The sequence below is a fragment of the Canis lupus genome, chromosome 12, assembly GCF_011100685.1.
Source record: "Canis lupus familiaris isolate Mischka breed German Shepherd chromosome 12, alternate assembly UU_Cfam_GSD_1.0, whole genome shotgun sequence".
Taxonomy (NCBI): Eukaryota; Metazoa; Chordata; class Mammalia; order Carnivora; family Canidae; genus Canis; species Canis lupus.
This window is the reverse complement of record NC_049233.1, coordinates 6,330,954-6,619,311: the sequence shown is the minus strand read 5'-3', so window position 1 is coordinate 6,619,311 and position 288,358 is coordinate 6,330,954. Positions and strand designations below refer to the sequence as shown.

General features: G+C 43.8%; 5 protein-coding genes, 3 long non-coding RNA genes and 1 pseudogene across 22 annotated transcripts; 6 read left to right on the top strand and 3 right to left on the bottom strand.

The window, feature by feature from the left end:
- Positions 1-21,747: 21,747 nt before the first annotated feature.
- On the bottom strand, positions 21,748-56,710 carry RNF8 (ring finger protein 8). Its single transcript, XM_038553916.1, has 8 exons — positions 56,462-56,710; positions 49,597-49,725; positions 38,402-39,142; positions 36,078-36,140; positions 33,405-33,494; positions 31,443-31,550; positions 29,080-29,284; positions 21,748-22,242 (listed from the first exon to the last, which is right to left on the bottom strand). The coding sequence occupies exons 1-8, from the start codon at positions 56,570-56,572 to the stop codon at positions 22,226-22,228; spliced, it is 1,464 nt and encodes a 487-aa protein (XP_038409844.1). The 5' UTR covers positions 56,573-56,710; the 3' UTR covers positions 21,748-22,225.
- On the top strand, positions 55,029-55,802 carry LOC111098243 (annotated as a pseudogene).
- A 5,575-nt stretch (positions 56,711-62,285) lies between the features above and the next one.
- Positions 62,286-145,694, bottom strand: TBC1D22B (TBC1 domain family member 22B). 2 transcript variants are annotated; one of them, XR_005367635.1, is made up of 14 exons: positions 145,459-145,694; positions 131,272-131,328; positions 119,948-120,255; positions 117,715-117,894; positions 117,117-117,187; positions 115,594-115,722; positions 114,078-114,143; positions 110,265-110,379; positions 91,764-91,870; positions 91,246-91,321; positions 88,587-88,714; positions 88,218-88,313; positions 71,027-71,403; positions 62,286-62,429 (listed from the first exon to the last, which is right to left on the bottom strand). XR_005367635.1 is itself a non-coding variant. In XM_038553909.1 (13 exons), the coding sequence occupies exons 1-13, from the start codon at positions 145,512-145,514 to the stop codon at positions 71,275-71,277; spliced, it is 1,518 nt and encodes a 505-aa protein (XP_038409837.1). In that variant the 5' UTR covers positions 145,515-145,694; the 3' UTR covers positions 69,425-71,274. The 2 variants fall into 2 exon arrangements, 1 of the variants encoding a protein (XP_038409837.1); XM_038553909.1 differs by lacking the exon at positions 62,286-62,429 and having other exon boundaries at positions 69,425-71,403.
- Positions 145,005-194,577, top strand: TMEM217 (transmembrane protein 217). Of its 5 annotated transcripts, none has more exons than XM_038553914.1 (2): positions 145,005-145,104; positions 192,988-194,577. In XM_038553914.1, the coding sequence occupies exon 2, from the start codon at positions 193,015-193,017 to the stop codon at positions 193,564-193,566; it is 552 nt and encodes a 183-aa protein (XP_038409842.1). In that variant the 5' UTR covers positions 145,005-145,104; positions 192,988-193,014; the 3' UTR covers positions 193,567-194,577. The 5 variants fall into 5 exon arrangements, with proteins under 5 accessions (XP_038409842.1, XP_038409839.1, XP_038409838.1 ...); XM_038553911.1 differs by lacking the exons at positions 145,005-145,104; positions 192,988-194,577 and adding exons at positions 145,464-145,866; positions 178,700-179,834; XM_038553910.1 differs by lacking the exons at positions 145,005-145,104; positions 192,988-194,577 and adding exons at positions 145,465-145,866; positions 178,801-179,834.
- Positions 191,971-192,433, top strand: LOC111098242 (small nuclear ribonucleoprotein G-like). The gene has a single exon (XM_038553915.1). The coding sequence runs from the start codon at positions 192,158-192,160 to the stop codon at positions 192,350-192,352; it is 195 nt and encodes a 64-aa protein (XP_038409843.1). The 5' UTR covers positions 191,971-192,157; the 3' UTR covers positions 192,353-192,433.
- A 25,060-nt stretch (positions 194,578-219,637) lies between the features above and the next one.
- On the bottom strand, positions 219,638-224,066 carry PIM1 (Pim-1 proto-oncogene, serine/threonine kinase). Its single transcript, NM_001146177.1, is given in 6 exon segments — positions 219,638-220,641; positions 221,382-221,558; positions 223,147-223,513; positions 223,605-223,655; positions 223,773-223,879; positions 223,985-224,066. Coding segments are annotated over 6 exon segments (942 nt in total). The 3' UTR covers positions 219,638-220,483.
- Positions 224,067-224,868: 802 nt separating this feature from the next.
- Positions 224,869-226,833, top strand: LOC119874157. Its single transcript, XR_005367634.1, has 2 exons — positions 224,869-225,052; positions 225,370-226,833. It is a non-coding gene; the product is annotated as an uncharacterized LOC119874157 (long non-coding RNA).
- A 17,232-nt stretch (positions 226,834-244,065) lies between these two features.
- On the top strand, positions 244,066-248,524 carry LOC119876846. Its single transcript, XR_005367368.1, has 3 exons — positions 244,066-244,974; positions 245,258-245,328; positions 246,709-248,524. It is a non-coding gene; the product is annotated as an uncharacterized LOC119876846 (long non-coding RNA).
- Positions 248,525-255,142: 6,618 nt separating this feature from the next.
- On the top strand, positions 255,143-286,860 carry LOC102155619. Of its 10 annotated transcripts, XR_005367629.1 has the most exons (7): positions 255,143-255,311; positions 269,345-269,463; positions 271,545-271,604; positions 281,192-281,328; positions 282,135-282,249; positions 282,545-282,622; positions 285,980-286,860. It is a non-coding gene; the product is annotated as an uncharacterized LOC102155619 (long non-coding RNA). The 10 variants fall into 10 exon arrangements; XR_005367631.1 differs by lacking the exon at positions 269,345-269,463 and having other exon boundaries at positions 255,145-255,311; XR_005367626.1 differs by lacking the exons at positions 255,143-255,311; positions 269,345-269,463; positions 271,545-271,604 and adding an exon at positions 276,980-277,093 and having other exon boundaries at positions 285,980-286,304; positions 286,653-286,860.
- The last annotated feature ends 1,498 nt before the right edge of the window (positions 286,861-288,358 follow it).

The window sequence follows — 288,358 nt, the reverse complement described above, 5'->3', positions numbered from 1 at the left end:
TTGGCTCTGGAGCAGAAAAATTGATGAAAAGGGGTATAAAGGAACTTTCTGAGGTGCTAGAAATGTTTTACATTTTGATTGAATTGGTGGTCATACAGGGACATATGTTGTCAAAAGTCGTAGAACTGTTCACACTTAACAATGTGATTTAACTGGATGTAAAATTTACCTCAATAAAAAAATTACCATATGTATCATATATATGTATGTCAGTGAGAAAGCTATTATCTAGCTTAAATAAGAAAACTGAATTGTGAACTTGTCTTTAAACTCATGTTTTGTTGAACATTCAATCAATTTTTAATTTTTGTTTTGATGGGCAGAAGTGTTGAAAATCCCCACTTGCAGATTCATAAAGATCTATTGTTACAAATGGAATCAAAGCTTTTAGAATGTTTTTAAAAATCAAGGCAAGAAAAATCCTTTCTCAAGGAATACCAGAATTCTTCAAGTATGTTTGAGTTAAACTTCGATTATTTTTTGGTCTAAGATCAATGAATTCATCTTCAGTTGGGTCAACATCTTAACATCTTTGATTCAGCTTATGCAAGAAAGAAATGGATTGCATATCTATGGTTCAATTTAGGAGCCATCAAGGTAGAAATAACTTTTGAAGGACTTCTGAAGTGTTTTAGAAATTTGCAGATTTCTCTTTTCAAAGAAATTGCCAGATTTTTGTATCACAACTCCATCTTAGACAAGCATACCCTCCAGTTTCTTCTTTATCGATTGTTTAAAGAGCTATGTTTTAAATTTTTTAGGACGCATCTGTAGTATTGACTTCATAACATTGAATTGAAAGCTCTAACTCAGGGGACATCTGGGTGGTTCAGTGGTTGAGTGTCTGCCTTTGGCTCAGGTCCTGGGATTGGATCCTGCACTGGGCTCCTGCAGAGAGCCTGCTTCTTCCTCGATGTCTCTGCCTTTCTCTGTGTGTCTCTCATGAACAAATAAATAAAATCTTTAAGAAAAAAAAAAAAAAAGAAAAGAAAGGTTTAACTCACTCACATGGTTAAAAGTATATGCCAGTTAAGTCAATACATACATAAAATTCCTTTTCTCATGTCTCAAGGGTGGATTTTTTTTTTCTTTCTCTCTTTTTAAAATTTCAGTTAAAGTAAAACTTCTGCCCTTAGAATGGGGGAAAGAAAAAGGAGAGAGAAAAACAAATCATAAGAGTCTCTTAAGGATAGAAAACGAAACAGTGTTGATGGAGTGAGATGGATGGGCTAGATGGTGATGGGTATTAAGGAGGGCACTTGTGATGGGCACTGGGTATTGTATGTAAGTGACAAATCACTGAATTCTACTCCTGAACCCAATATTGCACTGTAGGTTAACCAACTAACATTTACATAAAAATTAAAAACAAAAACAAAAACCTTCTGTCCTTAGTTTGAAAAAGGCCTTGAAGGCATATCCTCTCGAAGGCCAGTGAATTTCTGTGTGGTAGAGAAGGAATTCGTATTTTGCTTTTATCTTTATAGCAAATGTTAAAATGCATTTGACTCAAAGATCTTCCTCTGATCAAGTTGATGACATTTATGACTATTGACAAAACTCCTTTTTCAAGGTTATTAGAAAAATCTTGTCAGGGTTTGTCTATGTAAAAAGACAATGAGTGATATGAAAAATTTCCTTTCTCATGAGAGTAGCAAAACTAGATGCATTACCAAGCTTCTCAGGGCCTCCATCTGTGCAGAAAGATTTTTCTTTCCAAAGTTTTATTTGGCAAAAAAATATTTTTACCATTCTCAAAATGTCCAAAACCTTTATAGCTTCCAAAAAGACTCAAAATAAGAATTCTTCCTTGACAGCACCCGCATGTGTATAGGAAACAGAGAGGGAGCTGGCTACATTAAGAGGTATCTGTGGGGGATGCCTGGGTGGCTCAGTAGTTAAGCACCTGTCTTTGTCCCAGGGCATGATCCTGGAGTCCTGGGATCGAGTCCCACATCGGCTCCCTCCATGGAGCCTGCTTCTCCCTCTGCCTGTGTCTCTGCTTCTCTCTCTCTCTCTCTCATGAATAAATAAAATCTTAAAAAAATAAAATAAAATAATAAAAAAAGAGAGATATCTGTGGAGAGACACATCTTATTTAGGTGCCCTTTCAGGCCGGTCAGATGTGAGATGCTCTTTCAATTTTGCTGGCATTATACTTCAATTCACATTAATTTTTATACATATACATGCCTTGCTCTGGCCTTTGTGTTCCATCACATTCGAGAATGCAAGTAAAATAATATAATACATGGTCTTCATCGTCTGTCCTTTTCTTTGACATTTCATTTTAAATTGGGTTTGTAAAAATATATATATACAAAATAAAGCTAAACTAAAATATTTGATCCAATTTACTTAGTTTTCTTTATTTTGAAATAATTTAAGACTGGCAGAAAAGTTTCAAGAAAAATGTGAAGAATTCTCATATACCCTGGACTGTATTCTCCAGTTGTTAACATTTTACCACATTTACTTTATCATTTTCTCACTATAATACACCTATACCACTCTTTTTACATATGAAGTTTTCTCTTTTATCATTTCTACAAAAACACATACACATTCATCTCTATGGAAATATGTATTGTCTTTTATGAACCATTTGAAAGTAAATTGCAGACATGATGCCTCTTTATCCCTAAATATGAAGTACGTATTTCATGAGAACAAAGATATTCTTTTACTTAGTGGAGTATAACTGGAGTATAAAGTGGAGTATAAGTGGAGTATAATGATCAAAATCAGGAAGTTAACATTGGTATGCTACTTTAATTTACAAACTTTATTTATATTTCACCAATTATCCCATAATGTCCTTTATAGTAAATAAATATTTTTTGGATCCATAAACATATCTACTATTCACACACATACACACATGCACACACACACACACACACACACTGGAATGAGGAAATCTGTCATTTGCAACAACATGGATGAACCTGGAGGGCATTATGCTAAATGTAATAAGCCAGGCAAAGAAAGACAAATACTGCATGGTTGTCACTTATATGGGGAATCTGGGGCAGGCGAGGGGAGGGGGGCGGGGAGGGAAGCTCATAGAAACAGAGAGTGGAAAAGTGATGCCAGGGGTTGGGAAGGTTGGGAAAAGGATAGAAATTGTCAGTTATAAGATGAATTAAGTTCTCATGTACAACATGTATAATATTGTATTGCATAATTGCAATTAACTAAAAGAGTATGACTTAAATGTTCTCAGAAAATAAAAGGGAAATATATGAGGTGTTAATTAATTTGATGGGAGGAATCCATTCACAATATATACATGTATAAAATCATCACATTGTACACTGTAAATATCTTACAATTTTGTCAACTATACCTCAATGAAGTTGGAAGAAAAATTTCTTCCAAATGGTCCAATCCAGGATCATTTGTCAAATTATGTAATGTCACTTTAGTCCTCTTTAATCTGGAACAGTTTCTAAGTCTTATTCACACTCTTGATGTTTTTTAAAAAGTTATTTTGTGGAATGCTTCTCAATTGTAATTTGTCTAATGTTTCCTCATGATTGAATTGAGTTATATACTTTTGACAAGAATACTATAGATATGATACCACGTTCCTCTTATTGGTGAGGAACATGATGTCAATTTGTACCATTGTTAGTGGTGGTAACTTTGATCACCTATTTAAGGGGGTGTCCATCCAATTTCTCCATTGTAAACTTACTATTTTTCCTTTTGCAGTTAACAAGTACTTGGAAACTATACACAGGTGTGTCCTACTCATCAAAATTTTACTAAGTAGTTTTAGCATCTGATGATGACTCTTGGCTAAAGCAGTTTTTACTGTGATATCTACTAAATGGTTACTTTCTTAAAAAAAAAAAGATTTTATTTATTTGAGACAGAGAGAGAACACGAGTGGGAGGAGGGGCAGAGGGAGAGGAAGAAGACTCCCTACTGAGCAGGAAGCCCAGTGTGATGTGATGAGTCTCAGTGCAGGGCTCAATGCAAGGGACCCTGAGATCACAAGCTGAGTTGAAGGCAGATGCTTAATCAACTGAGCCACCCAAGCACCCCTAAATGGTGACTTTCTAATTTTATTATTCCTTCTGACTTTAATGGTTGCCATTCTATTGTAAGAAGTTTTCTTTCTCCTTAATGTATGTATGTATGTGGTAAGCTCAGTTTTTGTATGATTTTTAAGTAAATTGTTTTTCATGACCTAGAGAGAAATAAGTAATCTACATATTAGGTAAAATGATTTTCAAGAGATATGTGCAAGTTATAAAACAAGGCACAGGGCAGCCCCGGTGGCGCAGCAGTTTAGTGCTGCCTGTGGCTCAGGTTGTGATCCTGGGGACCTGGGGTCGAGTTCCACATTGGGCTCCTTGCGGGGAGCCTGCTTCTCCCTCTGCCTGTGTCTCTGCCTCTGTGTGTGTGTGTGTGTCTCATGAATAAATAAATAAAATCTTTAATAAAAATAAAACAAGGCACATTTTATACTTTATCTGGTTTTATCACTTTCATTGACTTTTAACCCTCAAATAGGCATATGGATTATAGCAGCTCAAGAATTATATCCTTCCAAGAATCTGGTTTTTGTTGCACACGATGTTGAATGGCTCTCTGTGCCTTCCTAGAAATAATGGTTTTTGTTTTTTATATCATTCAGCTTTTTACACGTTTTTATTCTCATATATATTACATCACTTAGTAATACAGTGTTATAATAATTGTTTTTTTTATCTGATTTTTTTTTTAGATAGTTATTTGTTTTATCTGATTTTTTCCAGATAGTTAAGAGGGTGCCTGCCTGGGTGGCTCAGCGGTTGAGCGTCTGCCTTGGGCTCAGGGCATGGTCCCGGGGTCCTGGGATCGAGTCCCACATCGGGCTCCCTGCAGGGAGCCTGCTTCTCCCTCTGCCTATGTCTCTGCCTCTCTCTGTGTGTCTCTCATGAATAAATAAAATCTTTTTTAAAAAGTAGGAAAAGAAATGAGGAAAAATATGTTTCTAGAGTCTTTCATATTAACCCTGCATATTCCATTTAGGGAGCGCGACATGGGACTCGATCCTGGGTCTCCAGGATCATGCCCTGGGCTGAAGGCAGCGCTAAACTGCTGAGCCACCCCGGCTTCCCTAGAAATGTCTTTATGTGACTCCTTTTTGTACAAATTTCCTTTTCTTTTTTCTTTTTTTTAGATTTTTCTTATTTATTTATTAATAGAGACACACGGAGAGAGAGGCAGAGACACAGGCAGACGGAGAAGCAGGCTCTATGCAGATAGCCCGATGTGGGGACTCGATCCAGGGTCTCCAGGATTATACCCTGGGCCGCAGGCGGCGCTAAACCGCTGCGCCACTGGGTCTGCCGTATGTGACTCCTTTTTGAAGGGCAGTTTTGCTGGATAGAGAATTTTTCATCCAACCCATTGAATAGGTCATTCCACAGTCTTCTAGCCCCCATTGTTCAGGATGAGAAGTCAGCCAACAGTAGTGCTGATGCTCCCGGTATGTGATTTTCCTCTTGCTACATTCCAATTTTTCTCTTTGTCTTTCAGCAGTTAGACTATGATGTGTATAGGTATGCATCTCTTTGCATTAATCTTACTTGGGGTTTGCTACATTCTTGCATATATAGATTCATGTTTTCATTGGATTGGGGAAGTTTTTGACCAGTATTTCTTTTTAAAAAAGTCTTCCCTTGGGTCGTCTGGGTGGCTCAGTGGCTGAGTGTCTGCCTTTGGCTCAGGGTGTGATCCTGGGATCTGGGATCAAGTTCTACATTGGTCTTCCTGCGAGGAGCCTGCTTCTCCTTCTGTCTCTCTGTTTCTCATGAATAAATAAATACAATCTTTAAAAAAAATTTTTAAATAAAAAAAAAAAAGACTTCCCTTTTAGCTCTTTTTCCTTTCTTCTTCAAATGCAAACATTAGATATATGTTGGCAATCTTGATGTTGTCCCACAGGTCTTGGAGCACTGTTTATTTTTCTTCAAATTTTTTTTCAATCTTCAGATTGGCTAATTTCTTTTTTAAAATTTTTTATTTTTTAAAGCTTTTATTTATTTATTCATGAGAGACACACAGAGAGAGGCAGACACACAGGCAGAGGGAGAAGCAGACTCCATGCAGGGAGCCAATGTAGGATCAATCCCAGACCCCAGGATTACGACCTGAGCCAAAGGCAGACGCTCAACCATTGAGCCACCCAGGCATCCCTCTTTTTCTTTTCTTTTCTTTTTTTTTTTTTTTAAGATTTTATTTATTTACTTGAGAGAGCATGCACGAGCGGGTGTGGGGGGGGGGTGAGCAGAGGGTCAGAGGCAGAGGGAGAAGCAGACTCCCCACTGAGCAGGGAGTAGGCTTCATCCCAGCACCCTGAGATCACGACCTGAGCCAAAGGCAGACACTTAACTGTCTGAGCCACTCAGGCACCCCCAGTTTGGGTGATTTCTGTTTATTTATATTCAACTTCATAGGTTCTTTCTTTTGCTATCTAGAATCTGTTGCTAAACCCGTCTAATGAATTTTTTATTTTATTATTGTACTCTTTTGTGGTAAAACATACATAACATTTTAACCATTTCTCTTTTTAAAAGTTTTTTATTTATTAATGTAATCTCTGCACCCAACATGGGGCTTGAATTCATGACCCTGAGATCGAGAATCTCAAGCTCTTCTGAGTGAGCCACCCAGGCGCCCTGCCCTCTAGCCATTTCTAAATGTACAGTTCAGTGTCATTGAGTTATTCACATTTTTGTACAACCATCATCACTATTCATCTCCAGAACTTTTTCATCTTCCCAAACCAAAATTCTCTTACCCATTAACCAATAACTCCTCGTTCCTCTCTCCCCTAAGTCCCTGGAAACCACATTCTACTTTTTATCTCTATGAATTTGCTGCTTCTAGATACCTTATGTAAGTGGAATCCTACAGTATTTATCCTTCTGTGACTGGCTGTCTTTGTTGAGCATAATGTCTTTAAGTTTCATCCATGTTGTAGTCTGTGTCAGAGTTTTCCTCCTTTATAAGGTTGAATGGTATTCCAGTGTATGTGTACACTGCATTTGTTTATCCATAATCCATCAGTGGGTATTCAGGTTGCTTCCAGTTTTGGGTTATTATGAATAGATTTTTTTTTTAAGATTTTATTTATTCATTCATGAGAGACACACAGAGAGAGGCAGAGACATAGGCAGAGGCAGAAGCAGGCTCCCTGTGGGCAGCCTGACACAGGCAGGTTACTGTTACTGAGATTTTTGTTTGTTGTTTCCATGCTTAATAATTTGTCTAGACTAAACCCAAGAAAACTATCTCTCTTCCAGTATATAGCACTGATGTCTCTGTTCTGGTTTGTTATTTTTTTAAAGATTTTAAAAAAAATTTATTCATGAGAGACACACAAAGAGAGAGGCAGAGACACAGGCAGAGGGAGAAGCGGGGTCCATGCAGGGAGCCCAACGTGGGACTTGATCCTGGGACTCCAGGATCACACCCTGGGCTGAAGGCAGGCACTAAACAGCTAAGCCAGCCAGGGATCCCCACGATTTGTTATTTTTTATTCTTTTTTTTTTATTTCTGGATTCCTAAGAGTTGCCCCATGTCTGTGTGTAGTTTAGTGGTTAGCCACAGATCACACAGAGGTTGTGCTAATCACCTCAAGCCAGTGAGTCTTCTGTCCTCTACTGACAGAACTATGTATAGGTAGGGGAGTGAATTCAAAGTTTGGGTCATTTTTCAAGTCAGCTTTTACTTTCTGTTGGGCCCTTTTGTATCTCCTCTGCACATACACATAACCTCAGGGTTGGTCAACAGTGCATTGTGGACTCGGGCTGTCTCTGATCTTCTCTGCATGCATGCAGCCTCAGCCTGGAACATGCCTGCCCCAAACAAGAGTACAACTTCAAGCTAGTAGAGCCAATGGCCCTCTTTACTTGCCTGCGCCTGAGATTGTCACTTTCACCAACAACACTGCTAGGTGTGGTAACTGTCCGCTGCTCCAAATTGAGAGAGCCCCCTAGGACCACAGCAGAGAAGTTTCTGGTCCTGATTGCCCCCAAATCTTGAACTTCTGTGTCAGATGACAGAGAAGTGTGATGGAGCAGCCTCAGGCCAGAACACTACAGATTCCCACTATTCTTGCTGAAGTTCAGTGATTTTTTAAGCATAAATGCTTCTCAGATTGTTGTATGATTTTGTTTGGTTTCTGGGGAACCGAAATGGCTGTTTCTCTCAATTTTTCTTTTTGTCAACTATTGCTCTTGTCACTAGTTTCCTTCAGAGGAAATGATTTGCTGATCTTTTCACTTGGCACACCTGGAAGTCCTGCCTCCAGTTTTCTTATTTTAAATGCTCAATATTTTCCAAAGAGAAACAGTTTGCAAATACCACCTGTACAACATACTGTGTGTTCATGTCTTTACTTCAAAACATAGACAATATACAAAAAAGGGAGATTGAGGGGAAAAATAAAAGAAAAAAAACCTCTGCTACTCACAGAACTTGTAACTGTATACACCTGTATTATAGGTTAGTAATAATAAATTACCTCAAATAATATTCTCTAACAGTCACCTAAACTACTAGACATGTTTTAAACTGCCTCCTCCACACTTCTAGTCTGCATTCTTGTTCACATTACAAAGGGCCAAGCTGCCTCATGGGGAGTTAAGAATTTGAACTGTCTGGTTTGCAGAAGTTGGCCAACAATGGCCACAACTCATCTTGTTTGTTTGATTGATCAACAAACAATTAATAGAAATTCCTAAAAAACGGAGCACGTGGCTGCCTCGGTTGGAAGAGCATGTCACTCTTTTGTTGTTGTTGTTGTTGTTAAGATTTTATTTATTTATTCATGAGAGACACAGAGAGAGAGCGGCAGAGACATAGGCAGAGGGAGAAGCAGGATCCCTGCGGGCGGGGGGGTGGGGGGTGGGGGAAGCCTGATTGGGCCTTGATCCCAGGACTCTGGGATCACAACCTGAGCCAAAGGCAGACACTCAACCACTGAGCCACCCAGGTGCCCTGAGCATGTGACTCTTAATCTCAGGGTTGTGAGTTCAAGCCCTACATTGTCCATGGAGCCTACTTTAAAAAAAAGAAAAAAAAAAAGAAATTCCTAAAAAGCAACAAAGATATTTGGGTTATCAACGTGAGAAACATTGATCCCTGCATGCAGAGTTGCACAATGGTTGGCCAGCTATACCACACAAATATAAGTAGATGGAAGACTGTAACCAAGTATTATCTAGAAGGAAAGAGCAAAGACCGGGGCTTACTTAGAAAGCTATGAAAAGATTTTGAAAAGGGGAGGAAAACTGAGCACTTGTGCATTCTGTCCCAGGTCCCGACTTTTTTTTTTTTTTTTTTTTTTTTTTAAGATTTTGTTTATTTATTCATGAGAGACACACAGAGAGAGGCAGAGACATAGGCAGAGGGAGAAGTAGGCTCTCCGCAGGGAGCCTGATGCAGGACTCAGTCCCAGAATCCAGGGATCACAACCTGAGCCAAAGGCAGATGCTCAACCACCGAGCTACCCCCAGGTCCCAACTTCTAAGATGCATGGTATGTATGCTCTGAGGAAGCTCCTTGTAAGAAGCCATTTGTAAGAGGGTAAGGCTAAGGACATGTTTCTCTGTTCCCTGAGCTTTATTTTTTTAAAGTAATCTTTATGCTCATTGTGAGGCTCAAACTCCTCTGCAAGATCAAGAGTCTCATGAGCCAGCCAGGTCCCTGAGATTTTAAGGGAACTCCTTCCACTCCCTCTTGTCTCTCTCACCTCCTTTAGCTTTTGGAATGCCCCCTCTCATCTCACTCAAAGTTTGTGAGGGATGAAAATGGACAGAAGGGAAGAGATGATAAACCTATTTGCTTTAGATTGTTATGAACTTGGAACGCTTGGGTGGCTCAACAGTTGAGCGTCTGTCTTTGGCTCAGGGTGTGATCCTGGGGCCTGGGATCGAGTCCTACATTGGGCCTCTTGCAGGGAGCCTGCTTCTCCCTCTGCCTATGTCTCTGCCTCTCTCTGTGTGTCTCTCATGAATAAATAAATAAAATCTTAAAAAAAAAAGAATGTTATGAACTTAAAAGAGAACCCTCAGTGGGTGAAGGGAAAGGGGGAAAGGAAAAGGAAGAGGGGTACCATCAATCAGCAGTTTAACCCGTTGTTCGTTACTCAGTACAGACCTTTGAGGGACATTCCAAATTCTATAACCAGAGCAGGTCAGAGTGGGCAGTGCCCTCTCATCTGTTAGAAGAGGTAGGGTAACTGGCTATGGGTCACAGAGTAAGTAAAAAAGACTTGATGCTCATATTCTTTTTACCATCACATTTGCTACCTGGACATGTACCTGTATGTCTTCTCTGGAGAAATGTCTGTTCATGTCTTCTACCCATGTTTTAATTAGGTTACTTGGGGTTTTTTGGTGTTGTATCAACTTCCTATGTATTTTGGATACTAATCCTCTTCCTCTATCAGATGTGTCATTTACAAATATCTTCTCCCATTCAGTAGGTTGTCTTTTAGTTTTGTTGACTGTTTCCTTTGCTGTGCAGAAGCTTTTTATTTTGATATAGTCCCAGTAGTTTAATTTTGCTTTTGTTTCCCTTGTCTCAGGAGACATCTAGAAAAATGTTGCTATGGCTGATGTCAGAGAAATCCCTGCTTGTGTTCTTTTCTAGGATTTTTATGGTTTCAGGTGTCACATTTGGTTCCTTAATCTATTTTGAGTTTATTTTTGTGTGTGGTGTAAAAAAGTGGTCCAGTTTCATTCTTTTGCTTGGAGCTGTCCAGTTTTCCCAACACCATTTGTTGAAGAGACTGTCTTTTCCTCATTGTATATTCTGGCCTCTTTTGTCGAAGATTAATTGACCATGGAATTGTGGGTTTATTTCTGGGCTGTCTATTCTGTTCCATTGATCTATGCACCTATTTTTGTGCTAGTATTATACCACTTTGATTACTACAACTTTGTAATATAAGTTGAAATACAGGATTGTGAGATCTCCAGTTTTGCTCTTCTTTTTCAAGATTGTTTTGGCTACTCAGGGTCTTCTGTGGTTCCATACAAATTTTAGGATCATTTGTTCTTTTTTTTGTTGTTGTTCTTTTTTTTAAAAAAAAAGAGTTTATTTATTTATTCATGAGCGACAGAGAGAGAGCGACAGAGACACAGGAAGAGAGAGAAGCAGGCTCCAGGCAGGGAGCCCAATGTGGGACTTGAACCCAGAAATCTGTGATCACGCCCTGAAGCCAAAGGCAGGCACTCAACCACTGAGTCACCCAGGTGTCCCAGAATTATTTGTTCTTATATAAATTTCTATGTAACAAATTGTAAACTTGTTAAATTATTAAATGTATTATAGAATATAATAGTAATAATTTATTATATACATATAAATATATGGTATATATTTAAGAAGAACACCCAAGACTATTTCCATAAAGGAGAGTGCTCATGGGGCCCATCATTTTCTCTTGTGATGAGGACATCCATGTTTGGTTGTAGAACTTTTCCTGCCTTTAAATCCTAAATCCACACCTGAGTTCTCTGACTTCTAGCTCTCTCCTTCAGATCTAATTCTTTCACTGCAGGTACCTACTCCAGGCTCCAAACTCATCTACTTTCTGCTTCCCACCCCACCATGCTGTCTTCATTTACTATTCCAACTAGCCTTGAATCCAAGGTCACTACTTCATTCCCTCTACATCACCATGGTGCCCTCTTATCAAAATCCCAGCCCTGGATCCATGCAGCTCCATTTATCTCCAGACAGAGGGAGCTGAACCATGCCAGGAAAAACCACAGAAAAGTACCTACTGGTGCCAAAAGACATCCATGGTCCCCCCTTGTCAGCACACCCCCATGCAGCCCAGCAATTATTCTGTTTCCCTAGTGAGCTGTCTCTCCTATTCTCTGCAGCAGCTATTTCAAATCTTCTCCACCTTCTTTCAGTGTCCAACCCCAACACTTCTCCCTTTCTTCACTCAGATCAGAGAAGATCTTTTCCAACTTCATAGAATAAATCAAAACTATCTAGAAAAAGTCCTCAACCTCTCTTTACTATATTTTCAGACTTTTCTCTCCAACTGTATTCTATTTTTGCCTCTCCCCTCCTGAAATATAACAAGTCCTTATTTCTCACTCACTTCCTAATGCAGAGCAAATGGTAGTTTTCCCCACCATGTTACTAAAACTGCTCTTCCGATGAACGCCTGGATGCTAATCCCATTGATATTTTAAGTTCTTCTCTTGCTTGACCAAACAGTAGATTTTAGCCTTCTTAACCGCTCCCTAATTCCTGAAATGTTGCTTTGCTATACTAGTCAATGTTCTCTTAAGCAACAGAACCAATAGACAGGTAGGTACTACCAACAGATGATAGATAGATAGATAGATAGATAGATAGATAGATAGATAGATAGATAGATAAACTTAGTATAAGGAAATAGCTCATGTGATTATGGAGGCTGACAAATTCCAAGATCTGCAGCTGGCAAGCTGGAGACTCAGGAGAGCTGAAGGAGAATCATTCCAGTCTGAAGGCCTATGGGTGAGAGACTCAGGAAGGACTGATGTTTCAATCTGAGTCCAAGAGCAGAAAAACAGAACAAAATAAAACACGTCCAGCTCAAGGGAGTCCAGCAGGAGGAAACTCCCTCTTACCTCCCAGAGGGTCAGCCTTTTATTCTATTCAGGCATCTACCTGACTTGGTGGGTACTCCCACATGGGGAGGGCCAATCTGCTTTATTCAGTCCACTGATTTAAATGTCAGTTTCATCCAGAAACACCCTCACAGACACCCAGAATAGTGTTTGACTGAATGTCTGGCAGCTCATGACCCGATCAAGTTGACACATAAAATGAACCATCACATTTACCCTCTGAGATATACCACCATTTATTTCTCCTACTTTGTGCCTATTGCCTTTTCTTGATCTCTACAGGTGGCTCCTCCTGTATATCAATGGTCCTCACTATTCTGTTTGGCGTATTTCTCCCTTCAGCCTCCTCTCCCTGGGGGAATTTATTCTCCCTTATGATCCCCCTGGTTCTCTGTACACACTTGTATTGCCAGCCCAGGTATTACCTCTGAGTTCTCAGCTCTATGTGGAGAAGACTCAAAGTCCTTGTGGGTGACACCATGTCCTCCATCCCAGAGCAGTAGCTGTCTCATGTCCTGATATGGGTTAGCAATTTTGTAAGATCACTTGATAGGGCTATTTTTTTTTTTTTTTTTTTGGTCACAAGTGTTGAACACTGCTTACTTGAGCATCCTTTATGGATTTTTCCACAACTGTGTGTGAAAGATCTTGAGTCAACAGTTCTTCTGCCCCAGCACTTTTGCTCTCCCAGTTTGCAAGTATTTATCTTGTCAGCCAATTTAGTGGGTGTTGAAATGGATAGAGATCTGATACCATGTGGCACACTTACTGCCTTCAGGCATTGTGGTAGAGTAAATTCTCAAATACGCCTGATAACAGTTGAATTCCTAAAGCAGCTATCTAGGACTACTTTAATTATTTCCAACCATTAGTATGGAAGATGATGTCCAGAAGACTGGAAAAATTTAAATGTGTGTGGACTTAGGAGGGGAGCATACTAATTAGCATGTGTAAGGACTCTGTAGTCACTCCATGCAATTTTCTTTTTGGCATTATCAAACTCAATAATCCCAAAACAGAAATTCATGCTTGACCAATATGTTCCCCAAAATATTTGCCTCTTCCTGGGTTATTTCAGTGAAAACTCTCACTGAGATCATTGCCCAAGGCAGAAACCCAGTCACCACCCTTAACTCTAGATCTCCCTCATCCCTACATCCAATCAATCAGAAGTCTTGCTTGATACAACTGATAAATATCTGTGAAATCCTTCGCTTCTCCCCACCCCCACCTGCCAATGCCTTACTTAACTCAGGCCATCTAACCTCTTGCTTGGATTATTGGAATTGTTTAAGTGGTCTCCCTGGATCCTCTGTCTCCCCCCTTTTTTTATTTTAATTTTTTAGATTTTATTTATTTATTTGACAGAGGGACAGAGAGCATAAGCTGGGGGAGCGGCAGGTAGAAGGAGAGGGAGGAGAAGGAGAGTCAGTAGGGAACCTGACTCGGGAATCGATCCCAGGACTCTGGGCTCACAACCGGTGCCAAAGGCAGATGCTTAACTGACTGACCATCCAGGTGCCCCTAGCTTCCCCCTTTTAACCTACCCTCCACACAGCAACCAGATTGATCTTCCCAAAACAGAGGAAAATGTCATCCCCCCAGTTATCACCTTCAATGATTGCTCACTGTTCTTAGGATAAGGCCCTAACTCCATAGTCAGAGCTGATTACTTTGTCAGCCATGTTTTCTCTACTTCCACAAATGTGTGTGCCCTTGGCCAAGTGACTTAGTGTCTCATTGCCTCCATTTTCTCATCTATAAAATGGAATTATAACAGGGTTGTTACAAGAGTTAATTCTTCTAAAGTGCTGGTAACAGTGCTAATTATCTATTATTAACTAATATTACTTCTCTTTAGGAATTCTACAATCCAGCCACACAAAATGCCTTTCACTTCTTCAAGGATGCCATGCTCTCTCTCACCTCCATGGCTTTCCACTTCTACCTAGAACATTTCCTTCTCCCCTTGCCCTATTCTCTCCTCACCCTTAACCTGGTGACCTCTAGTTGTCCTTCAGGTCTTAGCTTAGATGTTTAATGCTCCAGCAAGCCTTCTGTATGTCTCCTAGTTTGTCCCTTTCTGTGCTCTCTTGGATCCCAGTACTATTTCCTTATTTTAAGTAGGCTCCATGCAGCGTGGAGCCCAATGTGGGGCTGGAACTCACGACTCTGAGAGCAAAACCTTGAGCTGAGATCAACAGTTGGATATTTAACCGACTGAGCCATCCAGGTGTCCCCCCAGGACTATTTCTACAAAAACACTCATTACTCTGTGTGTTCTCCAGACAAGTCCCATAAGGTCAGAGATAATGGTAAACACTAGAATCTAGCACAGTGCCTGGCATGTAGTAGGTATTCAACAAAAAATATTTGTGGAACAAATGAATAAATGCTGAGAACTTCCCCAGGGATTCAGAATCATTAGGATGCTCCCTAAGACAACCTGTGGCCATGCTGGAAGAAACCAAAGCTGGCTTGTATGGTGGGAACCTCCTGAGTGGGAAACTGGTATCCCAAGAGGGAGGGCTAATATCCAGATTCACGTGGCTCAGAATGAAATGTGGTTCACACCATCCAGCACTAAGTCTCCAGCCTTGGAGAGATGCCCAGTACCCCAGCCATGGTGTCCGTGTTCCCACTCTCTGTTAAAGGACTCCTTTAGGAAGACAGCTTGAGTAAGAATGTTGGAACACATTGACTGATGGGCCTACGGAGGACCAAGGCTCTGGTGCTGATGATTCTATCCTTGTCCTCCACCAAGTATCCATGTGCATTCATGGCTATGAGAACTCAGGTCATGGAAGAAATGGGGATGCAGGGGGCATGGCATCTGCTTTCTCCCTGGGCCTCCAGGATTAGGTCTGGTCCCAATGGTTATGGGACTGATGGTCAGCAGCAATTTTGTTGAGAAACTGGAGATTCTGAAAATGTCAGTGATTCCAAAGGTGACTAAGTGTGGCCTAGAGTTGTGGAGGAGGCTGCTCTGACTCTGCAGGGACACCACTGCCATCTGGAACCATTTTAGAGCACCGAGAAGACAGCACCCTTGGCCTGACTAGTGGCTTTTTCACGAAAACTGGTAAGACTCAGGCTGAGAAGGCCTTAGGAATCAACCATGTGGGGGAGATGCCAGTGATATTCTGGTAAACATTTAACTGGCTATCCCAGTGAGGTCAGGAGGCTCCAATTTGTGGCATTCTGCCAATTTCCATGGTGTAAATAATCCCACCGTGCCTGACTTCAAACTACCAACATGACTTCACCGAATGGAATTAGGAAGAGATCCACACAATCAGCCCTTGAGAGTAAGGGCACCGCTGGAAGAATGCTGGGTAAGGAGCTCAGGAAATGACAAGAGAAATAGGTCAGGAGAGTCCTCACAGCTAGGCATAAACTCACAAAGGTACATGTCTGAAAACCTGCCGGGTCTCACCCACTCCCGGGTACACTGTGGTGTCAATACTCACTTCAGACACATTTGGCTGTTACCTACCTGGGCTGAAGTAGTATCACCTGAAGCTCCCTCAGTGGTCACTGAGGTAGCTTCCTGCATAGGGCTGTGGTGGTCTTATGCAGTTCTGAGGGGGTCTTCTGGGCCTGCCTTCCATGTTCTGAGGGCCCAAACTTGCCTCAGACATGCCTTTGAAGGCTCCTGGCTAGAGCTGGGAAGGGGCTGATCTCTCAAGAACTGGTCTCTACATCCTAAGGGAAGGCAAATGAACAGAGAACACTCTGGCAATCCAGGTCCTAAAGGTATACAATTCCAGCTTTATATCTTGGAGTGGGTCCAGTCTGGAGTTTGAGGAATGTGAAGACACATCCGACATGCTAGCTCCATGGGCAGCACTGCTAAACCCCTCCCACAGGAATCGGATAAAACCTTTGCGGGAAGCTTTTGACCTTGTGACCCCTCCTGGAACAGAACACAGGCTCACAGCAGCTTAGTTTTTTCAGTGCCATACCCCAAACACCTAGAGCAGTGCCTAATCAAAAATGAGCATTCAATAACTATTACTGAATTTACTGGAAATATCCAGAATTCAAATGGCCACGGTATGACAAAAAGGTTACCCCATACTTAAGTATTCACAGAGCTCAAAGGAAGTGGGTAGTAGAGACAGTAGGTCTGGAAATTGGATCTGAAGTAGGGATCTGTGTTAGACTTTGGTAAAGCAACCGCAAGCAGGAAATAATATATAGAGATTAAAGTAGAGAGCTCTGGTAACCCCTAGTGGGTACATTGTTCGGGGGTGCTGCAGACAAGAGTTATACAGCATGTATTTACTGAGCACCTACTGTAGACCCAATCCTCCTGGGATTCAGATGCTCTTCTAAACTGATAAAATCAATGGAACAAGACAGGTCATTATTTTTCATTATTACAAGGGCCATCTTCCCCAGAAGCCCCTACTCCTACTGCCTCAACTCCCATTTACAGAAAGAGTCAAAAGAATTGAGCAAGTGGGAAGTTTAACTGGTGTTCAGAAGTGCAAGTCCTTGGCCTACTGTTTCTGGTGGCAGCATTCTGCTTAAATCAGGCCCTGCACCTGTTAGCAAAACTGCATCTCTTGGTGAGGAGCAGTGATTGCATGATTCTCTACTTTCTTAGATTCTGGGGTTGGGATAACAATGCAAGTTAGATATTCCTTCTCTTAATTTCTGTGTCAAATAGTTAATCATTAAGATTCTTTAGAAGTGTAGAATGTGCTGTTGAGATGAACATACTTCGGGCATCCCTAGGTTTCTAGGTTGCCCTTAGATATGAAGTGGGGAGACTCTATCCAGAGTAAGGATGTAAAAAGGAAACAGGCAGTTGGAGAGAACTGCCCATCCTAGGCACTCTTTTATATATATATATATATATATATATATATATATATATATATATATATATATATATATATATATATTTTATTTATTTATTTATTTATTCATGAGAGACAAGGAAGAGAGGCAGAGGAAGAAACAGGCTCCATGCAGGGAGCCCAACGTGGGACTCGATCCCGGGTCTCCAGGATCACACCCTGGGCTCAAGGCGGCACTAAACTGCTGAGCCACCTGGGCTGCCCCATCCTAGGTACTCTTACAGCTATCCTGACTGCCTGGATAGCAGTTCAGAGAAAAAAGTAGTAAGAGAGGAGGGCTGGAGATAGGTAACAAGGGGATTTAAGCCTTTCTGTAAAAACAGCAGCTTCCAATCCCAGAAGCAGATGATGAATATCCGGCTATCTAACCCACAAAGGGCAAAGTCCCCTGCCTATCCAGGCGCGGTCTGATTGCTGAGATGAAGCATGCCTAGAGACGGAGGAAGCTCTTTCTAGGTTAAGGTAATCAGATGTATATGGGACACCTGCCACTCACTGCAAAGCGCTTCACACAGCTAGCTGGCTACATTCATCCGTGTAATAAAGCAGAATCTGAAACAAACCCTCTTTACTCAGTTTCTCAGAGCCCCGTTGTAGAGAACATGACTTTAATTAGAGCCAGACTACACAGTGGTGGGGCTCAGCTATACTGTGGTTTGGTGCTGCAGGCAGAAAAGTTACTGTGTATCTTTCTAGGCAAGCAAAATGTAGATATCTGTTTAATATCAGATCTCTCTCCAGGGAAAAAACACAATGTAGCTCAGAGAAATAATGCAAAAGTTTGAGTTAGTTTTTGGTTTGTGTCTTTTAAAAATAGAACATTCAGGTTTTTGTTTGTGAGCAGTCCCATAACCAGGATAATTACTTAGGCCTCACAATTACACCTCAGGGTATTTAAGGGATGAAGAAACTGAGAGCCCAGAGAGGTTGAGTAACTTACTCAAGGTCACACAGTTACAAATGGAAGGGCTGGGATTCAAACTCAGGTAGTCTGATTTTTATTCTTTTTCTTAGGTCTGCATTTAAGAGCTCACTTTCTTAACTTGTATGGCACACTGGAGAAGAACGTGGTGTTCTGAAGGCAGAGGTTGTAAGTCACCCTGTGTCAGTCTAGTAGCTGAAGGAGGGAATGGTCAGTCTGAGATTTGTCTTTGCATTTGGCCTTCAGGCCCTTCCAGTCAAGATGTTTCTTTTTCAAGGATCTTTCATTCGACTATTATTGTGTTCACTACAGCATTGCTTTTAAGAGTAAAAAGTGGAGGCAGCCCGAGGGTGGCTCAGCGGTTTAGCACCTGCCTTCCGCCCAGGGCATGATCCCGGAGACCCATGAGCGAGTCCCACATTGGGCTCCCTGCATGGAGCCTGTTTCTCCCTTTGCCTGTGTCTCTGCCTATCTCTGTCTCTATAAATAAATAAAATCTTAAAAAAAAAAAAAAAAAGTAAAAAGTGGGATACACTGGTCCCTAACATGCCCAACAGCTCCTGGGTGACCTGAGGCTCATATCAGTTACCAGGGGACCTTGGAGGGTTACCATCATTGGGGACAAGGAGATAGAAATATGAGAACCTCAAAATGGGGCAATTTATTTATAAATATCTAAAACAAACAAAAGAACCCCCAAAACAATGCTATGCAAGAACCAGTTAATTATACAGACTACACAGCTCATGCTGTTTTCTAGCATTCAAGACAACTTATAAGGATTTCCATGGCAATGAAATATATTTTACCAGAAATGAAGTCTATTTTCTCAAGTTCCCAAATGTAAATGGCTCTTTATACAAAGTAATAGCTGTACTGTCTTTTTCTTGGATGACTGGGAGATCAATTTTATCTTGGATACTCTGCCTTGAGTTTACTAAAGTTCTGTACCATAAGGTTTTGTGGAATTGGGAACCTAAATGATTTCATTTCTATTTCAATGCAGATTGTTGGACCTTCAGATGGAAGTAGTTATAGCTTCTTATGGAACCAGGCTTACAAGACTATTACTAATAAAACATAGGAAAATAGTTACAACCATAAACATTTTTGAAAAGAAACAGACTAAGCCTCCTTGATTTAAATAGAGAACTCCCAGGATGTAGATTTCCAGACTTTCCTTTTTTCTTCTTTGCATACCATTTTACGAGTTCTATGTGATTTAAAAAAATTTTTATTTTGTTTTAATTAAAAGTATATATTCTGAGATTTATTTAATAGGACTTTAAGAAAAAAAAGTAAAAGGTATATGGGGTTGCCTGGGTGACTCAGTCAGTTAAGCATGTCTTTGGCTCAGGTCATGATCCTGGGGTCCTGGAATCGAGCCCCACGTGGGGCCTCCTTGCTAAGCAGGGAGCCTGCTTCTCCCTCTGCCCCTCCTCTCCTACTTGTGCTCTATCTCAAATAAATAAATAAATAAATAAATAAATAAATAAATAAATAAATAAATAAATAAATAAATAAAATCTTAAAAAAATTTGACATGCAACATGATCTAGGCAACCTAGATCAAAAACAGACTGGAAAAACAAACTATGGTACAAACACACAACGTAGTAATAGGCAGCTATAACAAAGAAAGAGGAAGTTCCTCATGTTCTGATATGGAACTATCACCAAGATATAGCTGAAAAAAATCAAGGTACAAAATAGTGTACAGTCTGTCACAATTCATGCAAAAGGGAAAGACTGTATTATTGCATGTACAGTCAGAGAAGATCTCTGGAAGGATACCCAAAGAACTGGTAACATTCGTCACCACTGTGCAGGGAAGTGGTCACTGGGGAACAGAGGTGACAGGCTTTTCATTTTCAGTCCTTTTGTACTCTCTGACTTTAAAGCAAGCGGCCATATTACCTATTCAAAAAATGTATAACAAAACCAAACCAAAATATACAGGGGTGCCTGGGTGGCTCAGTTGGTTAAGCATCGGATTCTGATTCTGGATTTCGACTCAGGTCATGATCTCAGGGTCCTGAGATGGAGCCCTGTGTCAGGCTCCATGCTCAGTGAGGAGTCTGCTTGAGGATTCTTTCTGTCTCTCTCTGCCCCTCCTCCCCACTCATACTTTCTCTCTCACTTTCCCCTTCCAAAATAAATAAATAAATCTTAAAAAAAAACCAACTCAACAGAATACACAAAAATTTATATATGCACAATCATATATACAAAATACATATACAAGGGAAATTCAGTATTACATCAAGATGGTAATAATCTTTTCCTTTTCTCTACTTCTCCAGGATTATGATGTGGTTAGAATATTTTTCAAGTCCTATGTGTATGTTTAACTTACTTCCTTCATGACTGCACCAGTGTTCCAATCACTAATCAAGTTCAGAAAGATGGAAATGAAGACTAGGACTCTGGATTCCCAATATTCTCTGAATACTCAATAAAGGAAGACATCTACAGTCCCTAAAAAGTTGGTGCATCAATAGTTCCCAATCTTTAATGAAGACACAGGGCATATAAATAAAGAACTACAACATATGGTTCTCCAGGTAAACGGTAAAAAGGGAGAGGAAAACATCTTTCTATCGGGAAGCAAATTGCTGAATGATAAAATGTGCTAACAATTTCATAATCCTACTAGAGAGAGCCCCCCTTTTCAAATGACTACTCTTCAGCTTCCTGGCTCTTTCCTCATTCTCCTCACTGGTAACCAAGGAGACCACAGGTTTTCCTAAGCTTCTATCTCCCAAACGTCAAACTAGTTATCTTTCTGTTTAAAAAGGGAGGCAGCAAAAGAGAAATGACTTTCAATTTAAAAATAAATAAATAAGGTAACACTATGTTCTTATAAAACCATTGCTCTTGTTTTTCTGACACTGGGTAAAAGAGATGTGGGGGCACATGGCTGCCTCAGTGAAGCATGTGACTCGTAAACTCAGGGTCGTAAGTTTGAACCCCACGGTGGGGGAAGAGTTTACTAAATAAATAAATTGGAAACAACTTCCGAACCCCAGCTGAAAGAAGGATGTCAACCCACCCTCGCAACCCTTTTTCCCCTGCCCTGAAACCAGGTAAGCAGGGACCTATCACTGGAATGAAAAGGAAAAAAACAGCCAGGGCCTTAATACAAGAGCATCTGCTATGGCCATGATCTTGGCTTGGTTCTTATGCTGACATTCACTTGAGTCTATCATCTGATACAGTCACTTTCTTGGTTGGAATTTATGAGCTGCCAGTGTTTACTTGTGAGACTGTGTGGGAGCTGGAAGGGAAGAAGATAAATACACCAAAGCCCAGCTGAGCAACTGATACGCTTTACATTTTATTTCCAGGAAATGACATCTTGTTTTCACAAAGAGGTAGGCCATCCTCTCCAAAAGAGGCTGCCTTAACTTCTAGGGGCAGCCACAACGGTACACCCAACCCATCCAAAACAAATGCCAATAGAGGTGCTTCTGAGGTACCAAAACGATAAAACAATAAACTTAAAAAGCAAAACAGAAATACATAACCCATTCAACACACAGTGAAGCAGAGTCTATCAAGTACCCTGAAGCAGTCTGCACGGCGAGGACCGGTGGCACCTCAGACAATGGTGGCAGCTCCGCCGGCCAACATGGAGGCTCATGAGGACTTCCTAACTCAGTCTCTGTCCCGTGTGGTTCCATCCCATGCTCTATCTCAGAGCGGCCCAAGACCTGGCCACAGGGAATTCTCCAGACTATCTCAAGCTCCTGTTGCCTGGCAATCCCTCAAATGTCCCTGGAGCATGGTCTTCATGACAGTCTCTTTGCTTTGAAGAGAAAGAAAGAGAATTAAAGGAGGAGCCTGCACCTCCCTGGCCTGGCCTCCCTGTTGCCACCCTCCATCTCTTCCCCACACAGTGAACCAAGAAAACGGACATCAGATCACATTGCTCTGCTCAGAGCCTGCTCCTCATTTCTCCCAGAGTAAGCATTCAAGGCCAACTCCTACCAAAGGCCCAGGAGGTTCTACACAATCTGTGCTGCCCACTCCCTGCATGGCGCACTCCACTCCTGTCACATTGGCTGCCTTGCTGCCCCTCCAACTCCCCAAGTGTGTCCCCTCTTGCTGTGACACTCTTCCCAGCAAGGCAACATGGCCACTGCCTTCAGGGCTTTACTCCAGTACTGCCTTCTCTCTGCTGCCTTCGACTACCTTATCAAAGAATGGCAAAGATTCCTGATTCCTTGCTTTGTTTCTTCTCCATAGCACTAATTACATCTAACTTATTAGATTTTCACTTCTCTTTCTATTCCTGGGACCTAGAGCAGTGCTTGGCACAAAGCTGGCCCTCAATGAACATGTGTTGAAGAATGAAAGAATTATATACACAGCAATAGGCAGAGAGAGGTGAAGGGAGGAGATGGGAGGGACAATTTATTGCTATTTACTGTTTCTGCTTCCTCAATTTGGGGAAGCAGGGATCCTGGCCTAAGGACACAATAAGGTACCAAGGAGACTGTCCCCTTCCCTGAGACTGAGGTCCTGAATGCTTGGTAGTAAGACCAAAAGGATTATAAAAATTACTTTTCTCCACTTATGAGCAGCCTTGGGAGAGCTGACAGTGAGAGAGCCAAGCGAAGCTCCCTTCCTCACAGCTCACTGGCCTCACCTAGTAGCTCACAGAAAAACACAGAAGCCACAAGAAAGAAATTCACTTGACTCCCCTCAAGCAAATCTCCTTGCTTACCCTCTCACATTAAAGGCTCTTTCTAGGAAACAGGATCTACCCTCCAACTTTTAAAGACTAATTACCTCATCTATGCTCTGCATTCTTTGCCCTGCCCTGCTTTCCAAAGAATCTGGCCCTACTCACCATCTCAACTTCCCAGCATCTCCTTCTCCACAGGCTCAGCAACTGAACACACTCAGATCTCTCATGTCTTTAAAAAACAAAACAAAGGGACACCTAGGTGGCTCAGTGAGTTGCATGTCTGGCTTTGGCCCAGGTCATGATCTCAGGGTCATGGGATCAAGCCCCGTGTTGGGCTTCCTGTTCAGTGGGGAGCCTCCTTCTCCCTCTCCCTGTTGCTCTCTGCTTGTGCTTTCTCTGACAAATAAATAAAATCTTTTTTTTTTTTTTTACTTTTTATTTATTTACGATAGTCACAGAGAGAGAGAGAGAGAGAGGCAGAGACATAGGCAGAGGGAGAAGCAGGCTCCATGCACCGGGAGCCCGATGTGGGATTCGATCCTGGGTCTCTAGAATCGCGCCCTGGGCCAAAGGCAGGCGCCAAACCGCTGCGCCACCCAGGGATCCCCAAATAAATAAAATCTTAAAAAAAAAAAAAAGCGCTCTTACCCACCTCCTCCTCCAACTACAATCGTCACTGCCAATTTCTTGAGGACCTTGTCTATCTTACTTTACTTCCTAACCTCACATTCTCCAATTCACTACAAAATAGCTTCTAACCCCATCACTACAAAATAGCTTCTAACCCCACCAGTCCCCCAAACTTGTCCTAGATAAAGTCATCAATGCTCCACACTCCTGCTACATCCAAAGGGCAATTTTTCACCCTTATGCCCTGCTTACTTTTATCCCCAGCACCTGGTACTTAGTAGGAACTGAGAAGGAAAGGCTCAAATGAAAGAAAGCAAGGAAGAGATGTTTCTTTGGGGTTGGTTCTGGTTCAGGTTTCATGGGAGGGTAAAAGAGGTCCAAACTCTTCAGGGTAGGAAAGCAGAAAGCAATTCAAGCAGAAGCCTTAGCCAGAATAGGAGCATGTCTGGTCTCATAGATTTCTTTAAAAACACAGTTGGACAGATATATATCCAGCTGGTGCAGGGAAGTCTCAACAGTGATGTACCTAATTCTATGATATGCTATGAGGGAGGGAGGAAGAGGCATAATCAGTGACCCCAGCCATCCTCCAAGATTAGTTCATGGAGATCTAAAAATGCTCCATGTTCCCCTAGAGTTAAGTGTAGGAAAACTCTCAAGGAAAATCTGCATTGGTTAATGACACTACTCTGTATTTATACAAGTGGTCTTCTATAATAGGAAGTTCCTGAAAACATGTCTATAAAATAAATTATAAAGTTACATGCTTGGGGGGAGGGAGAATTTATTTCTTAGGGAATGAAAATAACTCTATTTTATCATTAAGGAGACAAAAGGGTTGCCTGGGTGGCTCAGTCAGTTAATCATCAGACTCTTGATTTCAGCTCAGGTCGTGATCCCAGGGTGCTGAGACTGAGCCCCACCCACATTAGGCTCCACACTCAGCATGGAGTTGGCTTGGGTTTCTCTCCTTTTGCCCCTCCCCTGGCTTGCACTGGCACGCTCTCATTCTAAAACAGATAAATGAAATCTTTAGAAAAAAAAAAAGGGAAGCCTAAAGGACAAGAGTCAGCAAGAAATCCGAGGTTCGGGATCCCTGGGTGGCGCAGCGGTTTAGCACCTGCCTTTGGCCCAGGGAGCGATCCTGGAGACCCAGGATCGAATCCCACGTCGGGCTCCCGGTGCATGGAGCCTGCTTCTCCCTCTGCCTATGTCTCTACCTCTCTCTCTCTCTCTCTCTCTCTCTCTCTCTCTCTGACTATCATAAATAAATAAAAATTAAAAAAAAAAAAAAGAAAGAAATCCGAGGTTCTGGGGCTTCATGGGGTGCTAATCCACATATTACAATTAATCCCACAGCTGACTTCTATGATCACAGTCCCTCCTCCCAGCAAGTGGACAGTTCCTGTGCCGCCCTTGTCATTTCCAACTATGCATTCTGAGATGCAGGTAAGGGTGATGGGGGAGACACCTACCAAAGGGCAAGAAAAAGAAGGACAACAGACCAAAGAAGAGAAGGAAAGGAAAAATAAGGGGAGGTGGTGATGGAGAAATAAGAAAACAGCTTCTAGTAACAAGTCTACTAATTTTCTATTCCATGACAACTTTGCAAAGGAATTTTTAAAAGTCAAAAATTTTAAAGAGTTCAGTTACATGCTATTTGAGTGCATGCCAACCTTACTGAGGGCCATTTTCCCCTGGATGAACTGTCCCATGCTGGGCGGGCAATCTAACCTCATGTGCATGACCTTTCAGATTCTCTAGGGGCAGGACTGGGTAACCCACCTGCTAACAAGTAACTCTCTCTAGATGAGGTCAGCTTGCCAGACACTGTTACAGCTGCCATTCCCACATATTCCTTTACGAGGCTTCATCTTTTCAGCAAGGAGGGATGGGCAATATCAAGGAAAGCCTTCCAGTTGGGCAGGCAGATACTCTCTTAAGTGATTGACAATATCTCCTGTCCTGTGTCTGGATCACACTCCTCACAGCCTAGAGGAAACTGGCAAGAGCCACAGGCCCTGGAGTCTGACCTAAGTCTATCTTCCTAGAGACCCTGAGCCTCTGGAGGGGCCTCTGTGTCACAGATTCATGGAAAGCTGCGTCTCATAAACCTTCCTCCCAACCTTGGCATACTTGAAGGCCACAGCACTCTCCCACGAGTAGCCTTGGTTTGATGTAACAGTATCAAGGGAGCTGGGGATTGTAGTTTGAAAAAGACCCTAGACTGAAAATCACTATTCTAAAGGACCAACAAGATTTTATTTTTAGATAATTTGCTTTCTTCTTTTCTGAACACAACCCAAAGAAACTGCTAGGGAAAGCTAAAAGTGAGAATGTTAACACTCTGTCAACCACCCAACATTTAATGAGAACAGAACAAATGGAAGAGGGGGAGTAGCTGACAGAAGACTGCTCTAGTACCTCAGCAGCTCCAGAGGGAGATCCTCTACAGAGAATGTCAGAAAATGTCTTCCCCTCAAAAAATCTCATGTCAATATCCTAGAGAGCCACAATTATTCATGTGACAAGCACTTACTAATGTTTCTTATCTGCCCCAGCGCCAGAGCATCATTTCTCTAACACAGGATCTAGTATGTGAGCATTCTTTTCCTCTCCTCTGTAAAATCTGGCCTCACAGAGTTTACAAGGGATCAGTGGCTCATCAGTCTCGAGGCTTCACTCCTCCCACAGGAATACAGAACTAGAAGACGTTGTTGTCTCCTCTCTCCAGCCAGGGAGGCCTGGAGTGGGGCTGTTCTTGGTGGAATCAGCACCACAGACAGGCAGGTCTCCTCCCTGAATGTGTGATAAGAGCAACTCCTGTCCAGGAGGAAAACAGCCCTGCCACAGCATCCAAACTCTGACAATTATAGGCCTGCCAATCCTGGTTCCCAGACCCTAAGTTTGGTCCTTTTTAAAATTCCCATGCACTGGGGATTAAAGTAGCTTTCAACTGGCAAAGAAGGTTGGTATTTGAACTGAGAATTTTCTCTAAACCCCACACTGCAGACCAGTGAAGCTGCTTGCTGATGGCTCTGGCACGTGTTTCCCTAAATGAGGACTCAGAATCCCTGTCTCTGGAGAACACCCCAGAGCTGAACTTGCTGTGATAACCACGGAAACAGAGGCCAGTGCCAGGACCCCTCCAGGCCAGGGAGTTCAGCACACAGGCTCCAAGGATTACCAAAAAAGGCAGAGAGGCACCCTCTTTAGCCTTTGGAGGGAAAAATGGGATCTGACGTTATTTACTCTGCAGAATTAACTCTGTGTGAGGGGAGCCGGAGGTGAACTTAGGACACGGGTCTGCTTCCTTTTCCAGTGCTGCACAAAGCCATCTACCATGCTTGCACATAGGAGAAGAAACCCAGTCAGTGGGCTGGGTGAAGAAAGTACATGGGTGTCCAAAGGAGACAGAGACCTAGCACACTCCAGCTCAAACGGTGGCCTTGGTTAAATCGGGCCCCAAGTCACTGCTCCTCTCAGAAGGCATTCATGACACCTCAGCTAACAATTCCTAAGCTGTGGCTATCTTCACGCTGCTCTGGCACCACGCAGACATTTTGTCATGTATGGGCCACTGCTATGAACACATCACTGCTTCTCATGCCTCTGTGCTTTGTTTGTGCTGAAGCCTCTACTTGGAAAGCTCCACCCCTGGGAACCTTTAAGACTCAGTTTGAATGACGCTTCTTCCATGAAGCTTCCTACCTACCGTACCTCTGCCTGCCCAGGCCAAACTGACTGTCTGCTCTTCTACAGTGTCCTAAGATCCTGGTGTGGAACTTGTCACACTATCTACTTGCCTTTTTCCCTTCTCCACAGACTGAGAGCTGTGGGAGTTGAAATAGTGCCTTATGTATCTCTTCATCCCTGTGTGGAGCATTTCTATAAATGCTGATGGAGTGAGAAGTGAGAGGAAGAGCAATGGGACTCTGCCAGAATCAAGGGACTCCTGAGAGGTAAAAGATCTGGGAGGGTTCAAACTGGCCACAAAATCTATAAGCAACAGCTGTCAGAAAAGTGAAAAACATTTTGGTAGAAGTAGAACAGGTTCAAGCACACTTCTTGCTTAGCACCTGTTTCCCCTGGCTCTGCAACAGGGTTGCTACTTCTGCTCTGGCTGACTAGCCGAGGGCCAGTTTCACACTACAGCGCTTGCACATTAGCATCACATTCCTCGTCCCACTCAAAGTAGCTGACATCCATTGAAGGGCTAGGAAGCAGTGGACAGAAGATCTACTACTAGCAGTGTGGCTTTTAGGCCTTCAGTTTCTCTAGACTTAGAGAAAGGTACATTCAAAGCCACATACAAATATGGGCTACCAATGGTCAGGCAGTGGGAAGCACCTGTAAGGGCAGTGAGCTTCTGGGCTGAACATCTTCTCTGTTTGGCATTTATGTGTAGCCAACTGACATCATAGCACTTTGGCTTTGATGCTTTCCCAGGAGGTAGTGCTGTACTCAACTATTTGGGACTGAGCATTATAATCAGATCTACCCTGCTTCTGTGCATTCTCATCCCTGGCTAATAACCAATCCTTCCTCCTAGCCATTACTTTATTTGTGCCTTGCCCCAGGACACATCTTTTGCCACAAGGACATTCAAGTCTGGGGGCAGGGAGGTGGGGGAGGCGGTGGCTCTGCAACCCTCTACACAGCAAGATCCAAGGGTGATGAGATCACTTGGTTGAATAAGTGGATATTCACCATAGAAACATGATTTATTAGGGGAATACACCCACACATTCCCCAATCTCTTCATCCAAATTCTCCTCAACCAGCAGACTAATTGGTAAACATATCAGGATCCCCAAAGATTAGATTTAGCTCTCTCGTTTAACATTATGTCCAATTTGTGTAATTAAGCTATGACTTCCTATAAAACTTTTATATGTGTTCTCATCAAGTATTTTCCAATTTGTCAATCTCTGACTTGTTCATCTCTTATTGATAACTGATTGTGTACCCAGCCCAAGGTTTTTGCCAACACCTGGAGAGCAACTAAACTGTTTTGCACAACAGCACCATCTAGTGGTCAGTCTAACAAACTGTGTGACCTTGTGTTTTCTACCCACATCCATACCCAAGGTACATACACACTTTATAAGTCTCTCCCTTCCCTGCATGTTCAAATATGCAAATCCATTCTCTCTCAATTCTTTCTCACATGTTCATTACCTTTAACTCTCTTTACTTTTCCCATTTCTTACTCCTCTTCTTTAGCTTAAGAATCATTCATCTGACTCTTCCCCAACGAAAAAAAATCTTAAGTTTGTCAGTCTTCTGTTGAGGGGACTCACCTTGTTCATACCCACTCACCTTTTCGTTCCCTAATGAGGACAATTCGTCGGTCTTTCACTTCTGAGCTCAGATTATCTACCATCTTATTAATGCAATTGTCCAGAACCAGGGAGTGGGTTTTGGACTTGATGTCCTTCCGACAAATGGGGCATTCTACCTTCCGCTTCATCCATTCATTGATACAGTAGGAGCAGAAACTGTGGGCACAGTTCAAGGTGACAGCCTACAATGGGAATGTGAACACACATATCAGAACTATCATACTTACTTTCCCAGCACAGTTGTGATCTCAAAGCTAGGACAGGAGTTCACTGCCAAGGCCAAATGGAAATTTAACTCTAATCCCATCTAGAAAGCTTACAGATGGTATTAAAATTGTTCTTGGGGATAGGAAATTTTAAGTTAGATGATTCATTTTCTTTCTCAAAGGTAAGTTCATAGATGTAGGCTGATTTGTCTGTCTTGTTCCACCAACTCAGATGACACTGCCAATGCCAGATTAGCTACCTTGCAAACAAATGTCACTGGACACAAGTATGATTTGTAAGTGTGTGAATGTTTGGTACAAATACATTACCAATTTTTTCATGGAAAACAAATGTATAGCCTGCTAATGGTGAACCAGAACTTCAATTTTAATAGACGCTGGGGAGCACATTCTGAATATTCAGTATATAGAATGGTAGAAAGCATCATCTGTACTCAAAGAAACTTAAAAAGTAGAATACATGTTAAAAGACAACTAAAAAGGCTGGGAAAAAAGAAACTGAAAAAATGGGAAAAATGTAATGGGTTCACTGACAGTGACTGAATCAAGTAAATACACTTGTGAGAAGAGGGAAAGCGGAAGGGAGTCTAAATCTGAGTAACTCCTCTAAGTAACTCCAATGGTCAGATTTCTGCCAGGGTCCTTTCCACTTTTCTTTTAAACAAGATCCTTTTTTTTAAAAAAATATTTTATTTATTTACTTGAGAGTGAGTAAGTGAGAGGGAGGGAAGGAGAAGAAGAGAGAATCTGAAGCAGACTCTGCACCCAGCACAGGGCTTGATCCCCTGATCTTAAGAGCATGACTTGAGCCAGAACAAGAGTCAGACATTTAACCAACTGAGCCACCCAGGCACCCTGCCCTATCTGCTTCTAAAAATATAAAAACCATGCTCTTTATTACTGTTGTTTATGTACATCTCCTAAAATACAAGTTTTTCTGAGGCTCAAAAGTCTTCATTCCTGCTTTTAAGGATAGCAGTGGAAAATAACAGAAATTATGCATTTTTCAAATGCCAAGTTGAGCACAGAAAGTCAACTAGGAGTTATTTTGTTAACTATGTGAGATAAATCCTCACAAACATGACTAAAAACCTGATTAAAATAAAACTTCTTTCCGATACTGACTTTACAAGGTGATCATGGAAAAGGTCAGACAGTCTGCTGTAAACAAAGCATGGGTCAGGTTGTCTCTTCTACATCGGTAGAGATGCTCTGGGTGGGCTAACTGATCACCTTTCTGAACCCCCCTTCCCTGGCCTTCCTCCAGCAGAGCCCTGTCAAAGCCAGACTGAGTTTCTACAAAGTAGGGAATTAAATAACTAGAAACAATGGGGGAAATGGTGTCAATTTGATCCACAGCAAAAGAAACAGATCTGCCCAGGAGGGATTTCTCGGGAGGCTAATACACTCAACCTCCCTAGAGACTACCAGAAAGGAGGACAGAGTGCGTGCATGCATTTTCCTTTTTAAAGAAGTCTGAAAAGCACTGTCATTTAACTTGAGTTTCAGATGAATGGCGTATGATGAACTGGTCACAAATGGTAGAATTTGTGAAAAATAAAGTCCTAAGGAAAAATATGACATGATGACAAATGGTAACCTAGAAGAGGTTTTGTTTTCATAGGGAGCCTCAGAGTCCCTGAAATATGTTCCACCTGGCTGCTGAAGTCCCAAAGTGACCACACATCAGTGACATTTACCACCCCGTCACAGGCTGCACGAGCTGCCTACTCTCAGCACTGTGTCCATTCAGAGTAAAGAAAGAAAAGCTTTATAGAGTAGCTTTACACCGATACTTCAAAAATCTAATACCATGTGGCCCTGTTTTCTCCCAACACCAAAGAAATACAGGCTTTACTGCAGCTAAAAATAGTGATTGTACCAAATAAACACTCAACATCACGCAAAATGAGAAAAAGATCAGTGAAGGTGAAGAAAACTACAAAAACAAATGAGATATGGCCATCTCTCGAGGTCACTTTGAAGTCAAGTAACTACAACAGATTCCTAGAATAAAAATCGCTTCAGAATGTTTCCCTAGGGCAGAACCTGTGTAGCTGAGGCTCCGTGCGGTAGAGAGAACAAAAAGGCATGAGCCACTGCTTATAATTACCTCAATGAAGTATTCTGAGCAAATAATACACTGGAGCTCATTCTCTAGCACATCATTCACGTGGCTAAGGACTTCCTCCTTCTGGGCTTGCATCTTCTCCTTCTCTTCCTGAAAAGACACACAACCCCACCTGTCATTTGGGGGAACCGACGAGAATGCAAAACAGGACAGGGAGCAATTGTTTGGAATAATATTCAGGACTCTAAATAAAAAATTCAACCTGGCACAGCAACATGATACTAAAACTCTTTCCCTAAGGGTTATGGCTTCTCAGAACTGCTTTCTGATACAGGGCACTGTCTTCCTTTCTTTCCTCTCTCCACTTCTTCTGCATTTGCACCACAGGTTCTGTCTCCTTTCCCAGAACCAAATGAGAAAAACTGAAGGTAGCATACTCAGCACACCAACCACCCAAGACCAGAATGAGGCTTTATGTATCCTATAACCAATGGCAGTTTAGAGGTGATATAAAATCATCTCAAGCAACCAAGAACTCACTGGACATGAAAGCAGACATGAAAAACACTCCATAGAGGCAGGAAGCCTGAATTAATTTATAAGGCCCCCTGTATTCCTTGCAGCTGCCTCTTCTGCAAAATAAGGATGTTATTTATACTCCCTGGAGGCAGGGGGCTGATTGGGATCTAAGCTGTATGATGCTTGCCACCTCCTCCTCCTGTAGGTCTGCAGTCCAATTTCCCTTTCCTTTCCCCAAGAGGTCAGACCACTTGTGGACACACTTTTGGGGGTGGGGATGCTAGGTGTTTTCTCTTGCTTCTAATTTAGCACCTCATCCCCAGACCAAAAGTGTCAGAAGCCCCTGAAGGGAAAGGAAAGGCCATTTAGGATATATCTGAGGGGCTGATTAATTTTTCATCTTTTTTTTATCTCTTCTAATCAAAGTAAAGACTGTACACTGCTTTGGGCAGCAAAGAGGTCTGGACCCATTTTAACTAAAGTCAAGTTCCCTGAAAACTTAAAAATTGCTAGGTTTAAAAAGATGTGGTGGTTTTCTGGGAATTAAGAAAGAAGGTACTATGTGATTTAAACAAAAGATAAAGATCTCAAACCAAATGAAAGTTGAATCTCCTTTCTGTATTCTGCTCCAGGCCTGTCTGGATAGGGAAGGGTAGGCTGAGAGATGTAGTCAGCCTCAGGTACTGGTTTCATGTCAAAGGTTCCAAACTGATGGCCTGTGGACTGCATGTGGCTGGCAGATTTGTTTAGTTTGGTCCTGATGGTATTTAAAACAAAACAAAACAAAACAAAAACAAAAACAAAAAACCACAATCCCTTGAATTTGTTGCTAATATTTGAAAACTGAAATAGTTCACATAAACATTTGGATTTCCATCTTCCGTGGAAAAGTCAGAAGATCTGACAACAGTGGGCCTGCATTTCTGGATGGCAACAGCTGGCTCCAGGAAAGAAGAGCTGCCTCTTGGTGGTGGGAGCAGGAAAGGGGGCAGAGAGCGCCCCTTGCTAGTGTGCCTCTGTCTTCACAGCTCCCTACTCCGATCTTGTACCCAGGTCACTTCACTCACTTCTACTACCAGTCTACCCTGGTGGGCACCTAAGTCTATAACTCCCAATTTAAGCATTCCAGTGATTTGATGTGGGGAATAATTACCCACATGCATCAGAACGAACGGTTTTTTGACTGTATCACTCCTTAGCCCGTGTCAGTGAAACACTCTGAAGGAATATCTACCACAACCAAAGGACTAGACTGCAGGGTGAGAGTCTCATTCCCAACACTTCGCTTCTAAATGAGGGAAAGAAAAGAATGTTGTCTTAGAGGCAGACCCTTCAATAGGCCTGAATAATTTTACAGATTATTTCCCCCGAGGCAGGGAACCACCATAATCTCTCTCTTCATTCACCATAGCAACCCTTGCACTGTTGAAAATGCTGAGTTGCATGTACTAACCAAATTCTAAACCTTCATCTTCTTTCTAGTACCTTGGTCTGTTCCAATTCTTTGTTCTTGGCTTGAATGATTGCTTCAAAGTCCTTCTTGCTGCGATTTAGCTCTTCCATTAGAGCCCGATGCTGCAGAAACACAGCAGATACATATTCAAGATGAGCTTATACTGCATCTTTCCTTTTAGCCATACACTAGCTGCTCCCTCCATCAGTGGCTTTGGTTCAAGGAATCAATGGATTGGCATTTCAAGAATGTCTTTGTTCCTTCAGAACACTTACCTGCTGGTTTTTTTTTTTTTTTTTTCAGGGAATGGGGCAGCTAAAAAGGGAGGTCATCAAATCCACTAATCCCTCTGGAAATAACCCAACCTCAACTGCCATCCAAATCAACTGAAGAACTTACATTGCCTTCCAGAGAGTCTGATTCTGTAGGTTTGGCTGGGGGCCCAGGAATGTGGATTTTTAAAAAGCCACTCTCAAGTGATTCTGGGAACCAATGCTCAAGAGCTGGTAAGTAAATGTGAGGCTACCCAGTACTGGGCATGGCTTTTAAGAAATAATCAGGGAGAAATGGGATTTCTAGATAATCATTTTCGTTGAAATAAAAAAGACCTTCAACCTATTTATTCTATAAATCACATACTACGTGCTTGTAAGGCAGTGCTGCCTGAACCCTGCCTATGTCTTCTGGAAGTAGACACACCCAAGAGCTAACAGCTCAATCATTGTGACTAACTGCCTACACTGAATGTCAAGAGATTCTACTTCTATAAAAATTTCTGAGCACCGTTGTTTTAAGTATAGCTTACACTTTCTCACCTCAAATCCTTTCTTAAAGAAGGTGGAGTAAAGGTAAGTATTTCTGAAAAGATATTACCCAAGAAAACGAATTTTAAAATGTGGGTCTCGGGCAGCCTGGGGGGCTCAGCGGTTTAGCGCCGCCTTCAGCCGAGGCGTGATCCTGGAGTCTGGGGATCGAGTCCCACATCGGGCTCCCTGCACAGAGCCTGCTTCTCCCTCTGCCTGTGTCTCTGCCTCTCTCTCTCTCTCTATCTCTCATGAATAAATAAATAAAATCTTTAAAAAATAAAAAATAATAAATCACTGGGCAGCCCTGGTGGCGCAGCAGTTTGGTGCCGCCTGCAGCCTGGGGTGTGATCCTGGAGACCTGGGATCAAGTCCCACATCGGGCTCCCTGCATGGAGCCTGCTTCTCCCTCTCCCTGTGTCTATGAATAAAGAAATAAAATCTTAAAAAAATAAATAAATAAAATAAAATGTGGGTCTCCCCCCCCCCCAAAAAAAGCAGCTATATCAGAAGGCATTCATCTTGACTACTGATTAGATGTATGTGCCTAGCTTACTCATCTATAAAAATGGGAAAACAGGTGCCCCTCCTACATCAGTGTTAAGAAATGAAATAACAGATAAGAAAGCATCTGGAAAAGTTTTTAAAGCTTTATGTAAATGCAAGTTTTTGTAATTGCCTAGAAAATAAAAAAGAATTGCTACAGAGGGAACAACAGAGTGGACCGAAAAACCACCATTGTTTCGGTTGAGAGAGTGATTATGTCCCCTAGGCATGTTATTATAACCATGACCTAAAAGTATCACATTTTTAGACTAATGAACAGAGACTGGCCAAGTACCTCATGCTAAATGTTTTCCTGCCTCTCAGGGGTGGGTTAAGGGGCTGTGGGTACAAGGTACTCTGTGATCCCCAGGGATTTCCAAGTAGCAGAATCTTACTCTTTTCCAGTCAATTTCAAAACAGTATCTCAATACAATTTAATAATGCTCTAAACAAGGATTATGCCTAGCTTCCCACCCTAGAAAATAAACAAGCTTAGAAAATAAAATTCCAAAAAGATTGAATTAATTTTCACCCAATTCTTTTCAAGGCTATTTGTGTACCCCTTAGGGAAATCAAAGTAGGCATCCCTCTCTGAGCTTACAATAATATGGGGCTGTTAGCACTCTGAGAAGGTTGGGAGGTAGATATGCAATAAAAGAACAGAAGGATAAATTCTAATGCAATTACTCACTCTTCTCAAGGAGATTTAAACCATCCCACTAACTCCCTGACAAACCTTGCATCAAACTACTGATCATGAACATATAAAGGACAGAAGACAGAGCAGGCTTCAAAGATGCAAAACAGCTTGTGAAAAATAATCAGCTGATAGTCAAGTTACATGAAATAAACGGCAGGCCATCTTTGAGGGGCATCTTATACCTGTGAGCTTTGCCCTTCAGTGAATCACTATGTTTGCTGACTGTTAAACTGCATTCTCAACCTGACCTAAAACACTTAATTGGAACATTCCTGAATGGTTTCTGGATGGCTTCAGCTCAGGGACAGTAAGGTAATAAAGGCCCTTGCAGGTCCTGGTGGCCAAGTCAGAGCTTAAAATTCCCCTCTGCTGCCCTCACCTTTCTAGAAGTGCAGCCACTTCCCCAGACAGCTTCCTAATTGCTACAGGCTTCGTCCCATCTTCACTAGAGCAATGCCTGCTCAGATGAAGATGTAAGTTTTCATGCTGAGGTCTGGCATGTCTGTGAGGCCAAATCTCTGACCTGATGGTGTGAGCAGCTGCTGTTTGCAGACTGGAGATGCCGCAGAGGTGTGTGCTAAGCAGAAGAGGCAGCCAGTGGCCATGTGAAGACCCAGCCCACTACAATCTCTGTACAGCGGCAAGAGAGAAGTTACCTCCTGCAGCGCCTGGGCCAGCTGTTGCTTCAGGTCCTCTTCTCCTTGATCCTTCTCCAAACCCTGCAAAGCCAAAAACAACATAGAAAGTTTCCCTGCAGGGAGGGGCAGAAGAGAAACAAAATCTAGCAATAGGCAGAGCAGACTGTCTTCTGTAAGCATCTACAAACAACAGAGGGCAGGGGGCGGGTGGAAAACCTCCTGTTTTACTTCAAGTTGTTGGCAGTAAGGGATTTGAGCAGAGTGAACTACTCAGGCACTGGACACCCTGGGGCTGTCACCGTCAAGCTACCACTCAGGTTGTTCTGGAAAGAACCCTGGGCTAATACTCCAAGTCTCCTTCACTGGCTAACACCATGACTGCCAGAGAGATGTAAACTGAGAGCTTCTAAGCCATCAAAAACCTAAACTCAGATATAACCCACTACGTTGACACTCATAATTTCCATCACATTACTTCCCTAGATTCTGGCCGCCTCATCTCTTAGTGTGATTCTCTATCACTTATTCTCCTTGCTGGAACTTACGCTCTGTTTCCTCCAACCACCCCTTTGATGTGGATGCCTTCCACATCACCACTACACTATGTCCAGCACCTTCTATAAGGCATTCTGGGCCCTTCCTCTTTAAGAATTACCTACCCATTTAATATGCTAACTGGAAATTATCCTCTAATTTAAATATATTCACTTAAAACTATTCTGATTATTTTATGTGTATAATACATCTTGTCTTTTCAACAAGATTGATTTCTTAATAGCAAAAACCATTTATTAAGTATCTTTATAACCACCTAAACTCCCAAGTATAGTACACCAGACAACAGTAGGTACTAAAGAAAAGAAAAAAAAAATCTGTGTGAAGAAGCAACAGTTAAATGAGCTTCTGAACAAGTAGTAGGAGTAGAATAAATCCTTAGGGCTTGGTGGCAGAGGGAAAAGCAGCTCATAAACAAAGAACTAGATACATTTCACCATGAGCTATATATATATATGACCCTCAAATACCCCAAGAGAATTTCTGCTTTTCTTTACCATTTTAATATAGAAAAGATTTTACAGCTATATCCTGAAGCATGCCCAAAGCAGCCACAAACTTTAATTAATAGTAACTCTTGTTCCTGGACACATTAGCCTTTAAAGAGGGTTCTGCTCTGGGGAGCGTGTCATACACTAAATATGTAAAGATGAACCTCCCTCTATTAGCTTCAAGAACTAGTCCAGGCTGGCAAGCGAAGCAAAAAGGTATGACATAAGCAAACAGTGTATACCCTTAGAAAGACCTATTTAATCCATGGCCTTTACTAATGCTACCAGTTCAAGGGGGTAGCAGAGATTAGAATGAAATTTATAAATTGTTCAGAAATAAGCCAACACTACTGGTTGTTCCTTGCCCTGAGCAAAGTAAACAAAACAGAAAAGCTTATTCACTTCAATCCTGATTGGTCCTTTTTATTTCTAAGTCAACAATGGGGAATTCTTGACATTCAGTATTACCTGAGCAAGTAGGTAGGAGTAAAACGTGTGCTTCTTGCCAGATGGGAACTGACATTTTGAGCAGGGACCAAGATCAGCTCTAGCCTAGAAGCTTTGTGCAAGAGCTTGTCATCTAGGTAAATGACTCAGGGATGGGGACACATTTGGTCTTACCCTGACACAGCTAAGACAATCATTATTCTACCTTCCCCCTCAACGCACTGGGGAAGGTGGCTTACCACTCAACTCAACAACAGAGTCACAGTATACCTTCCCCTCCCGCACTGGATGCTCAGGATAGAAACAAAAAAACATTTTCTGCCTTTCTAGACTCCCACTTCTAAGTTAGCTACAGAGTTAACTATCAGAGCTAGTGGCCAGGTACAAGGGCCAGGTACAAGGGCAGGTACAAGGGTTACCATCTGACCCACTGCTGCCTTGGGCTAAGTGGTTTGGCTTTGACACAGAAAAGAAAGGCAAGGATCACTATTGGTTTAACTGGAATGTACTATGATTCTGTGGCATCCTGACCTTCATCCAACCTCTCTCTGAATCTGCTTCAGTTCTCACGTGTCTCAGCTTTATATCCTGAGTTATATCCTGGCTGGCTCTAACAGTCACCTTACGCATCATGGCACCCAAACCCTGGCTCTTGATCATCATGCTAAAGCCTTAACCCTGTACTCTATCCCCTTCTCCCACCTCAAAGTCCTTTGTCCTCATTCCATCTCCTGTCCCTAGCACTCAGCATGTAGTTTCTAACACAGAAACAGTGAGCTGTGGCCATAGGCTCACCAAGGGCCCACCCACCCCTGAGGAGCATTGGTGTCCTTCTCTCATGTGTGGTACCTGGAGATGCTGCTCCTCTTCTTGGAAAGTCTTCTCTAGCTGTTCCACTCTGGCCTGCTGCTGGGCCTGCTCTGCACACAGCTGGGACTGTAAGTCCTGCAGTTCCTTCTCCATTTTCACAATTTTCTTTGAGTTCCCTTTTTGGGTCTGCCTTTTCACATTCAGGACAGCTACCTGTTTTTCCTGCATTTGTGTTTTCAGCTTCAGAATCCTGGACATAGTCACCTTGAACAGCTCTAAGCTGCTCTGAGATGCTGAAGGATTTGAGGCTTTCTGCTTCTTATGATGAAGCGCTACGACTTTTGTGGAGGAAGGGTAAACATGAGCATCTGTGGCCTTCTCACTTAGCTCAAGAGATGTCAACTTAGGATCCAAATATTCAGAAGGCTGACTGGCCACCTCACCTTTTCCATGAGATTTCACCGGCTGACCAGGTTTGTAAGACACTTTACTTATTTTGGATTTCAAATGTGAGGGGCCTTCAGCTCCAGGACCCTCCAATTCATCCAAACTGAATTTCCTTTTAGTTCTCAAACCCCTATTTTTTCCTATAATCTGATCATTCTTTGGAGCAAGACAAGGATACATCCTCTCCCAGTCTTCTTCAGTAACTTCATACTCATACTCCGCATTCTCCTTATTCTCTAGAGGTACCCCGAGCTGGATGTGGTCTCCTTTATGGATAGAATAGACCTTTAAAGGTTCTAGACGTTCTCTGTTCAGCCAAACACCATTCAGACTCTGGAGAAAGGGAAAGAAAGACAAAATAAGCTTCATGATTTTCCTCTTAACGGAATTTGTCTCCTGCTGCTGCAAAACCTTCTGCCTTTTCAGACGGAAAACCCTTGAGAAAAAATAGGAAAAGTTCATAAACCATCACCCTTAGAAATATCATTCTTCAAATAGTGCTGGCTTTTTACCTACATTTCACATTCATGCCTCCACAGAAAACTGCTGGTAAAACAGGCAGGAATCACCTTATTACTAGCAGATGAATTACTCAAATGCAGCAGCATTAAAATAAACTGCAATTGAATAGCTCCTATTGACCTAAACTGGGGGCAATGGCCCAAGACTGGAAAAATGGCTATTAGCGAAGGAAGCAGCATCTAATAATGAGGTTCAAAAGATAGGCTTAGCTAGGAAAGTCACACAAGCACTGTCTCTGAATGTGGCTCCTGAACACATTGGTAAGTGAGCAAAGCACTTCTCAGTACACATAAACCTAAAAAGAGTGTATCAGTACCTCATACTGGGGTCAAACTGCAGGTAGGATCTAACCCAATTAATAGCACCAGAGGTCCAGTGGGGAACACAGCCTCATGGTTAAGAACTGGAGCTCTGGCTCAGACAGACTTGAGTTCATAGCCCAAATGCACCACCTTGGGTTCATTAGTTGCCTGGCCTTCAGCAATTTACTTAAACTCCGTGTCTCAGTTGTGTCTGCAAAATAGGGATAGTAACAGTTCCCAACTCATACTGCTCTGTGAGGAATGAATGAAATAATACATGTAAAACACTAAGCACAGTGACTCACATATAATAAATGCTTGAAAAATATTTACTTTAGTGATTTAAATTAACCACAGTGTAGGGGTTAAGAGCATGGATGCTGGAGTCACACTGCCTAGACTTGTAATCTGGCTTCATCATATAATAACTGTGTGACTCTAGGTAACTTTCTTAGCCTCTCCATGCCCCAGTTACCACATCTATAAAATGGAGGATAATAATAGTCTCTCCCTCATGGAGTTTGTGTAGATTTAATGAGACGACATATGTAATATACTTAGAAAAGTGCCTGGCACATGGTAAGCATTATATAAGTGTTCACTACTATTATTATGTTCTGGCTCAATCGACTTATCAACAGTCATTTCAATTCTATGCTCAGCATCTTGCAAGGTAAATACACTGGGCACAAAAGTAGAAGATATGAAAACAACTTTTAGCAGCTGACTATGGAAAGGAAAACACAAGGGCACACATAAGTAAATGTGGGATAACACAGCACAACCTATAAATGTAAAGGACTATCATGAAGAGCTGGCTAGAGATCTCAAGAGATGCTAAATGGAGATGGCAGGTTCTAAAACAGATGTGAAACAAATGCAGGATTTAAAGTTTAAAGAGACAAGTGTGGGGGAGGGGCAGACACGCCTGGCTGGCACAGTCACAAAAGCATGCGACTAATGATTTTGGGGTCATGGGTTTGAGCCCCACGCTGGGTGTAGAGATGACTTAAATAAACTCAGAAGGGAGGGAGAGAGGAAAAAGAAAAGAGGGATCCCTGGGTGGCACAGCGGTTTGGCGCCTGCCTTTGGCCCAGGGCGCGATCCTGGAGACCCGGGATCGAATCCCACATCAGGCTCCCGGTGCTTGGAGCCTGCTTCTCCCTCTGCCTATGTCTCTGCCTCTCTCTCTCCCTCTCTCTCTGTGACTATCATAAATAATAAATTAAAAAAAATATATTAAAAAAAAAGAAAAAGAAAAAGAAAAAGAAAAGAGGAGAAAAGAAGACAAGTGGACATTTTAACTCATATTAAGAACTTATATTTGGGAGACAGGCCAGAGATGAAGGTCACAACAACTGAATTGGGACTAAGACTACATTAAAGTTAGTAATTATAGCTACTTCCTCACAGCTAGAAAAGATATCTGGTCAACCCAAATATGGGGGATGGAGGCTTGACCACAAGGCACGGAGTATAAAGACTATAGAGACTGGATCTCAGCTCTAGACCCTTGTTTCTTGTTTTATATTACCTGGTTGGGATTGGGGAAAGGGAGAGAAAAATGAACATAGATACATAAAGATTGGCTTTAACTCACTGCTTTGGGCCTAACCTGGCTTATCTGGCTAACCTTCTCCCAATTTTCCTATTCATATTCAGCATGAGAAATAACAAGACTGATCAGTCCTGCTGACTTCTGAAACAACACTAGCAGAAATAAAAAGGCCAAAAGATTCTCTTTGAGAACAGTTCTATGGCAGATTATAGATTAGACACCGGAAAAAGGTCTCAGGGAAAGTAATATAACACAGGAGGTCACCTATTGCCATGGCATAGATATTTAAGAAAAATCTCAAAGACAAAGTTAAATAAGAAGGTTACAGAAGCAGTCCAAGTCTAGAGCAAACAAGAAACTCCTAAAAAGCTGGGGTAAACTTTCAAGAGATACTACAAACCCTCCAATTGGTCTTCTATAGTAACCTGCCTCTTTCAGAGCCCTTTAGATCCAGAAAATAAACTTCAAAATGTTCCCATCCCATTCTACCCTTGGATCCCTCTGATTATCCATTCATCATTCCTTGGTGACATCTAGTGGTATACTTTGCCCTGAATCAGGTCTGTTCACAAGGTGCCTGTAGTAAAGGCTGGAAATACCATGACTGTATAAGTACAATCCAGTACTGCCCAGGATATGACCTAAAATGAAACAGTTTAGGGCAGCCCGGGTGGCTCAGTGGTTTAGTGCCTCCTTCGGCCCAGGGTGTGATCCTGGAGACCCGAGATCGAGTCCCACATCGGGCTCTCTGCATGGAGCCTGCTTCTCCCTCTGCCTCTCTCTGTGTCTCTCATAAATAAATAAATAAAATCTTTTAAAAAATAATAAAATGAAATGGTTTAAATAAATCAAACGGTGTTCAAGCCTTTCTTGATGTTGGTTTTCACAATCCCCATTTTAAGCACTGAGAGCACGGCAAAGTGATAACCAAAGAAAAGCCTGCCCAGTGACTCTTAGCCATTAATGGGGGGAAAAGATAGGAGAGGGATGCCTGGGTGGGTCAGCGGTTGAGGGTCTGCCTCTGGCTCAGGGCCTGATCCCGAATTCCCAGGATTGAGTCCTTGCATGGAGCCTGCTTCTCCTCCATCTGCCTGTGTCTCTGCCTCTCTATGTCTCTCATGAATAAATAAATTTAAAAAAAGGATAACCTGCACCCACTTAAACACCAATTACTTTACTTGATGGTCAATCTCTTTCCAGCATTTTTTTCTTTCTTTCTTTCTTTCTTTCTTCTTTTTTTTTTTTTTTTTTATTTATGATAGGCACACAGTGAGAGAGAGAGGCAGAGACATAGGCAGAGGGAGAAGCAGGCTCCATGCACCGGGAGCCCGATGTGGGATTCGATCCCGGGTCTCCAGGATTGCGCCCTGGGCCAAAGGCAGGCGCCAAACCGCTGCGCCACCCAGGGATCCCTCTTTCCAGCATTTTTAATCAGTTGTTGAGGCCAGTGGAAACCCAAAGCCAATAGGCAATGTTTTCTTGCTCTTCACCAAATGATTTATATAGCCCAGTGGTTCTCAATCTTTTTTTTTTTAATATTTTTAAATTTTTTTAAAATTTTTATTTATTTATGATAGTCACAGAGTGAGAGAGAGAGAGAGGCAGAGACACAGGCAGAGGGAGAAGCAGTCTCCATGCACCGGGAGCCCGATGTGGGACTCGATCCCGGGTCTCCGGGATGGCGCCCTGGGCCAAAGGCAGGCGCCAAACTGCTGCGCCACCCAGGGATCCCTCAATCTTGATTATACAGTGAAATCACCTGGTAATGTTTATAAAAGAAACACTGGCTGGATTTATTGGTCTGAGATGGAGACTAGGATTTTTAAAGTCAGGTTTATATAAGTGTGTAATTTGTACCAAGACACAGTGCCCCTTTACAGTCAACCCTTCATTTATTCCCAGACAACTACTCATTCTCTGCCCTACTCAGGTTTGCCTTTTCCAGAATGTTGTATAAATGGAATCACACAGAGGACGCCTGGGTGGCTCAGTAGTTGAGCGTCTGCCTTTGGCTCAGGGCATGATTCCAATCTGGAGATGGAGTCCTGCATCGGGCTCCCTGTGAGGAGCCTGCTTCTCCCTCTGCCTATGTCTCTACCTCTCTCTGTGTCTCATGAATAAATAAATAAAACTCTTTAAATAAATAAATGGAATCACAAGAATGCACCTGTTTGAGCCTGGCTTCCTTCAGTTAGCATAATAACTTTAAGACTTATCCACTTTGTTGCATTAACAATAGTTTGGGGGCAGCCCGGGTGGCTCAGCGGTTTAGCGCCGCCTTCAGTCCAGGGCGTGATCCTGGAGACCCGGGATCGAGTCCCACACATTGGGCTCCCTGCATGGAGCTGCTTCTCCCTGTGCCTGTGTCTCTGCCTCTCTCTCTGTGTCTCTCATGAGTAAATAAATAAAACCTTTAAAAAACAAAAAAACACAACAGTTTGGTATTTTTATTGCTAAATAGCATTCCGGGATACAGGCATATCAGTTTGTTTATCCATTCCCTAGTTTATTTTTTTAGTTTCTGGTGATTATGTGTAAAGCCACCAGAAACATTCACATATAGGGTTCTGTGAGATAAGTTTTCATTAATTTGGGGAACAGTGACAGGAATGCTAGGCAGTGTATGTTTAACTGTAAGAAACAGCCAGACTGGGAAAAAAAAGAAGAAACGAAAGAGTTTGCTTCTACTCTCTGCTCTCTGCCATGTGAAAATGAAACAAGAAGACAGTCATCTTTGGGGCCCCTGGGTGGCACAGTTGGCTAAGCATCTGATTCTTGATTTTGGCTCAGATCATAACCTCAGGGTTTTGAGACTGAGCCCCTGTTGGGCTCCATGTTGGGTGTGGACCCTGCTGAAGATTCTCTCTCTCCCTCTCCAGCTCCCTTCGAGAAAAAAAAGAAAAAAAAAAAAAAAAGACAGCCATCTTCAAACCAAGAATAAGTTCTCATCAGAAACCAAACCTGGGTATCCCTGGGTGGCGCAGCGATTTAGCGCCTGCCTTTGGCCCAGGGCGCGATCCTGGAGACCCAGGATCGAATCCCACGTCAGGCTCCCGGTGCATGGAGCCTGCTTCTCCCTCTGCCTATGTCTCTGCCTCTCTCTCTGTCTCTCTCTGTGTGACTATCATAAATAAATAAATTAAAAAAAAAAAAAGAAAAGAAACCAAACCTGGCTGATCACTGATTTTGATGCCTGCCAACCTCCTGAACTATAAGAAATAAATGTTTCTTCTTGAAAAACAAAACAAAACAAAAAAACTCTGCCAAACTGTTTTTCAAAGTGGTGGTATCGTTGTGTATTCTCATCTGCAGTGGTTAAGGGTTCCAGCTACTCTGCATGCTCAGCAGCACTTGGTATTAGAAATTCTTTATTATATAATATACAAACATAAAAGTACATAAATCATAAATGTACAACTAGATGAATAATCACAAAGTGAACATCTCAGTGTAACTACCACAAGGTTAAAAAAAAATTCCACATTCTCAGCATCCCAGAACACCCCGCCCTCTCCCTTCCCTCTAGTCACTAAGCCCCTCCCCCTCCATAAAGGGACTACTAGTCTGGCTTAACATGACACACTAGTTTTGACAATTATATAAATGACATCATATAACAAGTATTCTTCTGTGTCTTCTTTCACACAATATTGTTTGTGAGATTTATCCATGCCGTTGGATATAGTTCATTCATTCATTCTAGTACAGTGTTTCACTATAAAACTGTATCTAGGGCAGCCCCGGTGGCACAGCAATTTAGCGCCGCCTGCAGCCCAGGGTGTGATCCTGGAGACCGGGGATTGAGTCCCATATCAGGCTCCTTGCATGGAGCCTGCTTCTCCCTCTGCCTGTGTCTCTGCCTCTCTCTCTCTGTTTCTCATGAATAAATAAATTTAAAAAAACTTTTTTTTATAAAAAAGACTGTATCTACTGTTGATGAACACTTGGGTTGTTTCCTTGGTAGTGAAAATATTGTCATGAGGTGTGTATATATATATACCTCGTAACTAATAAATAATGCCAAATAATTTTTTATAATGGTTGTGCCAATTTATAGTTCTATCCAAAGACTATTTGCCCCCATCCTTACTAATGCCTGGCATTGTCAATATTTAATTTTAGCCACTCTGGCAGATAGGTAGTGGTATCCCATTGTGGTTTTAATTTGCATTTCCCTGATCACTAAAGAGGCTGAACAACTTCTCATGGATACTGAACATTTGGATATAATCTTTTGTGAAGTGCCTGGCTCTTGCCCATTTTCAAAACTGGGTTATCTTTCTTTTTCTTATTGATTTGGAGTTCTGTACATATTCAAACATAAGTCCTTCATCGGTTATGTGTGGCAATTATCTCCACTCCTGAGTTTGCCTTTCATTCTCTGAATGGTGTCTTTTGATGAATGGGGGTTAATTTTAATGTGATACCAGCAGTATTTTTTCAAAGAACCCCAGGTAAGCACAAAAACTGGAAAAGGGGTTGAGAGTCACTGCTCTAGCTGCTGGAAGACCAGAAGCTGAACTGTCCCAAGCAACAAGGATTGTTCATAGATAGTCTGATTCATCACAGACATTAAATGCCAGAGCATACAGAAGCATGAAGGCAGGAATCACCAGGGAGCAGACGAGTAACAACATGAGAGGAGGAGAAGAATGAGAAAGGTTCAAACAACATGCCTGAGTCTCGAGGACTTGACACAAGCAAACCCAATAAGGCATTTTAGGCTGACTCTAAAACAACCAATTTTCTGAAAGAGCTAGACATCAATACATAAGATGAGCTATCTGAAGAGCTTTTCAACTGAAATGTACACAACTACAACATTTGTGTGCAGAGTCAGCAGTCCTCCAAGGTTTTTCTTTCTTTAAGTCAATTTAAAACTAAAATTGCATTTGTTGCAATTTTTGGATCTGTACTTAAGCTTTCAGTTTCTGGCCATTCCAGCATATAAGAGAGACCATTTAATGAAGAAAGAGTGTAGTTCTGAGTTTTGAATGATTAGAAATCTCTACCTCTTAAAAAGACTTGGCAAATGACTTCAAATATGACCAAAACAATAATGTCCTGCACCTGAAATTCAAATCCTTCATCAGACTGCTGCCAAGGCATCATGCCAGAAAAGAAGCCACAAAGAAAAGGAACATCTGTTAAGGAGGGGGAAAAAGGCGGGAGGAGTGCTTTTACCTGTAAGAACAGTTGCTACATCAAACATTTGAGTCACGGCTTCTCTTAAAAATCAGTTACCTCACAAATGGAATTAGAGCTAAGAGGCTTAAACCAGAAAAGACTTGGAAGAATCAAGAGCCTACCTTCCCTCTGTATTATCGGTCTGAGACCTAAGAGAGGAGTCTCGTGGTAACAACAGCCCTAGAAGAAAGGGTACACAGGTACACAGCAGACCCTGGACAGCAACCCAGAAGTACAGTCTTGATCTGTGGCTGGCACGGGCTGCCTCTGTGACCCTGAGGCTGATGTTCAGGAAACACTAAAATCAGCGGGTGGCTTCCCTACTTCTCAAAATCTGCTATCCCATACATGGAGTACATCCAAACTGCACATAATCAAGGAGAGAAGCACCACAGAACTCACCTAATACCACAACCCCATTTCTCAGCCAACTTTGATAAGGAAAACATCTTTTTCTAAGGTGGTCTGAAATAAGCGATTGCAGGGGGCTTTAAAAGCTGGCCTCTATGACTTAAATATGCATCATTAATTTTTTTTAAAATCATACAACCAGTACAGGTTTCCCCTGCTGTCCAAAAGTAGTGTTCCCATGAAGCCTTTCTTCATAAGCCAACGGTGTAAAAGCAAAGAAGCAATTACCATTAACTTATATGGAAATATTTTTTTATTGTTCCCAGATCCAAAACATAACCTCTCTTAGGCTTTTCTGATACCTCAGGACATCACTTGATAACAGATGCACAAAATAAATCGAGATTATTAAAGCACAGATGCTCGCAGACATAGTTCAAAACTATGGCACCTTGATGCTGAGATGTTGAGTGCAGTTCCCTGGGAAAGACCTTAGCAGGGCCACTCTCAATGCTCTGCTGCGCACTGCCTCTATAACAGCTCACTGCAAAACAAATGTTAAATGCTATTTTTGCCCTTTTTTGGTACAAGTGAAAATCCTCTTCCAATTTCTTTTCACTAGCAAATACAGGCACCAAAGTAGGTGTTTTGTAAAAGCAAAGTGTAGGATGGATAATATGAACTTTCCAAAAGCAGGGCATAAAGCAAATCAGTATACTTACTTCACTGGTGTTTGACAATAGCACATAGTAGAGACTTATTTATGTTTGAGCCCTGGCTCATTCACTTATTCAACCACTCAGTTAGAAGGCCCCGGGCAAGTCAATTTATCTCTCTGGGCCTCAGATCCATCTGTTCCCAGAAGAGGTTAAACTTGATCATCTCTGAGGCTCCCTTTTCAGTGCCAATCTCTATTCTGCTCATAATACCTTGCCAAGAGTGCCACAACAATTTACTCAGCACTTATACCCTCTCCTTCCACACAGTGCCAACTCAACTTAATCCTAATCAGGAAGGTAGTTCTCAACAGCTTAATCTAGCAGGTTATTATGTTTTGTTTTGTTTTGTTTTTTTTAAGATTTTCCTTATTTGAGAGAGAGAGAGAGAATGGGGTGGGGTGGGGAGAGGAAGGGCAGAGGGAGAGGGAGAAGCAGGCTCCCCACAGAATAGGGAGCCCTGATATGGGACTTCATCCCAGGACCCTGGAATCACAACCTGAGCCAAAGGCAGATGCTTAACCAACTGAGCCACCCACGCACCCAAATCCAGCAGTTTTAAGCCTGCCTGCAGGATACCAAGTGTAATAAGAAATACATATTGGGTCTTTATCTCTTTTTCTAGCACAGAGCTTCTAAAAACTTTTGGAATTTCCTAAGTGGTGAGACAGAAAAGTGTCTTTTGTTATGTTGATGATGCAACTCTCAGTTCACCTATGAATGGGGTCTAACTGCTAGGATAACCAACCCTGTGACTCGAGGATTGAAAACTTTCAGTCCGGGCCCTCAACCTCCTGAGAGGAGAGAAGGGCTGGACACCGAATTGATCACCAATGGCCAATGATTTCATCAATCATGCTATGTAAGAGAGCCTCCATAAAAACTCAAAAGGATGGGTTCAGAGAGCTTCTGGGTTGGTGACTGCATGCATGGAGGTGTTGAGTGGGACACCCAGACAGGATGTGAAAGCTTTGTGCTCTTTCCTGAATACCTTGCCCTACACATCTCTTCCATCTGGATGTTCATCTGTATCCTTTATCCTATCCTTTCATAATAAACCGGTACAGAAGCAAATGTTTCCCTGAGTTCTGTGAGCCAGTTTGGCTAATTAATCAAATCCAAAGGGGGGGAGGAGGTCACTAGAACCGGTTGGTTTCAGCTGGTTAGAAGTACAAGTAAACAGTTTAGACTTGTGACTAGCATCTGAAGTCCAAGGAAGGACGTGTCCTTAGAGCCTCCGATCTATAGCCGCTGGTCAGAAGAGTACGTGTTAACCTGTGGAATCTGATGCTATCAGAACTGAGGTGATAGCAGGACACTGGTGTCCCAAGCACTGCTTGGTGGTATGAGGGTAACCCCTACACACCTCAGAACTGGTCTCACACCATTCACTACCCTTCCTTCTAACAGATGTCTTTACAAGCCTTCCAACCAGAGCAGTGGAAGATGGTGTCTGAAGACATTTCCTACTTCCTAATGCCTTAGCTGTCAACATTGGAATTTTTCTCAGTGCACAGTCTCTATTTTCATAGTATCCCTAGGTGCTTGTATATCTGTACTTTAGGTATTTCCTAATTGCTAATGTAAACACACTATTTTTCACCTCCCTTAGTATTCACACCAGACCAGTGATTTTCAAATTTGTTTAAAGTAGAAAAGTCCTTTATTCGAAGGAAATCTTCCGCAAAACACAAATATGTAAAACGGATTAATAGGAGGGTGGGAGTCTGATGGAAAGGAATAGGGAAGGGAAGGAGCTAAGTGCAGTCAGCTCAACTCCTTCCTCCTCTGAACCACAGGTGTATTCCAGAATATTCATCAGATTCCCCAGGTCTTCGGATCTATGACTCACAAAGGCCAATTCCTCCAGTAACTTACTCTAGTTTCTGGAGCAGGACCTACTGCCCCACTTCAGGTGTTTCTTCAAAGTAATGAACTTTCATTCAAGTTATTAGAAATCATTTTGGCATAATCTAATCTCTGGTAGCATAGAGAAATGATTGTCTATGCGGAAGACAACTGGGTGGCTACAGGAGCGGATAACTTTCGGACCTCTCAATTTTGTATTCTGTATTATGCACACACAAAAAAGTAACTTAAAACTAAACGAAAATTCAGTAAAAGTCATTAAGCATCTATGTATTCCTGTACCTTGTTATCCATAATTGTCCACTGGCCCTCGACGTTCTGCTTCAAAACACAGTGGTTTCGGGAAATCATCAGAGGGCAGATTTTTGATACCAGTTGGTATGTGACACCAAATCCTCGCCCTATAGTCACCTAGGAAGACAACAATGTAAGAGACATAATCGGTCATTTTGCTGCAAAGGGACGTCCTTTACAATCTTGTCAACCAGCAATATTCACATGTCTTGACTTATGAAACCAGCCTCTTGTGAAACCCAAAGAACTTGGCAGCTATCTCCTTCAGCTATCACGAGGGCCACCAGGTAGAAAAAGGCAAGAAGTTCTGGTAAGGAGACAGCTGAATGAAGTTAATTATGGAATGTCAGAGCTGGGAGGACCTTGACCTTTCATCGTAAGATGGAGAAATCCTTTCTACACACCCTCTTCAACTAGTCTTAAACACTACCAAGAACTACAGCCTTTATACAAGGCAGTCCTTCCAATTTTTCAATGGCCCTGACTTGGCATCTTTCTCCCTATAAATTCCATCCTTTGGCCCTGGCTCTGCCCTGAACACCATGAGAAAATCTCCAATCCCCCTTCCGCTTGACAGCTGTAAAGTGTCTACATAGTCTTCTCTTTTCGTAGCCCTATGTTCCCAGTTACTTCAAACCTAACTCCCATGGCATGGGTTTGCATCTCTTTGCTATCCTAATAGATCTGTGAAGAGACTCCTGGTTTATTTTTATTCCTAGATGCCACATTAAAAAAATAATTTTTATAACACAGTCAAATGCAAGCATCACTTTCCCAGTTCTAGATATCATCACTGGAGCATATAAACTGCATTAGCTTTCATAGCAGATCTGTCATGCTGCCAATGTATCCTCAGGCTTAGGAATGATTAAATTTCTTGGTCTAACCCTCCTCCAAGAATTGCTATGCTAAGTCATGTCTCTTCTGTCCTATACTTGACTAGTTGGTAAATTTGGATTCGAGTGCAGGACCTTACATTGATTCCTGTTAAATTTCATCTTGTTAGTTCAGCCTATCACATGAACTTGTCAAGACCTTCTGAATTTTTAATCTGCCATCAGACATACTCAATATCCCTTCCAGCTTCGACTTATCCAACAAATTGATATGAAGCCTTATGTACATTCATTTAAGACACAGATAAAAAGATTGAAACAGGATGTAGCCAAAGGCAAAACTCCCAGGAAAGCCTAGTAAACATTATACCACATAATCTGGGTACACCTTTAACCAGTGTAATTCAATCAAAAGTCTTTGCACTGAGTCCATATTTTCTATCTTATCCTTGAATACAGCATGAGAGCCTCTGGAAAAGGTTGCAAAAGAAGTCTCAATTCTTTTTTTTTTTTTTTTTAAATTTTATTTATTTATTCATGAGAGACACACACAGAGAAAGAGAGGCAGAGACACAGGCATTGGGAGAAGCAGGCTCCATGCAGGGAGCCCGACGTGGGACTCGATCCCAGGTCTCCAGGATCACACCCTGGGCTGAAGGCGGCGCTAAACTGCTGAGCCACCCAGGCTGCCCAAGAAGCCTCACTTCTCACCTACCATACATTTTTGATGGACCAGTCGAGTTTATGATAACCCTGTCAAGGGAGAAAATGAAATTCTCCTGAAATCCAGATCTTAGAATGTCCTGTTTATTCTTCTTGGCCTACAAGCCACCTCTATAATGACTTGATACCAGTTGGTATGTGACACCAAATCCTATAGCACAACAACCTTAGCTGGGAACATTAAGCTAAATGGTCTGTGGTTTTCGAAAAGCTACCCATTTTGTTCCTTTTGAAAGTCTTTCAGAATCATGCCTGTCTTCCTCAGTCCCTCAAAGACCCCCATGACACTCCTTGTCCCTCCAATCTGTTCTTCCCCTATAACTCTCATCTCAGTAACTGACACTACCATCCAAGCAACTGCTTAGCCCCAAACTGGAAGCCATCTTTGATTCTTCTCATATTCAAATCAGCAGTAAATTCTACTGGTTGTAATTCAAATATATTCTAAATCTGTTCAATTCTCTTAATCTCTATGGCCAATACCTTAGTCCAAACAACGTGATCGCCAGCTGTTTTTGCTCCTGCCCTGTACTCCCTCACGCAGACCAACTTCATTCTTCACACAGCAGTTGGAGTGGTAACGTAAAAACTTTAAATCAGACCATTTCCCTTCTTTCCAAACTATATTAACAATCCACTCTTCCTTCCATAGCCTACAAGGCCTGAATGTCCTAACCCCCTCCAATTCTTTGGTCTTATACCACAGTCAGAAACATCACTACCGGAGGGCCTCCTTTTCTCCAGTCCCTTCTACTTAGAAGTCTTCTCTGAGACATCTGCATGGGCTCCTTCTCATCTTTCAAGTTTCAGCTCCTCAAAGGCCTGCCCTGATTACCCTAAAGTTGTTGCTTGCTCCCTCCCCTACCATTGTATTCCTTAATGTTGTTAGCATGCATTTGTCACAATCCAAAATCACTGTTTGCTTTACCTATTCCCCACCCCTTACTAGAATATAAATTTCATAAACAGGGACTTATCTATCTTGTGTACCACTCTATCTCTGTACAGACAACAGAGCTTAGTAAGTGTGAGTGAATGGAAAAATAGAGCTTGGGAGTCCTCCCAGACTCTAGGATGAGCATTTTTTTAGGTCAGAAGTTGGAAATTGGGTTATTACCACTAGAAACTACAGAGCAGCAGCCAGGAACTTACAATCTGACTTAATTTCTTCAGTTTTTTGAACAGCTAGCCAGAAATTCCACTTACTATCCAAGTTCCTCTGAATTTTCATATATATATATATCCTTTATATATACATAAATCCTTTAAAAATGGAATGTTTAGGGGCATCTGGCTGGCTGGGCCCTAGGGCATGTGCCTCTCGATCTCAGGGTTGCCTCTTGATCACAAGGGTTGTGAGTTCAAGCCCATGTTGGGCATGCAGCCTACTTAAAATAATTAATTTAAAAAAATTTTAAAGATGGAACGTTTAAGGATTTATCTGTCATTCTGGAGGAGTAAGAATTTTCATGTAGGCAGCTTTCTTTCTTTTTTTTTTTTAATATTTTTATTTGAAAGAGAGCTGAGCAGGGAGACTGATGTGGGGCTTGATCTCACAACCCTGAGATCATGATCTGAGCTGAAATCAAGAGTCAGCTGCTTAACCAACTGAGCCACCGAGGCACCCTGGTAGCTTTATTTCTAATAAAGGAAGTATTCCATATTCATTTTAATACTTGAGAGGAGACAGTATTGCCATTGTGAGCTGTCTGGATAAAGTATTATAGAAAAGGAAGATGAGTGCCTTTTCTGAAATAGCCTCCTACAGAATCTGAATCCAGGGAAGTAAGGAACGACTCTTTTTTCACCCTTCCCTTTATTGTCTGGTCCTACAATTTACCTAGGTATAGCAAAGAGTCTGGTGAACTTATCTGGATATCCCAGCATCGTTTGCACATAAAAGTAAGTTTCCCTGTGAGAACTGAGTGCCAACAAATCATCAATGCAAAACTTGAGGGTTGTTTCAATTTACAACAGTTTTGCAAGCCATTGTCCTTACCCACCTTCACATTCCAAAAGAACAGTAACATTTGACTAAGTATTTTATAAGACTGTGTTTGAGTGTGGAACATTTGCAGGGCTCAAATTAAGAAATACATGTAAAAGCCCAAGCCCGAAACAAAGTAAAGTACAGCTACTAATATTCAGGTGTTAATATCTTCATTTGTTGGGGATCCCTGGGTGGCTCAGCGATTTAGCACCTCCTTTGGCCTGGGCGTGATCCTGGAGTCCTGGGATCAAGTCCCATATCAGGCTCCCAGCATGGAGCCTGCTTCTCCCTCCTCCTGTGTCTCTACCTCTCTCTCTCTCTATGTCTATCATAAATAAATAAAGAAATCTTAAAAAAAAAAAAAGTAAAAAAAAAAAAAAAAAAAAAACCTTCATTTGTTAAACTTCTCAAAGGTAAATGCTTCTGGAAAAAGCCAGGAAGGGAAAGGTCAGTGCTCAAACGAAAATAATCTGTGCCTAGGGGTGCCTGCGTGGCTCAGGAGGTAAAGCATCCAACTCTGTTTTGGCTCAGGTCATGATCTTGAGGTGGTGAAATGGAGCCCAAGTCCAGCTCTGTGCTCAGTGGGGAATCTGCTTCAGATTCTCTCTCTTGGGACACCTGGATGGCTCTGCAGTTGAGTGTCTGCTTTTGGCTCATGGCGTGATCCCAGAGTAGCGGGATCAAGTCCCATGTCGGGATCCTTGCATGAAGCATGCTTCTCTCTCTGCCTGTGTCTCTGCCTCTTTCTCTCTTTCTCTGTCTCTTCATGAATAAATAAATAAATAAATATTTTTAAAAAAGGGGGGGATCCCCGGGTGGCTCAGCGGTTTGGTGCCTGCCTTTGGCCCAGGGTACGGTCCTGAAGTCCTGGGATCGAGTCCTGCGTCGGGCTCCCGGCATGAAGCCTGCTTCTCCCTCTGCCTGTGTCTCTGCCCCCCTCTCTCTCTCTCTCTCTGTCTGTCACGAATAAATAAATAAAACCTTAAAAAAAAAAAAAAAGATTCTCTCTCTGCGCAGGGGTGCATGTGTGCACGCTCTCTCTCATACATAAATAAACAAATAAATAAAATCTTTTTAAAAAAATGAATGTGTGCCTAATGTAGACTTTTCGGCACTGATACCTGAAGAGAAAAAGAGATTGGGGCAGAGGGGTCCTCTTGGTGTTCTTCAAATCACAGCAAAGTAACCCTTTAAAACCTCCTGATCAGGGTGGCCCCGGTGGCTCAGTGGTTTAGCCTTGCCTTTGGCTCAGGATGTGATCCTGGAGACCCCGGATCGAGTCCCACATCGGGCTCCCTGCATGGAGCCTGCTTCTCCCTCTGCCTGTGTCTCTGCCTCTCTCTCTCTCATGAATAAATAAATAAAGTCTTTTTAAAAAATAAATAAAACCTCCTGATCAAAAAAAATAGGTAAATAAAATAAAAATAAAACCTCCTGATCTAGCAAGTTAAGGCTGGACCTGAATCTCCTGACTGGAGGAACCACTGTTCTAGGATAGTACTAAATAATCTAGATCTTGGCATTGGATTGTACAGCCTGCATAGCTGTTCTCAGATACTTCACTGTATAAAAGTGTCTTTCTCCATTCAAGCAATAAATTCTTTGAGAGCAAAGTTGCTATTATTTATCCCTCTCATAACACAGGAAAAAAACCATAAATAATAAATATTTGGGAGACTGAATTGAGACTATGTAGCTTGCAGAAACAATCTAGCTAAATGTACACAATGATCAAGACTTATCTTTCCTACAAATTATTTCCAACACCCAATGGTTCCCAGTCACCACCACAAGTGGTCCCTGATCCAGCTCTCCTTTCCAAGCTGATTGCACTCTAACTCTCTCTGCCTCCTCTTCTAGCACCCTCTCTAAACCACCACCCCAACTGCCCTCAACTGGAGCCGTGCTTCACCTTCTCTCGTTTCTTTTTTGCATTCATGACTGCATTAGAAAACACTACAGGGGACGGAGTGGCCAATGGCCTGCAGAGCAACATGCCCAAGTTTTATCGTGACTACTGCGACACATACCTCACCCATGACTCTCCATCTGTGAGAAAGACACACTGCAGTGGTAGGAAACACAAAGAGAATGTGAAAGACTACTATCAGAAATGGATGAAGAGCAGGCTCAGAGCCTCATCGACAAAACAACCCAGCATTTCAACAAGGAAAAGTACCTCCTACTCCATTCTCTGCTCCTCCTCCTGCAGGGGCAATGATCCCACCTCTCCCCAGTCTCCTGGGACCTCCTCGCCCTGGTATGATGCCAGCCTCCCATATGAGGGGCCCTCCCATGATGCCAATGATGGGCCCTCCTCCTCCTGGGATGATGCCAGTGGGACCTGCTCCTGGAATGAGGCCACCTATGGGAGGCCACATGCCAATGATGCCTGGGCCCCCAATGATGAGACCTCCTGCCCGTCCCATGATGGTGCCCACTCCGCCAGGAATGACGCGACCAGACAGATAAGGAGAGACAGGAACCTCTTTATATTCATTTTATATTACTTGTTCTACTTCACCAGGATATCCTGGTGCTGTGACTCTGGGTGTTTTCTAACAGCAGGATAAGGAAGACTTGCTTCCCCTTCCTATCAAAGAATAGTTTTTGCAGGGGAGTAGTGGGACACCCCCCCCCCCAAAAAAAAGGGCAATTTTCATTTGTATTGTGAAATGTGAAAATAAAATTATCAACTGTTTTAGTTAAAAAAAAAAAAAAAGGCTCACAGGATATAATGTGGATCCTCCTAGAGCTTCGATTTCCCCCAAGGGTTGGAAAGGAAGACAGTTTTACATTACAGTGCGCTCATCTGAAGGGACATGACCCAAACTCAGTGTTTTTCAAGCTAAACTCGAGAAAGTTCATGCTTTCCCGCTGCCCCCACCCACCAACCCGGACACCCGGCTGTTGGTCACTCGCGGTGGAGGCGCACTGGGCCCCTCAGGGCTCGGCGCGACCCAACCCCGGGCCCCCCAGGCCCCTCCCAAGCCAGCCGGTCCGCTCAGCGCCCACGCCCGCGGCTCGCCCAGCCCCTCCCTCCAGCGCCTCCCCGCAACCCGGCCTCCCGCCCAAGGTCGCCCCGCAGGCGCAGGCCGCTCTCAAAGGGGCCATCTTTCCTCCCGAGCGGTCCCCACGGCGACCCCAAACACCTCGCACCTCGACCCCCGACCCCCGACCCTCCTTCACTTGTCTCCGCTCCGGCCCGCCCCCACCTCCCCTGCTCCATTCATCCCTCCCGCCCGGACGCCCCGGCGCCGCTGCCTCCAACCCGGTCCCCCGCCCCAGGGCCCCTCCCCCTCACCTCGTTTCCGTCCTCCAGCAGCAGCCACTCGGCGTTCATCCTGGCCCGCCGCAAGCACCACCTCCGGCCACCGGCGCGGTCTCCCGTGACCAACGAGCCGGGCTCCTCCATAGCCCCGTGTGCCCCAGGTCGCGGTCAGCACAGAGCGAGACCCCCGCCCGGGTTCCCGCCGCCTCTCAGCCTCGTCGCCGGCGCCATAACTAAACAACAGACAGAAGCAATCGCTACGCGCTCGCGATCGATGTGAACTCTCGCTCGGGCTGCGCGCCCCGCCCCCTCGGCCGCCAACCGGCGTCACTGCGCCTGCGCCGGAGCGAAGCCGCGTAGAGGGGGCCGCAGGTGTGCTGCGATTCCGCTCCAGGTGGGACGGGGTCGCCCCGCAAGCCGCCCCTAGGTGGAGCTGCTTCTCACCTTACCCACGTCCCTTTTCATTTTTGATTTTGCTTTATGGTGAGTTCCACGTTACCTAAAACTATAACCAACTTTTAAACGACTTTAAACTTTTGACAATTTTATTTATTCATTCATTCATTCATTCATTTTTAAGATTTTATTTATCTATTCATGAGAAACACACACAGAGAGAGGCAAGGACACAGGCAGAGGGAGAAGCAGGCTCCATGCAGGGAGCCCGACGTAGGCCTCCATCCCGGATCCTGGAATCACGCCCTGAGCCAAAGGCAGATGCTCAACCACTGAGCCACCCAGATGTCCAAACTTGTGATAATTTTAAAATAAGTCTGATGACACCTGGCTGGCTCAGTCAGTAGGGTATGAGACTCTTGATCTCGGGCTGTGAGTTCGAGCCCCACCTTGGGTGTAGAGCTTACTTAAAAAGAGCACAAAATGTTTTGAATCTGTTCCTAAATAGCATCTGTTTTGCATGACCTCTTTTTACTACTGAAGTTTTCTTTTTTTTTTTTTAATTTTTTTTCTTATTTATTTATGATAGTCATAGAGAGAGAGAGAGGCAGAGACATAGGCAGAGGGAGAAGCAGGCTCCATGCACCGGGAGCCCGATGTGGGATTCGATCCCGGGTCTCCAGGATCGCGCCCTGGGCCAAAGGCAGGCGCCAAACCGCTGCGCCACCCAGGGATCCCCTCTTTTTACTACTGAAGTTTTCAAAACTTAACAGTAGAATCTATGGAGGTGGAAATCAGTTGCCTGGGGCTAGGCGCGGGGGCCAGGACTAAAGGAAAAGGGACATGAGAGAATTTGGGAAGGTGATAGAAATGTTCCAAAACTGGATTGTGGTGATGATTGCACAATTGTAGACGTTTACTGAAAAGTCACTGAAGCATTACATACACTTTCATTGGACAAATTTTATGATAGATGTAAATTATCCTCAATAAAGCTATTAATAGCACCACCACCACCACCTGAACTTCTTTTCTTTGATCCTCCACTATAGTGTGGTAGCTGCTCCCTGTAGTGTGTACCTCTGTGATAACACCTCCTCTTGTCTTTTCCATTTCCCGATACTTGGTTAACAATTTTCCTATATTCTGTCAAGGGAAAACACATATACTAAATGAATCATACAAAGCACAACAGTAAAGGGCTAACATTTATTGAGAACTAAGGGCCAAGTACTAGGCCAAGCACCCTACATACTTTATCTTATATGCTCCTCACAAACACTATGATGATGGTGGTTACAATTATAATTCTTATTTTAAGTTTGATGAGAAAAGAGGCACAGAGAGGTTTAGCAATCTTCTCGAAGTAACAAGTTAAATGGTAGAGTAGAATGCCAATTCAGTTCTGTTTCCGGAACCTAATTTCCTAATCATGTTTGCAACCCCAGCCTGGAGCTTTATCTGTGTGGCCCGGTCATATCAAGAATTTCAGCCTGAGGGGTACCTGGGTAGCTCAGTGGGTCAAGCTTGGTTTTGGCTCAGGTCAAGATCTTAGGGTCTCTGTGCTGGCTCCAAGCCCAGCATGGAGTTTGCTTCTCCCTCTCCCTCCCCCTCTGCACTTCCTCCCTGCCCATCCCCCAATCAATCAATCAATCAATCAATATTTTTTAAAAAAAGAATTTCAGCCTATAATATCACAGACAGGAAAATTGGTGGGAGCCACAACTGTACTCATGCAGATGCTTTCCTAGTCTTTGGATTACATGTCTGTTGGTGCCTCCAATCCCACCTTAGCATTCTGTCCCAGGAATAGCAAGTGCATCTAGAGGCCATCCTGACATTTAGTTGGCATGTCCCCTTAGGCTCTTCTTGGCTGTGACTTACCTTGTTTTTCATGACCTTGACAGTTTTGAGGAGTATTGGCCAGGTATTTTGTGGAATATCCCCAAATTGAGATTTGTCTAATGTTTTTCTCATGCTTAGACTGGGGTTATAGGTTTTGAGGAAGACCATAGAGATAAAATGTCATTCTCATCATATCATACTGAAGGTATATACTCTTAACATGAATTATCACTATTGATGTTAACCTTGATCATCTGGCTGAGGCAGTGCTTGTCACGTTTCTCTTCTATAAAGTTTTTCTCCCCTTTCGTATACTGTGCTTTTTTGAAGGAAGTCACCATGCACAGCCTACACTTAAGGAGTAGGGAGTTATGCTCCACTTTCTTAAGAGCAGGGTATCTACATAAATTGCTTATAATTCTTCTGCATGGGAGGGGCACCTGGGTGGCTCAGTCAGTTAAAGCCTCTGTCTCACTCTTGGTTTCAGCTCAGGTCATGATCTCAGCATTGAGATTGAGCCCTATATCAAGCCCCACATCAGTCTCTGTGCTCAGAGGGGAATCTGCTTCCCCTTTCCTTTGGCCCCTCTCCCAGCTCATGCACTCTCTCCTTTTCTCTCTCTCTAAAATAAAGAAATCTTAAAAAAAAATAATAATTCTTCTGCATTAAGAAGAAGGGAATTTGTCTCTTCTCCCCCATTTACTTTTTGAATTGTTTATTCATATTGGTATGGACTCATGGATACTTATTTTATACTTTGCTTTATAATCCAATACCACTTCATTTTGTTGCTAAAATTGTTCCTACTTTGGCTACATTGTCCCTTTGACATACTTCCATCATTGTGCTTTATAGAGCATATTACTTTCTGGCCCAAGATGCCCTAGATCTAGATTCAGTCATTTCTCCAAGGAGCCCTGCTTCCTTTTACTGGGAAATGGTATTAGAAACCAAGATCTAGACACTAAGTGTGTTTGTTGCCACTGGAATCTTACTGCTTCTAGGTTCTCTCCGCTGACAGGGAAGTAAATATTTCAATGAATACTACTCCTCTATATCCACATATCTGTGAATGTTAATAGTGTATGTATGCATTTATATGTAACACATATATCTCCATTGGTAAGCTGAATGTGTGCATACTAAAGTCTTATAACTCTAATGTGTTACTACCTGGCACCTGGATCATTCTAGCCATCCCCCACTCTTGCTTATTTGTAACCTTCCACTCTAAAAACTGAAAAGCCTGGATCCCACCATATGCCATCCATTTATTTAATCGTCATTTCCAGTACACATACAGTGTTTTCAGAATTGTTAACCCATATACCCATGGGAAACACTTTTTCAACTAGAGTACACTACTTATGCACAAGTCTCTGACTTTGAGTCTTACAGACTTTACTCATTTCCAAAGTTACTTAGGTCAGCACCCTTTTCCCTACCCCCTTCAAAGAGATTATTTCATAGTTAGATTCTTTTGTCCCAGTCTGCTTTCTATCTAGGATCCCCTGACCTCCTACAATGATCTTTTACAATTCATATACATTAAGGCTCACTTTGTAATGTGAAGTTCCACGAGTTTTGGCATGTGCATAGTATTATAGTATCATACAGTATAGTTTCATTGCCCTAAAGTCTTTTGTGCTTCATCTACTTGACCCTCTCCCACCCCCATACCTTGTTTTATTTAACAACATATCCTGGAGATCACTCCATAGCAATATAGATCTATATTACACCTTCCTCTTTACAGCTGTGTATTACTCCACTGTGCAGATATACCATTGTTTCTTCAACCAATCATTGAATGATATACAGTTTGGCTCTGTCCAGTGTTTCATTATCACAAATGGCCCTACGATGAGGTAGTAAGTACCATTTATGAATATTTATTATATGCTTTTCAAATATTATCTTACTTAATCCTCACTACCATTCTGCAAGATATCCCTACTTACCTATGAGGAACCTGAGACTACTGGGTTGCCCAAGGTCTCCTCGCCATGAGCTTCTTGAGAGTTATGTCTTATTTTCAATTGTATTCCTGACATTTTTATTGACTTAATAAATGTAACTCAACTAGTAAACGGCAGTACTGGGAACTGATGGCAGGGCTGTGAGCTCGGACCTATGAAGCCCTCAAGACTGCACTCATTACAGCCCAGCAGTGGTCTCTAAGGTGGAATGGCCATACTCCAGGAAGTACACAAATGACCTATTTGCTTGAGGGAAGAATATATTAGGATAGCTAGTTATGTTTTTATCCTATCCTTTTTTAAAAAGTCCACTTTTATGGATATTTTATACTTCTATAAAAGGAGGATATATATAGATATGAATAAATAAATATGATTATATTGGGCTGTATCCTCAGCCCTTCTTTTGTTGCAAAGAGTGCAAGAGCAAAAGAGTTTGGAGATACTGCCTTCTAAGATTTGGGAATTTTTTTTAACTCCTCCTCCCCTGCTTACTCCCTTAATATAGTGAATCTCAACCAGGAGCAATTTTGCCCTTTCCTCCCCAGGACATTTACCAATATCTGGGAGCATTTTTTATTGTTATGACAGGGGCAGGGGTACTATTGGCATCTAGTGAGAAGCAGCCAGGGATGCTGCAAAACATCCTATAAATCACAGGACAACCCCACAACAAGCATTATCCAGTCCAAAATGACAACAGTGGTAAGGTTGGGAAATGTTGCATTATACCCATCTCAAGAGTAGAAAAATGGAGGGGAAGAGAGAGAACAGGATGCAGAAAAGGAAGGGTGTTATCTGTGTCTGTGGATCAGACACTTGTCTCATTACGTATGCTCAATTGACGTGAATTGAATAGAGCTGAGGAATGTTAGAAAGAGTTGACAGTGGGAAGGCTTGTGAAGTGGGAAAGGAAAGCAGGAAGAGGAGGAGAAAGCACAGGACAAGAAGAAGGAAGGGAAATGGAGGAGAGAACTATGGAAAGGAAGTGGGGCAGATGGCCTTCCAAGATAATTATAAGATCCCCCAGCCGACATACTCTTACAACGTGATACTGATGCTCCTCCCATTTGGAGATGGCATCGACATTTCCTCCCCTGGAATCTAGGTGGGCATGTGACACCAGCAGAAGTGATATCATGCCATCATAGATTATACAGCTTCCACTCAGCCTTTTTGGGATGCTCTTGGAACGCAGTCCCCACAAGGATGTGGAAAGAACACACACCTGAAGAGGTGACATATAGATGTTCTGACCAACAGCTCCAGTTGAGGTCTTAACTGATTCCCAGTGTCAACTGCCAGACATAGGAAGGAAGGTGGCCCTAGATAGATAGCAATCCCCAATAGTGAACCATCCCTAGCCTCTGAGTCTTTCCAGACCTATTCCTGCAAAGGATATTCCTGAATTGTCATCCCTGTCGTGCCCCACCTGAGTTCCTTACCCAGAGTCTGTGAGCGCAATACAGTGGCTGCACTAAACCACTTAGTTTTGGGGTAGTTTGTGCTATAGCAATACAGAACTAGAACAGGAAAGGTGTTGGGGGAGGGTGGCCGGACAGTCATTGGTTATCTGTTCTGCATTAGTTAGGGTAATACTAGCTGCTGTAAGATACAAGCCCCAAGTTTCAGTGGTTGAGCACAAAAGAAGTTTATTTCTTATATACTTGTCTAGTGTAGTGTTCCTGATTGGTGGATAGCCTTTCATTGAGTCATTCAGGAACTGAGACTTCTTTTACCCTGTGGCTTCTCTCTTCCCCAGGGCTTGCAGTCCTTTGCATCTACAAAGCAAAACAGGGGAAGACAGAATGAAGAAGGCACACCTGCTTTTTAACTGTCTTGTCCCCAAAGTGACATACATTCCCTCTGTTCACATTTTCTTGGAGAGAACTTGTCACATAATCCCACCCAACTCCAAGAAAGGTCGGGAAATGTAATCCCTGGTTGATCAGCCAGTTCCCAGAAACTATCCTATGGAAAGGGAAGCATGAATTTTAGTGGACAGTGAGCTGTTTCTGGCAGACTTTAGAACTCAAGCTTATGAATTAAAATGATCATGACAAAGCTTTCTCTTCTTCTTCCTCTTTCCCATTTCCTTTCTTTTTATCTCCCTGGAACAGAGGTGCGGTATAAGGAAGGAGTACAAGGGATCTCATTTTGCTTGCTCTGTGGCTTTCATGTAAGGTCAAGCCTTAATTCAGTGGGAAACCAGAAGCTACTATGGCATGGTGGAGAGGTATGTGGAGTTCAGAGCCAGGTTGCCTGAGTTCAAATCCTAGCTCTGCTACTTATTAGATATGAGACCTTGGGCAAGATACGTGACTTCTTCAAACTTCACCTTCCCCACTTATAAGATAAGGGTGATGAAAAGGATAACATCAACTTACAGGACTGTTAGGAAGATTAGTCTGGTGAATTCCTGTAAGATAGCTTTGCTTGGTACACAGTAAGTACCCAAGAACTGTTAGCTACTATTGTAGAAGAATGGAGTGTCAGCTTCTGCAGAAGCCACCTCCTGCAGGTATAACATCTCTCTCCCTATGCCTTCTCTATGTTCTCTTGTCTAAGACATGAAAACAAGATGTCTTCTCCTCTTTAAATTGGTTTATTATAAAGTTAGAAATCCCTTCAATCAAGTTTAGACTTCTGTTACCCATCTCCAAGCAAGATGGGTTTTTAAAAATGTCTAAAGCAAATAGTTCCCTCTGTGAACAAGGGCTGATCCATTTTGGGGGCACAGCTCTGCCTGTTGATTTGAAGCATGGTTCCCCACCGTGAGGTTCAATAAGGGTGAGGCAGAATTTTTTTTATTATGTTTTCAAAAGATTGAGCAAAGAAAGGGATCTTGATGTAGCATCTCAAGCAGAGTCCTGTGTTTCTCCTTCAGTACTCTCTAATCCTGAGATCACAGACCAAGTTTTCAATAGACTGCTGCCTTTAGTCATCTTGGAGGAGGGGTGGGCAGTGAATACACAGATGGGTTCTCTAGACTTGGAGAATTCAGGGTGTCTGGGGGGAGGTAAGATCCCAGATGGAGTGATCCAGCCTCTGTGTAGGGGTGGGGCAGCGGGGTTGATGCCTCCACATTCTCATTCACTCAACCTTTTATCTTACTTTACCATCTCTTCTCTGCCCACTCCCAAATGTAGACTCTGTGCTGAAAGAATCAGGGAAAGATGCCTTTCATTTTTCAAAGGAAACTGTTTTAGAAAACCAGAAGTAGGGGATCCCTGGGTGGCTCAGCGGTTTAGCGCCTGCCTTTGGCCCAGGGTGTGATCCTGGAGTCCCGGGATCAGGATCGAGTCCCACGTCAGGCTCCCAGCATGGAGCGTGCTCCTCCCTCCTCCTGTGTCTCTGCCTCTCTCTCTATCATAAAATAAATAAAGAAAACTTAAAAAAAAAAAAAAAAGAAAACCAGAAGTAACTGAGGAGGGAAAAGGGGACCATCTGCTTTAGACAGCTTGTGTATTAAGTGCTATTTTGTGTAAACATAGCGTTCTAAGTATACGGTTGTAAGATATTTCTGAAACCTTTATAGAAAAAGTTTATTACATTTTGGAAGTGCTTATAATGAGTCATCAAGTTCACTGTATTCTGGTGGTAACTTAGTAATAAAGGTGGATTTTTCACTAGGTGAAAGTAGTGTTGTAGGGAACTGCCACATTCCTTTTTGGTTGGGGCTCTGGCTGTTTGAGCATACATATCCTTTAACTTGCCAAGGATCAGTACCCACTTCAAATATTTATTACCCTTATGATTTTTATTGCGGGGGAGAGGAAGGGAGGAAAGGAGGAGGTAGGCAAGACAGAGGGAAAGAAGGCAGTGGGAATCAGGTTATCAATAATTACTGCCTTGTTTTCTTCTCCTTATAGAGTTGACTTCAGGCTGTTTATTTTGCAAGTAATACATGGTATCAGGTGCCTAACATAAAATAGGCTTGGGGTGACTTACAATCGAATCCTATCACTCTGAGTTGGCTATTTTTGGACTGCAAAAAACCCCACAAAAATCCCTAATTCGATTCACCTTTGTCTAGGGTTGGGGGAAGGGAGGAGGAAGTGGGAATGTTTCTCACATGGAGAACCTTGAATTCTATAATCCAGGGTTATAACGCAATTCTCATCACATTTTTTTGACTTACAAATTTACTGCATTATCAGCTGTGGTATTTATTATTCAAGACTTGTTGAAACGTGCTCAAGTTTATTTCAGCTAGCAGCAGGCTTAGCTCACCCATTTCAATAACATGAAGAGCTGTGTTTTTCAAATTCAAGTTAATACTCAGTAATGAGGGCACCTGGGTGGCTCAGTGGTTGAGCATCTGCCTTTGGCTCAGGTTGTGATCCAAGGGTCTTAGGATCGAGTCCTGCATCGGGCTCCTCGTAGGGAACCTGCTTTTCCCTCTGCCTGTGTCTCTGCCTCTGTGTGTGTGTGTCTCATAAATAAATAAAATCTTAAAAAGAAACTCAGTAATGAGTCTTGATTAGCATTTTTGAAAAATGCAATAGAACAGGTTATAGGCCACCACACCAAGGAAGAGTACACACTGTGAAATGTTCATAATTGTGTGTCTGTGTTGGTGTACTGGGCTCGGTGTGCAACATATTTTTTACTGTATGTTGTGACAAAAATGTTTGGAGGATTTCTAGTGCTAGGCAAGATGGAGTAAGCCCACTGCAGTCTCTCTTTGCCACTAAAGATGACTTAAAATGCTGGACAAAATATGCCTGAGAACTCTGAAAAGAAAACAAGCAGGCAAATTAGGGAGGGAGTCAAAGCTTAAAGAAGCTATCCATAGGGGGTGAGTTTCTCAAAATTTTTCCAGTTTTTCTCTCACAGCTTTGACTTCAGAGGAGGTCCCAGTTAAGGTTCACAGCAGCAGAGGTAGCAAAAACTGAAAGAAACCTAAAAGAAAACAAATCTTGTTTCTTCTCTACTCGCAACAATTCTGACCAAATGTGTGGGTTTTTTTTCCCCTCATCAACCAATTCTCTAGCTCTCTGGATGCCAACCGCATGTCCTACCACTCATTTCTGACGCTACCTGGAGCTAGCACAGAACCCACAGGATCAGGGCTAAGTCTCCCCAAACTGTCCCTACTTCAGATGCCAGTCATCTACCCCAGGTTGTCACTTGTATATTGACCAACTGGCTACAAATTGGGGCACTCCCATAACCCCTTCCTCAGGTTTGATAATGTGCCACAAAATGGCTCACAGAACTCCAAGAAACACTTACATTTACTGGTCTATCATAAAGGAACATCTAGATGAAGTACATAAGGTGAGGTCTGGAAGGGTCCCGGGTTTAGGTGCTTTTGTCCCTGTGGAGTTGGGGTGCATCATTCTTCCTTGCACATAGATGTGTTCACCAGCCCAGAAACTCTGTGAACCTCTTTGGTAAAGGTTCTGAAGGGAGGTTTCATCACGTAGCCATAACTGATTATTTACTCAATCTCCAGTCCCTTTCCCCTCCCCAGAGGATGGGGATGGGGCCAAAAGTTCCAAGCTTATGGTGATGGCTTAACCTTTCTGATAACCAGCCCCCCAACTTGAAGCTATCCAGGAGCTCACCATGAGTCGCCTCCAAAGATGAGGAGGTGAACAAAAGATGCTCCTATCACTCAGGGAATTCCAAGGGTTTTAGGAGCTCTGTGTTGGAGACCGGGGGCAGAAACCAAATATATATTCCTTATTATGTTACAAACCACATCTCTCTAACCAGATGGCTTAGGAAGTGTCTCTGAGAGCCAGAGCCAGAGAGTTGTGGGGGGAATTACAATTAATTTTTTCTCCCTCCCAGACCTGCCCCAAGGGCAGGAATCAATTGTGCAGCAGTGTCAGCACTAGTATGGCAGCAGAGAAACACCATAATTCTGGCTGACTAGGAAACAGAGTACTGGTGAGCCAGAGAGTATAAGGGGAATCTCAGGGAAAAGCCAGCTACAGAAGGGGAGGCCAACTCTGTGTATGAACTGGCATACGTTTTGCATTGTCAGGATAAACCCAAAGCAGCGTGGCAATGGCCCACAGAAGTTGAGAGAGAACTTGCAGTTTGAACCTAACTGGGTTGATTGCCTACTAAAACAATACAAAACAAAATGAAGTCTGTGTTTTCGAGAGCAGAGATCAGCAAACTTCTTCCATAAAAGGCCAGATAGGAAATATTTTAGGCTTTGTGGGCCATACAGTCTAGCACGACCACTTAACTCTGCTGTTGTGGTGTAAAAGCTGCCAAAGACAAGATGTAAATAAATAGCATTGCTGTGTTTCAATGAAACTTTATTTATGAAAAGAGGAGGGGGATTGGATTTGACCCAGGAGCAACAGTTTGCTGACCCTTGCTCCTTGCTCTAGAGTATTTTTAAATAAGACCTAAATTCTCACATGTAACATTCAAAATGTCCAGGATACAATCCAAAATTACTCAACACCCAAAGACCTAGAAAAGGGTGATCCGTTTTTAGAGGAAAGACAATTGAAAGATGCCATCCCCAAGATGACCCAGATGTTGGAACTGCCAGACGAAAATGTAAAACAGGTATTACAACCATGCTCCATGAGGTAAAAGTAAACACACTTGAAATGAAGGAAAAAACAGTCTCAGTAGAGAAATACAAACTATAAAAAAGAATCAAATGGAAATGCTAGAACCAAAAACCAATATCTGAAATAAAAATTCACTGTGTGGGCTTAATAGTAGAATGGAGATGACAGAAAAGGAGTCAATGAACTTAATGATGGATGAGGAGAAAGCCCCTAGTCTGAAGAACAGAAAGGAAAAAAGTGAATAAATCAGATTTTGAGGAACTATAGGTCCAACATTCATATCACTGGAGTCTAAAAGGAGTGAGATTGGTACAGAAAAGTATTTGAAGAAATAATCACTGAGAGCTTCTCAAATTTGATGAAAGACATAAAATTATACATTCAAGAAACTCAAACCCAAACAGAATACAATCCCCCCCCAAAAAAACACAACTCCACAAACAAAAGCCCACACTCAGATATACAAACTTCTGAAACCCAAAGTAAAAGAAAAAAATCTAAAAAGCAGTCTGAGAAAAACATGGTGGTTCCTCAAAATATCAAAAACAGAATACCCCACTTATGGGTATACACCCAAAATAATTGAAAATAAGGTCTTTGATAGTTATTAAAGATTTATTTAATTTTGAGAGAGTGCTCGTGTGCATGTGAGCAGGGGGAGGGGCAGAGGAAGAGGGAGAGAAGCAGACTCTATGCTGAGTGCACATAGCCAGATGCAGGGCTCGATCCCAAAATCCTGATATCACAACCTAAGCTGAAATCAAGAGTCCGACACTCAGCCGACTGAGCCACCCAGGAGGCCCTCTAAGTGATATTTATATACCCATGTTCATAACATTATTCTCAAAAGCCAAAAAATGGAACCCAACTGATCAACAGATGGATGGAAACAAAGTATGGTGTGTGTGTGTTGGAATATTATTCAGCCTTAAAAAATGGAAGGAAATTCTGATATAGGCCACAAATTGAATGAACCCTGAGGACATTATGCTAAGTGAAATAAGCCAGTCCCAAAAGACAAATACTGTATTATTCCACTTATGTAAGTTGCCTAGAGTAGTCAAATTCCTGGAGATACAAAGTAGAATGAATGGCGGTTGCCAGGGGCCATATGGAGGAGGAGATAGGGAGCTGTTGTTTCAGGGGTACAGAGTTCTAGTTTTGCAGGTTGAGTTCTGGAGATGGGTGATGGTGCTGGTTGCCTGACAATGGGAATACACTGAACACAACTGAACTGTACACTTCGAAGTGATTAAGATGGCAAACTTTATGTTATGTACGTACTGCCATGACTTTTATTATTTTTAAAAGATTTTTTTTATTATTTTTAGAAGACTTTATTTGTTTATTCATGAGAGACACACAGAGAGAAGCAGAGGCACAGGCAGAGGGAGCAGCAGGCTGCTTCCTTTTTCTTTGTCCCCTTTATCCATCCTGTTGCTTGGCAAGTGGATGCAGTGGCTGGAGTGCTAGTTGCTCTCTTCCCGTGAAGACCTAGAGAAGGAGTCCAGGTTCCTAAAGACTGTGAATCAGACCCATCATGCTAGCCCTGGGTGGCCTACTTTTGGGCTTTCATGGGAGGGAGAATTAATTTCCTTTGGCTTTTTGTTTAAGATTTTACTTATTTGAGAGAGAGAGAGAGAGCACAGCCAGGTGCTCCAGGTGGAGGGCCAGAGGGAGAGGGAGAAGCAAACTCCCTGTTTAGCGCAGAGCCCCTTATGGGGCTGGGTCTCCATCCCAGGACCCTGAGATCATGACCTGAGCTGAAGTCAGACACTTGACTGAATGAATGAACCACCCAGGTGCCTGGTAAATTCCTCTGTCGTGTAAGCCACGATTATTTTTTGGTTTGTGCTGCATGTTGCTGAATGTAATCCTAATATAGATCCTGATTACTGAAACTAAGCAACACTCTCAAAGGAGTCATAGGAAGAAGTTCTGGGTGAAGAAACCATTCAAGTGTTTATCACAGGGCTTGCTTGGCACGTGGCAAGGTACTCTATAAATGTCAGTGGTTAGGTCCCATGTTCATTTTTGTATTTTCTGCAGGATCCATCACAGAGTAGATGCTCAGTCCTCTGTGACTGCCTGGTGATTTTCTGTTGATCTCCTGCTTGCCCCACAGAGGACTTGTCCCCTAACCCTTACTAATACCAGCAAGAAAAACCCGAGGAATGGGGACCCCTTTGGTTCCAGGTTATACAAATCCATGGGTGAAAAATCAGCAGTGGAGGAGGAAATACACTATTTATTTACAATTCTTTCACTTTATCCACAATTTCCATACAAACATAAAAACTAAAAAAATAAAACCACCACTTGGGAACACAGGTGTCTTTCTTTAATTAGTCCGGTTGATGGAGGGCCACAGCCCTCTCACTCTGTGAAGGAGACCATTGAGGCACACTGAGGGGGAAGAGGAGACGGTTAGGAAGAATGCCTGAGAAACAGCTCCAGATGAGAATGTAACATGCCAGCGTGGTGGAGCTTCACTGGCAAAGACTCAAAGGTATCACCCACCCGGGGACACTGACCGGCTTCTCCAGAGAATGACGGCTGCTTGCCACCATACCCCCACTGCCCCTCCACTACGGAACTCCAGAAATCAAACAGGCGCCACCCATCTCATGAGCTGGGTGGGGTATGAGGGTGACAGTGGGGGACCCTGGATGCCTCTCACTGAGAAGAGCCCCAAACCCCAGGGAGACACAGAAAACCCCTCTCGTTGGCACGGATGAGTCAGTCACAGCTTCTGTCTTGAATATGATGCTGACTTAAAACGGAAAGACAAAGGCTCTCCCCCAGCCTCCTGGGGAAAGGGAAGGGCTGAAAACATGCAGGAGGGCTTCTGCCTCTGGAGCCACCTCTCTGGGAGGCGGCTGGGCTCCAGTGAGAGGTGGGGGGGCTCTGTCCACCCCTCACGGGGAAGGAGTGGGGCAGATGCTCCACAAAGAGCTGGGGAGGGAAGAGAGGAACACTCTGAGACACTGATGCTCGGGACAGCCGCCACCGACTCGCCACCGACTCTCGAAGCAGCTCCATCTGCTCGGTGGCCTGCGCTTGGCAGACTCCCACTTTTCCCCTCACCGGAGGGCACCCAGAAACCAACCTGGAGCTGCCAAACGCACCTGCCTGGCAACTTCCTCTGTGCTCGTGACCTAGATTGCTTTCACATGTTGATGCACATTATAAATATAAAATCATATCTGCTACAAAGAGGACATATATTTGTACATCTTTACCCATATACATAATAACACAATTTACACATAATATCTTGGAGTGGGTCATCATGGAAAAAGGGTTTGTAGAGGTATAAGGCCCCTTCCCCCCTCCCCTGCCCTGATCCTTCTCAAGGGACGCCTGTATACTTGGTCACCGGGGCCCTTCCCAGCTGTTTGTCATGGGGCTGGTCTGGATACGTGTAACTAAATGCTGATGGGTGTGTACACCCACATATACACACAGACGCAGGCACACACAGACATCTGGTGAGAAAAGGAAAAAGAAAATTCCTAGCCCTTGGGTGCAGGCCTCTTCCCAGAGTTAGAAGCATCGGTACCTCCATCTGAGGACAACAGTCTGAAGCTGCCCCTCACTGGCTCAGACAAGGGCAGAAGGGGAAGGGCTAGGATGGGAGGGGGCGGGGGCAGGAGTCTTGAAAACATAAGGCGTTTTTTGACCTGTGATCAAATCAAACTATGTCACAAAAAGCAACGGCATCAGTCAGGGGCCAGGAGGCGAGAGACAGTCAGCCCATGTAGGGACAAATCCCTGAGCCTTCCCCTTCTTTTGTCCAGTTTCTTTTAAAGGGGCAGACAACCCTGTACCTCCTTTCCTGTCTTCTCCCAGAGCTGGGCCCATCCACATGTCATGGAATACTGAGAGTGGTCCAAGAAACACATCCAGAGACGTGGAGTGGTGGACAGGCACGCCAGAGTTAAGACCTGGGCGGCGGATGTGAGCTTTTTACAGCAGGAGTGGTTCCTGGCCGGAGTCCACGGCTCGCACAGTGGCCACAGTGATCAGATTGCCATCAGAGATGGGGACAGTCTGGGTCCCCCTGAGGAGACAGCACCTATCGGCGGTAGTGATTAGGGGCATCAGCGAACATGTACTTTAGTCTGTACGCCTCAGCGAGAAGCAGCCCAATCTCTTCGTTGCCCCAGTGTATCGTAGGTAGGTTTTGTAGCAGCATCAGGAGACCCTGGAAGGCCAGAAAAGAAGCTTTTTATCATGCCGGTACTATAGACCAAGGGATCAGCAGGCCCTGGAAGGGGGGTCCCTTCCTTCTGGATCACACATCCCATAGGGTCAGCTCCCTCCTCCCAAGCGGCACTCAGCCCCCAACTCCCAGTTCACCTTCAGGAAGCTCTGAAAAGCCTCTGTTGATTCTCTCGTATCCACTAACACCTGCCTCTTTTAAAAATACTATAAACAGAGAACGACACCAACAAATAAAGGTATCTAAAAAGAGAAAAAAAATCACGCATCATCCAACTACACCTCTCTTTATTTTCAAGTTTTTCTTTTCAGCCTTTTTCTCACACACCTATTTCCTTAAATAGCTGTGATAATAGTTAGGATTTTTATATGCTTTTTAATCATCTCCTTTTACTATAACTTTAGTGTTTTTCCATGCAGCCTTCAAAAAATGACTATTGTCAGTGTTAGTATCCCATCATGTGGCTATACTCTAATTTACTCAACCATTTACCTTTTGTTAGATATTTGTTTCCTTAAAAAAAAACTTTATTCAAAAAAACCCCTTTATTCATATTCATAAATGTGTATCCTTTTGCATTTGCTACATTCCTCCCAATCCCAGGGTTCACTTCTAATTGTATTTATTTAGCCTCTGCCCTATTCTCCAGAGACCGCCTCAATCTACCTGTCCAGTTTATTTTCTAATGCCCATGCCTCCTCCAGCTAGGTCCATTTCAGCCGGGTTGATTTGTGCATCCATGGTTTTAATTTATGTTGTTCCTTTAACTTGGGAGACTTTCTCTTTTCTCCTCTACCTATCTCAATCCTATTCTGTTCTCAAAGCCCAGGTCCCTCAAACAGCTCCAGAGAGACAGCCTGTTAAAGAGGATATTAGAATAAAAAGAGAATGAGAGGTTGTCTCTATAATTTAGGTCACTACACTGCTGCTGCTGCTACTCAGTGTTCTTTATCCATTCCCTGCCTTTTTAAAAAAGTCTATTTACTTATTTATTTTTAAGTAATCTCTACACCCAACATGGGGCTTGAACCCACAGCCCTGAGGTCAAGAGTCATGTTATAAATAGCAAGACAAAACCCAGAGACATAAGGAGACAGGCAGACTTGATTACATATAACTTCAATATGTCAAGAGGTGCCGAAGGGTGGCGCAGCGGTTTGGCGCCCGCCTTTGGCCCAGGGCGCGATCCTGGAGACCCGGGATCGAATCCCACGTCGGGCTCCCGGTGCATGGAGCCTGCTTCTCCCTCTTCCTCTGCCTGTGTCTCTGCCTCTCTCACACTCTCTCTGTGTGACTATCATAAATAAATAAAAAAATTAAAAAAAAAAAAAGACATAAGAAACTGACTAAAATATTTTGTAACACTTTAAAAGACAAAATGTTACCATCCGTAATCAAAAAGGAGTCCCTACAAATCAGTAAGAAATAAAGAAGAGCACCAAATAGGAAAACAGGTGAGTCATATGGAAAGGTAATGGGAAGAGTCCCCATGGCCGACCCACATGCAACGAGTATTTTAAAAACCTTGCTTTTAGCTGATCTGGACACTCCAGCAATGTTTTGTAGTTTTCAGTGTAAAGGTCTTGCATATCTTTTATGAGATTTCTGCTTTTAGAAACTTAGCTGTGCACAAAGCTGCCCGTGGCACATCACTACTATGTATGGCCAAGATGCTTAAGATCCCAATCCTGGGACAGTGTAAGCCTTGGGTTCTGCCCTAGACCACTCCTGCCCCAGTTCCCAGAAAGCAGATACCAATGGAAGAGTGGAAGCAGTTATCTCAGACCATAAGATTAAAGCCGTGTGTTGAAGACGGCAGAGCAACAAGACAGAAGAAATCTGAGTCCCTGGCACTTTGGTGGCGGAACAGTAGCCCTGGACTGCTTACACTTAGACTACTTATTAAACGAGAAGTAAACAACTATCTTGTTTTAAGCCCCTGTAGTTCTAGGGTCTTGGTTACAGTAGACAAGTTTTATCATCTTAATAAACACAGGCTGTATCTATCAAAACTAGAAATGCACATGGGCTTTGATCCAGCAACTCTACCTCTGTCTCCCTGTCTTTAGGAAATATTCACACTCCCCCACAAAGGTCTTCACTGCATGCACCACTGCTTCAAACAGCGGGGGTTATCCACATCATGATATACATGGCAGCACACAGAACAAATGAAGGAGAAGGACATGCGCCGAGGTGGAAAGATAATTAAGACATTTTTAGGAGTGAAAAAAAAAAAAAAGCATTGTAGAAAAATACTTATATAATGACCCCCCTTAGGTAAATAAGAAAACACAATATATTTCTATATGTATACAAAAAATCTAGATGAGGAGGTAAACTATTAACCATGGTTACCTTCAGCGACAAGAGACTTTCACATTTTTCCCATTACACTTCTGTATCATTTGAGCAACCCTGTGTTTTCAATTTTTACAATGAAATTTTTTGAAAAAGATTTATTCATTCATTCCAGAGAGAAAGAGAGAGCGAGGGAGTGCATGGGGGCAGGCCGAGGGAGAGAATGTCAAGCAGGCTCCCTGCTGAGCAGAGACGGGGAAGGGACTCTTATCTTAGGATCCTGAGCTCGTGACCTGAGCCAAAACCAAGAGTTGGATGCTCAACTGACTAAGCCACCCAGGAGCCCCAACTATACAGTTTTTATATATTACTTATACAGCAGGGATCCCTGGGTGGCGCAGCGGTTTGGCGCCTGCTTTTGGCCCAGGGCACGATCCTGGAGACCCGGGATCGAATCCCACATCTGGCTCCCGGTGCATGGAGCCTGCTTCTCCCTCTGCCTGTGTCTCTGCCTCTCTCTCTCTCTCTCTCACTGCGTGCCTATCATAAATAAAATAAAATAAAAAAAAATTACTTATACAGCAGAACATTCTGTGGTGGTTTTGTATAGTAACAAGTAAAAAAGCAAAAAATAAATTACTTGTAACTTCGTAATCAAGAGGATTACTTTTAAGCATTCTAGCATATTTCCTTCTGAAACTCCTTTTTCTGCACATTTTCCATAGTTGAAACATTTTCTCTATATAATTTTGAATCTGTTTAGCATTTATCATAAACATTTCCTCTAATATTAAAAACTCCTCATAGGTACTTTCTTGGCCAAAGAATTTCTCATGATGCAGATATACCATAATTTACATCTTCCTGTTTTGAATACTTAATTATTTCTGGTTTTTCATTATAATGAAATTATAACGAATGCCTTGTGCATAGAGCCATATTTTAGATTATTTCCTTGGAGCTGAATTCCTAGGAATGAAATTACTATGTTAAAGAACACAAACATTTTAAAGGTACTTAACACTCCTTCAGAAAATGCATTCCAGAAAAATGCTCATTTCCCTAGATCTCCACCAGCACTGCATACTCTTAACAAACACATTTTGTTCATTGTAAACCTCTTTCCTGAGATCTCGAAGCCTCAGTACAGAACTCAAAAGCCTTAAGTCAAAATGGTCGTGAGCTCACGGGAAGAACACAATGAGAAAGGAATCACGCTACACGCTTCTCTATGTATGTTCATACTCCTCTCCCCCACCCATCTTGGTGGCTGGCATCCACTTTAAATTTCCCAAACCCTGCAGGTAACCACCCCTTACCACTGCATTCTTGTTACTGATATTCATTCAACCAGATTCATTACTCAGCTAGTTACTGATATTCACTCAACCCACCCAGATACTACCTTTGCTTTTAAAAATGCTGTCAGCTAATCTAAACATCTCTGGAGGGTGCTTTTCTCATGGTTAACAATTCTCCTGGGTTGTCTTGGTCTGTTCTATGTCTACCTTGTTTTTTGTTTTTGTTTTTAATCTAAACTTTTAAAAAAATGTTGCCCTTGTAATGCAACTATTCTAATTTGATCCTCACCTTTTCTGTACTTCAGACTCTTTGGCTATCTGGAGAAGCCTATGGATCCCTTCTCAGAATGATGGTTTTAAATACATAAAACACACAATATCACAAAGAAGACCAGTTAAATTGAAACAATTATTAAAATATTTTTACACAGATTTATGATACCATCATAGATGTGCTTTATTAATATATTCTAGAATAAGATCTAATGGCAGATTAAATACCATTATTTCAAAGTAGTTGTGAACACAAACAATGTTGAGATATCTGTAACAACTTCATAGGATATGTAAATTTCTGCAATTAGTGACAAAAGTAGGTACTGCACATATTACTGTGCTTTCTTGGCTACATTCATCATTGTTGGAAATGCTACTTTGAGTTTGGGGTTATTGGAAATAAAGATGATATTATGTTTCCATTCATTTCTAGGGGTCCTCTGACTTCTTTTTCTTTTTTTTTGGAGGGATCTCCTGACTTCTAAACATAGACCCTAAGTTAAAGTCCCTTGCTCTTGTAGCTTGCCCTTCTTTTGAGTCCCACCACAGCCAATAAGAATTCTTATACTTCCCTTCAGAGTAAGTTTATTTTTTAAAGATTTTGTTTATTTATTCATGACAGAGAGAGAGGAAGAGAAAGAGAGAGAGAGAGAGAGAAGCAGAGACAAGGCAGAGGGAGAAGCAGACGCCATGAAAAGAGCCCTATGCAGGACTCAATCCTGGGACCTGGGTATCATGCCCTGAGCCGAAGGCGGACATTCAACCACTGAGCAACCCAGGCTTTCCCAGAGTAAGTTTAATACCCAAATATCTATCTTAATGCTAATCTTCTATTTTTAGCTTATTCATTGGAAAACATTTCTCTCTCTCTCTCTCTGTACAATTTGCTTTTATCATTATAGAATTTCAGTCCCATTTTCAATCAACCTGCTGGGTGAGGTCAAATTGCCATCCTATTTCCTTTTTTTTAAGACTTTATTTATTTGAGAGAGAGATCATGAGCAGGGAGCCGAAGGCAGACGTATATATATATTTTTTGTATATTTTATTGGAGTTCGATTTGCCAACATATGGTATAACACACAGTGCTCATCCCGCCAAGTGCCCCCTCAGTGCCCGTCTCCCAGTCACCCCATCCCCCCGCCCACCTCCTTCCCACCACCCCTTGTTGGTTTCCCAGAGTTAGGAGTCTCTCATGTTTTATCACCTTCTCTGATATTTCCCACTCATTTTCTCTCCTTTCCCCTTTAATCCCTTTCACTATTTTTTTATATTCCCCGAATGAATGAGACCATATAATGTTTGTCTTTCTCTGATTCGAAGGCAGATACTTAACCGACTGAACCACCCAGGTGCCCTGCTATCCTATTTCTTGAGGACATACTTCACTGACTCAGAACCAACCCCTGCCCTCCATGGAAGGGGAGCTAAAGGAATGATACATGGTTAGCCTCATCCAGAACATAAGCAAAAAGATCCTGGGAACTTGCAAGCCTTAATGAAACCCTTGGGGTTTCAAGTGTTTATCCTACCTATCATCACAGCCAGCAGTTCCAACCAGGCTGCAAAAGTGAATCGACTGTAGGAACTCTTAGAAATGCTTGGGTCCAAGCTTCATCCCTGGAGTTTTGGATTCTAAAAACCTGGGTAGGACCTGGGAATAACATTTCTCCAAAGATCCCAGTAGGCAACCAGGTGTGGGGTTACCACTAGAGGGATTAAAAAGCTCTTAAAGGAAGAAAAGCATATTTGGGATGCAGACCAAACAGTGAGATCCCAAGGAAAGAAATGTCTAGATGTTACACAGACAGTGAACGACCTTTCATTAAATAAATCAAGGTAAATCTATAAAATAAAATATCTTGTAGCCAATTTGGTATTTTAATGTTTTCACAGTTTCTGTGCAACCATGTACTCATGTAATGTGTAAAAAGTACAAAAATGGGGGAAATGTAGATGTACAGTTTTTGACATGATAGAACATCCACCATATTTTGTAAAGTGATAAAAGGGGTTACAAAACAAGAGTATATAAAATGGTTGCATTAATGGTTATATACACACAGCATGTATTTATTTGTATAGATTTGCATGGAGAAATGTCTGGAAGGAAATCTATCATCTGTGTGTGGTAAGGGTTCAGGTACTTGGTCTTTTGTCCTCTTTGCTTGTCGGTAGTTCTGATTTTTCTATAACGAATACCTATGGCTGCATAATTGATTAACGATATAGGGGTAAATCTCTCTAGAAGAGAATATCCTTTGCTGGGATAGAATCAATCTATAATTTCCAAATCCTCTCACCTTGCTAGAAACCTCCAAGAAGCCTGGAAATTTAATCCTGGCCAAGTTAACACGCCTGTGCGCCCCTAGGCAGGAAGGCGCAGCATGAGGAGGCACTCTGCCACCTAGTGGCTATTCCTAGGAACTGCACCCCTTATCATGGAGCCGCATCAATGGGAAACCGGGCCCAATGCATTACCGATAAATTTGGGATAGTAGAAAAAAATTAGAAACTAAGTGGCTGGGGGAAGAAGGTATTAATCACAAATCAGGTGCTTTTATCTAGGAATAGAGAAGATATACCGTGGGGGCAGGGAATAACTGAAGATTTGCTACAAAACCAGGTCATAGGAGCACAAAGCCTGACACGCAATGGGATGAAATACAATAGTCATGACAGGACAGCTTATGGCACAAACAGCAGAGAGCAACTCCAAATTAATAGGAAGGGACCAAAGAAAAGTTGGAAATGGCTAAAATAGCAGAAAACAGCCTGACCTTGGTACCGACTGAGAATCCAGAGGATCCTAAAGGAAAAGGAGTATAGCAGAAAAGTAATTGGAGCCATGGGGGTGGAGGAAATGATAATAAGATAAATGAGCCAAAGGAGAAGGGATAGAGGTTATAACCCCATATGGAAAAGGTACAGGAGAAGCCCATTAGAGTATGTCTAATAGATGGAAGAACTTCATCCTAGATGAAGAACATCAAGGGTAATAATCATTATAGTGACAGTTATCATTTATTGAGCACTTACTATATACCAGATGGGGCTCTAAGTGCTTTACACACGTGCTCTCTTTTGACTTACTTAATCTTCACACCAACTCTACGAGATGCATAATATCACTTCCATTTTACAGATAAGGAAATTGAGGCAGAGAGATTAAGGAATTTGTCCCAGGGTCACACAGTAGTGCTGGGCTGGAATTTGAACCCAGGCACTCTGGCTCTAGAGGTAGTGCACATAACCACTATAATATACACTGCTTGCCCTGGTGTAAGAAGAGAAGTGGGGCAGGATACAGTAGGAACAAGAAGAAAGGAAGTCATAGTAGAGGCTGTTTGAAGGAGACGTGGAAGAGCTGCTTGATTTTACTCAGTGATAAGAACCAAGCACAACCAGACAGGATATGGAATGATTAACAGCAAAGAATTTAAAGACCACATAAAATATACACTATTAAGTAAGATACTGTGTGTAAAATCACTTAGCAATACTGGAACATCCTTTGCAAATGTAAAGTGTATTCAAGCATGTAAAAATATTTTCTTAGTCAAATAAGCAGCACTTTAAAATAAATCCTCCGTTTTGAAAATCAGCGAGGTAGCAAAACAATTCCCCTGGTTACAATATAAACTTCCAAAAACACGTCCTTGAATGTAAACTTTTTGAGAGTGTTCATTGGTTTTCTGCCAAAGTGCATTTAGCAAGTTTCCCATCAGAGAAGACTATGCTGTGTCCCCCTCAACAGTATGTTTTATGTCTACAGACTGTGCCCTTCCTCACGCCAGCCTGCTTTGGGTGAAAGATCTTCAGTTCCCAGGGCTCCCTGGGTAGGATTCAAACTGACAATTCACTGGATGTCTGTAAAGACGGGGCCTGCATTGGACAACGTTCTGAAATCCTACCCTCAAGTATCTGCAGGAGTGGTGGGTGGGTGCCATTGGGTTGAAGGGATTTACTTATATCTTGTTTGTTATCTAGGCCTGGGACACTTTGTAGGCTTAGCACTGTTTGCATTGAACAACTCTGGCCTGCCGCCCACCAGACACCTGCAGAATAGGAATGTCTCCAAGGTTTTCTTCTGCAGGATGAAGGCAGATTCTCAGATCAGCCGCCACTTTGGTTTAGGGTCATCAGCTGGCCCCACTGACTCCTTGTCGGTTCTCTTTTTATATGAAGGAATTCTGATTATTAGCCTTTGGAGTACCCTGCACTGTGCTTCTCAAAATCAGTTTGGAGCCAAGACCTTGTTGGCACCTGTCCAACATCCCGTGGGTCCCATGCTCTTCTGGGTTCTCAGAGATGCTGCTTTTTCTAAGATGACTTTTTAGACTGTGGGGCAGTGATGGGTAAATCCCAGGTGGGTAAATAAGTGCCTGCTCTCTCTGACTCAGGCGCACACACACCTTTCCCACTCATAGTGGAATAGTTTTCAGGCTCCCTGTGGGTTACTTAGTACAAATTTTCTTTCTTTTCTGTTTCTTTGTTTCTTTCTTTCTCTTTGTTGCTCTCTAATATAAACTAAGGGTTTATTACAAAATACAAAATGAGGGCAGCCCCAGTGGCGCAGCGGTTTAGCGCTGCCTGCAGCCCAGGGTGTGATCCTGGAGACCCCGGGATCGAGTCCCACATCGGGCTCCCTGCATGGAGCCTGCTTCTCCCTCTGCCTGTGTCTCTGTCTCTCTCTAGCTGTGTCTCTATGAATAAATAAATAAAATCTTTAAAAAAAAAATACAAAATGGTAGTTTATCAGGGGTTCAAGATAAAAAGAGGCTATAAGCCTGCCCTGGGCGAGGCTGGGGGCCAGAAGCCAGGCTCAGGAACTGGCCAAAAGTCACTGGTTTACAACCCCCTGGCAGACTATTGTTCTCCAGGATTGCTGCCAACCAGTTCTTATCTTACTGCTTGTATGCTGCGTGCTCCAAGGCATGGATCCCTGGTGTAATGTACATGTCTCTCTTGAAATGCTGGGGTAGGGATCACAAAAGCCTGACCTTGATGGACAGCATGCTATAGTGCGGGAGAGTGGGTATGAAGGCCATGGCCACCTTCTCAGGGTCACTCACCTGAAGCCAGACTTGCTGTACTACATTCAATTTTTCTAGAATCTGTGGCAGCTCTGGGACACAGATGGAGCAAATCAGATCAAAGACCCCGGGCACACTGCTCACTGGAACCTGCTTGTCCTCTTTATTCATAATTCCCAGGTATTCTCCAGAGTGCTCACAGACGAGGAGGTTGCTGGTCTCCAGTTCTCCAGGAAGCTGTTCCCACCCTGCTGCTGCCCATCACCGGGGAACTGCTGCCGACCTGTACAGGTGGTCTGTACACATTTTTTTCCCCCGAGTACCCACAATTCAGCATAACTCACGTTCTTCTACATGCACACTGTAGTTTTGATTTTTGGAAGTGTCTTCTTCTCCCTTCCAGCAACTCCTTTTGTTTTGGTCTAACTATGTGGTGGTGTGTTGACTCACAGAGGGCCTGCCACACATTCCCTCACTCACAGAACTCATTCAACAATCTCCTGTCCTGGGTTTCACCTGTTAACCTGCTTTGGGAAGCCTCTCCCAAAGTCTGACGCCCACAATCTGCCCTGATGATGTACTCTATTGCTGGATGTCAGGAATAAAAACATGTTTTCCGGTGATCGAATTCTGTGGCTCTGCAAGCTCATTTAACATTCCAGCTTCAGCCTTAGCCAAAGGGCAGGAAAGTACAGTCTCTGCTATGATTCACTGCGACTCCCTAGTTCACTCTGCTGGCCTCCTGGGGTGGGACCCAGGCATCCGTCTCCTTCCATCTCCAGAGAGCAGGCAGTGCAAGTCAAGGCCCAGACATTCCTGGGCCAGGCTCTAGGGCCGGGCTGTTGATATGATGAAGAAAGGGGGTCAAAGATTCCCCCTGATTTAGGGTCAAGCCCAGAATCAGGTTTTGCAGCACTGTCCCCTCCTACTGTGCCCCACTGCCTTCTCTCTGTCTCTTCCCTCCGCCAACACCGCAATCTCCTACCTCTACAGGGCCTTCGCTCTGGCTGCATGTCTGCTAGGAAAATTTGCCGTGGCAGATCTTTGTGCGGCTGGCTGCAGCTGCCATGTCCTCTCCCTACCTTACCACCAGGGAGATGGCGTCCAGCAAACTGCAGGCCAGGGACAAGTGCTGAGGAGGGCTGTGTGGGACAGCAGGCCTTCCAGCTCTCAGCTGCTCAGGCTAGGTCCCCAGACAGTGCCCTTTACTCACCTCCTCCTTCGAAGGCCAGTGGTGGCAACAAGACACCTTAATAGGCTTCCCTGGGCAATAGAGCTCTCTCTAGGCTCACAGCTGGGGAAGAGAGGCATTCAGTCCCTCCCTTGGCAGCACAAAGCTGTACACAGGAGACTTGCCAGTTATGATCAGGGTGCTCACATCCAAGGCAGACCTGCCTCTGACTACCACCAAAATTTCCCCTCTGCCAGGGTGTCCCACCATCATCCATCATACCCCCAACACTCAGTGTCACACAGTCTCTTGCACAGCTACTCTCCTCACAGTCAGTAGCCCTAAATCCTAGGGTCACCCTTTTCCCTTCAAGCACCCAAGAGACAAATAACATCAGGATCCTCACTTAATACCAAGATTCCTATGTGAGAAAGGAAGAATTTATCCACCTTGGTTTAGGTAATTATTACATGGCCAACTGTCTATTTAGTAGGCAGATTTAATTTTTTTATTATTTATTTGACAGAGAGCCAGAGAGAGCCAGAGAGCACAAGTGGGGGGAATGGCAGAGGCTAAGGGAGAAGGAGGCTCTCAGCTGAGCAGGGAGCCTGATGTGGGACTTGATCCCAGGACCCCATGATCACACCCTGAGGTGAAGGCAGAAGCTCAACCACTGAGTCATCCAGGTGACCCTAATAGGCAGATTTTAGTGTTAGTTTTCCTCTATTATTTACTTTCCTCAATGGTGGCCTCATCGCAAACTGAACCATGTGGCCTTCTATCATGCACTCTCTGCAAGGCATAACTTACAAACAGTAACTACACAATCTTAAGTGTACACCTGGATGATTTTTATGTATGTAGCCACCACTAGATCAAGATAGAGAACACTTCCCGAGCCCCAGAAGATTGATGTTCCTCGCTAGTCAATACTCCCTCCACAACCAGGGACTTGACAGAGATCATGAAAAAATTTTTACCTGTTCTTGGACTTCACATAAATGTTTTCCTACAATCTTATTTCCAAAGTTATAATGATACCTCTGAATATTTTTTAGGGGCAAAATATTGGCTTAACCAGGGCTCCTTGGAGAATGGGTGATTCCAAGGTGGGGCAAAGAAAATGTAAGCTGAGAACATCTCATGGCACCAGAAAATAAGGAAGTGCCTTAAAAATGACAGGATCATGGAATGCCTGGGTAGCTCAGTGTGTTGAGCATTCAACTCTTGATTTCACCTCAGGTCCTGTGATCAAGTCTCCACGTCAGGCTCTGTGCTCAGTGTGAAGTCTGAGATTCTCTCTCTCCCTCTGGCCTTCCCCCTGCTCATGCGTGCACTCTCTCTAAAATAAAATCTCAAAAAAAAAAAAAAAAAAAAGATGGGATCAAAAGACATCTTAAAGGAGCACCCAAGGACCAAAGCTGAGACAATCTGAATAGCAAAATAATGAGTGTCTAATAACCCATGAAAAAAAATAAACACCCATGAATCTATACTGATATAAATAAATACTTGAATAAATAAAGGGGAGACAGGGACAGCTCTCCCTTACAGAAGAATGGCAACTAATAGATATAGAAGAAGTGGTGAAAATAGAAAATCTCCATTAGGCAAACATCTTACAGGCAAGAACCGTTAATGGATATTAAGATTAGTGGGTGAAATAATGATGAGAAACAGTGGAATTATATAGTATCAGTGTTTCCCCAGAAGATACTTAATAATTACCAAAGGGGAAATAGTAACTTTACAGTGGAGAAGTCTGGAGACCTACCTAAGGCAAGTGATTAAGGGCAGCAGGAATGAGACATGCCAACGCCATGGGCCTCCATATGATATGAGATCCTGAGAAGAACACATCACCTCTGTGGTTTCTTCCCCAAAAGGTATGACTCTCAATGTCATTGTAAGAAAACATCAGACAACCCCAAAGTAAAGGTCATCCTATAAAATAACTAATCACTACTCTTTAAAAGTTTTGAAAATTTTCTTTGTCAAGGAAGACAAAGACTGAGGAACTGTCCCAGATTAGAATCCTAAATTGGATCCTGGTCTAGAAAAAAGGCATTAATGGGAAAACTGGTAAAATTCAAATAAGGTCTGTAGATAAATAGTATCTTATCAACTTGAAGTTCCTGGTTGGTTAATTATAGTATAGAAGATGTAAACATTAAGTGGATATGAGTGGACTATTTGGGAACTCTATTTTTGCCACATTTCATAAGTATAAAATTATTTCAAAATAAACTATAGAGTACACTTTTGTAAAAACCTGGTTTGAGGGGCACCTAGGTAGCTGAGTTGTTTAAACATCTGCCTTCAACTCAAGTCCTGATCCTTGGCCTGGTCAGGCTCCCTCTCCCTATGCCCCTCCTTCCAACTCATTCCCTCCCCCTCCCCCCCTCTTTCCAAAATAAATAAATACATCTTAAAAAACAAAAACAAAAACAAAAACAAAAAAACCCTGGTTTGAGTGGAGTCCCTCCTCCTGGGGCCCCTCCTGCATCTGACATTCAGCCCCTAGAGCGCTGGTGGCTCTCTCAGGGCCTGGGTGGGACTCCAGGACTTCCCAGACAGAGGCCCAGACCAGCAGCTCCAGCAACTTGCACACACGCCCAGAACTCCCTGTTGCCTTCAGGCAAGGTGGTCATTCAGGCTCCGCCTGGGTTCCACCTTCCCATGGAGACCAAGGAGGGAGGGCAGGAAGAGGAATGAGGAAGTCACAGGTCCTTCTGGTAGCAGCAGAAGAAAAACCCAGGAGCCAATATAGTAGAACAAGAAGAGGACCTTGGAGCACTTCTTTCTCAGTCTTAAAACAACCAATCTGTTGTTAAACATTTACTTTGTGAGAAGAAAGCCTGAGAGTGATTGTCAATGAAAGGGGAGAATGGTGGAGGGTAGAAGAAGCCCTGAGAGGGGGAGGAGGGGGCAGTGCCTGAGGCAGGCAGGGCAGATCCTTGCCTGGGACCTTGAGTAGCTACTGTGTGAATTCAGCTCAAGTGCCCCAGTTGTCTGGCCAGGCCCCTAAGGCAGAGGCAAAAGAACACAATCCATGTGTGTGGCACGGATTCTGAGTATCAACCACTTACTCCCTGGGTGACCTTGGGCTAGTTAGTTAATCTCGCTGAGACTAAGTTTGCTCATTTGTAAAATGGGAAGGAGGGTGCAGTTATTATGATTTACCTTGTGGGACTATTGCAAGGATTAAATTAACACAGTAAGCATTTAGATTAGTGCTTAGAACACATTAAAGTGCTAAGAATTCTCTGTTATTCCATTGAACCTTATGAAATTGCTAGTATCTGACCATTTGGGCCTATAAAAACAATGCCGTAAGCCTCACCCCAATATTATCATGATCCTTCCATTAGACCAGCCCAGGCTGAAAGCCAGAAATGCCAAGGGGCCCCCCCATGCCATGAAAGAGCCTTGGCCCAGATCTGTAAGAAGCTCTCATTTCAAGAGGTCCATGGCTCAGAAGATGGGCCATCCTGCCCCTACTTCTGTGTACCGAGCTGCCTCAGGTCCCCTTGCTCAGAGGTCTCAGGAAGAAAATATCCTCAAGTGATCCTCCTGTCATCAGTTCTTGGTCCCCTCTCCCAGGCAATGTGAATCCAGATATCTGCTCAGCTAAGGAGAAGTAGGTGCCCTTCCTTCTGGGGGCTTTTGCCACAGCTGTGACACTGCTCTTTGCCCCACACCCTTTGACACCCCCTCTCCAGTCCTGTTTGTTCAACCAGCTTGGTAGTTTCTCCCAGGATCAGGTAAGTAAGTCACATGGTTTACTCAGAAGTCACACATCTACTCAGACGTGGTTCCTAAAACTATCTTCACCTCACTGAGTACTTTTCAGGGAGCAATAATAATAATAAGCGCCCTGTTCTGAGGCTGTAGGGCAACTACACCATTCTAACTGCTTCATGTGTATTAACTGTTTAATCCTCACAATAGCCTTAGGAGGTAGGTACTCTTATCCTTATTTTACAGGTAAGAACATTGAGGCACAGAAAGTCAAGTTACTTTGCTTAAAGTTGCACACCTAGAAAGGTGGCAGAGCTAGGATCTGCCCCCAGGCATGTTTTCTCTTCTTAGCCATAACATCATGGAACTGTGGGGCTAGGAGGGACTTTGCAGATTATCCAGTTTAACTGTCCCTTCCATTTCGTCTAAAAGAAAAAGGTGACACTCCTCGAGTAGACTAAGTAACGTGTTAATAGAGCAGCAGGCACAATCCTCATTGTCATTCTGTGGGTTACTGCAGAAAGACCTCAAATCCATCAGATAATCAAATATGCAACCCAGGAAAGAACATCTCTATGTCTAACATAGTTTTAAAGTCACAGACTATTATGGTCCTGCGCTCTGCCAATATTGTGAACTGCTAAAAGCCATTCCAGGAATCATCTCCACCTCTCTGAGCTAATCTGGGAAGCACTTTTATCACATATGACAAGGCCCTCTGAGCCTGGCTCATGATAACTAAATTAGACTTCATCCTCTTGAAATCCTGCTCCACCTCAACCACATTATCAAAATTGATAGCTTACCCCAGCACACGGCCATTCCAGCCCCTCATGCTCATTTATCCTAGGATGTCACATATGCTGCTTGTTGGCAGAAGCTGTGGCTCTTTACCAGCTGCCTGTGGCCTCGGCACCATAGCTAGCATCTACTCACAGAAGCCCGCTCTCCCCTTTGCTTTCCAAAGCCCTTACTTGGGCAAGTTGGGTCCCGTCTTTCCACCTATCCACTGAGCAGACTTCTGTTCTTTAACCACCTAATGACAATTACGGAGAGGTACAGCTCTGGGATCACAGAAAGCCTTCTGTTACTCTTGAGAACACCTATGTTAGTAGTTAGAACTTAGAAGAACAGTTGACCTTCTCTGGCTTTCCCCCCTGCTTTTAAGAGTCATAGATGAGGGAGGGAAGGAGAGAGGGAGGAAGAAGGAAGGAAGGAGAAATCCCTTAGTCCAGAAATGTACAAAGCAGAGAAAGACAAGCCCCCCAGCCTACCCCAGAGAGAAGAACTATGAACAAGCTCCAGGCCTGTCCCTGAAGACTGCAGAGCCTCGCAATCCATCTCCTTGAACCCAATTCCCCATTACCCCTTCTTGTGGGCCTCTTGGAACAGCAGCTTGGCTTTCCATCGTTTAACACGTACCCTCCGTCTTCTTCACATCCCTAGCCAAGGTTTCTGGGCTGCCCCACTCTCCCTGGCCATCCCCCTCTGTCTCCTTTGCTCTGTCCACCTCTTCTCCCCAGCTGTCTCACAAAGGTGTGGCAGTGCTCAGGCCTGGACTTCTCCTCTCCTCTGTCCACACTCATTTCCTTACAGGTCTCTACTGTCCTGGCTTTAAGGACCATCTAGCCAAAGGTTCCTAAATATACATGTCCAATCCAGACCTCTTTCTCTCTTTTGAGCTCTCAACTTATAAGATTTATTTGCCTATCTAGATCTCCATTTGGGTGTCTAATGGCAGTTCAAATTCGACATGCCAAACCTGAACTCCTGAAAGTCCTCCATAAACCTGTTCCTCCTATAGCCTTCTTGTAAACTCAGTCATCTTGACTCAACCCTTCCTGTCCTACTCTACACCCAATTCATCAGGAAATCCTGTTGGCTCTATTAACAAAATATATATATGATCTAATATATATGCATGCACACACGCGTATGTGTGCATACACACACACAAAGATCTGCTCACTTGTCACACCCCCACTGATGCCATGCAGGTTCAAGCCACCCTCACATCTCACCTGGAGGACTCTAACAGCCTACTGGGTGGTCTCCCTGCTTCCACCTTTGTCCATACCTACAATCTACATAGAAGCCAGAGTGATCCTTTAAAAATATAAGTCAGATCATGTCCCTCCTCTGCTTAAGACATTCTTATGGCTCCTCTTCCATTCAAATAAAAGCCCAAACTTACAGTGGCTACAAAGTCCTCTGTGACCTGGGTATCTTGTGACTCTGGCCTTACATTTTCCTATTCTTCCTCTGGACCATTCTGCTTTAGGCCACACTGGCCACCACGATTCTGTAAATAGCCCAGGCACACTGCTGCCTTAAGGCCTTTGCACTGGCTGTTCCCTCTGCCTGGACACTCTTGTGCCGCAGATGTCCATGACTCTCTCACCTTGCTTGAGCCTTTGCTCAGATGGCACCTTCTCAGTGAGCCTATCCTACTTTTTTTGAAATTGCAAACTGTCCCTTCCCTACCACCTAATAATTCCTTTATCTTGCTCTACTTAAAAAAAAAAAAAAAAAAAAAAAAAAAAATTCTCATCACCTTCTAACATTCTGTTTAATTTACTATGTTCTTGCCTATTGTTAAGTCTCTTCCCAACTAGCGTGTAAGCTCTCTGGGAATAGGGATCTCTGTCTGATTTACTTTTCAATGTATCCTATGCCTCCAACCGTGCCTAGAACATGGCAGGCATTCAGCAAAGGCTTATCAATGAATGAATGAAATATCTCTTAGGCTGGCTTAACTGCTCTGCAGTATTTCAGGCCCTAAGACCCTTCTTCACACTGCAGAATTCTGGGGCTGGCTGACTTGGCCATTCTGCCAACTAGGAGGGGCAACCTCTTCTGAGCAGCCTATCTCCTTCCCTCTTCCCGGCCAGCCACCTGCCTTAGTGCCTTCTATCTGTACAGCCCCATGAATGGGATAACTCCCCTCAGCCTGGGCTCCTGGCCACTTACCTGAAAGTCCTCCTCATCCAAGATCTCCTTTCTCCACTTGATCAAGAAGGCTGCACACACGTAGAGATGAAAATGGGAGAACCCTTCTGGTTCAGACTGGGGAGGGAAAAGACAGTTAGGTCTCCAGGCCCTGACAAGGAACTGGCTTTAGCCCTCTTGGTTCCAATCCTCCCGCAAGGTAGGCATACGGCACAGCACTCCTTCCATGGCTGGGCACACAGAGGCCCGAGCAGACTGTGCAGAGGTCCTTCCCCGGAGACTAAGGCAGACACAGAAGTGGGAAGGAGGTGAGGGAACTTCTGAGCAGTACATCTGCCAGGGCGAGGAGCCTGGTGCCTCAGGGACAGCCTAGCATGGAGCACTTCATACCTGGTATGTGTCCCACAGACGGATGGTGCAGCGAAGGGGAAGCTCCCGCATGAGCAGGTTGTTCATCCAACGAAAGGCAAACTGTAGGTATTCGACCTCGTACCTCCTGAAGTGATTATGTACCTGCTCTGAAACAGGAGTATCATTGGCCCCAAGAGCACAACCTAGAGGACTGGACCCTGACAGTCACATGATCCAAAAAGGCAGTTTTAATCTCTCTTTCCCCACTCCTCCTGGGGAAGCCAGGCACAGAAAAGCCACACTGGCATCTGACCATCCTTTGTGTTCGATGCCACCATCTCACAGCCACACTGTATGGTTAACGCAGCCCCACATGTAGTAAAACTAGCTTAACATCCATGGTGATGTTCTAGGTTCTTCCTTCACAGGCTTGCTCTTGCCATAAAGCAGTAGATGTGAGGTTCACTTGGCTGCTTGACCCTATTACTCTTCAGAGGAGGAGTCAGAATGGAGCAGAACCATGGGGGTCACATTGGTCATCTTCCTGCCGGTGAGGACTTCTTCCTCAGCATCCCTGACAGACAGCAGCCAGCAGGGACTTAAACACTGCCAAAGAGGTTCACTGACTCCATTAAGGGCAGCCTCTCCCACTGATGCATTAAGTGATTCCCCAGAGAGTGCTTCACCATATTCAGTAGGAACTGGCCCCTTCCTGACTCCCACCCTTAGTGTTTGTGTGGAACTCTGGGACAATCCCAAATCCATGTTCTACATGACAGCCCTTTAAATAGTGCTTAATAGCATTAAAAAAAAATTATTATCCTCCTCAGTTTCCTAATCTATAAAATGTGGATAATCATTCATACCTACAAAGGTTTCAGGGAGGATAAAATGAGGAGACAAAAGTGCTTACAACTGCAGCTGGCATGTGGAAAATACATAAGATAATTTTTTGAAAGAATAATAACAATGGTTATTTCTGGGGAATAGAATTTAAGGAAGGGGGAGGATGTGTTACTTTTTATTTTTTATTTTTACAAATTGTTTTTAGTTTTTTTAATGTGCATTACTTCTATAATTCAATCAAACAATAAAGATACATACACTTAGAAATCCCCTATCCTAAAATACTATGCCTTTACTATCAGGTATTTGAGGGCAGAAAAAACAAGGATAGGGCAGACAGTGGCAGAAAGCACAGCACCTGCCCTCTGGAACCTGGGATGAGGGATGCAAGAGAGCTGGATGTGGGCCCTGTGCTGGCTAAGGGTGGGGTCAGGGTGATGAGACAAAGATCGAAAAACATCCTATGGACGGATGTGCTAGAAACAACTGTAAATCAGCAAACAAGACAGGAAGACTGAAATCCTAAGTCAAAAAAGGAAGCTGGAGGGACACCTGGGTGGCTCAGTGGTTGAGTGTCTGCCTTTGGCTCAGGCGTGACCCCAGGGTCCTGGGATTGAGTTGCACATTGGGCTCCCTGCCGGGAGCCTGCTTCTCCCTCTACTTATGCTCTGCCTATGTCTCTGCCTCTCTCATGAATAATTTTTTTAAAAAAAATCTTAAAAAAAAAAAAAAAAAAAAAAAAAGGAAGCCAGAATGAGTGGAATTCACCAGGGAAGGTTTTCAAGAAAAGAGAAGCTGGGGAGGAGAGAAAGATACGCAGTTTCTGTACGGGGAGTCAGATGGGGGGAAGGCAATGCTTTGGTGAAGCACAAGATCCACGATAGAAAGTCAGGAAATGAGATGTCTTAGTCATGTAGTATCTAGTGGAGTCATAAGAAAGCTTTACAACCTAACTAGTGCTACTGAGCCCACTTAACAGAAGACCTTGCTGTGGTGTTCTAGGCTATCATTATGAAACTTAATTCTGACTTCTCTTTCTGGGTCTCAGTTTCTTCATCAGTAAGAAGTAGGGACTCCCAAGTTGTCTTTTAGTTCTAGAGTTCATGATCCCAAGCCAGAGCCAAGGAATTACTGTGAGGCTTCAGCTCCTCAAAGCCACCCTGTTTCAGAAGGAGCGCCATGTCTCACTTCCTGCCTGCCCCCCTCACCCAGCCCAAACTGGTCACAGGATGCAGTGGAAGAGGCCTGCTATGGGCCGGACTTGAGGAGTGTGCATGAAGCCCAGGAGTGACATCACCACATCAAGGCCAAGGTCAGACTAGAGCTTGATGCTTAAAGCAATGGAGAGCCATGAGAAGCTTCCAAGCAGGAGAGAGATATGACCAGAACAGTGCTTTAGAAAGATATGGTTGTGTGACAGAAAGTTTGCAAGAGGGAAGAGTATGGAGGAAGCAAGTCCTTCTAGGAGGAAGCTATAGAAGTCCAGGCGTGGCTGGACCAGCTGTGGCTAGGAAAATGGAGAAGAAAGGGTGAATCTGAAAAGAAAAAAAGGGAGGGAGGGAGGGAGTAGGGCTAAAAAAAAAAAGAAAGAAAAAGAAAGGGTGAAGTGAAAGGAGATGCTGAAAGAACTGATAGAACTTGGTGACAGAAAACAAAAGAGAAAGAACTTGAGGTGCCAGCAGAGCTCCCCTTCCTCTTCCCACTGAGATGTGGAAGGACAAGGGTGCCGCCAACAGCACAGAGTGAGTTGGAGAGGGTGGTGGCGGGCTGAGGAGAGGTCCCAGCAGCACTGCTGGCTTGTGTCAGAATCATACTGTGCTACTGCCAGAGAATTCCTCTTCTTCCAACCTACCATCAATCCGGCTGACAAGCTCTTCCAGCGCCTTGACCTTCTTCTGGATCCCTGGTTGTGCAAAGGTGTAGTTATCCTGCAAATGACATAGAGCCCAGGATGAACAGGGAGTCCAAAGTGGTGCTACCACTCTCAAGGTCACTGAAACACGTTTAAAAGCACAGGCTGTTTTTCCAAAGCTGCTACCAGCGTTCTGAGGAACAAAAGGAAATCGGCAGAACAGCCAGCACAGGAAAGGCCTGGCAGAGCCTCACAATATGGAAGTGAACCGCCTGGCTCGGGGTATATGGGAGAAAGGAGTGGCACACTCGGAGGACAAAGCCAGGGCAACACAGAGACCTCCTCAGAGTCCAGGTGACGCTAGACGTTTTGAAAGCTGTAAAGCTAACAAAAGAGGTGAAGATGGATGTACCAAAACGAGGTAGAGCCATGCTGGGTGGGGGACCCTGCAAGATGGAGGAAAGCAAGAAGGTACTTGAAGGCTTGTGGGGCAACCCACAAGGGCAGAACTGGCTCACCTGGATCCCATCTAGTAGTTTGCTCATGCACCAAAAGCTGTCGGCTTCAATGCTTCGAAGCATGTCCTGAGACAAATTGGTCACATCAAAGTTCTCCACATCCTCTTCTGTAAAACAAAAGGTGAAGAAAGTCCAGAGGTCTTCTCTAAAAAATGGAGAAAGACAGAGTTTGGTAACTTCAACAGTGTCCTTCCTTAAGGTCAGGGGAGAGCCAGGCTAAGCTGATGCCAAGGAACAAGGGCATGCCTTCCTCCTTCCCTGGTCAGGTGGGCCAGCATTCCTAGGAAAGTTCTTGAGAATCTCATTACAAGACGGAACAGGCCACTTCTCCCATCAATTCCACTGGGTCCAACATATCTTTCTCTTCTGCTTTTGTTTATTTGGTTTTAGGAAAAGATACTTCAGGCCTTTGATTTCAGAAATTTAGTAAGCTGCCTGGCATACTCACACTTCTATGTAGTGAGAATGCTGGGATCAGATGGCCCCCGTAGCTCATTTTAAAGACACAATCTCCATATTCTGAGAAGGCAGACCCAAAGTCTCACCACTCAGAAGTGAAGATGAGTGTGTGAGGGCAGATAGCCTCCAAACCAGTAGGAGCTTCTGGGATTTAATTTTACTAATTTGATAGTTCCTACATGGGGTTATAAATCAGACTGAGAGGATACTCCAGAGGAAAGGGGTTCCATAGACAAATACGGTTGACAAATGGTGCCTTACATCTTCATCACGGAGATTCACAAAGATCATAGCATACAAAAGGACATGAGGAATTGTAACAAATTCTACATTAAGTAAATCTGTTTAACACTATTTATCCAGTACTTCCCAGGCTTCTATAGCCACTGGACCTCTTTTAAAGAGGACCATCTGTTAGCTTCTTAGGGAAACACCACACTAAGTAACTATAGTGAGAGGCAGTCTATCTGGTCTGAAATCCAAGTGGGGATTACATCAAGATCCTCTAGAAACCTGAAGAAGTAAAATGCCATAGGAGGTTTTCTTCCTGCCACAGAAGTGGAAGTACTAAGAAAGGCTCTCCTTGCCCAACACAATAGGCCACCTCAACCCACAGGCCCCCGCGTGCCTTGCAGAGACCATGCGCGGAAATGTGCAGGCTTGAGTTCTGCGGCAGAAGCGGCTTTTCTCTTTAGACCCGCAGCTCTATTTTGAAAATAGAACGTTCACTGCAGTCCCTGGTGCTGCGGAGACACAGGCATCCGATGAAATGTATTCCGAATCCAGGCCTTTCATTTATGAGAATTATTATGAAGACCTACAACTGAACCCCCCTGGGACAACGCGTAACAATTCTTGGATTTTCATCCTGTACAAACAGCATTTTTTAATAGACATCAAGGGCTAGAAAAACCCTTTTGGGGAGGGTGGGATGCTGTGTAGAAAAACTATAATGCTAGAAACAAACTAAAAGCCTAACTCAAAGTACAGCCACAGTTAATACATGTAAAATGCTAACAATGGTGCCTGGCACACAGTAGGTATAATAGAGTTATTTCAAATGAAGTTTATTAGGAATTTGTAATGACACAGGAAAGCATGTCACAGTGTTAAGGGAAAAGAGCAAAATACAAAATTATTTATGGTATACTCTCAGCTACTGTACATACAATATTTATGTGTACTTATATAAGCAGAAAGGAAAGACAAAATATATCACAAGGTTTACAGTGTTTATTTCCTAGGTAGTAGGGATAAAAGATTTTTATTTTCTTTAAGCTTTACTAGACTTTTCAAAATTTCTACAATAACCATAATTTTTTATAGTCAAGGAAAAAGTGTACATTATTTTAGGAAAAAAGGGGCTACAATTGACTACACTTGCCTTTTATCACCAAACAGGAATAAAGATTTTGTAAACTAACACTAAGCTTGCAGAAACTAAGACTTCAGATAATATACTAAGGTCCACTTGAGAAATCACGTTAAAAAAAAAAAGCCTGCTAATAAATATCATCCCCCCCCCCCCACCCCCCGCCCAACTTCAACTACTTACTATGTGCTGTATACAAACTATGAACTTAGTTAAATAATACTGAGCTCTAAGACCCGGTTCAGAATTTTCCTTTTTCTCTTTGCTTCATATTACATTTCTGAGATCCTCCCATGGATTCTGACCTACAGGTTCCACCAACCCACTCCCCGGGGCCAAGTGCAGGAGGAGAGTGCTATTTCCTCGAGTGACCGTGGCTCAAACCACTGTCCTGAGCAGTAGCCCCCTCTTTATGAGAAGAGGGTTATTAAAAAAAAAAAAAAACCTCTGAAACCCACAAGAAAGGCTCCAGACAAAAAACACTCCTGCTACTCCCACACACTTCCCAAATGAACAACCAGAACTCCATAGTAATTTGAGGAGTCTTTTCCAACTTGGGCATTCTACAGTTCCAGAATGTTGCAGTGGAAATGTAACTGGGAAGGGTAACAACAGAGAAAGAGCCCGAATCCCCGAGAACAATGGGAATAAGCCCTGACAGCCTGTGTCAGACAGGATAGCATGTGGCTAAGACTACAGACTCTGGAGGCAGACTCAAATCCTGGCTCTGTCACTCCTAGGTATGTGGTTTTGGGCAAATGACTTTACTTTGGTGCCTCAATGTCTCCTCCGTTAAGGTGGTAATATCTTATCAGCGTCATGGAATATTTTGAGGATTAAGTGAATTAATACATGAAATGTGCTAACAACAGTGCCTGGCACAAAATAAGCATTATGTAAACGTTAGCTAGTATTATTGTCATTAAAATGAGAAACAAACAACCTTCTATCTCTTTTAAGTGATAACAGTATTTACAGCCAAACCTAACTAATTCCAACATATACCTTAAAAATAATTTTCAAAGCTTCCCATTTCCACCATTTGGTCTAAAGGAGGAAAATCTAACAATGTGAGGTCTTAAGTCAATATGATGCCACTCTCAGTAACTGTACCAATCCCAAATCTTGAGCTGTCCAGGGAACAAAGGGACCAACAGACAAGACGCTGAGCCCTCTCTGGGGGCCCTGAGTCAGGGCCTCTTGTCTCCCTGTGTGCTGCCCTGATGCCTGGGCTGCCCATTAGCCCTTTGCTTTCACAGACAGTGGGATAGTTAAGCAGCCTTTCAGAGAGTGGGAGGAGAGTTTAGTTCTAGTACTCTGCCTGCTGGGAGGATAAAATTCACACATTCAGTCAAAAACTGTGAGCTGAGTGCACCAGCAAAAAGCAGCAGAGGAAGGGAGGCCCAAATGCTCTCTGAAGAGCTTCATTCAGCATAAACAGTCTGTTCAGAAGGATCATTAAACATTCCACTTGAGAAAATTCAACATATAATTGAAGCTGGAATGGGAAACCATGCCAGCAATGCAGTCCCGAATGAGGGCAGCGTCTTTGGTTGTCATTACAGAGCATACAACAGCCAGGACTCAGACTGAAGGCGATGAGATTTTAAGGATATTTTTATGGCTATTTTAAAAGGCAAAGCATCCAAAAAGAGGAAACCCAAAAGCTCTTTGTAAGAATCAAATTGCCCACTCTGGGCTAAGAAGAACATGCCCATTTATCAGCTGATAAAACATACTTGAGCGGTGACTCTAGCCAAGTGTTGATTTTTCTGAGAACTCTCAAGTCCTACACCTGAAATCAGCCTTGTTTATGTGTCAAATACTCCCCAACAGCTTTGGGAAGAACTAGTTCTGCTTAAACTGACAAGAGTAACTCGTCTTTCCTCTTCGCTGTTCTAGGCACTTCCTGGGAACCATCTGTGATTGCAGGGCAATTTCTAGATTTTGTGAACTGTTGGGTCAGAATGATTCAGCCCAAATGGCGGGTAGGAGAGAGTTCAAGGCATCAGACTGCAGATAGCCTTTCTTTTTCCCAAAGCCTCTGGTTTACCTAATTCCTGTCTTTATTTTTTTTAGGATTAGACGGGTAAGAATACCTTGCATAATGCTTTTCTGAACACAAAAACTGAGGAAAGAAAAAAAATAAAATTTTGGCCACACATCTAAAGAACCTCATAAAATAAGAACTTAAAACGTCTCATCCAGGAAAACACTACTTTAAGAAAAGTGTCAAGGACTTCATCTGACCACCTATATGTCATCTTTTTTTTAAAAGATTTTATTTATTTATTCATGAGAGACAGAGAGAGAGAGAGAGAGAGAGAGACAGGCAGAGACACAGGCAGAGGGAGAAGCAGGCTCCATGCAGGGAGCCTGATGTGGGACTTGATCCCGGGACTCCAGGATCACTCCCTGGGCTGAAGGCAGGCACTAAACTGCTGAGCCATCCAGGGATCCCCTATGTCATCATTTTTAAGTGCTATATAAATGTAGTACCTGGGCGGCTCAGTTGGTTAAGCATCTGCATCTCCTTCTCCCTCTGCCCCTCCCTCTGCTCATGATTTCTCTAATTAAAAAAAAAAAAAAAAAAAAGTATTATTGGGCACAACTCATTTGCATTTCTGGGCAAGTATATGATGGCAGCAGCCAAGATGAGGACACTACTGCAAACCCTAGTATAGAGAGGGTGGAGGGGCCCCTGGCTAATTCCTAGAAAGTCAAACAACCTGGCAGAGAAAGGAGAGTACAGAGAGTGGGTCTCCTCTGAGGAGAAGGTCAGAGGAAAGACTTCTTCTGAGGCTCCTACAGAGCAGAGGCCTGCAGGGAGGCAGTTCTGTTTCATGAGGACCACGCCACACACTGTGAGAGAGGAGGCATGCTGTCTCAAAGATGCAGAGAAGCAGCGACCAGGGAGCCCTTCCTGACACTGGGCCTGTCACTCAGTGTAGTGACTAAAAGACAACAATTGACTCAGAATGATACATGATATCTGGCTATACCCCTACTCAGTGTGGAGTACACAGAGTATACATGCATCATGATACCCTGGTTAAAATTTTATTTAAAAACCAACATACCCGGGACGCCTGAGTGGCTCAGTGGTTGAGGATATGCCTTCAGCTCAGGGCGTGATCCTGGGGTCCTGGGATTGAGTCCCACATTGGGCTCCCTCTGTGAAGCTTGCTTCTCCCTCTGCCTACGGCTCTGCCTTTCTCTGTGTCTCTCATGAATAAATAAATAAAATCTTAAAACAACAACAACAACAACAACATACTACCACATCTTCTCTATTTTCCTCAGGTTCCTGTATTACTTTTACAGCAAACATTCATGATTGCTGGTTAACTTAGCCTCTTGGCACAGGCTGTAGGACCCTAGATTATATAAACCCAGACTATACGAGTACTCAGGTTAAAAGGACAAAAGAAGGGCCAAGTCCAGCACACACTTAACCTTCTAGGGCTTGTCCAAAGACCAGCCACAGGGGCAGGCTGGATGTCACCATGTGGATGTGAACAGGCTTGGGGAAGTCCGGGGCCCCCATTGTCAGCTGCTCAGGGGGTTTTCATCTAGGTTCAAACATCTTGCACATGTTAGCTATCACAATTTCTCTTCTGTTACCATTTCTCACTTATTCGAGGTCTGATGCCAGGGAGAAAGAGCAGGCAGGCAGGCAGGCATGCACGTGTCATTCAGCTTACTACCAGGGAGAGAGCAGGCTAAGTCTTAAAATCCCAGAGAGATAAGCCACAACTTGCACCTGGAAGACTTCCCTCCTATGAAATCGGAAATCTAGCACGGGACATCCCATGAAGTGCACATACCACTCTTGAGTGTCAGGTGAAAGTGGTTCAGCTCAATGATGGGGGGGGGGGGCAGTCTCCACATGTATGTGTGTTGCTGGGGAGAGCCTCACATATTCCTCAACTGCCTAGCCATACAAGGCTACTTCATCTACAAAGATGGGGCCAGGAAGCATCTGGAGGTGGGTGCTAAAAAAAAAATTCAGTATCAACTACACTCCCCAATTCCCTCCAAACCAATAGCATTAAAATAGAAAATGGAATATCATTACTATATGATTTAATTTATATAAAGTGTAAAAAACAGGCAAATCTAATCAGGGTGCTAGAAGTTAGGGAAGTAGCTGCCTTTGAGGGAGGAGGGACTAGCAGCGAACACAAGAGGACTTCTGGAGGGATGGAGATGTTCCACGTCCTGATATAGATGCTAGTTATTTAGAGGAAACATATCAAGCTGTGCATGTATGAGATATGTATTTTTTTAAAGTATGTTATTCTTTAAAGTTTACTTTAAGAAGCAAACAAGGAATGCCCTCTTCAGCCTGTAATGAAAATCCGCCATTACTACAGAAGTTTGTCCGGGTTCACCCTTGGCCTCCACACCTCACTGGACAGGGGAGGACAGGATGGGCAGGCTGGATATCACACACAGAGAGTTGGACATGGGGTGGAAGAGGGGCCTCCCAGGAACTCAGAGCAGGGGGCTGGAGTATCCATAGCAGCCCAGGACAAGACCTGGCTGTTGAGTCCCCGGTACCTGAGTACATGGGGAGTTCTTACCAACAACCCATTTTCTCTGAAAATCTGAGTGTTAACTATCAAATAGTAACTGCATCCCCCACCCCCACCCTCCTTCAGGACTTAGTGCAAACGTCCCCTCCTCAGTGTGACCCTGGCTCACTGTCCCGTTTGAGACCTGCTCCTGTTGCCACTAGTGCTGATAGGGCGTTGTCTCCACTTTTACCACTCCATAGCACTCATCACAGTCCGGCAAACACTAACCGTGTTTCTATTCATTGTCTGTTTCTGCTCATCAGAAGTTAGGTTCTATGGGGGATTTTTAAACGTATAATTTATATATAATAGACTACACATAAGTACACAGTTCCTTTTTTTTTTTTGTAAGAGAGAGAGAGAGATCATGTGTGCAAGCAGGGGTCAGGGGGGAGGGGAGGGCAGAGGAAGAGAGAGGATCTCAAGCAGACTCCATGCTCAGTACAGAGCCTGATGCAGGGCTCAATCTCATGACCCTGAGATCATGACTGGAGCAGAAATCAAGTTGTACACTCAACCAACTGAGTCACCCAGGTGCCTTCACAGTTCCATTTTGACCCATGTATACATCTGTGTAAAAGATGCCTCGTTCCATATAGAAAACATTTCCAGCACCCCAGAAATTTCTTAATGCCTCTTCCCAGTCAATCTCCCACCAGAGTCAAGCCCTGCTTTTATTTCTAGTGCCATGGACTATTTCTGAACTCCATTTAAATGGAATCATTTAATGTGTATTTTTTTGGTATCTGACTCCTTTTGCTCAACATAGTAATTTTGGGACAGTTTATTCCACGCTGTTGTGTTTATCAATAGCTCAGTCTTATTATTGCTTAGTATGAATCCAGTGAGTTTTCCTGTTACCAGATATTTGGGTTGGTTCCAATTTTTGTCTATATGAATAAAGTTGCTATGAATATTCTTGTACAGTCTTTTGAAAACTGTAAGCTTTCATTTTCCTTGAATAAACACCTAGAAGTAAGACAGTGATTTGTGTCTGCCTGATTTACTTACAGTCACATCCCCAGTGCCCAGTACAGACACTCCATGAATACTTGTGCTGTCCCTCCCTTAGAAGAGAGAAAACTTCTGGCTAATTCAGCACAGCATCAAAATATTGTAATTCACTGCCCTCTGGTGGCCAAGCCCAGCAAAGCCATACTAGTCCCTGAATGTCTTACAAAGTTATAATGACATTTTCATTCTGTCATTAATCTAGACACATATGGAAGGCCTATTTTGGACATCAAGATAAAAGCACTGGGAATATAAGATATTTAAATACTCTCTGGTCGGGATCCCTGGGTGGCTCAGTGGTTTGCCGCCTGCCTTTGGCCCAGGGCATGATCCTGGAGTCCTGGGATCGAGTCCCACGTCGGGCTCCCGGCATGGAACCTGCTTCTCCCTCCTCCTGTGTCTCTGCCTCTCTATGTCTGTCATAAATAAATAAATAAATGAATAAATAAATCTTTAAAAAAATACTCTCTGGTCTCAAAGAATCATATAATCTGGTGGCAGAGGGCAGCAGGACAACACAAACAATAACCAGTGTGGTAAAGTGCTACAAAAGAAATGTACAGGGTTATGGAAAGAGTGCTATTGGGGTGGCCTGGGCAAAGGAGTGTGAAGGCAGGCTTCCTTTTGTAAAGGATGAATCAGGATTAGCCCAGGGGACAAGAAGGAGATGGTGCAGGATAGGCGTTAGTTTATGTCAATTTGGGACGGTGGAGTTTAAGGGGTGAGGAGGGGAAAAAAATGGGGGGGGGGGGGTGAGGAGGGAACAGATCCCATAAGGCCTTGTACGAGCTCGACAACCTGGCTGCTTGAACCTGTACATGATGGGATGTTCCTAAAGGGTTTTAAGGAGAGGAGCTACATGGGCAAGTCTGTGTTTGAATGGTATATAGGTGGATTTCAAAGAGGATAAAACCAGAGAAGGGAACACACGCGTAGCCATTTCAGCAATCTAGGCTTGACCTAGGGCAGTCACAGAAGAATGAAGAGGGAAGCAGATTTGAAAACATTTAGAACATAAAGTCATCAGACCTTTGTAATTGATTGGATATAGAAGACTGAGACTCATGCACAATTCTTAGCATTTCTGACTTAGGAGTCAGGAAATGCTGCCAACTGAGAGAAAAGAGTGGCTGGATGTGGGGAGAAAAGGAGTCAGTGAAACACGGAGTCTGAGAAGCCCTGGGGCAGCAAAAATTACAGGCTGTCCACAAATAGCTGTTCCCCTCTACTTCTTGGTGAAAGGACCCCTAAAGGGTACTTGGCTACCCAGCCTCATTTGCAGCTAGGTATAGCCATATGACTAAGTGCAGACAAAAGAGATTCAAATCCAAGCACCATACACAACTTTGGGAAATGTCCTTAAATGGAAGGTGTATGCTTTTCTTCCTTTCCTCCTCCATACTGGATGGAATACAGACATGATGGCTGGAGCACAAATAGCTATCTTGGATCACAAGAAGAAAACCACAGGCTGAAAATGGTAGAACAAGGCAGAGGAGACTGGGTCCCTGATATCTTAGGGCAACATAAAAGCCCTGAACTACTGACCTCTCAACTTTTAACGTGAGAGAAGTAAACTTTTCTACCTTCCTTAAGATACTAATATGTGGGGTCCCAGTCACGTGTAGCCACACTAGCCCTAACTGATCATCTACAACGTATCCAAGTGGAAATGTCACACAGGGAACTGGACTCGTAAGTCAGAGGTCTGAGAAAGCCTTCCTTCTGGGAGTTCCATTGCAATGGTGCTTCTGAAAACATCATGCTTCCAGTAAGATGGGAAATGAAAATCCTACTATACTGCTTCAAACAGAAGAGAACAGGAAGAGTTATTTGAAACTGTTTCATTTCGTACTAAGAGAAACCACCAGACACCTACTCTGTTTTTGAAAACAAGACAGGTCATAAGTGCTGCTCTTCTACACAATTTCTTCATGTGTATCACTTAAATAGTTGCTATTAAGCAATTTATTTTGATGATGACTACACTATCAGTCATACTGGACCTTAATATGTTTCTAGTTAGATCAACAATATCATCTAAGCCCAAAAATTCTCATAGATGAGAGTCTGGAGGTACTCCAGTCTCGGGAGTCATAGGCCAAAAACTGTCTCCTTTAGCACCATCACCCTGGGCCCAGGCACAGCTGCCTTATCCACAGATGACCCACTTCTACATGAACAGCTGGCTTCAGCAGATAAAGAAGCTGCCTGGGGGCCAGGCTAGCTATAGACAACTTCTCTGTGAACTCAGAAGGAGTCACTTTTACAACAAACATGACACACTAGATAAGGAAGATCAGGCGCTAATTTATAGAAGTCACAGAGGTGTTACAAGATAGACAGGGGAGGAGATACAAGAGAGGCTTTGATGGAGTAGATCTTCCACACTACAGTAGTTCAGTGAGATGGGGTGACAGGGTAAGGTTACTTGGTGAGACCTGCCCAGGATGACAAGGGCACCAGTCTGGCTTATCCCACAGGCAAAGGATGCCTGAGGCCTCCGGAGTAGGGAGTGTCATAACAAAAGCCTTTACAGCAGCTCCTTATTAGGATGATGCCACTGAAGAGGAGAAAAGCAGTATTATTATCCAGACTAGAGAATTCTTCTCCCCCACCCCTCCTTTTATTTATTTATTTATTTATTTATTTATTTATTTATTTATTTATTTATTTAATTTATTTATTTATTTATTTATTTATTTATTTATTTATTTAAAAGATTTTATTTATTCATGACAGACAGAGAGAGAGACAGAGAGAGAGAGAGAGGCAGAGACACAGGCAGAGGGAGAAGCAGGCTCCACACAGGGAGCCCGACGTGGGGCTCGATCCCGGGTCTCCAGGATTATGTCCCGGGCTGAAGGCGGCGCCAAACCCCTGGGCCATCAGGGCTGCCCAACCCCTCCTTTTTAAAAGCGTAAGCTCTATGCCCAACGTGAGGCCTGAACTCATGACCCTGAGATCAAGAGTCACGTGCTTGACTGACTGAGTCAGCCAGGAGCCCCAAGAATTTTCCTTGAAGGCCACAAACAATGTATCTCTGTTTAAGAAAGATCTTGAGGCTGGGGAGAAGTCTGAATGCCTTATTTCTTTAAAACTTAATTTATATCCCTCAGTTGATAAATACATAAATAAAATGTGGTATATCCATGCAATGGAATATTTGACCATAAAAAGGAATGAAGTACTGACAGATATTACAACATGGATGAACCTCGAAAATGTGCTAAGTGAAAGAAGCAAGGCATGAAAGATCACATACTGTAGGATTCCATTTATATAAAATGTCCAGAAAAGGTAAACTCATAAAGACAAAGTAGATGAGCAATTGCTTAGGGGTAGAGGGGATGGGAAGCTTGGGGGTGATGGCTAAGGAATACACAGTTTCTTCTGGGGGTGATGAAATGTTCTGAATGTCTGAATGGACTATGGTGATAGTTACACAACTCTCTTTGCTAAAAAGTAGTGAATTGCACACTTCAATGGGTGAATTATATGGTATATGAATTCATCTCAATAAAGATAATACAACAAAAAAGCTCACAAAACTTCACTTACGGGGCACGCCTGGGTGGCTCAGGTGGGTGGACATTTGCCTTCAGCTTGGGTCATGATCCTGGGGTCCTAGGATTGAGTCCTGCATCGAGCTCCCTGCTCAGTGGGGACTCTGCTTCTCCCTCCCTCTCCCCCTGCTTGTGCTCTCTCTCACTCTCAAATATATATATAAAATCTTTTTTAAAAAAACAAAAACAAAACTTCACTTATAAATTAATTTACTATAACTCCAATAAAAATTCTAAAAGGTTCCCACTTTCTAAATTTGGCAAGTTGATTCTTTTTTTTTTTTTTTTTAAGATTTTATTTATTTATGAGAGACACACACACACACAGAGAGACAGAGAGAGAGAGACAGGCAGAAGGAGAAGCAGGCTCCACGCAGGGAGCCCGACGCAGGACTTGATCCCGGGTCTCCAGGATCACGCCCTGGACTGAAGGCGGCGCTGAACCGCTGAGCCACCCGGGCTGCCCGGCAAGTTGATTCTAAGTTCACGTGGTGGGCAGAAGAAATGAACAGACATTTCTCCAAAGAAGACAGATGGCTAACAGAACATGAAAAGATGCTTAACATCACTCACCATCAGGGAAATACAAATCAAAACTGCAATGAAATATTACCTCACACCTGGCAGAATGGCTAAAATTAACATAAGAAACAACAAGTGGGGATCCCTGGGTGGCGCAGCGGTTTAGCGCCTGCCTTTGGCCCAGGGCGCGATCCTGGAGACCCGGGATCGAATCCCACATCAGGCTCCCGGTGCATGGAGCCTGCTTCTCCCTCTGCCTGTGTCTCTGCCTCATTCTCTCTCTGTGTGTGTGTGTGTGTGTGTGTGTGACTATCATAAATAAATAAAAATTAAAAAAAAAAAAAAAAAGAAACAACAAGTGTTGGTAAGGATGTGGAGAGAAAGGAACACTTACACTGTTGGTGAGAACGCAAAATGGTGCAACCACTGTGGAAAACAGTACAGAGGTGCCTCAAAAAATTAAAACTAGAACTACTCTATAATTCAGGCAGGAATCACACTACTCAGTATTTACCCAAAGAATACAAAAATAGAAAATAGGAAGTATACATGCACCCCTATGTTTACAGTAGCATTATTTACAATAGCCTAGATATGGAAGCAGCCCAAGGTGTCCACGAACAGATGAGTAGATAAAGATGTGGTATATATACACAACAGAATATTACTCAGCCAAAAGAAAGAATGAAATCGTGCCATTTGCAATGACATGGATAGAGTTAGAGGGTATTATGCTCAGAGAAATAAGTCAGACAGAAAAAGACTAATACCATATGATTTTACTCATATGTGGAATTTAAGAAACAAATAAAAAAAATGAGCAAAGGGAAAGAAAGAGAATGAAGGGCAAACCAAGAAAGAGACTCTTAACTCTAGAGAATTCACTGATGGTGACCAGAGGGGAGAGGATGGAGGGGATGGGTGAAACAGGTAATGGGGATTGAGGAGAGCACTTGTGATGAGCACCAGCTGATGTGTGAAGTGCTGAATCACTACATTGTACACCTGAAACTAATATTACTCTGTATGTCAACGGAATTCAAAATAAAATTAAAAAAAGAAAAAAATAGAAACATAAAAATAAAATAAAAGTTCATGTGGAAGAAGAGCCAAGACAAGTTTTAAAAAGGATGATGAATGGGCCCTGGAATAATGATAAAAACACACTATAAAGCTCAAAATCCCAAGCTGTTGTGCTACTTGCATAGAAATGGAGATAAATGGAAGAGAATAAAGAAGTAGAGCCATGTAAATAAAGGAATTAATATTATATTATGAAGAGGGATGTCATAGCAGCAAAGAAAGGATGGTTATTTATAAATGGTGCTGAAATATTGAACCATTCAGATGCACAGAAACTTTAATCTCAACCCTCACCATACAGGAAAACAAATTAGTTACGATATTTTACAAGCGAAATGTAAAAACAAACCCACAAGAGTATAGGAAAAAACATGGAAGACTATTTTCATAATACTGGGGTGGGGACGGAAAGACTTCCTAAGCAAGATACTGAATCCCAAAACCACCAAGGACGCCTCCTACAGGTCTTCAGCACAACTTGCCAAGACTGGTTTACTTGTCATTTGCGGAGCTCTCCACTAGAGGGCAGGGCTCGCACCTGTCGGCTTAGCCTCTCTCTGGGGTACCCGGCAGGGGCTCGAGCAGAATGGGCAGATTTGACCACGTAAAAATTAGTTCTATATAAGGAGACACAATAAACAGAGTTAAAAGACAAATGATGGTCTTGGAGCAAAACGATACTAGGCTGAACTATATAAAATTCCCATTGTGGGGGTAAGGGTCAAAACGGCTGAAAATTTCGTGTGGTATGACCTAATATTTTTAACACATATAAGATAAAGGATGAATATATCTAATCTACAAAAAGTTCTTGCAAAACAACAAGACCAAAAGTCCAGCAGGAGAAGAGGGTAAAGGATTTGAACCAGCAGATCACAAAGAGACAAACGCTAATACGTACACATAAGAACAGATAAACAACCTCACTCACTCATGAGCAAGCGGTACAAACACTGAAACACAAACCATGGCTTATTTGCCAGATTGGGGAAACAGAATTAGATCGAGGTATCTAGTTTTGCTATGGTTGTGGAGAAAAGTGCACCCACACATTAGTGGTTAGGGTATAAATTGGTATAAACTTTTCTGGAACGTGATTTAATAGTACCTATTTGGCATGCTTTTCGGACTAGCAATTTCACTTCTGGGACTCTCCTTCAGAGAAATATGTTTGTTTGTTTTTAAGATTTTATCTTTAAGTAATCTCTACACCCAATGTGGGACTTGAACTCATAACCCCAAGATTCATGCTCCTCCAACTAAGCCAATCAGGCACCCTGGGAAAAATATGTATATTTTAACAGAAATACACAGAAAATATATACTAGGGTATTCAAAATATGTACAATATTATTATTATTTTTAAAAGATTTTATTTATTTATTCATGAAAGACACAGAGAGAGAGAGAGAGAGAGAGAGAGAGGCAGAGGGAGAAGCAGGCTCCATGCCGGGAGCCTGATGTGGGACTCGATCCCGGGACTCCAGGACCACACCCTGGGCCAAAGGCAGGCGCTAAACCACTAAGCCACCCAGGGATCCCCTACAATATTATTTTTTAAAATATTTTTTATTTCTTTATTTGAGAGAGAGAGAGAGAGGGAGGGAGAGAAAGAGAGAGAGAATGAGCAGAGGCAGAGGAAGGAGACTGAGTGGGGAGCCCAATGCAGGGCTCAATCCCAGGACCCCAGGATCGTGACCTGAGCCGAAGGCAGACGCTTAATTGACTGAGTTGTCCAGGTACCCCTGTACCATATTATTTGTAATAGCTAAAAACTGTAGACAACTTAAATGTCTTTTTACAGAAGGATTGTTAAATAAACTGTAGTGAAGTCAGTTGTTATGGAAACAAATGTCATTGCTGAAAATGATGAAATAGATCTGTATGTCCAGACTTGGAAAGCTGGTCATAATTTTTTTTTTTTTTTACTGAAGACAAGCAAGATACAGTATAGATAGTTGGGGCACCTGGCTGGCTCAGCTGGTAGAGCACACAACTCTTGATCTCAGGGTTGTGAGTTCAAGCCCCACATTCGGTATAGAGATTACTTAAATAAAATCTTTGAAAAGAAGTATGGATAGTTTAAACTCATTTTTTCCAAACACAATAAAAAAAAAATATGTGCAGTACACACAGGAAAAGGTCTAGAAGAATACACACCAGACCAGGGTGGGAGGTAGGGGTGAATAATTACACTTCTATATATACATAAATACATACATACATACATACATATATATTTATTTAAGAGAGAGCTAGCATGAGCACGAGTGTGCAGGGAGAGGCAGAAGAAGAGAGAGAATCCCAAGCAGATTCCATGCCTAGTGCAGAACCGCACCCAGGGCTCCAATCTCACCACCCTGAGATCATGACCTGAGCCAAAATCAAGACGGACACTCACTCAACAGAGCTACTCAGGAGCCTTCTGTTTTGATTTTTTTAATGAGCATATACTTCTTCTATCCATTTTTTTTTTTTAAGGCAAGGAGCAGTAAGAAATGTACTGCCTGCTTTGGAGCACAGAATGGAGTAGCAGAACCATTAGAAGTCCAAGAACAGGGATCTAAGTTGAAACACCAGCAAGTCATATAAACAGGACAGGCATTAAGGTCAAAAGACCTGGGCCTGAGTCTAGAAAGCTTATTAAATCTTTGAGCCTTGGATTTCTCACTTGTAAATTGAGCGAATACATCTACCTTAAAGAGGTATTAGGGCCTACTGAATGAAATACAATATGTCAAACTGCTTCACAAAATGATAAAATGCTTTAAGAATTAGGGTATTATCACTAGTTGGCATGGCCAAGCCCCAGGGTGAAAACCAGAAAAACAAGGGCTAAAGCTACAGACTCTTAAGGGAAAAAAGAGGGATGGGAAGTAATAGAGTAAGAGAGATTTAAGAGACATGTCAACGAATTAGAATGTGTGGACCCAATCTGCACCCTGATTCAAGCCAACTATTAAATATGAGAATCAGAAAAATTTGAATGTTGATTGTATATTATTAGATTATACTAAGGAGCTATTATAACTGTTTAGCTGTAATACAGAATTGTGGCTGTGGGTTTCTTTAATCACTGTCTTCTAGAGGTACACACAGAAATATTTATGGATGAAATGATATGATGTGAATGGACAGAGGTACAGATGAAACAAGACTGGCTGGTGAAGCTTGGGTGAGAGATATGGAGATTTGTGGTAATTTTTTCTATTTTTACATGTTTGAAACTTTACCTAAAGTTTTTATAAAAAATGAATGGACCCCGGGGCACCTGGGTGGCTCAGTGGGTTAAGTGTCTGGTTCGGGGCAGGTCATGATCCTGGGGTCCTGGGATGGAGCCCTGAGTTGGGCTCCCTGCTCAACAGGAAGTCTGCTTCTCCCTCTCCCTCTGCCTCTGTCCCTCCCTCCTGCTCCTGCTCTCTCTCTCAAATAAATAAATAAAATCTTAAAAAAAAAAAGAAAAGAATGGACCCCACCTTCCTCAGGAGGAGGTACCAAGACCTTTCTGAAGTCTGTTGCAGAAGTAAAGCTGGGGACAGCCTTGCCAAGACTGGCCCCAAGGAAGGGTGGAGAAGCCCATGCTTTACTGTGTAAACAGTGTAGGTCAGCAGGTGGGGCTGACAAATACAAAGATCAGGATGCAGTCCTATGTCTAGCAAAGAAAGACACGGTGGGACAGCCTGGGTGGCTCAGCGGTTTAGTGCTGCGTTCAGCCCAGGGCCTGTTCCTGGAGACCTGGGATCGAGTCCCACGTTGGGCTTCGTGCATGGAGCCTGCTTCTCCCTCTGCCTGTGTCTCTGCCTCTATGTTTCTGTCATGAATAATAAATATAAGTAAATAAAATCTTAAAAAAAAAAAAAAGAAAGACACGGTGCTTGGTGGGACAACAGAGTTGTGCCTACAGAAAGAAAAGGAAAATTTGGTACAAACTATAAATGGCAGCTAACAGGATAATTAAATATCCAATTAGAACTGCAGCTGCTGCAGATTATCTTTAACTGACTTAATACTGTTACCAAGATTTCATGCCAGCATTTACACTTCAACTGTAGATTAGTGAATGGATTAATACCTTCTTGGACTCATCCTTTAATACTACTTCAGAAAAGTGCTATTGCAAGAAGCAACCCCCAAAATCCAATAGATCAGCTGCAGTGCTCTTAATAAAGTTAAACACAGAGAATTAAACTGCTTCTGAAAGCTGACCTATTAATGTGAAGAGAAAATGAAAAGTCCTCTAGCAAAAGCTTTATTTATATGCTTTTGGTAGCCACATTCTAACTAGTCTTTCTTTGCTTAGGATCCTCTGATCAAGTGGGTAAGAGTGACCTTACACCCAGTTCTGCCCTAGTTGCTGCCACTAAGGGGACAAGGAATGGTGTCATTAGGTTACCTTACTTTTCAGAGACTGCATCATTCTTAAAAGACCAAAACACCAGCCATTGAGCCCTATAAGAATACAATGAGTGGGATGGATCAAGTGAGAGAGTTTTATTTATTTTTTTAAATTTTTATTTATTTTATGATAGTCACACAGAGAGAGAGAGAGAAGCAGAGACACAGGCAGAGGGAGAAGCAGGCTCCATGCACCGGGAGCCCGACGTGGGACTCGATCCCGGGTCTCCAGGATTGCGCCCTGGGCCAAAGGCAGGCGCCAAACCGCTGCGCCACCCAGGGATCCTGTGAGAGAGTTTTATACCCTCACTCTACAAGGGGCTCTACTCTGGTCTACTTCTCATTACCCTCCTACCCTCTCACACTAGCTTCCTCCAAAACCCACAATAATCCACCCACTCAAGGGCCTAAAGAAAAGGGTTCTAGTCCTCACTGTGCCACCAATAAGGAGGGCACAGGATAACCCTCATAATGGGTTATGAAGCAGGACACCTCATACATAACCCAGCAGTGAAATAAGGAGATTAGATGGTGTTCTTAGACCCCCTCCAACGTTCTGATTCCCCCATGAGCACCCCTGTAACTGGCTGAGAGAACCAACATGACATATGAGTTTTCCTGTCAATCTCTAAGCACAAGCAGTTAAAGAACCAAAAGGAGAAGAGGAGGACCCTCAACTCCTTTTAAGACTCTGCAATTCAGGCCTGGCCATTGGAGGAGGCTTGCAACTTAAGAAAATCTAACTGCTACTATGATATTCAATCATTCTATCCAAAGTGACACAAACCAGGGCACCTGAGTGATTCACTCATCAAGCACCTGCCTTCGGATCAGATCATGATCTCAGGGTCCTGGAATCAAGCTCCACATCTGGATCCCTGGTCAATGGGGAGCCTGCTTCTCCCTCTCCTCCCCACTCTGGGTACTCGCTTTCTCTCTCAAATAAATAAATAAAATCTAAAAAAAAAAAAAGTGACAAAACCCTAACAGGGTAAGAAGCGAAGGAGGAGGGGAGAAATCAAGGTCCTGGAGCTCTCCTTGGCCTCTTTCACTACCTCCAAGGTGAGCTTGATTCTGGTGCCACCACTTTTCCTCCTCTATACGGCCACATCCTGCTGTTAAGATACAGCATTTGAACTCATGTGTGAAGACCTGATATACAATCTAAAATTCCAGCTTTCACGCATGAAGGCCTGTGTTTGAGAGAAGTTCAAAATAACTATAAAATGACCTCTAATAAAGCATCAAACCATCTGTTTATGGCAAAACATAAAGGTATCAACTTGGACATTCTGTAACAAAGCAGGTCCTTTCTGGGTGAGATCTGTGGCCATCTCAAGAGAGAAATTCCAGGCTGCTACTGCTGTCAAAACAGGTTTAGCTGTAAATTCGAAGGCCACGATCTCTTTTTAAGCAAGACATGTCTAGTGGCTGCACTCTTGGGAAAGACAAACAGACCACAGATAAGAAAGAGCAATAGTTTGTTCAACTTGGTACTCATGCTTCTTACCCACATATTCTGAGAGGAAGACGACAAAGAACGGAGTGACCAGGTCATTAATTCCCTGGACATACCCACTGGCAGGGTGTCGGATGGCCCAAATAAATAGAATTCTTTCGAAGATCTAGGAAAATGAGAAAGAAGACATGACTGTTAAATCACAGGGAGACTCCCTCCCTCCATTTGCCTACCTCAGGGACATGGCCAAAAGTTTAGGAAATTCTAAAACTGCTGGGGGACAAAGGAAGTACATAAAAATGCAGAAAGTTTCTAAGATGCTTGTTTTTAAGCAGGGGTAGAGAGTTTGCCCTTTGTTTCTCTTTGCAGTATGCAGTCCCTGGGATATAAAATTGGGAAAAGGGAAGGACAGTGACACAAATATCTTAGGAGAAAGTCTGCTACAGAGGTCACTAACCCAGGCCACCACACTCTCATCTGTACATTAACTGGTTTTCAATCTCCAGAAACAAGACAGTGGGTCACTAAGTTCTGATACCTTTTCTGAATCTTTTTTTATCATCACCAGATGTGGGGAGGAAACACCTTCTCCACCACACTCTCCTTTCTCCCTGCTGAGACAGAAAGAAATGGAGATCTCGCTTTACTTCTAGCCCAGCCTGACTGGGAGCCAGTGACTGACTGTCAATGCAGGAAGTCACTTCATGTGTCAGGATGCAACCCAGACACTCGATGAGGGATAGGAAGTGAAATAAACTTAATCCTACAGCTGGGGACTTAAAAACAGATAAATCAGCCTGGGCCTCCATGGGAAAGCCACTGGGGTTAAGTACATTAGCCACCAAAGGCCAGAGACCTAGACTGGGGAGAAAGAAAAGATCTTTTGGTCCCTTTTCAGAGTCTGGCCCTGTGCCATTCAGCTACACCCCCTCTGACTTCATTAGGCCCTCTCAGTAGCCCCCCACCACCACGTTTTCTCTGATGCTACTCATTCCCTGGCTTCATCCCGGTGACCACAACTCCTGAGTTCAACACATTCTTTACACTGGCTTTGACTGGGCTGCCTCCCGTCTCTGTGAGCCACATCAGACAGATAGCAGAACTGATGGTGACTGGTGACTGTGTGTGGAGGCACAGGAGATGAGCAGGTCTCCAGAGCGCATGGGTTCTGGGGCAGATTGCAGAGACCTTCTCAGAGTCAGGTTCAAGGGAGAACCACCCCTCCCCCAACGGAAAACAATAGGAAGGAAATGTTTGTATGGCTTTGGAGTTGGTGAGCTAGTGTAGGAAAGAAGTAGAGAATCCAGAGACACAATAAAGGATGTTTCCCAGCCCCCATGTTGAGTCTGCCTTCCAGCTGGCAGAGGGAGCTGAGAAACACACCCATTGTCAACACTGCTGCCCTTATAGACAGTGAGAACAAAGCCCTGCCTGGAAGCAAGCTGGCTTCTCTGCCTCCACTAGACTTGCCTGTCCACTTGCTCTCTGGGGCCGAGGGAAGGGTGTGACATCCTCATTTGTGTTAGGCCCAAGACTAATGGAGGCCCTCTTAAATGCTTTCATCCCTCCCTTGAAACAGCTCAATGTGGACCCACCACGTTCAGGAAGATCTCAAGGAGCCCCTGCCCTGCCACTTGTGCCCTATGTCTGTCTGGATGTCTCTGTTAGTCCTGAAGGACTCACCAGGGCTTCTACTCCACCCTCTCAGCTCCTTGCTGATACACAAATCCCAACTGGCTGGTTTTAACAATGGCCAGGTGCGTGGAAGCTAGTGGTTCACAGTCAGGAGACTTGTGATAATCCCTCTCCAGTAAGGATGGAACAATGCAGATGTGCACACACTGTACAAGTGAAGATGCCAAAGGCATGGAAATTGAAGAGCACCAGGCCTGGTTACCAGGGGGAGACCATGGAATCTCGTGACAGAAAAACATCCAGGATAATCTTGCCTTGTAGAGGAGTGAAGAGGATAATCCCTAAAGGTTTTTCTTGTACCTCTTGTACTTGTGTGGGTAATTCTGACTTACTACAGTCAATTCTCAAGGATCTTTCAGATATGCAAAGCAAGTCTTTCAATATTCAGTGTTCTTAGTTTTCTTAAAATGCCTTGGCTGGCATTTTAAGAATTAAGTACTACTCTTTGACTATAGCCCGTTAGATGCAAAGATGATTCAATAAAAAAAAAATGAAAAGAAAATACTTTGAGTTTCCTTCTTTGTATTCAGGCTCCACTCCTGGGAGAAGCATTTTAAACAAACTACTTTCCCTGTCACAAAGTTGACAGTAAGCATGCACAGGGAAGGGAAACATCTGAGAATCTCCGAGTTAAAGTGAGGAATAAGCAGGGCTGAGCTGTAGGAAGCAAGGGGAGACACAAAGGGATCCTCACTGGGTTTTTAGCTTCCTCTGAGCTGAATCCTAGAGGCAAAATCATGGTGTCACCCTCAAAATCTTCTTGATGCTATTGGTAAGTCATGAGGGACCCCACCAATAGAGATCTATATTTAAATAGAACTATGAATATAATCTATACTCAAATAGAAATTATCTTGAGCAATTATCACCATCCCTCTATTAGGAGGATAACTGAGAACAGAGGTCAGAGAGCACTCACACCCAGTGTCCTAGCTACTGTGAAGCTGCTAAGGAAATCCCTAATCTCAAGGAGGTTATAATTACTGCTTAGGTAAAAAAATAATAGTCCCACTGAGACCTTGCATGTGCTCCACTAACTTGGTTAGGTCTCATGGTATCATTACTAATTCAACTTCTGGGTATATACCCAAAAGGATTTAAACCAGGGACTCAAACAGGTATTTGCACACCTATGTTCATAGCAATGTTATTCACAAGACCCAAAAGGTGGAAGCAACCCAACTGTCCACAGACAAATGAAGGGATTAATGATATGGGTTATATACACACAAGGAATATTATCCAGTTTTAAAAAGAAGGAAATTCTGACACATGCTATGACATGGATGAACCTTTAAGATACTATGCTAAGTGAAACAAGCCAGTAACACAAGGATAAACATTATGTGATCCTTCTTATTTGAAGTACCCAAAATATGCAAATTCATAGACACCAAATAGAATGGTGGTTGCAGGGGAATGAAGACTTACTGTTTAATGGGTACAGAGTTTTAGTTTGGGAAGATGGAAAAAAGGCCTCAAGATGGGTGGTGGTGATGGCTATACAACAAGTGTGAATGTACTTAATAGCACTGAACTGTACACTTGAAAATGGTTAAAATGGGTACATCTGGGTGGCTCAGACAGTTAAGCATCTGCCTTCAGCTCAGGTCAAGATCTTGGGGTTCTGGGATCAAGGCCCGAATTGGACCTCACACTCATGAGTAGCCTGCTTCTCTACCTCCCTCTGCCTCTCCTCCTGTTAATACTCTCTCTCTCTCTCTCTCAAATAAATAAATAAAATCTTAAAAAAAAAAAAGAAAAGAAAAAAAAATGGTTAAAATAGTATCTTTCATGTTACATGCACTTACCACAATAAAAAAACAATCACCATCCCAGCTTGATAAAGTATAGCAAGCACAGGACAAGGAATTCTAAGGTGTGAGTTCTAGTCTTCATTCTGTTACCAGGTAGCTTTAAGATTCTGGGTAAGTCCCTTAACTTCTCAAAGTGCTACCTGGCCCACAGACTTGTCCAGAAGAGCAAATGAGAAAGCACAAGAATGTGCTCTGCAAAGACCACGGCTCCATATCTGAACATAAGGCACTACCATGATTAGCCATAAACCTGCACATGGCTGGAAGGAGGGCTGGGGCACCCGCATGCAGAACAGGTGCTGCAGGGCTTCCGGGGGGAAAAAGGGCTGAGAATGGGAAGCACTTCCCTCACCTCCTGTACAAGTGGTTGCTGGAACAACGGAATGAGAGGGTTTGTCCTTGGAATGTCAATGTGGATCTGCAACAGAGAAGTCAGGTCTAAACACACAAATGCCGGTTTGTTCTTCTGAGACGTTCTTTTCTTAAGAACTGGGAATCAAGGGAGTAAGAGTGAGAGCACATTGTATATTTAGAAAGAACTGACAGACACACTAAAAAGGTCTAGTAAAACCCACCTGTTCACCTGGAATACCTTTCCATGATGGCAGTTACTCACCAAAAGTGACGATACCACCCCAAATAAACCACTCACATTGGATAGGAATAGGCTTCACAACCTAAGAGAGGCAACTGTCTTTTCCTCTTGCTCTGGAGTCTGTTTCACTCTGGGTGGACACCTACTCAACAGGTATGATCACACTGTGTACCCCTCTTTCAGAATCATCAATAGCTGCTGGGAACTGAAAGAGCTCTGAGAGCTGCAGACATGTGCCAGGATGGGGAACCAGAGGGAGCTGGCCTTCTGTAACTGGCGCTGAAAGTTCTCACTTCTGTTACCAAAGAGGTCACTACAGTTGGTTTCAGCTGGAGGATTTCTCAGTGTCCAATCTAATGACCCCCAAGGACTGTGACGGCAGAGGCTACTTCAGTTCCTAAGGCTTACTGAGGACAGCTGCCAGCACCCAGTCTTTTCGTCCTCTCTCCCTTCTTCTTCCTTCCCTCCTTTTTTGGCTGGCTGTGGGGGCCATTCGGAGGATGACGGGACACTCCCTGCCAAGCCTACTGGTAACTACTGCTCCTGCAGACAGGTGGACAGATGTGGGTGCTGAGAAGGCACTGCAGCCGCCAGGACATCCTAATGCCACAGTCTGGAGGAACTGGACCACTCCTGGGTGAGCTCATCTTTCATTTTGTGCCCCAGGACCCTTACTACTTGTAGTCTGGGGATTAGTAGCATTGGCACCATCTGGGAGTTTGTTAGAAGTGAAGATCTTGCCCCAGACCCCCTAAATCAGAATCTGCATTTTATCACAATCCTTAGGTGGGATTTTTATCAAGATCCTAGCTAATTTGTATGCATGTTAAGGTTTGAGAAGCATTGCCAGTGATTAGTGCCAAAAACAAACAAACAAACAATTTAAAATGGCTAAAATCAGGGATCCCTGGGTGGCGCAGCGGTTTGGCGCCTGCCTTTGGCCCAGGGCGCGATCCTGGAGACCCGGGATCGAATCCCACATCAGGCTCCCTGTGCATGGAGCCTGCTTCTCCCTCTGCCTGTGTCTCTGCCTCTCTCTCTCTCTCTCTGTGACTATCATAAATAAATAAATAAATAAAATTAAAAAAAATAAATAAATAAAATGGCTAAAATCAGAGCTACTAATTAGAAAGAGAGGAAGCAGTTCTGAGTGTAAATTTAATCCTAAACCGCACACTAGAGCCTGAAGACTTGTAAATCCCGCACCATGACAGTCCTCCCAGGAGACATACCTAAAAATTATGATTAGTAACCAAAAAGATGATGACTGTACCTGTCGGTAGGTATCCTGGTGATGTTCCTCATTTCGAGAGTCATAATACTGCTCAATGAAGCCAAAATATTCCTCTCGCTTCCGCTGCAGGGTCAACTTCCTCCTCTCGGTGTTTGCTGGGAGATAGCCCTACAGACAGGACTGCTGGTCAGATGGGGACACACGTTGGTTGGATGAATCCTTAATATGTATTTTAGCCTAAGCAGTGGCTTGGAAACTGTCAATGGAATGGAAGGACAACTGCCAAGAGGACAAGAGTAATCCCTTTTTGGGTCTGGCCACCCAGTGTTTGCCCTCTCCTTCTTCAATGAGACCCACATGTGGGCAGATGAAGCAAGGCCAGCTTTCCCAGGGTTATTTACACCCATGGCCCTGCACTGCGTTTGGACCGTGTTCTGCTGGGGAGCACTCCAGAGCTCCCAGAGTTGGCCCGGCAGAGCAATGAATGTAGGTCAATGGGAGGGAACTGGAGCTGAGTCAGGGCCTCTGAGGGCTGCATGTGTGCAAGGCAATATGTCCAAGAATCCCAGCAATACAGCCACCTCTATGACACATCTCAGTGGTGTGCCGTGTAAGTCTGTGCCAGTCACATATTCTTTTCCACGGTAACCGTCAGAATTACCAGCTTAGAAAGCGGAATGGAATCTGTGACATAGCAGCTATGATGTGCAGACACAGAACTCCCGGCAGCGGCTTCCTGGCTAGTCAAAGCTCCGGGCCAACTTTCCTTCTTAGCCCTGGTCTAGAGCCCACTCTCCATTCTTGCATCTCTTGTTCCCCTTCCGTTCTCACCAAATCTACTCTCGGTAGCATTTACAGTTATTAGAAGTGGCACAGCCAGTGATAACATGGTTGCAAAACTGGGAGTGGGGGACATTCAGGAGAGAGGCCCTTCCTTTCACAGACATTTAGGTAGTACATTCCACAGCCAGCGCCTGGAGAGCAGGGACTGTGCTTTATTCGTGTTTATGTATCCGTGCAGCACCTGGCACCATGCCTGGCAAACAGCAGGCCCATAATCATTCCTTACTGGATGAATGAATGAATGTGACAGGCTCAGGAAATACTACTGTCCCTATACCAGTGGCTGGCACAGTGCTCTGTCCCTGAAAGGTGGTCTGGTGCAGGCTTCTGAGGGAGGCCCATTTCTCAGCCCTGCACGGCTACAGAGTGGCTTTCCACCATTCTGGTTATTCCTCCTGAAAAAGGACAGAAGTCCAGGGAACGTGGAAACTTCCCCAAATAAGTGCTGGGATCCCCAGCTCACTGTACTCCTTCTCCTTGGTGCTGAGAACATGAAATTGTGACTATAGGGAAAAGCAGTGCTCTTCTATATATGTGTGAATACACTTGCAAGAATGTGTCTCTTCATGCACGGAAATAGATGACAGCCCCACAGATCTGCTGTACGCAGTGGGACTGGAGAAATCTATGCAGTTAAGATGAATGTGCCCAGACTAACCTCATCAGGTAGGAAGGGCTGTGTGAGGCTCACGCTTCTCTACACAGTGGGTAGAACTCACCGACAGGAGTCTCCAGGTTACAGGTCGAACCTCCCTGGGAACCCCTGGCCAGCTACACTTCCTCAGTTCATCTGCAAATAGATAACAACCTCGTTGGATTAGCTCTTCCCAACAAATGCCCTAAAACAAACTTCACTGGGCACTGCCTGATTCCTCGTGCTGTTCAAGAAAGACCACCACCAGCAGCTACTGACAAGCACAGGGAAAAAGTCCCAAACAGCAGCCCTGAGCAGCTAAGTGGCCAAGACATGGCTCCACAGGGGTGATGCAGTCAGCTCAGAGATCAGACTTAGAAGGGAAAAGGAAGACCAGTTGGGCATGGATTTCATTTGGAATCACCTTGAGGTAGAGATGACAAAAGCCAGAAGAGTTGCACTATGGTCTACAGGCCACAGAATCCAGTCCCATCTAACTTGGTCCCTATTTTCTAGTAATGTACTTCTGACTTAATACCTGCATGTCACTGCAATGGGCACCAGATCAGGAGATGCTGGAAAAGTAAAAGAAGGAAGAATAAAGAGCAATAGCTTCCAGGTCTCTCTCTGAGAATTCCAGTCACCAAGAGGTCCTACCTTGTTCGGGGCTCATGGGGACTCACCTAAGTCAGTGTTGTGGCTGGAGAGAAGCTGACGGAACTTTTCTAGGCGGGTTTTCTCCCGGACAGTCATTGGGGGCGCTCCAGAAGCATTCTGGTCTGAGATGCGGGCAACCAGGGGGATGATGGGTCGGAGAGGGAGTGACTGCTGTTTGTGGAGTGGGTTCCTCAGGCATGTATCACCTGCAATAGTGAAAAAGAGTACAGGCAGCGTGTAGAGCACAGACTCAGAGGAGCCCTACGCTGGCTGTTTAGTACTGGCCTCTCTGCCTGAACAGCATCTGTGCCGCTGGCGGGCTGCCCAAAGGTGCCCGCTGAGGGGCAGCCCGGGGACGCAAAGCCAGCTGCGCTCCACACATCTACCCAGAGGAAGGGCTGCATTTTTATCACATCCTACGAAGCTACCTTACATGCTAACAGAGACTCGATGCCGTAGCAACTTTGAGAGCTTTTTTGGCAACTCCGGATTGCCAAAAAAAATCAAGTCTTTTCTTTCTACCCCAACTTAGAATGTTCTCTCATGCCTAATATTGAGTGTGGGAGCAGCAGAGTCGAAGGCAGTGTTTGCCTTCTCTTTCATCACAGAGCACATAGGAAATGATGACACAGGAAAGCACGTGTAATAAAAACAGGTGGCTGCTTGCCTGAAAGCCCAGGCCCCAAGCAGCTGTCCCAAAGACTGAGAGAGTCAAAAGCCATGGCAAATTCTAACCTGTTCTTGGCCCATCCATGTGCCCTGCACACCAGATGAGAAGTAATGACCCAAGACAATTCTGTTTTGGGAGGCTAAAGTTCCTCTGTGCTCCCACATTTCCCACCAAGATGAACCAGCTTTTAATTCTGTAAGGGTAGGACTGAAATAACAGGAACACAGACTCAAGCAGAACCAGATGTCTGGTTCTAGACATTTCTAACCTAGATAGTAGGCAGGAGAGATGAGTGGTGCAGCACTGACCTTATTGAGTTCTTACTGTGTATGAGACACCATGCTGGTCATATTTACATAGGATCTCTCATTTGATTCTTACAACATATAGTAGTGATTTAGTGCTCCTCTATGGATAAAGAAACTATAGCTCAGAGAGGTTAACAGTGATTGACTAGTGAGACCTGAGAAGCCATCTTGCATCTGTCTGCCTCCAAAACCCTTATTTGTTTTACCACCCCAAAGAAAACTTAGTTTTAAATTCTGACTGTCCTTCCATGACTGTTTCATATCCTTCAACTGTCTGGTCCTTAAGAAGGAGTCCCCACAAGAATTAAATGATGAACACGCCACAGCCCCCACAACTAGAAGGTTTACAGAAATGACTGCCACAGGGAACTTGGCTAGGGGGAGGCCCAGTGTCACATGGGGCCTAGAACATGTGCACTGCACACCACACAGCTGAGAGCATGTGCCCCTCTGATAACACAGATTAACAGATGATGCTCACAGAAAGGAGCCTCACAGAGGGAATGCTCTGGACCGTCCTGGCTGCACACGAGCAGCACCTCCATTAGGGACTGTGGTGGGGGCCATCCTCACACTTGGCCCCTTGGAGGCCCTCTGTCACAGCACACAGACACTTCCAAGAGCCTATAGCCATGGTCACTGGGTCGGTCAACACCCAACACCCATGTGGGCATGGCTCCCAAGGCTCAGCCTGGGTCCCAAGTCAGTGATGGAAAGTGGCTGTGGAATAATTTTAAAGGCCTTATGGCCTGATTTCATGACGACGTGTTTATTCTGAAACTGTGGACGTGGTTCCCTTAGAACCCAAGTCAGGGCACACTCCAGGGCTCTGACGTTCCTCTACTTCCTCTTCACCCTTTACCAATCAGCTGTTCTAACTTTCACTGGAAAGATGACACTTCCTTCTCCAGCTCAGAATTACTGGCTTCCATAAAACCCCTTAGGGCAACATTATATACAGCAATGGATGTTCAAAAGAGCACACTGACAGCCCCCAAACATCTACTAAAACCACCATCACCCTAACCAGAAGCAATAGAAGGGATGTCTCTTCCCACCCCACCCCAACCCGATGGGCACGGAGCTGTGACACAGAGCCATCAAAGTGGGAGGAGCAAATACAGCCTATGACCCATTAGGTCACTGATGTAACATCAGGCTTGAGCTTGCACATTTATCACAAAATGAAAGATCTGAGTGGTGCCCTAAAGAAAAACTGTTTATTTAAAAGGCACTCTGCTGAAAAGGCTGAGGCTATGGAGGGGAGCAAGACGGACTTACTGGAATTTCTGGACAGCTGAGCATCACTGCTGGACTTTATGACCTTGTAGCTGGCAGGAACATCAGATGTTGTTGACTGGGAGCGTTCTGGTTTCACCCTCAGCTTGCTGTGGTTTTCTAGGACTTGGGCTGCAGTTGCCAGAGCAACTTTTGAGTTTAGAGTTTGGAAAGAAGGGGAGGAAAAGTCCTCTTCCTCATCATCACCAATGTCCCAAGCATCACTGGTATTCCGGGCAAACTCATGGAAACTGGAGGCCTTCTTATTCTTCAAAGGAACTGCGTTGACTTTGGACCGTTCTTTGATGAAGCTTTAAGAAAGGAGACCTCGTTACCAAGGAATGATCTGCCCCATCTGACCACCTTCACTAGCTTAATTGTAACAGTATGACAAACTACCCTAATACACAGTCTTTACCTTTTTCAAACAAAAAAACCCCACTTGTATCCATTCCTCATCTAGATGCATCTGGACCAGCACCATGCTGCAGAGACAGTTGTAGCCAAGACAGCAATGCTCACCAAATACCCTATATGCTCCTCTACAGTTCCCAGCCCCCCACAATTAGTTGAGGTCAGATGACTAGTCCAGCCAATGGGCAGAGGAGAGAAGTCAGGTAATCACTCCCAAGCCAAAGCAGGTAAGAACAGGTATGAGTTCTCTCTATAAGCTTTCTTCTACCCTGATAACTGGCACCTCCTTCAGCTGGGAAACAGAGTAGCTGCGTGGAGCCGGGCCTGCCCCCTACCTCCTCTCAACTCCACTCTGAACACTAGCGTGAGCAAGGAATAAACCTTTGTTTTGTCAATCCACTGAGACTCCAGAGTTAACCTCTTATGACAACAGAACCTAAACTATTCCTTAGAGTAGAACATAAACCACAGGCAGAACCAGAGAGAATTTTAGGTAGTCTGTATGCAGCATTAAACATTGAGTTCCAGAATGAATGTGTTGTTCCTTCTTCGTTCAGCTAAAGTCCTTCTGCTAGCCTAGAGGAGACAGTCTCAGTTCGGTGCTGCTCAGTCTTTAAGACTATTTTTTAACAAAGAGAGACTAGACTCAGGATCAACACATTTGCAAGCAACATCAGCTGGCTTAGAATTTTATTAATAAGATTATTCTGTTTTTCACTGTGTTTACTTTTAAGGTTACTTTCTATTTTTGGCAAATGATAATCGGCTTTTCTACTTCTAATTTATAGAAGTGATAAGGTTTACTTTAAAATATAAATCTGGGGATCCCTGGGTGGCGCAGCAGTTTAGCGCCTGCCTTTGGCCCAGGGCGCGATCCTGGAGACCCGGGATCGAATCCCACGTCGGGCTCCCGGTGCATGGAGCCTGCTTCTCCCTCTGCCTATGTCTCTGCCTCTCTCTCTCTCTCTGTGTGACTATCATAAAGAAATAAAAATTAAAAATAAATAAATAAATAAAAAATAAAATATAAATCTGGGGGCAGCCCCGGTGGCTCAGCGGTTTAGCACCACCTTCAGCCCAGGGCATGGTCCTGGAGACCCGGGATCAAGTCCCACGTCCGGCTCCTGCGAGGAGCCTGCGTCTCCCTCTGCCTGTGTCTCTGCCTCTCTCTCTCTCCTTCTCTCTCTCTCTGTGTCTCTATGAATAGATAAATAAAATCTTTTAAAAAATAATAAAATAAAATATAAATCTGGGGCACCTTGCTGGCTCAGTCAGTAGAGTGTGTGACTCTTGATCTCAGGATTGTGAGTTCAAGCCCCATGTTAGGTATAGCAATTATTTAAAAATAAAATCCTTAAAGAAATAAAAATATAAATCTAATTGAGTTTTTAAGAAAGTTTATTTGGGGGCACCTGGGTGGCTCAGTGGTTGAGCACCTGCCTTTGGCTAAGGTCGTGATCCTGGGGTCCTAGGATCAAGTCCCACCATTGGGCTCCCCACAGAGAGCCTGCTTCTCTCTCTGTCTCTGCCTCTCTCTGTACCTCTCATGAAAAAATAAGTAAAATCTTTAAAAAAATAAAGCATTTGGTAAAATAATAGTACAGACTTTGGCAACAAAACAAAACAACCTATAAAGACGGTACATGACTAAAGCTTGGGAAATACCAGATTAAAACACTGAGTAGGGATCCCTGGGTGGCGCAGCGGTTTGGCGCCTGCCTTTGGCCCAGGGCGCGATCCTGGAGACCAGGGATCGAATCCCACGTCGGGCTCCCGGTGCATGGAGCCTGCTTCTCCCTCTGCCTATGTTTCTGCCTCTCTTTCTCTCTCTGTGACTATCATAAACAAATAAAACTTTAAAAAAAAAAAAAAACACTGAGTAAAAAAACAAAAAACAAAAAACAAGCAAACAAACAAAAAAAACACTGAGTAAAGAGAGCCTAGTTCTTTTTTTAAAAAAAAAAAAAAGATTAAAAAAAAAAAGATTTATTTTTATTTATTTATGATAGACATAGAGAGAGAAAGAGAGAGACAGAGAGGGGCAGAGACACAGGCAGAGATAGAAGCAGGCTCCATGCAGGGAGCCCGATGTGGGACTCGATCCCAGGACTCCAGGATCGCGCCCTGGGCCAAAGGCAGGCGCGAAACCGCTGAGCCACCCAGGGATCCCCAAGAGAGCCTAGTTCTAAGAGTCATGTAGACCATTCCTACTTTCCTGACCTTTTCCTCTTTATGTCTCCTCATCAATGTCTGCGGCTCTTATTCTGGATCCAGGGGACTATGTGGTTGGGACATTTCTTCTTCTTTTAAAAGATGTATTTATTTTAGAGAAAGAAAGAAAGCATGCATGTGCACATGTGGGAGGGGCAGAGGGAGAGAGAATCTTAAGCAGATTCCACGCTAACCCAGAGCCCGACTCGGGGCTCCATTTCACAGCCCTGATATCAGGATCTAAAAGCAAGAGCTGGATGCTGGTTGGGACATTTCTAACTCAGTCTCGTCTCGAACCTCAAACCTTATATAAATTTACACACCTGGGGACTGGAATGCACTGGAGTAAAGACAACTTTAAATGCCCGTTTCCTCCAGCAACGTCCAATGACTCTAGAGGAGAAACAAGGCTCTGCCAGAAGAGCAGAAGTTCCCCCATTTCTAGGAGCTGTTTCTTCCTCTTGGGCAGAGGTAAGAGATAAGGTAATCATTCTCATTTCCCAAGAGGAGTCCAATGCTGATTCCAAAAGATAATTGTTATTAACATTGATGAAGACAGTCTGATAATTCATTCACCAGAATGTCCCTACTATTAGCATCAGAAAAGGAGTAAGATTTTACTGAGACATTACTTTCAAACACTGGTCTCATGGAGAGTAAAGGAAGAAAAGATATCACACAAAACACAGGAGAGGAAACTAGATTTCAAGATGTAGCAATTCAAATGTGATGGAAACAAAATACCATGTTCCACCAGCTAAGTTGACAAAGATCTAAAGAGTGTTCTCTTCAGTGCTAACCAGGGTGCACTGGGGCCGTCTAACACTGCAGGTGAGGGTGTGTACTGTACAGCCTTCTGGAAAACAAGGTGGCAACATACATACCATATAAAACTGTTCATTGGGATGCCTGGGTGGCTCAGTGGTTGAGCGTCTGCCTTTGGCCCAGGGTGTGATCCCTGGGTCCTGGGATCGAGTCCCACATTGGGCTCCCCTGCATGAAGCCTGCTTCTCCTCCCTTTGCCTAGGTCTCTGACTCTCTGTCTCTCATAGATAGATAGATAGATAGATAGATAGATAGATAGATAACTGTTCATAATCTCTGACCCTAACAAAATAACCAGAGGGTCAAAGAGGATCTAAGGCAGTTTATCATGGGGTTTCTTATTTTTGTTAAAAACTGAAAACAACATAAACATCCAGAAATTGGAAATGATGAAATAAATTACAGTTCAGCCATCACACAAAATGCTATAATGCCACTGAAAAGCACATTTTACAGGCTACTTAATATCACTAGAAAATGATCTCAATAAAGTGAGAACTGGAACCAAAAGATATATTTTTATAATCTTGGTATTAAAAAAAAGTTTATGCATAGAAAAGATCAGAAAGAAAATACATCAAAATGTTAACAGTGCTTATCACTAGGCTATGGAATTATAGGTAGTATTTGATTTCATTTTTTTATTTCATTTTTATAGGTCTCTGAATTATTCATGTTTTCTACAGTGAGCATATTATTTTTATTAATCAGAGGATAAGGTTGTTGGCTTTCAGCAGTCCCCAAAGTAAGATTACTTCTAAACTTACTGAACGAACAATCAGAAATGAACAAGAGCTCAAATTAAAGAAAATAAAACTGGGGCATGTTAAATTTTAACAATAAAACTGTGAATATCTGCTATCAAAAATCTATTAATGAGCCAGAAAAGGCAAATTACTCCTCTGTGGACCTGGTGAGGCTGCATGTTCTGGATGCCCACTATGCTCACTGCTCCTTTGCTGAGGGGGGTGTAGGACCCACTGCCTGCAGTACATACCTCAGAAGGCCCATTGTCAAGAACAAGTAGGCAGATGTATTAGAATAATGTCGCCAATAAAATTTTGCATAAGGGTCCATGGTCACAGTTATTGTTGTTTTCCTTTTTGGAAGCTATGTGACCTCAAACTTGCATATGATGAACTCAACACAGTGATATGAAGTGCTTTGGGTTAACGAAGGTTAACTACTGTTTTTTCTGGTTGATGTTTCCTAAATACTCTTTCTTTTTAAATTTTACTTATTTTTTTAGAGAGAGAGAGCATGCACATGTGCCTGGGCGGGGCGGGGGGTAGGGGTAGGTTGGGGGAGAGGCAGAGAGAAGCTCAAGCAGACTCCCTTCTGAGTACAGAGCCAGCCACAGGGCTCGATCCCACAACCCTGAGATCATGACCTGAAATCAAGAGTCCAACGCTTAACCGACTGAACCACCCAGGTGCCCCCCCCTCCTTTTTAAGTAGGCTCCATGACCAATGTAGGGCTTGAATTCATGACCCTGAGATCAAGAGTCACATGCTCTACTTACTGACTGAGCCAGCCAGGAGCCCGTCCTAAATACTCTCTCGATATTTTGAGGATTTTTTTTTCTTTTAAAGATTTTAGTTATTTATTCATGAGAGACACACAGAGAGAGGCAGAGACACAGGCAGAGGGAGAAGCAGGCTCCCTGCCGGGAGCCCGATGTGAGACTCGATCCCAGAACTCCAGGATCACTTCCTGAGCCGAAGGCAGACGCTCAACCACTGAGTCACCCAGGCGTCCCTATTTTGAGGATTTTTAAAATAAGTCATTAAGTTAAGAAGCTGAGTTTTAACTCTGGTGAAAGAATTGGTTGAATGGATGGTGAATTAACATCGGATGAAGCACATGCATGCCCAGGACTGGACTAAAACACTATACCAAGAGATGGGCTATGCTGAGAGTCCAGCCCCCCCCCTTTTTTTAAGATTTTATTTATTTATTCATGAGAAATACAAACAGAGAGGAGAGAGAGGGAGGAGAGATAGAGAGAGGCAGAGACACAGGCAGAGGGAGAAACAGGCTCCATGCGGGAGCCTGACATGGGACTTGATCCTGGGTCTCCAGGATCACACCCTGGGCTGAAGGCAGCACTAAACCGCTGAGCCACCAAGGCTGCCCAAGAGTCCAGCTCTAATAGACACTGAGCTTTCTATACAAATGAAAAAAGTGAATCATCTGGGTATATAAGGGCTTGTACATAAGGGCTTGTTATATTTTTCTTTATATCTTTTTATGCATTTCAAGTATTTCATTATATTTTTTGAAGCAGATGAAGATTCAGTATAAGTCAATACTTAAGATTAAGAATTGGAATTTCCTCAGATAAAGACTTTTGCAAATAGAAATTGGAAGGACATATTCCAACACACTAAAAAGCAAAGAAGGGAGGAAAAGCTGTCATTCCCTGTGGACAGAAAAACAGGAGATCCAAAGCAGACCATTTTGAGGCTGCTAGAAATCATTTTAAGAATACCTATTCCATAAAACCCCAAACTCAATCAACCAGTTAAAAAACTCAGCTCTGGGGCAGCCTGAGTGGCTCAGCAGTTTAGCGGCGCCTTCAGCCCAGGGCGTGATCCTGGAGACTGGGATCGAGTCCCGCGTCAGGCTCCCTGCATGGAGCCTGCTTCTCCCTCTGCCTGTGTCTCTATGCCTCTCTCTCTCTCTCTCTCTCTCTCTAGGTCTCTCATGAATAAATAAATAAAATCTTAAAAAAAAAAAAAACCACACAGCTCTGTCCTCAGGAAAGAGGCCTTCATGAAGAAAGGGATTGGTACCACCTAGAGGGATAGGATTCTGAGGACAGAAAATTGGTGAGAACCACTCACAGAACAAAAGAGGCATGTCAGAGTGAAAAGGTACTTGTGGGTTGCCACCGAGAAAAAGCAGAAAATCTACAGACCAGCAATAATGCTGGGAAAGTTTAAAGCTGAAGCATTTCCATGTTTATTAATCCTATCCACTCCAGAAGGGATAATAGACATTTATACATACATGTGTAAGTTAACATGTATTGGTTACTTATAGGGTGCCAGGTTCTGTGCTGATATATACACCCATTTCTGATTAATGCTCATTCATAAGGCTATGAGATAGTATTATAACAATTATTATTATTTCCATTTGCAGATAAGGAAACTGAGGATTACTGAGGTTATGAGCAGGTAGCAAAGTCTGGGCTCAAATCTAAGTCTACCTGATCTGAGAGCCTACATACACTCTTTTTAACTAATCTACCTAGCAAAAGAGGTCTAATAAGATCTATGGCTTTGGAGGAGGAGTTGCTAAGCAAACTGAGCACATAACACCACAGCTTTAATTTCCCCAAGTGTGCATAGCTGAGAGCCCCAACGCTTTCACCTTGTAGCAATCACTTCCTGTCTATGCAGAACAGGAGTGTATGTCGGTGGCCAGAATGGGAAGAAGCCACATCCAGGAATATGGTCCTTGGAAGAAAAGTCTCTCTCTTCCCTTTTGACATCAGAAGTCATCATAAAAAAACCAATCCAGGTAATCCTAGCTGGGGGTTCTCTGGTTTATAGGCTGCCTCATTTTAACATGGTCCCAACTAATTTATAACCAATCTAAGGAACCCTAACACAGTGTGGCTTCAAGTTTACCCAAGATTGTTTAGACAGATCTATATCAAACTTACAGCCCAGCTGGCTTCTCACAGATACCTTCATCATGCCTCCTTACAACTGAATGCCAAATTATTGTTTAAAAAGCACTTTTGAGGGCACCTGGCTGACTCAGTCAGTGGAGCATCTGACTCTTGATCTCAGGGTTGTAAGCTCAAGTGCCATGTTGGGTGTAGACATTACACAAAAATAAAATCTAAAAAAAAATTAAAAATTAAAAGCACTTTCACAGAGACCTCATTTAATCATAGCAACAGGGCAGCCCTGGTGGCTCAGCAGTTTAGCGCCTGCCTTTGGCACGGGGTGTGATCCTGGAGGCCCTGAATTGAGTCCCATGTCGGGCTCCCTGCGCATGGGGCCTGCTTCTCCCTCTGCCTGTGTCTCTCCCTCTCTCTCTTTCTCTCTGTGTCTCTCATGAATAAATAAATAAAATTAAAATAAAATCATCACAACTCTGACATGAGTCTTATTATTTCTATTTTATGGATGAGGAAACTAAGGCTCAGAGAGGTCAAGTAATTTGCCCAAGATCATAGAACTAGAAAGTGAAAAAAGAGAGATTCAAGTAGTGCACATGACCCTAAAACTCACAAAAACGTAATAAATGGCATATCTGAGAGAAACTTAGTTGTTTGGTGAATGGTAACTTGTTAAATGGGAACACAAACCCCAAAGGATATATTGAATAAGAGCAGCTCTGGGTTCTACTGGTTAGGAAACAATGGTTCAACCACTCTGTAATTTGATGGATACTACACCATTTTACTGATAGGGCTGCTCACTTAACAGAAACAGCACATGCATATATTTAGAAAAATAATATCTGACACTGGTAAGGGGTGTGAAGCAAGTGAGGGTTTTCAGTAATGTTAAAATAAACCCAGTCATCTTGATAACTAGTGTGGCTTCCTGTGAATTAGCTTTGTAACTGGAAACTAGGACCTATCATACTCTGGTATCAATTCAGAAAACAAAATTTAAAAGCTTGTCATACCATCGAGTGACCAATGAGGCCACTCTGCAGTAGGACTAGTTTTATCTAAGCTGTAAATATTATTACAGGCAATATTATCACTAATGGTAATAATTTGGCAAATTGAAGTTGCTATATACAGAGAGGGAACGGTGTACTCTGCTCATGCAGTTTAGATGATTAAAGACCCTGTGTAAAGGCTTCTGCTGTGATGGGGATTAACCATACAGTAATTTTTTTTTTTTAACCATACAGTAATTAATGGCAGTTTGAAGGGGAACGGTAATCATGTAGCGGAGAAAGTAATAAAAATGTCCCAACAAAGGTACTAAAATAAGGGTAATAAATGTTTTATAGTAACAATCTGGAATTGTAAAATGGTCCGGTGCAGACCCGAGATGTTGTCTCATGTTGCAGAGTACTAATAACAGACCGCCATGTGCATGGCAAGGGGAAGCAATTTATTCAGTGACAATTATATTCCTCCCAAATCGCAGAGCTAAGTGATTACTTCTACTGAGAGTATGATCGCAACTCTGCTGAATGGTCAGTGAAAATACTTGTGCTTTTATGTAACTAATAAGTAGGAAAACAAAAGTGTTGAAAATGTGTCTTGGCAGCTTGGAATACGGCAATATTTCTCAAGACCTGTCCTCAAACACAATCAGGGAAAACTCACTCAGTAACTGATACAGACAAGGTATGGTGACTCTGACACAAACATAAAAAGGACAGTACACTCTGCTGCCTTATGTATGAGCGGATGGACTGATTTCTAGGTTAGCCATGTATTTATCAAAGGCCATTATAAAATATGTCAGAATGGATCTACCACCAATCAACAAATCCTTGCTGTGAACAGGACTGGCTACAAGGCACAGAAGACTCCACTATGATGCTTAAATTAAAAAGACCATGATGTCAAGGCACCGGGCAGGGGTTTCTTCTGCAGGTCTCTTGGCTATCCCCTCTAGTTACAAGGTAGCTGCTACAGCTTCCAGCATCTCATTTCCACATTACCACATTCAAAAGCAGGAAACTTGGGAGGAGACACAAAGAGGCTCTCTTCACAAAATGATCTCTCTGGTGGAACAAGAAAATCTTTCCAAGTACCCTCCTTCAGAAGACTTTCTTTTGCATCTCACTGGCCAGACTCAATGCGATAAGCCCACAGTAGGCCACTGGGATGACCAAGAAGTTTTTAAAAGGCTGAAACTAATATGGATGCCTGCTCTAAGTACATTTCACCTGCTCAGTAGCTAAATAAAATTATGGCTCTTGGGCAAGAGGAAGCAGGCGGCAGGGAAGAATGTTGAGTAGTGCCTGATCCCCTGGCCAACTGACCAGATAGTCTATCACTGGTAAAATGAGAAAACAGGATTCATTCTATTTAATGGAAATGTCAAAGAGAACATATTCCTCCGCTAAGAAGAGCAAGGTACAAGCTAAGAAGCACTGAAGTAAAGCCCATGATTTCACTCCTTCATTCCATAAATGTTTACTTAATGCCTACTGGTTGTCACATGCTGTTCTAGGTGCTAAGCGCATAGTGGTGAATAAAACAAAGTCCCTGCCCTCAAAGAACTTATACTCTAGTGGTTTCTGATTTAAAAACTGCATTACAGGGCAGCCCGGGTGGCTCAGTGGTTTAGCACTGCCTTCGGCCCAGGACGTGGTCCTGGAGACCCAGGATCAAGTCCCACGTCGGGCTTCCTGCATGGAGCCTGCTGCTCCCTCTGCCTGTGTCTCTGCCTCTCTCACTGTCTCTCATGAATAAATAAATAAAATTAAAAAATAAAAATAAAAGAATAAAAACTGCATTACAGAAAAGAACAGCAGTCACGCTTCCATAGTAATTCAGAAGACTGTACCTTGCCACATACTGGCCAAATTGCAAAACAATGAGTAGAGGGGTGCCTGGCCAAATTGCAAAACAATGAGCCTGGGTGGCTCAGTCGGTTAAGTATCTGCCTCCAGCTCAGGTCATGATTCCAGGGTCCTGGGATTGAGCCCCACATTGGGCTCCCTGCTCAGCCTCTCCCTCGGCCTCTCCCCACCCAGTCGTGTTCTCTCTCTCTCTCTCAAATAAATAAATAAAATCTTAAAAAAAAAATGAGTTGATAGAATTACAGAAAGTTCACCACAAAATCAGTTAACTGGGCAGCCCGGGTGGCTCAGCAGTTTGGTGCCACCTTCAGTCCAGGGTGTGATCCTGGGGACCTGGGATCGGGTCCCACATCAGGCTTCCTGCATGGAGCCTGCTTCTCCCTCTGCCTATGTCTCTGCCTCTCTCTCTCTCTGTCTCTCATAAATAAATAAATAAATAAAATCTTTAAAAAAAAATCCGCTAACTTATTTTCAAATATTAAAATACTGATAATGTACATCTGACAGAGCATTTCTGTAGGTATTCAAAATACTTTAATATACATTATCTTTACTCCTCCTTGACTGTGAAGGGAGAAGGGGTAGAAATTATTATGCAGGTCCCAGAAGGATGAGAACCTAAGTCTTTACCTCTCAAATCATTCAGCTTTCACTACAAACTACAGCTTTCTTAGAAATAAGTCTCTAAAATTAGCATGTCCAGAGGTAGAGGCCAAAGTTCTTAGAAAATCTGAAAAGACAACCCATCTCCTCATTTAAGTCATTGTGGCTGAATGATGGCCCATGAGAGAAAGGAGTGGTAAAGTGATAATTAGGGGTATGAAGATACACCCACCCATCTTAGATTTACCAAGGTTTCTATTGTATTTGAAAATAATTTATTAGAATTTTAACCTCCAAGGAGCTTTTTTAACTCTACTGTATGGCTGGGTTTCTTTCAGGGTGTCAGAGAAAAAGAGGACCTGAAGAATGCCAGCCCTACAATTATATTCTGTTTGCCTTAGTTCTCATAACATAAGTGAGGAAAAGGTGGCAGACCTCTATATATATTCAGAAGCAATGAACCCCAGAAACCAGAAGAAAGTCATCAATCATCCAATCTGGGGACCATATTTAATCAACACCAAACCCTGCATATACCAGCTTCCAATGTAGGAAAACAAAATCTGATGTGAGTTAACTTCCCACTTAGTAACAGACTCTTTAGAGGTAGGAAGATTGCTTATCTTCTGATCAAAAACAGAGCAAGGGACAAGGTAGAAAAGATCAAAGAGGAAACTGTCATTTCAACAAAGTAGGGAAAAGTTTAGAAATTTTAGAAGAGGTACATGCATGAATTGAAAAATATCGTGACTTACTTTTTGGTGAGCCGAGGGTCCAGAGGAGGGTGTTGTGCTCCATACACAGGCTGGATGCTGAAAGCAAGAAAAAAGAAAGAAGCAAGCTATCAGGAGTGATAAACATGTTGAGTAAGTACCATCTGCATCATAAAATTGGAAGGGACTTTGAGAAACAGGTTACCTCCAAGAACAACTACATCCAAGCCAAAGGACAGCAACTTGCTCTTTAAAAATAAAAAAGTCTCAGGCAGCCCGGGTGGCTCAACGCCACCTTCAGCCCAGGGCCTGATCCTGGAGACCCCGGATTGAGTCCCATGTCGGGCTCCCTGCATGGAGCCTGCTTCTCCCTCTGCCTGTGTCTCTGCCTCTCTCTCTCTCTCTCTCATGAGTAAATTAAAAAAAAAAAAAAATCTTAAAAAAAAATAAAAAAGTCTCTCTTTAAAAAAAAACTGGGGTGGGGGGGGCAGCACCTGGGTGGCTTAGTCGGTAAAGCAGTAAAGCGTGACACTCTTGATCTCAGGATCATGAATTCGAGCCCCACGTTGGGTGCACAGATTGCTTAAATATATAAACTTTAAAAAATAATAAGTAAAGAAATAAAGCCTCTGAAGATGTTCATCTTCCATTGGGGCTTCAGTGCCTTACATACCTACTTGTCTGTTGGAAGTCCTATCTGTAAAGAAGACAGTATGGAAAGATAACAGGCTTTGGCGCTAGAGAGAGCATAGTTTCTGGCATTCATCACCTCTGTAAACTTGCACTAAATTACTTGACTACTACGAACCCATTTTCTCAACTGTAAAATGGGAGCATCACCAACTCCTAAAGAATCACTTGGGCTAAAAGATAGTGAAACGACACTAGATATCAAGGGAAGGATGACCCAGGTGACTCTTACTCTGAGCTGGTGCAGGTATAAAGTCCTACAACCCACTTCCAAAAAGTGTGGCCATATCCAGGAAGAACGAAATACACCTGCCCTAAGGCCAAGTATTTTCATTCTCAAATCTATATCTTAAGAGAAATACATAGATATGTGTGTCAGGAGGCATATATAAAACTATTTATAGCATTATAGGTATTGTTAGCCAGAAACTAGAAATAACCCAAGTGTCCAACAGAAAATAAACTGTAATATGCTCATATAATAGATTATAGGGCAACATAAACATATGAAGTAGGGCTATAAGTAATATACGCATGAATCTTCCAAATGTCATGTTGAGCAAAACAAGCAAAAAAATAAGAGTAAATAGTGTATGATTCTACTTAAATGCACTTCAAAAACAGGCAAAAAGCATTTATATCATTTAGGGATGCATCCATCGTAGTAACATCACAAAGCAAAGAGTAATAACATAAAAGGATATAGTTATTTTTGAGAGAAGGAGAGAAGTGTGATTGAGAACAGACACAAGGGGGCTTCTGGGGTGCTCACCTCATGATTATTCATCAAGTTATATCTCACAGCTGTTTCATGTAATAGGTCACAATAAAAAAAAGTGACCAGAGAATAACTACATATCCAGACAAACTGTTGTTCAAATACAAAGGTGACAGAAAAACATGTTGCAACATGTAAGAAGTCAGGAAATACGATTTCCTTGACTCTTTCCTGAAGAAACTACTAGAAGAAAAACTTCAATGAACAATGAGCTAAATGGAGAAACTATAGCAAAAGAACTGGTGCAGGGCATTTAATGGGTTTAGTCTGAAGACTAACTCTTAAATTTGACGCTTTATGGTTAGAGAAGGAAATGTGAAAACTATGTAATTGGCAAAGGTTAAAATGGGACAGAGGACAGAATGAATAAGTATGCTGATTTCCTCATCTTTTGCTGACAAGGCTCAAAAGATGCTTAAAGCTGATAGCTGAAGGGAGGTGGGTGGGGGGACATGGTAACTGGGTGATGGGCATAGAGGAGGACACTTGAAGTAATGAGCACTTGGGTGTTCTGTGCAGCTGATGAATCACTGAATTCTACCTCTAAAACAATACACTATGTTAATTAAATTGAATTTAAATTTAAAAAATGTAAGCCAATAGCTCAAGTAACAGAAGTATAAGTATGTTTTAGGATATAAGGCAAAACTGAAAAAAATAATGTAATTGGACTAACAGCAGATGAGGAAAGGACAGGAAATATAACTACTAATTTCATCATTGATCGTGGTAGGCAGTCAATAGATGTCTCAAGACATATGCTATAAAGTTATACTTACAAATGCAATCACTAGAATAAAAACACAGACTTCCCCAATTATCAGAATATACACATGCACACACACACACCCCTCCCAAAGTATAGTCCTTACGGTGAAAGAGGGGACTGGTTAACTAGGGTATATCAGTTAAAAAGAATGAGGCCATTCTATACCCACTGACATGAAACAAACTCTAAGACATGAACTAAAAAAAGATGCAGAACTGTATGCATAACATGTCACCATTCCGTGAAAAACCTTGAACATAAAACATATCTGCCTACTTATATATGCTTAGAGTATCTCTGAGAGAATACCCAAGACACCAGTAGCAGGAGTTTGGAAGAGGAACTGGAGGAGTGGAGGGCGTGGCAGCAGAGGCTGAGTTTTTACTACAAACTTTTTTGTGCCTTCCTGAATTACTATCATGTGCATGTACTACCTTTTTAAGAAATAAATTAAGCAATCTTAAGAGGGTTGGGAGGTTTAAATGAGACGACGTGTAAAAAGCCCTTTAGCACAATTCCTGGCAGGTAGTAATACCAGCAGGTAATGAGGCAGATTTGCAAACATCAGAATGCTACCTGGCACACACTCGGTGTCCAAGAAATGTTGGCTTTCTTCCTCCCTCCCATTTGATAATTTATTCCTTACCCAACACTTAGAAAGTAGAACAAGTTTACTACCAAGTACTCTGTTTGACATAACAGATGTGATCCTAAAGTTGCTTTTAAACAAAAAATGCAGCCATTTCAATCACTTTTGCATTGATTTCCAGATTCCAGAGAGAATGTTCCTATGACAATCTTTATGGATATAGCCCTGATCTTTTTAGCAATTAAGAATCTCTAACTCCCCAGACTTTTCTAAAAAGTTATTCAGTAATTTGTAAACAAACTATTACATATACTACTACAGAGATATATATAATACAACTCTAACATGTTTATAGAGTCTTGTAGGTAGAGGAAAAGAAGAAAGAAAATAAAACGGATCAAAAGAAGATAGAAAATAAAATGGGTCAAAGAATAATGTGAAAGTCCAGCTTATAGAATGAAGGCTGAAACAAAAATGAAAACACAAACAAAAAACCCCCAAAAGGCATAGATCAATGGGACAGAATAGAAAATCCAGAAATAAATCCACAACAACTATATAGTCAGTTAATCTCTGACAAAGCAGGAATGAATATCCAATGGGAAGACAGTCTCTTCAACAAATGGTGTTGGGAAGACCAGATGACAATGTGCAAAAGAAAGAAACTAGACCACTTTCTTATACCATACACAAAAATAAATTCCAAATGGATTAAATCCTAAATGTCAGACCTGAAACCATAAAAATCCTAGAACAGAACACAGAACTCTTTGACATGAGCCATAGCAACTTCTTTCTAGATAGGTCTCCTGAGGCAAGGGAAACAAAAGCAAAAATACACTATTGGAACTATACTAAAAGGCCACCTACAGGATGGAAGAAGATATTTGCAAATGACATATCTGATAAAGGGTCAGTATCCAAAATATATAAAGAACTTATAAAACTTAATGTCCCAAAATCAAATAATCCAACTTAAAAATGGTCAGAAGACACACAGAGACATTTCTCCAAAAAAGACTCCAGATGGCCAACAGACACATGAAAAGATGTTCAATATCACTTATCAGGGAAATGTAAATTAAAACTACAATGAAATATCATGCCTGTCAGAATGGCTAAAATCAACAACACAAGGGGCACCTGGGTGGCTCAGTCAGTTGAGCATCCCATTCTTGGCTTCAGCTTAGGTCGTGATCTCAGGGTCCCAGGATCAAGCCCCACAATTGGGCTCCATGCTCAGTGCTGAGTCTGCTTGAGATTCTGTCCCCCTCTCCCCTTCTGCTCCCCCCAAATTAATAAATAAATCTTTACAAAAATAAAAATAATAAAATAAAATGAAATCAACAATATAATAAACAGGTGTTGACAAGGATATAGAGAAAAAGAAACACTGGTACAACCACTGGAAAAGTTCGTAGGTTCTTCAAAAAGTTAAAAATTGGGGCATGTGTCTGGCTCAGTTGGAAGAGCATGTGACTCTTGATCTTGGGCTTCATGAGTTGAAGCCCCATGTTATAGAGATTACTAAAAACAACAAATAAAAAAATTTAATTAAAAATAGAACCAGCAATCACACTACTAGGTCTTCACCCAAAGCATACGAAAACACTAATTCAAAGGGATACATGCACCCCTATGTTTGTAGCAGCATTATTTACAATAGCCAAGATATGGAAGCAGCCCAAGTGACCACTGGTTGATGAATGGATAAAAATGTGGGCAGCCTGGGTGGCTCAGTGGTTTAGCGCCACCTTCAGCCCAGGGTGTGATCCTGGAGACCCGAGATTGAGTCCCATGCCGGGCTCCCTGCATGGAGCCTGCTTCTCCCTCTGCCTGTGTCTGTGCCTCTCTCTCTCTCTCTGTCTCTCATGAATAAATAAAAGCTTTAAAAAAAAAAAGATGTGATATACAGACAATGAAATATTATTTAGCCATAAAAAGAATGAAACCTTGCCATTTGCAACCATACAGCTGGAGCTAGAGAGTATAAAGCTATAAGCAAAATAAGTCAGCTCAAGAGAGACAAATACCATATGATTTCACTCATATGCAGAATTTAAGAAACAAAATGAATGAGCAAAGGGGGAAAAAGAGAAAGAGAGACATAAACCAAAAAAGATATTTAATTATAGAGAACTGATGGTTACCAGAGGGGTGGGAGGGGATGAGTTAAACGGATGATGGGGATTAAGGAGTGCATTGATGTGATGAGCACTGGGTGATGTGTGAAATTGCTGAATCACTACACTATACACCTGAAACTAATACAACACTATGTTAGTTAACTGGAAGTAAAATTAAAACTTTTTAAAAAGGGCCATTGATTTGTGGGGTTTTGTTTTTATTTTTTTTTATTGGAGTTGAATTTGCCAACATATAGCATAATACCCAGTGCTCATCCCATCAAGTGCCCCCCTCAGTGCCCGTCACCTAGTCACCCCAACCTCCTGCCCACCTCCCTTTCCACCACCCCTTGTTCGTTTCCCAGAGTTAGATGTCTCTCATGTAGGGCCATTGATTTGTATTTCAACCTTTGCAAATACTCTAAGATGAGTACACTTGAGTTCTCCAAGTCCACAGGCCTCTTTACAGCAAAATATAAAGATCGATGATAAACTCTGCAGGAAGATTTCAATGGGCTGGTTAGGTTAGGTGAATGGGTAGAAAAATGAAAGGGTCCTTAGACTCTCTCTTTTGAAAGAATTTACCAGCTACCAGTAATCCATGAGAAAAAAAAGCAATCCTAATTGCGGAGACCTAAGAGCCAAAGGCCATTAATTACTATCCAGGAAGGGGGCCTTAAAATCACAGTAGACTGTTTTTTAAATAGGTCAACCCCAACGTGCTAGCACAGCCAGAAAGGCCAAGATAAGCAAGAGATTTTCTCAGCAAAGGTATCAGAACCCAAGTTGAATTTGTTAACACACTTTTGAACTGAACCATGATGTATCTGTATCTGGAACACTTTAATTAATCAGTTTGTTGAATCTCAAAGGGAGAGGCAAGACATTAGAAGAGAAACCAAGATGATCACAGAGACAAGATGAAGACAGACTGGAAGCCTGGTGATTAAGGTGCTCAATTTCCTGGCATTGATAATTCACTTGTCAGCCTGAACCATCCTCCCAAATTCCCAAATCACACTCAATTCTGGAGCAGGCTGGTCTCCATTCTGCATTCCAACACATCTTAGCTACTATATTAGGCTCCTCTCCCATTTAAATATCATATCCAATCTGAAACATTCCCTTCAAGCTCTATACTGCACCCGACCCCACCGTGAGATCTTCCCGGATGCTAGCCCCCAGCACCCACTAACTGTTGCCTTCTCAGATTCCCTAAAATACATAAATTAAGACTTAGAGTGCTTATTACTTATTTACTTATTAAAAGCAATAAGTCATTTTTTTAAAGATTTTATTTATTTATTTATTAGAGACAGAGACAGAGAGAGAGAGAGAGAAGCGGAGACACAGGCAGAGGGAGAAGCAGGCTCCATGCAGGGAGCTCGATGTGGGACTCGAGGGTCTCCAGGATCCCGCCCTGGGCTGAAGGCAGTGCTAAACCGCTGAGCCACCCGGGCTGCCTGCAGTAAATCATTTTTAAAAATAAACTTGATTTGGATCATAATATAAGGTACACCTGGGTTGGTGCGCAACTCATATGTACATAAGAAATAAGACATTATGGAGTTCAAACCTCACACACCCCTACTGCCCTCAGAAGATATTTTATTGAATCTAGCATTTTCCCCCTTTTTTGTTTTTATGTTATTTTTCCATATTTGTATCCCTAAACAATATATGATACTGTTTTCCATGTTCTTAAAACTTTATATAAGTGGCACCACACTATACATTTGACTTATTTTGACTAGTAATCACAAATGTTATTTTTTTTTTTTTAAGTAGGCTCCACACCCAGCACGGAGCCCAATGTGGGGCTTGAATTCACGACCCTGAGATCAAGACCTGAGCTGAGATCAAGAGTCAGATGCTTAACCAACTGAGCTACCCAGGTGCCCCCTATATGCTCCATTAAATATTACTTAACTTCATGGCTGGCTAACTGGTCTCTCCAACACAAAATTTAAAAAAACATATGCTCCAGGGGTTACTGGGTGGCTCAGTTGGTTAAGTGTCCAACTTTTTTTTTTTTTTTTTTTTTTTTTTTTTTTGCATAAACTGTCCAACTCTTGATTTTGGCTCAGGTTATGTCAGGGTCGTAAGATGGGGCCCTGCGTTGGGGCATATAGATTAAAGACTGTCTTAAGATTGTCTCTCTCTCTCCCTCTGCCCCTCCCTGCTCCTCGCTACATAAAACATTTGCTCCACACAAGTATAGAAAGCAGTTTACTCACTTTTTCAAACAAAAAGAAAAATGCAGAGAAAAATTATCAAACATCCAGGAACCTATCACTCTGCTTTAACAAATGTTAATACGTGTCACATTTAAGAAAATAAAGCATGAAGGAGACTTCTGATGTCCCAATTGCAGTCCCCAGTCCTCTTCCTCTTTCTTCCCAAGAGATAACCATTATCCTGAAGTGGGTATGAAATCCCTCTCCCAACTGTTTTTATACTTTTACACACATTCACATAAACAACATACAATATTGTTTTGTTTTAAAACTATACACAAAAGATTGCACATAACTTATCTTTCCACATCTTGCTTTTCTCACTCAACAGTGTATTTTCACCCAGCTGCACTTTTTAGGGTTTTTTTTTTTTTTCTTCTTCTGATTACACAGTAACATATGTGCAGGGGAGAAACCAGAGAGTCAATGATACCCAGCATCGTCACCAGGGGAAGCCAGGGTGCCAAGCAGATTTTCAGCTTCTAGAGAACAGTGGTGATGCCACCTCTTTTTTCTGCAGTCCCCTCACCACCTGGCACAGTGCACCACACCCCACCAGGCACTTCTTAACAATGCTTAGTGAGTTAAGGTGGGAATTCTGCAAACCCCAGGCCTCTGCTTGAGCAGGCTCCTGGCTTGCTAGACCTCAACACTAGAGGCAAAGCCCGCATCTTGGAGAAATCACACCTCATGTGCAGAGAAATGAATGCCACAGCACATGCCACAACAGAGACAAGAGACCAAAATCCTGGTCAACCTCTGACACTCTCCCTAATAAAACCAAAACTACAGGGTGTGTTGGCATAGCTGGTTTGTACAGTTGCAATAGTGCAAAACACTCAGTAGGAAAAATCAACAAGTGTTTAGAACTGACAAAGGAGTGAAAGCAAATATGGGATCAAACCTATTCATTTGAAAGCCAAGCATGTTGGCAATTGATTTAGGCTCATACACTCACTTGATGGAAGTCTTACAGAGCTGGGGTTCTACACTGCTTCAGTGATAACTTAGTAACTGCTAGTAACTTACTTTACCATTAAAATATTTCCAAGCTAAGAAGAGGTTGTAATATAATGTACCTGCCCAGACAGGCTGGGAGCATAACACTGAATCCATGATCAGATTCATAAATGTTATGGAAAATAACCAAATGACAGAGGTTTTAGTTGAAAACCTACAGGCTCCTAATTTAAGTGATTCGACACTTTTCTCAACTTCATTTAATGCTAAAGAGAGCTCCTTAATTTTAACAATAAACCCTCTTGGGATACCCAGCTGGCTCAGAGGATCATGTGACTCTTGATCTTGGGGTCCTGAGTTCAAGCCCCACGTTGGGTATAGAGATTAAATAAATAAAACTTTAAAAAATAATAATAAACACTTTTGCTTAAAAAGGAGAAGCCCTTCCCAGGTCTGGAAATCAGAATGTGGGAAATGAGCCAGGCTTTGGCTCACATGTGTCTCTCCCATTCCAGGTCTTATCTACATCTTTTCACTGGAAACGCCCTCACCCCTGGACTGGATGAGGTGCTTTGTCAGGTTTCCTAATCTTAGCAGAGATTGACAAAAGGCAGAAGAAATAGTAGAAAGAGCACTGGACTCAGAGTCAAGATATCTGAAGTTCTGCAATGTGATTTGGGGCAAGTCACTTCCCCTCTTTGGCCTGTTTCCTTACTTACAGTGGCTTTAGGGTCAAATTCTAACATTCTACAACTTCACAACACTCAGACCTTCGTGGGGCCAGCAATTCACTACTTCCAAAAGCACGAGGTAGAAAAGCCCACCTCAGTGGCCCCCATACCATCTACTCCTATCTATCAGGCATAACTGGTGTGAATGGCACAGCAAAGAGAAACATCCACTAATACAAGTTGGAGCTGGTAACTTTAAATTTAGCACTCAGCTTCAGCCTTAGAGGTCACTGAATTCAAAACTCTCATTGCATAGATAAGGAAATTGAGCATGGAGTATTTAAGTACTTTGTCCTAAAACTTAGCTTTTTCTCAGAGTATGTGATATCACAATCTTACCGGACCACCTAAGTCAGAAACCTGGGAATAGCACCTCCTTCTCCCTCACTCCCCAAATCCAAAGGTTTACCAAGTCCTATTGACAGTCTCAAACTTGACCTCTAATTGCCACTGCCCTAGTCCAAGCCATTATCACTTCTCCTTCTATTGATTGCAGTGGCCACCTAACTATAGTACTCTGATCCCCAATAGAGGTCAGGGGTGGGTGGTGGCTGGAATGTTTGGAAACGTGTACGTGGGAAAGGTGTTTGTCCCAATAACTGGTGGGTCTTCCTGGCATTTAGTGGGCAAGGACCAAGAATGTTAAATATCCTACCATCCAGTACAGTCCAGATTTAACCCACCCAAAACACCAACCGTCTCCCCCACCCCTAACTGTTGAAAACACTGGTCCAAACCATTTTCCTCAGGGCAGCTGGAGTATTTTTATAAATGCGAATCTGATTGTGCCACAGCCCCCACCAACCTTCTAATGGCATCCCATTGCTCTTGGAGTAATTATCACAATCCTTAACTCAGGCTCTCTTTCCAACATGGAGGCCTGGAAGACTTAGAGTTTGGATTTCATTCTAATTACAAAAGAGAAAAAGGTCTGCAGAGGGGCAGGAAGAGAAGCAGGAACGCCAATTATAAGGCTACAGCAGTAGTCCAGGCAAGAGAGGACTCAGTCTGATCCATGGCAGTAGAGGTGGAAGTGGTGAGAATGGTTTGGATTCAGGGTAGATTATGACCACCCAACAGGACTTGCCTTTGAATTGGTGTGGCAGGAAGGGAAAGAAAAGAATCAAACATTAGGATTTTTGGTCCCAGGAACTTGATGAATGGTGGGACCGTTAAGTAGATGGAACAAATGGAGGGCAGATGTGGAAATTAAGAGTTCTGTGTGGATGTGTTAAGTGTGAAATGCCTACCAGACAGCCAAGAGGAGAGGCATTCATTGTTCAAGATCCACATGGCAAGTGTTCCCAACACGAGGACTCAGGTTTCTTTCAATTTAATTCACGGCTCTTATCCCAGTGGTTCTCAAAGTGCAGCTCCCAGATTAGCAGTAGCACTATCACTTGGAGACTTCTCAGAAGCTCAACTCCTCAGGTCCCACCTCAGACCTACTGAATCAGAACCTCTGGATATGGAGCTGCCAATCCATGTGTCAACAAGCCCTCCAGGTGACTCAATAAAGTTTGAGGACCACTGCTCACAATCATACTCCTGGCCAATAATGAACACCTTATAGCCATAGCTGCCCTGCATTAGGCTTCTCTGTGTCTCTGTAAACCCTCTGCCTCATTAACAATAGGTGGTGCTCTGCTGTTTTTTTTAACCCAAGACTCAACATGGGCTCCAGACACACCACTGATCAAAGTCTTCGAATTCCAGTTTCAGAAACCAAAGTGAGGGGGAGAAACAAATAAAAAAAAGGAACTACTATAATCCACAACTATCATTTTCATAATAGCTAATATTATTGAGCACCTCCTATGGCAGTATCTCATTAATCCTCCTAACAGCCTTATGGGGGTAGATACTCTGTTCCCATTTTACAGATAAGGAGATTGAGGCACAGAGAGGTTACATAACTTGCCCATAGTCACACAGCTAGAAGGTATCAGAGCTGGGGTTTGAACCCAGGCAGTCAGGCTCCAGAGTCTGCATTCTTTTTTTTGAGACAAAATTAACATGTAACATTGTGTAAGTTTAAAGTGTATAATGTGTTTACCATCTTAACATTAGCTAACACTTCTATCAAGTCACATAATTATCCTTTCTTTTTTGTGGTAAGATTAAGATCCAGTCTCTTAGCAACTTTGAAAGTTATAATACAGTGCTGTTGACTATAATCACTATGCCGTGCATGATATCCCCAGAACTTATTTATCTACCAGTTGAGTTTCCAGAGCCTGCATTCTTAACCACATGGTATATAGTGTCCCCTATCTTTCTAGGCATCTATACAAGAACCATTTGATGTATTAAGCACATGAGGTTCCTATAAATAACAGAGAACTTTAAAAGATGTTTAATTCCATCAACTTACTGTACAACCTAGCAATTCCACTCCTACATACACTCAAAAGAACTGAAAACACACATCCAACAAAAACCTGCACATGAATTTCATAACATTGTTTATAACAGCCAAAAAGTGGAAACTATCCAAATGTCAACAACTGATGAATGGATAAACAAAATCAGATATAGTCATACATGTAATATTTAGACATAAAAAGGAATAAAATATTGAAACGTGCTACAACAAAGGATAAGCCTTGAAAACATTATGCTTAATAAAATAAGCCAATCATAAAAGCTCTTTTCATGTTACTCCATTTATATGAAATGCCCAGAATAGGTAAATCCATACATATAGAAAGATTAGCGGTTGCCAGGGGCTGAGGTGAGGGGACGGATACAAGGTTTTTTTTTCTGGGGTGATGAAAATGTATTGAAATTAGTAGTGATGGTTGCACAAAACCATCTATACTTTAAATAAATATACAAAATACCCCCGAATTGTACACTTTAAAAGGGTGTGTTTCTATAGTATGTGAATTATAACTCAATAAAGCTGTTATTTTTTTTAAAAGATGTTTAATTCATTTTAAACTTAGGCTAATTTATTAAATAAAGTTCCTATTTGTTGTCATTAAGGTTGCTAGATCATGATCAAAGAAACTGAAAGTAACTGCCATCACTTTGAATTTTTACCTTTCAAACTGCAGACAAAACTAGTTTCACTTCTAGGTTTCCATGGACCTAGAAACAGTCATCTCTGTCATTTCCCCACCCAGGAGAAAGTTTTTCTTCACGAACATTGACAGAGTGTAAATGCAAAAGTTCTATTCTTGAGCAAATGCCCTAATCTTTTCCTTAAATCAAAGCACTTTCTATCTAAAAAAAACTTTAATTTTCTCCCGTAACCAGAAGATGCTAGGGCTCCCCACTAAAGGACACAGCTGAACAATAGTTCTCTTCAACCAGCAAGGTACTAAAAACTGTTACGAATTGTGGCAACATTTTAATGCCTTAAGATAAATAATGAACATAAATACCTAGTACTGGAATAAGGATTTGAGAAACATTCTCATAAATATTTACTTGCTCTACTAATAACAGCAATCCTCATAACTAGTATTTACCAAGTAACTATAACGTGCTAAATAAACACTATCCTGGGTTCTTTACAAATAGGATGTTTAATTTAGTCCCCACAGTAACCCTAAGGAAAGTAGTTCTATTCCCATTTTATAGGTAAGGAAACTGAGGCTCAGAGATTGAGTAAATCATTTGTCATTGATCACACAGGCAAGAGAGTCCAAATAATAGCACAAGTCTTTCTGAGCTCAAATGTTCTCTCCTTTATTCCTCAATATTCCTCTTCAAAATGAAAAAGGAAGCCAGAAACTTGAAGAAACTAAAAAGACTCCTGATTACAAAAGTAATGCTCTGAAAAAAAAGCTGACTCTTTCCTATAGTCCAAAACAGGAAATATAGAAAACAAATAATTGTTAATAATAACCAGCACTCAATCAGGCACAAAAGACCATGCATGCCATGTCCCACATTTCAAACATTGCTTCCTGATTTAACAGTTTTCCCACTGATTCTGATTACAACCTTAGGATGTCAAAATTTAATGATCTCACCATGGAAAACCCCAGAGAACAGCAGTTGTGAGACTGGAGAGAGCTCACTAGATCAGGAAGGAAAAGGAATCAGTTGGCAGGAAGTGGTGCCTATCTAAAAACATAGAAGTCTTCAGCAGTAATATTAACACTATCATTCCACAGCCCTTTAATCTGAAGCTATTTCTGCATTCCCTTGCATTACTTTAACACTGTTACTAAAAGCTGATTCCCATATGTCTAATAGAATCCTAAGTAAAATAAGACTGCTATATAGTCACCACTGACCCTAATTTCTTTCTATTCAAAACGAAACAACACACACACACACACACACACACACACACACACAAATTCAAAGGATTATCCCTGAATGAAAAGACCTGAATCAATTAAGAAAGGCAGCGTGTGGGGGGTGCAACAAACATGAATTTCATCACCAAGTAGACTATGGCTGGCAGAAATCTTCACGACTGAAATACACATCCCTTATACTTACTTCTTAGGGCTCTGGCCAAAACAAACTGAAACTATAAACCAGATTAATGGATGTACAAATGCTAAGCTCTCAACATACATCAAAAGGGAGGGGGGGAGCAAGTAGCTTTGAAGGTCTGCTTTCCAACTAAACAACTGAAGAATGGAAGAATTTTGTGCATTTGCACAAGAAGAGCTTTACAATGCAGACGGGGGGGGGGAGGCGGGGGAGGGGAGAGGTCACTTGGGGTTGAACAAATCTATAGAAAACGCTAAAGAAATAAGCTAGATTCTTGAGTCACTCTGTAATAATTCCTAATGGGAAGAGGCCAACTCAAAACAAAGTAAGGTCGAGCTTGTGAATTTTCCTCACTTTTCCTGTCCGCCCCCTCCCCCCCGCCCCCAACACGATCCCAAGCTCCCACCAGAACCTTTTGGGAGTCCAAAAGAAAGATTCGTACGTACTGATGTGGGCCAGGCAGCAAGGGAAGGGCCACCCCGAAGCAAACAACCACCTGTGCGTGCTGGAGACCCCCAAGGAGGAGTTCTATTTAAAGTAAGAGGCAGCTCTGGGGATGACCCTCCAAACCCAAGACCGACAGTGGCCATCCACCCAACTCCACTGCCCCCCGCCCAGACTCCGGCCACCTCCCGGCTAAGGGCAGGCTCTCCAGCGCCCTCCGCCCCCAGACCTCGGTCGGCTCCCACACCCAAGCCAGTCCCAAAGCTCGCTGCCCGCTCCTTTGCCCGACAGCTGACCTGCCGCCACCACGCAGTCCCAGCTCCCCCAGTCCAGGCTCCCCAGACCAGCCCTCCGGGGTCGCTGACGCCCCAGGGCCGTGGGCTTTAGGGCTCAGGATCTCCAAGGGTTTGGTCCAATCTCCTCTTCCTTTCGGCGTCCTGGGCTTACCTCCCCGGCAGCTTGGCGCTCCTCTTCCAAAACTGCTTGCTGTTCTCGGCGGCCATTGCTCTGGCCGGGGAAGGCCTTGTAGGCGGGCCAGGGGGGTATCCGGCGAGATACCCCCAGGACCCCGCAATCGGAGGGCCAACCCAGGCCGCTTCCCCGCCGCCGGTCACCCGCTCCCTGCTCCTGGGGGCGCCATCTTGGATGTGGGCACCCCCCCACCCAGCGCCGCTGCCATTGGCGGGCTGCGCAGGCCGTGGTCAGATAGACCAATAGGAAGCCGGGATCCTGCAAGCCACTGAAGCCTAACGGTGACGTCATGGACTGGGCACACAGGTGGACCGGGAAGGCGGAGCTTGGACAAGCAGGGAGGCGGGGCTGAAAGTTCCCTAACCCTAGGAGTGGAAGAAGCAGGTAAAGAAAGGGACCTATGGGAAGGAAGAAAGGGACTGTTTTCTTTGCGGGGGGGCGTGAGGGGGGCGTGAGGGGAGGGATGAGGTTTCTGAGGCTAATATATTTTGGAAAGAGAGAGCATATGTATTTATGTATATAAATCTTTGACCTAAAAATAAGGACCCATGTGTTGGTTGCAGTGTCCAAATCAATGACACTCTGGTTATTATCCTCCCCACATTTCCCCGTTCTGTTTAGAATGAAATTTTTTTTTTTTTTAACCTATGAAGAAGGATCAGTACAGATGCAATAGCCCAGGGTTGCTAACTGTTCAACACGTGAGTAACGGCTGGTTCATAAGGGTCTCCCGCTCCTCTGGTAATTGATCACATTAAAGGTTTGTGTGTTGTGGGTAAAATTCAAATGATTTAATCCCTGTTTCACCATTAACTGCCACTCTCGGGCTGTGAGAACCCAAATACTGACAGTGTTAAGGCATGTTCTTATTTTATCCATCCAATTCAGACTATCAAGGAACATTTCCTGCGAGGACATAGAGTATCGCCAAGGCGTGAATCACAAAGATTGTGGCTATAGGCCCCCCACTCCCCCCAAAAAGTCTTTAGTGTCCCTTAGTCTATTATAAATCTATCACCCTTGAATTTATTTTCAATCTAGCTTTGACTCAGAATGAGATTTGATGCAGCATTTTGAACTCTTTGTTTTGTCGGTGTTTTTTGCTCTGAACACAGTGATTGTGGTGGGATGGGAGACGGGGAGTGGGCAGGGAGCACACCCTAGTCCAGAGTAGTTCAGATCCCAACAAAGAACTACTGCTTGTCCTTCATCCCCACTTCCAATTACCACTACAACACCTCCTCCCACATATTAGAGAACACCTAAGGACTCCCTGTCTAAAAAAGAACACAAGCCCTCCAATGGCCTTTTTCTATATTAGCATTACCCCCATTTCAAGCTTCTTTTGCGCCCTGATTTTACATTGATATTGTATGAAAGGGGCTGTTTTTACTTTCTATTAATTTTTTTAGCTTCCAGGGTGCCTGGGTGGCTCAGTGGGTTAAGCTTCTGATTTGGGCTCAGGTTGTGATTCCAGAGTCTGGGTTGAACCTTCTTTGGTGCTCCCTGCTCAGTGGGGAGCCTACTTCTCCCCCCCCCACCTCCCCCCCATGCTCTTTCTCACACTCATTCTCTCTCAAATAAATAAATAAAATCTTTTTTAAAAATTTGTTTGAAGCTTCCATAGCCTTTCATCATCTCAGTCACTTTTATGGGCGTTTAATCCATCTAACAAAAGCCTCTCTAGCCTTTTAATTGTTTTCTCTGCCTTTCTTTGGCTCTTCTTTTCCTTAGAATGCAGTGACCAGCACTGTACACTGAGCTCCATCCAGAAGGAGTTTCCTGAGGTTTTTGTTGAAGCTCATGTTTAATCTTCAATTTGGACAGCCAGAACTTTTGCTGGAATTTTGGGCTTTGCAAGAGTTGACATCTTGAAGAAATAATGTATAGCAACTTCTAGATCCCTTTCTTTGGTGGCAACTGGCAGGCAGTTCAGAGTTCATTATTCAAGGAATCATCTGAATTGTCTCCCTCTATGTGAGCTGTCTTATACTAGTCCATGTGGCAAGTCACCCGCCATTTTACAGCCTACTCACATAGCTTTAGAAATGTTCCAGAAGATGCTCCCTATTGACTTGACATTTCACTGTGTGAAAAGCAGAGTATAATTTGTGTACCTAGAAATGTCTCAAAGTATTCCTTTTTCTTAATCATTTAAGAAACGTTAAATAACGCTGATTCCCAGGGGTTGCTGTTAACATTGCTCGGTCTGGAGAAGCCCTATTTTTTTTAATTTTTATTTATTTATTTATGATAGTCACAGAGAGAGAGAGAAAGAGAGGCAAAGACATAGGCAGAGGGAGAAGCAGGCTCCGTGCACCGGGAGCCCAACGTGGGATTCAATCCCGGGTCTCCAAGATCAGCGCCCTGGGCCAAAGGCAGGTGCTAAACCGCTGCGCCACCCAGGGATCCCTGGAGAAGCCCTATTATTCCTGCTCTTTATTTTCTGCATCTAAACCAGGTTCTCATCCAACGTGAAAAGAAATTCACCCTAATCATCTCATGATAGCTCTTTAAATAGTTTTTAATTAAGGAAGTTGAGATTGTTGGGTCCTCTCTCACCACCAGCATTATCATCACTAGAATCTAAACCAACCACATCTTTACAGCAGCCTCCCTGCTTGCTTACACTCTTGCCCCCTTAGAGTCTATTTCCTACACAGCATTCATAGAAAGCCTTTTAAAATGTCAATCGGATTGTGTCATTCCTCTGCTCAATACCATGTCTCCATCACACTTAGTATAAAATGCAAGCTCCTCAAAGACTCTACATGATTTGATTCCACTCTCTTTCTTGCTTAATCTTCTCCAACCACATTTATTGGCCTTTTCCCTGCTTCTCAAATACTCCACGCATATTCCCACCTCAAGATCTTTGTATTAGCCACTTCCTCCACTTGAAATTCTCTCCCCCTAAATATCTAGATGACTTTATCCCTCATCTCACTCAGATCTATTCCAAAATGTATTCACATGGGGGGTGTTGTCCCTGACCACTCACCTTTATTTTTTTTTAATTTTAAAAGAATTTATTTATTTATTTATTTATTTATTTATTTATTTATTTGAAAGAGAGAGTGTAAGCACAGGAAGGGGCAGAGGGAAAGGATTTTTAAGCAGACTCCCCACTGAGTATGGAGCCTGATGCAAGGGCTCAATCTCATGACCCATGAGGTCATGACCTGAGCTGAAACCAAGAGTAGGACACTCAACTGACTAATCCACCCAGGCGCTGCCCCCACCACTCATCTTAAACAGCAGTCTCCATCATTTTATTTTTCTTTAAAACATTATCACTACGTGACATATTATGTACTTGTTTTTTGTCTGCCTCCATCCCCTAGAATGTAAGCTCCACTGAGGCAGATTCTTTTTGTTTTGTTCCCTGCTTTTCTCAACTAGAATACCTCTTGGCATATAGTGAGTGCATAATATTTACTAAGTAAGAGAATGAAAAGTATAAATTATTCTTGTCTTCTGGTTTTATGTTGTTCATCAACATTTTTTTGCTGGAAAATATGACAGAAGTTATGTTTTCTAACCCCTAGTAGGATGTGTCCACTTTACCAAAAATTCTATAAGCTTGCCAATGCTCTTGGTTGAAGAGCAATCTTCCTATCTTGGGAAAGATAGTCCTCTTCAAACTCTTTCACAGCTTCAGAGAAATGAAGCTGTACCTAGAGTGATGAGGGAGAGAGGCCACCCACCTAGTCAGAAGATGAATTGAATCAACTGTGTCCATCAAAGGGGTGATAGCTGTGGGAGCCAAATCACCTTCACAGCAAATTTTGCCCAACTAGAGGCGAAAATCATTTGTTTAAAGTTCCCAAGGAGTCCCTGGAGAACTTTAAAAAAGAAAATATTTTATTTTTTCATTTATTCATGAGACACGGAGAGAGAAAGAGAGAGAGAGAGAGAGAGACTGAGACATAAGCAGAGGGAGAAGCAGGTTCTCTGCAGGGAGCTCAATGCAGGACTCCGTCCCAGGACCCCGGGATCACAACCTGAGCCAAAAACAGATGCTCAACCACTGAGACACCCAGGTGTCCTTCCCTGGAGCACTTTTAATGGAGGCTCTTAGTGCAGATACTTGCAAGCTCACTAGACCAGTCTTATACTTTAGTGTACATGTGATTATGTTAAAAGCCTAGATTCTGATTCAGTAAGTCTGGGCTAGAGTCTACAAGCCCCCACGTGACACTGATGTTGCTGATTTGTGGACCTCACTCTGTAGATCTGTTTCTAGCACAGTATGGCCTGTGACCCTTGAATTTATTCCAAGGATTTGATTTTTTTATTCATTTTTTAGAAGTAATCTCTACACCCAATGTGGGGCTGGACCTCATGATCCAAAGATCAAGAGTCTCATGCTCTACTGAGTGAGCCAGCTGGGTTTGATTATTTTGAAAGTGTAAATAGAAGAATCTCAATTTTCTCAAATCTCTTATTTGCCTGCAAGCTTTTAGCTTTTCCCTCCTTAACTTCATCTTCATTCAAAGGAGAGTAAAACAACTCAATTAGGGGCAAAGTAGAGTTAGAGAATGAGCCAAGTGTGGGTTGCATGTGGATTCAAAAAAGGTGGGTGTATCCCAATCCTTAGAGAAAGTTCCGTGGAAGAGATAAGCTCTGAGTAGAGACGTGCAAGGAAAAGAGAGAGGGAGAGAGGGAGAGAGAGAGACGCTTGAAGAACAGTAGAAAGGAGCCCGATTGGGGAAGATAAAAATCATTTGGACTTAGTTACAAAGAGATCACTGGCAGACTTTAACCTCAGCAAAGGAGTGGAGTAGACACTGTGATGAGAAGCAGGGTGAGCAAGAAGCAGGAGAGAGGGAGAGAGAGAGACGCTTGAAGAACAGTAGAAAGGAGCCCGATTGGGGAAGATAAAAATCATTTGGACTTAGTTACAAAGAGATCACTGGCAGACTTTAACCTCAGCAAAGGAGTGGAGTAGACACTGTGATGAGAAGACAGGTGAGCAAGAAGCAGCCCTCGAGGGTGCCTGGGTGATTCAGTTGGTTAAGTGTCTGCTTTTGGCTCAGGTCATGATTCTGGGGTCACAGGATTGAGCACTATGTCGGGTTCCCTGCTCATCAGGAAGTCTGCATGTCCCTCTCCCTCTGTCCCTCCCCTCTACCCATTCTCTTTCTCTCTCAAATAAATAAAAATCTTAAAAAAAAAAAAAAAGCAGCCCTCACAATGCACCACAGAATGTTGTGTTGGGCTACCAAAGGGATGGTGAGGTCAATCTGTGATCTAAAAGCAACAGAGCTTTCTTGGTACCTAAACAACCTCTAGAAAGAGTGAAATATTATATTAGTTATATTAGAGAAGGCAAAGGGATAAGCAAAAAAGATGAAAGAAAGAAAGAAAGAAATATATATATATATATATATATATATATATATATATATATATCGGATACTTAACTAGGGGTAAGTAAAGTTTTTCTCTAAAGAGCAAGACTGTAAATATTTTCAGCCTTTCTGGCCATACAATATCTGTTGCAACTTCTCAACTCTGCCCTGTAGCATGAAAACAACCACAGACAATATGAAAATAAAATAGTGTAGATGGTGTTCCCACAAAACTTTATTTGTGGACACAAAAATCTGAATGTTATGTAATTTTCACAACATGAAATATTAATCTTTCAATTTTTTCCCCAACAATTTAAAAATGTAAAAACCCTTCTTAGCTCAGAAGCCATACAAAAAAAGCATGCCAGATTTGGCTCATGAGTCTGCCAAACCCTGCAATAAAGAATAAAGAATAGGAACGTCTGGGTGGCTCAGTCAGTTGAACATTGGACTCATGGTTTCGGCTCAGGTCATGGTCTCAGGGTTGTGGGATTGAGCCCCTGTGGAGCCCTGACTCCAGCTCCATGCAGGGCCCTGCACTCAGCATGGAATATGCTTGGGTTTCTCCCCCTCTGCCTTTCCCCTCTTCTTTCTCTCTCTCCCTCTCTCTCTCTCTAGGATAAATAGATAAATCTTTTTTAAAAAGAATAAATAATAAGTAACATATAAGGATAAGGTTTAAGAGACCAAAAAAAAAAAAACTTTACAATAAAATTTAAGTCCCCTTTTTTGTCTTTCCTTCATCCCGTTCCCCTTCCTTTCTCCAGCAGAAACCACAATTCTGAGTTCTGTGTTCAGCTTTCTATGCACGTTGCAAATTTTTACTGTATATATGGGTATCCATATACATGTTTTTCACATTTTGAAACTTTATATAGCACTACAATGTGCATAAGCTTTAGCCACTAGCTTTTTCCCCCTCAGTATTCTGTTGATAAATGGAGCTCCAGTTTATTTATCTGAGCTGCAATATTGTGTTCCACCCTGTGAATATTCCTCAAATGTTGTCTCCAATTCTTTTTTTTAAATTTTGAACAGCACTCAATTAACATTCTTTTACATATTACCATGTACGAAATTCTCTCTAGTGCAGTATTATTCAAATTCATCTGTGAACTGGTAGTGAGTTAAAATGAATTTAAAGGTTGGGACCTTTAATGAAGTAGAATGCACAGGAACATTTATTCCTTAAACTTACACAATGTTATATGTTAGTTGTATCTCAATTTTGAAAAAGAATAGAGTGGATTAGAAAAGATTAAGGTGTATTGCATGTGATAAGGATAGGTGGTGTTTTGTGAAATTTTTGTTTCAACTTTGTACACACTTATACAAACCTGTGTTTGTGTGCATATGTGCATGCTTGAATGTAATGTCAAATATATTTCTTAATGACAGGTTATTGTCAGAAAGTGTGAAACCATTGCTTAAAGTACCTAGGGAATACCTAGGAAAGGCACTGCTAGATCACCGAATATGTATAACTTCCACTTTACTATATATTGCAAAATTCTCTCCAAAATGGTTTTTCCAATTTATATTTGACCTAGAGCAATGTGCAGAGTTTTCCTTGCTCCACATCCTCACCTCTAGCAGGTCTTTCTTATGGGATGTTAAACATAGCATATACAGAAGAGAATGTATAAAATTAATATGTACAGTTCAATGAATAATAACATTTGTACTCATGCATCCACTCCTTACACCATCCAATAGGACATCACCAATACCTTAAAAGCCTCTTGCATTTGGTGGGGGAGGGCGGCAGTCCCCTCCTATAGGCACTCCCCTCACGCCAGGTACAACCACTATACAGAATTTTGTATTGTCCTCAGGCAACCTGAGAGGCTCATTTGGGGCATCTGACTCTTGATTTTGGTTCCAGTCATAATCTCAGGGTCATGAGATCAACCCTCTACTCAGGCTCTGTGCTCAGTGGGGAGCCTCCGTCTCTCTCTCTCCCTCTCCTCTGCCTCTCCCCTTGCTTGCACAGTGTGCATGCTCTCTCTCCAAAATAAATCATTTTAAAAAAGAATTTTGTATTGTCCTCTTGTTTCCTTTATACTTTTCCACTTATGTTTGTAACCTTAAATAATATATTGTATTGTATCTATTCTTCTGTTGCTTGCTGCTATTAGATAGCAGTAGGGTTTTGAGACTTAGCTATAGATCATGTTGAGGAGTATAGCTATAGTTCTTTCATTTTCACTGCTGTATTACATTCCATTTTATAAACAGCACAGTTTATCTGTGTTACTACTGATTAGCGTTCGATTGCTTCACGTTTTGTGCTACTGTGAACTCTGGTGCTATGAACTCTTCTCCATGTCTCCTAATAAGTGAACAAGTGGGAGGGTTTCTCTAGGATATCAGTGTAGGAGTGGAATTGCTGGTCTGGGGCGTGTGCATGTGTTCAATTTTGCAAAATAGTATTCAATTGCATTTCAAAGTGTTGTGCTACTTTATACTTTTACTTGCATAGGATAAGAGTTCCATTATCATTTCTTATAATGTTGTTTCAACAGTAAATAAAAACTGGGGGGAGAAAGGTGGATTAAAGCCAGATCCTTCCAAATTGGGTTGAACAGGAGGCAGAAAAATAGAAATCTTAATATCTGTTCAGTCACATACAAATCTTTTCTCTTTCCTTCCTTTTTCTCCCCACTCTCTTGTGTCAAAATTTGTATTGAAAGCAAATGTTGGGCAGCCCGGGTGGCTCAGCAGTTTAGCACTGCCTTCGGCCCAGGGCCTGATCCTGGAGACCCAGGATCGAGTCCCACGTTGGGGTCCCTGTGTAGAGCCTGCTTTTCCCTCTGCCTGTGTCTCTGCCTCTCTCTCTCTCTCTCTCTCTCATGAATAAATAAATAAAATATTTTTTTAAAAAAAGAAAGCAAATGTTTTGCTGATTGAAATGATAGGGATTTTCTGGAAAAAATGGACATGGAAGTTATTGGGCTTGTGATCAATAATGAGAGTGGACCACCTTCGTTTGAACTATTAGGGATCCTAGAAAGAAAATCTCCTATGATTCTATCAATGGAGTCCTTACTTTTCTCCTTTCTTCCTCTTTCTCTCCTTCTTCAAGTTGTACATGATACCAATTCAAAACACGCAAATAAGTATGTTGAATGGTGGCCTCCCAAAAGATATGTCCACATCCAAATCCCTGAAAACTGTGAATGTTATCTTATTTGGAAAAAGGGTCTTTGTGAAAATAATAAAGTTAGGAATTTTGAGATGAGATCATCCTTCATTGGGTCCCAAACCCAATGACAAATGTCCTTACAAAGGAGAAGACACGGACAGAAGAGGAAGTGACATGACTATGGTGGCAGAGATTGGAGTGATGCCAGAACCCAGAAGAGGCAAAGAAGGATTCCTCCTGAAACCTTCAGAGGGAATGTGGCCCTGTTAACCCTTTAATTTTGCTCTTTCAGCCTCTAGACCTGTGAGAGATAAAATTTGTGTCCTTTTATGCCACCAAATCTGTAGTTGCAACAGGAAACTAACACAGGCTATTAAGAGAAAGGTGGTCTCCCTTATGTCCTTGACCCATAGCCACCCATTTATCCTTCCCAGCAGCAGCCACTGTTGCCAGTTCCTTGTGTGTCATCCTTCTAGACATATTCTGACAGAGCCCCTTAATAAGTGGCAAGGACATTCAAGATCACTTTACAAATGAGGAGTCTGAAGTTCAGAAGAAGAAACTTGCCCAAGGACCTCCAAATCAGTCATTGCCAAAGAAGAACAAGAACTCAGGTGTCCTATCTCTTGGTTTTTTCCTCCTTTGATATAAAAGAAGTATCAAAGAGCAGATTTTGATATCAGGATAGAGAGAGAGACGAGGAGGATGCTAGATGAATGAAAGAAGGGTAATGTCATGGAGATGATAAAGGAGCTTAAAAACTGTTATTATTTAACCTCAGGTTGACCACAGTGCAATGTAGCACTCCACCAGATCCTTGCCAGACTCTTTCTGTAGATCGAAATTAACCCCTCCATCCAACTAGCTTTTATTGAGGACCTACTATATTCCAGGCATCAAACTATATTAAGAGCTGTGAAATACAGCTCCTGCCTTTACCAAATGTGTTATCTACTAGGAGAGTCAGGCTTCTAAGTAAAGCAGTGTACTAAGTGATAAGAATAAGAGTTGTGGGGCAGCCCGGGTGGCTCAGCGGTTTAGTGCCGCCTTCAGCCCAGGGCGTGATCCTGGAGTCCCGGGATCAAGTCCCACGTCGGGCTCCCTGCATGGAGCCTGCTTCTCCCTCTGCCTGTGTCTCTGCCTCTCTCTGTGTGTGTCTCTCATAAATAAATAAATAAAAATCTTTAAAAAAAAAAAAGAGTTGTGTACTATGTCCTGAGAAAACAGAGTGGGATGTGATCCTCTCTGTTTAGGAAGCTGAGAAAGGTCTTGAACAATGAGTAGGAGTTTAGCAGGTAGAGAGGGAGGGAAAAGCATCCTAGCCAGAAGGATGAGACATTTATGGAACTATGGGAGTCTACAAGAGAAGTTGCATTTGAGAATCCACATAGGAGATACTATCAGTGCCTTATCCATATCCCTCAACCTCTCTGTATGCTCTCTTTGCCCAAAGTCTCTTCTTTCAGCTCCCAAAAACTGTAAAAAAAAAAAAAAGACAAAACAAAACAACAAACAAAAAATCATACTGCCCAGGGATGCCTGGGTGATTCAGCTGGTTAAGTGTCTGCCTTCAGCTTTTAGGTCATGATCTTGGGGTCCTGGGATCAAGCCTTGCATCAGGCTTCCTGCTCAGCCGGAAGCCTGCTTCTCCCTCTCCCTCTGCCTGATGCTCCCCCTGCTTGTGTCTCGCCCCCCTATCTGTCAAATAAATAAATAAAATCTTTAAAAAAATGAGGGGCTGGTGGCTCAGTTGGTTAACCGTCTGCCATTCAGCTCAAGTCATAATCCCAGGGTCCTGGGATCGAGCCCCGCATTGGGCTCCCCGCTTAGCAGGGAGACGCCTTCTCCTTCTCTCTACTCAAGCTCTCTTTCATGGTCACTGTGTCTCTCCCTCAAATAAATAAAATATTTTTAAAAAGTCTTTAAATAAACAAGCACACCATACTGCCCATATTCAGGGGTAGTATTTAGTTTTAGTAGCTAGGAGTTAACCCCTCCTGGGAGTAGCCCTCAACCAATGACTCAGGAGTTTGTGTGTAAATTCCCCGGCCTTCATCCCTCAGATGGAATAATTCTGAGGCATGGGTTTCCCAGTTCCTCAACAGGAGTAAGCCTCTATTATTCACTGTGGCAGCTGGCTTAATAGTTTATCCTTTATGGGCTGCCTTCCTTCCCTGTTTCACTTTCTGCCACTTCTCTATTGGTGTTTCCGTCATCTCTCAAATAAACTACTTGCTCTCAAGTCCTTGTCTCAGGATCGCTCCTGGGAGAGTCCAAACTGAAATGAAACCTAAGTAGTACTACCTGGTAATAACAAAGAGTGCAAAGTGATGGTGGCCTTCTAATACCATATGAGAGTTGTGGTACCTTTTCCTGTAGACAATGAGACATTCACTGAAAGTTCAAGTAGGGGCATGACATGACCAGATCTGTGTTGTAGATAGGACACTGAGTCACTGATCCAAACATTAAATGGCTTTCGCTACATTTAGAATGAAATCCAAACTACTAACCATGCCCTAGAAGGCCAGGTACCTGCCTTCTCCCCCACCCTCTGAAAACTATCTAAGTGATTGGACAATTGTAGAGTTATGATGGACCCAGATGGCTCACCTGGGGCAGAGGCAGATGAAGAGTATGGTAAACCAGACTATTGTTCTCGGTTACTTACTCCCTCTTGCTATGTGACCTTGCTGTGCATGAGAGTGGGTGGAGTATACTCCCTGCTAGACTTATTCTAGCCAATAGAACATGAGCAAAAATGACAGTGTGCCTTAAGAGGCATCACATATTTCTGTTTACCCTGCTGCGTTCCTACCATTCACCACCCTAACATAGCCCTGGAAGCTGCTGGTCCAAGGAAGAAATGAGCCATGTGTAGCAGACAAAACCCAAACTGAAACCTGGAACTAAACCCGACCAACATCCAGCCTGAAGCATGAGGGAGAAAAATAGGTGCTGTGCTTGTAAATCACTGGATTTTTCATCATTAGTGTGGTAATCATTGATTACTGCAAAAGTGAAATGGAAGAGAAGTAGATGAGAAAAGTGAGCCAGGTGTGCTCTTTCAAGAAGTTTAGCTATCACATATCCTATGTGTTTGGGACGCCTGGTGGCATGCTCAGTTAAGCGGCTGAGTCTTGATTTCAATTCAGGTCATGGTCTCAGGGTTTTGGGATCAAGTCCCAAGTCAGGCTCCCCACTCAACAGAGAGTCTGCTTGAGATTTTTCCCTCTCCTGAGGTGCCTGAGTGGCCCAGTCAGTTGAGTATCTGCCTTTAACTCAGGTCATGATCCTGGGATCCCAGGATGGAGCCCCGTGGCAGGCTTCCTGCTTAGTGAGGAGTCTGCTTCTCCCTTTGCCCCTCATCCCACTCATGCTCTCTCTCTAAAATAAAATGAAATAAATAAATCTTTAAAAAAAAAAAAAAGGAAGTTTAGCTGTGAAGGGAATGAGAGGCTGGTGTGGTGTTGGTGGTTGTTCTGTTGTGAGGAGCTCAAAATACCAGCTACTCACTTTCCCATCCTTCCTCGTGAATTAAGTCACGTGCGTGTGTCATAGGCTCTGCTAATAAAATCTGCCCAGCCTAGACTTTGAATGAGGAAGCTCTCATGGTATAAAAAAACACTAGCAGAGGGGTGCCTGGGTGGCACAGTGGTTGAGCATCTGCCCCAGGTCATGATCCTGGGGTCCTGGGATCGAGTCCTACATCGGGATCCCCACAGGGAGCCTGCTTCTTCTGCCTGTGTCTCTGCCTCTGTGTGTGTGTCTCTCATGAATAAATAAATAAAATCTTAAAAAAGAAAGAAACACTAGCAGAAAAGATTCCATTCTCTTGTTAGGCAGTGCCAGTTGTGTCAGCAACACCCAGTTTGGGGGAGCAGCCATGAAGGGGGCGGTGGCAGCACTCAAGATCGGTACCATGAGGTCTCTCAGTGTAACTAGAGCATCAAATGCTCATCAGTGGCAGTAGCTGTAGTATTCTGGCTCTGTGGTATGATGTTGGCTACCACCCATGAGCAAGGCCTCTGAATGTGGGGTGATAGCTTGATTACACTAGTGGCCTCAATTCTTTACCTCTCCCTGCATCCATGTTGTCTTGTTGGACCTTCCCATTCTGAGTCTCTGGACTCACTCTTGCTGCTTTCTTTGGTCAATGGATGTTAACAAACATTACACAAGCAGAGACTTGAGAAGCACTTGTGCTTGCTCTCTGTCTCAGCCTGTTGGGTGGCTATAACAAAATGCCACAGACAGGGGTGCTTATAGACAAAAAAAATTTACTTCTCACAGTTCTGGGGGCTGGAAGTCCAAGAGCAAGGTGCCAACATGGTCAGATTCTGGTGAGAGGCCTCTTTAGGTTGCAACCACTCTGCTTCTTGCTGTGTCCTTATGAGGTGAAAGAAGCAAGGATCTCTCAGGGACCTCTTTTATAAAGGCACCAATTTCTTCATGAGGGCTTCACCCTAATCACTTCCCAAGGCCCCTTTCTTTTTTAAAAAAAAAAGCTTTTTTAAAAAATACTTTATTTATTTGAGAGAGAGAGAGAGTGAGCGAGCGAGAGAGAGAGAGAGAGCACAATTGGGTGGGAGAGGCAAAGGGAGAGGGAGAAGCAGACTCCCCGCTAAGCAGGGAGACTGCCTTGGGGCTTGACTCCAGGACCCTGGTATCACGACCCAAGCTAAAGACAGATGCTTAACCAACTGAGCCACTCAGTGCCCCAAGACTTCCTATTCTAATACCACCACCTTGGGCATTAAGTCTTCAACCCATGAATTTTGGGGGGCTATCAACACTCATTCTATAGCACTGTCACTGCTGTCCTCACCATTACCATTAGGATAGATCTAGGCCAGCCTGTTGGATGATGAGAGACAAGTGGCACTAGGCCAAGTCTCCCTGAGTTGTCCCAGCTGAGTCCATCCTAGACCAGCCAACAATTGGATGAGCTTCAGACATGTGAATGAGCTTGGCCAAAATCAACAGAACTGTCTAGCTAACCAACAATTGACCTCAGACACTTCAGCGAATTCAGCTGAGAGAGCCCAGCTCAGCCCAGCCACAGATAAGTCAAACTCCATGGACTTGTGAACTAAGTACTGTTCATTGTTAATATGCCACTGGGGTTTTGTAGTTGTTTATTTGGCATTATTGTGGCAATAGATAACTAACTGAAATTCTCTAGCCTCTCCACAATCTATGAGCTATGCCTTTTCTGCTTAAATCCAGTAATAGTTGATATCAGTTGCTTTCTCTAAAAGGCTGAATGTAAATTAGAAACAGGGTCAAGGGTGGGAGAGATCATAGTATGCTTTCAGGCAGAGGATTGGAGGCAGTTGTATTTATTTATTTATTTATTTATTTATTTTAAATTTTTTTTATTTTTATTTAGGATAGTCACAGAGAGAGAGAGAGAGAGGCAGAGACATAGGCAGAGGGAGAAGCAGACTCCATGCACCGAGAGCCCGATGTGGGATTCGATCCCGGGTCTGCCAGGATCGCGCCCTGGGCCGAAGGCAGGCGCTAAACCGCTGCGCCACCCAGGAATCCCGGCAGTTGTATTTATTAGGATAGAAGTGTGCCTGCAAAATAACATTGCTTTAAACATGAGAGTCTTACAGTTTTTCTCTCATGGAAAAGCCTAAGCTGGGGTGGTAGCTCTACTCTGTGAAATCTTCAGAGGCCTAGGCTCCTTCTCTTTATGCTCCACTATGTCCTTGACCAGTGAGTCCAAGATGACTCCCAACCACATCAATGTTCCAACCACTGGGAAGACGGAAAGGGAAAACATGACTTTCTCTTTACTGTCTGGTGCTTATACTCATTTCTTCCCCTTTTTGGGGCGTGTGGCTAGCACAGCCCATGGTGTGTGTGACCCTTGATCTCAAGGCTCAAACCCTGAATTCAAGACTCACATTGGGGGTAGAGGCTACTTTAAAAAATAAAATTAAAATCTTTTAAGAAAATGTATGTTCATTTCTTCCCCTTTCAACTCATTCCTAGGAATTGGTCACGTGACCACACTCAGTCCAAGGAAAGCTGGGAAAAACAAACCTTATTCTGGCCAACCATATGTATACCTAAAAATTCTACTTCTGTGGGAGAAGGGGCAAATAGGTAGCAGTAGTTCCTGCTAACGCAGTGGAGAAGAAGAGTAATTAATAGAGCAAGATCTCTATGATAGACTTTATTGGTCGTTTCCCTCCTTCTCCTAGTTAAGGGGACTCATGTTTTGGAGGAGTGGGGCAACTGTGTTCTCAGTCTGGGCATAAATCACAATATGGTTTACAGTTATGGCAATCCTATTCAGTTTTGCCAGGAATAGGTTTCCTCAGCTTCCTTTGCAACACACGCTGACCATGTGACCCAGTTCTGACCAGTGAACCATGAAAGGTAGGCTGCTGATGAGTTCTGGGAAATGCTTTCCTTCCTACAAAAGAAACAAAGATAGAAGACAGCTTACTGACACACTCCTGCTTGGGATACTGGTGTGAGGCACTGTGGCAGTTGGCTTATGACCATAAAAGAAAGGCCAAGAGAACTACAGATGCCAGTGCACAGCCTAACACCTTCTTGAGGATTTAAATGACCTTAGGAGATGAGAGGGGATGAGCCAGATGGATAAAGAAATTTGAGGAAGTGAGTGTACTAAATACATGAAAAGAAATGCTCAGAGATGTCCCCAGAAAGTTGGATGGGAGTCAGATTGTGAGGACCTTGTATGTAGCACTAAGATTTGTCAGAATTACCTCATTCAGAGTTGGGGCTGGTTTTCTTGCTCGCCAGCTGCTTCACCACTAAGTATGACACAGGCCCTTTTCTCTTTGTAGGTTTAAGAGTATTGCCCAGCTCTTCCCCCATTGGAGGACTGAAAGACACCTTTGTTTTGGAAACTCTAGGCTCTTGAAGACAGAGACTGAAATTATGAGGGTGGGTCAGGATGTTGATTTAAAAAGTTGAGGAAGAAGGCAGCAAGTGGGATTTCCCTACTCTTGAAGGATGGAGAGGTGTCTGGTTCTGCCCACCATGGGGCCTGTGTTTGACTCCCTCCCAGATCTGGGAGTGACAGGATGTCTGATGGGTTGGTTGTGTGAATCACAGGCTGGGGCCTAAGCTCTAAGCCATAGCCATCAAGGCTATGAGCAGTGGAACCACTGAGGCTTGAACATCAAGCCTCCCATAGTAACCATACCAGCCTGAAGTCCAGAGCCCTTCCCTGAGATTCCAGGATTGGGTAAACTCGGGAGTTAGTTCTATGTGACTCTAGCAATGGACAGGGAAGGAGGGAGTGGAAAAGAAAAACCAAACCTAATTGACATAGAATTTTTCCCTAACTCCTTGAGGAAGAGAGCTGAGTTGGATTTTATATTAGTTTTTTAAAATAACATAATAAGGCTACTTTTTACATTAGAGTGTTCAATTATGGTACAAATTAATTCTCTTGGCCAAGAGAAAGAGAATGAGAAGAGGTCATAAATTATCTCCATAGCTTTCTTTTAAGTTGATAGATTTTTTTACAAAAGAATATAGATGTGCCTCTAGGAACTCAAATTCATATATATATACAAAGCATCCATTTTCATTTTTAAAAATCTAATTAAATTGGCCTGATCCTGCCAGGCTAGAAAAAAATCCAATCTATATCACTGAGGCTCCTCTGGCTTTCAGGGATGACTCTGAATCCAAGTGTAAAACCTGGTGCCAGAAAGAGAACCAGCCTCTCACCAGTGGCCATCCTGGGGAGTATTGACAGGCACCTCGTGCAAGCACACAGAATGGAGCCTTGAAGCCCACCAGCTCCTGATCCTAGCCCCACATGAGATGTAGACATCTTCACTGAGGTGTTGAAAAAGTTTTCACAGCACTTGTGAAAGACTGGAAGGAAAGCTTCATTCAAGAGGGATCACTTTCAATGGAGGTTTTGTAGTTGAAGAGAGAGATGGGACCCAACTCTAAGTACAATGAGGACCAGAAGAGATTCATAACTAATGTAGCAGTGTGGAGTCAGTGGAAAATCACAAGTCGAAACATCAAGGCTAGGGGTATTCTTGCCAAAGGCAGGCCACCATGACCGGGGAATTCTTGCTCAACTCACTTAGCAGCATTCTTTTTTTTTTTTTTTTTTTTTTGTTACTTAGGAGCATTCTTACTAAAACTGGACTTAACAGGTCAAGGACAGAACCTAAGGTCAGGGCTTATCAAAAAGAAGACTCAGGAGGGGCATCTGGGTGGCTTAGTTGGTTGAGCATCTCACTCTTGGTTTCAGTTTCAGTTCAGGTCATGATCTCAGGGTTGTGAGATTGAGCCCTGAGTGGGGCTCTGCACTCGGCATGGAGTCTGTTTGAAATTCCTTCCCCCTCTCTCTTCCTTATCCTCTGCTCCTCCCCCAACCCCTCTGCTGCTCATGCTCTCTCTTTCTCTTGAAAATAAATAAAATAAATAAAATCTTGGGAAAAAAGAGACTTAGAAACTTGACTCAAATTTGGTAAAAGGCAGGGCACCTGGGTGGTTCAGTGGTTGAGGTAGGTGGCTCAACCTACCTTTGGCTTAGGTTGTGATTCCAGGATCCTGGGATCAAATCTGCATCAGGCTCCCCACATGAAGCCTGCTTCTGCCTCTGCTTATGTCTCTGCCTCTCTTTCTGTATCTCTCATGAATAAATAAATAAAATCTTAAAAAAAAAAAGTTTGGCAAAAGAGGGTTCTTAGTCCTTAAAGCCCAGTTCCTCCCCAGATACAATACTCAGACATCCATTTTGAGGTCCTGCCCCTGCTGGCAGCTCTACCACTAAGGATTGCAGGGTCTCAACAGCTACCTACTACCGACATGGCTACCTCTATATTTCCTTTTTTAACAGAGTCATACCATTATTATATAAGGAATTCACACAAATTTTTGAAAGTGACATCTTAATATGTGAAAGTATTAGGTAAAGGACATAAATAACTTACAAAAAGAATAAAAGTGCTTAATGAATATTTTTTAAATACTCAACCTAAAAAAATACTCAACCAGAAGAGTAAAAAAATTAAAATATGAATTTCACCTACTATATAAATTGAATGGAAAGAAGAAATTTTTATTAAAAAAAGAATTTTTGGGATGCCTGGATGGCTCAGTGGTTGAGCACCTGCCTTTGGCTTGAGGTATGATCCCCTGGTCCCGGGATCGAGTCCCACATTAGGCTCCCTGCATAGAGCCTGCTTCTCCCTCTGCCTGTGTCTCTACCTCTCTCTGTGTCTCCCATGAATAAATAAATAAAATCTTTTTTAAAAAAATAATTTTTGTTGGCTGATTGAATTTAAATTAAAAAAAAAAAGAATGTTTAAATAATAATACCAAATCATAGAGCACCTGGCTGGCCCAGTTGGTGGATTGTGTGACTCTTGATCTCAGTGTTTTGAGTTCAAGCCCCATGTTGGATGCAGAGGTTACCTAAGTCAATAAAACTTTAAAATATAATAATAATAATACCAAATGATTACAAATATGTCCTAAGACAAGTGTATGTATGTATTTTTTGTGGGAGAGTGAGTTAGTCACAATAATTTGGTATTTTGTTTATACCTAGTGGGGTTTTTTTCTAAAGATTTTATTTATTTATTTATTTATTTATTTATTTATTTATTTATTTATTTGAGACAGACAGACAGACAGAGACAGAGACACAGGCAGAGGGAGAAGCAGGCTCCATTCAGGGAGCCCGATGTGGGACTCGATCCTGGGACTCCAGGATCATGCGTTAGGCCAAAGGCAGGCACTAAACCACTGAGCCATCCAGGGATCCCATTTTTGTAATTGTTTACTTTCTTGTTTTAAATTAACTTTGTGCTGTTCAAACACATATACACAGTTGTGGTAGGCACTCCAGGTTGACCCTCAATAATACCTACCTCTTCATCCAAATCAGTGAAGAAGAAGTTAAACTCTCACTCTTTGCAGATGACATGATTTTCTATATGGAAAACCCAAAAGACTCTACTCCAAAATTGCTAAAACTCATATAGGAATTTGGCAAAGTGGCAGGATATAAAATCAATGTACAGAAATCAGCATTTCTATATACTAACAATAACACCACAGAAAGAGAAATTAAGGAATAAATCCCGTTTGCAATTGTCCCCAAAATGGTAAGATACCTAGGAATAAACCGAACCAAAGGGGTAAAGGATCTGTACTCTGAAAACTATAGAACATTCATGAAAGAAATTGAGAAAGACACAAAGAAATGGGAAAACAGGGATCCCTGGGTGGTGCAGCAGTTTAGCGCCTGCCTTTGGCCCAGGGCGCGATCCTGGAGACGCGGGATCGAATCCCACGTTGGGCTCCCAGTGCATGGAGCCTGCTTCTCTCTCTGCCTATGTCTCTGCCTCTCTCTCTCTCTCTTTCTCTCTCTCTCTCTCTCTCTCTCTGTGACTATCATAAATAAATAAAAATAAAAAAAAGAAATGGGAAAACATTCCACACTCATGGATTAGAAGAACAAATATTCTTAAAATGTCTATGCTACCCAGAGCAATCTACACATTCAATGCAATCCTTGTCAAAATACCATCAACATTTTTCACAGACCTGGAACAGATAATCCTAAAATTTGTATGGAACCAGAAAAGACCCTGAAAAGCCAAAGGAATATTGAAAAAGAAAACCAAAGCTGGGGGTTTCACAATGCCTGACTTCAATCTCTATTACAAAGCTGTGATCATCGAGACAGTATACTACCAGCACAAAAATATGTAGATCAATGGAACAGAATAGAGAACCCAGAAACGGACTCTCAACTTTATGGTCAAATAATGTTTAACAAAGCATGAGAGAGGGATCCCTGGGTGGCGCAGCGGTTTAGCGCCTGCCTTTGGCCCGGGGCGCCATCATGGAGACCCGGGATCGAATCCCACGTCGGGCTCCCGGTGCATGGAGCCTGCTTCTCCCTCTGCCTATGTCTCTGCCTCTCTCTCTCTCTCTCTGTATGACTATCATAAATAAATAAAAAACAAAAAAACTTAAAAAAAAAAACAAAGCATGAGAGAATATCCAATGGTTTGAAAAAGAGAGTCTCTTCAACAAATGGTGCTGGTGCTGGAAAAATTGGACAGCCACATGCAAAAGAATAAAACTGGACCATCTTCTCACACCAAACACAAAAATAAACTCAAAATGAATGAAAGACCTAAATGTGAGACCGTAATCCATGAAAATCCTAGAGAAGAACACAGGGAGCAACCTCTTCAATCTCAGCTGCAGAAACTTCTTGCTAGATATGTCTCCAGAAGCAAGGGATACAAAAGCCAAAATGAACTATTGGGACTTCATCAAGATAAAAAGCTTTTGCACAGCAAAGGAAACAGTCAACAAAATCAAACAACCTACAGAATGGAAGAAGATATTTGCAAATGTCTTACCAGATAAAGGGCTAGCATCCAAAATCTATAAAGAACTTATCAAACTCAACCTTCAGAAAACAAATATTCCAGTCAAGAAATGGGTAGAAGACATGAAAAGACATTTCTCCAAAGAAGACATATAGACACATAAAAAAATACTCAACATCAGTCAGCATCAGGGAAATACAAATCAAAACCACAATGAGATATCACTTCACACCAGTGAGAAATGGCTAAAATTAACAAGTCAGGAAACAACAAATGTTGGTGAGGATGAGGAGAAAGGGGAGCCCTCTTACGATGTTGATGGAAATGTAGCTGGTACAGCCACTCTGGAAAATAGTATAGAGGTTCCTCAAAAAGTTAAAAATAGAGCTACCTATGACCCAGCAATTGTACTACTAGGTATTTATCCAAAGGATAAAAATGTAGCGATTCGAAGGGGCACTTGCACCCCAAGGTTTACAGCAGCAATGTCCACAATAGCCAATCTATGGAAAGAGCTCAGCTGTCGATCAACAGATGAATGGATAAAGAAGATGTAAGATATGTATGTGTATACACACACACATACACATGCACACATATAGGACTATTACTCAGCCGTCAAAAAATCTTGTCATATGCAACAACGTGAATGGAAGTGGAGGATATCATGCTCATTAAAATTAATCAGAGAAAGACAATTATTATATGATTTCACTCATATGTGGAATTTAAGAAATAGAACAGATGAACACAGGGGAAGGGAGGGGAAAATAAAATAAGATGAAATCAGAGAGGGAGACAAACCATAAGAGACTCTTAACTATAGGAAACTGAAGGTTGCTGGAAGGAGGTTGGGGGTGGAGGAGGGAGATACTGGATGATGGGCATTAACGAGGGCACATGATGTAATAAGCACCGTGTGTTGTATACAACTGATGAATCACTGAACTCTACCTTTGAAACTAATAAACCATATGTTAATTAATTGAATTTAAATAAAATAATCCCTGCTCCCTGCTATTTATACCCTTGTGTAGCCCCATCCCCATACTCTCCTCTAGAGTTGGTGTGTGTAATTGACTGAATGCAGCTGACATGATAGATGTCACTCCTAACATTAGATGATAAAAGGTATTGCAGCTTCTATTTGGCTCTCTCTTTCTCTTTTTCTCTTTCTCTTTCTCTTTCTCTCCCTATCATCACTTGCTCTGGGTGAGGCCCGCTGCCATTATTGTGAGGACACTCGGCAGCCGATGGAAAGGCCTACAGGTGAGGAACTGAGGTCTCTCATAAACAGCCAGCAAAAAACTGAGACTTCCTGTCAACAACCATGAGAGTGAGCTTGGACAAGGAATATCCTCCCCTAGTTGAGGCTTTAGATGACCACTGTGCCAGCCAACAGCTGGACTGCAAATGCAGGAGACACCTAAGCTAGAACCGCCCAGCTAAGCCACTTGCACAACCCTGACTCACAGAAATTATGAGATAACAAATGTTCGTTACCATAAGCTTCTTAGCTTTGAGGGAATTAGTTTCAAATAAATAGATAACTAATATAGGGGTGCCTGGGTGGCTCAGTCCATTAAGCGTCTGCCTTCAGCTCAGGTCATGATCTTGGGGTCCTGGGATCCAGCACCGGGTAGGGCTCCCTGCTCAGCGGGAGGGGGGTGGGTCTGCTTCTCCCTCTCCCTCTCCCTCTGCCCCTTCCCCTGCTTGAACACTCTCTTTCTCTCTCAAATAAATAAAATCTTAAAAAAAAAAAAAGAGTTAAGTGGTGCCTGGGTGTCTCAATCAGTTGGGCATCTGCCTTCGGCTCAGGTCATGATCCCTGAGTCGTGGGATAGAGCCCTATGTCAGGCCCCCTACTCAGTGGGGGGCCAGTTTTTCTCTCTCTCTCTCTGCCCTTCTCCTAGCTCATGTTTTCTCTCTTACTCTTGCTCACTCTCTCTCTCAAATAAATAAATAAAATCCTAAAAAAAAAAGAATTAAAAAGAAAAGTATTTTATCCTACCTCTAATTAGCCACCCATACATGCCCCTCAGAAGCCAATGACCAAACCTGACTGCCACTGCCAGACTTTTTGTTATGAAAAGAAAATGAATCTCTATTTGTTTCAACCACTATTTTTTGAGTCTCTGTTCCCTGCATTCAAATATTCTCTTAACTGATATAGGTGCGTTAGTCTGTGAAGCCTTCTAAAAGTGCTCCTTGGAAAAATAAATAAATAAATAAATGAAATAAAAGTGCTCCTTGGGGCACCTGGGTGGCTTAGTTGGTTAGGTGTCTGCCTTCAGCTTGGGTCGTGTTGCCAAGGTCTTGGGATCAAGCCCCTCATTGGGCTCCCTGCTGAGTGGGGAGCCTGCTCTTCCCTCTCCCCTCCTCCTCGTTTGTGCTCTCTCTCACTCTCTCTCAAATGAATGAATAAAAAATCTTTAAAAAAAAATAAAGGTGATCCTTATCACTGTTACTTTCTTCCTCTTGACCCAATAACACAAGAGATTCAGCTGGAAAGAGCTAGTAGCAACATTTGAGGGGATCACAAGTCAAACAATGAGGGGAACCAAAAATATAAAGTTCTTACCATCACTGAGTAATCTAAAATACCACCAACTGCAAGAGGCACTATTATTTCAGGTACCACTGGAGGGAACAATAGTATGAATGAAATGATGCCTCAATGCTTTCTTATCACTTTGACTTTTTATCTTCTTCTTATCAAAATAATTTTGGGGGTGTCTGGGTGAATCAGTTGGGTAAATGTCTGACTCTTGATTCAGCTCAGGTCTTGATTCCAGGGTAATGAGTTCAAACACCACATCAGGCTTCATGCTGAGAGTGGAGCCTACTTTAAAAAAATAAGTAAATAAATTTTCTAGACTTATTTAGACATAGATTTTAAAATCATTTATCAAGACTTAGAAAAATGTTCAACTTCAGGGGTAAACAATAAAGTGCAAAAAGACTCTTTCAGTGTTGTTATGCCTGGCATATCTGCTTTTGTCTTCATGCCTGTTGCCTCATAGACAAAAAAAAAGGGGGGGGGGAATTGGGGCACCTGGCTGGCTCAGTCAGTAGAACATACAGCTCTTGATTTTGGGGTCATGAGTTTGAGCCCCACATTGGGTGTAGTGATTGCTTAAAATAATAAAATATCAAAAAAATGAGAAAGAAAAGGGAAGACGTAGGTAGGGAAGTGTTACCCACATTACCCTTTGTCAGGAAAAGCAAAAGTCTTCCTAGAGCCCGCAGTGGATTTCTGCTTGTACATCATTTGCTAGAACTGTATCCCATGGACACCCCTGATACAAGCAACTATCTAGAAAAGCAAATATTTTGCCTGTGTCTAGGTTCATTGCCATCCGGAACAAATCAGACTTCTATTAGCAAAGAAGAAGGAAATGGGTATTGGGAATGAAGCTAACGGTGTCTGCTACAACACTGCTTAATAAATAGTAGTTTTACGTGCATAAATAGGAGTTACCCCTTGGCATAAAACAAAAAATAATAATAGCAAAAATACTTACGCAAGTCAATGTTTACTACTAGCTTCAGTCACTGCTCTGAGTGTTTTAAATATATTAGGGACGCCTACGTGGCTCAGTATTTGAGCATCTGCCTTGGGCTTGGGGCGTGATCCCAGGATCCTGGGATCTCGTCCTGCATCAGGCTCCCCACAAGGAGCCTGCTTCTCCCTCTGCCTATGTCTCTGCCTCATTCTGTGTGTGTCTCTTATGAATAAATATATAAAATCTTAAAATATATATATATATAATATATATATATTATATATATATACATACAAACTCATACAGATAAACTCGTTTAATCCTCACAGTAACTTTGAGGTAAATGCTGTTATTATCCTTGTTTTATCTAAGTACTCACAGTTAGATTTACCATAATCCTTGGTGCATTACGTATTCTTCATTGGTCCAGTCATGGCTCTTTTATTTACTTTTTAAATATTAGTTATTTTTATTTATTTTATTTATTTTATTTTTAATTTTATATTTTTTTAAGATTTTGTTTATTTATTCATGAGAGACACACAGAGAGAGAGAGAGAGGCAGAAACACAGGCAGAAGGAGAAGCAGGCTCCATGCAGGGAGCCCAACGTGGGACTCAGTCCCGGGTTCCCAGGATCACACCCCGGGGCCAAAGGCGGCACTAAACAGCTGAGCCACACAGGATGCCCGAAATATTAGCTATTTTTAATAATGTAATAGGTACCCTCCAATCCACCACCCAAAATAAAATTAGGATCTTGTCAGTTATTCGGATCTTAATGCCTGGTCTGCCCAAACCATTTCACTTCCTCCCCAGGCCTGAGGTGACCATCATTCCTCTAGAATCCTAAATTCATCATTCCTCTGCCTTCCTTACATGGTTTCCTTAGACAGTTTTATAATTTTATTGCACCTATATATATGGTCATAAAATGTATGTGTGCATGTATGTGTAATATATATCTATAGTTTTTTTTTAAGATTTTATTTTTTTATGAGAGAGAGAGTGAGTGCAAGCACAAGCAGGGGAGGGGCAGAGAGAGAGGGAGGAGCAAGCTCCCTGCTGCCAGGACCTTAAGATCATGACCTGAGCCAAAGGCAGATGCTTAACCAACTAAGCCACCCAGGTGCCCCTCTATAGTTTTTAACTGTGTATCTTCTTTTGGTACTTCCCCGCCTTACCATTACATTGCTAAGATGCATTCATATTGTTGTGTGTTGCTACGGTCATCCATTTTGATGACCACTTAACATCCCATTGTGTGAGTATGTAGCAGTTTTATTCATCCTCAAGCCATTCTTTATTGGAATACCTTTTACATGCTTATAGATTTTCTTCCTTTCTGGTTATCAACTAGTTTCACTCTGTTACATCCATTCACTAGGAGTTTTGTGGGATTTGAGCAATTTTTCTACATCCTTTTTAATGGCTGCATTAGACCCTGCCTCTTCTGCAAGATTTGCAGCCACGCTTTCCAAATGGTTTACCTTGTGTTGTCAGTTATTTACAGTGAGCTAGCAGAGAGAAGCTGACCAATAAAGGCTTTGATTTGATGGGCCTAGCACACAGAGCCCTTGGTTTCATTCAAGAAGAATGTTGGGGGCTGAGGAGAGGTGAGGAATGTTAGTCCACTGGTAAATATTTCCTTGTTATGATCCCTTTGCCTCCCTGGGCAATCTGGCAAATCTGAGAATCTCTATTATGAGCACTGGGATAACCAGAATCCCCTGTACCTGGGCAAATTCTTTAACACTCCTCCCACAAGTGGCAGATCTAATTTCCCTTCTTCTGAATGCAGGCCAGCCTTGATGACTCTAAAGAATAAAGTGTAGTAGAAGCTATGCTGTGGGACTTCTAAGGCTCAGTTAAAAAAAGGTGATACAGGGCGCCTAGCTGGCTCAGTTGGTGGAACAAATGACTTTTGATCTCAGGGTTGTGAGTTTGAGCCCCCATATTTGGTGTAGAGATTACTTAAAAACAAAATCTTTTAATTATTTTTTTAAGATTGTATTTATTTATTTGAGAGAGAGAGAATGCATGAGTAGGGGGAGGGGCAAAGGGAGAGGGAAGCAGATTCCTCACTGAGCAGGGAGCCTAGCCTGATCCTGGGCTTGATCCCAGGACCCTGGGATCATGAGCTGAGTGAAAGCAGATGTTTAACTGACTGAGCCACCAGGCACCCCCAAAATAAAATCTCTTAAAAAGAAATGAAAAGTTGATACAGCTCCCACCAGCTCACTCTTTTTGGAACACCCACTCTGGGGAAGCCAGTTAGCAAGCTGTAAAGAAGCCCAAAAGAGCCCACACAGAGAGACCACATGGATGGGAACTGAGGTCCCTCACTGACAGCCCACAGCAATTGCCAGACATGTGAGTGAACGAGTCTTCAGGAAGAGCCTCCTCCAAATTTGCAAGTGGTGTTAAGTCATCCTGGATTTCCCCTGTCCAAATTCCTCATCATGCATAATGTTAAGCTAACCCTATGTTGTGTCTAAAATCCTCATCCAGGGATACCTGCATGGTTGAGCAGTTACCTTAGGCTCAGGTCGTGATCCTGGGGTCCGGCAATTGAGTCCCACATCAGGCTCCCCACAGGGAGTCTGCTTCCCCCCCTGCCTGTGTCTCTGCCTCTCCCTCTGTGTCTCTCATGAATAAATAAATAAAATCTTAAAAAAAAAAAAGTCCTCATCCACAGAATCCATATGCATAGTAAACGGTTGTCTTGTGCTATTGAGTTTTAGGGTAATTTTTTATGCAAACTAGTAAATTTAATTTTTAAAAAAGTAACTAATACACCCAATTTAAAGATGTAGAAGTTGGGGACACCTGGCTGTCTCAGGTGGAAGAGTCTGCAACTGTTGATCTTGAGGTTGTGAGTTCATGCCCCATGTTGGGTGTAGAGATTACTTTAAAAAATAGTAATAATTAATAATATTTTTTAAAAAAAGATATGGAAGCTAAGCCCTGGAGAGGATAAGTATACAACAAATGGAAAAGTCAGGATTTGAACTCTAACCATTTGACTTGAAAATTTGCTATTCTTAACCTGATGACCCCCCCCTTACAAATTGTAAATCTATTTCTTCCCTTGCATTTTCAGGATACCCTTGATGGCTCAGAATGTGACTAATTAACTTGAACCTGGGAGGGCAATGCTACCCCCAAAAATATACTTGCTGATGCTCTAAATATAGACCACTCAGAAAAACCAGACTGATCTGTAGGTTGTTAAATGAGATCCATCCAAGTATGATAAAAGTTTAGTTCAGAGCCTAAAAAATGAAGAATATTTTTAAACAAACATAAATGTGAATGAGTTCAAAAGGGATAATGTTAAAATGAAGTGGAAGGATAAAAGTAAACACAATATCTTGTTATATTAATAATTTTTAATTTTTCTAATGTATAGTTCATTTAAAAACCAATGTAGAGGGATCCCTGGGTGGCGCAGCGGTTTGGCGCCTGCCTTTGGCCCAGGGCGCGATCCTGGAGACCCGGGATCGAGTCCCACATCGGGCTCTCGGTGCATGGAGCCTGCTTCTCCCTCTGCCTGTGTCTCTGCCTCTCTCTCTCTCTCTCTGTGTGACTATCATAAATAAATAAAAAATTAAAAAAAAAATAAAAAAATAAAAACCAATGTAGAGATATCTTCCATTTGAAAGTAGTTAAAATGTCAATCAATATTTGAGGCCCCTGGCTGGGTCGGTTGGTAGAGCATGTGACCCTTGATCTCAGGATCATGAGTTCAACCCCCACTGGGTATTAAACCCCCTACTTTAAATTTAAAAAAATAAAATAAAGTAGGGACGCCTGGGTAGCTCAGTCAGTGACTCTTGATTTCAGCTCAGATCATGATCTCAAGGTCATGAGATCAAGCTCTGCATTGGGAACCACACTCAGTGGGGAGTCTGCAGCAGATTGTCTCTCTCTCCCTCTACCCCATCCCCACTTGTGCTCTCTCTCTCTCAAATAAATAGATAAATCTTTTTTTTTTTAATGTCGATATTCAGGGCACCTGAGTGGCTCAGCCAGTTAAGCGTCGGCCTTCAGCTCAGGTCATGATCCTGGAGTCCCAGGATAGAGCCCCACGTCAGGCTTCCTGCTCAACAGAGAGCCTGCTTCTCCCACTCCCCCCTGCTCATGTGCTCTCTCTCTCTCTCTCTCTCTCTCTCTAAAATAAATAAGTAAAATATTTTTTAAAATTTTTAAAAATTTATTTATGATAGTCACAGAGAGAGAGAGAGAGAGAGAGAGAGAGGCAGAGACACAGGCAGAGGGAGAAGCAGGCTCCATGCACCGGGAGCCCGACGTGGGATTCGATCCTGGGCCAAAGGCGGGCACCAAACCGCTGCGCCATCCAGGGATCCCAGTAAAATATTTTTTAAGTCAATATTCAAAGATAGAATCATTTCTAGCAGTGTACATAGTTGAAATAATGTATCACTCTCAGGACATTTCACAAAGAAAAAAAGACTTGCACTGTTACCAACTACTTTTCTTTTTTTTTTTTTTTTTTTTTTAATTTTTATTTATTTATGATAGTCACAGAGAGAGAGAGAGAGAGAGGCAGAGACACAGGCAGAGGGAGAAGCAGGCTCCATGCACCAGGAGCCCGATGTGGGATTCGATCCCGGATCTCCAGGATCGCGCCCTGGGCCAAAGGCAGGCGCCAAACCGCTGCGCCACCCAGGGATCCCCCAACTACTTTTCATGCTAACATTTTTAGCTCTTGGTTTAGACTGGGACAGAATTACCTGGCTGTCTTTCCACAATGCCAGCTTAACCATTTTGGGGGCTACAAAGATATTGTATCACAATAAGTTACACTAGCATAAAGGGAACCAATGGGATATATTTAAATAAATGATCTGGATTTATTAGGAACTCATAAAACAATTATATTTTCATAAATTTATTAAAATTGTGTGTGTGTATGTTTAGTACCAATACTTAAGGGATTCTAATAAAGACAGCAGTCCTCTGCCCCACCTCCTTGTCATAACTTCCCACAAGCAGACACCTTCTGGTTTCCTCCTACTGACCTCATTTTCCCTAAACCATACATGTATATTGATATTTCTTTTTTTTTTTAAGATTTTTAAAAAGATTTATTTATTTATTTCTATGTGTGTGAGAGAGAGAGAGCACTCGTAGGGGGGAACAGCAGAGGGAGAGAGAGTCCTGAGCGGACTCCGTGCTCGATCTCACAACCCTGAGCAGAAACCAAGAGTTGGATGCTTACCCTGACTGTGCCACCCAGGTATTGCCATATTGACATTTCTTGATTAATCATTTTTAGACATTATATGTTGGTTTCCCATCGTGATAGATGAGGACTTCTTACCCCTACATACCTACTCACTGCCTTTCCTCCCCAGCTCCTAATATGACTATATCATCATCATTCATGGCTCTATCAAGACTATAACTTCACAAGTGGTGTTAGTCACAGAAGCTCAGAGGAGACATGATGGTGCTTGGACTATTGGTGGTGGCAAGGGAGATGGAAAAGACAATGACTGAGTCAAGATGTATATGTGGGGTGGGGGTGGGGGAAAGAAAGGAGATGGAACTTATGTTTTGGGATGTAGAAGAGAGATAGGGAGGTATAAGAGTCAACTTGTTAACATAACAAAAGACACTTTTATCATCCTCAACACTTAGGAAGTTCCAATGGTTTGGAGAACTATAAGCCAGGACCAGGGATGAAGACCAAATATATATTTCTTTTAAGATTTATTTAGTCACTATTTTAGAGACAGGGCTGGGCAGAGGGAGAGGGAGAAAGAGAATCTTAAGCTCCATCTCACACCCCTGAGATCATGACCTGAGCCAAAACCAGGAGTCCAAGAGTTGGACGCTTAACGAACTGAGCCACTCAGGCACCTTAAATATATATTTCTTATAATAAATCACAATATCACTCTCAGGTATTACCTCTTCAAATATACTATCCTATTTTCCCTTTCCTCCCTTCCTCCTCCTCCTTTCTTCCCCTTCCCCTTCTTCTCCTTTTCCTCTTCTTCATCCTCCTTCTTCTCTCTCTCCCTCTCTTCCTCTCTCTAATCTTATTATATTCTTTATGTCTCTTAACTTCTCATCCGCTTTCTCTATGTTTTTGTCTCTCTGTATTACAGTCTGGATAAGGTCTCCTGACCTGTCTTCTGCTTAACTAATTACAGTTTCACCTGTGTCCAATCTGCTACCAAATATGCCCATGGAAATTTTAATTTCAGGTCTTAAGTTTTTCATCTCTAGAAATTCTGTCTGGTTCTCTCTCTGCTAGGTTATTTTCTGTGGTCTCCTATTTCCACATATATTTTCAATATTGCCTTTTACTTATATAAATGTTGTAATCAAAGGGAATTCTGATAAAAGCTATAACATAGTGGAACCTTGAAGAAATTATGCTAAATAAAATAAGCCAGAAACAAAAAGACAAATACTGTATCATTTCACTTTACTACTTTGGATCTATCACATCCAGGTATATTACATACTATATCCAGAGTAGTAAAATTCATAGAAACAAAAAGCAGATGGCTGGTTCAGTCAGTAAAGTATATGACTCTGAATCTCAGGGTCATGAGTTCAAGCTCCACATTGGGTGTGGAGCCAACTTAACAGGAAAAAAAAAAGTAGAATGGTGGTTGCCAGAGATTGTGGGAGAGGGGAAATAGGGAGTTGTTTAATGGGTATAGAGTTTCAGTTTTGCAAGATGAAAAAGTTCTAGAAATTGGCTGCATAGCAATGTGAATATAGTTAACACTGTTGAACTGCACACTTAAAAAAATGGTTAAGGGAGCCTGGGTGACTCAGTCAATTAAGCATCTGACTCTTGATTTTGGCTCCAGTCCTGGTCTCGGGGTTGTGGAATTAAGCTCTGCGTGGGGCTCTGTGCTCAGTGGGGAGTCTGCTTCTCTCTCTTTCTCTCCCCTCTCTCCCTCTGCCCCACCCTATGTGCTTGTGCTCTATCTAAAAGAAATAAAGAAATATTAAAAAAAAAAAAAAAAAGGGTAGTGCCTGGGTGGCTCAGTAGATTAAGCATCTGCCTTCAGCTCAGGTTATGATCTCAGAGTCCTGGGATCTAGCTCTGCATCAGGCTCCCTATTCAGCCAGGGGTGGGGTGTCTGCTTCTCCTTCTGCCTGCTACTCCGCCTGCTTGTGCTCTCTCTCTCTCATTCTCTGTCAAAAAATTAATTAGTTAATTAAATCTTTTTACAAAATGATTAAAATGGTGGGGCACCAGGGTGGTTCTGTTAGAAGAGAATGCAACTCTTGATTTTTGGATGGCCCCACATTGGATGTAGAGATTACTAAAATAAATAAGTGAACTTCTAAAAAATGGTTAAGATGGGGATCCCTGGGTGGCGCAGCGGTTTGGCGCCTGCCTTTGGCCCAGGGCGCAATCCTGGAGACCCAGGGTCGAATCCCACGTCGGGCTCCCGGTGCATGGAGCCTGCTTCTCCCTCTGCCTGTGTCTCTGCCTCTCTCTCTCTCTGTGTGACTATCATAAATAAATAAAAATTTTAAAAAATGGTTAAGATGATACATTTTATGTGTGTTTTACCATAATCAAAAATAAAATTAAAATTTTAATGTGAAAAATGTATTAACTGTAACTGTTAAATAATTTCATATGTTTGCAGTTCTGTTTCTGCTGTCCACTATTTCTGCTGGTTCTCATTTGCAGTGCCTTGTTCCTTGTGTGCTGGTTCTTCTTTATTGTGTAGTAGTCATCATCCCTGAAAATGTGCTGATGGAGATTCTTTGAGGACCAACACAAAGATGAATTCCTCCAGAGAAGATTTGAGTTTACTTCTGTCAGGAACTTAGAGACAATTTCAGCTCTGGACTACTTTAAACTGGATTTGTAACTTAAATTTTTTTTTTACGATTCTATTTATTTATTTCAGAGAGAGAGAGAGCGAGTGGCAGAGGGGGAGGGCAGAGTCCCACATGGGGCTGGATCCCTTGTCCCTGAGCTGAAGTCAAGAGTCAGATGCTTGGGGCACCTGGATGGCTCCGTGGTTGAGCATCTGCTTTTGGCTCAGGTCATGATCTCGGGGTCCTGGGATCAAGTCCTGTATTGGGCTCCTTGTGGGGAGCCTGCTTCTCCCTCTGCCTGTGTCTCTGCCTCTCTCTGTGACTCTCATGAATAAATAAATAAAATCTTTAAAAAAAAAAAAGTCAGATACTTAACTAACTGAGCCACCCAGGTGCCCCATAAAAACTTCTTTGAATACCTCATATAATTTGGGCTACAAATCCACAAAAAGGCTAGCTATGGTCCAATGCCTCAAAGAGAGTTTCTCCCCTTATTTTCAGTGTAGCATTAAGTTCTCTTTCTTGAGTCTCTTGAGGGGATGATGCCAGTCCCGCTTACTTCTGATTCACCTTTAATCACAGGGAGCCACAACTAATACAAGGAAGGCTTCCTAATAGATTCCCCACCTTGGTGGATCTGCGCTTTGATTTCATTTGTCCTTAGCCTATAGAGTTTGCTCAGATTGGTAAATATCTCAGAGCAAAACTGAGTTCCATGCTTGCTTACCTTTCCCATTTCTCATCTCCGATAGATTGGTTTCTTACCTTGTACTTTGTCAGCTCTTCTGTGCTTTTAAGAATATCTTAAGGGGCACCTGGGTGGCTCAGACAGTTAAGCATCTGCCTTCAGCTCAGGTCATGATCCCAGGGTCCTGGGATCTAGCCCCGCATCAAGCTCCCTGTTCAGCGGGGAGCCTGCTTCTCCCTCAGCTTGCTTGTTCTCTGTGTCAAATAAATACGTAAACTCTCTGTTAAAAAAAAGAATATTTTAAAACTATTTTATTAAGAATTTTTAGTTGTTTTAAGCAAGTTGGCCCCTAACCTAACCAATCAGAAATCCCTCTACTTTATTTCCTTTTCAATGATTCCTGTTCTTCTTATTCATTTTTTCCCTAATATTTTTTGTTGTTCTTATTATTGGGTTGGGTGTTTTTCCTTAAATTTTTTAGTTGAACCCGCAGCTCATTATTGCTTTTTCTTTTCTATTATTAGGCTATTCCATACTTGCAGCTCTAAATTTCTCCTGAAAGTACACCTTTCTTTGTATTCTTTAAGTTTTGATATGTAGTGCAGGAGTGATTGCTGAAAGCCAGTTGGTGTCCACCTGTTTTCACCAACTCTTCATGCCAGCAGGGCTATTGTACTGCTGATTTTTCTCCTGAGACACTGACACCCAAGGTCTGGCAAGTGCAGCCAATTTTCCTCATCAGGGTACAGCAATGGTTGCCTAAGGGAATGCTGAAAAATATAAGAGCATAATTTAAACTACCTTTTCTACTCCAGGTTTTCCAATATTGGCTACATATGCAAATCACTAGGAAGTTTTGAAAAACACTGATTTCTAGGTCGAACTCAGGAAATGTTCTAATTGTTCTGGGGCAGAGCCTGGGCACTTTCTTTCTTTCTTTTTTTTTTTTTTTTTTTTTTTTAGATTTTATTTATTCATAAGAGACAGAGAGAGAGAGAGAGAGAGAGGCAAAGACACAGAGGGAGAAGCAGGCTCCATGCAGGGAGCCTGATGTGGAACTCAATCCTGGGACTCCAGGATCACGCTCTGGGCTGAAGGCAGGTGCTAAACCGCTGAGCCACCCAGGGATCCTGGCATGGGTGCTTTCAGCGATTCTAATGTGAAGCCAGGGTTGAGAACCACTTCTCTCATTTATCTGCTCCTTGCCACCAGCCCCAGACTCCCTCCTCCTCATTCACACTCCCAAGCATTTTTAAAGTCTTCTGTCTTCCCAAAGCTGTTTATTTCCTAGTTTCCATATTTCTCTCTATTGTTTTTCCAGGGTGAATTTTGGGGCTGGAGGCAGAAAGTCTGATAATTTACCGCATTGGCAGGAATCAGAATTCTCCTGCTATTTGTCTTCTGTACTATTTGTCTTCACAGAAAATCTCAACATGAGACAGCAGCGTTGGTTTGGGATGAATGCCAGGATGGGCACCGTGTTATCAGGGGTCTTTACCATTGTGGCCACCGACATGTACCTTATCTTTGAACAGAAGTACATAAGGAGGAATGACTGCATTGACAATGACCTACAGACCCAGAGTGCAAGTGACATGGTAGAGCAGTTCATCATCTGCTGGACTTTCAGTATTGTCTTCTTCCTGTCTTTCGTTACCATCATCATCAGCTGCTTCCTCCTATACTCAGTATATGCCCAAATATACAGGGGCTTGGTGACCTACATCATCTGGATCATTTTCTATGAAACTGTAAACATTGTAGTACAAATCCTTACCAACAATGACTCTGTCACTGAAGAGGTCAGAGCTGTACGCTGGTTTGGCTTGCTGTCCCGTATATTCATGCACTGTTTCTGGCTATTCTATGTCATCTCCTATGCCCACATAATCTATAAAAGTCAAAGCCAGGGCACTATAATCTCCTACAATAGACGTATTTCTACAGGCAATGGAGAGTTCCTACGACTGAAATCAAAGATCGTCAACTTTACCCACCGCTATAGTGAATAATGTTTGCCCTTATCTCTCCCCACACAGGCAGGAATCCCAGATTCTGATGATAGTTCTAGCTCTGTCTCTTCCAGTTTTGCTGATCTGTTCAGCTGTAGAGAACTGCCACCTTTTGGGGGAAATGTGGAGAGGAATGTCATTATAATCACAACTGGGACCACCTGCTCATTGAGGGCAGTTAGTGAAAGGATATTGTTATATATCAAGCTGCCCCTTGAGTTCCTCCTTGCTTTTCTGGTCAGCACCACCTTAGAAGTCAAAATAAAGAGGGCAAGGGAATAAAATTAGGCTGCCTTGCGGTCTGGCAATCCTTTCACCTTGGTATATGTCGGCTCTCTTATTCAACCTTGCGGTGCCTTGGGGTAGCTTTGTGTCACGGTCTTTCCCCCTATGTCCTCTATGCTATATTCCAGATAAATAAAAGAATAAAAATAGAGAAAATCATTCTTCATTTTCTCTGAGTCCTCCCTCCCTCCCCACATTTGTCAAAGAGTGCAAAATGCACTTGGTTAACCAAAAGTCATTTGTTAAACTTTTCTGTCTGTAACTATGCTGGATTTAGTGGGAGAATACAAAAAAGTACAAGATACAAAGCCTAATCTTGAGGATTTTGTAGTTTAGTATAAGAAATGAAATCCCCACTGATGACTTAATAAACCAAGACAGCACAAGACTACACATTGTCATAGATCATCAAACATCACTTTGTATTCAGTTTCAGAAACTGTCAGAAGCAGTTTAAACCAGGATGGAAGACAAATTGAGCAAATTTCTGCTTCAAACATTAGGCATTATGTTAAGTGTCTGTTTATTTAATAGCTTTCTGAAGTATATTTAACATAATAAACTGCACGTTTAGAATATATAGTTTAATAAGTTTTGATATAAGTATATTCCAGTGAAACAGTCACAACTGAATTCCTAAACATATCACCCCCAAAAGTTTCCTCTTAATCCCTGCCTCCCTCCCGTTCCTGAACCACCCTCTACCATCTCAAGGCACTGAGTCGATGTCATTATATATTAGTTTGCATTTTTCTAAAATCTTACATAAATGGAATCATATAGCATGCACTCTTTTTTTTGTCTAGTTTCTTTCACTTAGCCTGATACCTGTAAGATTCACTCATGTTGGGGCACCTGGGTGGCTCAGTGGTTGAGCGTCTGTGTTCAGCTCAGGTTATGATCCTGGGGTCCTGGGATCAAGTCCTGCATCAGGCTCCCTGCAGGGAGCCTGCTTCTCCCTCTGCCTACGTCTCTGCCCCTATCTCTGTGTGTCTTTTATGAATATATAAAATCTTTAAAGAAAAAAAAAGACTCACTTATGTTGTGGGGTACCTAGGTGGCCCAGTCTGTTAAGTGTCTGACTCTTGATTTCAGTTCAGGTCATGATCTCAGGGTCATAGGATCAAGCCCCCTGTCAGGCTCCAAGTCCTCAGCACAGAGTCAGCACGTACCTCTTTCTCTGCTCCTTCCCCTGCTCACACATGCCTGTTCTCGCTCTCTCTTTCTCTAAAATAAATAAATAAAATGTTTTAAAGTTTTTCATCTGTGTTGTTAGGTATATTGAGAGTTCATTCTTTATTCCTGAGTAGTATGCCATGGCATGAATATACCATGGTTTACTTATCCATTTGCCCATTGAAGAACATCTACTGATTTGAAGTTTGGGGCAGTTATGAATAAGAACTCTATAAACAATTGTGTACAAGACTTTGTATGGACTTAAGATTTCATTTATCTTGCATGAATACCATTTTAACTTCTTAAGAAAATGGCAAACTTTCTTCCAGAGTGGCTGTACCATTTTCTATTCCCCTTGGCAGTGTATAAGAATTTCAGTCCCTTCACATCTTTGCAAGCACTTAGTACAGACAATAAATTTTCATCTTAGCCATTCTAATGGGTATATAGTGGTATCTCATCATAGTTTTTAACTTGCATTTTTCTCACGGAGAATGATGTTGAGCATCTTTTCATGTGCTTATTTAGCATCCTATCTTTTTTGGTAAGGTGTCTGCTCAAATCTTTTGTCCATGTTATTTTTTTGTTTGTCCATGTTTGTTTATTTGTTAATGTAATCCCTACACACATGTGGGGCTTGAACTCACAACGCTGAGATCAAGAGTCATACGGTCTTCCAACTAAGCCAGCCAGGTATTCCTCTTTTGTCCATTTAAAAAAATGAGGTTGGGGCACTGGGGTGGCTCATTTGGTTAAGCATCTGCCATCAGCCCAGGTCATGATCCTGGAGTCCCGGGATTGAGCCCCATGTCAGGCTCTGAGCTCAGGAAGCCTGATTCTCCCTCTTCCTTTGTCCCTCTCCATTCGTGCTTTCTTTCTCAAATAAATAAATTAAATCTTTGGGACACCTGGGTGGCTCAGAGGTTGAGGGTCTGCCTTCAGCTCAGGGAGTGATCTTGGTCCCGGGATCGAGTCCCACATCAGGCTCCCTGCCTGGAGCCTGCTTCTCCCTCTGCTTGTGTCTCTGCCTCTCTCCCTCTGTGCGTGTCTCTCATGAATAAATAAATAAAATATTTAAAAAATATATAAAAATAAAAACAAATTTAAAATTAGGATGTGGGGACACCTGACTGGCTTGATTGGTAGAGCATGCAACCCTTGATCTACATGAGTAGATCATGAGTTCAAATCCTACATTGAGCATGGAGCTTACTTAAAAAAAAAAAAAAAAGAGGTTGTTTGTTTTTTATTATTGAGTTTTGGAAGTTCTTTATGTTATCTGGATATAAGTTCTTTACCAGGGATCCCTGGGTGGCACAGCGGTTTGGCGCCTGCCTTTGGTCCAGGGCGTGATCCTGGAGACCCAGGATCGAATCCCACGTTGGGCTCCCAGTGCATGGAGCCTGCTTCCCCTCTGCCTATGTCTCTGCTTCTCTCTGTCTCTCTCTCTCTCTCTATGACTATCATAAATAAATAAAAAAATTAAAAAAAAATAAGTTCTTTACCAGATATATGATTAGTACATTTTTTCCCCATTTGTGCCTTGTCTTTTCATTTACTTAGTGTCTTGTGAAAAGCAGAGATTTATAATTTCAGTGAAGTCCAATTGAACAATTTGTTCTTTTATGGATCTCACTTTTGTTTATCATATACAGGAAATCTTTGCCTATCTCAAGATCATAAAGGTTTTCTCTCTTTTTAAAAAAGATTTTATTTTTAAGCAATCTCTACACCCAACATGGAGCTCAAACTTATAACCCTGAGATCAAGAGCTGCATGTTCTACAGACTGAACCAGCCAAACATCTCTTTTGAGTTATTTTTTTCTATATATGGTGAGAGATATAGATCAAAGTTCACTTTTTTTGCTCCTGGATATCTGATTGTTCCAACACTAATTGTTACAAAGTTTATCCTTTCTCTACTGAATTGATACAGACACACATATCTATTTCTGGATCCTATTTTATTCTGTTGATCTATTTGTCTGTCTTTATGCGAATGCCACACTGCCTTGATTATGGTAGCTTTATAAGTTTTTAAATCACATCCCTCCAACTATATTTTTTTAAGATTTTATTTATTTATTCATGAGAGACAGAGAGAGAGGCAGAGACATAGGCAGAGAAAGAAGCAGGCTCCATGCAGAAAGCTCGATGTGAGACTCAATCCTGGGACTTCAGGATCTCGCCCCAAGCCAAAGACAGGCACTCAACCTCTGAGCCACCCAGGCATCCCCTAACTGTATTTTTTTTTTTTTCAAAATTGTTTTGACTATTCTAGGTCCTTTACATTTCCATATGAATTTAGAATGAGCTTAAAATTTTTATTTAAAAAAAAATGCCTCCTGGGGCTCCTGGGTGGCTCAGTTGGTTAAGCATCTGCTTTTGGCTCAGGTCATGATCCAGGGACCCTGGGATTGAACCCTGCAATGGGCTCTTTGCTGGGGGGCAGGGGGGAGACTGCTTCTCCCTCTCCTTCTACCTGCTGCTCCTCCTGCTTGTGCTTGCTCACTCTCTCTGTCAATTAAATAAATTAAATCTTCAAAAAAATTTTTTAAAAACCTGCTGTGGGGTGCTGAGGTCCAGTCAGTTTGGGGGTCTGACTTTGGGGTCATAGGATAGAACCCCACATCGTGCCTCATGCTCAGCGAGAAGTCTGCCTCTCCCTCTCCCTCTGCCCCTCCTCCTGCTTGTGTTCTGCCTCTCTCTCAAAAAAAAAATAAAAATTAAAATAAAACCTTTTTTTTTTTTAAATGCCTGCTAGGAATTTGATTGGGATTACATTAAATCTCTGTAGATCAATTGGGGAAGAATTGACATCTTAACAGTATTGAGTCTTCTAACCCATGAGAGCAGTATCTCTCTTCATTCACTAAGTCTTCTTTAATTTCTCTCAGCAATACTTTGTAGTTTTCAATGCTCACAAGTCTTTCACATCTTTTGTCAGATTTATCTATCTTTTATGCTATTGTAAATGGTATTACTTCTTAAATTTCAATTCTGATTGTTGTTAGGATATAGAAATAAAATTATTTTTTGTACATTGATCTTTTATCCTCCAATACTGCTAAACTCATGTATTAGGTCAAGTAACATTTTTGTAGATTTTCTGCGTAGTCAATCACTATTGTCTGCAAATAATGACAGTTTTACTGCTTCCTCCTCTTGCCTTACTATACAGGCTAGCATTTCCCAGGACAATGTTGAGTAGAAGTAGAGAGAAGGGACATTATTTTTTTTTTTTTAAGATGATTGATTAATTGATTTTAAAGTAGGCTCCATGTTAGGCCTGAACTCACAATCCTGAGATCAAGACCTGAGCTGAGGTCAAGAATCAGATGATTAACTAACTGGCCACCAAGTTGCCCCTAAAGATTTTATTTTTTAAGTAATTTCTACACCAAACATGGATCTTGAACCCACAACCCCAACATCAAGAGTTGCACACTCCACTGACTGAGCCAGCCAGGCATCCCAAGAAGGGACATTATTGTTTTGTTCTGGATTTTAGAGGGGAAACATTCAGTCTTTCTCCATTAATTTAGGTGTTAGCTGTAGACTTTTCATAGATGTCTTATATCAAGTTGAGAAAGTTCTCTTTAAATTTTTTTTAATGTATTTATTCATGAGAGACAGAGAGAGAGAGGCAGAGACAGAGGCAGAGGGAGAAGCTGGCTCCAGGCAGGGAGCCTGATGTGGGACTCAGTCCCGGGACTGGAGGATCACACCCTGAGCCAAAGGCAGACACTCAACTGCTGAGACACCCAAGCCTCCTGAGAAAGTTCTCTTCTATTCCTAGTTTGCTAAAGATGTTTAAAATCACAAACAAATGTTTCATACTGTCAAATGTTTTTTCTGCATGACATGATCACATGGTCTTTTATTTTTTAGATTATTAATATGGTAAATTATTTCGATATATTTTCAAACATTAAACCAAACATGATGGGACACCTGGGTGGCTCAGCGATTGAGCGTCTGCCTTTGGCTCAGGGCCTGATCCCGGGCCTGGGGATAGAGTCCCACCCACATCTGTCTGTATCTCTGCCTCTATCTTTGTGTCTCTCATGAATAAATAAATAAAATCTTAAAAAAAAAAAGTCAACATGAATATTCCTGGAATAAACTCTACTTGGTCATGGTGTATAATCTTTTTTATAAAGTGTGAGATTCAATTTGTTCAATTTTGGTTAGAATTTTTTAATCGATGTTCATAGGGGATATCTGTCATAGTTTTCTTTTCTTATAATGTCTTCATTAAATTTTGGTATCAGAGTCATGATTGCTTAATAGAAAGTATTTCTTCCTTTTCAATTTTCTTTAAAAGTTTATATATAATCGGTATGTATTTCTTCCTTAAATACTTGGTGGGATTCAGCAGTAAATTTTCTTTGTGGGAAGTATTAAATTACAAATTCAATTTAAAAACAAACAAACAGGGATCCCTGGGTGACTCAGTGGTTTAGCACCTGCCTTCGGCCTGGGGCATGATCCTAGAGCCCTGGATCCAGTCCCACATTGGGCTCCCTGCATGGAGCCTGCTTCTCTCTCTGCCTGTGTCTCTCTCTGCCTCTCCCTCCCTCTCTCTCTCTCTGTCTCTCATGAATAAATAAATAAAATCTTTAAAACAAACAAACAAAAACAGATATAGGACTACAAGCGTCATCTATTTTTTCTTGAGTAAGCTTTACTAGTTTATGTCTTTTTTTAAAGATTTTCTTTCTTTCTTTCTTTCTTTCTTTCTTTCTTTCTTTCTTTCTTTCTTTCTTTCTTTCTTTCTTTCTTTCTTTCTTTTTCTATTTATTGTTTTAAAGAGAGAGAAAGCACAAGCAAGGGAAGGGGCAGAGGGAGACACAGGCTCCCTACTAAGCACAGAGCCGGACTCAGGGTTCTATCCTAGAACCATGGGATCACAATCTGAACTGAAGGCAGATGTTTAACTGACTGAGCTACACAACTGCCTCTAGTTTGTGTCTTTTAATTTGCCCGTTTTATCTAAGTTGTCAAGTTAATTGCCATAAAGCTGTTCATAATATTCCCTTATGATCCATAGAATATACAGTGAAGTCACTGCTCTCATTTCTGATTTTGTTAATTTGTGTTTTTTCCTCTTTTTCTTTTCTGATCAGTCTAACTAGAGGTTTTAGATTTTTAATGATACCAAATTTTGGTTTCATTGATTTTATCTCTCCCTTTTTCTGTCTTATGTCTCATTGATTTCCACTGTGATCTTTATTATTTTCCTTCTTCTACTTACTTTAATTTGCTCTTCTTTTTTATACTTTTCTTAACGTAGAAGCTGAGGTAATTGATTGAAGACCTTACTTATTTTCTAATATAGGCACTTGGTACTATAAAATTTCCCCCAAGTGCTATCTTAATGGCTTCACATAAATTTTGATATGTTGTATTTCATTTTCAGTCAGTTAAAAATACTTTCTAATTTCCTTTTGATTTTTTCTTTGATCTATGGATTATCTATAAATGTGCTACTCTGTTTCAATATTTGAGGATTTTTCAGAAAGCTTTCTATTATTAATTTCTAATTTAATTTCAATATGATCAGAGAATATACAGTTATGATTTTTTTTAAAGATTTTATTTATTTTTTCATGAGAGACACAGAGAGGCAGAGACACAGGCAGAGGGAGAAGCAGGCTCCATGCAGGGAGCCCGATGTGGGACTTGATCCCGGGACTCCAGGATCATGTCCTGGGCCGAAGGCAGGCACTAAACCACTGAGTCACCCAGAGATCCCCCTACAGTTATTATTTAAATCATTTTAAATTTATTGAAAATAGCTTTATGACCCGGAATAAGTTCTATCTTGTAACTGTTTCATGTGCTCCTGGAAAGAATATTTATTCTGCTATTATTAGGTGCAATGTTCTTCAAATGTCATTTAGATCAAGTTGGTTGATAGTACTGTTCAAATCTTTTGATATCTTTTCTAATTTTCTGTACTTGTTCTATTAATTACTGAAAGAGGTGTATTGAAATTGCTGACTATAATTATGGATTTATCTATTTCTCTTTATAATTCTATCCATTTTTGCTTCAAGTAATTTGAAACTCTATTAGTGGGTATATAAACGTTTGGAATTGTTATATCCTTTATCATTATGAAATGACTTCTTTATTCCTGAGATTATTCCTTGCCCTGAAATTTTCTTTATTTGATATTAATGCAGCCACTCCAGTGAGAATTTGACAAATCAAATTCTTTTGACTTGTGTTGACATAGTATATCTTTTCCCATCTCTCTTTTTTTTTTCTAGGCAATTGATGTTTTTGTATATAAAGTATGCTTCCTATAGGCAGTATATTGTTGGGTCTTCCTTTTTCTTATGTACTATTTTTGTTTATTTATTTATTTATTTAGGAGGTTAAAACAACAATTATTTATTTAGCTGAAATATTTATTTATTTATTTATTTATTTATTTGACAGAGAGAAAGAGAGAGCATAAGCAGAGAGAGCAGCAGGCAGAGGGAGGAGAAGCAGGCTCCCTACTGAGCAGGGAGCCCAACATGGGGGGGCTCAATCCTAGACCTGGAATCATGACCTGAGCTGAAGTCAGACATTCACCTGACCTAACCACCCAGGCTCCCTTCCTTTTTTTCTTTTTCTATTTTTTAAGTAAACTTATCCCCAACATGGGCTCAAACTCACAGCCCTGAAATCAAAAGTTGCATACTCTACTGACTGAACCAGCCAGGTGTCCCTGGGTCTTCCTTTTTTATCCAATCTTACAACCTCTGCTTTTTATTGAAGTATTTAGGTCTTTTACATTTAGTTGTCATCTTATTATGTGTTTTCTATTTGTCCTATCTATTCTCTGTTTCTTTTCCTCCCCCTTTTTTTTACCTTCTTTTGGATTTTTTCTTAAGGTTTTATTTATTTATTCATGAGAGACATACAGAGAGAAGTAGAGACCCAGGCAAGAGGGAGAAGTAGGCTCCATGCAGGGAGCTCAATGCAGGACTCCATCACAGGACTCCAGGATCACACCCTGAGCCAAAGGCAGCCACTCAACCACTGAGCCACCCAGGTGTCCCTACCTTCTTTTGGATTAATTTGATGTTGCTATGGCTTCATTTTATCTCCTTTGTCAAATATCTATGTAATTCTTCATTGTGTATTTTAGTGGCTGTTCTAGAGTTTATGTAAAGAGCCTTAACTTATCACAGACTACTTTCAGGTGATATAATGCCTCTTCACATATAATATAAGAACTTTATAACAGTATACTTCCAATTTTCCTCTCCTATTTGTGCTATCATTATTATATATTACACTTCTACAAACCTCATCATATATTGTTATTATCTTTGCTTAAATTATCTTTTTTTAAAGATTTTATTTATTTATTTGAGAGAGAGCACAAGCGGGGGGAGGGGCAGAAGGAGAGGGCAAAGCAGGCTCCCCCCTGAGCAGGGAGCCTGATGTGGGACTCAATCCCAGGACTCTAGGATCATGACCTGAGCAGAAAGCAGACACTTAACCAACTGAGCCACCCAGGTGCCCCTAAATTATCTTTCAAAGAGCTTTAAATAACAAGGAAAAACATCTTTATTTTCTATTTTTATATTTACCCATATATTACCATTTCCACAGTTATTTGTTCCTTTGTATAGATCCAGATTTCTACCAGGTATCTTTCTTCTGCCAGAAGGACTTCCTTTAACATTTCTCATAATGCAGGGCTACTACTGATTAATTCTTTCAGCTTTTCTATGTCTGAAAAAGATTACTTCATTTTCACTTAAGATGTAAATAATTTTATTTTTTAAATTGTAGTAAAATATACATAACATAAAATTTACCATCATAACCATTTTTAAGTTTTGAGTATAATAGTGTTAAGTCCATTCACATTGTTATGCAACAGATCTCCAGGAGTCTTTTTATCTTGCAAAACTGAAACTCTATAACCATAAAACAATAGCTCCCATCCTCTCCCCTCAGCCCCTGGCAACCAACATCCTACTTTCTGTCTCTATGAATTGACTACTCTAGCTATCTCGTGTAAGTGGAATCAAACAACTTTTGTCCTTTTTTGACTGGTTTATTTCACTCATAACATCCTCAAGGTTCATCCATGTTGTAGCATGTGTCAGAATTTTCTTCCTTTTTAAGGTTGAGTAATATTTCATTGCACGTGTATACTACATTTTGTTTATCCAGATCTCTTCCCTCCCAAACAGAGCATTCAGCTCCTAATGTAGGAGTATCACTAAGACAGAAGAATATAATTCTCCCCACTCATAGTTCCAAAGCTGTGGCTCAGAAATTTTGGCTGAGATGAGGAGAACTAAGCCATAAAACAGATGTTGGTAATCTTTTCCCAAAGGAACTGGATTCATTTACAACAGAGCATGGAGAAATTCAAACCTAAAGACACTCTTTTAAACAGTAAAGACAGGGATCCCTGGGTGGCGCTAGCGGTTTGGCGCCTGCCTTTGGCCCAGGGCGCGATCCTGGAGACCCGGGATCGAATCCCACATCGGGCTCCCGGTGCATGGAGCCTGCTTCTCCCTCTGCCTATGTCTCTGCCTCTCTCTCTCTCTCTCTCTCTCTCTCTCTCTCTCTCTCTGTGACTATCATAAATAAATAAATAAAAAATAAACAGTAAAGACAGGGCACCTGGGTGCTCATCCAGTTGCCTTCAGTTCTGCCTTCAGTTCAGGTCATGATCCTAAGGTCCTAGGAGCAAGCCCTGCATTGGGCTCCCTGCTCAGCAGGGAGTCAGCTTCTCTATCCCTCTGCCCTTTTCCATGCCCCAGGCTCAGAATGCAGTGCCCCAACACCTCATGTTGCTTCACTATTTCCTTTAAGTCTCTCAACTGCTCTGCCTGCTTCCATTCCAGCCTCCTTTCTGACCCATGGTCCCTAAACCAGCAAGAAAGATTTTTCTAAAATGCAAATCAGATCATCACACACATACACACACATCTGTAAAACCCTTTCAGGCCTCTCATTGCCTTCCATAGAAACTTCCACATAGCAGGTAAGTCTCCTTACTTTTCTGAACCCTCCCTTCCCCTGTAGCCTACCCCTCTGCTTAAACCACATCAAACTTGCTGTTTCCCAAATGGCTTTTGCCTGTCTCTGCCTAGCTGGATGCTGTCCACTTTGCCAGAGGTGAAGTCTCCCCCTTTTCCACCTGGTTATTGGCCACATCCTCTAAGACACAAGCTTAATGATTGCCTCCTCCCCCCTGATTCCCATTCTGGATTAGATCTTTTCTTTTTAAAGTTTTTCTTTTAATTCTACTGAATTGACATAGAATATTATATTAGTTTCAGGTGTACAATACAGTGATTCTGGATTAGATCTTGCTACATCTTGAGGCCATTGGATCACCTCCTCCACAGCATTTATCACAAGGCATTGTAAATTTTCTTTTCTTTAAAAAAATTTTAGGGATGCCTGGGTGGCTCAGCAGTTGAGTGTCTGCCTTTGGCTCAGGGGGTGATCCCAGGATCTGGGATGAGTCCCACACTGGGCTCCCTGCATGGAACCTGCTTCTCCCTCTGCCTATGTCTCTACCTCTCTCTCTCTCTCCCTCTCTCTCTCTCTGTGTCTCTCATCATAAATAAATAAATCTTTTTAAACATTTGCTTTGCTTTTTTTGTTGTTTTTTTATCTAGCTTCCTCACCAGACTCTTTACCTGTGCATTTGTAGTACCAAGCTCAGTACCCAGCACATAGCTAATGCTCAATAGATGTTTGCTGAGTGAATGCTGGGTGACTAGAAGGCACCAGAGGAATACGACTGGAGACAGGAAGAGAATCTAGGCAGTTTTTACAGTGACCAGGAGGGCAGTGTTACAGGAAAGGCTAAAACCAAGGCTGGGGCAGCAGCAATAAAGAACCAATGGGGGGCAGCCCCAGTGGCGCAGCGGTTTAGTGCCGCCTGCAGCCCAGGGCCTGATCCAGGAGACCCTGGATCGAGTCCCACATCGGGCTCTCTGCATGGAGCCTGCTTCTCCCTCTGCCTGTGTCTCTGCCTCTCTCTCTCTCTGCATCTTGCATCTCTATGAATAAATAAATAAAATCTTAAAAAAAAAAAAAAAAGAACCAATGGGATTTATAAAGACAATGGCTTGAAATCTGCAAAACAATCTTAAACCAAGGAATAAGCCCGTGTGGTTTGGGGCCCTCTTTCTGAGAGGTGAAGGAGGGTACACCATGGAATGTGGCTGCTCTGGAAGCTGCTCTGTGAACAGGGACAAAGTGTGGTTTGTTTGGTGGGGACAGGGAAGGATCAGTGCAGCTCTCTGCCAGCCAACACATGGCCTCTTCCACACCCCACCTGGGATCCTCCTGGACCTGCTGTGCAGCAAGAGGTTTGTGGATCAAGGACTAAACTCTGGAGTCACACAGAGTTGTGAGGATAGTAGGGAATGAAGCATACGAATATTGGAAGTACCAGGGTGGCTCAGTCAGTTAAGCGTCCTACTGTTGGTTTAGGCTCAGGTCATGATCTCATGGGTTGTGGGATGGAGCCCTGCATCAGGCTCTGTGCTCAGTGGGGAGTCTACTGGAAGATTCTTTCCACTTGTCCGTCCCCCTAGTTGTCACTCTTATACCCTCTCTCTCTTGTATATATAAATAAGTCTTTCAAAAAATACTTGGGATGAACTTGAAAACATTATGCTAAATGAAACAGGTTAGGCACAAAAGGACAGATACTGTATGATTGCACTTATATGAGGTACTGAGAGTAGTGACATTTATAGAGGCATCTGCAAAAGAAGAAAAAGAAAGAAAGAAAGAAACTAAGAAAAGAAAGAAAGAAAGAAACTCATAGAGATAGAAGGTAGAATGGTGGTTAACAAGGGCTGCAGGGAGGGGAATGAGGAGTTAGCATTTGATACGTACAGGATTTTTTCTTGGGGAATATTAAAATGTCTGGAGGTGGGTGGTGGTGATGGTTGCACAACAATGTGAATGTACTTAATGTCACTTGAAAAGGGTAAAATAGTAAAAATTTATGTTATGTATATTTTATCACAGTAAAACAATTGCTCCTGACAAAAAAAAAAAAAAAAATCAGAGATGATTCCAGTCCCTTGAGGAGCTATGCTAGTTTTCTGACTTCAGAGAAACAAATATCCCAGAGAAGAGCCCAGAACTGATTCCATCATCATTCCAGATAGAGGAGCTTCCTAATTCCCACAAGCCTGGCACTGAAGGGCACACAATTTTTGCCACTTTAAAGCATAGCTGCCGATCTTTGAGCTCGCTGAGTAAATGCTATGAGCAAAGCTCTCAACCTCCCAAGTTGAAAAAATTTATGGACAAGAAATTATCATTGAAATTAAATGATGGCAGACATGTCCAAGGCATATTGCAAGGATTCGATCCATTCATGAATCTTGTGATAGATGAATGTGTGGAGATGGCAACTAGTGGACAACAGAACAATATCGGAATGGTGGTAATACGAGGGAATAACATCATTATGTTAGAAGGCTTGGAAAGAGTATAAACAATGGGTGTGTTCATCAGAAGAAATCAACTGCTTCCACATGTCCCCTGTTCATAGTATCTGTTTTACTACAATACAAGAATCAGGTCGCCTGCATTTTTTTTCTTTTTTTAAAAAAAGGATTTTATTTATTTATTCGAGAGAGAGAGAGAGAGAGAGAGGCAGAGACACAGGCAGAGACACAGGCAGAGGGAGAAGCAGGCTCCAGGCAGGTAGCCCGACGTGGGACTCTATCCGGGATCTCCAGGATCACACCCCCGGGGGAAGGTGGCGCTAAACCGCAGGCCACCAGGGCTGCCCCACTTGCATTTTCATAGTGAACTTTTTTGTTAAACTTTTATAATGGTCAAAAAATAAATAAATAAAGCATAGCTGCCTCTGAAATAGCAGAGCTGGGAGCTCCCTAAGGAGTGTCTTGGGCCAATGATGCCCTCACTTGCCAGTAACTTGGTCACCCATAGCTAGTTAGGCCAGAGCTGGGGCCAGATGCTATGTCCCTTGACCTTGGGCCCATTGCCTGTCCATAAACCAACTTACTTTTAGCTTTCCCATTTACAACAGTGGCTCAAGGAATTTCTCTAGGGCTAACTCTACCATCTTGTGATGCATCTCCATTTTTTTTTTTTTTTCTGTAGCAGATGCTGTGGTAAAACACATATCAAATGAACAAGACGATCTCTCTTCTGGTGGGCATCTTCTCTGTCCTTAACACCATCCAGTTCCTCATCTTTGACTTGAACCACATTACATCCATTGGCTACGAGGAAAAAATCGACATCTACATGGACACAAAATCAGAGGTAATATCTTGGATCATGATCCAGAAGAAGTCTATCAGCATTGTCTTATCTACCATGACCATCCTGTTCAGCGTGTTCCTTCTCTATTGCATCCGCACGAACAACTACGTGGGGCTGCTGTGTTATGCTGTGTGGATCATCACCTATGAGCTCATCAACTTCTCCATGGTCATACTCATCAACGGGATCATCAAAGAGCAGTTCAAGGAGCTGAGTTACCTGAACTTGATCTTCCAAATCTCCCATATGCTTCTGCACTTCCTCTCCCTGCCTTTCATCTCTAAGCATATCTACTTCCTTTACAAGGACCCTAAGACTTTAAGTAAGATAGGCCGCCGCAGGCACTCCTCCATCTGTACGGTCGATTCATGGTCACCTGTTGGGATGGGAACATTGTACCGCAAGTTAAACTGAACTGTGCCAGGAAGAAGAGAAAGAGAGGGACCATGCTCCCGACGATAGCTCCCCTTCTTCCTGCCTGTTGATTCTGTTGGTTTTGCTTACCTTTTCAGGGTTCTTGAGTATTATTTACAACTATTCTTGGGGGAGGGTGGGTTGCATGGATCAATTATTGTGCATGTGTTTGTGACTTGTTTTAGCTTTTTATTATATACTGCCTTTGTTCTTGCTTAACCCTCTTACTGATGTATGCTATTACTTCTCATGATCCCCTCCTCTCTGCACGTCCCTAGTTTCTAATTTTTGAAACCTCATTTGAAGCCTCATTTTGAAGCCTCATTTTGCTCCTGCATTTAATTGCAGAAAGAATCTCTTTCCAGCTTCATGTATCACTCTGCTTCTCTCATACTTTTTGGAAAGCACTTCCTCCTATTGGTCCATAACATAGTAAGAAGAATCCTCATTTAAGAAAGCTCCAGGATTTTTTTCCGTTTTAGGACTATTGACATTTTGGACTGGAAAATTCTGTCCTGTATGGAGCTGTTCCCTGCATTAGAGGATGCAGCAGCATCTGTGACCTCTACCCACTAGATAGTATCCCCTCACACGTGTGACAACCAAAAATATCTGCAGGTGTTGCCAAATGTTCCCTGGGAGGACAAAATTGCCCCCAATTGAGAACCACTATTTTATTATATATTTCTTTATTTTTATTTTTTTAGTAATCTCTACACCCAATGTAGGGCTCAAACCCAGGACCCTGAGATCAAGAGTCACACGCTCTTCCAACTGAGTCATCCAGGTGCCCCAAGAATCACTATTTAGAGCAATACACTCCCAGTGTTGAGAGCTAGTATGCCACTACTGTTAACTAAAGGAGAGCATCTTTTACTGAGAGCTCTTTACATTCAGTACCAGTCATTTTAATTCTTTTTTTAAAGAATTTATCTATTTATTTATTCATGAGAGAGAGGGAGCGAGAGAGAGAAAGAGACAGGCAGAGGGAGAAGCAGGCTCCATACAAGGGAGCCCGACGTGGGACTCGATCCCTGATCTCCAGGATCACGCCCTGGGCTGAAGGCGGCGCTAAACCGCTGAGCCACCCAGGCTGCCCGAGTCATTTTATTTTATTTTATTTTATTTTTAAGATTTATTTATTTATTCATTCAGAGAGAGAGAGAGAGAGAGAGGCAGAGACAGAAGCAGAGGGAGAAGCAGGCTCCACGCAGGAAGCCCGATGTGGGACTCGATCCCGGGTCTCCAGGATCACACCCCGGGCTGCAGGCGGCGCTAAACCGCTGCGCCACCAGGGCTACCCTGCCCGAGTCATTTTAATTCTAATGCTCCCATTTTACGGCTTGATGAAACTGAGACTCAAGGCACTTAAGTGATGTGACTGAGGTCGCATGGTAGCAAAAGCAGGATTTGATTCTAGATCATCTGACTATATATATATATATACACAACATCTTGGTTCCCTGAAGCACTCTTATCTTTACCAAGATAAAAAAGAGGGACCTCCTTTTAGGATATTTCTTTTTCATTCCAAATATGTTGGAGGTGAAGCCAAGGGACACATTTATTTTAATCCCACTCCTCCAAACCACGAGCATAGTGACTGTAGCTCACTTTTACCAAACACATAGTAAGTGCCCGGTGCTATTCTAATAATTCACTCAATTCTTCCCACCGCCCTGCGAGTACCAGATTTGGACGCAGGCCAGTACCTAAAATGACCACCAGATGGCAGTCAGCAATAAGCTTTTGATTAGTGCTGTTTGCCTTCCCGACCAGATCCTCTAGGGGCGGCTGATGAGGGATTTAGGGAGCCTGGAGCTGATTGATGACTGAGGACTCATAGTGTGCGTCGCCGCCCGAGTCTCACAAGGCGTGCATTGTCTGGTACCAGAAACAAAAAATAAAACATGAGCTGACTTCTGACTCTAATCCCCCATCTCAGCTGGGGTGGCATGGTGGGGACCTGGCTGACTGGAGACCCATGTGCAGAAGAGGTGGAGAGGGACACAGAATCCCAAGAATCAGCTAAGAGTTACCTGATGCCAGGAAGCTTAAGAGGATCAGATAAAGGCTGTGCGCCCCTCTACACTAGGACTCCTCAAAGTGTGGCCTGTCGGCCTCCCCATCCCAGCTTCCCATTCTCTTGAGAACCCATTCCAGTCCACCAAGTCTGCTCTTGGTAAGGCGGTCTCCACACTGCCCAATCCTGAGCTCAGCTTTCTCCTGCCATGCTGCTCCATGGCTGTTGACCAACTAACTGATCCTTCCCTGACCTGCAAACAGCGCTCTCTCTTGGCCTGTAGGACTCAAAGGCCATCCCTCTGCATTCGCCACCTGCCTTGTTGGCCCTCCTCATCTCCCTGACATCCAGACATCAGAAGTGCTCCCTGTCATCCCACTGATCTCCTTCCTAACTGCTCTCCTCCCTCCCTCTGCTCCAGCCACACTGGCCTCCTTGCAGTTCCTCCTCCACACCCAGTATATGCCAGCCCTGGGGCCTTTGCACGCGTTGTTTCTTTAGCCTGGAATGGTCTCACTCCAGGTATCCACTGGCTTCCTCTCGTTTCCTTCAGATGTCTGCTCAAAAGTCACTGGAGAGGCTTTTCCTACCAATTTATGTGAACCCAACCCCTCCCCATGCCCTCCCTCTGTAACCCACTTAGCCTGCTTTATTTTTTTTTCATAACGCATATCACCTGACTTACTCCATACAATTATTACCTCCTCTACCCCCCAAAATACGAGCACCATATTTTCTTTATTGCTGTCTTCCCAGCAGCTAGAACAATACCCGGCACATAGCATGTGCTTGATAAATATTTGTGGAATGAATAGACACAGACTCTCCACAGAATAGAATGAAGGACTGTTGACTGTTTTCCACCAGGTGGTTATGGTACACAGACTGGTGAGGGCCAATGTCTTTCTGCTCTTCAGCCTCCCTTCCTTCTCCCTTCTTCTCTTACTCACTTCTGAAGTCAGCAGATCATTACAGGTGGAAATATTCACAAGGGGTACAATTTCAGCTTCCTTGTCCCTCCCTCCCTTCCTTAACTCTCTTTCCCTGCACCAGCTGCTGACACTAGACATACCACCTCGTTTCCTGGCTCCACCTCATCAAGCTTAAAACCAACCTTTCGAAGAGTGCAGGTGCCCCCGAGAAGGGCATATTCCCAGAGCTGTCACCACCTAACCCTCCCCTCCAGCCCCATGAAGGTCTCTGCCCTTCCGGCCTCCCTTGCTTCACTAGGTTTGCTGAGTGTCTACTGTGTAGCAGGGCCTGAGCCTGAGGAATATCCTAGAAAGTAAGACACAGCCTGCATTTCAAGAAGTGCCCAGCCTAGGGAGGGCTGAGTCACTCAGGGCCATTGGGCCCATATGATGGGTGCTGAGGGAAGCACTGGGGGCCATAGGAGGAGTCTCTTGGAGATTGGAGAGCAGGGAAGTCTTCCTGGAGGAGGAGACCTGTACACTGTAGCTGGAAGAGGCCCGAGAAGGGAGGAGAGAAAACAGAGAGGTGACAGCCTGAGAAGGTGCAGATACCCCTGGAGTTACCTCGGGGTGAAGGAAGAAGATCTGTGTGGGGGATGATAGTGTCAAGAGGAAGCAAGCAGACACGTACTTCCCCAGAGAGAAGAGGGTCTCCCCTTTTCCCACGGTCTCTGCTGGCTGCTCCCGGAAGGTGTTTGCTCTTCAGCACACAACCACGAAATATTTCTGGTCATCTTTCCCACCTCACTGCTGTCACCTGTACTTCCCAGTTTCCCCTAGCAGCCGAGTCTTTGGGGGGACAGAATTCGTTCTTGTTTACTTCTCCCTGCTGGTTTTAAGATGTGTCAAATGTTCCCATCTATTTTACTTCTTTTTTTCCCCAGGGCTTAGGTATCCATTCCCCCTGCTTCTTTTCCCCAAAAAATGCCCACATCAATTACTAATATCCTCAGCCCTTAAAGCCCCCCCCCTTTTTTTTAAGATTTTATTTATTTATTTGAGAGAGAGAGCACAAGAAGGGGGAGAGGCAGAGGCAGATACAGAGGGAGAAGCAGACTCCTTGCTAAGCAGGGAGCCTGATGTGGGGCTTGATCCCAGGACCCCAGGATTATGACCTGAGCCAAAGGCAGACACTTAACTGACTGAGCCCTCCCAGGTGCCGCTCGAAGCCCCTCTCTTTCCCTTTCTTTGGTCTCTCTCCACCATCAGTCTCTACATATGGTCTGATGCTTTGCTGTTTTTTTTAATCCATTTGCCCACCTGATAAAAGGTTAATGAAGGCCTCTGACGCCAGCCCCTGACTCTCAAGACAGCCTTTCACACAGGTTAGTTGCTCAGTGAGTGAGTGAAAAGAACCCTCCTAGGCTTGTTTTCCCATCCCTTCCATCCCCTCATCTGTTGTTAGTAAAATAGCAACTTTAAATGCTTAAATTTGGGGTGCCTGGCTGGCTCAGTCAGGGGAGCCTGTGACTCTTGATCTCAGGGTCATGAGTTCAAGCCCCACATGGGGTATGGAGATTACTTAAATGAATAAAACTTTTTTTTAAAAAAATGCTTACATTTCTTTTTCTAAATGAATTATGAATTTCTTCCCTGGACATAGGCTTTACAAATGCCTTCTGACCATATTAATCTTGTTGCACAAAGGCTTTCTAAGCATGTGTTTGTGCATGTGACTATGTGTGTTTGTGTATCTGTGTGTACATGCATATTTCTGCATCTGTATGACATGTTTGTGTGATTGTGGATATGTAAAAATCTGAGTCAAACAATTATCTGATGATTGTCAGAAATAACTTACTTTTTTTTTTTTTTTTTTTGGAGGGGGATGAGAGGGCAGAGAAAGAAGGAGACAGAGAATCTTAAGCAGACTCCACCCCCAGTGTGGAGCCCATGGAGAGGGGGATGATCTCACAACCCTGAGATCATGACTTGAGCCAAAATCAAGATTCAGCTGCTTCCTGTTGGTTAAGTGTCTGCCTTTGGCTCGGATCATGATCTCAGGGTCCTGGGATCTAGCTCCCTGTTGGGCTCCTTGCTCAGTGGGGAGCTTGCTTCTCTCTCTCCCCCTGCCCCTCCCCCTGCTTGTGCTCTCTCTCTTCTTTCCCAAATAAATAAATAAAATCTTAAAAAAAAAAAAAGTCAGCCGCTTATTGACTTAACTGACTAAGCTAGCCAGGCGCCCCAGAAATGACTTACATGTTAAAGATATAAAAAGGTTTGGGGCACCTGGCTGGCGAAGTTGATGGAGTGTGCGACTCTTGATCTTGGGATTGTGAGTTCAAGCCCCAAGCTGGGTGTAGATATTACTTTAAAAAATAAAACATAGGGATCCCTGGGTGGCGCAGCGGTTTAGCGCCTGCCTTTGGCCCAGGGCGCGATCCTGGAGACCCGGGATCGAATCCCATGTCGGGCTCCCTGCATGGAGCCTGCTTCACCCTCTGCCTATGTCTCTGCCTCTCTCTCTCTCACTGTGTGCCTATCATAAATAAATAAAAATTAAAAAATAAATTAGTATAATATAATAAAGATATAAAAAGGTCAAAAAATGCCAGGCTTTATTCTTTTCCAAAGTTTGCTTCTACCTACCATGGCTGTCTTTCCTCTTCAAAAATACATCCCAAAAGGGCCAACACTAGAAGACATCTTTTTTTTGAGCCATCCAGGTGGCCCTAGTTGAGATGGTTTTTTAAAGCATTCTTTGTACAATAACCACCCTCCTTCCTCACCTTTGGACATCATGGAACACACCCACCACGCTCCCTAAACATGTGCATTCATGCTTCCCCTCTCTCTCTTTTTCTTTATTTCATTTTTTCTTCTTTTTTTAATTTTTTTTAAAATTTTTTTATTTATGATAGTCACAGAGAGAGAGAGAGAGGCAGAGACACAGGCAGAGGGAGAAGCAGGCTCCATACAAGGAGCCAGAAGTGGGATTCGATCCCGGGTCTCCAGGATCGCGCCCTGGGCCAAAGGCAGGGGCTAAACCGCTGCGCCACCCAGGGATCCCCTCAGTTTTTCTTCTTTTATTCATTCATCGAAAGGCATGGCTTACCGACTGTATGTTGGGCGTTGTGGTAAGAAGCAAGGCAAAGGGCACCTGAGTAGCTCAGTCGGTTAAGTGTCTACCTTTGACTCAGGTTGTGATCCCAAAGTCCTGAGATCAAGTCCCACACCGACTGAACAAGGAACCTGCTTTCCCCTCTCCCTCTATCTGCCACTTCCCCTGCTTGCTCGCTCATTCTCTCTCTCTCTGTCAAATAAAAATAAATAATATCTTTTAAAAAAATAAATAAGGGGGACCTAAGTGGCTCAGTCAGTTAAGCATCTGCCTTTGGCTCAGATCATGATCCTGGGGTCCTGTCCCTCTCCCTCTGCCTCTCCACCTGCTTGTTCTCTCTCTGTCAAATAAATAAATAAAATCTTAAAAACAAATAAATAAAAATTAAAAGAAAATAAAATCATAAAAGAAAAGTGAGGCAAAAATAAAAAATGAGATGCAGTCCTGGCCCTGAATCAAGAAAGGGGACAAATGAGGAAGAGGAAGTAATTATGATATTATACAACAAATCAGGTAATGGAGGTAAGTGCAAAGTGTTATGTTATTTCTATTTCTCAGTGGTTCATTCAACCCATATATATTAAGCATATGCTCCACATCAGGTCCTGTTCTAGGTATTGGAGCTTCAGGGGAAAAGAAAACAGAGTTCCTACTCTCATGAAATTTGTGTTCTAAGGAGAGAAGGTTAATGAATGTGTAAGTATATCCAATAATTTCAGGGGCACCTGGCTTAGCCCAAAGAGTGTGTGGCTTTTTTTAAAGATTTTATTTACTGGCAGCCCCAGTGGCGCAGCGGTTTGGTGCCGCCTGCAGCCTGGGGTGTGATCCTGGGGACCAGGGATCGAGTCCCACATCAGGCTCCCTGCATGGAGCCTGCTTCTCCCTCTGCCCCTCTCTCTGTCTCTATAAATAAATAAAATCTTTTTAAAAAAAAGATTTTATTTACTTATTCATAGAGACACAGAGAGAGGCAGAGACATAGACAGAGGGAGAAGCAGGAGCCCGATATGGGACTCGATCCTGGAACTCCAGGATCACGTCCTGAGCCAAAGGCAGACACGCAACTGCTGAGCCACCCAGGCATCCCAAGAGTGTGCGACTCCTGATTTTGGGGTCATGAGTTTGAGCCCCACGTTGGGTGTAGAGATTACTTCAAAATAGAATCTTGAGGAGCAGCTGGGTGGCTCAGTGGTTGAGCATCTGCCTTCAGCTCAGGTCATGATCCCAGGGTCGTGGGGTCGAGTTCCACATCAGGCTCCCTGTGGGGAGTCTGCTTCTCCCTCTGCCCATGTCTCTGCCTCTCTTTCTGTGTCTCTCATGAATAAATAAATAAAATCCTTAAAAAAAATAAAATCTTAAAAAATAAAAATAATAGTTTCAACTAGTGATAAATGCTAAGAAGAAAATGAAACAAGGTGATATAATAGAGCTTCATCCCAGATAGTAAGACTTCACCAGTCCTAATAATTGCTGCCTCTTGAGATTGTTTCCAGAATAGCCCTGAGACCCAAAAGAGATGGGCATCTAGGAGGCCTTCGGATAAGGGATGTCTCTCTGAAGAGGTGGTGCTTAACAAGACTGGGAAGGTCTGTGGGAAACACATTTCAACCACAGGGAACAGCAAATGAAAAATTCTAAGCAAGGGGAAACAAGTGTAAAGCATTCAAAGACCAGTCAGAGAGCCAGTGACTGGAGCTTCGTGAGTGAAGGCCTGGAGGATATGGTGACTCAACTGGTCTTGGGTTCCTCTCAACTGCTCTGAAGTGCCTTCCTGCATCTCAGAGTGGAACCCTAAAACCCAGTGTTCCAGACTCCCTTGCAGCTCCAGTCCTGGAGACTGGACACGGAGTATGAACTTGGGAAGACAGAACTGAAACAGAAGCTGGGGGGTTGAGCAAAATGGGTGAAGGGGAGTGGGAGGTATAGGCTTCCAGTGATGGTGTAAGTCATGGGTAAAAAAGACACAGAACAAGGAAGACAATCAATGATAATGTAAGAGCAATGTACGGTGATGGAGGTTAGCTACATTTGTGGTGAGCACAGCATAATGTAAAACTTGTCAAATCACTATATTGTACACCTGAAACTAATATGACATTGGTATATTATATCAACTACACTTGAATTTCATAAATGAATGAATGAGTGAATGAATGAATGAAGTGAAGCAGAGGCCATCTTCCTGATGTCTTTGAGTTTGCTGCTGGCCAACTAAGTTACGGAGTAACCAGCCCTGTTTCTCTGCAGCCACCTTCCAGTGTTTGGTCACTAGCTCTGCTGCCAGTCGTCACCTCCTGATCCCTGGGTTATGGTTGTGTTTTCTAGAACTCAGCAGTTCCGAGCATGGCCTCTTGATTCCCACTTTTCTGAGGGGGCAGCAGCAGCAGCAGCTCCCTTGGCAGGCGGGTCAGCAGTGTTACCCCCAGGGGCCCAGCACAAAACCTCTTGCACCCTTCCAAGGATTGGAAAAGAACCAATTCCTTCTGTGCACTCAAATGCCTCAAATGCCTGTAGTCGTCTGCGGTTTCTTGCAGCTGGTCCTGAGTGAGCTGGGGGTTTGGGAGACCCAGCACTCACCTTCGAGAGACCCCTCCATTACACAGGCCAGTGTCTGTCTGCCCTGCCTCCTGTTTACCAGTGCAGAGTCAGCTCCCTGCTTGTAACAAAACATCTTCCCTCACTACCTCAGGATAGTTCATGCTTGGTCCAAGAATTGTTGGCAGTCTTTTTTTAAATTTTTTTTTTTTTTTTTAATTTATGATAGTCACAGAGAGAGAGAGAGGCAGAGACACAAGCAGAGGGAGAAGCAGGCTCCATGCACCGGGAGCCCGACGTGGGATTCGATCCCGGGCCTCCAGGATCGCGCCCTGGGCCAAAGGCAGGCGCCAAACCACTGCGCCACCCAGGGATCCCTGTTGGCAGTCTTAATAACAAGTCTGCAAGTTTCCTTTTGTCTGCCATGCTTGTCCAATTGCTAAAAACAAAAACAAAACACATGAGGCACCTGGGTGGCTCCGTGGTTGAGCATCTACCTTTGGCTCAGGGCGTGATCCCAGGGTCCTGGGATCAAGTCCTGCATTGGGTTCCCTGCACGGAGTCTGCTTCTCCCTCTGCCTGAGTCTCTGCCTCTCTCTCTGTGTCTCTCATGAATAAATAAATAAAATCTTTTTTAAAAATGTGGGTAGATGTGGCAGGCTTGGTTTCCTCTGGCTATCTTTCCCTGAGTAGGTTATACTTGGCCAGATGTTCATAGGCCTGCCCTTTATTACAATCCCCACAGGCTAACCAGATAAGAAAATGATACTGGTCTGAATTTCCCGGTGACCTGCCAATTACAGTCAACACTTTTGGAGTGTTACCATAAGCAAGCCTGTACAAAAAGCACCAAGGGAGATGTGAGCTTCCCTCCAGGTGCTGAGAGTCTAGTGAGGAAGAAACACACAGATAGACCAAATAACAAATGCTGGGTGTCTTCCAAGCACTCCTCCGAATGAATGAACTAATTTAACTTTGACAACAATGCTGTGAAATAAATCATTGTTTTCCTCATGTCACAGATGAGAAAACTAAGGCCCAGGAAAGTTAAGTCGCTCTTCTAGGAGTCACATGTAGAGTTCACTGCCGGGGTTTGAACCCAGGTAACCTGGCTCCAGAGCCTCTGCAGCCGATCGCATCCAGGCAGCGTGGGAGGCTCTGTGAACGTGCTGCAAGAGCAAAGCAAAGACAGAAGTAACTCAGCCCAAGGGGATCAGGGCAGGCTTCCCCTCAGAAAAAAGTCTTCCGTCTTCTGGTCAGTTCGGTAGACGTGCATGGGACCTGGACTTTGTGCTGGTCCTTGAGCAGGGTGCTGGGTGTGGAAAGGTGAGCCAAACCTGTCTTCCTGCCCTTGAGGGGCTCATAGGCAGGAGGGGAAGCTGACAGCTAAGAACATTAATTGTGATGTGGAATAAGAAGGGCTTCTAAGCAGGGGGAGGCAGAGATAGCATCAAGGAGGGTGTCAACCCTGCGGGGGACTTACTGGTAAGCAAAAGCTTCTTTGAGGAGGGGACGTACAAGTTGGGCTTTGAACAATGAAGATGGTTTGCCAGGCTGATAATTTGGGTGGGGTTGGCGTGGGCGACAATTGAGGGAAGGGCAGAAGGCATCCCAGATGGAGGGAACAGCAAGTGCAAAGACAAGGAGGTGGGGAACGCGATGATGTGTCTGAGGGTGTGGGAGCCCAGCTGGGCTGCCACGATGCTAGTGGCAGCGGCCAGAAGGGAGGCTGCAGAGTGAGTGGCAGCCATCTCTGGAAGAGACCACTGCACTGTGCCAAGGAATTTGCACTCTGCGCCCTGGGGAAGTGTGCGAAGTATGGGTTGTAACCCACTTGAGTATGTGAAATCAGTTTAGTAGGTCAGGACCTATATTTTTAAAAAGGAAAAGAAAATTGAATGGAATAGACAAGAATAAAGAGACATAATACTATTTGTATTAAGAGTACCAGGGCACCTGGGTGGTTCAGTCAGTTAAGTGTCCAACTTTTTTCTTTTAAGGTTTTATGTATTCATTCATGAGACACAGAGAGAGAGAGAGACACAGGCAGAGGGAGAAGCGGGCTTCATACAGGGAGCCCACTACGGGACTCAATCCCAGGACTCCAGGATCATGACCTGAGCCAAAGGCAGATGCTCAACCACTGAGCCATCCAGGTCCCCCAGAGTCCAACTTTTGATTTCAGCTTAGGTAATGGCTTCAAGGTGGTGAGACTCACCCCCAAGTCAGGCTCCACACTCAAGTGGGTAGTCTGCTTGGGATTCTCTCTCTCCCTCTCCTTATGCTTCTCTCCCCACTCCTCTCTCTCTCTCTCAAAATAAAAGAGTAAATACTAAAAAAAAAATTAAGTACCATTTTAGGGGTGCCTGTTTGGCTCAGTCAGCAGAGCATGCAACTCTTGGTCTTGGGGTGATGAGTTTAAGCCCCACACTGCGGGTAGAGTTTACTTTAAAAAATAAATAAAGGGAGCATTTTTAAAAATGTTTTAAAAAATAAATAAAAATAAAAATGTTTTAAAAGAGTAAGTACCATTTTGTGAAAATGTTATTTCAATTATATGCAGGGTAGCAGATACCGCAAGCTTTCCATCAATGCATTCTCCTATTTTAATTTTAATATCAGATCCTCAAGTGTTGACACTTGGCTGCCCAGTGAAAGACTGTATTTTCTAGCCTCCTTTGGCAGTAGGGTGTGGTCATGTTAGTAAGTTCTGGCCAATGCAGCATAAGCAGTGGTGGTGAGTGTCAACTCTGGGTCATGCTCCTAAAAAGAGTGCACTTCTTTGTGTCTTTTCCCACTAATTGGAATACGGATGTGATGGTCAGAATTGGAGTAGTCACCTTGGGCTCAGAATTAGAAGCACACCTCCAGACTATAAAAGAGGAGTCATGTGAAAGAGAAGTTAACATCTAGCTTATTTAAGGTATGCTAACATTGCTATTACATTATCTCAGACCAATCCCTAGTTGACATATGTGTGAATAAATGCATGTATGCTTGTGTTCATATATGTATATGTGTTTATACACACAGCCCAGGCTATATTGTAAATTATTATTACTATGGATTGTAGTAAGAGAGAGAGAGAGAAACTGCCTGTCCTTAAAAGCTGTTTTAAGCAAGTGAGAAATATGGTAAGTTTTGGGTTCCCAAGCTAAAAAGAATCTGAAGATCACTTAGCCCACTTGTTCTCTCTTCTAACCGATAGGGAAACTTAGGCCCCCCAGGGGTTAGGTAACTGATTCAAGGTCCCAGGGCTGAGTGGCAAAAGCTGGTCTTTGAACTCTGATCTCTTCATTCAAGACTGGGCCCCTTCAAACTTTTTTTTTTTTTTAAGTAAGCTTTACACCCAATGTGGGGGTGAACTCATGACCCTGAGACCAAGAATCACGTGCTCAACTGTCTGAGACAGCCAGGCACCCCCAGACTAGGCCCCTTCGTTGTCACCAGTCAATAAAGATTCATTTACTCTTTCAGTCTTCAAACATTTTTCTGCATCACATTATTCTCTAATTCAATTCAAATCAGAAAATATTTATTGTAAACCTGTCATATAATAAATTGTAAAGACAGAAAGGACCTTCATGAAAAGCTCCTTAATTGGGGATCCCTGGGTGGCGCAGCGGTTTGGCGCCTGCCTTTGGCCCAGGGCACGATCCTGGAGACACGGGATCGAACCCATGTCAGGCTCCCGGTGCATGGAGCCTGCTTTTCCCTCTGCCTGTGTCTCTGCCTCTCTCTCTCACTGTGTGCCTATCATAAATAAATAATAAAAAAAATTTTTTTTAAAAAAGCTCCTTAATTGGTATCATAGGGGCACCTGGGTGGCTCAGTGGTTGAATGTCTGCCTTTGGCTCAAGTCGTGATCCTGGGGTCCTGGGATCGAGTTCTGCATCAGGCTTCCTGCAGGGAGCCTGCTTCTTCCTCTGCCTGTGTCTCTGCCTCTCTGTGTGTCTTTCATGAATAAATAAATAAAATATTTTTAAAAATTAATATCATAGATGGATACCAAAGTAAGTATGGATCTGTATTCATGCATGGATGATCATGTGTACATGTGTCCCTGGCTCTGACCCCTGAGAAGGTGTAGAACCATGGACACCCCAGTAGATGCAGTAGCAATTGCAGTAGCAATTGAGCACATCTAGGGCTCAGATTTGGTTTTTAAATATCTTTCTCCAATGAAAAAAAAACAAGCTTCTTTGGACCAGTGGTTGACTCCGGGACTGGGAAGAGAAAGCACCAGATGAGCCTGGCGTATCTTGTGGTGGTAGAAAGACAGTGCTCACGAAAGGATGGGTGCTCATGAAAAGGACACAAGAACCAACTGAAAGCACTCCCAATGACCAAAGCTGGAATAGTGTGAGCCACAAAGTAAGTAACAATGGTACTGGACTTCATAACCCATAGAAAAAATAAATACCCATGAGTCCATATCTATATGAATCAATCACTGCAGAAACAAATGACTTCCTTAACTGAATATCTCGATAACTGGAAATAGAGAGATTTCAAAATTCAGTTGGGTAGGCCTGGATAATGACACTTTGTGGTAACTGAAACCAAAACCCACTTGTAGTGGACAAGTCCTGGGACAGAAGAGTAAAGTCCTGGCACTAGTCTTATCTCTGCCACCCAAGGCTTGTGACCCTAAGCATTTATAAAATGGGGATAAGACCATTTCCCTTGGGGTGCCTTGCTGGCTAAATCAATGGAGTGCGTGACTCTTGATCTCAAGGTCATGAGTTCCAGCCACATGTTGTGTATAGAAATTACTTTAAAAAGAATAAAAGAGGGCAGCCTGGGTGGCTCAGCGGTTTAGCACAGCCTTCAGCCAAGGGCGTGATCCTGGAGACCCAGGATCAAGTCCTGCGTCAGGTTCCCTGCATGAAGCCTGCTCCTCCCTCTGCCTGTGTCTCTGCTTCTCTCTGTGTGTCTCTCTCATAAATAAATAAATAAATAAAATTTAAAAATTGTTTTAAGAATAAAAAAGGGATCCCTGGGTGGCGCAGCAGTTTAGCGCCTGCCTTTGGCCCAGGGCGCGATCCTGGAGACCCGGGATCGAGTCCCACATCGGGCTCCTGGTGTATGGAGCCTGCTTCTCCCTCTGCCTGTGTCTCTGCCTCTCTCTCTCTCTCTGTGTGACTATTATAAAAAAAAAAAAAAAAAAAGAAAAGAAAAAGAAAATAAACAAAAAAGGGGGGGAGGATCGTTTCCCTTGCCTACCTCATGTTTTTCCGAAGACACAAGACATGAAATAAAGGTTAAATGCAAACATATCAGTATTTGTGATATATTTAGTGCTGTGTTTTTCATATTTTTCTGCTTTTTATTGGTGACTTTGCTGTTTAAAACTGCCCCAACTGTGGTGATAAAGGGTCCATAAGTGACATGCCTCACAGTGAAAATACATGTGTTAGATAAGCTTCCCTCAGACGGGAGTTATAAGGCTGTTGGCCATGAGTTCAATGTGAATGAGTTACTATACATATTAAATAAGATGTCTATAAACAGAAACACACGTAGAACGTTGGTGACCAAAGGCTCTCAAGACCTAACCCTGTATTCACCTATGGCAGTGGTTCAGTGTTCCCAGCAACTTTATTAACATAGCTACTGTGGATCATGAGAGCTGACTGTTAGTAGCGCCTTCTGTATGTCTGGCCCACCCTATGACTTTCTTTGACATGGTCTCAAATATTCCTCACAATATCCTAGAAAAAAGCTTTTTGTCTTGGGTCTCTATCAGTCATGTACATGTTGAAGTTGGCTGGTTCTTCTACCACGTTCTTACCCCTGATAGATGTCTGATTAGTTGGGTACTTTGTGGTCACATTTTTTTCAAGGAGGCCAATAATTTTCCCCGATGACTATATTTTGTCCTTGCCAGTTTCAAAGAGAAAATACTTACTCCCTTGAAATTTGTTCCCAAATCTCCTACAACTTTATATAATGAAAAACATCAAGCATACAGAAAAGTCGAAGAAATAGTGAAATGAACATTCCTAAACTCTTTGAAGATTTGTCGCATGAGAAAGTGATCAGGGATGCCCTGGTGGCTCAGTGGTTGAGCGTCTGCCTTTGACTCAGGTCTTGATATCGGGGTCCTGGGCTCCCCACAGGGAGCCTGCTTCTCCTTCTGCCTGTGTCTCTGCCTCTCTCTCTCTGTGTCTCTCATGAAGAAATAAATAAATAAAATATTTAAAAAAAAAAAGTGATCAGAGTCATACAGAGTCTAACAATGGAGCTTGGGCCAAGGATGGGAAGGTAGCAGAAGACAAACTTTTTTTTTTTTTTTTTAGATTTTATTTATTTATTCATGAGAGACATAGAGAGAGGGGGGCAGAGACACAGGCAGAGGGAGAAGCAGGCTCCATGCAGAGAGCCCGACGTGGGACTCGATCCCGGGTCTCCAGGATCACGCCCTGGGCCAAAGGTGGCGCCAAACCGCTGAGCCACCGGGGTTGCACAGAAGACAAACTTCAGCTTGAAACAAGCAAGAATTTTCTGTCTTGCAAGAATGCATATGGGCAGGAACGTGGTGGAGCAGATCCCTAGACCAGATAGGACAAAGGTCTAGACAAACAGCTCAAGTCTGTGAGGGTACAAGCTACTGTTTTGTCTGAGTTCTAGAATGGGCCCAGCATTGTTTTCATGGTGGTTGTGTGGTATTTTGGCCACCTCATGTGTTAACTCAGCATTTGAGGGTGGATCTGAGTCCCCAACATCCATTTGTAATGCGGTTTCTCTGGGAAGATGGGTTGAATTTCAAACTAACGATACACAAACAAACTTTTGAAACATGACCCTAGAGAAGCTGGAGAATTGTCTGTTCTTTTTACTTGTCCTTAAACTCCTTGGTGTGTCCCAGCTACACTCCTCCTGCCACTGCTCTGGGATTTGGGGACAAGTCTGTGTTTACCTTATTAAACGATGATTTCTACACTTCAAATTCCAGCATGGGTCTGACCAGACAGGAAGGAAGAAGACTTGAGATCTGGCCTCCCACCTGAGTCAGATTTTCCCACCCCAGCTCCATGATTTTTGTCTAAAGTAAACGCCTAGGGTGATAGATAATCCTCCTCATGGAGAACCTGCCCTGACACTTTTAGTCAACTTTCTCTTCTTAGACCTCTAGTCACTATTTGTATTTGTACACTGCAGACAACATATTTTTGGTGCTTGGTTACGGATGATTTTAGCATTTGATTATGTATCGTCTTGTCTGTTCTCCAGATGTCCCATGAGCCTCACTCTTGCTTTGTCAGAAGATTGTAAAATCTTGACCTTACATCTGTCCCTAACTATTCATCTTTTGGGATCTCTATAAAACCAAGGGCAGTGGCAGCATAGTGTATAAGGGAAGGTCCTAGACTAGGAGATAGATAACCTTAGAATCCTATTCTCTGCCATTTCCTAGCCATGTGACATTTTGGTAAATTATTTAATCCCTGAGTTTTGGTTTTCTCACTTCTGAAAGGGAAATGATTATACACCTGTAAAGTGTTTGTCACATGCTAGACACCCAACAAACGGTTATCCTCACAAATGAGCCCATGTTCTATGACACCATTTAAATGAAATTCTAGAATAGGCAAAACTAATCTATAGCGACAGAAAGTAGATCAGTGGTTGCCTGGGGCCGGAGGGGGTGAGATGGACAGATAGACTGCAAAGGACCAAGGGAACATTTGGGGAGTGGTGGTGGAAATGTTCTATACCTTAATTGTGATGGTGGTTACATGGATGTGTATGTTTTTTAAAATATGTCCAACCATGCACTTAAAATGGTGCTATTTAGTGTGTGTAAATGATTCTTCACTAAAGTTGGTTTAAAAAAAAAAAAAAGAGTGTGACACACTCCTGATTTCGGCTCAGGTTGTGATCTCAGGGCTGTAGGATCGAGCCCCATGTCAGACTCCACGCTCAGCACAGAGTCTGCTTGTCCCTCTCCCTCTGCTCCTTCCCCCATTCGTGCTCGCTCTCTCAAATAAATCTATAAAATCTCAACAACAAAAAAAAAAAGTTCATTCCTTTCCTTTCTCCACCAATGAAAATGTGTTAGATTAAGGAACATATCCCAGGGGCACCTGGGAGGCTCAGTCAGTCGAAGCTCAGGTCATGATCTCATGGCTCATGGGATCGAGCCCTATGACCAATCTTCACTCAGCAGGGAGTCGGCTTGAAGGTGCTCTCCCTCTACCCCACTCTTCACTCACTTGCTCTCTTTCTCTGTCTCTCTCTAAAAAATAAATTAATTGGGGTATCTGGGTGGCACAATTGGTTAAGCAAACAACTCTTGATTTCAGCTCAGGTCATAATCTCAGGGTCATGAGATCAAGCCCTGCATTGGACTCTGTGCTCAGAGACACACTCTCCCTCTTCCTCTGTCCCTCCCCACTGCTCGCTCACTCTCTCAAAAATAAATACATATTTTTAATAATTAATTAATCAATTAATTTGTAAAAGGGACACATTCCAGAGCCAAATATGCATTTTACATTTTTCATTCTAGATTATGCATATTGGGACGCCTGGGTGGCTCAGCAGTTGAGCTTCTGCCTTCAGCTCAGGGCATGATCCTGGGGTTCTGGGATCAAGTCCCACATCGGGCTCCCTGTGAGGGGCTTTCTTCTCCCTGTGCTTATGTCTCTGCCTCTCTCTCTGTGTGTGTCTCATGAATGAATAAAAAAATCTTAAAAAAAATATAGATAATTCATATTATCATACAATTTTCCTCCATGGACTGATGTAAATAAATGAGAATGGGTTTGGTATCAAATCTTTTCTTTTCAAATATCTCTCTTTTTTAAAAAATATTTATTTATCTATTTATTTATTTATTTATTTGAGAGAGAGAGAAAGAGGGAGAATGGAGGGGCAGAGGGAAAGGGAGAGAGAAACTTAGGCAGACTCCTCACTGAGCACAGAGCCCAACAAAAGTGGGAAGGGGGCTCGATCTCACAGCCCTGAGATCATGACCTGAACCAAAACCAAGAGTCAGATGCTCAGCCAACTGAGCCACCCAGGCGCCCCTCAAATCTCTCTTTTTAACTGCCTTGTACTATGAAGTTGGAGGGACATGTCACAAGGGATGTAAATGCAGACACTGGCACCGAGACACAGTGAAAGGATACTTGAACTACCACATGTTTTCCAAAAATCACCAGCTTCAAAGGGAAAAGTATTTTCTGGTGGAATAAAAGCAATGAGGACTTGGCAAATGGAGTGGCCTAAGGGAGCCTGCCATGGGTGACTACTGCCACCTTCATCCTCCATCTTGGCACATGACTCCTCTGTTCCTCTATGGTGGGGAGAGGGGGGGAACACACCAAATGTCTTTTAGGGAATTTCCCTGGAATCTGCTCATTTGTCATAACTTTGTTATGCGTCTACAGGTAGCTGCAGGAAAATCTGAAGAATTTAGTCTTCTTAAGGAAGACCATATTGAGGCAACTGACTGGCTCAGTTGGTGGAGCATGAGCATGTGACTCTCGATCTCAGGGTCATGAGTTCAAGTCCCACATTGGGCATAGGGTCTACTTTTAAAATAATAATAATAATAAATTTAATTAAATTTTTAAAATATAGGGGCACCTGTGTGGCTCAGTGGTTGAGCCATCTGCCTTCGGCTCAAGACTTGTTCCCAGAGTCCTGGGATTGAGTCCTGCATTGGGATCCCTGTGGGGCTCCTGTTTCTCCCTATGTCTTTGCCTCTCTCTGTCTATGTCTTTGCCTCTCTCTGTGTCTCTCATGAATAAATAAATAAAATCTTTAAAAAACATTTTTTTAAATATATATTAAAGAAGGCCATATGATGAGCTAAAAATACCAAGGAAGAAAGGATAATGGATTGGCCTAGGCAACAATTAATCTCTGCCCAAAGCCTTATCTAGTAATAGAATATTTCATATATAGTGGTAGAAAATTACAAATTACACAAATTAATAATGTACTTCCATATCACAGCCATATCAAAATGATTATGTATAGTTCTTGAAATGGAAACTTTTCATTAATACATTGTTAAGGGGGAGGGGGAGAAACAAGTTACTAAAATTTAAGCTCTGTTCTGTAGAAGTATATATAGATAATATGTGTGCATATATAGGGGCGTCTGGGTGGCACAGTCAGTTGAGCATCAGACTCGGTTTTGGGTTAGGTCATGATCTCAGGGTCATGAGATGGGCCCCAGGTCGGGCTTTGTGCTCTACTTAAGAATCTCTCCCGCTCCCTCTGCCCTTCCCCCACGTCTCTTTCTCTAAGATATATAAATAAATCTAAAATATGTATGTATATATAAAAATATTATATATGGATCGATGGATGGATACATAAGTGACGCCTGGGTGTGCTAAAAATAATTTCATCACGTAGTTTTAATCCACTTTATACCATTATTTTTACTAAAAAGCATGCCTCAGGGACGCATAGGTGGCTCAGGGGTTGAGGGTCTGCCTTTGGCCCAGGGCATGATCACAGAGTCCCAGGATCGAGTTCCACGTCGGGCTCCCTGCATGGAGCCTGCTTCTCCCCCTGCCTGTGTCTCTGCCTCTCTCTCTCTCTCTGTGTCTCTCATGGATAAATAAAATCTTTTAAAAAATAAAAAGCATTCATCATTTTTATAAGAGGAAGGGAAAAAAACCTTTTCATTTGGAAAACGTGTACATCTATGTCTCTTGGGAATTTCATGAGTGGCTCTGAGAGACAAGCTAAGGCAGGATAGGATTCAGAGGCTGGAAAGGTATCCACCGTCTTCCTGCAGTCACATGAGTGATCCTGGGTTCCAGGCTCCCGGGAGCCCCTGGCAGTGGATGCAGGAAGCAATCGATCCCTGGCCTGGAGCTCAGAGGAGGTCTGTGCTGACTTCATGGGACTCCTCATGGAGAAGATGCTGGGTGAAGCCCCGGGACCAGGCACAATGCTGCCCCAATGTGCTGGAGTCTTCCCTTTGCCCCTCCAGGACCGCTCCCGGCGCTTCTCCAGGTCGCTCTGCGCCCCCAGAGGCTGACCTATGTGGCCGGCCCCACAGCAGACTCCCCACCCTCTGGCACCCCCTGAGTCCAGCCAGTGGGACGCCCAGGGAGGAGATCAGAGGGTCAAGGACAGAGCAGCGGGAGTATGTACTTCTCTGCCCCAGCCACGCACCCAGGCCCCCACCCGCACGCACCCCCACCCCCACTCCCACTCCAGCCTGTGGGGTCACTAAGGCAGACTGCTTCTCTTGAATGAAGGTCACAGCACCCGCCAGGCGGGCTTCTCCACGCTGGTGTGGCTCCAGCACGGCTCGCCTCTCCCCTCCAGGCCAGGGTACAGCACTGCCCCTCGAGCTTTGCCAACACCTGCCCCACAGCTTTGTAAATTGCTCTTTTTTCGCGCTCTCCTGGCATCAGCCAGTGTGCGCAGGTGGGGTCTGTTTCTGGCCAGGGTCCTGACCCACACAGGGACTTGGGGGGGTGGGAGGGAGGAAGAGAAAGAACACCCCAGTTCAAAGGCAAGGAGAGGGAGAGGAAACTGGGCGGAAGCCGCGAAGAAGTCGAAGGCAAACCAGGGGTTATGAAATCAGAGGAGGAGTCTGGCGAGGAGGGAGGGTTATGGAGGCTGCTGGATCTCCGAGGGGGATTGAGATGGGCCCTCCGGAGGGGGAGCCGGGAAGAAGAATGAAGAGAATTGGGTGGGTGGTTCTGGAGGAGGAGAAGATAGGAGAGGAAGAGTGGTGAGAGAAAGGAGTGGGGCAGAAGAGGGATTCAGGGCAGAGGCAGGACAGGGAGGACAGCGGCCACGCAGGGAAGGAATAGGGCTCTCGTCCAGGTGGGGCAAGCAGGTAGCAGCTGCAAGAACGAGTGTGGATGGGCAGTGGCACAGGCATATCCATATGTACACGCCGTACTCTATGTACACACCAACACGCCCACGTATATACACCACCATGCTTTACCACACACACCAAAGATACATTTATCTGCACTCGGCCATGGCCACACCATGTCATCATTCCTACACCACGCCAGATACGCACACCACCAGATTCACTCCCCTACACACACCACACACACATCACTACATGCACAACAGTCACTGCTAAATCCGAAGATCTCCTCAGGATCCCATACAACATCAGATCTTCCCTTTGCTGTGATATTTGCCTATTTGCCGGCATTATGTTGAATGCTGAAGGGGGCAAACAAGGAAAGTCTGGTCCTATCTACTTATGCATAAGGAGGGAGTTCTCAGCATGGTGCTGGGTACAACTCCATGGATAAATCTGGAATGGCTACACAGTCACTGGCTTTCACCTTAGGGTATTAAGCGAGGTCTATACCTAGCTGTGTGTGCTGACTTCCTAAGTGATTTAACCCAGGGCTCCCCTAAAGAGTGGCCTCCACTTGGCGGCACCTGGCTCAGCTCAGGTCTTGATCTCAGGGTCATGAGTTCAAGCCCCATGATGATGGGCATGCAGCCTACTTAAAACAAAACAAAACAAAACAAAACAAAAACATACAAACAACAACAAAAGGGTGGCCTCCACCGACCACAATCCAAAGTCTTGTCCGTAAAATGGAATATTCTAGAGTGAAAACAAACCATGAGCTACAATGTACATGAGTCTTTGTAACACTACATTGAGTGAAAAGAGCAAGTCCCAGCTCACTACATACATACACAAATGATACTCTTTTAATAAAGTTCAAGAGCTAAAACTAGACATGTCATAATTTAGGAACATGTGCTCATAAAATAGAAAACGTTTTTATTTTTTTTATTTTTATTTTTATTTTTTTTAACTTTTTTAAAGATGTAAGAGAATGTTAGACAAAATTTCAGACAGCAAATTGCATCTGGGAAAGGCAAGGAGCAGACGAAGAGAGGAGCACCTAGATAGACGGTTGTCTGTCTGCTTCTCGAGTTGGGTGGTGGCTCACCCAGTAGAATGAAATCTAATAATAACAGGAGGCCATGCTTGGACCTTGAGAATATATCATGAACCAAGGATAATGATTAATCCAATTCCGTGCATCGGATATCCTGTTAATGATAAATAAAAATAAAGCTTGACCCCAGTTCTGCTTATTTTTGCACTTCCTCCCACAGCGATGCTGAGGGGTCACTGCAACCTTGCTCTTGGCAATCGGGGTTACTAGCGCAAGGCTGGGCAGGAAGTGAACTGGGGGCTGAGGCCATATCTGCTTTAACACTGTTGTCGATAGGTCCTTTGTGGTGAGGGTTTCCAAGAACCAGCCGAGCAGTTGAAGGAGCTAAGCAACATTTACAAGAAATGTGCCCCTGCCCCACCCCTAACCCTCCTTCCCCCCTCCTCCCCTGTCTCCTCCCTTTACCGCCTCCAACTCTTCCTCTTCAGCCTGGCTCAAGTGAAGCATAGCAAACTAGAGCCAACAATAAATATTTCTACAGAATGGAACGGCTTCCCTGACTCTCTGAAGTCTGGGGAAAGACGGTCTTGACTTCCAGATCCTGGATCCTGAAGGGGACTTGAGATGACTAACCCACACAAACATCTTTTAAGTGGCACTGTATCAGAGTGGTAATGAACATGGACTGCTTGGGTCCAAACTCTGACCTGGCCAGTTCTTAGGTGCGTGACCTCTGACATGGTACTGGACGCTCCGCACCTCAGTTTTCCTCATCTGTAAAATGGGGATAAATAGGATCTACCTCATGGAGAGTTGTAAGATTAGCACAAAGAACAGCGCACGGCACACAGGAGGTAATAAATGAATGTCAGCTTTTATCCCTAAATGTTATGAAACATGTAGGTCGACTGCAGGGGTTAGCAAACTTTTTCTGTAAGGGCCAGATAGTGAATTATTTTTCCCTTTGCCAAACATAAGGACTTTGTCACAACTACTCAACTCTGCCATTGTAGCACAAAAGCAGCCTTAGAGGACATATAAACAGATGAGCTTTATTTATGAGTGCTGACAATTACATTTCATATAATCTTTACATGTTATAAAATATTACTCCTCGTTCAATCTTTTTTCGACCACTTAAAAAATATAAAGCCCAGTCTTGGGATGCCTGGGTGGCTCAGCGGTTAAGTGTCTGCCTTTCGCTCATGGCATGATCCCAGGGTCCCGGGATCGTGTCCCACATCGGGTGCCCTGCGAGGAGCCTGCTTCTCCCTCTGCCTGTGTCTCTGCCTCTTTCTGTGTGTGTCTCTCATGAATAAATAAATAAAATCTTAAAAACAAAAAAAAACAGTTTTTTTGTTCCTCTTAAAAACAAAAAACCCAGTCTTAGCTTGCAGGCTGTACAAACCCAGGTGCTGTGCCAGACTCGGTCGGTTGGCCATAGTCTGCTGATCCTTGGTTGAATAGGGGAAAAATTAGCCTCTTTGGATTTCTTAGCTCAATCTGCAGATGAACAAAGGCTTATCCTTCAGGGCCAGTTGAAATGGTGCTTCTTCTCTGAAGTTTTCCCAGATCACCTAGTCAAGGGCAGTAATAACCGTACCTCCTGCCTCCTATGTGATAAACACAAATTTGTTTGTTACTTTTTAAAATTTCTCTTATGTTAGTAAATTGAACACCAATAAAAAATTTAAAAAAATAAAAAATAAAAATAAATAAATAAAATTTCTCATGGGGATCCCTGGCTACCTCAGTTGGTAGAACACGACACTCTTGACCTCAGGGTCATGAGTTCAAGCCTGACATTGGGTGTAGGGTTTACTTTTAAACATAAATTATATTAAAATTTTAAAAAAATTATCAGGGAATATTTAAGACAAACCAAAAAGATACAAAGAATAAAACAGGGTGCCTAGTTGGCTCAGTTGTTGATCTCAGAGTCATGAGTTTAAGCCCCACGTTGGGCTTTGAGCCTACTTTAAAACAACAACAACAACAGAAAGAATGTGAACACCTTAATCTTTATCAACTAGCCTCTGAAATAAAGCATTGCCCAGATAGTCAAAGGCCTCTGTGCAGATACCCATCCCCAAATCATAGCTTCCCTTCCTCCTCCCCAGAGGTAATGACCACTGTTCTAGCTCTGGAAATCTATTGCCCACTCTGTTTCAGTACTTTCACCACATCTATATGCATCCCTAAGCAGGAGATGGTCGTGTTTGTTTGCAAGTAGCACACCGTTATTTAATCCTATCTTCCTAAAAATCCAGTCAAGGAATACCTCTATTTAGAAATTAGTCTCACAGGCTCTAGGAACTTGTCTGAGGGACCCAAGCCATGGTGGTAATCAAAGCTCAAGGCTGAGTCCCCAAGCCGATGTTTATAACCATCACTCCCCTTATCACGCCCCCCCGAATTCCTGTGGCCATGCAGTGGTATTAGTCATCGACTCCCTTTCCACATTAGATCATCAGCTGCCTGTGAGAAGAGATTAAATGTGCTTCGACCCTTCCCATACAACCCCTAATATCCTGCATCCAAAAGGAGCACAGTATTTCTTCAAAAAGACACTGTCTTCCATCACCCCTGGAACAGCGTCAAGAGGATGGGGAAACTGCCAGAAGTTCACTTCAAGGCAGAGGTGGGTGGGGCTTTGCAAGATTTCATTAGAAGTTTGGAGCAACTTGTAAGTGTTCAAATGTCAACTTTACTGGAAAGGATGAGGCATACAACACTCATGCTCCACGAGATTGAGAGTTCGGGTGGGGGTAGGGAGAAAAGAGGAACTCAAGAAATCAGCCCCCCAAACCCAGAAATCCTTCCTTTCTTTCCCGCAGCCACAGGGGCGCTGAGCTAGGGTTTGGGATCTGGTCCAAACTTAAGGACAGACATCAAGGGAGAAGTGTTGTGGCCTGGCCCCTCGAGCAACTGGACAAGACAGCATCTAACCAGCGTCCAAAGGGTGTGTGTGTGCATTGAGGGGAAAGAGCAAAGATGACCCATGAGGAAGGAAGAATGTTGGAACTGCTGCTGATGCTTATTTAGAAAAAACCAAACCAACATTTACTAATACTTAATATGCAAATTAGCAGCACAGGCTCCAGCGTGCTGCCTATCAGGATGACTTTATACCATGTATCCCAAGTGGGTTCATAGGTTCCACCATCTAATTTAAACTCAACTCTCACAGCAGCCCCCTAGCCCCACCCCGGCTGGATTGGTAGAGTTTGTGACTCTTGGTCTCTGAGAGTTCGAGCCCCATGTCAGGGGTAGTTGACTTAAAAAAAATTAAATGACTGTAACAAAAAGAACAAGGAAGGTGCTTAAGCAGACTCCTGTAAAGAAACCACAGATTTAAAAACATTAATCCCAGCACAAGCAGGAAGATGTCACGGCTACATTTCATCTACTCCCCATCATAAGCTCTGTGTAGAGCACATTGGTGGGGAAAACCCAAGGCTGCTTAGGTAAAAAAAACATTTCCACCCATCTGCTACTCATGACTCAACCCCACACAAAAGGTGAAGGGAACTTGAATGGGGAACTAAAGAGTAATACAGGTATCTGGTTTTTCAGTAAGCTTAACACGTCAAGTGTATGTGCCCAACACGTTACGCTGGTGGGAAAGACCGCTGGAAAAAAGCTTCCACTGTCAGTTTAGCAATAGAACTGTTTGCTATCTCTGGGTCAGCCCTGTCTGATAGAACTTTCCGCGATGATGGAAATGTTCTATAGTTCCACTGCCCCTAGTCACAAGCGGTTCTCCCGTGAAATGTGACTAGCGCAACCAGGCAACCAGTCACACATGCTGCGTTAGTGCAGCTCTAGAAGTTGCCATCAGGGAATAGAGGTTGGAGCTCTCAGGCCAAATTTTGTCCACATCCTTACTTCAGAAGGGTGGCTATCCCATGAATCCTGTGGAAGGAAACCAGGTCGAGGCTTCAAGTTCTCTTTTCTCCCAGGATAGGATCTATGCACTTAAGAGTTAAATCAAGTGAGCCCTCTGCATGGACACTTCGAAACCACGGAGTTAAGACAAACGGTTTTTATTCAAAAAACGCCAAGTATAAAAAAAAAAAAAAATAAGATCTCTTTTATTCCCCTGTACAGTATTTCACTCAGATAAAACCAGCAGGCTACATACTGCTCAAAACACAGCCCCAGAGAGGATCCGGAAGGCACACCATCCAGAACTGCTTTTCATATATCTATCCTATGTACACTAGTCAGCGATGCCCCTCCCCTACACCCCACGGAACCCATCCCCACTCTGGTGAAAGTTGGTGAGGGGCCCCTGCAGCAGTCAGGGATCTGTAGCAGCTGTCCCGCCTGAGTCCCGTCACCCTACGTTCAGAGCAAGCCCTCGCCCAAAGGTCCCCAAGTCAGAGGAGGAAAGGAGGAAAGAAAACTATGGCAGCAGCTGTGGAAGCTTGGAGCAGGAAAAGGAACCAAATAAATAAATAAATAAATACATAATGTTGACCTCCAGGTTAGAATGCGCATCTTCCAAAAAAAAAACAAAAACAAAAACCCAAGAACAAAAAAAAAAAAAAAAAAAGAAACAAAAATGAAACAGGTAAAATAACTTAAAGGCAAAATTAAAAAAGATTAGATCAACTACAATCCTTTTGTACACTACCATGCCAACTGTACACATTTACAGTTTTTTCTGTTGATTTGCATTGTTTGTGCATTTTGTGTGTGTGTGTATGTGTGTGTGTGTGTGTGTGAGGTCTTGGCTTTGAAACAGTTAAGTAAAAACCAAAAAGGAAGACCAGTTCACTCGGGAGTTTTACTAAAGGAGGCAGAAAAGGGCAGGTGGCTCAGCATTTGGCCCTGTAGCCTCTTCCAATGGCACCTTTCATATGAAGGATGGGGGGGGAGGGGGACAGGAGAGAAAAACAGGGAACCAAACCCAGGCAGATTTTTGGAGAAGCAGCAGGTAAAAGAGGCAAGTTCAAGTATTTCTCCCAGCACAGCCGGAGTCCCCACAGAAGGCACTCAGAAGAGTCGGAAGAGGTGACAGGGACTTAAAATGGTGCTAGTCCTATATCCCACCCCAACCCGTTTTCCCCCTACCCGACCCATCGCGGCATTCGGCAGAACTCGTGATGAAGGGAACAATTCCATGGCAGGGTTCTGACCCCCCCTCCCCCCACCCCCAGGATTTTGCAGAGTCCAGGGACACTGGACATCTGTGAGAAGAACAGAGCATCTACGGGAAGAGTTGAGGTCTAGGACACCTGGAGTGGAGTCTCCTTCCCCCCCATATTGGGAGGCAACCTCCAGGGGCCTGGGGTCTGGAATGAGTTGTAAATGTTGTTCCTGTTATCAAGCACTGTCCTGCTTGGCGAGAAGTGTCACTGGTACTCAGGAAGCTGGAAACAGACGCTTCCCCTCCCTCGAGCATCTGACGAGCATCTGATGAGGAGGGGAGAACCTGCCAGAAAAGCTGCTATTTGCTGGGCCCTGGTGACAGGCTGTGCAGATGGATCTCAGCTGTTTCCTGGGGCAGGAGGACATCTTGCATCCATGGGTGGTTCTGGATTTCTTCGAAGGATGGCCGATCTGATGGTCTCAGGGCCAAGCACCACCTAATGAGATGCTGACACTCTGCAGAAAGCAGGAGAGACAGAGGTTATGAATGACTCAACTTGTTTTTACAATGCAAAGGTCTTGCTAATTTGCTTCCCAGGGACCCAAAGGAGACTAGGAACCTTCTAGAACTCTACTTTTCAATGGTAAGGTATTAACTAAGATCTGGATCCTCTAATCTGCTTTGAGCTTAAAAAAGAAAAAAAAAAAAAGCTCCCCTCTTAAACCTGTGGTTTTCAGACTTCAATAGCTAAGGCCTTTCCCACGACACCCACTCACTAGAAATAGGAAGAATGATGACAAGGGATTTTGATGAGACATCAGTGAGCATGATGAGGTGATTCAATTCACCTACAACTTACAAATATGAACACCACCCACAATGAGGTCACTGGAACCACAATATTTAGAGAGTCTGCCTTAAGGGAGAATGCTGAAAGAACCCTCAACTTTTCACCAGCCAGGAGAGTTGAGGAGTCAGGACTGCTGGTACTTTAAAAAAAAAAAACTTTCAACGAAAAGACATGGTCTTTTCTTAATATTCTCACACATGCTCTTCTACTGACCTCTCAAAGAATGCTCAGTGCAAATCATTAAATTCCTGAGAGCCAGTTCTCCAGTCATGGGCCCAGGACTCTACTAATAAGCAAGGACTGTGGGGCATCCCCTGGGGAGGTGGAGCTCTCCAAAATTCAAACTGTCCCCCCTGAAGACTCTTTGACTCCTGCTTCTCAACAAAAGGGCTTCCCAAAAGTTACCTGAAGAGACCCTCTGCCTGAAGAAAACTTGGCCCCGGATGATCTCCTCATCATGCTCAAAAGGAATATCTCCACAGACCATATCATACAGCAGGATCCCCAGAGACCAGACAGCGGCCGACCTGCCATGGTAGCGATGGTAGCGGATCCACTCTGGAGGACTATACACTCGGGTCCCTGTGAGCCAGGGGAATTGAAAAGGAAAACACACTTTTGGCAAAAATAAAACAAAGCAATTCACATACTGAGTAATACTGAGCGACTCCTTAAAACAAAAAACACCACTCCACTTCTCCCAGGACAAGAGCTGGGCTAATTCCATCCCCCCCACCCCCAGGCTAAAAGGAGTAGATGAGTGGCTTACAGCATCTCTTCCAACCCAAAGCATTACCCACCCACCTCTCTACCAGCAGACCATAAATCAAAATTCTTTACAAACTGCTCCAAGAAACAAACAGGGCTGGCCACAAACCCAAAGCCTGAGGCGGGTATGCGGTAGGACCACCCACAATGGGATGAATGGATGAATGTCTGCACAATCAAGGGAAGTATCCCACAGACTATCCTTAAAATGCATTAACGTGGCTGGAGCCTGGGTGAGATTCTAGTCTCACCTACGACCCACTCGAGGGTCCTTACCCAATAAACTCTATCTTAAGTCAGGGTGCCCTTTGGGAGGCCTTCCTCCCCACCCTATGCGTGCAGAGGCAGACACCCACACCCTCTCTTCCCCTCGCAGCAAAGGTAGAGCTGCAGAGCGGGTTTCAGACCACGTGATTCCTGTTTACAAACTTTGGGTTGTAAAAAAAAAAAAAAAGGTCAGGGCCATCCCGCTTGTGCTCACCAGGGGGCAGCAAAGACTCGGAGGAAAAAACAAGGGAGGACCCGGCCAGCCATTAACTGTTAAATACAAAAAAATGCAGCCCAACCCAGCGTCCTCCAAGGGCAAATAAACACAAACCACAAGCCCCAGTCACAAGTTTTGAAAGGCTGTCGTTTGTTAGGTTAAGCCGCTCAGATGATGACCCACCCTCCTTTGCTTTGATCTCAGGCTCCCAATTCCATCTTTTCTGAAAGAACCCGCTCCAAGCCCCTCCCTAGGATAGGTTTTCATCCTCTCTGCGGAGACACCCAACTAATTTTCAAACCAGCAAGAGATCTTCTTTCACAACATTCATTCCCACTCTCACCCCGCAACGCCAAAAAATAAATAAAAAAAGGCGACACACCACAAAATAATTTCGTGTAAACTACTGTTTTTCTATTCCTTTATCCGTCCCTAGATCAAAGGGGAGAGGAAAAAAAAAAAAAACTGCAGCTCTACAAACTAACCTTACAGAAAACTCCTTTGGAACACAAAACAAAAATTACAAAACCGGCATCAGATCTTCATCTCTCCAGCTCTCTCCTCCCTTTCCCCCCACCCTATCCTTTTACTGGCGGGGAAACTGGGTCAGACTTCAGAAATCTGGGCTACGGCGGGTTGCCCACAACCTCTTATTCATCGGGAAAGCTTGGAACCCACTGAATTCCACTTAAAAAATAAAATCATGCCAGAAGCATGACAGGTTCAGCTGGCTGGAAATCTCCGGCTTTACTACGCTGGGAAGCTCTCCCTCGCCCCACCCCTGCCAGCATCGAGCCAGACGGCCCGATGACCTTTACAAAGGGCCGGAGAGGGAAGCCGGCCGAGGCCTCCAGGCAAGGCCGAGTCACCTGGGCAGCTCCCTCCCCGGCAACTCCCGCCCGGAACTGGCTGGCTCACCATCGAAGTCCGTGTAGACCGTGTCCTTGAGCAGCGCCCCCGACCCGAAGTCGATGAGCTTGAGCTCGCCGCGATTGAGGTCGATGAGAATGTTCTCGTCCTTGATGTCGCGGTGGAGCACTCCGCAGTTGTGGCAGTGCCGCACAGCCTCCAGCACCTGCCAGAAAAAGCTGCGGGCCAGCTCCTCCTGCAGGGCCCCCCTTTCCGTGATAAAGTCGAAGAGGTCTTGCACCGGCTCGGGCCTCTCCAGGATCAAGACGAAACTGTCGGGCCTCTCGAACCAGTCCAGGAGCCTAATGACGCCGGAGAAGCCCGAGCTCACCTTCTTCAGCAGGACCACTTCCATGGGCACCCGGGTGCCATTGGGCTGCAGAGGCGAGGGGGCTGCGTGAGCGCGCGAGTCGGAGGGCGCCCCTCACCCCACCCATCCTAGGGGTCGCTCCCTCCGGGGCACTCACCAGCTCGCCCCAGTCGGAAATCCGGTCCTTCTCCACGTGCTTGATGGCCACCTGAAACCATCCCCCCCGAAGAGTCTCCATGAGATCCCCTCGCCGGGGCCGAAACACACCCGGGCGCCCCCAGACCCCCGCCCAGTGCACCCTCCCCGCGGCGGGGCGCCCGCTCACCGGCAAGTTGTCGGCGACACGGATGCCTGAGTAGACCGAGCCGAAGCCGCCGCTGCCCAGTAGCGGGCCCACCTGGTACTGCGACTCCAGGGGCTCCTTCTCCTTGCCTAGGAAAGGGGGAGGCACGGGGGGCTCAGCGGCGGCCCGCGAGCTCCCAGCGCCCACCCTGGGGGTCCGGCCGCCTCGCCCTCCCAGGCCGGGGGGACGCTCACCGGGCGCCAGCTTGGTGGCGTGCAGGTCGTTGCAGGGCGCGGCGCGCAGGTGGGCAAGCGAGTTGATTTTGGACAAGAGCATCCCAACCTCCAGGGTGGCGGCGAAGGGGCTGTGCCTGGAGGAGCTGCGGCAGGAGCCGGGGCCGGGGTTGCGCCGGGGGCTGTGCCTACGGCTGGGGCTGAGGCTGAGGCTGCGGGCGGCGTTGCGGCTGCGGCTGCGGCTGGCGCGGAAGGCCGAGGGCGAGTCGGAGGACGACTGGGGGCGCTGCCGGGGCTGGCGGCGGGCGGACACGCCGGCGAGGTCAGGCAGCGCCGAGGGCGGCAGGGTGGGCGGCTCGTGGGGCTCGTGCGGCAGCGCCGCGGCACTGGGAGCTCGTAGCTGCTGCTGCTGCTGCTGCTGCCGGTGCCGCCGCCGCCGCCGCCGCCGCCGCTGCCGCCAAGTCCTCTCGGGCCTCCTCCGCCACCGCGGCCGCTGCAGCAGACGCCCGGCTCGCCCAGCCGCCAGGAGTAAAGGGGCGGAGCGCGCCGGCGGGTGGGGGGGCGCGCGGGCGGGCGGGGATGGGGCGGGGCCTCTCCGGGAGGCCTAGGCGGGGAGCCGCGCGGCCGGGCCGGCGGAGGGAGGAGAGGGGGTGGGGAAGCGGCGGGACGGGGCGACTCCCCGCGGCCCCCGCCCCGCGCGCTCCGTCGCCGCGCCCCGGCCCCGCCCCCGCCGGCGCGCCTCCAGCCAACCACGAGCCGACCGATCTGCATAACGCGGCGCGCCCCGCCCCCGCCCCGCCCCGCTCTCGCGGTCAGAATGGTCTCTACGCCGCCACGACGTGGCGGGAAGGAAAAGGCGCCAAAGTGGAGGGGGAGGGGCGCGGGGCGCGAGGGGAGGGGCGAGCCGGGCGTCGGGCCGCGAGGGAGGGAGGGAGGAAGGATGGGGAGGGGCGTATCGATTCAAACCCAAACAATAACAAAGCCATCAAAGGCCGCCCGCGGCCGGCTCCGCGGCTCTGTTTCTCGGAGGCTTTTGGGTCAGGGGCTCGAGCTGGAGCACAGCAAGTTGCGCAGAGACGACGGGCGTCGGTGTGCCAGGCGGGGAGAGCGGCGGCGGGCGCCGGGGGTGCGGGCCGGGGGGGCGCCGACGAGGGTGGTCCTTCTGTGTGACTCAGCCCGAGACCTCCGAGTCGGCCGGGGCGGGTTCCGGAGGCGCGGCGGGCTCGGCTCGGGCCCTCCTCGGGGCGTGCGTGGGGGCGGCGCGCGGGGGGCGCAGGAGCCGCGCGCTGTGAGTCACGGCGGCTTCGCCGAGGGCGTGGGGGTGTCACAGGCCTGGATCGAAACGGGGGCAGCTCGGCTTGGGCGGGGCGGGGCGGGGCGGGGGGTCCCGATCGCGCTTCTTGCAGCTGGTGAAAGAAAAGCTCAGCCCCCAGATTCTCGAGCCGCCGTTTGTGTGAAAAACGCAGAGAAGGACCAGTGAATCCTGCTCGCCCAGAAGTGATGTGTGCGGAGAGTGCCCGGTGAGGAGGAATCACGAAACGAATGTTGGTGTTATGATGCCAGATGCTGTCTCAGCGCCTTCTGTGAGGGCGGGAGAGAGGAGAGCGGGGGGGGGGGAGGGTGCGCTTGGTTTAATCAGAGTTTTCACGTTGTATTCACCTTTCATCAGCCTGTTATTACCAGTCTGGCAATACTAGCAATTATTGGCCGCACCGAGTCTTGTCTCAAAGGAGATTGCCCCCCACCCCCCCCACACACACACACACACTCTCTCTGCCCCACCGTGGAAATAACACGGAAAACAGGCCAAGTCCACTTTCATCCTTTGTCCTTCTAAACTTCACGTAGAGTTGATAACGACGTGTGAAATGAGTAAATTAAAATTCTGTGTAATCCATAAATTGAGCCGTCAGTGGCCTGAGTCCTTGAAAGCTAACTGCGTCCCATTTTCATCGTTTCCAAGTTCCTACCACGTAAAGAGAAATGAGGTTCCAGGGTCTGTTAGAGCTGTGGTCGTTAATGAATGTGAATATTTCATTAAAAGTTTTCTGCGGTGCCTGTTGCGGAAAGATGTTGCCCCCATATTTCACAGCTTTTGTGAACCTGTCTTATAAAATACTGCATTTTCCTTTTGTTGGTGTCCTGGGGCCTAACTCTTCATTTTTGATGACTAGGAGAAAACCCAAGAGAAGAAGGATTCCCTTTTCACAGCTGGGAAAATGAAACATAAGTCGGATGACACAGGGTCACACAACAGCTAAAGGAGGAAGAGATGAAACGGCCCCAAATCAACCCAGAGTATTTAAAGATTTCCCATTAATCAGGATCTCAAACTTTCCTTGGTACCGAGTAAGACAACTAGGGTAAAAGGACGCGCGACCCAGCACTTCCAATGCTCTTTACCTTCTCCCTCCTTCAAGCCCTGCGTCTCCACATGCTCCCACTCACCTATCACTTTCCAGACACTGCCTTTGCAGAGGCAGTCAGCCTGTTCTGAGGATGCCCTCCCCTCTTCACTTGTATTTAAAGCTTTCCTAGCCTTCAGGAGGACCCGACTGTTAGATAACTCCAAGGATTCTTCACTGTCCACTCTGCTCATCCGGCAATCATGTGTTTGGCTTTTTACTTCTTAAAATCTCTTCGTTAATTAACTTATCAATTATTTATACCTTGCTGCCCTCTTCCTTGACACATATTCTTCTGTTGTCCAGCATCTCTTGAACAATGTGCGTTACTGGAGGGGAAGACCAAAATGAGTCACAACAAAAAGGTCATGATTAAAGTCATTTTATACCAAATTTAAGTGAGTTAAGAGGGCTTGGGCAAAATAAAAGAAAGGTTAGTGCAAAAAAAAAAAAAAAAAAAAAAAAGCCAAAAAAAAAAAGCAAGATTAGGAGGAGCAAGGGGGTTTTTTTGTATATTTTTTTAATTGGAGTTCGATTTGGAGCAAGGAGTTTAACAAGTTAGTTTGATTTCAAATCTGGGATCTGGCACATACTTATGTGTCATTCATCAAGTTACTTAACCTTTTTTTTTTAGTTACTTAACCTTTCTAAGCTTTAGACTCTGAATGAAGATAATAGTACCCACTTCATAGGGCTGTTGTAAGGAGCAAATAAAAGTCTGCATGTAAAGCACGTAGCCTAGCACAGACTAAACTTCTAATAAATATTAGCTGTGATAGCAATAATGATGATTGTGATTATGACAATAATGATTTTGGAATGGTCTTGCACCTTTTTGGAGGTTCCAAAGTTGAAATACTAGGTACATCACTTGATTGTAATCATCCAGGGAGAGAATGTGATCCAAAATAATTGTATACATTAAATCAAGTTCAACCTTTTTCACTTTCTCTAGATCTTTGTAGGGCTAAATATTTAATTAGGCAGAGCTAAAGTGATTAACATTTAATATGTCTGCTTTATATGGTGGCTGCTTCACAGCTGGAAGTTACAAAACATGGACCTTGCTTGGCAAAGAGCTTTTATTTACTTAAAACTGCTTTTAAAGATAATTATTAAACATTCAAGTATGTTTTGTGTTAAAAGTTATTCTTCAAGGGTAGAGAACTTGATGTTTTTATTCATCAAAATGTAGTTTTAATAAAAACAATCACTGCCTTTGCTGTTCAAAGGATCTAACAAAGAATCAGAAAAATCACGCTAATAATTAAATGACAAGTGCTTTTGGAAAGATAAAGGCCATAATCATGCTTATAATTCTCTGGAAAGGAAAGAATTTGTTGATGTTAATTTGAACAATAGCCATATTAATCCTTAGATGGTTTCCATATTCCACCTGATACAGATTTAATCAAGTCCTTGTCAAAAGAATGATTTAAGCAATTTCTGTAATCCCAGAAGTTTAGAAGAAGTAAGTTTGAAAGGGATGCCTGTACCCTTTTATAAAGTACCTCTGAGTCTAGTTGATGCACTCATATAATAAGTAGGTCCGTATAGCATTTTCTCTATAAGCTATTTGCAATTAATTGGGCGGAAATAATTTGGAACCGCATCTCTTATTTCTCTCCTAAAAAAAGAATTACTGTATTTTTTTTTTAATTGAAGTATGGTTGGCAGACAATGTTACATTAGTTTCAGGCGTACAAATTACTGTATTTTTTTTTTTAACTGTGAAACATTCATTATTTTTTATTTTACTCTCTCTTTGTTTTGGTGAAATAAAAAGAAAGAAAATTTGGAGAAAGCCAACCGCTTCCTACACCTTAAAAATAACTCCAATCAGGGCACCTGGGTGGCTCAGTGGTTGAGCATCCGCCTTCTCAGCTCAGGTCCTGATCCCCAGGTCCTGGGATCAGGTCCCGCATCGGGCTCCCTGCATGGAGCCTGCTTCTCCCTCTAACTGTGTGTCTGCCTCTCTCGCTGTCTCTCATGAATAAGTAAATAAAATATTTTAAGAAAACAAAGCAGGATCCCTGGGTGGCGCAGTGGTTTAGCGCCTGCCTTTGGCCCAGGGCGCAATCCTGGAGACCCGGGATCGAATCCCACATCAGGCTCCCGGTGCATGGAGCCTGCTTCTCCCTCTGCCTGTGTCTCTGCCTCTCTCTCTCTCTCTCTCTGTGACTATCATAAATAAATAAAAATTAAAAAAAAAAAAAAAAGAAAACAAAACAAAAAAACTCCCAATTATCTCAATAGTTGTAAAGTTGCTTAGAAAAATTTAAATTTCACATATAGGGGATCCCTGGATGGCTCAGCAGTTTAGTGCCTGCCTTCGGCCCAGGGGGTGCTCCTGGAGACTCGGGATCGAGTCCCGCATCGGGCTCCCTGCGTGGAGCCTGCTTCTCTCACTGCCTGTGTCTCTGCCTCTCTCTCTCTCTCTTTCTCTCTCTCATGAATAAATAAATAAAATCTTTAAAAAAAATTTTCACATATAGTTCCTATGTGTGGAATATGCATAAAAATCCACTACAAACTGTAAGACACAAAACAGTCTATAAATTTTAAAAGACTGAAGTGAACCTCTTTAAAGTTGTCACAGTGGTGTAGTGTAGTGGTGGACAGCTAGGAAATCCAGTGTCTCAACTTCAGAATGGTCAAGGAATCTATATAGTCAAGTTAGAACTGGTTCTTGTCCTTGATAAGATGTGACATTTGTTTCAAGTTTATAAATCTCTTAGTTTTCAGTTTCCTCAGCAAAGCCGAAGAAAAAGTGTTTTTATTATCTGGCAAAGTATATTTAAGTTCACTACCGATTCTTTTTTTTTAAAGAAAAATAACCTAGATTTATTTTTGGAATTTTACACATTCAGCACTGAAAATTTGAGTAAAAATAATATTTATTGAAGGCACTGTACACAAAGATTTTATAGTTCCTGGATACTTATTGGATAGGTAAAAACAAAAAAGAATAACGAAGAATACATAAAGACTACAGGAAGCTTGGAGACTTATAAAAATGTATGTCTCAGAACAAAAGGACCAGGCATATGAATAAAAACCCTGAGTGAGGGCCGCCTGGGTGGCTTAGTGGTTGAGTATCTGCTTTCGGCCCAGGTCATGATCCTGGAGTCCCAGGATCGAGTCCGCATCAGGCTCCCTGCGTGGAGCCTACTTCTCCTCTGCCTATGTCTCTGCCTCTCTCTGTGTATCTCTCATGAATAAATAAATAAAATATTAAAAAAAAAAAACCTGAGTGTCGTAACTGATAAAGAAAAGGGGCCATCGTGTGTGTGTGTGTGTGTGTGTGTGTGTGTGTGTGTGTGTGACAGAAAGAGGGAAAGAATGTCCTATATTAAGATGTTGGTGAGGGGATTGCCTGCCATCTTTTAAAAATAATTAAATTGCTGACCTGAGGGCAGCCCAGGTGGCTCAGCGGTTTAGCGCCGCCTTCAGCCCAGAGCATGATCCTGGAGACCCAGGATCGAGTCCCAGGTCAGGCCCTTGCATGGAGCCTGCTTTTCCCTCCGCCTGTGTCTATGTCTCTCTGTTGCTCGCTCTCTCTCTCTCTGTCGCTCATAAATAAATAAATAAATAAGGTAAAAAAAATTTTTTTTTAATTGCTGACCTGAAAACTTGGAAAAGCCACAGAGTGCATCTAAGTAAGTGAAAAAAAAAAATGCTCAAAAAGATTTTGTGACACTTCTCATTAGGCAATCAAAAAGATGCCAGTGAAAACATGTGTTTATTGTATATCTCATTTGTCGTTTAATAGAAAATGGCTTTACTTTTCTGTATGTGTTCCGTCTACAACTAGATTATAAACATACTAAGAGCAGAAACCATCCTTTCATTGGACATAGAGGCTAAGCGCTGAGCATGGGTCTGGTAAAAGGGGCAGAAGAGACACTGTGATAGGAGCCAACATTAACTGAGCATCAAAGATGTCTTAGGCATTTAAGCACTTTATGTGAATCCTCATACAAATCTTACAGCATGGGCAGTTTTACTACCCAGTGGTTTACAGATAAACAGAAACTAAGAGAAATAATTTGCCCAAGGCTGTGTGGTAGAGCTGTCTCCTACTCACCAAGACATTCCACTTTGCCAAGGAATATGAGATGAGTTTAAGAGATTTAACAAGGTATTCTATGATTAAGTTCTGAGAGCATCATCCACAGGGACAGGGTTTAGAGGACGCAGAAGTCAAGGAAGGCTCCATGAGGAAGCAGAACTCAATGTGGACCTTAAAGGATAAGTGAGATATGAACAGGTAGAAAGGAGAGAGGGAATGGGCTGAGTAATGTCAAGAATTGGAGCAAAAGATGCTTTGTATTATGTTCTTTTGCATTCCCTATAATGTGAGAAATGAACTAATAGAAGTTTCTTTAAATACATAAGGGGTGCCTGGGTGGCACAGTCAATCAAGCTTCCAGCTCTTGGTTTTGGCTCAGGTCATGATCTCAGGGTCATGGGATCAACCCTGCTTTGGGCTCTGCACTCAGAGCAGAGTCTGCTTGAGATTCTCTCCCTCTCCCTCTGCTCCTCCTGTTCATACTCTCTGTCTCTCTCTCAAACAAACACTAAAAAAAAAAAGTTTCTTTAAATAAATCAAAAGTAGGAAGCCAGAAGGAGAAATCAGTAGGGCCTCCTAATATCATGACACAAAATTTGAAAGAGAAATGAAAAAGATGTAGGTTTTATTTCAGTCTTTTTTTTTTTTTTTTTGGAATTTTATTTATTTGACACAGACATGGAGAGCACAAGCAGGGGGAGCAGCAGGCCGAGGGAGAGAGAGAAGCAGGCTCCCTGCAGAGCAGAGACCTGGATGCAGGGCTTGATCCCAGGACCCTGGGATCACAACCAACCTAAAGGCAGATGCTTAGCAGACTGAGTCACCCATCAGTCTTTACTGAAGAACAAAGTATTGAAATCATGTCTTGAAGCTAACAATTTAGGAATAATAATGCTGTGGTTAACACATAGGGTGTTCAAGATCCAAATGACACAGAAGACATGCATTAACATGATTGGATGAAATCCACTTGATAATTTGGAGAAACTTACATTTTCAAGATATACTTCCTGTTTTCCAACTCTGTCTTAGTTCTCTTTTCTGGGTTGGGTGCTACTAAAACAAACATGAACAGCTCACCACAGCCAGAACCAGCATACTACAAACGTGGAACCATTTTTTATGGCCTTCAATGTATAATTTTGTCAATGTTTCTTTTTAGGGACACCTGAGTGGCTCAGCAGTTGAGTGCCTGCCTTCTGCCCAGGGCGTGATCCCAGAGTCCTGGGATCAAGTCCCACATTGGGCTCCCTGCAGGGAGCCTGCTTCTCCTTCTGCCTGTGTCTCTGCCTCTCTCTCTGTGTGTGTGTCTCTCATGAATAAATAAATAAAATCTTTAAAAAAAAAAAAAAAGAAGCTTGTTTTTTCTGACTGAGCCACCCAGTCGTCCCAAGATTCTTTTTATTTTTTTTTATTTTTTTTTCCAAGATTCTTTTTAATGTCTAAGTACAGTCTCATTCACTCTAGGATGAACTGTGTTGCCACTCACCTTTTTAAAAAAAGATTTATTTATTTATTTTAGAGAAGTGGAGAGCACAAATGGGGGGTGGGACAGAGGAAGAGGGAGAGAAAGTCTTAAGCAGACTCCACACTCAATGTGGAGGCTGACTCAGGGCTCACTCTCATGACCCTGAGATCAGGGCCTGAGCCGAGCCAAACCAAGAGCTGGTTGCTCAACTGACTGCATCACCCAGGTAACCCAGCTTTGTTGTCTTTACAGAAATTATGTTACTTTCTCCTGGATAGGTTAAGCTTGCTTCTGTGTTCAGTGATGCTACTTTATTAGATAGCTACTCGCTGACTAAATGAGAATCAAACATATCATAGGCAGTCATTAGGGTTATCTCTGAAGTCACTCTTATGAGTGGAAGTTATATTGGCCAATAGCTAGTCCTCTTTTGCAGAGCTGTAAAGGCAATGTGGATAGCATACTTTGCCCAAATTACATACATATCCTCAAGTTCAGCCTGTCCTTTCTAACTGACTCAAATCCATTTGGACTTCTTGCAGTTTTTCTTGATCTTCTAGCCAATAGTTTTTAAACTCACACCAATTATGTGTACTAGTGATATGACACAATCATATTCTTTTATCTAAGCATTGATTGTCGTCATAGCATCATCTTTTTTAAAATATTTATTTATTCTTGAGAAACACAGAGACAGAGAGGCAGAAACATAAGCAGAGGGAGGAACAGGCTCCATGAGTCCCGATGTGGGACTCAATCCAGGGACTCCAGGATCACGCCCTGGGCCAAAGACAAGCACTAAACCACTGAGCTACCAAGGCATCCCCATAGTGTCATCTTTAAAAGCAGCAAGCCATGGGACGTCTGGGTGGCTCAGCAGTGATCATCTGCCTTCAGCTCAGGGTGTGATCCCAGTCCAAGGATCAAGTCCTGCATCAGGCTCCCTGCAAGGAGCCTGCTTCTCCCTCTGTCTGTGTCTCTGCCTCTTTCTCTGTGTCTCTCAGGAATAAATAAATAAAATCTTAAAAAAAAAAAAACGGAGCAGCAGGCCTTGACTGTCTGCCATGAAAGAATCTGTTTCCCCAATGAAACCATAGCTCTTCAAGTGCAGAGACTATATTGTAAACTTTTTAAGACCATGCAGCTCCCTTTGGGAGGCACTAAACAGACAAGTTTTTTAAACTAATTTTTCTTAGAGAGAGATGAGCAAGAGAGAGAGAGAGAGCATGAGGTGGGGGAGGAGCAGAGGGAGAGGTAGCAGCAGACTCCCTGCTGAGCAGAAAGCCTGATGTGGAACTCAATTTGGGGACCCCAGAATCATGACCTGAGCCAAAGGCAGACACTTAACCTGCTGAGCCACCGGGTGCCCCTGTAAAACTAAATTGGGGGCGACTGTGTGGCTCAGCAAGGTTGAGCGTCTGCCTTTGGCTCAGGTTATGATCCCGGAGTCCTGAGATTGAGTCCCACATTGGGCTCCTTGTGAGAAGCCTACTTTTCCCTCTGTCTATGTCTCTCTCTCTCTGTGTCTCTCATGAATAAATGAATCAAATATTAAAAAAAAAAAACTAAGTTGAATTAAACCCAAAAGAGAACACATAAGATCCTGTGAATTTCCCCTGCCTTAATCTTTGCCCTTGGCACATTTTACTTTTTTTTTTTTTTTTTTTTTTTAAGATTTTACTCATTTATTTGAGAGAGCTTGTGAGAAAGAACGAGCTGGAGAAGGGGCAGAGGGAGAGGGAGAAGCAGGTTCCCCACTGAACAGGGAACCTGATACAGGGCTTGATCCCAATGACCCCAGGATCATGATGTGAACCAAAGGCAGGCAGTTAACAAACTGAGCCACCCAGGTACCCCTTTATTACGTATTATACTATATTACTATGTATAATAATGAAAAGACAAATGACTATTTGCTCTTTGGAGAATATAGACTTCAGACTAAATTTTTGCCTTTCTCAGAAAACCATCTTTTTCCCTAAAGATCTGTCCACTCACTTTAGAGAGAGCATGGAGGAGGGGCAGAGAGAGAGGGAGAGAATCTCAAGCAGACTGCCCGATGAACACGGAGCCCAATGTAGGGCTCAGGACTCCATCCCACAACCCTGAGTTCACAACCTAAGCTCAAACCAAGAGTTGAATGTCCGACTGAGCCACCCCAGTGCCCTCTCAGAAAAGTACTTTTATAAATAAGATTGTAGGTTCGTAAACTAAAGGCTTAGAGAAGTAGGTACAGTCATCAAATTTATGGAAGTAACATCGAATATTAATTGAGCATTTACTATGTACTAAGCACTATTCTAATTAACCACTGCATATGCCATGTATATGGCACACACATATTATGTATCATAAATATTCATATGGCACTTATATTTTTTCTTTAATCCCCTTAATTATTATACCCAGGAATTTACATAACTTGTCCAAGGTCCACAGGTGAGAGAGGCACAAGCCATAATTCATGGAATATATATTGATTAAGAGGATAGACAATGTTAGGGGTAGCTCTTTGTGTGTTAGAGGTAATGCTCAGAGCATTGAGTGACATGAGCCAGATTAAATAAAATCAGGAAACAAGGTAATGAATGGAAAGACAACGGAATCAGTGGATAATTTCCTTCAATATTGTGCCCAAGAGAACTGAATGGGGATTGAAACATTGAAAGTTAACCCTGTGCAAAGAGGAATAGCTGCTGAAAACCAGAGCTTCTGGCAGCTAAGCTTGTGTGGTAAGGGTTAGCCTTAGGGTAATGGGGAAGCTATCATCTTTATAGCAGTGAGACAAGAATCTCTTGTGTCTTGCATTGGTATTGAGTGATTCAATTAGTCAATGGACATTTGCTGAACAGCTACTATGTTCTAGGTACTGTGTTAAGTATTACCAAGATGCACAGAGACAAAAAGCATGATCCTAGCTCCTAAACAGGATCTTTTTATACTGATAAAGCAAGATAGAGAATCATAAAGATTGAACTGTAGGGAAACTTAAATACCTTCCCATTTGATTTTTTGCTTGTATAGATGACCAAAACCAAATCTCAGAGACAAGAACTTTGCCAAAGTTCCCATAGCATTTTCAGAGCAAAGATAAGGCTTGGGTTTGATTGCTACTCCCAAACACTTTCCCTTTTCTTATAGAGATATAATTAGTAATAACAGGTAATACTTACCAACTAGCAAATTAATGGTATAGACAATGCACTGCTTCTTACCATAATATGTTTCCAAGGTCAAGGTCTGAATGCTAAAACTTTTTCTAATTTTCAGGTGCAAAGGGACTTTCCCAGTTGTCTCCTCAGCTGTTTTAGCATGAAAACAGAAAATGGCCCCTCCTCCATGCCCTCTGAGCACCTGTGCCACCTCAATCATATACATCACGTGTGATCTTGATATGTCTTGCTCAGTAGTTCTGAAAGTGTGTGGTCTCTCCAGACCAGCAGCACCTGGAAACTTGGTAAAAATGCAAAGTGTTGGGCCCACTCTGGACTCACTGAATCAGAAACTCCAGGGGCGGGGTCTAGTGATCTGTATTTTAATAAGCCTTCCTGGTGACACTGATGGGTTTTTGAGCTCGAGAACCTCTGGTCTCTAAATGGTTCTTCAGAGAGATTGAGAGTTCCTTGAAGGCAGGGAACTTGAAGGCATGTCCTCCACAGTTTTATTTTTCTTAGCTCTGTACCAATTTATGAGCATAGTGAGTGTTTATAAATATTTCTTAAACAACTATAGGAGTGAACATGGAAAGGCAAGATAAAAGGCATGGTAAGCATACCATTACCCACCTCTTTTCATGTAATGATTAGTACCTTTAGTTCATCTTATGTTATGACCTGAATAGTGTCTCCCCCACATCAAAATTCACATGTTGAGCTCCTAACCTCCTGGTACCTCAGAATGTGTATTTGGGGATAGGATCTTCAAAGTGGTAATTATGTAAAATGAGGCCATGTGGGTAAGCCTTAGTCCAATATGACTAGTGTCCTTCTAAGAAGAGTTAAGGACCTAGGCACAGAAAGAAGACCACATGAAGACAAAGGGAAGAGGGCCATCTACAAGCCAAAAAAGGCTTTAAAAGAAACCAACCCCGTCAACACCTTGATCTCAGACTTCTAGTCTCCAGAATCGTGAGAAAAATGAATTTTTGTTGCTTAAGTCACCAGATTATGGTAGTTTGTTTTGACAGCCCTAGACAACTAATTCCTTTTTTTTTTAATTAAATTAAATTTATTTTTTAAGGAAAACCTACCCCCACCGTGGGGCTTGAACTTACAACCCTGAGATCAAGAGTTGCACGCTCTACTGACTAAGCCAGCCAGACGCCTCTCAGCTAATATGCTTTGTAAAAAAATTTACAAAAATACTAGCTCTGAAATCCAGGAACTCCCATCCAAGCCTATGACAAAACAATCTTATTTTTAGATGACTCTATAACCATCTTTAGATGTTAACCATTAGAGTGTTTGTTTAAGAAATTACTCTTTCATGCTCAATATGAGCACAGATTTTGGAGTCAGACGGAGATGGGTTTCAGTCCTGACTCAGCCACTTAGAAGTTGTGTAATCTTAACCTCTAAAGACTCAGTTTCCTTCTCTGTAATTTGGGGCTCATAATAGCTCCCTCCTAGACATAATTCAATAATTGGCAAGTATATCGTAGGCACTCAGTATATGGTGACTTAAAAATGATAATTAACCAAATTATTCAGATTGGCCTTCTCTGAGAGATAGAATTACAGTAGAATTTTACTGTAAAGCTTGAATCAGTTTAACAAACATAGTACTATGATGCCTCTTTAGAAGATATAAAATGACAGATTAAGTATTTTTTCAAGAGAAACAATTTGAAGAGTCATGAGGAATAAAAGGATAAGAATGTCTGGAATGCAGTCAAAAGAGGCAACACCCAGGAATAGTTAAATTGTCTCAAATTGATGAGTAAGTAGACTGTATGAAGGTAGGTATTGCTGATTTTGTTTTGTGTGCGCAGTGCCTAATATGGCATCTGGTATCTACTGTGACCTCAAGAACTTTTGGTTGAATGAATGAATGGCCTTCTGCAAGGACAATTATGTAGATTATACAAAGACATTTTAGCCCAAGTACACTTAAATAGAACTGATGGTTCTATAGCATTTTGGCATCATGCAATCAAAATTTTATTTATTTTTAAACTTTTTTTTTTTTTAATTTTATTTATGATAAGCACACAGTGAGAGAGAGAGAGGGGCAGAGACACAGACAGAGGGAGAAGCAGGCTCCATACACCGGGAGCCCGATGTGGGATTCCATCCCAGGTCTCCAGGATCGCGCACCTGGGCCAAAGGCAGGCGCCAAACCGCTGCGCCACCCAGGGATCCCAATTTTATTTATTTTAAAGATTTTATCTTTTTTTTTTTTTAATGATAGTCACACACACAGAGAGAGAGAGAGAGAGAGGCAGAGACACAGGCAGAGGGAGAAGCAGGCTCCATGCATGCACCGGGAGCCCAACATGGGACTCTATCCCGGGTCTCCAGGATCGCACCCTGGGCCAAAGGCAGGTGCCAAACCGCTGTGCTACCCAGGGATCCCTATCTTATTTTTTTAAAGAATTTATGTAGTTATTCATGAGAGACACACAGAGAGAGAGGCAGAGACAGGCAGAGGGAGAAGCAGGCTCTATGCAGGGAGCCCGAAGTGGGGACTCGATCCCAGGGCTCCAGGATCATGCCCTGGGTGGAAGACAGATGCTCAACTGCTGAGCCACCCAGGGATCACCAGATTTTATCTTTTTTTTTTTTTTTTTTAATATTTTATTTATTTATTTGACACAGAGAGAACAAGGTCACGCAGAAAGAGCAGCAGAGGAAGAAGGAGAACCAGGCTCCCCACCAAGCAGGGAGCCCGATGTGGGGCTTGATCCCAGGACTCCGGGATCATGACCTGAGCCAAAGGCAGATGCTTAACCCGACTGAGCCACCAGGCACCCTTAAAATTTTTATTTTTAAGTAATCTCTGCACCCCACTTGGAGCTCAAACTCAGCACCCAGACACCAAGAGACACATGCTCCACCCACCGAGCCAGTCAAGTATCCCCAGAGTTTTAATTTTTAATCTGAGAATTTCATATTGCAGAAATAACCTAAGAAAACCATCCTAGGGTAGCCCAGGGGTTTAGCACCGCCCTTGGCCTGGGATGTGATCCTGGAGACCTTAGATCCAGTCCTGCATCGAGCTCCCTGCATGGAGCCTGCTTCTCCCTCTGCCTGTCATTTTCTCTCTCTCTCTCTCTCTCTCTCTCTCTGTCATGAATAATAATAATAATAAATCTTAAAAAAAAAAAAAGAATCCTAAAGAAAAAAAGTTTGTTGTGTTTTGTTTTTTTAATTTTTATTTATGATAGTCACACAGAGAGAGAGAGAGAGGCAGAGACACAAGCAGGCTCCATGCAGCGGGAGCCGGACGTGGGATTCAATCCCGAGTCCCCAGGATCGCGCCCTGGGCCAAAGGCAGGCGCTAAATCGCTGCGCCACCCAGGGATCCCTGTTTTTTGTTTTTAATGTCTTTGGAGCACCTGGCTGATTTAGTCAGTGGAGCATGTGACTCTTGGTCTTGGGGGCTGTGAGTTCAAACCCCATGTTAGGTGTAATGGTTACTTAAAAATAAAATCTTCAGTGCAGCGCGGGTGGCTCAGCAGTCTAACGCCTCCTTCAGCCCAGGGTGTGATCCTGGAGACCCCGGATCGAGTCCCATGTCAGGCTCCCTGCATGGAGCCTGCTTCTAGCTCTTCCTGTGTCTATGCCTCTCTCTCTCTCTCTGTGTGTGTCTCTCATGAATAAATAAATAAAATATTAAAAAAATATATTTACAAATAAATAACAAAAATGTCTTCAGCTGAAGTAATACTCAAAATACAGAAATCCTGGGATAGCATTTGGAGCCACTCCAACCCCATCTACATTTCACCTCTCTTCCCTTTCCCCCTCAGCCCTCCCTTGCTGTCCCAAACCGTTGTGACCATCCTCATAGCCCCTCACATGAGTGGCCCAGTGCCCCATACTTCGGACCCTTTGGGATCAGCTTCCCTCATTAAAACTTATTTTGTCTTGTGCCTGCTTATCTTTGGGATACTCAACCAACTAATCTGATAAGTTAATTTAAACTGAGGTGCTAAAGAATGATAATGGTTGAACATCAGTCTACTCCTGGATAACAATTGATTTCAGCAGCACCTTATTGGGAAGTGTAAGTCATACATTTCAAGCATGTGTCCCAGCCATTGTGGGAAGATATTTTAAGCAGGGGGATTTCCTCAAACCCCTCAAATTACACCATGTAGACAGCTGCCTATCCCACATGATCTAGCCAACTCCTTGGCATCCAGTTATCAGCACTCATGGAACACTAGAGGAAACAGGTCTATTCCTCTTCTTAATAGAGCTTGGAAACAGTGACTGGACTATTTATGTCATGTAAAGGAAAGGCCATTTACTCTGGAACTTACCCAGAAAGCACTCATTTCCTGGGCCTAGAGGTGAACTCTTCTCTACCTCATCTCTGGGGATGGTTGAATGACTAGTGCCTAGATTAGCCAAAATGAGTGGGTTGGGACAGGCAAACACCAAGAAAGGACTGGTAATAGACAGTTAAGCTTCACAGGTAAAAAGATCCTAGACACCGATATGAATTTATATGAGCACACACATGAGAGAACATTGAGCCTAATCATAAAAATAGCTGTTTTTTTTTTAATCAGGTGTGAACTATATTAGCCATGCTAAAGTATTTACAAGTTTAAAAAGATCTAATCCTCTGATACTGAGGAAAATAAGGGTTGTGATTCCCATTTCAGATAAAGAAACCGAGGCAAAATTGAAGCAACTATCCCACAGTCAAATGGGAAATGAGATTTTAAGCCAAGTCTTTGAACTCTCAAGTTCATGGTTGGGACAGATACTTAACAGTCTTTCATATTACTGAATCAAGAATCTTAATATAAAAAAGGGGGGCCACCTGGGTGGCTCAGTGGTTGAGCATCTGCCCTTGGCTCAGACCGTGATACTGGGGTGCTGGGATGAGTTCTGCACAGAGATTCCGCAGGGAACCTACTTCTCCTTCTGCCTATGCCTCTGCCTTTCTTTCTGTGTCTCTCATCAATAAACAAACAAATAACAAAAAATAAAATAAATAAAATAAAATAAAATAAAGAATCTTAAAGCCGAGGGTCCTAGAGCATCCTTTTTAATTATCCAGACCTTGGTTACCTCTGCTAAAAAGGAGTTTACTACCTCACAAGGCAGCCTGTGCCATACAGCTATACTCATTGGGAAGCCTTTAAATGTTAAATTAAAATTGATTTCTCTGTAACTTCCCTTCATTTAGTCTTTTTTTTTCTTTTTCTTTTCTTTTTTTTTTTTTTTTAAGATTTTGTTTATTTGTGAGAGATGCAAAGAGAGAGGTAGAGACACAGGCACAAGGAGAAGCGGGTCCCCTGCAAGGAGCCCGATGCGGGACTCCATCCTGGGACTCCAGTATCAGATCTGAACTAAAGGCAGATGCTCAACCACTGAGCCACCCAGGCATCACCCCTTCATTTGGTCTTAATCATGCCTCCTGGAGAACTCGAAACAAAGCTATTTCTTTCCATGATGCCATTTTGGATTGGAGACAGAGATCATGAACTACCACTTCCTTCTCCTACCCGCATCTTTGGAGTAGTCTCAGTTCAGGAAATCTCACTGTTGAACTGTTCACTCTCAGACTCATCAGTAACGAGAAAAGCCCCAAAGTGCCACCTATATCTTGGGTCTAATTTGGGTAATAGGTGTGATCCCAATTACTTACTTAAGGTACCTATGAAATATCGGTTTAGTTAAGCCATTTGAGTCCCCCATGAAAGTATGGAATTCATCTAATAGAGCAAATAATGGCTAACATTTATTGAGCTCTTCCTATATGCCAAGAACAGTGCTAAGTGCCTTATAAACACTTTCCCCACATCCAACCCCACCACTCCATGAGGCAGGTATTGTCATTATCCCAGTTATACGGATGAGGAAACTAAGACCCAAACATTCTGAGGTCTTCTGCTCATAATTGCATATCTTTCTTTTCCGATGATGTGAGGAGAGGGTAAGGGCAGGATGGAAATTGTGGTCCCCAGAGTGAGAGTTGCATTTTCCCATCTTTCTTTATGTATACATTGCCTCTCTCCGTTTTGGCTCATTTCTTCACAAACATTTAATAAGCACCTCTCACACAAACACTTATTCTGCAGTGACTAGAGTTAAGACATAGTCTGCAAAGAAAGTTATGACACCTTCTAGACCTTATCTCCAGGGTCCAGGAAGCCTTCAGAGTGGAGGTAGCACCTGATGTGGGTTTTGAAACATAAATAGGAAGAGAAGAGTTGAACAGTCAAAGGACAGGATAGGGAAATTCAAATTTCAGCAAGAAGGAACAGCATTGTAAACACCCAGAGTCACGAATTTGCATGAGAGAAAAAAAAAAAAAAAAAAAAACCCACCATATCGTAAGCAGGGTCCAAAATTTTAGAAACTTAAAATAGAAGTAAAGTTTGCATTACCTTGAGGTTAAAGAAAAATGTTTTTTTTTTTTTTTTTTCAGTTGGATCATGCTGTCCACAAAAAGCACACAAAGTGAGGATGGTGAAACTCGTTGTGTACACAACTGCCTGGTCATTTAAGCGAAGTTCAAAGGATCATGAGGCAGTCATTTCCAGTTGCCCCCTAAAACACTCCTTTGGAAGAGCTCTTTAGTCTGCCGCCATTTGAGAAAGTGGGAGGCGCTTAGTAGAGGACCACTTGTTAATTGCAGTTACATCTGAAATTTACATTATCACAGACTTTTTAAAACTTAAAAAAATTATGTATTCATTTATGTAATCACTGCACCCAATAGGGAGCTCAAACTCATGACCATGAGAACAAGTCACATGCCCTTCTGAATGAGCTAGCCAGGTGCTTCGGATTATCATAGACTTTTCCTTTGTTGCTGAGTGTGGCCCCTGGGAGGTAAAAGGAGTAGAGAGGAATCTAACTGAACAGGTAACCATAGGTGATCATAACCAGTTGCTTGTGCCATTCTGTCGAGGATGAATATTATCTGAAGACTGACTAAAAGCCATAGAAGGATTTTGAACACAATCACTCAAGTGCCTCCTTCTATAAAAAGCATTACCTGGCTATCACACTTGGTGGTGAATTCCTTTAACCCACGTGCTTTGTATCATTTGGTCTCATCTCCCCTTAGATTCAATACCCTGTATTCTATTTTTGTTGTATGTTATTCATACCTACAATATGTGCTCCAAATATATTTGTTATGTGAAGGAAAGAAGCAAAGGCAAAGAAATTGTTTGAGTTCCTATGATTGCACGACTCAATCTATTGGAATTGAGTTCACAGTGTGGATAAACTGTTAAAGTTGTACGGAGACAAAACAAAACTTAAAACGTTTATAAGTATGAATGTGAATTATACAACCATATTTTTTCAAATAAACTTTTTTTTTTTTTAAGATTTTATTTACTTGAGAGAGAGAGCACAAGCAGGGGGAGAGGCAGAGGGAGAGGAACAAGCAGACCCTTCGCTGAGCAGAGAGCCCAACGAGGTGCTTGATCCCAGGACACTGGGATCATAACCAGAGCTGAAAGCAGGCACTTAACCAACTTAGCCACCCACGTACCCCAAGCCTTTACTTTTTTATTTGCTCAATTCTACTGAACCCCAAAGTACTTGGGACTACAGAGGACACAAAGCAAGTGTATATGCTATCAGTATGTTCATCATGGATGGAATTGATTTATCAAGATAACATATTTTGTAAGATAAGTGAAAGGGCTAGGATTCATTACTAGTGTTAATTCCACTGTCAAAATCTCAATCCTAGCCTTTAAACTTGCAAATCTACATATTTCATTTGAGGAAGGGTGCTTAGATTCTACAGGAACCAAACCAGATTGCAGAAAGACTCCACCTTCCAGGCCAGTGCTTCTCAAAATATGGTACCTGAGCCAGCAGTAGCAGACCTGGAGATTTGCTCAGGAAGTGCAGAAATGCAAATTATCAGGCCCCACCCCAGCAAGCCTACGGAATCAGAAATTCTGAGGGTGAGGCCTGGTAATCTGAGTTTTAAAAGCTCTCCAGGTGATTCTAAAGCAGGAAGCTCAAGTTTCAGAGCCACTGCTTCTAGTTACTCTGGCTCTTTGTGAAGGGAACAGCTGAGATGGGGAGTGTGGGAACCTATTCCCCACTCTTCAACGATCCTTAATATCTATTGGTTTGCTTTGCCATTACCCTAATACAGATGGAACGTAAGGCCCATTAGACAAAACATGAACCAGACCTGTTCCACAGAACTGTGATGTCAGTTTTCCTTGGCTTTGCCTTTGGTCATTTAAAAAAAAAAAGTCTTGCTTCATGAGCCACACTAGTCTCTGAACTTTTCCCTTTTCTAGTAAAAGTACAAATTCCAGCTGGAGTTCTTGACCAACAACATCTTTCTACAGAAGTTGCTGTCTTCTATGCTTTGCTGAGTTCCAGAGATAAGATAAATAATTTACCAAATGTAGGTTTCTGATTACTCACTCTATTAGCATTTAGAGCAGAGAGCTCTGGCCCCTGGGGATTTTGATTAGTTCAGATGCAACCCATCTGCTTTTGTTTTTTTGTGGGGTGTTTTTTTTTGGGGGGTGGGGTTGCCTGGAAAAGCCAGGGAGCTCCCAGCATCCCACACATACTTTAGGGATGAACTGCCTAAATCTTAAGGGTTTTACTGGAAATTCTGGGGAATGCTATTTTCTTATTAAACACACACACACACACACACACACACACAGCTGCTAAGACTCTTCCTCCCTGTCCCCTCTCTCTTTTCTTTTAATGCTGAGTAAAAACAAAACTCCACAATTCATTTTCATTTATTATACGACATAAGATAGCTGAAAGGGTATTTTCAATCTTGTGCAATTTATTTATGCTAAATTTATGCTGCACACAAGAGTAATTTCAGGGAATTTTATAGAAGGGGTGTAGTAGAGTTTCTCCTAAATCAAGTGACACTCTGGGCGGCGGCGGGGGAGGGGGGCGGGGAGGGGGACAGCTTGTTACATCAAAGCATCCATCCTTCACTTACATGATTTTAAAGTATTGTTGCAATGTCAATAGTGATAGAAGCAAAAAAAAAAAAAAAAAGTTATAGAAGCAATAGGGTTGTACCTGTAGTTATTCATGGTCTCTTTCCTGTATGGTTAAGTTTGTGTCATTATTATTTTATACAGTTCTTTTTTTTTTTTAAAGATTTATTTATTTATTTATGATAGGCATAGAGAGAAAGAGAGGAAGAGATTCAGGAGGAGGGAGAAGCAGGCTCCATGCCGGGAGCCCGACGCGGGACTCGATCCCAGGGCTCCAGGATCGCGCCCTGGGCCAGAGGCAGGCGCCAAACCGCTGAGCCACCCAGGGATCCCTATTTTATACAGTTCTTAACAGTAAACTGAAGTACAGAAGAAATCACAGCAAAAACAGCTGATTTTGTGGATTGTTTATTGCAAAAGCAGAGGAAAAATCTGAGATAAACCGAAGAAGCAATGTGTTGGATATGTAATACATGTTCTTTCGGTGCCTTCAAGATAACATGATCAGCAACTTACTCCATCCCTTTTGAAAAGAAATATTGAACTGTGTGGCTGGATGGTAGAGCATAGTGGTGAAAAGATCTTATTTTGGAAATCTGTGAGAAAAAGACTCTGCATTTAGTCTTCCACGTCGGATTTCTGTATTTTCACGCACCGTCTTAAAGCAAAATCAAGATTTCACATCTCACTTCCTCTGGTGAACACCCCGTGAATAAGTAAGGCGATAATATGACATCTTACTACAAACCTGACTATTGTTTTCCTGTCCGTGATTTAGTACAAAGTTGATCATCTCCCAATACCAAGTTGTACTGAAAATCCCTTGCGTGGAAATGAAAGTTGTGGCTTGGTTCGGGGAGTGCATCTAGCTGAGCAACGAGCCTGGGTACAGAAACAACATTATTAGATCAGAGATACCCCTAAAAGGTAAGGTAAGGACACAAAAGGAATTTCTTGGGCTTCACAGCTCTGGGTTGGAAGCAACTACAGAGTGAAAGGTGTAAAAAATGGTACCTGCTACCTATTTTGTGTCTCTCTGGGAGATTAACCTACTTTCTTGGCTCATTTTCTTCTTCCTACATCAGTTGGTGTAAAGGCTGCGGTAGCTGGCAGCCTCAGATGACTCCATCTGCATCTGTCAGCATAGTTCAGGGCCTCTCCGGGACACAGAGTCATTTACCTCCATTTCCTCTTGCTTTTCTCCCCACAGCAGGTAACAAGGCTGCCCCAAGCTTCGACACATTCTCTCCCCTGTCCTAAGAACCTGCCAAGCCAAGGACGGTGAGCTAATAGTTGGAGCGTGTATTCCTTTCTGTTTTCCTGTCTTCTGACATCTCCAAGAGGCTGGAGCAGTAAATCTGAGAAAAGCAGCATATAAGTACACACACACACATACACACACACACACACACACACACACACTCACTCACGGGAGAACTCGGACCCAGCCACTTGCTCTCCACTTCTGCTTGCCGTCTGCTGCATCTTAGAAGGTTTCATATTGCTCCTGCAACATTTTTTTGGTTGGAGGGCTGAATGAAACACAACCTTCCCTGCAGACATCAAAGCACGTCTCCTGCATAGCAAACTCTCCAACCAGCCTTTCGTCTCTCCGGCTACATTCCAATTTAACCGGGGCTGCCTTGCATGATAATCAGGCCTAATTACCACTTTATCCTTTGATTGTTGTGCTGAGTTCTGGAACTGCCGAGCTTTTCTCGGTACGGTCCTGCCTCTTCCCGCACTCTCCCTCCTATTATTCAGCATACCCATCTGAGAGAGTTCGCAGATTTAGCCTCATAATTAACAAATGGTCGGAAAGGGCAAGGCTGTGCCTTTGGGAGCTCAACGCTCAGTCCACCTATTAAACTTGAATTTCTTTCACGACAGTGCGAAGACCTTGCCATGGACAGGATATTCCGAATACCTTGGGAGCTTTAAAGAGATTTATTACCAGGTTAAAGAGTAAAACAGGCCCTGAGATGATATCCTCGTTCCCCTAGAGCTATTTTCCTACCTTTTCTCTTACCGCACACACACAAACACCAAGTCGTTTACGAAATGTTGGAGCCAGAGGGAAAGGGGCGTAGACAGGGACCTTCTGGAAACCTTCCACCAGTTTTTCCCCTTTGATAAGATGCATTTTGATGCCTTAGTTTCTCGAACTGAAAAAGGCATCACAGTCAAAATAATTGAAAAAATGGGGGATCAGGTAATCCTGTTGACCTCCATCTTAAGCCACCCAGGTAGATGATCACATATTTTATTTGAAAGTTCTTTTTCATATCCCGTTACACACATTTTCTGAGTGCCTACATGTGCCAGGCACAGTGGTAGGTGCTAGGGAACCCTTAAAAGACTACAAGCAAGACACCTGGCTGGCTGAGCCCCTAGAGCACGTGACTCTCGATCTGGGGGTGCGGGTGGGGGTAGGGTCGTGAGTTTGAGTTCTACTTTGGGCCCAGAGATTACTCCAAAAAAATAAATAAGGGACCACAGGCATTTAGGTGAGGAGGAGGACTAAGAAGACCGGGGAGGTCTAGAGGCAAACATTTTTCAAAAATGTAATCTGAGTGGAACAAAATTGACCTTGAGTTGATATTGTTGAAGCTGGGTTTGGAAACATGATTGCGCATCATTACTATTTTGTCTATTTTTTAGGTTTTAAATGTTCCATAATAGAACGTCGGAAGAAAGGAATGTAAACCGGAACCATAATCTGTAGAACCACCTGGAGGAAACTGGATGAAATGCAGATTCTCTGGCCCCACCCCAATTGTAGCCGGTGTTTCTTGATAGGGCTCAGGAATCTGCATTTTAAGCAAGCTCCTCATGCAAATCCGATGCCTACTGAAGCTTGAGTTCCTTGGCAGGAGAGACAGTAAGTGCCAAGAGTGGAGGCGTAAGAAGAAAAACCATTTATCAGAGAAGAAAAACTTCCCTGGAAACCACTTACGGAGGTCGGACAATTTCATGACTGGAAAGAGGACCTTTGAGATCCAGAGGCCAGGCCAGAGCTTCTCTCACATTGTGAGGTGTGCCGGAATCACCGGGATCCTGTTCAAATGAAGTAGGTTGTGGATGGGGCCTGGAATTCTGCATTTTGAGCTAGCTCCCAGGTAAAGCCTTGCTTCGAGTCTGGGGGATCACCTTTGGATTAGCAAGGATTAGTATTTTACAGAGAAGGAACCTGAGGCTCAGAGAGAAAAATACTTGCTCAGAGCTGCAAGCATCCAAGTGCATCCCTTCGTGCTGCTGCTGACTAAGGAGGCTGAGCCCATGTAGGAGCCTCTTACCTGCTGGGTATGGGGAGCTGGCTCCCTGCAGGGGGATTGCAAATGTGGGCCAGTCCTGGAGCAGGGCTACAGTACAGATTTCTCCTCAGCACCACAGGGGTGATCTGAGGAGCCGCCAAGTGGCCGTTCTGCCACAGTCTGTTGTTTCTTATCATCATGACTACATCTCCCAGGTCTGGGATCTTGAATTCCACTTGGAATTCCATGCAACTTCTTGGGTAATAATTAGATAAACTGAATGCATGACCCAATGCACTGACATGCGCCTGGATTTTAGCAAATTTTCAGTCCGATGCTAGCACACTGAGCAAGTTAGCTATCCTGAGTTGCAAAGGCAATATGGTTTATAATCTATTAAATAGACTCCGTGGTATCAGGATTGGGGAGCATTCTTTGACACAGGAAATCCTGTTTCACACAGTGGCTGGTAAACTCAGAAAACTGATTATCCCAGACCTGGTACAGATTCAAAGATCTTTCCCACTCTCCCTAGAGGGTGGATAAGATAGTTTATCATCCTTAATGAAAGGGGATGCTTGGGTGGGGAGGGGGAGTACTTCTCAACCTTTGAGGTTGAGGTCGGAGACCTTGTCAGTGACAACCCAGGACAGGACCACTGAAGAACTGAGCTGGGGAGTATGTTTTATAATCACTAATTTTCAGGTAGTGAAGAACTATGGTAGGACATTTGGACTCCAGAAATTTCTTTCTTTCTTTTTTTTTTTTTGCTCCAGAAATTTCTAAACAAAAATGTTACTAGAACCCACCCTCCCCCAGACATACACACACACATACACAGGCATTCTCTGCCTATCCCCTCAAATGAAGCATCTTTTCCTCTGGCTTCCAATTTCTGTTGGAAGGAAATGTCTCTGGGTTAGAACAGTCTGTGATCTTTTCCAAAGACATGAGCGAGTCCTCTTGAAACATCACATGTTACGTTTGTATCTTTTGCCCCTGGTCCAAAGACACATTTTCCCTGAGCCTTCTTATCTAGAAATCCTAAGGCAGCTGGGACAGATGAATGGTAGGCAGAGTCTCCAGCCCTTGTGGTCCCAATCTGAGTGAAGTGTGAAAGCTTCCCAGAGGATCAGAGTCCAGAGAAAAGTTAATTTTTGGTTCTAGGCATGTGGACTTAGGTTTTTGTGCCGGTGAGGAGCGAGGGCTCGGAATGAGTAAACTCTTGGGGGTGGGGGTGGGGGGGCTGGGGCGCGCGGCTGGGAGAGGGGCCTAGGGCCTCCCTGGAGCCCAGAGCCTTTAGTAATCTGCTTTGTGAATGGAGTTTAAGGGGGAGGGGGATGCACATACTTGGAATGCCTTTATCTGGGTGGGCTCCTTCTCTCCGGACTTTCAGGATGTGGGAAATGGAAGATGAAAGAGGCTGCATTTCCAGCCTATCAGGTTACAGTGTGTAAAATGGAGAGGGAAAGAAAGGGGGGGATGAAGAGGGTGGGGGGAGAGATGGTGCGGAGGGGGGCGGGAGGCCGTGTCCAGGGGGGCCCGGGAAACCCAGTTTGGGAACTGGCTGGGGAGAGTCAGAAAGAAAGACAGCCGGGCGTGCAGAACACGTTTCGCATCACCTCAGAGCTGTGGAATTTCCTCTCTTCTGGGGGGAGGCCTGTGAAGATGAAGTTGGTTGAAGGTTAGTCGGTGATGAATAATAGCCCAAAGGCGTCTGATGGAGGGTGTTACCCAGTGACTGGTGTTTACAAGCAGAGATTCGGTGGTGGGGAAGGGAGGTGAGAGCCGGGCCGTCTTCGGGCAGAGCTGGTAAGCAAATGCTGTGACCCGAGACTGGAGCCCACGTATGGATTTTATTTGTGTCCAACCCCTGCGGTATGCAGAGCCCGGAGTGTGGGCCGAGGAGGGGCCGAGAGCAGCGGGGAGGTCATCAGAAACAGCGGGAGAACCTCCTCCGTGGGTGAAGGATCCGGGGCCCTGCGGGCACGAGCTGGGCTGTGCTTTGTGTCCCCTGGGCGGTCCCTGCAGCTCTGTTTCTGTTCTAGCTAAGCCACGTGCTCCCCGCCACTCAGCTGTCGCACCCCAGGCTCCGAGGCCCTTAACCTCCCAAGAGCTGAGCTCATTTCTTCCATTCTGCCCAGGCTAGTGTCCTTCCTTCTCCTCTAAAGGGAAAGAGAGACACCCCTACACACACACACACCATCCAAATCTCTACCCCAGTGTGGAAGTGTGCAAAGCAGGGTCCGTAGTTCCTAAGGCCGGGGACATCTCCTTTAGGGGAGAATCAAGATAGTGGAGAAGCATGGGGTCAAGTTATGGTAGAGACTGGCAGAGAGAATGGGGCGTGGGAACATGGGAGAAAGCAATGGGGTAAGCCTGTTCAGAGAAAAGGAATATTTATTAAACCCTGATACTAGCCATAATCAGGCAACACATTGTTCTTATCATAGGATGGGTAGAGAGTTCTTAGATGGCGTATAAATCACCCCATACTATAGATGACAAAAATATTGCTTGTTTGGGAAAAATTATAATACAATAAAATACACTTGTCACAAACCATACCAAGCTTTGTTTCATCTTTTTTCTCTTGTTTCAGAAAGCCGTTTAGGATTTTGCAGTCCTCATTTCCAAACATCTATTAGGGCCTTACTGTAGTCGCGTGAGAGGTTCAGTTAATAAAGATTTCTGGTTGATAGATAGCCAAAGCAAACACCCTTTTGCACACTATCTTCTTTGAATTGCTACTAAACTATAGAAGCATTCAGTACCCCCCCCGTTTTTTTTTTTTTTTTTTATCATTTTACACAAATCGAACACTCACGTTCTTCTCCTTTCTTTTACAAACATCTTCCCCCAACAGTTTTGGAAAATAAATACAGTGCTTCTTTCTCTGTTATCTGCTCTCTGACTACCTTTCCTAGGAGAGCTGTAGCCTTGACCCTTGCCAGACTAAACCCAGCTTCCCTGATCTACACTGGTTCTTTTTTTTTTTTTTAAGATTTTTAATTTATTTATTCATGAAAGACCCGCAGAGAGAGGCAGATACATAGGCAGAGGGAGAAACAGGCTCCTCATAGGGAGCCCGATCCAGCCAAAGGCAGATGCTCAACCACTGAGCCACCCAGGCGTCCTTATTTATTTATTTATTTATTTATTTATTTTTAAGTAATCTCTACAGCCATCTTGGGACTTGAACTCACAACCTTGAGATCAAGAGTCGCCTGCCTCATGGACTGTGCTGGCAGGGCGCCCCTGAACACCACAGTCATTTTCTAAATTTGACTTTTTTTTTTTTTTGAAAGGGTTATTAAAGGGATGCCTGGGTGGCTCAGGAGTTAAGCATCTGTCTTCAGCTCTGGTCATGATCCTGCGGTCCCAGAATTGAGTCCCACATTGGGCTCCCTGTATGGAGCCTGCTTCTCCCTCTGCCTATATCTCGGCCTTTCTCTGTGTCTCTCATGAATAAATAAATAAAATCTTAAAAAGAAAAAAAAAAGGAAAGGTTTTAAATTTGGGATGGAAACTATTATTTGAACTGGTCCTTCTGGATTTCCTAGTGGTTTCCTAAGAACAGGTAAGGGCGTTAACTCAAGTGATATTTCCTTTGTGCCCAAGTAAAATCAGCCAACAGCATGCTTTTCTATTCTTAGTAGACATGAAAATTAATTTTTGAAAGTCCTATAGTTAGCTTAGTCCATCATAACCTGCTCTTGACCTTAGTGGAGGATCTAAGGACTCGGATGTTAAAATTAGAACTGACTTTGAGTGCTGGCCCTATTTACCAGCTGTGCACCTTATTTTTATTTAACTAACACTTATACAGCATTTACTATGTGCCAAGCACTGTTCTAAGCGTTTTACAAATATTTGCTTGGCTAATCCTCAGAGTAGTCTTATTATTATGTAACACTATTATGAAGTAGTGTTATTATTGTCCTCGCTTTACAGATGAGGAATCTGAGACGTGGAGATGTGAGGTAATCTGCCCACTGACGAACATGAGCATAAGCTTGCTTCCCTAGCACGTCCCCTGCGAGGTGGGAGGCGGAGCTCTGGTTCAGAGCTACCTTGGACAAGTCACTGAGCGGTGCCCGGGCCCTGTGAAGCATGGAAACTGGCAGCAGGGAAGACACACACATGTGAAAACCCAAACAGTGAAGCCAGAGGGGAGGGAGATTCCGAGGGCTACTCCTCCCACCCCCATCCCCGTGTAGAGTAGCATACCTTCTTATAATTCAATTCACAGCCTCAGTCCTGTACCATTTCCGTTTCCTTGAACTGCATCTAGACATGATTCTGGTCCTCACCAGCTTCTGACCTCATTACTCATTCTGTTTACGGCTTGGCCTCACCCTTCAGACTGCCCTGATTTCCCAGATAGGAATTTGGCTGCTCTCATTGACTATGATTCAGATTTGTGCCCCGGCCACACTGCAGGAAGCCCTCCTGGCTACATAGCCCTCTGGCCAGAGTGATTCGGAGACTCCCTTCTCCTTCCTTCTCCGAGCCCCCCTGTCGTGGGTAAGGCAGAGCTCTATGAATATATCCCACTCCAGAGAGTCAGGGCTGGGTCACAGAGAATGCTGAATGAAATCTGGGGTGGAGGGAGGGAGCCATGGAAGGATTTGGAGTTGGAGGGGTGGATAATGTGATGAAGGAGGCTTTTGAGGAAGATGGGTGTGTTCAGAATAGCATAGAGGAGGGTTGAGGCTCTGGAGGCAGGGGCATCCGTGAATAAGGTACAAATGACAGACTAGGGAGGGCAGAGGTGGGGTGCCCAGTCGAAACAGGTTGGGAGAAACACGTGTGGGAGACAAAAGAAAGGTCTCCCAACACTTGATCATTGGCCAGATTCGAAGGGCCAGAGGGTATGGAGGGTCACGCACTTGATTCTCCACCATTTCTTATGTGAAGCTTCTGGGGAGCTAATAGGGTAGAAGGGCTAGAGTAGTGCCTGGGCCATAGATATAGGCTCGAGAAATGTTTACAAAATGTAATATATTTATTTTTTTAAAGATTTATTTTTATTTATTTATGATAGACATAGAGAGAGAGAGAGGCAGAGACACAGGCAGAGGGAGAAGCAGGCTCCATGCCGGGAACCCGATGCAGGACTTGATCCCGGGACTCCAGGATCGTGCCCAAGGCCAAAGGCAGGCACGAAACCGCTGAGCCACCCAGGGATCCCCCCAAAATGTAATATATTTATATCGACTTTTTTTTTTTAATTTTTTTATTTATTTATTTATGATAGGCACACAGTGAGAGAGAGAGAGGCAGAGACACAGGCAGAGGGAGAAGCAGGCTCCATGCACCGGGAGCCCGACGTGGGACTCGATCCCGGGTCTCCAGGATCGCGCCCTGGGCCAAAGGCAGGCGCTAAACCGCTGCGCCACCCAGGGATCCCTTATATCGACTTTCTAAGTCGTGTCATTAAAATATTAATAGCCCGTGGAAATATAACACCCAGAGAGCCTTGAATGCCTTTGTCTTAAGGGTAAGAGGAAAGACTGGTGGGAAGAAGCTGCCAGGGAAGGGCTCACCTGTTTGGGACACTTTGAGAGGGTACTGAAAGGGAACAAGGAGCCCAGAAGAAAAGCCTCACCTGGAATATCCCTGTGCCAGAAGCGAAGGATGGGGGATGCCAGGGAGGAGGGAGAGTTAGGGTTTGACTGCTCACTGGATAGGAGGGAGCAACCTTCACAGAGGCAGAAGTCTGTGTTTGGGGGTACCCAGGGTGCCCAAAAGGAAGACCCACAGTCAGTGTTGGGTGAGTACAGTGAGCCACTCTCAGCCAGGCGCTGGCTGTTGTCATTGTCTTGCCAGGACAGTTCTTTACATTTGGTACTTATAAAAAAAAAAAAATATATATATATATATATATATATATAGCAGTCCCAGTGGCACAGCGGTTCTCTCTGAATAAAGTAATAAATAAATCTTAAATATATATATATAATATATATATTTTTTTTATTTAAAAAAAATTTTTTTTTTTTTTTTAAAGATTTTATTTATTTATTCATGATAGTCACAGAGAGAGAGAGGGGCAGAGACACAGGCAGAGAGAGAAGCAGGCTCCATGCACCGGGAGCCCGACGTGGGATTCGATCCCGGGTCTCCAGGATTGCGCCCCGGGCCAAAGGCAGGCGCCAAACCGCTGCGCCACCCAGGGATCCCTAAAAAATTTTTTTTAAGTACCAGGGTACACCCTGGAACCTTGACACAATGCTGTCCTGAGGGTCCTTCCCTGGGATCACTTCAAGGACAAAACCAAATTGGCACAGAAGTTCTTCTGGTATTTTAATAACTGATTTATATCCATATATATATATTTTAAGATGTTATTTATTCATGAGAGACACACAGAGAGAGAGAGAGAGAGAGAGGCAGAGACACAGGCAGAGGGAAAAGCAGAGGCTCCATGCAGGGAGCCCGATGTGGGACCCTATCCCAGATCTCCTGGACCATGCCCTGGGCCAAAGGCAGCGCTAAACCACTGAGCCACCGGGGCTGCACCTTTTTTTTTTTTTTTTTTTTTTTAAAGTAGGTTCCAGAAGTGTCCGGGTGGCTCAGTCAGTTAAGCATCTGCCTTCAGCTCAGGTCACGATCCTAGGGTCCTGGGATTGAGCACCATGTTGGGGTCTCTGCTCATCTGAGAGCCTGCTTTTCCCTCTCCTTCTGCCTGCCGTTCCACCTGCTTGTGCACTCTCTCTCTCTCTCGTTCTCTGTCAAATAAATAAATAAATAAATAAATAAATAAATAAATAAATAAAATCTTTTAAAAACAAACAAAGTAGGCTCTGCACAGTGTAGAGCCCAATGCAGGGCTTGAACTCACAACCCAGAGATCAAGACCTGATCTGAGATCAAGAGTCAGGTGCTCCTGGCGCCTGGGGGCTCAGTCACTTAAGCATCTGACTATTGGTTTCAGCTCAGGTCATGATCTCAAGGTCTTGAGATCAAGCTCCTCATTGGGCTCCCTGCTCTGTGGGCAGTCTGCTTCTCGTCTCCTTCTACCTCTCCCTCCACTCATTATTTACCCCTCCCTCCACTCATTATTTCTCTCTCTCTCCCTCAAATAAATAAATCTTTTTTTTTTTTAAGATTTTATGTATTTAATCATGAGAGACAGAGAGAGAGAAAGAGAGAGAGGGGCAGAGGCACAAGCAGAGGTAGAAACAGGCTCTATGCAGGGAGCCCAATGTGGGACTTGATCCTGGGTCTCAGGATCAGGCCCTGGGCTGAAGGGGGTGCTAAACTGCTGAGCCACCCGGGCTGTCCTCAAATAAATCTTAAAAAAAAAAAAAAAAAAAAGAAGTCAGATGTTTAACCGACTGAGCTACCCAGGTGCCCTGTTCTTTACATTTGGAGTAGAGAACTAGTCTATGGTCCCTTCCAGTTCTAGAGAAATCCACTGCTCTCTTATTACTCAGTTATTTTAGCCTCCTCCTCCTTGAGGTCACTTCTCAGATCTGCTGGATTAAACCTCTCTCTTTCACCCATGTACCTTCTATCATCTCTCTCTTCTCCTTGGAAACTTAAGCCACAATTGAAAACAGTCCCCCCAAAGGGGAAAACTCTAAAAATGAATTTTAAAAGTTCTTTTCTGTGCCCACGTTGGAACCATATACATGTTTATTCCATGTCTCATTTTTAACTCTGGATTATGACTTGTAGGGGGATAGGCTTGACATCAGGCCTTCCCTACAGATCACAGTTTCCTGATGGAAAGAGTAATCCCAGTAGCCACCATCTATTTTTGCAGTGCTAGGTGCTGTGTTCATTGCTGTATATTTGTTTCCCTGAATCCTCACAGCGACTCCGCCAATTACATATGCTTATTCTCATTGGACAGATGAGGAAGTGAAGACTCAAGGATTAGATAATTTGTCCAGTTCTAGCTGTGTCGTCTTGGTTCCAAGCTGACATTTGTTGAGCACTTGCACCATGCCAGGCCCTGTACCAGAGCTTCACCCTGAATCCTCAGGAAAATCCTACGAGGTAAGTATTCTCAGCTTCATTTCCAGGTCAGGAAGCAGGCTCAGAGAGGCTAAGTAACTTGCAAAGATCATCCTCTAGGAAGCCAGGGGAGCAGGCTGTCATCCTAGTAGTGGGACTCCTACTCTTTGCTCCTACACTGCACTCAGTTAGTAAAATACCAAAAGAACTTCTGTGCCAATTTGGTTTTGTCCTTGAAGTGATCCCAAGGGAAGGACCCTCAGGACAGTTTGGGGTCAAGTTTCCAGGGTGTGCCCAGACTGCAGAAGACCGTGGTGGCCGGAGAGTGGCCGGAGGATGAATTGGTTAACGTCTGTGAAGGGCAGAAGCAGTTAGGCGGTGTTCGGACTGCCTCTGTGCGTGCCCTGGAAGTGCAAACAGCTCTCAGCTTGGCTTCCACCGCTGGCCCTGCCTGGGTGGCTGGCGGGAAGCCTGCTGGAAGGGAAGCCCCAACTGAGGGAGCAGCCGCGGGACCCTGGAGCAGTGGCTTCCCCCTCTCTGACCTTTAACTTGAGCTGATGAATTGGCAGCAACTGTGTGACATCAGGGAGACATTTTCCTTTTTTGTGAGCTCAGAGCTTCCATTTAAAAATTCCTCAGTCACAAGACGGAGGCTGCAGAAGCCCAGGCACACTTGTGGTGGCAGCAGGTGATGTGCACTTGCTCCAAGCCCTCCAGAAGTCTGCGTAATCCCAGGGATTCCGTGCAGCCTTGGGGATGGCCATGTAAGGGGTGATCGCTGGCCTTATTTATCCTCGCTGCACTGCCAGCGCTTAGCACTGCAGGGATGGGATCACAGGGGCTGGGCACACTGGGCAGGCGCCCAGCAGCCATCAGCAACTAGCACTTTCTTCTGTGTGACCACTTTCTTCTTGTCCTTACCCCTGGTGAAACTAGCAGTTAAAATTAAGCTCAAACGGTATCCAAACATGTGTTTTCTTGACTTTTGTGTGTGAGATGAGTGCAGGGGTCGAGGGTCAAGGAGTGAGGAATCTTTTTTTTTCTTTTTGTAAAGATTTTATTTATTTATTCATGAGAGACACAGAGAGAGAAAGAGAGAGAGAGAGAGGCAGAGACACAGGCAGAGGGAGAAGCAGGCTCCCTGCAGGGAGCCCGATGCAGGACTGGGTCCCTGGACTCCAGGATCATGCCCTGGGCTGAAGGCTGTCACTAAACCACTGAGCCACCCAGGGATCCCTAGGGAGAGGGAGTGAGGAATCTAATGGCTAAACTTGAGAGTGGTAGAGAGAACAATTGTTTTGTTTTTTAAAGGATTTATTTATTCATTCATTCATTCATTCATTCATTCATTCATTCATGAGAGACCAGAGAGATCGGCAGAGACACAGGCAGAGGCAGAAGCAGGCTCCATGCAGAGATTCTGATGTGGGACTTGATCCTGGAACCCCGGGATCGTGACCTGAACCAAAGGCAGGTGCTCAACCATTGACCCACCGAAACGCCCCAAGATTTTATTTATTTATTTGAGAGAGAAAGAAACCACAAAACACAAGTAGGGGGAGGGGCAGAGGGAGAAGCAGGTTCCCTGCTGAGCAGGGGAACCTACTGGGGAAGGCTTGATCCCTGGATCCTGGGATCATGATCTGAGCCAAAAGGGACTCTTAACTGACTGAGCCACCAGGCGCCCCAGGAACCATTATTTTGATACAGCAAAAGTTAGTTGGAGGGAACTTATTTCTCTCAGTGCTGCAAACTTCTCGTTCTACAGAGGAGGGAAGTGCAGGCTCAGAAAGGGAAAGTGACTTGTCAGAGTCTCATGGCACATTAGTGGCAGACACAGGACTAGAAAGATGACCTGGGGCAAGTTAGTCTTTCACTCTGGGCCTCAGTTCCCTCCTTGATAAAGTGGTGTGGTGGGATTTAATGATGTCCAACATTGCCCTCAAGGATTTAAAATGTAGCCACCTGGGTGGCTCAGTGGTTGAGCATCTGCCTTGGGCTCAGGGCGTGATCCTGGGGTTCTGGGATCGAGTCCTACATTGGGCTCCCCACAGGGAGTCTGCTTCTCCCTCTGCCTGTGTCTCTGCCTCTCTCTCATGAATAAATAAATAAGATAAAAAAGAGAGAGAGAGAACTTAAAATGTAAAGCTCTGAGTGACCCTCCTAGGCTCCCTGAGGGATGCTGGTGGATCTAGTAGAGCAGGGCCCAGGACAAGGCAAGATTCAGGGCTAGAAAGGCGGGGGCCGTTAGACAAACAGGTAATGCCCGGTTGTGTGATTGTGTGATGGATGACTTCATTACCCTTGATACCCACCTCTTCTCTCAGTCCCTCCCCTGCCCTTGCCCTGGAGCCCAACATCTATCCTAGAGCAGTCATCCTCCCATTTCCCTTCCTTTCCCAATGCACAGGTCTACACATTCCATAATTTCTGCTTATTTACTGGACCACCATCACTCTGGCTTCTATGTCTATAGCTTTCCACTACCTTTTATTATGGAATCACTCACTTTGTGCAGGTTACATTGTCACATTTAATCCTCCTACCTCCATCCTCTGATTTAGGTTATCAGCCCCACTATGTAGATGGAAAAAGGCGAGGCTCAGAAATGTACATACCTGCATATTTCCACAGTTAATAATAAGTGGTAAATTCCTAAAGTGACTGAAACTTAACTGGATAATTCATAACTAATCGTTTCTTTCTTTTTTTTTTAATCTTTTTTAAAAGATTTTATTTTTGGGGATGCCTGGGTGGCTCAGTCTGTTGAGCCTCTGCCTTCAGCTCAGGTCATGACCTCGGGGTCCTGGGATTGAGCCCCGCCTTGGGCTCCCTGCTCAGTGGAGAGTCTGGTTTTCCCTCTGCCCCCCCCCCCCCCGTCCCCCATTCATGGTCTCTCTCTCAAAATCTTTAAAAAATGTATTTATTTATTTGTTTGAGAGAGAGAGAGAGTGCATAAGCAGAGGGGAGGGGCAGAGGGAGAGGGAGAAGCAAACTCCCCACTGAGCAGAGAGACTGACTCTGGGCAGGGCCCCAGGACCCTGAGATCATGACCTGAGCCAGAGGCAGATGCTTAACTGACTGAGCCACCCAGGCACCCCATAACTAATCATTTCTTATATCACCTCTCCAGTATTACTGCCCTGTGTTACGTCTCCAGCAGCCCTGAAGCTCTGGCTATGGCCCATTAAGTTCACTTGGATGTAACAGGTGCTAATGAGCTGGAGGTCACCGGCTTAATTCCTTTGACGACCCAGTATCTTTTTCCTATTGCAAGACCACTGACCGTATGTCCTCCTGAATTTGATGAATACTCAGAATTAGGGAGAAGATTTAGGATCTTTTGTGTCTTTCATGACTACTGGACAAAAATGGAAAATGATCAGTTATCACTTGGTTCCTCTGAGCTTCCTAGGAGCTAAAGAGAATGCCAGGTCACCAAGTTGTCGATGTTGATAGACTACATTATACAGATCGATTCACAGACATTTCCTAGGGTAGCAGTTTGGGCACTAACCTGTAACTGAATTCTGTAGTTTGGGGATGAAACCGTCTTTTGGCCACCCTGAGTCATGTTCCGTGTGGCATCTCCAGCTGGTCAGCAGGTCACACAAGGTGGAGTGGAGGCAACAGCTGAAAATGCCGTAATGCCCTCCCAGGTCCCAGGGAGCCTCTAGGAGTATTCTCTGGAACAGGTGTCAGCAGGGGTCTGACAGTAGAGAGACTTGGTGGGTGGGATTTGGTGTGAAACCATGCAAGGTACAGCCATTTATTTGTTCATTCTTTGTGCATTCTTTCCACAGATACTTTCTGAGCACTCATACTGGAGAGTTAGATCTGGGGCTGTGTTGGACACTGAGAATTCCAAAGCTAATAATAGGGCTAGAAGTTAATATTCTAACTCTGGAGACCAACATATATGCAAGCCATTATTAAAACAAAGTGAGAAATACCATCACAGTCCCTTAATGGAGGGAGGAATTCCTTCTGCTGGGTTGGGAGTGAGGGGCTGGTCTGGGAAGGTGTCCTTTGAACAGAGATAGGAGGAGGGAAGAGTACATTCCAAACTCAGAGAAGAGCTGGGGCAAAGGTACAAAGCCCAAGTGAGCACAGCTTCATCAGGGTACTTGGAGTCCAGCATGTGTCCACAGAGAGCAGGCTTGTTTTTTTAAGCAAAGAACTCTTGCAGGTGTCATTCTATATCATTAGCATCATCATCATCATCATCATCAGATCTAACATTTATAGAACTCACCATACGCCAGGCAGTCTGCTGAGTGCTTTATTCACATCTCCTATTTTATTTTATTTTATTTTATTTTATTTTATTTTATTTTATATTATTATTTTTTCACATCTCTTATTTTAATACACCAACCCATTTTATAGGTAAGGAAGCTGAGGCTGAGGGAGCTGTGGAGATTCTAGCGCAGGTTAAGAAATGCCTGCACCCTTAACCACAGCAGTCTTTCTTCACAATTGATTCTTTCCCCTTCTCTTTGTAGATTTTTGGAGGCATGTGCTTTTTTCTCACATGTGTGTTTGTGTGTCCAGGCCCCCTCCTGTCTGATGGGGCACTCTTGGGAGGTCACCCATTTGGCTTTGGCCTTTACCTCTCCACGAAGTTCCAGCAAGTGATTGTGTATAAATTGAACCAAGCCTGAAATTCCGTTTGTTGCTGTGTTTTTTTTTCCCCCCATGGGAAAATTAACCCCAAAAAAGAACTGAAACATACCAAGAGGCGTTTATTGTACACCGCACAGTGCAAGGCCTTTGCCTTGAGACTGTGGTCACAGAGTCTGGGGTATCCTTGGAAAGTGGTCTTTTACATATATGTGTGGTGGGGGTGGCACGAGGGGGTGTGCGTGTTCCAAGTTGAAAGTTAATTAGGCTCCAATTTTGAAGAGCTTTAGATGCCATCTAGAGTTTACACTTACATTTTTTGGTGATATCAAGAAAAAGGGAAGCACAGATCTTTTTTCACATTCTGCCTTGGTGAACAGTGAAAGTTTTCCAGGGCACGGATAACAAGCAGTTTAAGATGAGCCTGTGTTGGATGCAGGGTGAGTTGGAAGGGAAAAGGCTAGGAGTTTCCAGGTTACAAGTCATGATAAGATCTGGGGGTGCAGGGTGGGGAACACATGATAAATATATATATATATATTTTTTGATAAATATATTTTATACGTAAACCCTGGTTCATCAGTTTTCTAGATTTGATTTTGGGGTATTAGGTGTTTTTGTTTTGTTTTTATTGCGGCCCCCGCTTGTATCCTTACAACACATTCTTTTGCAAATCTTCTCTTTGAGTCCAGGACGTCACCTGTTGCCTGTACCTGAACGAAACTCGGATATATAAAGGCTTGAATCTGCGTCTAAACTTAGCCCCCCGCTGACTTGGAAAGAATCTAAACTTGGCAAAATGCCTCCCTTGCTCTTTAAGCACCAGTCTAAAAAGTAGCTCTCCCCCCCACCAACCCCCCCGCCCAACCCCCCAACTAATGAACTATATCTAATAGCCTCTCTTTACAGAGTCCTTTGAGAAAGAGATGGCGTTTGTTTTTGACCTCATTATCCATTTCAGCCTGTCCTTGATGAAAATAATCGCCCCTTAGGCAGGTACATTCCTCACATTCCTCGCTCTGCTAGCTGCTAAGACGTCGTTAACCCCAGCGACCATGGGAAAATGCTGCTGTCTGCTTCAGAGAGTCTAAAGGGAGTGGGCACAAGATAACAAGAGGTGAAGAGGTCAGAGTGGAAGCCCCCTTTCATCTTTTCAGGCTGTTTCCAACCCAGACAAAGGATTCTGTCCAGGGGTGCAAGGCCCACGCGGCTTTATTTTATGGTCTAGCCCTGAAAGGGGGCTGGGAGGGCCGTGTCCTATCTGGATATTGTTTTGGAGGCGAATGCCTGGCTCCCGGGAAGTCCTCGACTCCTGGGGGAATGCTAAGTGGAAGGAAGGGCCAGCAGCCTCCGCTCCGGCGGAAGAGACCACCCAGCTACTCAAAGGAGAGTGTGAAGGGCTTGAATGAGCCGTCCTGCAGGATTTATCATTCAGACAGTGAGATTAAGGGTGTGAGGCTGTTTAGCTGCTGCGAGTCGGAGAAGCTCAAGGATTTGCGGCCCAAGAGAAGGGAGGAAGTGAGGAGGGGTGGCGTGGAGCTCAGTGGAGAGGTGAGGACCGTTTGGAAACCCGCGTGGGCAGGGGGAGAGCCGATCCAGGTTGCCTCCCAGCCTGCCGCTAACCTGCCTTAGGACTTTGAACAAGTCATTTCTCCCTTTTGTACAATGAAGCGGTTGGAAGGATAGCAAAAGGTGCTCCCACGGGCTGCCTGGTCCACCTCCTCCCCCAGATGCTTGTCCTCAGCTTGCTTCATTGATTGTGATTTATTACAAAAGTAGCAGGGCCACGTTATCAATAATTGAAAGTCAACAATCCTCCATCTTACCAAGACCCCCAGTCCGGTCCCCAACACCTTCCTACAGGAATGGTTGCCTTTTGGATAGATTTGCCTTTGATCTCTTCAAATGCTTATAGTTTTGTGTTTTTTAAAGATTTTATTTATTTGATAGAGAGAGATCACAAACAGGGGAAGCTGCAGAGGGAGAGGGAGAAGCAGACTCCCCAGAGCAGGGAGCCCAGCACGGGGCTCAATTCCTGGACCCCGGGATCTGCAACCTGAGCCGAAGGCAGACGCCTAACCGACTGAGCCACCCAGACGCCCCGCGTATATAGTTTAAACATCTCTGGAGTATGCTTAACAATTTCGCATTGTAGTTTGTTTTTCCTCCCTGGCAAATTCACTGTGCTGCGGATCTTCCATGCGCTCTTGCAGGTTTTCTCACCAGTCACCTTCACCCTACTCTCTCTGTGCTCCAGCAGCCTGCTGGGTGCTCTTTTGCCTCCTTGGCTTCTGATTGAGTTTGAGAGATAATTCTTCCCCACCTCGCTCCCCTCCAAATCACTGCAGACGAGTCTGGCTGAGGACCCTGGAGGCTTTCCTCCATGTATTTCTCTCTCCCCGTTTCCTACAGGGCTCCACTTACCCCTTCTGGCCTAGCCTGGAAGTGGAAGCAGGTCCCCTCTGCTCGGTTGCTTTTCCAAAGGCTGCTCACTCCTTTGCAGACAGTCCCTTTATTAAACTCTCTTCAGAGTTCCCAATTTTGATTGCGCCATCTGCTTCCTGCTGGGATTCAGGTGGTCACAGAATATATGTCATGAGTATTTGCCAGATTACTAAACACAATCCACAGGGACTATAACTGCATAGCCCCCGTGTTGGATATATACGGTATATGCCTCTACCGTAATTCACTTTGCCATTCCCTTATTATTATTTTTTTAAGATTCTATTTATTTATTCATGAGAGACACAAGAGAAAGCCAGAGCCATAGGCAAAGGGAGAAGCAGGATCCCTGCAGGAAGCCTGATGTGGGACTCGATCCCGGGACTCTGGGATCACGCCCTGGGGCGAAGGCAGGCGCTAAACTGCTGAGCCACCCAGGCTCCCGCCATTCCCTTATTGATCTACACTTAACTATTATACTTCCTGCTTTTTCAGTATCAAGATCAACATGAAATAACTCCCCAGACAAGAAATTGTGGTTTCTTTTCATTACAGGCACTTCCTTTCCTTTCTGGCTTTAAGTTCATGGCACCCAGGCCACTGATCCTTTCAGGTTTCAGTTGCAGACCTTGGCTGCCCTCAGGAAACTTACCCGTCAGTAGTGCAATATTCAGCAATGTGACGCTACCGGAGTAGCTGAGCCAAATTATGTGATACGGCTGGAAATTCTAGGATCAAGGAGTGATGGAGATGAGATATGGTTATTGGTAAAAGCCTGCTGGCTTAGCTGAGCTGTTTTGGGACAGGGCTGTTAAATTATCACTCGGTTTCATTTATCAGACTCCACAAGCAGGCCCTCATCTGATTTGTATATCAAATAAAAATGCCAGTTGTGTAGTTTTCAACTAGAAAAGTGTCTGTCCGATGCAAAAATGTCTTTGCGTCAATATGCCCAGCACGTTATGTCCTACAAGTAGAAGCCAGGTGGTAACTGGAGAAGCGTTTGGGGAGCACAGGTTTATTGAAAGGAGCAGTCAGATGACTTAAAAGCTTAGGAGCCAATAGGCTGGGTATCCAGACTCACCCATCTCCACAGTAGGGATGACCTTGCCTGTGGGACCTTCATATTCCTAGTCTGTTGGCCAAGACCCCCTGCTCTCTGGCTTCGATAGTGTTTTGATATGCATGGTCAAGTTGACCCTCCTGAATGAAGGCTTTACAATTGTAATCCGCACACAGGAACCACCTGGGAATCTTGTTAAATACAGATTGGGAAAAAAATTAAAAACAAAAAAATACAGATTGGGATTCAGTAGGTTTGGGATGGGGCCTGAAGACTAGCAGTTTTAATGCATGCCAAAATTCCTTCACTACCTAGTCTTCTTGAACCACTGAGCTCTTTTAGTTATTTATTTAAAAATTTTTTTATTTTTATTTTATTTTTTAAAAAGATTTTATTTATTTATTCATGAGAGAGAGAGAGGGAGAGAGAGGCAGAGACACAGGCAGAGGGAGAAGCAGGCTCCATGCAGGGAGCCTGACGTGGGACTCGATCCCGGGTCATCAGGATCAGGCCCTCGGCTGAAGGTGGCGCTAAACCGCTGAGCCACCTGGGCTGCGCCCTCCCCCCCTCCCCCGCCATTTTTTTTTTTTTTTTTTTTTAATTTATCTGACAGAACCAGAGAGCACAAGCAGGGGGAATGCAGAGGGAGAGGGAGAAGCAGGCTCCCGACTGAGGGACCGCCAGATCCCAGGACTTAGGGATCCCAACACCAGCCGAAGGCAGGTGCTCAACCGACTCAGCCACTCAGGTGCCCCGCCACTGAGCCCTTTTAAGGACCGTCTTTGGGGACACCTGGGTGGCTCAGCGGTTGGCTGGCCTTCTGCCTTTGCCTCAGGGTGTGATCCCTGAGGTCCCAGGATCGAGTCCCACATCGGGCTCCCTGCATGGAGCCTGCTTCTCCCTCTGCCTGTGTCTCTGCCTCTCTCTTTCTCTCATGAATAAATAAATAAAATCTCAAAAAAAAAAAAAAAAAAGACCGTCTTATTTCTGCTCTAGTTCTGACAATGGTAATTTATAATTTCATATTCAGATGGGCGACCTTCTGTTTTAGTACCTGGTTGAGAAGAGGAGCCCCTGGTGGTAGCTTCCTTTTTTTTTTTTTTTTTTTTGGTGGTAGCTTCCTAAAGGAGCAAGGGGAGATCTCTGAGCAGGTGAGACTTTCACTTGGGGGCTAAAGAACTGGCTCAGACATTCTGGCTTCTTGTGACTCTGTTGTGGCCTGGGAGCTGCAGACCAACCACTGACCTACCTTTACCTTTCACTTTACCTAAAGCCCCTGAGGTCTTTGATTCTTCTCTTTACAGAGAAAGAAAAGCAAAACTTGTATTAAGTGTTTGTGAAGTCACTTAGCCTGAACCTTCAAAGACGGTGCCTTCATAATTTTAAATGAAGAATTGACCAGAATAGGATGGAGGCAATGGGCAGCCCCAGTGGCTCAGTGGTTTAGCACCGCCTTTGGCCCAGGGCCTGATCCTGATGTCCCAGGACGGAGTTCCAGTTGGGCTCCCTGCATGGAGCCTGCTTCTCTCTCTGCCTGTGTCTCTGCCTCTCTCTCCCTCTCTGTGTCTCTCATGAATGAATAAATAAAATCTTAAAAAAAAAAAAAAAAGGATGGGGGAATTGGTCACAAGCGTACTACTAATACCACTTTACATTTTAATTAATTAATTAATTTTAAAAGATTTTCTTTAATTAAGAGCACAAGTCGGGGTCAGGCCCACAGTAGTTGGCGACAAGCAGAGAGAGAAGCAGACTCCCCCACTGAGTAGGGAGACCCAGAACCCCCAGGATCCCACCCTGGGTCAAAGGCAGAGGCTCAGCCACTGGGCCACCCAGGAGTCCCACCACTTTACATTTTAAAAACACTTGACAGTTACAAATCATTTAGATATCCACAATCTATTTGATCCTTAGAACCCTGGAAGGTAGAGCTGGCATTTTCCCCATTCACTGGATAAAGCAGCCTCCAAGAGGGCAAAAGATTTAGTCAGGCTCAACCAGCTACCTGGTGGTAGAACCTGGGTTCAGTGCTTTTAAATGCCCTCCTTGCCCAGACTGCATGACTTCTTGAATACCTGTGTAAAAAGAATTGCAACAATCGCTGTGTCTCCCCCAGGTTTTCTGTGATTTGACCCTGCCCATTCTCATTGCCACTATCCCAACCCAGGCTTCTAACATCACACACTTGAATTCTTACCATAGTTGTCAGTGGAGGTTATTGAGACTAGAAGGAATGCTCATGGAACCTGACTATGTGCAGGCCTTGTGCCAAGGTCTGACAGTAGGGACAACTGTGTCCTGGACTTCTAGGAGATACAGAGACCGGTAACAGGTCACTGCAACAGGACAAGAAGGAGCAGAGATGGGAGATGTACAGGGACCCGCAGCCAGGCTAGGTGGTGGCAGGCTGCTCCTTCCTATGGGTCTTCTGGACATTGGGTTCTCATCATCATTGACACTGAGTGTTGTGTGTTCTCCAGTCAAGATCCTTTAGTAACGGAGCGTCTGGGTGGCTCAGGCAGTTAAGTGTCTGCCTTCAGCTCAGGTCATGATCCTGGGGTCCTGGGATTGAGCCCTGAATTGGACTCCTTGCTCACTGGGGAGTCAGCTTCCCCCTCTCCCTGTGTCTCTCCCCCCATTCTTGCACGTTCTTTCTCTCAAATAAATAAAAAAATTTTTTAAAAGATTTTATTTATTCATGAGAGATACAGAGAGAGAGGCAGAGACATAGGCAGAGGGAGAAACAGGCTCCCCAGGAGGAACCCGATGTGGGACTCATCTCAGATCCCAGGATCAGGCCCTGAGACCAAGGCAGATGCTCAACCACTGAGCCACCCAGGGGTCCCTAAATAAATAAAATCTTAAGAATTAAAAAAAAAAAAAAGATTACCCAGGAGTCCAGTCATTGTGTAATAAAAAAAAAAAAAAAAAAAGAGAGAGAGAGAGAGAGAGAGATTTTAGTAACATCACAGTGCCAAGATCCCACCTTGGCATTCAGTGTCCTCCATTATTTGGCCCCTGTATCTTTTTTTTTTTTTTTTTTTTAAATTTATTTATTCATGATAGTCACACGGAGAGAGAGAGAGAGGCAGAGACACAGGCAGAGGGAGAAGCAGGCTCCATGCACTGGGAGCCTGATGTGGGATTCGATCCCGGGTCTCCAGGATCGCGCCCTGGGCCAAAGGCAGGCGCCAAACCGCTGCGCCACCCAGGGATCCTGGCCCCTGTATCTTAACACTCCTCGACGCCGTCACAATATTCTTCTGATCAGCCCCAGCACTTATTGTTGCATATTCCTATAATTCTGGTCAAAGAATCATAGCAACAACCTTAATATACTTACCACTTGTCTGTGTCATTCTCCTAAGTACTTTCTTTTTTTTTTTTTTTTTAAGATTTTATTTATTTATCCATGAGAGACACACACACACACACATACACAGAGGCAGAGACACAGGCAGAGGGAGAAGCAGGCTCCATGCAGGGAGCCCAATGTGGGACTCGATCCCGGGTCTCCAGGACCATGTCCTGGGCTGAAGGCGGCGCTAAACCGCTGAGCCACCTGGGCTGCCCATCCTAAGTACTTTAATGCTTGGTATTCGATGTAATGCTTACAACGCGATGGGGTTGGGATCATCTTTCTCATTTTGTAGATTCAGAGAGGTTAAATAACTTACTCTAGTCACACAGCTAGAACATAGACTAGTAGAACTAACCCTTCAAGGTAATCCCAAAGTCATCTCACACTTAACATTTCACTCTGCTGAATGGAGGGGCAGAGAATGGCATAGATTAGGGGTTAGTAATTTTGTAATTTACTCGGTGGCTCCCACCCCTAAAACACTCTCTCCTTCAGGAATCTCAGTATTGCACTTCTCTCTCAAAACACCCCAGGGACTCTCCCTCACCTTGAATTCCCTCAGTTGTTGACTGCTGCCTTTATACCATATGATCTTGGATTAGTTATGCTTCCAACGCCTTGGGATTGCTCTCTAGTGATTTCGGGGAGGTGCATTTGATCCTGACTACAAACTGCTACTCAGCTAGATGGCCAACATCCATAATAGTAACAACTAATAATTAATGTTGCTGAAAATGGAGAACTGTTATTCAGAACACCAGTAGAGGCATTGAGAAGGCCTCAAAAAAGAGGGGAAAGAAAAGGGCCATGCAGTGTAATTAGCATGGTTATATCTCTGGGCTACAGTTTTCTCATGTGTAAAGGGCTTGAACTAGATGGTCTCTAGCCAACAAATGTTTATTGTACTCCCTCCATGCACCGGGCACTGTTCTAGGTCCTGATGATAAAAAAGACAAAAATTCTCTTGTTATTTTAGTAGAAGGAGATAACAATAGACAAAGTAAATACGTAAATACAGAAAGTATATATTATGTCAGATCGTGATAAATGTGATGGAGAAATACAAAGCAGGGAAGGGAAAAGGAAATGGAGAGGAGTGACATTAACTGACTTGCATTTAGGAGGCCGTGGAGAATGAAGAATCGACCGAAGGTAAGTGGATAAGCGAGTACCCAGGGAGGCTGATTAGCAGATAATCACAGCAATCCAGTGAAGGACTGGTGGTGTGGCCTGGACAGGGAGTAGAGGTTAGAAGTGGTACGATTTTGGATATATTTTGAAGGTAAAGCCAGTTGAATTTACTTTTTTTTTTCAAGATTTTATTTATTTATTTATGAGAGACACACAGAGAAAGGGAGAGACATAGGCAGAGGGAGAAGCAGGCTCCCTATGAGGAGCCCGATGTGGGACTGGATCCCCCAACCATGGGATCACGACCTGAGGTGAAGGCAGATGCTCAACCACTGAGCCACCCTGGCGTCCCCAGCTGAATTTACTGATGAATTGTATGGAGAGCAGACTCAAGGATGTCTCCAAGTTCTTTGCCTTGGAAGGAAGAAACATCTGGGAGGATAGAGTTGCCATTAATGAAGATGCCACTATGAATGGAGCAGGTTTCGAGGAAATGACCAAGCAGAAATCTGGAGTAAGCTGTAGATACGTACGTCTGGAATTTAAGGGGGTGGTCCAGGCTAGGGATGGAAAGGTGAGAGCCATTGGGTGTAGATGGTGTATCAGACATTTCTTTAAATTCTCTTGGCCCTGCCTCTTCCCCCAGCTTGATGTCCTGCCACTGGTGTTAGCCCTACTGGCAATGGGTATGAATTGACAAGTGCGTCACCCCTGCCTTTCTGTGTACTTCTTGCTTCCTGTACAAGGGTGGTGGTGGACAAACATGGAAACTCACTCAGCACCACCATATGTACAACCCAAAACTATGGGGGAGTTCATGCTCAGGGGGCCACCCTTAATGGTGAAGGAAAACTGATGGATAAATGTAAATCCCTTATTATCCTTCAGTTGACAGTTCTGAATCTCCTTAGAAGGTTCTGTGGAGAAAAATGTCTGTGTATCCCATAGTTGTGGCCCGCTCAATAATGCTTCCTTGGTTTATCCTTTCTCCTCTATTCCTCTGTCACCCTGTCCCTCATTTTTGCTCCCTGGAATTTCATTCCCAAATAAACTACCTGCATGCAAACCTTTTATCAAGGCTCTGCTCCTAGGGATGCCTGGGTGGCTCAGTCAGTTAGGTGTCTGCCTTCAGCTTCAATTCCCAGGGTCCTGGGATCGAGCCCCACATCGGGCTCCCTGGTCAGCAGGGAGTCTACTTCTCCCTCTACTTCTCTGCCCTGCTTGTGTGCTCTCTCTCACTCTCTCTCTCAAAAATAAATAAATAAATAAATAAATAAATAAATAAATAAATAAACAAACAAACAAATAAATATAAAAAGTTCTGCTTCTAGAGGAACCTAGGTGAAGACACATGGCATTCAACACCATGGGACCGAATGAAATCACCAATGGCTTGGTGAAGATTGGGTGCAGATACAAGGATCCAGCCCCAATACCCTCTAATATTTAAAGGTGAAGGAGATGAGGAGAACCCGTACCTTGAAGAAAATGTAGTGTCTTGGAAGCCAAGAGAAACAAGTATCGAAGGGAGAAGGAATGATCAGCTAATCCTCACTCAGCAGTCACATAAGGTGAAGAGTAACAGTGACCTTTTGTTTTGGCCACAACTAGGGGGGTGGGGACGGGGTAGAGGGGTGGGTATGATTGCTGACCAAGGAGCATTTTATACAGAGTCCTGCAGTGATTGAAATAGGCTCGAGAGAGAAGCTGGAGGGGAAGTCGGGTCAGGAGAGACTCTTTTTAAGATGAGTGGAATTATAGCACATTTCAATATATTTATATGCTACCGGGAATGATTTAGCAAAGAGGGAAAAGCAGATGATGCAGGGGAGAGGAGAGAGCGTTGCTGGAGGGAGGGGATGGGATCAAGTGGCCAGTGGAAGGTGTCTGCCTTAGATAGGAGCCAGACAGTTTATCCCCACACTGCAGGAGGAAAAGCAGAGTATGTGGGGAAATTCTCACATCCCACGACTCACTGGTGCTTGAATCGCAAGATGTCAATCAGGCTTCGAGCCTGTGCCATCCACCACACCCCTTCGTTTTACAGTGACACCAGAGAGAGGTGACCTCCCCAAGGACACGCCAGGGGATTAGAAGCAGAATCGCAGTGAGAATCCAAGGCTCCCCGGACCCTCCCAGCACCCCAGCACCCGAGGGCTCGGCTCTCCCCCTGGGGAGCATCCTGACCCTACTGAGTTACCCACCCCACCTGCACTCGGAGTAGAAGACGGTAGTCTAGTGGACTCTGGGAAGGACACCAGGAAAGGGAGATGGAGAGATGAATAATCTTCAGAATAGGACCAGCAAGCCACCGGGCAGGTGAATTTGAAGGTCTGCTGATGAGTTCACGGGATCTCCTAGATGTATCGAGGAACCAGCCTAATCACTGTACGGAAGGCTTTAAACCGGCAAATCGGGTAGAGCAAAATCTGCCAAAATGCAGGAGGAGGATATGATAAATTCAAGTGCAAACCGGAGGGCATGAATCCTTCTGGAATATAGATTCCTGGTTTTAAATACTCTGTCAGGCCTTGTTTCCTGACTTGAGGTTTGGAAACACACGGTCCCTCTAAACTTAGAGTTGAAAGCAGCACGAGAAGCAGGGTGGACAGGGAGTGTGTGTGGGGGTGTGTGCACGTAACAAAATGGCACGACCCTGCAAAGAGCCACACAGTTGGCTTTGCCCTGACTTCCAGGACGCTTGGAAAACCCCTGCGATCTTCTCTCCTAATTCCATTCATTTCTCGAACATTCTCTGTGCTCTGGTGTGATGTGCTAGGCTAAGTGCTTCAGGTTTGCGGGGGTAAGGGAGTAGGGGGGGATAAACCAAACAGATAACCAGAAAGATTCCCCATCCTTAAATTTTTACAGTCTTAGAAGAATAAGCTAGTCACACAGTTGACTAATTTCATGCCTGCTCCCCATCTCGTTCCTTAGTTTTTTGTTTTTTGTTTTTAAGATTTTATTTATTTGAGAGAGAGAGAACACAAGCAGGGTGGTGAGGGAGAGGGAGAGGGAGCCCAAGGCGAGGCGGGGCTCCATGATCCCTGGGGGCCCCCCCCACCCCGGGATCATGACCTGAGCCGAAGGCAGACACTTAACCCACTGCGCCACCCAGGTGCCCCTCTTATTCCTTAGTTATTTCAGGCCTGGGCAGAAAGGGTGTACAGTTTATGGGGAGACTGTCTCTAGTCACTGCAAAGGTAGTTCCCTGACAGTGGGTTCAAAAATATAAACTATCAACTGCTCTTGGGTACAAATTACTCCCATGTGAGCTGGTTGAGTGTGATCCACTTATCTCTAGGGCCGATCGCCAGTTAAATCCTGCCCAAGTAGCTGAAAGCCTGTTTGTTTTACGACAAACAGGAAAAAGGGGCCCTCACTGAAATGCTGGCCTAGGGAAGAGCCAGAAGCCAATGCTCTAATATGATTCTTTGGGGAATACTGAAGCTGGTACAGTGTGTGACACCCTCTTCCCCTTTTCCACCAAAATAGCATTTGAAGAGATGTGCAGGCCCTGGTTCTGACCACCAGTCGGGTGTTGAGGGGGGTGTCTGGGAGGTGAGGAGCTGGAATGTCACCACGTGACAATCCAGGAATGCTTCTCTGAAAAAAATAATCGTGATGTCTTCATTTCTGTCGCCCTTTGCAGCTGTTTCAAAACACTTGCAGTATCAGTGATTTCACGGAACCCTTACCTCCTTCTCGCAAGGTAGGTGGAGCAGGTTTGATTATCACTGTCATACAGCTTGAGTGACAGAGGGCCCAGGAGGCCATGTGACTCGGCCCAGGTCATGGGGCTAATAAGCAGCTGAGCTGGAACTGGAGGCTAGGTCTCCTGATGGTGAGTCGGATGCCCAGGTGACTGGGAGCCTCCACTGCCCCTCGGCCCTCAGATGAGTGTGTGGCCTTCCCACCTACGAATGACTCCCAGCACTGCCTGGTGCTGGGTCCTGCCTCTGCCCATACCAGCTGTCTGGCCTTGGGCAGGGGAAGGGTCTGTGCATTTTCCCTCATCTGGAAAATGAGCAAAATAAGAGTCCTTGAGTCTCCAAAGGTATTTTGAGGAGTAAATGAGATATTCTGGAGGAAGAAGAACATGTCTGGCACAGTGCAACGACATCCACAAACGCTTTATAAATAAAAAAGATTTTATTTATTTATTTATGAGAGACACACAGAGAGAGAGGCAGAGACACAAGCAGAGGGAGAAGCAGGCTCCATGCAGGGAGCCCGATGCGGGACTCGATACCGGGGCTCCAGGATCAGGCCCTGGGTCAAAGGCAGGCGCTAAACCGCTGTGCCACCCAGGGATCCCCAATAAATAAAATCTTTAAAAAAGAAGCCTCCCTCCCTTCCCACCTCCCCTCTCCTGCCCCTCCCCCTCTGTGATAAGGCTACCTCAAGTTACCGCTCTACTTTTTTTTTTTTTAATTTTTTTTAATTTTTATTTATTTATGATAGTCACACAGAGAGAGAGAGAGAGGCAGAGACACAGGCAGAGGGAGAAGCAGGCTCCATGCACCTGTAGCCCGACGTGGGATTCGATCCCGGGTCTCCAGGATCGCGCCCTGGGCCAAAGGCAGGCGCCAAACCGCTGCACCACCCGGGGATCCCTTCTTCATCTCTTCTTATGAGTGGAAACCAAGGCAGGAGAGATGACAGCTGTAAGGCAACACCTCTGTTGGTCCCAGAGCTGGGACACTCTGGCCCCCCTGCAGTTTCAACTCTTGGTTACTGGAAATCTTTAATTGTCTGGGTTTCCTTTCCTGCCTTCAAAAGTGGCAGCTAAGAAACCTAACTGAATCTCTGCAAACTCAGGATTACCTTTCAGAATGAAAACAGTGGAGAGCAAAGTGATTCGCAGCCTACAGACCCCCTCCAGCCCATGTGGCCTCCTCACACGCCGTTGGGCCCTGGGCGCTGGAAAGGCGACCCAGGGTGAGGGGCACATTCCAGCTGGCTCCCCACAAGTGGGTGATGGTTGAAAAGGTCAGAAGGGCGCTGCTCTGGCCTGATATTCCAGCGTCAGCTCTGCTGCCGGATAGCTGAGAACACCTTGAACAAGGCAAGGTGCACCTCTGTTTCCTCATCTAGAACAGGATGGCTGGATTAGATTATGTCTCAGCTGCCTTGCTGATAACCCAAAAGGGACGTGCTTAAGGACAATGGTGACTCGTGATAGGCACTGGGGAAAAAAAAAACACCCTTTTTTATTATGTAAAATTTTTTTTTTAAGATTTTATTTATTTATTCATGAGAGACACACAGAGAGAGAGAGAGAGGCAGAGACACAGGCGGAGGGAGAAGCAGGCTCCATGCAGGGAGCCCAATGTGGGACTTGATCCTGGGTCTCCAGGATCACACCCTGGACTGAAGGTGGCGCTTAAACCGCTGAGCCACCAGGGCTGCCCATTATGTAAAATTTCAAACCAAATTTAATGTCAACAAAATGATATGATGGACCCCCCATGGATGCTTAGCTTGTCCTTAACTGTTCTTTCTGGTTTCACCTGTACCTCTAACTCCTCCCGCTTGGTTATTTTGTACACTTTTTTTTTTGGGGGGGGGGTGAAATTTACAAATACTGAAATGCAGAAATCTTTTTTTTTTTAAGATTTTATTTATTTATTCATGAGAGAGGCAGAGACACAGGCAGAGGGAGAGGCAGGCTCCTTGTGGGGAGCCCCATGTGGGACTCAATCCTGGGACTCCGGGATCATGCCTCTAGCCCTCAGCTGAAGGCAGATCCTAGACCGATGAGCCACCCAGGCGTCCCTGAAATGCAGAAATCTTAACTGTAGCATGGACAAATAGATCTGCCTTGTAAACTGTACCTCTATCACCAGATAGAATATTTCCACCTTTCCAGAAAGTGGTCTCCTGTCCATCATGGGGAAATGCATCACTGAACTCGTGAGACAAACATGGACATGAGTTTAGCACACTGAGGGTTAGCACATGCTGTCTTCAGGCTGGCTTGGTCAAGTGGGATCTACTGTCTTAAGTTCCTGTTCCCCTTCCTGCTTCTGTCTGCTCCTGCCATCCTGCATGTCCCCAGAGGTGATGGCCTTCCGCATGGACTCTGTGTTCTATTACAAGGCCTTTTCTACCCTGGTTGCAGATTCTTTGAAGCAATCTTTGGGGTACCTGGCTGGTTCAGTCGGAGGAGCAAGTGACTCTTGATTTGGCTTCGTGATTTTGAGCTCCACATTTACTTATTTTTACTAAAAACAAATAAACTTTTAAAAGAGGAAAAAGCTCTTTTTTGTTTTTCCGAAACACACTTAGTCTCCAGGTTTTTTCTTTTGTTCTGGTCAGTTTTCCTTTCCTAAGACTGCTTGCTCATAAATGCTGCTGTTTCTCTCCTTAGAGCATTCTCACCTTTCTGTGTTTGGCCCATCATCTGAGTCCACCATCCTTTGTTTTGGACCATTTATACCCTGGACGCTAGTCACTGAGCTGTAACCCTAGCGTCCTCCGACCAAGGCCAAGCACTTGTTCAACAGTGAGCGGGTGAGGGAATGAATGCAAAGGACATGCTCTAGAAACACCTGCAGTCCACTAAGGAACACCAACCTGTCAGCTTGGCCATTTCTGGAGCACCTCTCTCTCTGTCTCAGCATTGAGCAAGAAGCTCTTTATCTGCCCCTTTGGAAGCCCCAGGATGTGAAAGGAAGGAGGCTGATTTACTGGCAAAATGTGACCCAGAGGACCATACTCCTCCCACCCCTCATCATTAAAAAAAAAAAAAAAAAAAAACAACAACACAGAGCAAGCTGGGCTATCGTGGATACTTCCTGTTTTCCTCTCTTGAAAGCATCCTGGATAGATGAAACAGGGATCAAAGGGACCGTCTGCCTCTGGGGCCCTGGGACTGGCTGAATGGCTTTTAACCCTCTGCTGTCTCCTGTGCCTGAGTGCCACAGGCACTTTACGCCTTCTATTTCCTGGGTAGATTTAACTTCTTGAGGGCAGGGGCCTTGCATGCATTCATTCATCAAACATTACTGTACTAAACGCTGGGCTTTGTTTGAGGACCTGGGGATACAAGGATGACTACCACACAGTCCCTGGCCTCATTCATCAAACAGCAATGATGGAAAGTGCTGACACGACGAAGCACTTTCTCTGTGTCCCACACTCACTACATGCTTTTCATGCGTTCAATCCTTACAACAAGCATATGGGACTTAATGTGCCCATTTTACAGATAAGGAAAGCACAGCTTATGAAGGTTAAAGAACCCGTGACGGGCAGATGCCAAGGCTGAGGATAGAGTCCAGTGATCCAGAGACAGTGCAACCTGCCTTAGCTGTTAGGCTAGCCTGCCCTCTGCAGAAACTACCTCCGTGTCTGAAACGCAGGAGTGACTCATAGGTTTACAAACGCGGTTTATTGCTGGGCTTGGTCAGGTAGCTTCTGATGACCAGGTTTGTTTGCATCCCAGTTGTTGTACTGAACTGGACTAGAATGGCGGTGAGTTGATTTGCAGCCTCTGAAGGCCCGAATTAAAGCCCAGAAACTAAGGGATCACGTTTGGCCCTTTTTGGGAGACAAAGAATGTTTCTGAAACAGATCAGTTTTCCTCTTTTTTTTTTTTTCTTTTATGGGGGGTGGGGAGGGACATTTTAATAAAAAACTTGAGGGACTGTTGATAGGTAGTAATAGCAATCAAATGAACATATATGCTGAGGAATTTTTTTTTAAAGATTTTATTTATTCATGAGAGAGACACACACACAGAGGCAGAGACACAGGCAGAGGGAGAAGCAGGCTCCCTGCGGGGAGCCCGATGTGGGACTTGATCCCGGGACTCCAGGATCAGGATCTGAGCCAAAGGCAGACGTTCAACCACTGAGCCACCCAGGTGTCCCATCGAGGAAGTTTTCTAAGCCTCAGTTCATATCATCACTCGCATCCTCGCTACAATAATTGGTTTTGTTTTTCCATTTCTGGGGAGGTGCTGAGGCCCAGACTGGTTCGTTAGCATACCCCAAGTTGCACAGCTAGACAGCACCAGGGGCTGATCCTACGTTCGACTAACTTGAAAACCTACACTTTAATCATACTGTCTCCCTGATGCTGCTGAAACTTGGCAGAGGGAGGAAGGAACTTCCTTCCTGCTATCTTCCTGACAAACTGTTAAGTGGCAGGTGAAGATACCAAGTAACCTTGAGAGCTGTTGGTGAGGGACGCTGGCGCACAGGATCTTCAGGTGCTTCCGATCTGCAATTCTATCTCTTTAAGACCCAGAGCTCCCATGCCAAGGCTGTTCATGATCCTAGGAGATTTCAGGGGTGGGGAAACTGGATTGAACGCGCTGACATACAACAAGCAAAAAAAGACCTCAGCATTTTTGCCTCGCCTCGGTGGCTCCTGCCTTTTTTTTTTTTCCCCTCTCCCTCTCTCATTTATTTATGACTCTGCTACTCCCTGGCCCTGCTGCTGTGTCAACACTGATAAAAGCAAATCTCCCCACAAACAGGTGCAGCCAGAGCTGCCCCTTGGACAGCTGCCAGGGAATGTGATCGCTCAGCTGAGGTGACCTGCCCCTGCCCAACCCCCTTCTCGGGTTCCAGCCCAGGGCATGTGTCCTTGGGCAGTTAATGTCTGTGTTCAGAGCCTGGTATCTCGGTTGGCATCACAGACTCCAGATAGCAGATGTGGCTGGGGTGGGGTGGGCCTGTGCAGGACCGGAGGGGTGGGGGCCGCCACGAGTTATCTATGTATTTTTCCCTTTGGTTTCTTCTGAAATTCAGATACCACCATGTCACCCAGTTCCTCCCGCAAGTATTTGAAAATCTTTCCTAGGAAGATCACTGCCTGCTTTTTGTAGGTAACAAATGTTTTTGTTTTTGTTTTGTTTTGTTTTTTTCCAGGCCTACCCATTTCCACACTCACACATACACTTGCAATGTAATGATCCGAAAGACATGATCCGAGTACCTCCTGGGGTTTCCTTGAGGGGGTCACCTAAAGAAACACTGGGTGAGCCAACCCTGTCATCCAGGGTGCATTTTGATGCTCCCAAGCCATGTGACTTTGCCTCTGGTTTGTAAAAGCGGAATTTCATCCCCCACTCCCCTCCCCACCCTCCGTTTCAGTGTTTTGTCCCCAAGCATCATTTCCCCACCTCCCGAGGGCACCAGCCTTTCCGGAAATGCCCGAGCTCCGCCGGCAGCCTCCACCTCCCGGGGGGTGAGCGGGGGCACCAGGCGGGGACGGCAGCGGGCGGGCCGGGGCTGGGCCGCGCTGGGCGGAGGGCGGGGGCTGCAGCCCGCGGCTGGGGGGGGGGGGGTTGCTATGCAAATGCGCCGCGGCCGGCGGCCCCCTTTACCCAGGGGCCCTCCGGTTGCCAAAACAGACCATTCCCGAGAACAGTCGCCTAGAAACGGGCGCTGTCATAGCAGCCTCGGTGCAGCCGGAGCCAGCCGCGCTGCCAGGAGGAGCCGGGTCAGGGTGTTCAGACCTCCTGAGCACCCCTCCCCAGCCCGTCTCCACCTCGGGGAGGGGAGTGGCGGCTCGGGCCCCTCCTTGGAGCAGGGGAGGGCACTAATTGGATTGGAACACTCCAGAAACACACCAGCGGCTCCTCCCCGGGGTGGGGTGGGGAGGAGCGTGAGGGGGAGGCTTCAGACCGTCTTTGTGATGGGTCTCAGCCTCGCCTGCCCTGCGGCCTCGCCCGGCTGGGTCCCCACCAGCCTCTGCCCACCCAGCACCTTCGCAGCTCACCGCGGACAGCTGGGGAGGGCGCAGACAATGACCAGATAACCAGAAAAACCGTCAGCAGTGATAAGGAGGGGTACACGATGCTCTAGCCAGTAATGAAGATACAGGGTCTGGCCTGCTTTGGAGGGGTTGGGGGGACTGCAGGTTCCTGCCGCTGCCAGGCCTCTTCACCCCCCAGCCCGGCCCCTCCTCTTGCCCCCTCTCACCCAGCCTGGGCAGCCTGGCCGTCCCTGCGCCCTGGGAGCGGGGACTTTTTCCTACCTTATTTGGCAGCAGGAGAGCTTGTCATTTAAGTGGGTGTATCTTACCTCTTAACAATTACACTACAGCATGAGCCTCGAAAAGGCAGGGCCCGTCCCATTCTGGGATGGCACACCTTGACCACCAAGAGCAAGACTGATTTTTAACAGATGGGCTTGAATGCCATGCTGGTGATCTTTATCACCTGGGGAGGCCTCTACTGTTGCCTTTGCAGCAACTGTTCTAGATTGGTCTTCAGAGACTACTTAAAACCTCAGGAAACCCAGGGTCTGGGGAGGGGAGGAGATTTCAGTGATAGCCTCAGGGACATTAGGCCGACAGTTGGGCTTACAGAGAAAGTGAGGGACTCCTCAGGTAGGCATTCCCTGGGGTCCAGATGCTCCTGCCAGGGGTGGAGCTCAGCCTCACAGGGATGGGAGGACAGCCTTGTCCCTGGGTGCTGGGCGAGGGAGTCTCCTTCATGAGTCACAAGAGGCCTTGGGAGCCATGTGGATTGTATAAACATAAAGTCTTCCTTCAATCTTGTTTAGTAAGGCAGCATGTAAATGTGTGACCTCTCCCCTTTCTCCTTTCCTTCCTCATGTGTGGAGTGCCTACGCTGTGCCAAGCACTGGGGATCCACAAAATGATAAAATTGATACCATTCTATATTTGTAAGGAGGAAAACAATGTGTAGTATAAGGGACATTTGCCATGCATTATGAGTACCAGTACTTTTTGATGAACTTTCCTGTGTTTGTGGGGTTTCCCTACATCATAAATCTCACTTCTCTGAAGGAAAGGCCAGAAATTTACTTTCCCAGACTCCTTTGCAACAAAGGTGTCGGCAGGTGACTTAGGCTCCACCGATCAGAAACATCCACGTGAGGTTTTGATTTGTAATAGAGCAACAGGAAGCAGTCATCCTAGGGAAGGGGGTACAGGAAGAGGCATCTGGCCTTCAGAGCAACAGGAGGGGATGTTCAAAGGTCCAATTTCCACCATTGGTGAAGGGGGTGAGTTGAAGCAAGTTGTCAAATTCGTGTTGATAGCTACCGTGGTGGCTTGACTAGAAAAGTATCATCCAAAAAAAAAAAAAAAAAAAAAAAAAGAAAGAAAAGTATCATCCGTGAATTCTGAGTCTCTGTGTTTATCTTCCCTTCTGGATTCTGCGAGCCGCTGAATATTTTGTTTAAAGATTTTATTTATTTGAGAGAAAGAGCACATGAGCGTCTTGGGGGAGGGGCAGAAGGAGAGGGAGAAAAAGAAGACTCCCTATGCAGGGCTCAATCCCATGACCTGGAGATCATGACAGCCAAAATCAAGAGTCAGTTGTTCAACTGACTGAGCCACCCAGGCGCCCTTTGAATGCTTTTTAATAAATTCCTTTTCTGTTAGAGTGGATTCTATTGTTTGCAACTAAGAACCCCGATACAGATGGGTGGATGAATGAATAGGTGGATGGATGCGCAGGTTGTAGGGTGGGTGGATGCATAAAGGATGGATGAATGGGTGGGTGGAAGGGTGGATAAAGGGTGGGTGGGTAGACAGGGACCAAAATATAGAGTGATTTTTGAGGGATGGGACTGTAGGGTTTTTTTCTCTTAGGTTCTCTGTATTTTCTTTTCCTTCTCTTCCTCCTCCTTTCTTCTTCTATAAAAGCATGTTACTTGCATAATAATCAAGTTATCCGAGGGGCATCTGGATGGCTCAGTTGATTGAGGCTCAACTCTTTGATTTTGGTGTAGGATCCTGAGATCAAGCCTGTATCAGGCTCCACACTCAGCGGGGAGTCTGCTTGGGATTCTCTTTCCCTCTCCTCCAACACCCACTCATGTGCGCACTCTCGCTCTCTCTCAAATAAATAAATAAATAAATCTTTAAAAACAAAATAATAAAGGTATCAGAAACCAACATCTGGGGCACCTGGGTGGCTCAGTGGTTGAGCATCTGCCTTCGGTTCAGGTGGGGATCACGGGGTCCTGGGATGGAGTCCCACATCCGGCTCCCCACAGGAGCTTCTCCCTCTGCCTGTGTCTCTGCCTCTCTCTCTGTGTCTCTCATGAATAAATAAATAAAATCTTAAAAAAAAAAAAAGACAGCGAAAGAAAGAAATCAACATCTAGAAGAGCTCACAGCTCAAGGAAGGTAAAAGCCAGCCCCAAATAATTGGGGTTCTAAGCCAGTATGAGCTCTGGAGGGGCCCCGACTCTGGACTTAGATCCCACTGTCTCAACAAGCCTGCCCTGGCCACCCGCAAAATGTCTTCTTTCCTCCTCTGAACCCCACACCCAAGGCTTTACCCACCAATCAGGGGCACGTACTGGCTCATCTCGCTTTGTGACATTTTCCTATTGTTACCCAACGATCCTATTTTACCTTGAGCAAGAATGACACACACACTTGTGACTCATCTCATATTCTTCTCCCCTCTCCCATCTCTGGCCTCCAGCAGCTCTGACTGTCCCTTGACTGGCAAGCACCACACCACGATCTTGTTCTACAGCTATGTTTCACACGTCCTGTCCCATTGCCCAGCAGAGATTGTCAGTTCCACAAAGGCTGGGTTTAAACTTAGGTGATTTTTGTAAACTCCATTCCCCATGGCTTTGTGGGAAGGATTTTAAGATATGCCTATAGAAGATGAGGATTATACAGTTTCTTTTCATCTCGACTTTCCATAGTTAACTTATTTTTTTTCTTTTTTAAGATTTTATTTATTCATGAGAGACACAGAGAGAGAGAGAGAGGCAGACACACAGGCAGAGGGAAAAGCAGGCTCCCTGCAGGGAGCCCAGTGTGGGACTCGATCCCAGGACCTCAGGATCACTTCCTGAGCTGAAGGCAGACGCTTAACCGCTGAGCCACCCAGGCGTTCCTAGACTTATTATTTTTAAGTAAGCTCTATGCCCAACGTGAGGCTTGAACTCATGACGCCAAGATCAAGAGGCGCATGCTCTACAGACTGAACCAGCCAGGTGCCCCATTCCATAGTAAAATTAGAAGCTTTTGCAGGCAGGGCCCTTTTCATCCTTCCTTCCTTCCACACTAATGTCTATGATATGCCAGGTAGTTACAGTTTAATATCAAGAAACAGATATAAATAGGCAAATAAGTGGAGAAAAAAAAAGTGACAGAAGAGCTTGGATAGCCGAGTGTGCAGGGGAGAGGAGCGTGATTGGTTGGGAGTGGAGAAGGGTTTTTCATAGGCATAATAATCAAGCATTTATTCTAGGACAGCTCTGTTCTCAGTATTTAACATATGCTCATGGGCTTAATCCTCAAAATAGCAACATGGCAAGTACTGTTGTTCCTTCCATTTTACAGGTGAGGAAACTAAAGCCCTGGGACGTTTAATGTCATATAGGGCGGCTGCAGAACTAGGATGTGCAGTGTGGCCTCTGGGCTCTAACATCAGTGAGCTTCACTGCTGCACTGTACTGCATGGAACAGATTCTGGAAGGGTGAGTAAGTGAACACCAAGCATGGAGGCCTTCTACACAGTCCGGGGGATGGAGGACTGCCCGTTCATTCAGCTCAGATGTGGGTGCACAGGGGAATGGTATGGTGTGAGGCAGGGGTTGGGGGTGGTCACTCAATAATAGGAGAGAACCCACTACCCAGGCTTGGATGTTAGTTCTCTTTGTTTCTTGAAAGGTGATTTCATTGCAAGTTCAAACCTCTTGCATTATCTCCTCTCTAGACCACTCTCTCCACTTCTGGCCTGCTTCTTACCCCAACTGCTGTAATGGCTCTTGGGCATCTAGAATCAACCTTTTCCTCAAAAAAACAAAACATGAAACATGAAAAAAAAACAAAACAAAACAAAACAAAACAAAACAGAAACAAACCCACATACACCCTCATACCCCGTGCCCCGCCCCCCCATGACCTGTCGCCCTCACCAAGCCCTTTGGCTCCCAATAATCCCCCCCCCCCGCGACTTTTGGCCAATCCCATTGAATTTTGGTACTTCCCCCTGTACCCCCCTCACTGTGCTCTGACCCAGAAGACAGACTTGGGAGATGTGTCCTCCTGTGAACTGCTCTGGCAGTGGGGTCTCAGCCAGTTGTCTGCCCAGGGGCTGCCGGGTTATTACACGAAGTCTCTGTGTCTATTTGTACTACAAATATTGTCTGCCGACTGTATAAGTAATGTCTGGGTATAACTGTGCTGCTGCCTTTCAGCTGTGCTGAATCCCTGGTCGTGTTTCCACTGTGAATTTCCCTGGTTGACTAAAACCCTAAATAACAGCCCCTTTCATTTGCAGGATTGCAACAATTTCCAAAGGAGAAGGGAAAGGAGTCCTCCTGCTGGAGCAGGTTGGAAGCCACTGAGCCAGGCTATCATCCCGGCTCAGCAGAGACCGAGTCATGAGACCTGAGGTCAGGTTCCAGCCCCTCCCCTGGCTGGTTGGGTGATCTTGGGGGGAGCCCCATGTGACTTAGAGAACTTCGGTTTCCTTATCCCGGAGTGGAGATCATGAAAATTATTTGACAGGATTGTCAAGGAGATTAAATGAGATAGATCAAGGGTTTTGAAAACTGTGAAGTGTGGCACAAATGGAGGGATTGTTGTGGGGGCATCTAAGAAGCTTACACATATTGTCAGCTTCTCCAGGGCAGGGACAGTCCCCTCAGTGACTCCTGTTGTCCCCATCACCTCTTGCCCTCAATGCAGGTCCTTGAGATGACCTCATATAAACACCACCAAGGGACTAGCACAGTGGCCCAGCGCACAGAAGGGGCTTAATACATGGTAGGTGGTATGCATGCATGTGCTTCTGGTTCAGATCCTCTCTCTGCCCTTTGCTGGGTTAGGGAGTGTGACCGTGGGCAAGGTCAGCACTGACAGGCCCTCGTGTCCTCGTCTACCACATGGCTGATGGGACAGCAGCTAGTTGGTGAGGCGGCCACAAGACTCAAGGAGCTTTCTGTGTGACAGAGCCAGCCCCAAACCAAGCACTCCATGGGCAGCAACTGTGGGTTTACTATTATTTACTGAGCGATGCTTTCAGAGTGGTGTGAGAAGGTCACCAGGCTGGGAAGGAGGAAATCTAGCTCCTGGTTTTGGTTCAGAGTCAGCAAAGGACTTGAGAGACAGTGAGACACTCCGGTGCAGCCTCTCAGGGTCAGCACAGAGGAGGTAGCCGTATATACGCTGGCCCGCATCTCCCCCAGGTGTAGGCTAGCTCCCCAGAGCAAACTCACTCGGGAAAGGGGCACATATTGAACCTGTGGATAAATATCACGGTTGTCCAACATGCAAATGTTCCTGTTTGCATCCTTTCCCACCAGAGCGAGAAAGTCTGTCTCCCTATGCCCCAACCCATCGACATTTTTTAAGTTTCAATTTTATGAATTTTTTGACTAGGTCATATTTGCAGATGGCACAAAATTTTAAAAGGTGCAAAGCGGCAGGGCCCTTGGCTGGCTCAGTCTGTAGCACATGTGACTCTTGATCTCGAGGTTGTAAGTTTGAGCCCCACATTGGGTATAGAGATTACTTAAAAATAAAAAATAAAAAAAAGAAAAGGTGCAAAGGGGCATACAGTGAGAAGCAGCCTCCTCATCCCCATTCCAGCCATCCAAGTATCTTTCTCAGAAACACAAACTTTGATCTCAGCGTATCTGACAAGTGGAAAATGATATCAGGCTAAATAAATCTAACTATTTAAAGAAAATTGTATGGAGGTGCCCGGGTGGCTGTTGTTTAAGCATCTGCCTTTGGCTTAGGTCATGATCCCAGGGGCCTGGGTTCAAGTCCTGAGTAGGGCTCCCTGCTCAACCGAGAGCCTGTTTGTCCCTCTGCCTCCTGCTCCCCCTGCTTGTGCTCTCTGTCTCTGTCAGATAAATAAATTCTTTAAAAAAGAGGAAAATTTCATGTTTAAAGTTTTTTAAAAGATTTATTTATTTATTTTAGAGAGAGAGAATGAGATCGTGGAGGGGGAGAGGGAGGGGAGAAGGAGAGAAGCAGACTCCCCGATGAGCACAGAGCCCCATATAGGGCTGGATTCCACCACCCCTGAGATCAGAACCTGAGCTGAAATCAAGAGTTGGACACTTAACCTATTGAGCTGCCCAGGTGCCCCTGTTTAAAATTTTTCAAAAAATTATTTTATTTTTATTTATTTTTTAAAAAGTTTTATTTATTTATTCATGAGAGAAATGGAGAGAGAGAGAGAGGCAGAGACACAGGCAGAGGGAGAAGCAGGCTCTATGCAGGGAGCCTGACGTGGGACTCGATCCTGGTACTCCAGGATCCCGCCCTGGGCTGAAGGCAGGGCTAAACCGCTGAGCCACCTCGGCTGCCCCCCACAAATTATTTTATAGCTTAAGGTTTGTACCTCTTAATCACCTTCATCTGTTCTGCCCACCCCCCATCACTCCTCCCCTCTGGCAACCACAGGTTTGTTCTCACTATTATTTTTATGTGAAAACACACCAGGATAAATTTTAGAGTAGAATGTGTCTGAATGAACTCTAAGATGAAACCAGAAACTTCAACGAAATTTTATGTTCAGGGGTGGGGCGGGATGGAGACCTGCTCCTGGCTCTGCCTCCTACCTTCTAATGGGGGGAAACTCTGAGTTAGCCTATAATGTGCAAACTTTTTTTTTTTTTAAGATTTTATTCATTTATTCATGAGAGACACAGAGAGAGAGAGAGAGGCAGAGACACAGGCAGAGGGAGAAGCAGGCTCCATGCAGGCCCGATGCAGGAATTGATCCCAGGACCCCGGGGTCAGGACCTGAGCTGAAGGCAGCCACTCAACTGCTGAGTCACCCACGTGTCTCCTCTAACATGCAACCTTGACAATGCCCCTGCTCCTCTGGGCTATCTGGGTCCTCCTCTCCCCCCGTCACCTGTGTACCTTCCCTTGCGCCTCTTCCCTTCCATAACTTGGCCACCACCTTGTTGCCTGACCTTCAGTAAGTCACGTACACTGTGGGCTGAGGTTTCCCTCACTTGTGAAAAAGAGGGCTTGGACCGGGCCCATTCCAGGTGAAACATTCCAGGACTAATCAACTAATTCACATTAGAGTGTAGATGACTGATAAAGCTTAATGTATTACCTCTCCCGTGGGTGGGAGTATTTTAAGAGATGCAATTTCTCATCCCCAAAGAATGAAGGTGCGTGGTGCAATTACAGGCATGGTCACAGGTGGGTGGGGATGATGGGGGGGTGGGGAGGAGGTGCCTTTCCTGGCTTTTCTCCAGGGGTCACTGAGGGGTGGGGGTGCTGCTCCAGCCAGGGGTGGTATCAGCCCTGAGGGGGATGTGCCTGTTGGGTCTCCCTCCAGAGCTTACACCATACTGATTTCTCTCCGGCAGTGGGCAGGAGCAGGGTTTTGTCATACAGAAAAATCCCTCATCAGGGAAATCCACGTGTGTGGCCTAGGAAACTACCCTGTCGCCCTGGGCACAGGGTGCGGTGGGGCATTTGGGAGCTTGACTTCCAGGTTCACGGGTCAGTTCTCAGCCTGGGCAAGTGAGGAGACCTCTGTTGGAGGGCCATCAGCTCTCTGCCAGAGCAGGTGGTCCTGCCACACCTGGATTCAGGACATCTGCTTTTTGCCCAGGGAGAATGGCTTTGCCAAATACTGTCTGGTTTCATTTTCTGTAGGAGGTTTGGTTTGGCTTCTGAATTTTCAGGGTGGGCACGAGAGGGGGGTGGCCTGCAGCTGCCATTAGCCCTTCAGAAGTAAGAAAGGCATGTGATTTTTTTTTTAAGATTTTTATCTATTTATTTATTCATGAGAGACAGAGAGAGAGAGAGAGAGAGAAAGAGAGAGGCAGAGACACAGGCAGAGGGAGAAGCAGGCTCCATGCAGGGAGCCTGATGCGGGTCTCGATCCTGGGTCTCCAGGATCAGGCCCTGGGCCAAAGGCAGATGCTCAACCACTGAGCCACCCGGGCTGCCCAGGGCATATAATTCTTGATCTCGGGGTTGAATTCAAGCCCCACATTGGAGGTAGAGAAGAAAGGAAGGAAGAAGGGAGGGAGGGAGGAAGGAAGGAAGGGGAAAGGCATTTATTTCTCTGGCTGGTGAAGTTTAGGGTGAGTGGCCTTGTACAGGACGTAGTGCTATAACCCAGTTCATCTTCCCTTTCAGCTCCCTCTGATGTACCATGGGGTCTCACCTGATGTCTGGGCCTCCCTTCAGTGGAGGCAGTGGGGGGTCAGTCTGTGTTCCAGGCAAAGGAGTGGTTAGGCAGGAACAGAACCCTAGGGCAGGGGTCAGCAGTCCCTACTCTGTTGGCAGTGCTAACCGGCTCAGACCAGCCCGAGGATGGACCGTCTCACTCTCCACCAGAATTGCCACCATCCAACCCTTCTTCTCTCTGGAGCAGGGCAGCTTCTCAAGACCTGTCAGTGCTTAACCCATGAACCTCACCATGGAGTGCACGGAGCCCTGGACCCTCCTTTCTCAGAGCATGGTGTGAGACTAGCTGCATCAACTTCACCTGGGAGCTACTTAGAAATGCAGAATCTCGGGCCCACTGTAGGCCACTGAATCAGAATCTGGATTTTTCCAAGATACCAAGTTGATTACATTAATGTCTGAGAAAACTTGGTCTGGATGATGCATGCCTTGGGGAGGTTGGAGGAAAGGAATTGAAGCTCCCTAAGGGGGCCTCCTGAGAGGGAGACTCATCCACAAGCCTGGTTCGATGGAAGGAAGTGAACACAGAGGAAAAGGCTGAGGAAGGCACTCCAGGAAAACATGCTGAAATAGGCAGGTGCCTTTAATGTTTTTAGTTTAATTTTAATTTTATTTTTCATAGGCAATTCACTCACATGGTTAAAATTCCAAGGATGCAGAAGGATATGTCAGACAGCTTCTTTCCCACACCTGTCTCCCAGCCGTTTCCTCTCTCAAAAGCAACGTGTGTTACTAGGCGAGAGGTATAAGATATTATGCAAATAAAACTCTGTGTGTGTGTTCTTAACTTACCAACCCCTTTTTAAAAATTCAAATGGTAGTTTGCCATACATAGTGTCTAGACCTTGCCTTTTTCTTTTTTTTTTTAAGATTTATTTTTAAGATTTTATTTATTTATTTGAGAGAGAGAGAGAGAGAGAGAGAGAGCAGGAGCCAGGTGAGGAGCAGAGGGAGAAGCAGGCTCCCGGCTGAGCAAGGAGCCCGACATGGGGCTCTATCCCAGGATCATGACCTGAGCTGAAGGCAGATGCTCAGCCGACTGAGCCACCCAGGCATCCCTATTTTTATTTGAGAGATAGAGAGAGAGAGAGATTACAGGTGTGCACAGTGGGAAGGGGGAGAGGGAGAGAGTGTGTTAAGTAGATACCCTGCTGAGCATGGAGCCTGATGTAGGGCTCTATCTTATGACCCTGAGATTAGGACCTGAGCCCAAATCAAGGTCGGAAGCTTAACCACCTGAACTACCTAGGCACTTCTAGACCTTGCTTTCTTCACTTCATAGATCTTGGACATTGTATATCTATCTATCTATCTATCTATCTATCTATCTATCTATCTATCTATCTATTATATATCACATGCAAAGAATGCCCCAGGTTGTATTCCAGCTGAATGTTATTCCACTTGAAGAAGACACCTTAACTTATATTGCTAGGCCCCCACTGATGGACTTCATCATATGTATGTATGGAGGTGTGTGTATGTATGTATTTTTTATGCAGCTTAATCGTAGACTCGTAGAATCTGGAAGGTCCACATTCCCACCCTGCTTAGGAATTCTTTTAGAGTATCCTACTGCACTTCGATGACATAGGTCAATGTCACCTCCTCTGGGAAGTGCCACCTCCCTCTCCTTCCCATAGCTTTGCTAGAGCTCTAATTACCTGTTAGTATTTAGGCAAAGGCAGGATAACAACTGCTTTTGTATACTCTTGAACCATCTCATCATAGCGCATAGTAGGTGCGCAACCAAGGTGAACAGAATTGAATTGACCATCCCTGAGAGGAAAATCCTCCAAATCCGGCTGCCAGATCCCTCTAGTGACAGAGATCTCACTGCCTCAAATGCCCATTCTGCCTTTGCGAGGCTGTATCAAAAGTCCTGGATGAAGCAAAATCTGTTTGCCAATGACTTTTATTCCCAGGTTCTAGTGCATCTTCTCAAACAACATGGAAGTTGAATGCCTTTATCAGGTATTTAAGATACCCATCTTTCTCCAAACCAAATACTCCCAATTTTCTATGGGTCCTGGTTCCACAGCTTTTCCCTTCTAGCTTTTTCTTTCATGCACCTTTTGGTTTGTAATATCACTTTTTTTTTAAAAAAAGATTTTGTTTATTCATAAGAGACAGAGAGGCAGAGACAGAAGCAGACTCCTTGCGGGGAGCCCAATGCGGGAGTTCATCGCGGGACTCCAGGACCACTCCCTGGGCCGAAGGCAGATGCTTAAACAATGAGCCACCCAGGTGTCCCCCTTTTTTTTTTTCTTAAAGATTTATTTATGGGGTGCCTGAGTGGCTCAGTCAGTTAAGTGGCTGCCTTTGGCT

Excerpts from the sequence above, each read along its gene's own strand:
- RNF8 (XM_038553916.1), bottom strand. The coding sequence starts at position 56,572 with ATGGAGGAGCCCGGCTCGTTGGTCACGGGAGACCGCGCCGGTGGCCGG. Across the intron at positions 31,551-33,404 it reads AAGAATTGGAACAGACCAAG|GAAGAGAAGGAGAAGATGCA; the intron begins GTACTAGAAAGA and ends GTGTCTTTTCAG. Across the intron at positions 29,285-31,442 it reads GCTCAGAATACTTCATTGAG|GCTGTCACCTTGAACTGTGC; the intron begins GTAATTATAAGC and ends TTCCCATTGTAG.
- TBC1D22B (XM_038553909.1), bottom strand. The coding sequence starts at position 145,514 with ATGGCCGCCGAGAACAGCAAGCAGTTTTGGAAGAGGAGCGCCAAGCTG. Across the intron at positions 117,188-117,714 it reads CAGCCACAACACTGACTTAG|ATGAACTGAGGAAGTGTAGC; the intron begins GTGAGTCCCCAT and ends ATCTATTTGCAG. Across the intron at positions 71,404-88,217 it reads TGGATGAGGAGGACTTTCAG|GGTCTCCTGATGCTGCTACA; the intron begins GTAAGTGGCCAG and ends CTGGCCTTCCAG.
- TMEM217 (XM_038553911.1), top strand. The coding sequence starts at position 178,812 with ATGAGACAGCAGCGTTGGTTTGGGATGAATGCCAGGATGGGCACCGTG.
- LOC111098242 (XM_038553915.1), top strand. The coding sequence starts at position 192,158 with ATGGACAAGAAATTATCATTGAAATTAAATGATGGCAGACATGTCCAA.